The sequence below is a fragment of the Heteronotia binoei genome, chromosome 10 (assembly GCF_032191835.1).
Source record: "Heteronotia binoei isolate CCM8104 ecotype False Entrance Well chromosome 10, APGP_CSIRO_Hbin_v1, whole genome shotgun sequence".
Lineage (NCBI taxonomy): Eukaryota > Metazoa > Chordata > Lepidosauria > Squamata > Gekkonidae > Heteronotia > Heteronotia binoei.
Window position 1 is genome coordinate 63301568 of NC_083232.1, and position 288358 is coordinate 63589925.

Genomic DNA, 288358 nt, shown 5'->3' on the forward strand with positions numbered 1-288358 from the left:
TTTCATCATGAGGAATAAAAGTCTACGGTCAATTGATGTACTGTACAGTTGGCGCCACAGCTTGTCCCTTGGAACAGAATCAAAGGCTGCTTTAAAATCTATAAACGCTGCATATAAACGAGAACCCTTTACTGCAGCCTGCTTATCGACTAGGAATTTCAGTATTAGCACGTTGTTCAAGTGAGAACGATTACTTCTAAAGGCTGCTTGTACATTTGCCAGGATGTGATTTTCTTCCATCCAAGTTGTTAATTTCTCCCGTAGGTGCAAGGCATATAGTTTTCCCATAATATTTAAAAGGCTGATTGGCCTATAATTTTCAGGCTTCTCTCTCCCGCCTTTCTTATATATAGGAGACACTATGGCCTTGCTCCATTCCTCTGGCAATTTACCTGTTTCGTCTATAAAGGTAAATAGGGAAGCTAGAACAGGCGTCCACCAGTCCTGGTATGATTTTATCAGTTCTATCCGGACACCATCCGACCCTGGGGCTTTCCCACTTCTAATCTGCTTTATCAGCAGTTCAATTTCTAAACAGGTAACCGGTTCCCACTTAGGGCAGTCTGTTAACTCTAGCTGTAATGGAGGGGAAACTTTGGAGTCTAGCCCGGCATTATATAGCTTACTAAAGTGGATCTCCCACTCTTTAGGGCTAATAAAATTCTTAGGACAATAGGGACCTTTCCGTTGTAACCGGTTTAATTCGTTCCAAAAACAGGACGGATTTTTATTTTTGGCAGCCGTATATAATTTTAGCCAATTTTCTTTGATATAAGCTCTTTTCTTTTGTTTAATCAAGAGCTTGTATTGTCTTTTTACTAACTTATATTTAGCTCTAATTAGCCAATTATCGGACAATTTTAACTTCAAAAACAAGTCATTGAGGGATTTCCTGAGAGTTCTACAATCCAAGTCATACCATTCGTTTGGGTGGCCTCGGAATCCAGACCCTAGGTGGAATTTTGCTTCTAGAATCAAATTGGGTTTCAAGATTTTAACTAGCTTGTTGTAACCATTCACTTTATCAGAATCTGCCTCTAGCATTTCCTGCTGCAACTCAACCATTTCCTTGGATTCCAAAATATGCTTCATTTTAACACACACTTGCTGTGACCATGGAATACTCCTTCCATTGCTGTCTAAAAGCTCCGATGAACAGGGGCTTATTGTTAGTCGTTTGACAGTGGAACCAAGGTTTAATTCCAGTTTTAGAGGGAGATGGTCACTTTCTGATCTAATGGGGACACTGAAGTCCTTAATTAGCTCGGCCAGTGAGTTTGATACTAAAAAATAATCAATTAAAGAGGGGCTGCGGGATCCCCAGTATGTTAGCTCTGCTGGTTGGTCATTCCAGGCTCCGTTTAAGATGTTTAAATTTAACCTTTGGCATATCTGAGCCAACCTTAGACCTCTAAGGTTCCACTTACTGTCTTTAGATATCCTGTCGCTAAGGGGGTATATGACTGGCCAATCCACTGGAGCCAATCCGGCTGCACTGAACAAATGCTCGTCTGAGAGCCCTAGCCTTGCATTAAAATCCCCTGCAACAATTGTGTAGTCTGCCATATAGGTTTCGTGCAGCACATCCAAATACTCATGAAAACACTTCATTAGGATTTCTACCTCCTGCTTCAGGGAACGTGGGGGTAAATACACGTTTACCAGCAATAATGATTCAGTGTTGGTACTTAGTTTTAAAGTTAACGCATATTCCCCAAAGGAAGCTAACTGTTCTGAGCAGCAGTTAAGGGCGTTTGATATAAGCGTGATTAGGCCCCCCTTCCTACGTCCCATTCTTTTACTTTCTGAAGCCGGCAATGTATAGGAGGCATACCCATCAACAAACGGTTTATAAGCACACCAACTTTCTTGCAGGCAGATAACATCAAAAGAAGAGATAAAGTCCAGGAAATCACTGTGTTCCCTCTTTGAGTGCCAGCCTGCAATGTTCCAGCACAGAAGGTTTAAGGGAGAAGGTTGGGGAGCTTCTCCATTGCTGTTAAAGGTAGAGAAGCAGAAACATAAATCTCATATTGTAACCTGCAGAATTTTCTATTTATCCCAGATTCACACCTTAGGCCCTTAGAATTACAAAGAACAGCATTTCAGTCACCTTTTGGTTGCTGGAACCTGTTCTACTTTATTAATAGTTTCTAATCTTTTCCATCAGTACACCATTCAATGCTCCACCCTCCTACAACTGAAACAAGCATTCTCTCATCCAATTGCTAAAGGTCTCCTTATAAGCTTGAAGTCACTAGCAACAGTAAACTACCCACAGCTGCTAAAAGAGCACACCCACAAATTGGTGACATATTGTGTAGATTGCTGAAATCAGCCTGAGGCACTGCGTGTCTAACTTTGCTTTGTACAAGGCCTTACATAATGCATGTCGGTATGTTGCTTTCTTTACAATTGATGGGTCCCACCCAGCTCTAGTAAGGCTTTGTTAATACAAAAAAAATAGAAATGCCACAAATACCCAACCATACCTACCACAGTTTAATAAACTACAAAACATGGAAGCAAAACCTTGCATTGCACTCTCTCTTGCTTACCTGATCTTCCATTCAAAATTGCCTGGACCATCCTAACCAGTTTCATGATTCTAAATCCATTAGTTTCTATGGGCTTAGAAAGGCATGCTTCTGCTTAGGCTAGCACTGTACATTTCTCACCATGTAGCTATATTTATAATCATCATGTTCCTAACTAAATTTACTCAGAAGCAAGTTGCAATGGGACTTATTCACTAATAAGAGTGTACAAGATTGCAGATTTAGGTAGAAATGTGCTGGAACAGGAAAAGATTTCCCTGCAACTTTCTTATTTTTGGCTGAACCAAAAACCATTTTACCCTCATTAAAAAGGATTGTGATTAAGTGAAGAATGCCCAGTATATGCATATCAGCAAAAAAAGGGGGGGGAGGGGAAGAGAAATGGCCTTAAAAGCAACTTAGCCAGGGTCCATCTCAAGAAACACATCCCACAAAAGAAGTATTTTGTCCGGGTTCAGACTTACCTCCCTGAGGCCAAAGACAGAGATCCTGTTCCTGTGTCATGGGATAATAGGTTTGGGAATCCAACTCCCAGCCCTTGGTGTTCTACCATCGACACCAGCACCAACGGTAAGGAGCTTGGGAGTGACTCTGGATGCCTCCCTTTCTATGGAGGCCCAGGTCACTAACATTGCCAGATCAGCCTTTTCTCATCTTCAACTGGTCAGGCAACTGGTTCCTTACCTCTCCTCTCATGACTTGGTGACTGTGATCCATGCGATGGTTACTTCCAGGCTTGATTACTGCAACTTGCTGTATGCAGGCCTATCCTTAAACCTGGCCTGGAATCTCCAGCTGATACAAATGCAGCAGCATGTCTGCTGACTGGAAAACCTGTGTGGGCTCACATTCAGCCAATGCTGCATTGGTTGCTGGTTGAGTACTGAGTCAGGTTTACGGTTATGGTAAGGTTGTGGCCCTATGCGGCCTGGGCCTAGCATACCTACGATACTGTCTGTCCCTATACATGCCCCAAAGATCCTTGTGCTCTTCAGACTAGCACTGTTTAATAGTCCCTGATCTGAAAGACATCCACCTTGCTTCAACCAGGGTCAGGGCCTTCTCAGCCCTGGCCCCAGCCTGGTGGAACATGCTCCTGACTGAGATCAGGGCCCTGTAGGAGTTATTGCAATTCTGCAGGGCCTGTAAAATGGAGCTGTTCCACCAGGCCATTGGTTGAGGCAGCAACTTCAAAGAACTTTGGCCTCCCCTGCTTCAAGCGACCTGGCACTATTTACATCATGGGCATCAGGAATGACTGACCAGTTCTGGTTAGAGCATGTCACCGCTCTCTCTGGCATGAGCTCAGTCAGCACTGAAATAAGAAACTATTCACTGAGTGGTCAGTAGGTATTTAAATCAGTTAATTGATATTAATCGTTACTGATAATATTTTAAGGAAGTATTTTAATTAATTTAATGTATGGTCTTATTGTTGGATTTATTTTGTAAGCCGCCCTGAGCCCGCTTGTGGGATAAGGAGGATTAAAAATCCCAAAAATAAATAAATAAGTTCAGTTCAGTTCCTTTATAGGCATACAAAATAAATAAATAAAATGTTTCTCTTTCTCCTTCTGGAACACATTTGCAACAAATAAGAAATGTGAACAATATATCCAAAAATCAACATGATTAAAAAGTCATGATAAAAGAAAAAAATGTTCGTGATCCAGACTTGCTGAAGTGCTTTCCACACATACCCCCAATATTCCTCCAGAGGGACAATCTTCTCTATTTACAGTGCAATTCTAAGCAGATCTCACAACGCTGCTGAAGTCTGCTCACCCAGGAAAAGTACCCCTAGGATGACTCTCATATAGGCTTTCCAATCCCCAGATCCCAGCAGGGGATCTTTAAGTTTCACGGGCTCTTTCCTGCCCTCAGCCAGCTGGCCAGGGCGGGAAGCCCTGCCCCAACAGCCACCATATGCCTTTCCACCTCAGAAGGCTTAAGAAGACATTTGGGAATAGCTTGCTTTTAGAAAAGTGTGTGTGCCTTTAAATCTCCAGATGCAGGCTGAATAGCTTGCAGAACTACCTGGCTGTTGTGAGAAAGGAAAGGGAAGCAGCCCTGTTCCTCCGTTTGTTTTACAGACCCTCCAGAAGTCGTTTGCACAGAAAAATAGAGACTAAATAGTAATGTAGAACCTCTGGTTTTCCTGCATTAGTCTGAAGAATTTGTGTGTGTGTGTGTGTGTGTGAGAGAGAGAGAGAGAGAGAGAGAGAGAGAGAGGGAGACTATGGAAGTACAGCCAGCTGCTGGGGGTCAAGGAAATGAACACTGTATCCAGAGGAACTGCATTGCTGTATTTTTATTTATTTATTTTAGGGAATGGGAAAGCCTCCTGGCTCCACCCCCAAGGTCTCCCGGCTCCTAAGTCCCCAGGTATTTTCTGAGAGACTTGGCAACCCTACTCTCATAGTGTACCTTGAAGAATATTTGTTATGCCATTTGAGGTTATGTTATGTTTAGTGTTTCAGGAATCAGTAGGGGGGGACTCACATCAAGATTCAAAGGCCAGCTCTTAACTATATTCCGGTTTATGATGCAAAAAGAAAAGAAAAAGAAACCATTTGTTGCAGTTACTTCTTCATAGTCATAATAACAACCTTCAAGGTAGGGGCTCCTGAGATTCATTCACATGTGGTCTGAAACACAGACAAAAGGGCAAACTCCTCTTCTTCTCTACACAGTGCCTCAACATCATGGCCCTTGCTAACTGATCTTTCCTACATTCCTTTGGGGGCTTTTAAATGTTAGAAGATAGCATTTCATTTTGTGGCTTGGGTCATCTGCTGCAAGAAAGGCATGTCAATATATTTTAAATAACGCAAGTACTAATTCAGAAATGAGGCCAACATGGCAAAGAATTTCTGTGGAATTTGCTGCTTAGGTGGCTGTTTTCTCCCCTCCGTTACTATGAACCCCACAGATATCAGAAATGACAGAGGACTTGTCATTCATCTTGTCTTCATTATACAAAGGGGGAGAACAAAGGTTATTATCCTTAAAGCCCTAAATGGCCGAGGACCTGCTTACCTTAGGGACCGTCTCTCCCCACATGTTCCCCAGAGGGAACTTAGATCAGGAACACAAAATTTGTTATCCATCCCTGGGCAGAGGGAGACTGAAAACAACACGAGAAAGAGCCTTCTCAATTGCCACCCCTCATTGGTGGAACCAACTGCCTGAAGAGGTCAGAGCCCTGCGGGACCTTGTCCAGTTCCACAAGGCTTGTAAGACAACATTGTTTCAGTTAGCATTTAACTAAAATGCTGACCACCACCACCAATACACTAGATCCAATGGATGCTTAAGATCATTGAACGCCATCTCAAATCTATATCGAAATTAGCACCAAATTAAACTGTTTAATGCTTTTAATGTAAATGTTTTATTATAAGCTATGTGTTGTGAGTCACCCTGACCTTCTTTGGTGGGGAGGGCAGGATCCAATAAAATAAAATAAGATCCCTCCAGTTCACCCATCACAAGTGCTGACAAATGTTTTAATTTCTATGTAAAACCTGGAATGGCTTTTTCATAATAAGCAATTGGGATGTTTGTGGACGTCTTCAGATAAAATACAGAACAGGCCTGTTTGCAGCGTGCACTTATGGAAAGGCTGCAGAAATGGGCTTTGAGTTGCTTTTGTGGCTTTTGATCATGATTGATCCAAGTGCTCCTTGTAGAACAGATTCCTTCTTTCATGTATGCCAGCTGTCAGCAGGCTTGCCAGGAGACATTATAGCAGCCAGAATTAAACCCTAATTTGGCACTGTGCTGCTCACATGGTTTTCCCTTGGCTAACTCCGCTATGTTAAGGGCCAGAGAAAAAAAGGATGAGTAAATCTGAAGGTGTTGTATTACTATTTTCCAAAGTCAAAAGGTAACACAACCCAGAGCAAACCAAAAATCTTGGCTGCAGCACTTTTTATATCTTATAAAGATGCACAAAGAATCCCACATATGGGACTCATAGAATTATGGAATTCGAATGCAAAAATTATTTATGAGCCTTGGCTCAATGCAGCATTAAGCAATTGCACTTTTATATGTGGTCATCACAGAGATGAGTGATCATTGTCAATTACTGCACACAGGCGGTCCTTAAAAAGAATCCATCAAATGGCATCCTTCTGTCTCTTTGAGACTGTCACATATCTTGTTTTATTTTGTATGTACCATGTTACTCAGTTGAATCATGCCTTTTTATAACTCTTGCTTTCAAAACTTATATCCTTCTTTACCTTCTACTTTTATACATAGAGACCAAACTTTAGCAAGGTGACCTGTCAAGGATACTAACAGCTTAACAGTTAATTCTCTCCCTGGAGAAGAATTCAGTTCAAACATCTAGTCTAGCTTCTTGAGTTAGATTTAGGGCAAGGGAAATCCTGTACTCATGAAACCTTGCTCCTCTCTAACCCTGCATCAGTCTTTCCTCTCTCAACTTTGCACTCTGCAGAAGAGAAAAAAATCTGCTTTCTATCTTAGGAGGACTGTATGTCATCTCACTACCCATTACCAAAGGAAGCCTAATAAGCTGGGTTGCCAGCAGGCCCAGAGAAAGGCATGCTGGTCTTTAATAGAGGCTTAAGGAGTTATTTACCTCCATGATGCAAAAAGCTTCAGCTGTCCAACTCCACATATTAAGCTTCTATTACAGAATATTTTCCTCCAAATTTATTGACAACCCTGTTAGTAAATAGTTATGCACCTGATCTTGTAAAGACAATAAGACTAAGTTTCACACATGATGGCCCTTGCTTCTTGAGGCCCCAAACAAATCAAATAAATACAGGTAGGATGCCAAACTTTACTGTGATTTTATTTACAAGGCACAAAAGGTATAGTCAGACAAGCAGGCAGAAATTATAATAGGTTTGAGACCAACCCGAGAGCTCCTGACCAGCCTCCCAGTCAATGATTCCTCCTTCCTCTCCTAGAGACTGGAGCCAGACAAAGCTCAAGTAGCCTCAGGTAAGTCTGCATTCCAAGACAGGGCATGACTGCAGAACAGTGATTCCAGGCATTGGTAAATCACACAGTTGTCCTGTTTTGAAGGATATGGATAAGAGGAGGGGGGAAATCCATACTCTCACATTCTACAACTAGGAAAGATTTTGAAGGAATTAAGTTAGACTGTTAAACATTGGAAATAATGATAGTGTTTAAAACATAATGCCATAAAACGTGTAATTAGCTACTTTGGAATATTAATTTGACACACTCATTATGTTTGTCTACACTTCAGATGTGCTGCCATTCTCTTTATAGTTCTTCTCCAGCACGGATTGTAACCTGATCCGGAAAGAACTTCGCTTCCCACTCTTCACTTATCTGGCAGACACAGAAGCAGAAACGGGAAAGAGCCCTGCTTCCTCAAGATGCCTGGATTCTGGAACTCTATCACTTTTCTGATGGGTCCATTTTTATGTTGTCCTTCTTCCAAAGAATTTAGAGCAGCCTACATTGTTCTCCGCCTGCTATTTTGTCTTAAATAACAGCCCTGTGAGGAAGGTGAGAATGAGAGAGAATGTCTGGCTCAAGGTCACCCAATGAGCTTCACAGCTCTGAGTAGGGATTTAAATCTGCTATGTCCCACTGCCTCCTGGTATCAAGACACTGACACGACTAGATTGCATAGGGTGGCCTGGATCTTGTGATACTGAAGCAGCCTTTTACGTGCCAGAGAAGGAGGAAACTCTTTAATATTGCCACAGCAGCCAGGAAAGAGCATTGGGAGCTTGAATATGGTAATGGGGACACTTAGAAAACCTGTTGTGCCTCCAGTTTTCGTTTGTTTGCTGTCAAGTCACAGCTGACTTATGGTGACCCCATAGAGAAGGGGTGTCAAACTCATTTGTTATGAGGGCTGAATAAATGGGACTTTGTTGGGCCGGGCCACGCGTGTCATAAAATGTAATGCCAGGTAGTGGAGATATAAACTTTATAAAGGATACAGACAAACACAATTAAAGATATTTTTTAAACTTAAAATACAGACATGCTTAAAACTCTTGTATTATTTTGTTTAAAATGGAAAGGTGGGGAGAAAGGATTTGGCAATGCAACTTTTAAAATAAAACATCAAGAAAAAGCACAAGGATCACAGCAGAAACTAAAAATATAAACAAAAAATATAAAATGTTCTGAGCCTATGAAAACATGAAATGCCTGGACATTGCAAGCTTCTCCCCACCCCGCCCCAGATCTACTCAGATTGACAATGGCTCTCCAGTGTAATATGCTCCTTTGGCTGTTGATTCTCAGGTTAGAGTACTCCATTAAGTACTCACTAGACACTAGTTCTCAGGCCCATTCATCAGAGACAAGCTGTCCCAAAGCATCAGCCCTATATTTGCAAGGAAACCACTCCAGGAAGCAATAGCTTCAACTGGCCGTAGAAAGGCTGGGAAGTGAAACTACTTGAGCTCCACTCCACTGAAATACATTTCAGCACAGACAAATTTGCAAGGACAACACAATGGATTTTCCATTAAGATCTCCGCACCCAGATAAACTACTCATGGGGTTATTACAGACAGGCGGTTTAAGCTGCCCTGGGGAGGGGAGGCAGGTTGACCAAAAAAGCACATCCACACATGCACATCTGTCTCCTGTCCCCATCCTGACCACAGCCTGCCCGGGGCCGGATCAAAGCCACCTTTGAAAGGCACCACTTAAAAAGTGGTACCTAAATTCCAAGGCGGCTTTGAGGCACCTGGGGAGTGGCCAGGAGGTGCATGAGCACTCCAGAAGCTCCTCCAGGGCACACGCAGCCTGTCCCTGTTCCAGGGGTGAGCTATCTGGAGGCTTCCGGTCTGCTCCTTTTCTGGCTAACTCTCTTCGGGGTGGCCTGATGCCTTCCTGAGCTGGCCATCTGTAAAACCATTCTGCGTTTTCTTTGCAGCTTTGCAAGCCCAGAAGTGCTTCCTGCTGAAACAGGCAAAGACAAAGCAGAAGGAGATGGGAATTTCATCAGCCTCAGAACTTCAAATGTGAGGACAGGAGAGGGGGAGAAAAGAACCATGGGTCTGTGGACCATAAGTTTGACACCCTGCCATAGAGTTATCAAGGCAAGAGATGTTCAGAGATAGTTTGCCATTGCTTGCCTCTGCATCATGACCCTGCTATTCCTTGGAGGTCTCCCATCCAAGTATTTGCCAGGGCTGATCCTGCTTAGCTTTCAAGATCTAATGAATTTGGGCTACTCAAGGTTATCCAGGTCAGGGCTGTGCTGACAGTTACAGGGAGTAGAAAAAAGTGTATCTGAACCTCAGGATAGCTCATAAGAAACCAAATGCATGATTAAGCTTAGGGAAGTTTACCCGTCATTTAAAATAATATAAGGTGGTTTACCCATCACTAAAAATAACGTAAGAATGTTAATAATGCAATCTCACAAAAGCACCAGTAGCTGCTCTGCTCAAATCCCATTAGCTTTGAACGAATAACTTTTCTGTTTTGATATAACTTAAGCATGTGTTTTGAAACTGATGCTGTAGTCTGATGCACTGTTAAGTATACTTAAAATTCCACCTGTGCTATTGAGTTTGTAGATAGGTTTATGAAACTGTAGACTCTTGTTACGTGTGGCTCTTCATGGGATGTGAACTGGAACAATACAGCAGAAGCGGCATAAACTACCTTTCTGCCAAATTATCTTAAACTCAACTGTTCTCCTCTGGAGCATATCAGAATAGCCCCAGAAGGTGCGTTATTTAATAAATGTATAGATAAATAACAGAAACCTATATTGGGGTGGGGGTGTTATTTATAGAATCAGGGCCCTAGCTTCTATGGAATGCAATAAACATCACATTTGAATTGATTTAAGCAACCAGGGAACTTTGTGAAGAAAACTAAGATTATCTTTTAAATTATAAATATTCTACTAATTACGTCAGGCTTTAGATTATAGCAAGGGTGGCCAACGGTAGCTCTCCAGATGTTTTTTGCCTACAACTCCCATCAGCCTCAGCCAGCATGGCCAATGGCTGGGGCCGATGGAAGTTGTAGGCAAAAACATCTGGAGAGCTACCGTTGGCCACCCCTGGATTATAGGATTCTCATAAAGAGACTGTGATGTTTTCCCAACCTGTAAAAAATCAAAGTGGCCTGTGTAACATTTTGCGAAGAAGTTATACACTTAAGTAGTATCCTACCCAAAGAGTTCTGTTAATTACGTAAATTTTTATTGCCTTGGTATGAACATATTTGTATAAAACATGCCATGCTGCTATGCATATGATAAGGTTTAATGTGAACAGTTTAAGCACTATAGTTAAATGGCAAAGCTTAATTAATGTGAACGGTATAATTCAGTGACCAAATATAATAGCTTGTATAAAAGCACTTGTAAATTTCCATACCTTGTAAACAGATATGTCAATTTAATTTGTTTACTTCAAGCTGTTGCTAACTTGTTTGTGATCCTTGATAACTGGATTTCAAATGGTAATTATTGTGATCTGCATATTAGAAAGAAGTGCATCTTAAAGAGGAGGGAGGAATTAAAGGTATTTGCTTGCTTCACTAATCCAATGAATGTATTCTTTTTCACTCAATCTATTCTAATCAAGTTTGAATTTCCCTGGGCTGGAAAATGAAACTGTCGCTCTAGCAGAGAGATGGAATTCAGGAATGCTGTCTTCTGTTCTAATGTAGCAGAGATTCATTCACCCACCCTTCTCATGTGTTTGCGGTTGTAAGTGGGGCTTCACTTTGGGGAATGGGGGTTGCATGGACAACTACCATAAGAACATAAGAGAAGCCATGTTGGATCAGGCCATTGGCCCATCCAGTCCAACACTCTGTGTCACACAGTGGCCAAGAGAAAAACAGGTGCCATCATGAGGTTCATCAGTGGGTCCAGGACACTAGAAGCCCTCTCACTTTGCCCAAGCACCAAGAATACAGAGCATCACTGCCCCAGACAGAGAGTTCCAACAATACGCTGTGGCTAACAGCCACTGATGGAGCTCTGCTCCATACCATACTAGCCTGGAATATACCCAGTGTTGTGTATCTGAAAATAACAAGTCAGTCCAATGCACCCTTCACTATCAGACAGCACATAATTTGAGTGACCTGTGCACTTGAGGGGAGTGAAGGGGGAGTGTGTCAAGACTGCCTTAGCTATTCAATTGACTTCTTCCTCCCACCCACACCTTTAAGCTAGTGCTATAGACAAACTGTGGGGCTGTAAAGAAAGCCATCATCTTTAACCAACAGCTGGGGTCATCAAATACTTCATTTTAACTGGATGATCAGTTTTATAGTTGCTATTACTATAATGTTGTATCAGCTCAACCACACTGCTAGAAGAGAAATGCAAGTTGAACTTAACTCAATATTGTTCATTATCAACATTAAGCATTGCAGTTTTATACATGTTAATTCCAGACATGAGAGATCACTATGAATATCATTGTCAGGTCTGCACATATTTACATAAACATACACATTCAAATGAGCAATTGGAGTAGTATGGAACACAGTAACCCAGCCAGAGTGATTATCCATGCGGTCACCACTCATCATCAGGATCTACTAGAGAAATTCTTCTATGTGAGGTTGTTCTTGAAGATTTGGAAGTTAGTCCAGAATGCAGCAGCAGGATGCTAGTTGGCATGGGTCCCCAACTTTGTTGAACCTGTGAGCACTACAGGAATTTTTAAACAGGTAGTGTGTGCCAACAAAATGACTGCTACAGGAAAGTGAAACCAATCTAAAAACACTGGAAGTTCAAGCCAAACATTCTCTTACAAGAAAAGCAGCTGTTTCAAAACAGGTGCTCCTTGAAGACATGAAGGAGATATTCCTGGGATCTTCTGAAATCTCTGCTACTCCAGTGACGTGGTGAAAAGCCAGGATAATCTCTTTGTTTTAGGTAAGAATTGGGAGCTAGGAAACACATGGGCATCTGTCATGGTGCACACAGGCACTATGTTGGGTTCACTGGACTTCAGGTAGGGTTGGCAGCCAGCCTTTTCACTTCAGCAGGAGGAAAAAATGCAAGATGGCATGACATCACTACCTGATTTATCCAGAAGTAACATCATGACTCTCAAGGAGTTCTTTGATCTTTATATTAAAAACCATTGGGATTTGTGGATTTCTGTAGGAATGATCACTCCACACGTGTTCCGAGAGAAAAAGCTTGCCCAGAGAAGAAGCCTTCCCTTCTCAGCAAGGTTTCTTTATTTTTATACATGCTGTAATCACCCTGAAATCACTCAAACAGGAAACATCTGCCCATTTACCAGGAGGTCATGTCTGCATAGTCTACTAATACAAACTCAGCAGTTATCAAGAATAGATTTATCTGAGGAAGCAGAAATGCGTTTGAACACGGGTGTAAGGATCTTGTGCTCTTGTGTCTACAGATGTTGCAGAATATAGGTGAACCAGGTGGAATGCTGAACGCATGATCCTCTCACATCTCACTCTTTTTTATTTATTGAAAGCTTATTTTATTAAGGCAATTTTGTGTGATCATAATTCTGTGTGACCACTCAGGAAAGACAGCTAAGTGACAATTTGATTTTCGACATTCCCAAGAAAGACTGAAATGACACAACAATGGGGTAAGGAAATAGTATATGGACAGAGACAGGGTAAAGATGGGTCACAGGAGGAAAACAGACAGTGTTTGGGATTACTCATTTACATTGGCACATCTCAGGATCATTCCATCTAGAAAAGATGTGTTTGTTCCATCTAGAAAAGATATGTGGATGCGTGGAGGGGGAAAAGTCACTCAGAGACATGCCTTGGCTTTGCAGCCCAGCCTTCCAGCATGGAGTTTTTTCTAGTCTCCATCATGGGGCCTTTCTGGGAGCACAGACTAGTTTGAGAGGGCCCACCATGTCTTTCAGGGCTACCCTCTTTACCAGGAGGTCGTGTCTGCATAGTCTACTAATACAAACTCAGCAGTTATCAGGAATAGATTTATCTGAGGAAGCAGAAATGCGTTTGAACATGGGTGTAAGGATCTTGTGCTCTTGTGTCTGCAGACGTTGCAGAATATAGGTGAACCAGGTGGAATGCTGAACGCATGATCCTCCCACAGATTTCCTAGAGCATCATGGCACCACTTCCAGATACAACTGGAAGTGATGTCACCTCCCATCACCCATTTTTGGAGCAATGTGGCAGCAAGGGCTGAGAGACTGCCCACCACTACAGGCAGAATATCATTCCATTGTGAAAGAAGTTAACTGGCTGGCAGTTCACTTGTAATTTCATTTCATGTGCTGGTTTTGATCCACAAAACATGCTGTAATCACACTGGCTATTTAAAGGAACTGGCTATTTAAAGGACTTGCCTGACCATTGCACTCCTCATCTCTGGCCCTTCCTCATGGATTAAAAAGTGAAGTGGATGGCAAGGAGTAATAGGGTCTTTTCCATTGGTAACCCTGCCTCTCCTTGCTTCTGATACTATTGTTATTTATATTGTTTTTATTGAATGGTTTATCTTTGGTTTGTCCTTCTCAACTGTTTTAATTGGATGGCATAGTCTTTTATTAATTAGGCAGTTTTAGCTGCTGCTATATGTTATTACTTTTTTTTTTTAGGGTTTAGTGGATTTTGAAACTCCATGAGCACTTGGGTGGAAAGCGGTGGTTTAGGGTTTAGTGGATTTTGAAACTCCATGAGCACTTAGGTGGAAAAGCGGTACAAAAATATACAAGCAAATAAATACATCTGAATCACATTCCATTGAAAAGCATCCAAATGCAAATCCAGATTCTGATCCAATTAGTCAAGTGATATCTAAACTACAATGCAACAATAAAATTGGACTTCAATATTCCAAATTTAATGGGATATTTTCCTCATACAATCTTGCTACATTAATGTAAAATGCAATTCTATGCATGTTTATTAGCGATGGGCATGAACTGGCTCATGAACTAAAGGCTGTGATGAATATTGGCTGGTTCATGGTTTGCAAACTGAAGTTTGTGGCAGGTCCACAGGCACAAACTTTCCAGGGGGTTGTGGCAGTTCGTGAATGGATACATTTCCAGACGGGCACTGAACAATCAAAATGTTTACCAAATTTCAAAGCAACATGTGGGCAGAATTTGGAGGACTTGTAGAGAAGCATCAGGGGAGGTCACCCACAAGTTTTGATGGAACTGAAGATATCCTGTGAGGTTGGTGTCTCTAGAATGCTGGGAAGTGAGCATTCTATCTCACAAACTGGCCATACCATGAATTGAACCGTGTTCAGTTCATGCCCATCCATAATATTTATGCAGAACCCAGACTACTATGCTGAATGGGACTTACTCCTAAATGTGTGTACCTAGGATTGCAGTCCTTGTTTCTCACAGGGACTTGTACAAACATTCAAACTGAGAAAAAACCCCTGAAATATATATATATGTGTGTGTGTGTGTGTGTGTGTGTTAGGGTTGCCCAATCCAATTAAAGAAAAATCTGGGGACTTTGGGGTGGAGCCAGGAAACATTGGGGGTGGAGCCAGGAGACATTGGGGGTGGAGCCAGGAACAAGGATGTGACAAGCATAATTGAACTCCAAGGGAGTTCTGGCCATCACATTTAAAGGGACAGCTCACCTTTTTAAATGCCTTTCTTCCATAGGAAATAATTAAGGATAGGGGCACCATCTTTTGGGGCTCATAGAATTGGACCCCCCAGTTCAATCTTTTTGAAACTTGGGGGGTATTTTGGGGAGAGGCACTAGATGCTATACTAAAAATTTGGTGCCTCTACCTCAAAAAATAGCCCCCCCCAGAGCCCCCAATACCCACAGATCAATTCCCTATTATTCCCTATGGGAATTGTTCTCCATAGGGAATAATAGAGTGCCTAGTAGACATTTCCCTCCCCCCACACACGCTTTCTAAAGGGGGGGGAGGGCCTCCATACCAGGGAATCCCCTGCCCCCTCCCTCTCTCACACACACAAATACTTACCAGATCTTCTTCCAGAGAACTCTTGCTGTGAAAACGAAAGCAGAGAAAGGGAGGGGCCGTTCTCCGAAGCCCTTCCTGTTTCCTCCTTCCTGCCCAGCCTTAAAGGGGCAGACGTTTTACAAACTGCTCAGGAGCTCTACACCATCATGAACCCTACAGGTATGTTCTCCCCCCCTCCCCCCCCCGCTTCCCGATTTCTGGAGACCGGGGGATGAAGCTGCGAACCCAGAAGTCTCCCGGCAAAGCGGGGTGGGGGGTGAGGGTTGGGAAGCCTAGTGTGTGTGTGTGTGTGTTTATACTATGTGCTTGTGCTCACTAAATGGTATCTTGCTATGCATTACATTGAAGTGAAACACCGTTGTGCTGTGCTAGGACTGCCAATTCCAGATTAAGAAATTCCTTTAGATTTATTGGTGGAGTCTAGGAAGTTTGGATGAGGAGTGTGGGACAGCTTTATTCGGAAAGGCTATAAGCATGCTCAAGTACCACCCTTAAGGGTTAACTCACAGCTAGGCCTGACTGAGGAGGGAAAAAAGCAGAGTTACCAACAAATCAGTCTTATCTATAACCTTGCAGTAGGCCTTACTGTATTTCTACTGTGTTTCTAAGAAATAGAAGTAGAAGGCTTTTGTAGCTCCAACTGGATTTATCTGGTCAAGGCACTTGAGAAGACTTTTCTTTCTGTGATACAGATGCTGTCAATGAGCTCTTGCCAACATGGCAGAGTGTATCAATAGGGTGTAGTTGACTCTTATGATGAAATTATGCTGGATGTTTTAGGCAATTTGTATGTGTATATGTTAATATGTGGGGTGGTGGGGGGTGGGCTCCCTCTGGGAATCCTACCCCCCCAGGGAAAGTGCATGCGCAATACATAGCCTCTCCTCTCCCGGTGTAGTGAACGCCGCGTGGTCACTGTCTGGCTATGCCTGGCAGATGGTCACTGCAATGGCCTCTCCTGCATTACTGCATCCGTAGCAACACCTTCTCGCTGGTCCCCCCCGTTTTCACAGAGTTTGCTACGTCATGGTGCGACCGAATTGTCCGGCGGTATAACCGGATGGGCAGGCTGGGCCCACCAACTTCGTCAGCCTAAGAGAAGGAAAACTCTAACATCAAACCCGGGCAGATAGAGCTCGTTAATGTAACACCTACCACCTGGAGGACTCACTGCCGGCGTCCCGGCTTACTGGGCCATGGCAGATGACCCCCAGGTGAAAGGGTGGAGCCAGTACCGCGCACACTGCGCTTCACCTAAAAAATTCCTCTGCGCAGGCCTGAAGGGCATATCCACACACACAACCCACAACGCATCAAGTCCTGCAGCGATAGGCAAGGGGCGAAACGGCAGGTGGAAGGTGCCACTGGAAGCCGCAGTCCCGATCCTGCACGTAGGCGGTTCAGGATATTGGTCGCCTGATGCTAACCCGGAGACGAAAGCATCTTTCGGCAGCACCCTGAACGACCAAGCAGCCTTATCTAGGGACAGCACTGCTTGCTCCACACGGAGAGGGGCCTAGAAAAGGTGGCCTAAACAAAGCTCGTCTCCCCCACCCCAGTTGGCTAGCTGCAGTCAACAGGCATCCTTACTTGCGGTCGAAAAATAACAACAAAGAAAAGGCATGCACCTGCCTCACAAAGTGTGCAAAGACTAAAGCTTGCGTGTTGGAACATCAGAACCATGCTTGACACAGTAGGCAGTGGTCGCCCTGAACGACGCTCTGCTCTAGTTGCCCACGAACTTCTCAGGTTGAATATCGACATAGCAGCTCTCAGTGAGGTCCGTTTCCCTGAGGAAGGTAGTCTTCAAGAACACGGTGCTGGCTATACCCTCTACTGGTCGGGTAAGTCAAAGGCTGAGAGCCGCCTTTCTGGCGTTGGCTTCATGGTCAGGAACTCCATTGCCTCCAAACTCGAAAACCTTCCAACAGGTCACTCAGATCGCATCATGTCCATGCGCCTCCCACTTCAAAACAAGCAGCATGCAACACTCTTCAGTGTGTATGCCCCAACCCTTCAAGCAGATCCTGCAGAAAAGAACAAGTTCTATGCTGATCTACGCAACCTCGTACGGAAGACCCCTACAGAGGACAAGGTGATCATCCTTGGCGACTTCAATGCCAGAGTAGGTAAAGTCTCGGAAGCCTGGAAAGGAGTACTTGGCAAACACGGCATTGGCAACTGCAATGACAACGGGCGCCTCCTGCTAGAATTCTGCATGGAGCACCAGCTCACCATCACCAACACTATCTTCCAGCAGAAGAACAGTCTGAAGACAACCTGGATGCACCCACGGTCCAAGCATTGGCACCTTATCGACTACATTCTGGTGCGCCAGAGAGACCTTCGAGATGTCTTACACACCCGAGTAATGCCCAGCGCAGAATGTCATACGGATCATCGTCTTGTACGCTGCAATCTCCGTCTTCACTTTAAACCCACACCCAGGAGAGGAGGTATCCCTCGGAGGAAGTTTCAGGTTGGCAGCCTCCAGTCAGCCGAAGTTAAAGCTGCCTTCCAGGCAAAACTCCAGTCAAGAATTGAGGACCTCAGTTGCCCCACAGACCCTTCTCCAGAAGCACTCTGGGAACACCTAAAAACTACCGTCCTGCAGATCTCTGAAGAAGTCCTCGGGTTCTCCACAAGGAAGAACAAGGACTGGTTTGATGAGAACAATCAAGAGATCCAAGAATTACTGGCAAAAAAGAGATCTGCCTACCAAGCACATCTTGCTCAGCCCTCCTGTCCTGGGAAAAAAGCAACCTTTCGCGCTGCATGTAGCAACCTCCAGTGCAAGCTTCGAGACATTCAGAACGAGTGGTGGACCAAGCTTGCAGAGAGAACCCAGCTGTGTGCAGACACTGGTGATTTAAGAGGGTTCTACGAAGCCCTGAAGGCAGTATATGGTCCATCATATCAGGCTCAGAGTCCCTTGCATAGTGCAGACGGCCAAGTGCTCCTCACAGACAAGGCATCCATACTGAACCGGTGGTCGGAGTATTTTCAGGTTCTCTTCAGTGCCAACCGCGTAGTTCAAGATTCAGCAATCTACCTCACCCCACTTCAACCGGTGAAAACAGAGTTGGATGAGATCCCCACCCTAGAAGAGACTGTTAAAGCCATCAAGCAACTGAAAAGTGGCAAGGCAGCGGGAGTTGATGGAATCCCACCAGAGATCTGGAAGCATGGGGGCACAGTACTACATAGCTCACTTCACAAAGTACTTGTCACCTGCTGGGAACAAGGCAAATTACCACAGGACTTTCGCGATGCAATCATCATCACCCTATACAAGAACAAAGGGGAAAAGTCAGACTGCTCCAACTACCGGGGGATAACCCTGCTCTCCATCGCAGGCAAAATCCTTGCCAGAATACTCCTGAACAGACTGGTGCCCACCATTGCAAAAGAACTCCTCCCAGAGAGCCAGTGCGGCTTCAGAGCTAACAGGAGCACCACCGACATGGTATTTGTTCTCAGGCAGCTCCAAGAGAAATGCAGGGAACAGAACAAGGGTCTGTATGTGACTTTTGTCGACCTTACCAAAGCTTTCGATACCGTTAGCAGGAAAGGCCTGTGGCAAATCTTGGAACGTTTAGGATGTCCCCCAAGGTTCCTCAGCATGATCATCCAGCTACACGAAGACCAGCGAGGCCAAGTCAGACACTGCAACGACCTCTCGGAGCCCTTCCCAATAGGCACAGGTGTAAAGCAAGGCTGCGTTCTCGCGCCAACTCTCTTTACGATCTTCTTTAGCATGATGCTTCAAAGAGCTGCAGTAGATCTAGATGAGGACGATGGTGTCTACATCCGCTATCGCACCGATGGCAGCCTGTTCAACCTGAGGCGACTAAAGGCACACTCCAAGACAATGGAAAAACTCATCCGAGAGCTACTGTTTGCTGATGATGCTGCACTCGTCTCCCACTCGGTATCAGCTCTGCAGCATATGACATCCTGCTTTGCAGAGGCTGCCAAGCTATTCGGCCTAGAAGTTAGTCTGAAGAAGACAGAAGTTCTCCACCAGCCTGCACCCCAGGAAGATTATCACCCTCCCTGCATCACTGTGGGTGAATCAGTTCTGAAGACAGTCCAGCAGTTCAGCTACCTGGGGTGCATCATCTCCTCAGATGCCAAGATCGGCAAGGAGATTGACAACAGGCTGGCAAAGGCAAACCGTGCATGGTTTAATGGTTTCAGATGTATTTAAATGGTTTATGAATATGTGTGTTTGATGTGTTGGTATGTTTGTGGAAGAGCACCTCATTTCGTTGCTCTCTTTTTGTTGAGAACAATGACAATAAATTCATCTATCTATCTATTTGGCCGACTGCACAAAAGAGTGTGGAGCAACAAGCATCTGAAAAAAGGCACAAAGATCAATGTTTACAAAGCGGTTGTGATGACAACCCTCATCTATGGCTCCGAATCGTGGGTTTTATACCGTCATCACCTGCGACTCCTGGAGCGCTTTCATCAGCGCTGCCTTCGCACCATTCTCAACATCCACTGGAGTGACTTTGTGACCAACACTGAAGTCCTCAAGCGGGCAGAGGTTACAAGCATCGAGGCACTGCTGCTGAAGACGCAGCTGCGCTGGGCAGGGCATATTTCTAGGATGGAAAACCACCGCCTTCCCAAGATTGCCCTGTATGGCGAACTCTCCACCGGCCATCGAAATAGAGGGGCACCAAAGAAGAGGTACAAGGACTCCTTGAAGAAATCCCTTAGCACCTGTCACATCAACCATCACCAGTGGTCTGACCTAGCCTCAGATCGCAAAGCATGGAGGCACACCATCCACCAGGCTGTCTCTTCCTTTGAGAACACACGCATAGCTGGTCTTGAGGACAAAAGGAGATTGAGGAAGAATTGCACTGCTACAGGACCAACCCTAAATCAGACTTTTCTCTGCAGCCGCTGTGGCCGGACCTGCCTGTCCCACATTGGTCTTGTCAGCCACCAGCGAGCCTGCAGCAAACGTGGACTATTGCACCCTTCTTAAATCTTCGTTCGCGAAGCCAAGCCGAGAGAATATGTGCCCATGTGTCATCAAGGGTATACAAGATTGTGTGACCATTTTGAAAGAAGGAAGAGCAGCTCGGTATTGCAGGGTTTGGCCTAGCTCTGCTGTCAGTTCATTCCAATAAACTTTTTTCCTTCCTTCTTATTTATTTAATACTCCCACCCTCCCCACCAAATAGGGTTCCCAAATCCCCCGCTAGGCCTGGAGACCCCCGATTTGGAGCCTCCTCCCCCCGCTGGCCATAAAAGGGAAAGCGGGGGGAGGGGAGGGGGAGAACGGCAGCCCTTCCCACCCAGCCCCAATCGCAGCAGCCAGAGCTCTTCTGTTTTCTCAGGCTGCTTCCCGCCCCCAGTCAGCTGGCCGGTGAGGGGAGGGGAGCCCAGCCACGCCCCCAAAGGACCATGTGCCTTTGCACCTCCGGAGGTGAGTGAGTTCTGCCGGCTTCCTATTCCATGCCATAAAGTGCCCAGCTGGTGTGCCTGTGTTGCTGTGAGAAGCTGGCAGCAACTCGTGAGTACAGAGTCCCCTGCATCAGATTTGCCAGAAACAGGCGGGGGGGGCGGGGGGTGGAGAGGGAAACGTCTTCTCATAGGGTATAATGGGGAATTGATCTGGAGGTTTCGGGGGCTCTGGGGGAGCTGTTTTTTGAGGTAGAGGCACCAAATTTTCAATATAGTATCTAGTGCCTCTCCCCAAAGTATCCCCCAAATTTCAAAACGATTGGACCAGGGGGTCCAATTCTATGAGCCCCAAAAGAAGGTGCCCTTATCCTTCATTATTTCCTATGGAAGGAAGACATTTAAAAAGGTGTGCTGTCCCTTTAAATGTGATGGCCAGAACTCTCTTGGAGTTCAATTATGCTTGTCACACTCTTGTTCCTGGCTCCGCCCCAATGTCTCCTGGCTCCACCCCCAAAGTCTCCTGGCTCCACCCCCAAAGTCCCCAGATATTTCTTGGATTGGACTTGGCAACCCTACCACCAAAGCAGGCTCAGGGCAACTTACAAGGCCAAAGGCACTTGGTAAGTAACATCCCACTAAACCTTAACACTTAAGCTGCCTATTTCCACACAGTAAAGTAGGACATTCTGGAGGTAATTAATTCATAAGGTTTCCAGAAGTTGGAAGTGATTTGACAGCACTTCACCTGTACTCCAGCTGTATGTTTTTTGTTAGCCAATGACATTCAGATTTGTACAACAGTAGGGACCTTAATGGGTTATAATGCTATGGAGTCTACCCACCAAAGTAAACATTTTTTTGCAGGGGAACTGATCCCTGTGTAGTCCAGAGATCAGTTGTAATTCCAGGAGATCTCCAGGCCCCACCCAGAGGTTGGCAACCCTGTGGTTTCTCCAAATGTAAAAATAATTCTGTATTATATAGATATTTTTTTGAGTGGAGGGAAAAAGTATCCTCTCCCTTTAGCAGAGTGTTAAGTGCTGTCAAGTCACTTCCAATTTCTGGCAACCTTAGGAATTAATGACCTCCAAAATGTCCTAGCTTACTGTGTGGAAATAGGCAGCTGAAGTGCTAAGGTTTAGTGGGATGTTATTTACCAGGTGACTTTTAATTACCTCCATCCCATGAGAAGCTTCAGCTGCCCATTTCCATATATTAAGCCTCTATTAATGCCAGAGAACAAGTACAATCCTAATTATTTCAACTGTGTTCAGTAATAAGCATGCACATGGCCAGTTTCTGAAAAGATCATTCCCTTCCTTTGCAAACCATTGATCTAATTCAGAAAATGCCATGCTAATTCATTTCCTAATAAACACATATGCATTTGCATATCTCACTGATTTCAGTAGCAATGTTAGGATTTAGAGTGCTTAACTTTGGCTACATCATATCTTGCTGTTCTCTGTGATGTTAGCTCAGGGCTGAGTCATGAGGCCAAAATCAGCTCTGTGAAAAGGACGATTGCACATATGTGAGCTAAATTGTGCATAGGATTGGCACATACACATATTTGTTTCATTACAAGTATTTCTTGCTATTCAGCCCACACATGTAACACTGTTGAGAAAGTAAATGTAAATGTAAAGTAAAAGTGGACTGAGCTACAAGTTTTAACTGTGATTAAACATTACCTCTTCAAAACAAGCAGAGCTCAGCCCAGATATACTCAGCTTGTACTTTCAATCATGCCGGTTAGAACCTCAAATTGGCTGCAGTTTAGCACTGACCAGAGGATGCATCGCCTCAATTTTCATCTTCAAAGCAAAAATGCTACTACTAAGGTCTCACTGCGGTGTTACTCAGCCTAACAAACCTGGTTTTGCAATGCAGCAAATTAGGTTTTAGATCTCTGAATCTATCAGCTTTAGATCTTAGACATTCAGAACTTACCAGCATGTACAGCCCTAATATATTCTACTTTAAAAAACTTTAGCTAATTTCTGTAAGGGCCTTGTTTCAGTAAATTATTTAACACCATTTAAAGCAGTTAAAACTGCCAGCTTGTACAATTCCCAATGTATCTTTTTTGTTGGAAAACAAATGTTAAAAGACAGGTTTAGCTGTAGGAAGTGCTAATGAACTTGCATCTGGTTGGGAGACTCCTAGCAGCAGGAATAGAGGGTAGAGGAGATAAGGAAAGCTTTAACAAGGGAGACATCAAGTAATAGAAGCATCAACACTTACAAACAACTTTTTCATTAGGCAGCCCAGCTCTAGCATGAAGTTTGATTTACTCATATAAAATATTTCTACCCCACTCCTCCATTATACAGGTTGCCAGCCTTCAGATGGCACCTGGAGATGTCCCACTATTACAACTGATCTCCAGATATCCAAGATCAGTTTCCTTGGAGAAAATGGCTGCTTTGGAGGACTCTATGACATCATACCCTACTGAGGTCCCTCCCCTTCCCTTGGCTCCACTCCCCAAAACTCCAGGTATTTCCCATCCCAGAACTGGCATCATTACTTCTGCATAGGTGAATCAGCTTATGGTCTGTTACAGGGCTGCCAACAGAGGGGGACTGAGGGAACAACATTTGGGGACCCCAAGTCACTTGGAGGGCCCTTGAAGCTGCCATAATGCTGCATCCAGCCAAATGTCTTTCCATTTATTTTAATGCCGTTTTGGCTGCAGCCACTAGGGGTGCAGGGAAGCCTGAGCTCAGTAAAAAGCACTCTAATATCAGCCAGACTTCCCTTTCTCCAAGACTGAAGCAAACATGCCTAACACATAATGCTAAACACATTAACTAATCCAGCAACGGAGCAAGACAAACAACCCTGGCTGATGACTGTTACACTGTTGGCCTGCAGCCTGCTATGTTATCCAAGGTCATTTTCTGTAATAGCCTAGTCTTTCTCTGTTCCTTCCCTTTCACCCTGCTCAGCCAGATCTTGCATAGTGGTAGTTAGGGTATTGTAGCAAGATAAAACCATTGTTTCCTCTCTTTTCCTTAATTTCTCTCCCTCTTTCCCACACTTTTCTCATTCATTTGTTTCCCTCCAGATAATTTTTCCACATCTCCCCTGCGCTTTATTTTCACTTTTTGGTTTCAAGACTTTCTCATCCCTATTCTGCTTGGCAACAGAATGTATTAAGTATAGCAGCAAACCTTTGTTAATATTATGAACAGAAGAGTGGTAGTTAACATTACCCCATGATCTAACAAAGTAGTAAAAGGATGCTTCCCTCCTCCACCACCCTTTATATGCATAATAATGGAACATTAATCTGTTTTAGTGGTTATACATGTAGAACAGAAGTTACAACACCCAGTTCAGGCACTGTATCGCTAATAATAATTGTGCTAGAGGAAGATCTAATAGCAATTTGTAAATTGCTATTTGATATATGACAAATTATGTAATTTTAAAAATATCATTACAAATATGATTTATAACAAATACCATACCCAGTCTTCCTCCCCAGTGAGGACCCAAAGCTGTATTGTTTTCCTGTACTCAATTTTATCTTCACAACAGCCTTGTGAGGTAGGTTTGGCTAAGAGTGTGTGTGAGAGAACCAAGGTCAGCAGGCAAAGGGGACCACTTTAAATCCTGTCACACCTTTACCCAGTACCTCAAGAGAACCCAAATTAACCTTGTCAGAAATAAAAGATGGCACAGATAGCAGATTTAAACTTCAAAACAAATAATAGGTTTTATTATGTACAGAGAGGCTGGGAAGGAAGGAAATGATATCAGGAGCTTGTAAAGTTAAAAACAGTTGGCAGGCAGAAAATTAAAGTAATAATAAACTCAAGAAGACTCCTTAAGTTGGCAGGCCGGTACTATAATATAGAACAGTGTTTCCCTCAATTCGATAACACTAAAAGTATAGACTTTAATGATGAATTTGGCTTCTCAATATACCTCCACACAATAATCTCATTCCCTGAGAGGACTGACTGAATTTGTGACAGAACTTCCCTCCATAGACCCTTTCCCCTAACAAACTAGGTATCCTCCTGACTGAAGAGCTATACCTGGACTGACACCCTTGAGGGCCCTTCTCACTGACACCTCATACACTTGTGCCAAGTCCCCTTACAATGCTAGGATCTCTGTCTCTCTTCTGGGATTTTCACACAGACACAAGAACCTTTTGTCCCTCTCACAATGTGTGTTTTGTGATCTTTGTTATAACCAGGAGTCTGCCCTTTTGGCTCTGACAGATCTCCTCAGCAAAGCCTTTTTGCCACAGCCTTGAGAGTCTTCTCCTGAAAGAGCCTCTCTTAGCCCCTTCTAATAAGTAAACTCTCTCAGACAAGAGCTCTAATAAATCACCAGCTCCATCTCAGATGGCCTGGGCTGCCGTCTTACTAAGACTTCTCTCAGTTTGATCTCCTCCAGAGCTAAATTGGAACTGTACTGAACTGAACGCCAGCACAGTCTGCTCTTGACTGAGGAGAATTCTCTCTCCCTGACCCCTTTAACTTGTTACACTGGTTACGTTCATTCGTATCTGGTTACTATAAAGGCAGTTAGCCAATCACAGTGAGTGTCTCACCTGTCACTCATGCAGATTGCTTTCAGTCCATCACAGTATGTCACCCAGCAATCTTTCATGGCTAGCTGGGGATCTGAATATTAGAGACAGATGACAGGTTGCTTAAAAGCTCTATTACATGTTTTCTGACATGAAGATAACATGGTTCAAGGTTTTCCGGTTCACTCAATTTTTGGCACTGTAACTTCCATCATAATAATAATAATAATAATAAATTTTATTTGTACCCCGCCCTCCCCCGCCGAAGCAGGCTCAGGGCGGCTAACAATACGGTGACCAATGGTGCACCAACAATAAAACAGTTACACTAAAAACATTAAATTAACATTAAACTAACCTTAAAAGCCTGAATTAAAACAATTAACTAAAACATTTTATGACGCTATCCTTGACACTCTTCTAGTTGATGCTGATGGCGGATTTCCAGTTATTCATAAGCTAATTTAAAAAGGGTGGTCTTGCAGGCCCTGCGGAACTGATCAAGGTTCCGCAGGGCCCGCACCTCCTCTGGGAGTTGGTTCCAGAGATGTGGGGCTGCGGCCGAAAAGGCCCGAGAGCGAGTATTCTGTAGTTTAATTTGTCTTGGCCCAGGGGTAGTCAGTCTGTTCTTTCCTACTGACCTCAGTGCTCTCTGGGGTTCATACGGGGAGAGACGGTCCCTCAGGTAGGCTGGTCCTCGGCCATATAGGGCTTTAAAGGTGATAACCAGCACTTTGTACTGGACCCGGTATACAATCGGTAACCAGTGCAGTTCGCGTAGCCCCGGCCGCACATGTTCCCATCTTGGGAGACCAAGTAACAGCCTGGCCGCCGCGTTCTGCACTAGCTGTAACTTCCGGGTCCGGCACAGAGGCAGCCCCATGTAGAGGGCGTTACAGTAGTCCAATCGTGAGGTGACCGTCGCATGGATCACCGTTGCTAGGTCCCGACGCTCCAGGAAAGGGGCCAACTGCTTTGCCCGCCTCAGATGGAAGAAAGCTGACTTGGCAGTGGCTGTTATCTGGGCCTCCATTGATAATGAAGGCTCCAGTAAAACACCCAGACTCTTCACCTGCTGCGCCGCCTTTAGCTGCATACCATCGAAGGTCGGGAGGGATATTTCCCTCCCTGGAGCGCCGCGACCCACACAGAGAACCTCTGTCTTTGCCGGATTCAGCTTCAGCCCACTCAGTCTAAGCGACGTTGCGATAGCCTGTAACGCCCGATCCAGGCCTTCCGGGGGGGAGGCGGGCCGGCCGTCCATTAGCAGATAGAGCTGGGTGTCATCCGCATATTGGTGGCAGCCCAGCCCAAACCTCCTGGCAATCTGGGCAAGGGGGCGCATATAGATGTTGAATAACATCGGGGAGAGGACTGCTCCCTGAGGCACCCCACAATCTAGTGTGCGCCTCTGGGATCGTTCACCCCCGATCGCCACCCTTTGTCCCCGACCCATGAGGAAAGAGGAGAGCCATTGTAAAGCAGACCCCTTAACCCCAATGTCGGCGAGGCGGTGGATCAGTAGCCGATGGTCGACCGTATCAAATGCAGCCGACAGATCTAATAACATCAGCACTGCTACACCGCCTCGATCCAGTTGCCGTTGGAGGTCATCTGCCAAGGCGACCAAGACCGTCTCCGTCCCGTGGCCCGGTCGGAAGCCAGACTGGCACGGGTCTAGGATAGAAGCGTCATCTAGAAATCTCTGTAGCTGCAACGCCACTGCCCTCTCGATGATTTTACCTAAAAATGGTAAGTTAGACACCGGTCGATAGTTCGCCAATTCGGCCGGGTCTGCTGTTGATTTTTTCAAGAGGGGGCGGACCAAGGCCTCTTTCAGAGGCGTTGGAAAACGCCCCTCTAAGAGGGATCTATTTATGATGTCCCGTAGAGGACATCTAAGCTCCCTCTGGCAAGATTTAATCAGCCAGGAGGGGCAAGGGTCCAGATCACATGTTGTTGGGCGAGCAGCGGAGAGAATTCCATCAACTTCTTCCAGGCTGAGTGGGTCGAAGTGGTCCAGCAGTAAATCCGAAGACAGGCGCGGAGCCTCAGTCTGACTTACTGTATCTAATGTGATAGGTAGGTCTTGGCGGAGTGATGAGATTTTATCTGCAAAATATTTCGCAAATGCCTCACAGCCTATCTCCAATTCTCTAACGTTTGGTTTGCCTTGTGGCAGTGTTATAAGATCGCCAATTACCTTAAACAATTGTGCTGGGCGCGAATTTGCAGATGCAATCTTGGCTGCAAAGTATTGTTTCTTTGCAGCCTTGACTGCCATCTCATATGACTTCATAAACGTTCTATAGGATGTTCTCGTCACTTCGTCCCGAGTATGCCTCCACCGCCTCTCTAGTCGTCTGAGCCCTTGCTTCAGCTGGCGTAGCTCTAAGGTATACCATGGAGCCAGCTTCATACGAGGGCGCAGAGGGCGCCGGGGTGCGATTTCGTCGATGACCCTGGATAGCTGATCTTGCCAGACTTCCACCAGGTCATCGAGGGAATCGCCAGTGGGCCAAGGGTCCCTCAGGGCCATTTGGAACCGTTCCGGGTCCATCAGGCCCCGAGGGCGAGCCAAAATAGGCTCTCCGCCCATACAGGGTTGGGGCGGCATCTCCATACGGGCCTTAAGGGCTAGGTGATCCGACCATGGGACCGCTTCATCTGCGATATCGTTCACCAAAATCCCAGACGCAAAGATCAAGTCTAGTGTGTGTCCGGCCTGATGCGTGGGTGTTGTAACAAATTGAGAGAGTCCTAGTGTCGCCATGGAAGACACTAGGTCCATCGCCTGAGTGGAGGCCGTGTTGTCGACATGGACATTGAAGTCACCCAGGACCATAAGTCCCGGGCTCTCCAATGCCCAGCCCGCCACTGCCTCCAATAGTGATGGTAAGGCGCTGGCTGGTGCGTTAGGCGGATGGTACACCAGCCAGATCGCCAACCCCTCCCCAACATCCCACCACAGACCGACACACTCGATGCCATCGATCTTTGGGGCCGGGAGAGCCCTAAAGGAGTAAGCCTCCCGTATGAGCAATGCCACCCCTCCCCCCCGCCCGTTACTCCGTGACTGGTGAAAGACCGAGTAACCTGGGGGGGTCATCTGGGAGAGAGCTACTGTCTCTCCTTCCCGCACCCAGGTCTCGGTCACGCAAGCCAGGTCCACGTCCTGCCTTAGCAGGAACTCCTTAAGGGTTGAGGTCTTGTTATTGATGGACCTGGCGTTGCATAACACCAGTGACGGAGACGAGCATTTCCTCTTAGGCCCACTACCTGCCACCGTTGGGATGGGCAATAGACTGGAAGGTGGCCGAGCACTGGTTTGTCTCTGTCTCCTTCCCTTATATAATTGTCTATTCCCACCGTCATATCTTCCCCTCCCCAGGAGCACTGGAATCCCCTGGGCCAACATCTACACTCACTTGGAGTGGGCTCGCAGTATACTCCTCACAGTTGTTCCCAATTATCCTCACCTGGCTTTCACTCTATCCTCCCCTGTCTGTTCTTCCAATACTTGCTGCCAGTTAACCAATTATCATAAGTAATTAATTTAGTAGTCCACTCAATTTCCCTTCCAATTAACTAGTATAATATTAAATTGATCAATTTCAGCACCATTAATAAACAGACCATCCCTCCCCCTTACCAATTGATGTGCTGAAATTATAAATATAATTACATATAAATTAATATATATAAATATATTGTAGGAATCAATCACTAATTATTTGGCTAAAAAATCCAATAAATTAATTAATAAATATCTTTAGTAAATTCCATTAGCAGCTAGCAGTCATTTAACTCAAGTTCTAGTCCTTAGGGGTGGCAGTATATATTGTCTCTGGGTTGTAGGATTTAAAATCGTATTCAGTCTTAGATGTTGATAAAGTGCAGAAGTCAGTGCAGTTAATACGTGCAGCTGGTAAAGTGCGGTTGATAGAATGTTGGCAGAATGCAGATACCAGTGCAGTCGGTAATTGAGCATATTCCTCTCCTCTTGTGGCCGGCAGGCTCTTGGGTTCCCCTGGGCCCCGTACAGGGCCTCTCCGCTGGGAAATAACCAAGCCGTTGGATCCGCCGCTTCAGACCACGTCCGTTGGATCCGCCGCTTCAGACCACGTCATCATTTTGGGGTTAGTGGCCAGCTTTTAAACATGCAGCATTATTTTCAGAGTTATGCCTGCCACAGAGACCCTTAAGCTTCAGTTGCAAATAGCATGGAGTGGTGGTGGTTTGTCTCACCTGGGCCAGGATTTTCCCATGCCTTTCAATTTTGACTGTGGAATTTCCATAATCATCCTGAAGCTGGTTGCCAGCTTTGAGTTTACTAGCTTTATTCTCTGACAATTTTTGCCTGCAGTGTGGTGTAGTGGTTAACGTTAGTGACAAATTTTGGCTGGTTTATGCTTCACAAAGTCAAGTTTATGGCAGGTCACCTGGCATGAACTTTCAATGAACTTCCAAACTGTTCATGCAAGTTTATGCTGGTTCAGGAGCAGAGACATTTCCAGACAGACTGTCTCTGATCAATCAAAATGTTTACAGAACTTCAAAGCAGCAACTTGGAGGACATGTAGATGAGCATCTGGGGAGGTCCCTTGTGGCTGACATGTCTCGCTTGCACAGGATCCACTTGATAGTCCTGAACCTTGGTCATTTTGACTGGCACAGGTTCAGGAGGTCCAGGAGTGTACAGAACATATCCTGTGCAAGACACCAAACTTGCAGCGTGTCTTCCCTGGATGTTCCTCTACTAGCATGCTCCCCAACAGATCTCCCCTGGCTGCTCCAAGTTTGGTGCTTCTAGCTTGCACAGGACCTATTCTATAAAGTCCTGAATCTCCTGGACCTGCACCTGTCAAAAGTGACAGGTAAACATTTCCCCAGAAAGCACTTTCCTGGGGGCATTTTATTTGGGGGTCATAACTTGGATCACATAAACCCAATCCTCACAAGTTGGAGAGGAGGTAGAAGAGAGTCAGTTGGAGATCCCCTGTGAGTTTGGTGTCTCTAGCATTCTGGGGAAGGTTAAAATGTTGGACTAGGATCTGGGAAACCCAGGTTTGAATCCCCACTCTGCCATGTTCACCTGTCACTTTTGACAGTGTCCTGTGCAAGCTAGACCAAAATTCAGGACATCTTTTCTGAAGAAATAATTAGTTTAAGAATCACAGTGCTCTGGAGTAAAGCTGAGAAAGTACCAATTTCTGAGTTTGACTTTTAGCATGGTGGATTTGATTTGTCAAGTTGATTGAAAATCATGATTTAAATCACTAGTCAGTATGTTACCGGCAATGCTTTTAAGTCTCCTATTTTTAATGGGGAAATTAGCTAAGAGACTTGGTAGAGCGAATTTAGGAGTGAGGATCTTTGCTTTCAATAATACGGAGTTCGGGTTTTCGGCCAAGAATAGTCCAAGTGATTGTATTTTATAATGTTTTACTCAAATAAATATAGGTGTTGTGATACAATCATTCCTTTACACACAAATAATGTAAGCACACACACAAGACCTAAGAAATAAAGAGGTGAGATATAGCAGAGTCAAAGGGAAGACACACAGGGCATACTACCTTTCCAGGTATGCAGAGCTCCATTTGGGACCTTGAAGATGAAGGCATGCATGGCCATGTGCCATGACTGAGAGACCCCCCCTTTACTTAGGATAATGGAGGGGGAACAATCTGGTTACATGGTGTCCAGGCAGGAAGAGAGAGAACAAGCATGGCTTGCAGTCCTGTATATAATCTATGGAGGGGGTGAGACCAACCCAGAAAAGGGGCTGGCTTGTGTGGTGGGCAGTGGTTAGTCTATTCTGGGTATCTGATTGGGTGCCCACCAATGAGTAGAGCAGACTCTGGTCACCTGGATGGATCTTCAGTGGGGCTGATTTAGTAATGTCCTCCCAATAGGTTGCAAAAGGTCAGGATACGTGTTAATGGTTTGGGCGGTTCAGCAAAGATAGCCCTGGCGAGAGGCAAGCATAGAAAACAAAGAATCTGCCCAGATGTCAGACATTACCATAGCAGTAGATAAAGAGAAACTGAGTCGCAGGAAGAGCCAAGGAGATGGCTGATTGATCAGTAGCTGAGGATTAGGGTGTGAACAATACTTACCAGTAGTTCCCATGTTATTATGCATCCTGTTTGGGCAGCGGTGTTGGGGGGGAATAGGTGCGACTACACTGAGAGGCAGGCTTCAGGCGCCAACCAGAACAAGCTCATTGTGGGGTCCACTTCACCTTTTTAGATGGAGTGTTTTCTTGGCCTGGTTTTGGTCAGACTCCATTTTGTTTAACAGAAATAGGAGACCCACTCTCTCTCTAGGCACTGGGGTACTCCATTTTATCAGGCAGCGCTTCTCAGTAACAAGTAAGACTTGATTTTAATCATTGTTTTCTACATAAAGGCTAATTCTTGCTGGCTTTAATATTTACTACCCATATGAAGGTTTCATTTTTGTATAATAACTTTTCAGATTAGTTTGAGTTATATAAATAATTACGAAATCCCTGCAAGGTGAACTATCTCCAGTTAGTAGGTTAATTATTCATATTTGGACAACTTTTCTGCTGTACTTTATTGGAAGGATAAAAATAATCATTAACAATAACCATTTCTATTGTTTTATCTAATTAAAGCAATAGCATATAGTATATGTATTCTTGTATTTCCATATACTTTCATGAGGATATATTCATAAAGATCTCAAGATTTCTAAAGTATTCTGTTCAAAAAGTTTTGGTGTAATTTGTATTGTTTGCCCCTCCCTCCTCACACTTAGCTCTTAACATCTCCTCCTTATCCAGACCAATTCCACCCAAACGATCTTATATTCATTGAACTTCTTGGAACTTAGTGTTTAAGAAATAAGGGATTGATATTGTGTGCATACATTTGCAGAATACAATTGATGTTTCTTTACTCTGTAGGTTTATTTTATTATATTTTTGCAGTGAAGAAGCAGCATGTGATCTCTGCAGACACAAATTCAGTTTTGAGAACCGCAAAACCAAGCATCTGTGATAATATCTTCTAGACAGAAAAACTGCCCAATAATCTTAAAGAAACCTCTGGAAGAGCATGACATTTTGAATGAATTAATGGATTCATTTACCAAAAATTTTAAACATTGTATGAATATACAGTCTCATGCTACATAATTAAAAACTGTTTTTAAGAATGTATTAACAACAAATCATCCAATAGTTAAAATGATTTTCCAGAGTTACATCTTTGTCCCATCAGACTTCCTAGCAGAAATCACTTCAGTCTTGAGTTCAAACAAACATCTCTAACCTGATACATCTGCCATTTATGTGCCATATTACAGTCTGTATTAGTAGTGAAGATTATGCAGACATAGTGAACTACTGTCTTTTTGAAAGCCTATGAACCTACATTGATAAAACTGTTGAGAAAAGATAAAAGCTCCCAAAAATGTAAGGTTCTGCTTTGCCAGACTTTGAACTGTGTGCAGTTTCAGTACATGAACAAAATACATGTAGAAGAATGTTGGCATTGGTGAAAATCAAGATTGTTAAATATCATTTATTTAAAATTCTTTCAGAGGGTTGGCATGTTGGTCTACAGCAGAACAGCGAGATTTGAGTCCAGTAGCATCTTAGAGACTATCAAGATTTTTCAGGATATGAGCTTTCAAGAGTCAAAGGTCCATTTATCAAAATTCCCTTATTTTGAAGGGACAGGAAAGGGCTACTTTTATTTCAGAGCACCACAATTTCCTACATTTATCATTCAGGAGGCTTCAACACCCAAACATTCCTGATTTCTAAGCTGCCCAGATATTAAAGCTATGTGGATAGTCACAGTGGCAGCTGTTCTCTTATAAGCTTAAGGTTCCTTCCTTAATCACACAGTACATGTGGAAGAAATACCATGTAAAACAATTGTGTGAGCGTATTTATCTGTTTCATCATACTTTCCATGTGTTCCATCTCAGCTGAACATCCCTGTTTTCCAGAGCCTTGTTCTGGGACAGCTGTACACTATTGTTAATTGGGGCCTGAGATCATCCCAGCAGGTAAGAACTGCTGCCAGTAGGAAGACAGACTCCAAAATGTAGCAGATACAAATTAAACAGTTTATTGAAGCAAATCAACAACTTCAATCACTCTGACGTTACAGGACCAATTCTGCAGCCTTTTATTGTTACTACTAGGCTACTGTGTGGCATCTAAACGGGATGCTCGAAGGACAAATATAATTTTTAAAAGCCAAGGTGTACATAAACCAGTGAATTGTTGAGGCCCCTGTGTCCTCAATGCCAAATAACTGATCAGTTCGATCTCACTTAGGCAAGACTAAAGAACTGGCATAAAATTTCATCTTTCAAATATAATTACTGATTTCTTTCCCTCTGTTTTTCCTCTCCAAAGTAGCACTGTTAAATTCAAATTAGGTGTTTTACTATTAGACTAGTAGCCTTCTGCTTCTCACAGGCACTCAGCTTGGGGACAAGCCAGATGGAGCTGCAAAGGAAAATTATTTGGGGGGGGGGGGAGAGAAGGGAGACAGAGAATGGGAAAAGCTTCGGCGGGAAATGTCTGCTTCAGTTTTCCAGCTCTTTTGTTAATTTATTAATACATTTCCTCCATGAGTATTAAAAATGAAAAAGTACCTTCTTCCACTGTGCTGGCTTCCTGAAGAAGACAAGAAAACACATATCTCTTCATTTTATGGATTGGGCTGTTGGAACAAAGGGAGGCAGAAAAGATAAAAACAGAAATTACTGGTGTCTGGTGTGGTTGCTCACAGACATTGTAGTCAACCATTACACCTCAAAGCTCTGCCTAAGCACCTGCTCAAAGGCAATTTACTCCTGAATTCTAAGTGTGTTAGATGGGAAATTGAGACTTTGTTTATCTTTAATAAAGAGAGAAAAGTATCTTGCATATAAAGTATTTACTACAGGAGCTGACAAGGGAGGACAGGACAACAATTCTAAGCCCTGGATTCCCCAGAGGTCCAGGGACCTGGATAAAAACATGGCTGCTATGTGGCTATAAATTTGCGGTCCTTTTATTGAGAGGCAGGTACATGTGGCTTTAAACCACTCTCAATCCCCTAGTCTTATCTACCTACCTTCTCAAGATTATTGTGAAGACAAACTGGGGTGGGAAACCGTGCACATTACCCTAAGCTCCTTGGAGGAACAGTGGAATATGTGAGAATAGAACAAAAAAAAAGTATAGTAGAAAACCAGTTCATGCTAACAACATATGTGATTTGTTTCCAAGGATATTTTAGTTGGGTGGGAGTGGGGTGCCAGGCATGGCATGAGAGCCAGTGGGAGATGGAGGGAAGCGGGAACTAACTGAAGGGGGTGTGAAAGTTATTCATGTACAATGACACAACTTCTTCTGCAACCTGGAAGTAACCATGTCACCCCAGAAGTCACTGTGCTGGGACAATGATCCCACCCCCCTCAATTTGGCCAGTCAGTTTCCGCCCAGCAACCAGGTAAGCGTTGGCAGGCAACAGCCAGAATTACCTGGAGGTTTCCCACCATAAGTGGGCAAATGGAAATCTTAGGTGGGACAGAAGGAATCTTCTCTTGGGCCCCACACTAGCTCTCAGCAGCCATGGTACTCAGAGGTATTTTGAAAGAGACACTTGTTCCATATTTCAAAAGTTAGGCCTGTTATCAGATTTGTGACTAGGAACACAGGTAGTCTTAGTACCAAGTTTGGGAAGGGAAGGGAAGAGAATACTTGCCTGTATGTCAACAGTTTCCTTCACTAATTGATTCCTGGGTTCAATTCAAAGCAATGGCTCTTGCTTTTAAAGCCCTAAACAGTGGGACCAAGATTCCTTAAGAACCACCTGCATACAAATGTGCCTGCCTGATGATGACAATCTTCATCAGAGGCCCTGTTTTGTATGTTATGATTGCCTAAGGCTGACAACCCATGAGACTATGGCAACTAGTGGTAAACCGGAAGGAGGGACATGGGGGTGCACCATCAGCGACAGTGTGACATCTTTTTTCCCCCTGCTCATGCCTCTCTAGGAGTCTCTGAAAATTCTATAGTAAAACCATGCTGCTGATCTATTTTATCATATTTTGTATTAATTATTTTACAGCATGTTTTATAGATTTGTATTTTTAAGTGCTGGAAGGCACCTCAGAATTTTTTCTTAAGATAATGGTATGAAAATTGTATTAAACAAATAATACGAGTAAAGCAAATAAGCTGTTGAATAATCTGTTTATGTGAAGGATTGATAGATGGAAAAGGGTAAATGAGGAATAGATTTTTGAGGGAAAGAGAACAGAATGTATATGCTATCTGGTTAGCAAAGTGCTTACTTTATAGAGAGGTGCTGGTGTTTTTACTCTCCACAGGAAATGTAATACTATCCCTCTAAGGCAGGGGTGTCAAACATGCAGTTCAGGGGCCGAATCAGGCTCCTATCAGACCCAAGAGCAACTGCCTGTCATCTGCTTCCTTCTCCTTCTCTCTTCCTTCCTTCTGCATCACAGCTTGCTTTGCATCCAGAAATGCGGGGACATGGCAAATTCCACCAGGAAAAGTATGACATTACTTACAGGCAAAACCTGGAAATGATGTCAGTCCATTCTAGAAATCATCCTAGGAACCATGGAGTTTCTGGCAAATCCCAGAGTAGACTGATGTTACTTACAGGTTTTCTAGGGTTGCCGAGTCCAATTCAAGAAATATCAGGGGACTTTGAGGGTGGAGCCAGGAGACTTTGAGGGGCAGAGCCAGGAACAAGGGTGTGACAAGCATAATTGAACTCCAAGGGAGTTCTGGCCATCACATTTAAAGGGACAGCACACCTTTTTAAATGCCTTCCTTCCATAGGAAATAATGAAGGATAGGGGTACCTTCTTTTGGGGCTCATAGAATTGGACCACCTGGTGCAATCATTTTGAAACTTGGAGGGTATTTTGAGGAGAGTCACTAGATGCTATACTGAAAATTTGGTGCCTCTACCTCAAAAATCAGCCCCACCCAGAGCCCCTGATACCTCCAGATCAATTCCCCATTATACCCTATGAGAATCGATCTCCACATAGGGAATAATGGAGTGCCCAGCAGACATTTCCTCTCCCCCACCCCCGCCTCTGGCAACTTTGAAGCGAGGGATTGGCGTCTCTACTCATAAGTTGCTGCCAGCTTCTTCAAAGTAACACAGATACACCAACCCAAGAGGAAGCCTTTCAATCGGAGACTGAAGCCTCCGGAGGTGGAAATTCACATGGTGTCTGTGGGGGCGGGGTTTCCCCCGCCAACCAGCTGACTGGGGGGCAGGAAGGAATCTGGAAAAGCGGGAGAACCCCCGCTGGGACCTGGGGATTGGCAAGCCTAAGGTTTTTCCCAGTCATGCTGTCACCTGAGGGCTATTTTTAAATATTTTTTTCTCCCACCAGCTGCAAGAGCAGTGGTGGGAAACAAGAGCAAGGGATACAGAATCCCTTGCCCTTGGTGGGGACCTGGAAATATTCAGGGCCGTAGCCAGGATATGGAAGGTTGGCGAGCCTCTAAATTTTTCAGGGGGCACTCAGCTGCCCCACCCCATAGCCTTTCCTCCCACACCCTTCAAATCAAAGTATTGCCTGGCGCCCACCCCACACACAATTTGGGCAATGGGAAAAGGAGGGGAGCAGCAAACGAGAACGCCACTCAAATAGAGCATGGGGTTGGCAGCAGAAGCAGCCCCCAGCCTCTCCCTGCGAGTTAAAGTGCCCCGCCTGCTATCTGAGTGGTGGGGAAAGGGAGGGCAGTGGGGATGAGAGCTCTTCTCTTTCCTCCCTGCCACTCTCATCGCTGCTGCCCTCCCTTCCCCATCACCCAAATCCTGCGCTGGGTGGGTGGCAGAAACAGCCCCCAGCCGGCCAGTTAAAGGGCCTGCCAATCAGCTGATCATCAGGCCCTTTAACTAGCATAAGAACATAAGAGAACCTGTGCTGGTTCAGGTGGGTCTGGGCCAGCCTGCAAGGCAGAGGTGGGGGGGAGCTCCCAGGAGGCAGAAAAGGAAGCTCTGCAGTGCCAGCCACCCAGCCGGAAGGACTAGGACTCAAGAAGGAGTCCCTGGGGGACTGGAGAGTCGCCCAGGCAGGGAGCAGGAGATGGGCTCGACCCCTCCCAGGTTTGCAAAGCCCCCTCTCCCAATGTTCCACCCAGCCCAGGGAGCGGAGAAGAGCCAGTGACTGGCTGTGTGGTTGCCCTGGACGGAAGAGAGAGAAAAAAGTCCAGCATTTCGGCAGCGGACACAAAAGCAGGAGCCTGCCTTGTGCCAGCAGGGAAGAGGAAAAGGGACCTGGGGGTGCACAGGGGGGAAGGGGGTTGACCCCCTCTGCTCCCTGGTCTGGGGCAGCTCAAGCACCCAGAGCCACTCCTGCCCCCTGCCCAGAGCCACTCCTTCCCCACCCCTCCACACACCCGTTTCTAAGCAACAGAGGGGCTGGCCGCCTCCTCTGGGCTCTAGCGGGCAAAAGCCACGCCTGGTGCCCTCCCCGTCCTCTGGGCAGTGCCTGGCAGAATCCACGGGCCCGGCGGCCACTGTGCACCCAAGAGGCAACTGCGGCCGCAGTCGGGGGTGGCCCTGATTGAGGCAAGCAGCAGCACAGACCCCAAGCATGAGGGGACCTGCACAATTCAGAGCGCTCTGGCCCAAGGCCAAGCCCAGCCAGGTTGATCAGCACCTCGCAGCAAGTGGCGGGTCTCCGACTTGTAAAGTCATGAATGCAGCAGCTCCACGCGGCACCTCCAAAGGACATGGGGAGGCAGGCTGGGGCCCGAGGCTGATCGGCAGGCCCTTTAACTGGCAGCGGCTGAGGGCTGCTTCTGCCGTCCACCCCGCACAGGATTTGGGTGACTGGGAAGGGAGGGCAGCAGGAAGGAGACCAGAGGCCCCAAAGTCAGGGGGCCTCACCCAGAAGTCAAGGAGCTGTGCCCCCACAGGCCCCCTCGTAGCTGCGGGCCTGGAAATCTTAGGGCCTGGTCTGGTGCTAGCAGCAGTCATTGCACAACAGAGATTAGACCAGACCTAAAGGACATCCTGGCTGGCTGCCACTGCACAACTAGGAGCAGAGGCTGATGGGGAGAGAAAGGAGAGAAAGCTGAACATGGGGCCAGTAGGTTGGCTGGTTGGTGGAAAGGCAAAAAGGAAGCAGGACAAGGGAGAGGCTAGAGGGGCTACCAAGGAAAGGAGAGATAAAATTGTGTGGCAGGGTGGATATGAAGAAAAATGAGATGTTCCATGAATGTCTTTGCGTGTTCCTCCACTTGTATTACGTTTGTTTTGCTATATATGGCATGGGTGACTGTGTTTGCCTGAACCATCTGCTTCCATGTATTTTTATTGTATACCTTCTGCTTATGGTTTGTTTGAATCTAGATTGTGTTAGCTGCTATTGTGTCCTAGGTTGTGACTCTGCTTATCACATACACAGGAATATCCCTGCCTTAATCTGTGAAATACTGGAGATAATATTCTGATTCTCTAAACTAATCTTCACATTTAAATGAGCAGTGAAGCGTAAGGAAGAATCTTGTGATGACTCAGGCAGTTTCAACTCTGTTTCAGCTAGACAGGTCCCTCCCTTCTAGGTCTCTTTATTTCCAGCCCAAGCTTTACAATTAAAATCATAACAGTTTGAAACTTCTTCATCTATCTCTCTTCCTTGCAAATACAAATGAAATTGCTGCTTCATGGCACTGAAAGCGCAGACCCACCAAAAACTCACCGCCTGCTCTATGGAGTCTACAATGCAAGGAGGAACTTTTCACTTGGCTGCAGTCCAAGTAAACAACAGGACAGACCTAGTCATCTTTTGGTTCATTCAGACTCCCCTCCTCTCTTTGCCTGAGTTCCAATTCCTGGCTGTTTTTGGACCCAGATTGCTAGCCCTGTATAAACGATACAAAATGTGTGAACCCTGCTGGATTAGAGGGCTGAACCAGAGCCAATATGAGTTCTGTTTTTTTTCTTTAAACACATGCATCTGGAGCCCAATTTTGCTTGTAGTGGCACGGATTAAGCATCCATAAAGTCCCTTAAATTCCAGTGTGCTGTCAATCACTGCTAATCACCACTGATAGCCTTTCCCCTTCAGAGCTCCTACTTTTATGGTTAGATCTCTTATGTACATCTCCCTCAGTTTGGGAGGAGAGATGTATATAATCACTGGAGATGTGTTCCCGTCCTTTGATCATGTCAAGTGTTTGTGAGTCTTGCATGCATGAAGAATATTTGTTGGTGGACCTGGGGTGGGGTTACTGGGGGTGGGTGGAGAAATCTGTCGGCCACTATACAAACTGCTAGAGTAAAAACATCATAATCTCTCTCTCTTTTTTGCCTTCTTTCCCTTCCTGCGTTCCAGTGCTACAATTCCTTTCCCCCTCCTGTACCTTTTTTCGAAGCAAGGGGTGGGAAACTTGAGTAGAATTTTTTAACTTTTAAAACATATTTTTGTTTTGACTTTGAGGCTGCCTGATCCCTTTGCAACTCAAATATTCAAATCACCCCATCACTTTTGTGGTTATGCAAACTGCCCTTTTCTTTGCCTGCTGGCTGTGGGGTTTCCCTTTCTGCTCCTCCCAAAAGCACCCCCAGGGCCGGATCTACATATTTTTTGAGGGGGGGCAAAACCAAAAAATGGCACCCCCACCCAAAAAATGAAGGGACCCATTGGCAATCTGACACCCACACTCCATTTAAACACCCCATCGGGTGTTTGTATGGGGAGGGGAAGCCTCAGCAGGGCTGGCTAGAGCATTTTGAGCCTTAGCCAAAACTAACTTTGTGAGCCCCTCTGCAGCGCCACACCAGAGAGGGGGTTTAAAGTTTAAATTCCCTGAGTTGTGCAGCAGTGGCGAAAGGATAGGAACCTGGAATCATAGAGTTGGAAGGGACCTCCAGGGTCATCTAGTCCAACTCCCTGCATAATGCAGGAAACTCACAAATATCTCTCCCTAAATTCACAGGATCTTCGCCTGAACAGTAAGAGAAAAACCCAGGTTGGTTTTCCCTTCTCAGTATGGCATGCATTTCTTTCCAGGGATCTGATGACCGTTTGCATTTCTTTAAGTGCATAAACTGTTTGGGATCTGCAGCAAAGGAGGCCACAGTCCTAAGCATACATACTTGATATTAAATCCTGAGCTAAGGGGAACTTACTTCTGAGTAAAGGTTCAGGTCTCTCAGCTGCAATTTTACTCTGCTCATGACCTGAGTTCAATTCCAGCGGAAGCTGGATTCAGGAAACCAGCCCAAGGTTGACTCAGTCTTCCATCCTTCTGAGGTCGGTAAAATGAGTACCCAGCTTGCTGGGGGGAAAAGAGTAGATGGCTGGGGAAGGCAATGGCAAACCACCCCATAAGAAGTCTGCCGTGAAAACACTGTGAAAGTAATGTCACCCCAGAGTCAGAAATGACTGGTGCTTGCACAGGGGACCTTTCCTTTCCTCCTCTAGTCTCATTAAATTCAGTGGAACTTTCTTACAAGTCAGTATAAAATTTAAAGAGCTTCTCACCTTGAAAAAGGAGAACTGGTAATAATAGTCATAGTTTTTTTCCTGTATAGGGTGCTGTACAGACTAACATAAGGCAAGTCTCTGCCCCAACCGAGGAGGGAGAAAGGGGGAAGAGCTAAGGATTGCAAGGGACAAGTAAGCGAAAATGCAAAGTCTCCGATTTCTGTTTGCCATGGGCACCAGGATGGGGGGAGCCCAATTCGGTGCTCCCCACCCTCCAGCACCCTAGGCAACCACCTAGTTTGCCTAGTGGGCAAGCTGGCAATGTGTGAGGCATGTGGAGGGTCACCCCATGGAGGAAGTGTGTGAGTTGAAGGCCTCTAACTCAGGTACTTTTTTGTCACTCCCAAACCAGCAGGGGTTACATCCCATTGAAAAGCATTGTTCCAGGTGACCTTTTTAAGGGGTCTTTGACTCACCCCACCCCAAAGTCCAGTGTCAATCAAACTTGGTGGGCATGAAGAGGAAAGAGAGCTGAAGATACTCAAGGCCCCCAAGGGGACTTTTTTTTTACCTGGACTAGTTTGAGAATTAGGCCACGAGTTTGGTCCAGGAAACAGTCCAGGAACTGGGTCTGCTCAAAACTGGCATTTTCAGGTCTGTACCCATTCCTAAACTTCATGCAAGTAAAAATGAAATTTCCTTTTTATTTTCATTTTTGGCTGTTTATGTAGTCATCTTTTAAATAAACCAGTTATCAATAGTTTGGGCCAGGTATGGCTTAAATGCTAAATGAGAGGTGTTAGGGTCAGCTTTGTCTGGAATTGATGTGAATGCACTACTACATAAAATATTTATCCATGAATGTGCAAGATAATTTTTGTCTCTCTCTCTCTCTGTGGTAAGACCATGACATTCTACACACAGATAAAAGGAAAAGCCTCGTATTACTAGTCCCACAATCACCTAACACCGCTACATGCTCATACGAAGGATCTCATGTAAAAGAATCTACTTTTCTGTGCAATTTTACTATATCTCAGAACAGAGAATTTCTGCCTCAGGTAGGGCTGTTTTTGAACCAGTATGTCTAGACTGGGTTTCTTGCACTTGACTGGTACACCTGAAAAGGAAATTGTGCTGGCTGCATATTACCTCTCCTTCTTTCTTACCTATACCTACACTATTCCTACCTTTAGCTACACTTTCCTTTAGCTACACTACCTATATATTCCTACCTTTAGCTACACTACCTATAGCTACACTTTCCTATCTATAGCTACACTATTCTCATGGGCCAGAGAATGAACATTTCGGTCACAGATATGACAAAAAGTTGCCTTCGTAAACTGCCACGACAGACTCTTCTGACTTTGAAGATAGAGTAGCGAGGTGAAAAGTAAAATATGGTAGTTATTTCAGCTGCAGGGATTGCATGCACTCCTCACTTGCCTTGCCCAGGATGTGAACTTTTTCTACAGTGCCCAGTTAGCATGGAGCTGATTTATTTAATTGCTTAGTTCTAAAGGTAAATACACAGCATATTGTTGTGGAAGAACAAGCCTTTTCTTCATGGAGACCAAAGAGGAGAAGGGATTTTAATTCATCTAGTGATTGTCTTCCTCGTGAGGATCAAGGGTTTTTTTTAATAGAACATGCTTACTCTACCCAAAACTTTTTAATAGCGGAGACACTTGAAAAAATCCATACAAATTTAATGACCTGACCTATCAACTAAAAAAACTAGCTTTCTTTCATTCTAAACTTTTAAGGGAGAGTGATACTCCAAAATAAGATAGTTTTGTTTATATTACGTATCCGCCAAACTGAAGGTACTCAGGAGGGAAAGTGAAAAGTAAAGTCTGGTGATTTGGACTGACTCTTTGTTCTTAAGAGACTAACAGCAGCAATTGTAGCAGAGTAGAAGACTTCTCACTTAGTTCCTTTGCATCTCTTTTAATGTTACAGCTCAGTTTATTGCTAATGGAATGAAGCAAAGAAAGATCTATATTTTTTTAATCCCATCCTCTTCTGTCATACTGAACAGAGATTTCAGGATAATGTCAAGAAGACATCATCATCTACTAGTTTGTAATTCTGTTCAAGATGTGATTGTGAGAGACACAGATGTTTGCTTTATGTGGAATAGTTGATACAGTCTGAACTGTACCTTTACTGAATGTTGCAAGATAAATCCGATGCAGTTTACATTGAGCGTAAACTCAGTTTCAGTGCAATGAAGTTACATCACATTGTAATACTTCAGATAGTATTTTTGTTTAGCTTCTCAAATGAACATAATTCTATGTCTTAAATTTCCCCCTATGCTCCAAACTCAACACTATCAAGTTGTCTCTCAAAATTGCTAGCCTATTTTTGCCTTTATGTGTTAGTAGTTCATTGAAATGTTGCGGTGACCTGAAAAATTTGTAGTGTAGAGACCCCTGTTGTTTTAATATTGCTTCGATTATTCAAAGATGACAAAGTCTTAGTTTCAATGGTGCAGGTTTTACTGATCAAGCTACAGAATCTTGCACTACTGTTCTGACTTCTCCCTTAGTTTTCCAACCTCTATGCAATAGCTGCACCTCCAGTTCCTTGTACAACTCAAATTAGTTTTTTGTTTCAGCACCTCACATGGGAAAGGAGGGCTATCTAAATTGTTGATTTTTCCCACTATGCTATTAACGATATTCTGTTGTAATAGTTGTCACAGGATTGAACAGAAATTACAATTTGTAAATTACAAAAATTTTCAACACACAAGAACGAGTGCATAAAATAAATTAATATAAGATGTGTGCAGCTGAATTCAGACATTAAAACCACAGAGAAATTTCATGCCAATGAAATTATTACTAGAATTATATGGATGGCTATAATATTTTCTTATGCTGGTGCTTCTTTGGTTTCAATGAAAGTAATTATGTATTTTAATAAAAATACACATAGCAGAAAAACAAACTTCTCAAAACTCTAAAAAAAATCAAACTTAGTATACTTCTTGCTTAGCATTTTTTTAAATGAATGTTTGAGGACTACTACTTTCATTTAGAAAATATCTACTGAGTTTATCAGAACTCCAGAAAAGACACATTTAAAAAGTGCTATTTAAGTATTCAATTTCATGACTTCTGCTGATGTAAGTAAGAAACACATTCCCTTAATTCTCTCTCATTGCTGTGATAAAATGTCTGAAGGAAGAGTTCAAACAAAATAACTTTACAAGAGAAGTGTACGTATGTTACTAAAGAAAATACATTCTCTCCCCCCAAAAAGAGCCTTTGAGAGAACAATTTTTTTGCATTCTGAAAATGGTCAATGCATTACCTTTTTTAAAAAAAATTCCTGCTCTGTCTATAAAATCAAATTAATTAGAATCTGTTTATTCTTGGGTTTTTAACATACCTGCTTAATACATGCATAGCTCTGAAGCTTGCAAATGTTTGTTGACCTCTATTAACCCTAACATAAGAGCCCCATGGTGCAGAGTGTTAAAGCTGCAGTACTGCAATCCTAAGCTCTGCTTAAGACCTGAGTTTGATCCCCGGTGGAAGCTGGGTTTTCAGGTAGCCGGCTCGAGGTTGACTCAGTCTTCCATCCTTCCGAGGTTGGTAAAATGAGTACCCAGCTTACTGGGGAGAAAGTGTAGATGACTGCATAAGGCAATAGCAAACTACCCCGTAAAAAGTCTTCCGTGAAAACGTTGTGAAAGCAACGTCACCCCTAGGCTTCCCAATCCCCAGGTCCCAGTGGGGGATTCCCCAGTTTTACAGGTTTCCCCCCGCCCCCAGCCAGCTGGCCGGAGGGGAAGCTCCTCCAGTTTAAATATGTGTGTGCCTTTAAATTGGAGCAGGAAGTACTTCATGGGGAAGGGTTAGTAACAGCAGACCTCGTGAGAATGCAGCCCCTCTGTTTGTTTTGCTTTCCTTTCGGACAAGTGTGTGTGTGTGTAAAAGAGCAGCATAGCCCCTATACTTTCCAGACCTCGTTGTGGAGGCACCAGAGATTCCTGCTTCGTTCTACTGCTTCAGACCAACACAACATGGCTGCCCACTTGCACCAGAGACAGTTAAGCATGTGTGTGAGTGAGAGAGAGAAAATAGGGGGAGGGGAGGGAACTCTATTATTCCCTATGGAGACTTATTCTCATAGGAAATAATGGAAAATTGATCCACGGGTATCTGGGGCTCTGGGGGGGGGGCTGTTTTTTGAGGTTGAGACACCAGATTTGCAGCATAGCATCCAGTACCTCTCCACAAAATACCCCCAAGTTTCAAAAAGATTGGACCTGGGGGTCCAATTCTATGAGCCCCAAATAAGGTGCCCCTATCCTTCATTATATCCTATGGAGGGAAGGGATTTAAAAGATGTGTGGTCCCTTTAAATGTGATGGCCAATTCAATTATGCTTGTCACACCATTGCTCCTGACTCCGCCCCAATGTCTCCTGGCTCCCCCACCAAAGTCCCCAGATATTTCTTGAATTGGACTTGGCAACCCTAGTCACCCCAGAGTCTGAAACGACTGGTGCTTCCACAGGGGACCTTTCCTTTTGTAATTAACCTTAACAGCTTGTCAGGCAAACTTGCTCTCTGGTCAGAGCCACAAGATATGGCACACTTGAAGGCCTGCTTCACTTTATTGCACCAGCCTTACTCCCTCTCCATATCTCCTCCCTCTTACAAGACACAACATGGATTGTGATCTCTTTTTTTTCTTATTTGTGTTTTACCATTTTAATTTACTCACAAATGGAAATATGTTCCATGCTCCTCTGCTACGCCGGTGAATTAAGAACTTTGGAAAATTCTGAAGTATGCATGGGATTGGGCCACTCTCCTTCCAAGTAAATAAAGAGCATGCACAAATGTGGCTTGGGTTCTAATCTAAAGCACACAGTCATGCAAAACCATAGTGCTTATGATAATAAGAAAGAAAATCCTTGGATCTGACACATGTTGCTTGTGTGAGAAATTGTGAAAGACACCACGCAGCTCATCAGATTTTACATGTACTAAATTACCTTGGCAATGGGGAACCAGTAACATCTCTCCCCTTTTTTGTTTTGCACCATTTTGCAAATCGACAGGCCTCATTTTGGGTAGGAGCTCTGCAGCCTCTAAATTTTATTGTGCTCCTTCTTTCTTACTCTCCCCCTCCCCCAATACTTGCTTCTGGGCTCTGTTTACAACCCCCCTGTGAGAATTTTGCTGAACTCTTAAGATTTGACAAACTTTCTAATGCTTTTCCCCCACAAAAAATGGGGAAATAACCAAAACATATATAGCAGAGAGATGGAAATCTTCATCATGCCACTGTGGCCACATAAGAGAAAGTAATTTAAAAAGTATAATGGAAGTAAGGTTTTATTATTACAATTATAATTCAAGAAGCATCTTAAGGTAGATGCTGAGCTGATATAATTTAGTACACCTTCTGGTGATGTCAGGAGTGTGTGGAATATGCAAATGAGTTGTGCTAATGAGCTCCGGCACCTGTTTTTCTATAAAATGACCCTTGCAAATGGGTATACAAATTGTCAACTCTACAGGCAGGGGACTGCAGGAAATGAACATATTTTCAAGCAGGGTTGACAGGTGGTGGCTGGAGATCTCCCATTATTACAACTGATCTCCAGGTAACAGAGATCAGTTTACCTGGAGAAAATGGCCACTTTGGAAGTTGGATTCTATGGCATTATGCCCCAAACTCTGCTCTCCTCAGACTCCACCCCCAAAATCTTCACATATTTGCCTTGAGTTGGATTCTATGGCATTATGCCCCAAACTCTGCTCTCCTCAGACTCCACCCCCAAAATCTTCACATATTTCCCAACGCTGGAGCTGGCAACATTATTTGCAAGACATGGCCATCTATTTTTATATCCCACCAGCAAGGAAATGCGTTATGACCATGCCATTGTAGGCAAAACAACAACTAAAAACACCCTACAGGACAGTGAAGCATACACTTTTACAAATCAAGGAGTTCCAGCCAATGCAGCAACAACCTCACATTTTCCCAGTATTAGACTTGGCATGTTGAGATTCATGTTAAGAGCTTTCCAGTAGAAACTGATTTATTAGCTCATCTGAGAGTTCCATGCTGTCATTCTGCCACATTCATTCTCTGGTTTTATTGCAAGTTTCACATTTTCTTTTTCTATTTTTCTGTAAATGTTTAATTTCTGAAGCACACCTTGAATTAATCAACTGAAGCAAAAAGCTTACAGAATATACGGTACATATGCAAAAAGATTACAAACCTAAATTTAAATAAACTCAAGGCAACCTCATGGTTTTTGATGGAGGTTGGCATCCCTACCTCTACATTTACCGCAAGAGTTGGGGCTGTCTTCGGCCCAACCATCACAAGCCTGACCTCAGAACAGCCAGCCATTTAAGCCACCAATGAAGGAGCACCCCCTCCCAAGGCTGCTGCATTGACAGCGGGCAGCTGCAGAGACAATATCAGAGGTGAGGGAGAAACAGCACAATAGCAACCAGGCCAGAGGTCAACAAACAGGAAAGGAGGCTGCAGGAAGCGAATAGAACACTGGTAGCAGAGAGGAACCTGGCTCTGCAATGGCCAGGTTTGCTGAATGACTACCTGGCTAGAAGAGAGGCCACAGGGAGTAGCATGAATGCTGCCACCAGCAGAAGTGTCAGGAAGAACTTCCTGACCTTTAGAGCGGTTCCTCAGTGGAACAGGCTTCCTCGGGAGGCGGTGGGCTCTCCTTCCTCGGAGGTTTTTAAACAGAGGCTAGATGGCCATCTGACAGCAATGAAGAGCCTGTGAACTTACGGGGCGGTATTTGTGATGTTTCCTGCATTGTGCAGGGGGTTGGATTAGTTGACCCTGGAGGTCCCTTCCAACTCTATGATTCTATAATTCAAATAGCCTGGCATGGCAGCAGCCAGAAGGTTGCTCAGCAGGAGGAGCAGGTGGGCTCTAGGGGGCAGGAGGTTGGACAGGGAAAGTCTTCCTCCCTTAGGCCCACAGTCAGCTGTGGGTGGGCAGGAGAAGTAAAAGCCTAGGCCCCACTGGCCCTGACTTCTGCCAGTTAGCTGGGCTCTCCCCTAGGCTGGAAAAAGTAGGAGAACCTGGGGATGACCTGTCCTGAAGTGACTTTTTAAAAAGTCAGTCTGAGAAGATATAAGGATTTAGGATTAGGTCACTCCCAGAGTGCAAGGGAGAGGACTGCAGCTTTCAGGAGAGAGGAGCTCTCTATGAGTAACCTTTCTTCCTCCAGGCACTACTGAGGCTCTTATGAGACTTGCCCAGGAGAAAAGAGGACCCTGGAGGAGGATGTCACAGCCCTGGACTTCACCTCTGCACCAGAGGAGACAGACTGGTTTATTTAGTTGTTTTTATTTACTTCATTTATACCTATAGTTGCTAGCTCTGGGTTGGGAAATACCTGGAGATTTGGGGTGTGTGGTGGAGCCTGTGGATGGCAGGGTTAGAGAGGGGAGGATATAATGCCACACAGTACACCCACCAAATCAGCCATTCCCTTCAGAGGAACTGATCCTGGTCTTCTGGAGTTCAACTGTAATAGCAGGAGATCTTCAGGTGCTACATGGAAGTTGAAAACCCTATATATATTCCACTTTTCTCCTCAATAAGGACCTAAAGTGGCTTACATCATTCTCCTCTCCTCCACTTTATCCTCACAATCATCCTGTGTGGGAGGTTAGGCTAAGTCCAAGGTCACCTGCTAAATTTCCAAGGCAGACGAAGGATTAGAATTTAAGTCTCCCAGACCTAATCTGACTTTCTAACTACTATGCCACACACCAGATTGATTAATTCTCACATGGAAGCAAACAACAGTTTTGAACTTTATATTTCTTTATTACTGTATTATTACAGTTTGTAAAAATATGAAATGAGAGAAATGTCACCAGACATGAACTGGATTCCTGAAATGTTTATAATGTCTGTTGTTGTAGCTAGAAGTTTAATAATAAAAATAAAGCCACCCCTATACTTTGAGTGCTCATTCTCATGTTCAAGAGTAATAGTATTAGTAGTAGCATACAGGTTTCATATTAAAAATAATTCCATGTAGTCATCTATTTCCATTTTACAGAAGAGAGACTGAAAAGGTGTAGCAATGATTATCCGTGTGGCTTTAAAAAGTGGTAGTACTGAACTGAGTGGAAAGAATCAGGTTCAGGTTAGAAGTGTACAAAAGAATTTGGTATTTTTTGGGTTTGGGTATACTGAACCCCAAAAATATCAGTATTTCCTGATATTGGTATTCAGGAAATAATTGGGATTGCTGAATTTATTTGGCTACATTATACCCTATGGGGACCATCCCCACAAGGTATAATGGAGAAGGGGGTGGGTGAACTCTTGCCGCTTCACTCATGTGTGGCATGGCTTGCAAAAGACATTTAAAGGAAAGTTCCCTTTAAATTGCTTTTGCAAGCCAAGCTGCATACAAGTGAACTTAATGAGGCGTGAATTCCCTTCTGGGAAATCCCTGGCTGGGGCTCTGCTAGGCAGCTCACCATCAGAAAGGAGAGAGGTAAGATCTCAGATCCCCCCCCCACAACCAATTCTGCTGGCTTTGGGAGCCATACACAGCAGAAAGGAGGGAAGATCTCAGATCTCCCCCCTCCTTCCTTTCTACTGGCCTTCAGGAGAGTTCTCCCTGCAGGATTAGCTCCTAAAAGGGCTCTATTGGGCAGTCTGGTTTCCAGCAAAGCCCTAGCCAAGCCTGCAGGGAGTGTTCCCACAGGATCCATCCCTTTGCAGGCTTTGTTGGGCAGTCCAGTTTGAGTCAGGCTGCCCAGCAGAACCCCTGGAGAGGCTGGCATTTATTTTGCATTTCTGGACTCAGCATGCAGAACTTACCACATGGAAAATATAATAAACTGAATGACTTGTTTTATTTGTATTGCACTGGGCAAGTAGCACAACAATGCCATTAAAACAGGAAGGTCAAAGTAAAGCCAAATCAAGTTGTCTTTACCATTTTCTCAGAAAGAAACTCTGATTGAGTGAAGTATGCAGGCAGGGTTAATACTGCAACAAGCGTTACTACTATAACACGTAGAAACCCTACTCCCATTTACCCCAAGTTCCCACTACTCATCCTACCCATACAAATCTCTGTCAGTCATGACAGTTAAGTGTTCAGAGCCAATATATCTCAGAACACCAGACCTTACTGACAAACAGGAACTACTGTTGACCACATACACTGCTTATAAGCTTCTCTGTCATTTGATCAGCCATTGACAGAAACAAAGTCCTGTACACCAGAGAAGTCCATTGTCCCCACATCTGCAGCTACAGTATCCATTTCCCAGAATGAAAACTAGTGACATAAAGAAAAAAGTGGCTTGCCCACGATTAAGTACAGTTACACAGTTTGTACATTAAGCAAAGTTACATAAGAAACAGATGGCACCTTAAAGCCTAAAAAACTTATTTCATCTATTTCATTAGTCAGAGCTCATTCCCTCACATGTCTAGAAATATACCTCAACAAGCTACTAAAACACTCTTTTCCTAAATTGAAATACTTTATCAGATCCCTGTTCAATCATCTGTCTCCCAATTAATTTACCTACTTTCAGCCATCCTGCAATAGGTACCCAATTACTCCTCTGCTCTGCTTCTTCAGAAGGCAGCTAAAGCCCCATTTTCAAAACGTTGTCTGCTTTACTCTCCTTTAACCAACTCAGCTGATAATTCCCTTTTTAGTCAGTTCAATGGCAAGCTTAGTCAGCCCTGCCCTGTTTTTCACTTTGTTTTCCAGTTTAAAGATGTGGGAGAACAAAGGTGTGTCATTTAAAGTGGTCAGCTCTGTCCAGTCAGCTGCCATAGAGTATGCAGAAACAAGTCAGCTTGTGTCCACCATGCTTTCTTAATGTGCCATACAACTCTCCATATAGCATGCAAAGACACACTGAAAAGGCAGGGACGAGGAGTACCATTTTGGCAGATTGTGCTAGTGCACTAGTGCACATAATTAAAACACTACACTGAAATATCATTTAATGCATGCAGAGGTTTCCACTGGGAAACTATGGGTGGGGAGAGAATTAGAAAATGAAAAAACAACAACAGTCATTCCTGTTCAACTCTACACCCCCAATGGCAGCTTTTAAAGGATAAACTATAAATCAGGTGATGTAATTTCATGTTTCACAGGTAAAATTCAGGACTGGATCTACATGTTGGGCCCATTCTACCTGATGGGTCCATAGAATAGAACTGACTCCATACCCAACTTGGCGCCCCCCTCTGGCAGCTCCTGGGGCAAGCGCCCCCTCTGCCCCCCTTGATCCAGCCCTGGTATATTAGTTTGTCCTCAACTATAATAAAAGCAAGGGGTCCAACCATGTGACCACATGACTTCAGACTGAATGATGAAGTGTTCCCTAATAAAAGCTCATAAAACTAGCATATAAGCAAGATTACATTAGATGCTTTCTGCTTTATATTTAACTTCCTATTTGCAAGAGTTTTTTTCTGTGGAAGATCTTATCATGTGACTCCTCACCACCACGTGATATAGGACAGTCCAGGCACAGGTTGATCTCTTCTTATGCTCTTTGAAAGAGCAAAGGCTATGTTTAACCTAACTCAGACTGCTGTGGTGCTGCTCTACCATTTTCATGAGACTAAAGAAAGGTCTTAGGTTGGGGGGGGGGGAGGTGTACATATCGTAATTGATCAAGATGCCTTATAGCTAGGGTTGTTAGGTCCAATTCAAGAAATATCTGAGGACTTTGGGGGTGGAGCCAGGAGCAAGGTTGTGACAAGTATAATTGAACTCCAAAAGGAGTTCTGGCCATCATTTAAAGGGACCACACACCTTTTAAATGCCTTCCTTTGGGGGGGGGGCTCATAGAATGGACTCCCTGGTCCAATCTATTTAAAATTTGGAGGGTGTTTTGAGGAGAGGCATCAGATGCTATGCTGAAAATTTGGTGCCTCTTCCTCAAAAAACAGCCCCCCCCCAGCCCCAAATATCCACAGATTTTCCATTACACCCCATGGAAATCTGTCTCCATAGGGAATAATGGAGTGCCCAACAGACATTTCCCTCCCTACCTCCACTTTCTGATGACAATGACGTACGGGAGGGTCTCCAAACCGGGGGATCCCCTGCCCCCACATGGGGATTGGGCAAACCGGAAACTGCAGTGTACTGATTAGCAAACGCTAGAAATAAACCACTGCTTTTTTATGTTGCAAATAAACACTTAAGCAATTTCTTTCATAATGATGTGATTGTATTATTATCACAAACCAAAATTCATTAAATGTGCATAGAAAAATCAAAAAGTTATTTCACATCACTCTTGTAAGGTAGTACTTTACAGTCCACTGTCTGTTCTCCTTTGCTTGAAAGACGTAGAGAGTACCACACTTGTATATGATTCCTCCTATGGGTAGCAGACCAAAGTCTGACAGGTGCGGCGGCTACACAGGTCCTAGGTTCAGTTCTGCATTTCATTCACCTTCCACTGGCCGCTTTCTTTTAGCTTTGGAACCCATGCTAAAGGCAGTTGCTCACACATTACAATACAATGTTACTTTGCAGCCTGCACAAATGGAGAACCAAGCTGCAGACTTCAATCTGCTACCCATAGGAGGAATCATATACAAGTGTGGTACTGTCTACGTCTTTCAAGCAAAGGAGAACTGAGACAGTGGATTGTAAAGTACTACCTTACAAGAGTGATGTGAAATAACATTTTGAGTTTAAAAGTACTACCTTACAAGAGTGCTGTGAAATAACTCTGATTTTTCTACGGACATTTAATGAATGTTGGTTTGTGATAATAATACAATCGCATAATTATGAAAGAAATTGCTTAAGCTTTTGCAACATAAAAAAGCAGTGGTTTATTTCTAGTGTTTGCCCACCTGGGGACTGGCAACCCTACTCATAGTACAAGGAGGGCAGAATCTGAATTTTATGGAACATCTGAAACTGGAGTTGAATATGTGCATTAGAAACCACTGGTTTGAGACCAGTGCCACAGCTCTAATTGATTTTTGCCAAGGGGCCCACAGTATGAGTAATATTTGCATCAAATGCTATAAAATTGAAAGCTAAACTGGCAGCTTTTAAAAAGAAATGTCGTAAATAGTTCTGCTGCTTGGAGAAGGCAAACAACGTCCTGACTATCTCATTTCTTCCTCTGTGGTTTCAACAGACAAGATAAAAATAATTGTGAACAGTTGCCTGCCCCTTTTGTATGATAAAGTATAGAGAACAGACCAGTTCTGATACCACTTTCTGATTTGTGGGAAACTATTAAAATGAGCTTAGGCTGTTCTACACTTAAAGTTTCCCAAATGCCTGCAAAACACAATTTCCACATCCCACCAAAGCCAACCAGGGAACCCCAAGAGATTCATATATTGTTCTACTGTTCTCTTCAAGAATATTTATTTTTCTATTTTTATCCCACTCTATTTATCTACCCACACATTAAATGCTGTAATCTTTCCAGACAGAAAGACAGATGCTTTTCCTCAGAACTTGCGATCTGGAGTAATACAAATACACTGGTCTTTATAAATAAAACAAGGTTTGAGACCAGTGGTATAAAGTTTGAGTCCAGTGCCACCTTTAAGACCAACACAGTTTAATTCTGTCTAGAAGTTTTCTTGTGCATGGATGCTTCTGAGTGTACATGCACATGAATGTTTATAGCCAGAATTAAACTTTGTTGGTCTTAAAGGTGCCACTGTACTCAAACTTTGTTCTATTGCTTCAGACCAACACAGCTACAAGTTAACCATCGCCTGCCATTAAAGTGGGTTAAGCCCCTTTATTTCCCCTGCTATACACAAATGGTAACACTTAAGTGGCTGTTAGCACCTTCCATAGCTATTATTCATGTTAAATATACTGCATCCTACCTGCCAATCCCACTTCCCCCCAACCATGTATCTCTTGAATGAATCTTGGCCCAACACATTTTAAAGGATAACAATTGTCTGGGGAGGTGAGTGAGGGAAATAAATGACTTGTACACTTTATGATCACCCGGCTTTAGCAAGAGCATGCTAAGTTTTTCTGGGACTTAGAAAGCTTTTCTGGTACTTAAAAAGGAGGTGTTCTCTCTGGCCATGAAGAAATGACTATGCTGAGAATCATGGGATCTGTATGTTCAAAAGCCACGTGGGCTTTAGCAGAGAAAAGGACTGGTAGAGATTGATTGAAAAAGTTGGCAGGATCCAACCAAGTGGAATAAGTATTGTGTACTTTTTCATGTGATTCTCTGAAGTTTGGATCTCTCCCCTTAACTTTGTATTCACTTCAGTAGTTCTGGAAGCTAAGAAAACCTTAGGAAGAGACTGTTGTAATTTGCAGGTGTTTGATTCAAACCAGCTTCTGGTAGGTGATGCTAGTTATCTGTAAACTATTCATTATATAAATGTCCATTTAAATGCATTTGTTTTACTTCTTGCAAACATTAAACAATTTTGGCATAAGTTTCTTATGTTTACAAAACCCTCTCTCCTATGCAAAGGATGCCTGCTTTCTATCTGGAATTGTCCCCTTTCCACATCATAGCCTTGAAAACCTCGTCATCTTAGGACACTAATGGGAACAACTATTCTTTACAGATAGATGGATTAGTTTTATTCACACAGTTTAAATGACCAACTCACACAAAAGAGAATTAAAAAGTATGTGTTAACTTCAAGCTTTTATCAAGGGAATCTCTTAGAAGTCTACTCAGCGGCTGATATTTTTTCAACCATGGAATTACCTGCTGCAGTTATCTTACTTGGCTGTAATTTCTTTAAATAATCATAAAAAGTTTCTCCCAATTTTCTGGGCCACAAAAACAAGTTATTTATTCCTGCCACTGCATTCTTCAAATGTTTTATCTTTACAATTTAGGATGCTATTTATATATTACATTTGAGAGCTGTGAAGACAGTTAGTATCACCTTCTTATCATGGGTTACCTGCAATATGCTGTACTTGAACAATACTTGGTTGATCGCTTCATAGCGAGGGGAACAGGAGCAACAGAAGATGTGTGAAGAAAAGCCAAATAAGATATCTAGGATGATTTGGAATGGTGCCAGTCATTTTTTATCTTCTGATGAATGTTATAAACAAATATATTATTTCAATGACTCTGAACAATGACATGAAATACATTTTCATCCATACAATTTAAAATTATTTAAATCCATTATGATTTTAAAGAGTATCATTTCCACTGTATATTTCACTCTAAATGCTAGTAATGACACCTCTCAAATACAGTGAATGATTTTTATTAAAAAATAAAGAAAGAAAAAGATCAGAAGAACCAAGACTGTAATTTAATGGTTCACAGATAATTATTCTCAACATTTCAATTCCCAGTGCTAGAATTAAATCAAGAGAATCAAAAGAAACACAATATAATATAGAATAAATATACTTCAGGTACAGTTAGATCCACCATAAAGCTAAAGGAATCTGAATGGCTCAAAGATATCCTCCAATATCCTCAAAGATATTTCATTAGATACAGTAGGTACATTTTAATTCCTATGTTCTCACACCAGTGATTATTACCTAAACTTCCGAGTCTCTTGTCCCCACGATTTCCATCTTGGTATCTGAGACCCCTTTCCTCCACATTGTGCATTAAAAACAAAACCTCTCTGGCAAACAAAGAACAAGAAGCAGCAAATAAGTGAAGGAAGCAGGATTATACATGATACTATTATGCTATAAAAATACATCATTCAGAAATGGCTTTTACATTGTTAATCAAGGACTCCCAACCCCGATATATAGGCAGGACAAATGCTACAACATAGTATGTGGCTATCATCTTTAACATCAAATTTTCAATGTAGCCAAATCTGTAGATATATAAATCCAGACACTGCAGACATGAACAAACAAGATAGATATTTCTACATTCCTGAAAACACCCAGGTTTACAGAATTTTTTAAAAAAAGTATACTGGGTTTTTTAAAAACCTCAAAGTAAAAGAAACAGCATCTGTAGCTTTAAGAAATGGATGCGCTCAGTGGCAACCATAACAATATTGTGTGCCTTTGTGCCTTGGTTTCTGTTAGTAAAAGTCAGGGGGAGCTTTTCAGGGCTTTTTTGACCTTTAAGCTGGGGCCAGGGCCAGCTGCAACTACTGGGTAAATTGAATGACTCATCCAGGACTAGTTGCTTGCTACTGTTCAACAGTAATCACCCCACAAAAACCAGTGTGGGGCAGAGGTGAGACTTTTTAGACTACTGTCTAGGAGGCTCAGATTCAAATCTCCTCTGCCATGGAGGCTCAAAGGGTGACACTAGGCCAGTAACACATTCTCAGCCTAACCTAACTCACAGGGCTGTTGTGAAGTTAAAATGGAAGAGTGAAAAATATGTAGGTAAGTAGCTTCAGGTCTCCATTGTCAGGAAACTCAGAGTATAAATGAAGTAAATAATAAATGCAGCTGAAGATGGGGGAACAGATAAAAGGTACATTAGTTTGTGGATGACAAGGTCAGAAGGAAGCAAGGAAAGGTGAGGATATGGGGTTTGCCAGGAACAGGAACCATGTGGGGAAGGAGATGGTAATGCTAAAAATGAGATGTCCTCTGCAAGTCCTTGCAGGTTCCCCACCACACAACTGGACTCAGCAAGGCAGCTAGTATCATACAACAAGGCAATACTACCTCAAAAAGAGGCTGATGGGGGACAGAATAACAGACAGCTGAAAATGGGAGGTGGCAGATAAATATAAGTTGGTTGCTGGGTGGGAAGGAGAGAAGGAAGCAGGGTAAGGGGAGAGGCTATGGAGCTTTCAGGAAGAGAAAAGACAAGGAGAAGGAAAATGGGATGCCCCCCACGAATCCTTACAGATCCCTGCTTATTATATATCTTTATCCAATATGTGCCCAACCACTGTTGTCCAGATTTGAATCTGACACTAGACTTTCCTCTCCCTTTCTAGAAGTACCCCGAATTTGGTGAAGTGTTCTACTGGGGAGGCTGCTGGGGCGAAAAGAGTCACTGTCTAATGTTTGATTGCTGGTGCTCGAGTCCTAGAATCAGTATAAGGAAAGGAGGAACCTAAAGGAACATGCACTCTGTTGCTTCCCCCAAGCACTTTTCTCAGCCCAAAACAGGACACTGCAATGCCCATGTGATGAACATCCTGGATGGAGTAGCCAGGCTGCATTCTTTCGTCCCTTCCTTCAAGCCCTATTAGTGCACTTAGGCTTCAAGAAGAAAGAAAGAACTATATTCAGCTTCTTCACTGGGTGCTAGAATTGCAAGCTTGCCCAGAAATCTCATGTTTCTTCAAACCTTGTCAGCATGTACTCATGAGGCTTCAACATATTACCGAGCTCCTTCCCTGGGTTGGCCTGAAAATTTGACACTAAGACCCCTGCAGTGCCCTGTTCCTTAAGCCCTTTTGTTGATGACAATGAAGTCACCAGAAGACAGCAAAACGTTTGTATTCATGTGTACATGCACAGAAGTGGCCCTATGGGAAGTCTTTTGCCCAACCTCCTCCCCTAATCTGGACAGCCACTCTGGTGCCACAGAAAGAACACAAAAGACAGGCTCTCTTTACAGTAAAAATACACTCACCCCAATAAAGAGTAACAAAAACTTGCTTCTCCAGCCAGGACCTCTGGTATAGCTTTCTGTTTCAGGTAGGGTTGCCAGCCAAAAGGTAGAGTCTGGAGATCTTCCACATTTACAGCTGATCTCCAGCTGGCAGAGATCAGATCCCCTGGAGAAAATGGTTGCTTTGAAGGGTGGACTCTATGGCACTGTACCATGCTGAGGCTCCTCCCCTCCCCAAACTCCACCCTCTCCTGGATCCACCTCCAACGTCTTCAGGTATTTTCCAGCACAGACTTGACAGCATCAGACCTTGTCTGATGAAGTGTGCTTAGAGCACACGAAAGCTTACGTTCTGAATAAAACTAAGTTGGTCTTAAAGGTGCCATTGACTCCTACTTTATTCTACTACTTCGGACCAACATGGCTGCCTACTTGGATCTGACAACTCTAGTTTCGGGTCATATTGGTGGCATAATGAAAGTATGGCAAATGAAAACAGACAATAGTAACAATACTCTTAACATGCATAATAAATAGAATTTTGTTACACTGAAACATTTATATCTAATTCTTCAAATACACTGGATATACTATTGTGCTTTAGTCTACATCACATTTCATATAAACCACTGTGCAATATCAGACACTAAATTTAATAGTACAAGTTGGCCATGTTAATCAGAAGAGGAAGTTGCTTCGTTTGAATGAATAATCACACAACTTTCCTGTATGACCTGAGGGTTACTTAACTGCTGCTTAACAAGCCGGTGCTTGTCTGTACCTTCTTTATCAACCAAACCAATTTAGTCCGATTTAGAGAGCCAGTTTGGTGTAATGGTTAAGTGCGTGGACTCTTATCTGGGAAAACCAGGTTTGATTCCCCACTTACAGCTGCTGGAATGGCCTTGGGTTAGCCATAGCTATCACAGGAGTTGTCCTTGAAAGGGCAGCTGCTGTGAGAGCCCTCTCAGCCCCACCCACCTCAGGGTGTCTGTTGCGGGGGGGGGGAGAAGATAATAGGACGGAGTGGCCAACAGTAGCGCTCCAGATGTTTTTTGCCTACAACTCCCATCAGCCCCAGTCAGCATGGCCAATGGCTGGGGCTGATGGGAGTTGTAGGCAAAAAACATCCGGAGAGCTACCGTTGGCCACCCCTGATATAAGAGATTGTAAGCTGCTCTGAGTCTCTGATTCAGAGAGAAGGGTGGGGTATAAATCTGCAGTCTTCTACTTCTTCCTTGGTATAGGGTTGCCAGGTCTGGGTTGGAAAATACCTGGAAACTTTGGGGGAGGATCCAGAGAGTGAGGTTTGGGGAGGGGAGGGACCTCAGCATGGTACAATGCCATAGAGTCCAGTCTCCAGAACAGCCATTTTCTCCAGGAGAGCTGATTGCTGCCAGCTGGAGATCAGTTGTAAAAGCAGGAGATCTCCAAGGCCCCCCTGGAGGCTGGCAACCCTACCTTGGTACTAAAGTGTACTTTCCCCTGTTTTAACAGCCCAAAGGGTTAAACCCTAATAAAGTGCAAATTAAATTCTGGTATACCTAGACAGTCATACTGCTTGAAAAAAGACTACTTCTTTTAGTTTTATTTATTTGGACAATTCGTATGCCACCTCTCTAGAGAACCTGCTTCAGCAGCATTTTTAAAACTGCAGTTCGAAACAGAATTGCACCCTTCTAGGCCTGGTGAATTCATTAGATTTAGAATGGTAAAACTCTGTTTAGGACTGCACTGTAATATCCCCACAACAAAAGACAGAGGTATAGTAGGAAAAAAGAGATGCCGTTAATTTAGAATTACTTACACACACAGGCAAATTATGATAAAATTTCAGATGAATCAACAGTTATACTAATCATACTGGTATCCTTTACATATTCTAGTTTTTCAATAAAACACAAACACAGGTGTACAATAAAACACAAACACATTTTAAACTAAGAGAAACAATTGCACATAAATAGAAAAATGTTCAAAGGAGACTTATTATTTTTTCCCTGCTTGGTATCTTATTATTAAAGCCAGAATGGCTGTTTTTAATTTTTTAAACCTCTAAATTGAATGGCCTTTTTATTACTTTGTAACAAATGTACACCACAAGCACGCATGCTGGTCTAATAGTTTTGTTGAAGTTCTGCAGTGTATTCAGGAGTATTTCCCCCCTCTTTCACTTCTAGAATACGTGCTCAGTGCAGCTGGCAGGCAGATATCCAGGAGCTCTGCTCCAGTAAACACAAGAATGAGCTCCTTGTCTGACAAAAGTAAAGAGACGTTGCAAAGTCTCTCTTTTCCACTGTCTCCACTTGAATAACAGTTCACAACTATAAGCTCCACTAATATTCAATAACTCAACTTAGAGTAGGATTTTTCCAGGGAACATGCAGTACAGTATTCAGCATTTTCACCTCAAGCCTTTTTTTACCCTTTAGCTTCTGAACATGAAAGACTGCAAACAGAAAGAAAGGAGGGGGGATGCAATCTCATGAAAATGTCTAGAAAATCTGATGCAGTCTTTTGACAGAATGTTGTCCATAGCATTCTCCAGTACCTAAGATCCAAATCTAGATTTCATTAGCAGCAAAATCAATTCCACTGTTAACATAAGAAGAGTTCTGCTGGATTAGGCCAGTGGTTCATTTGACCATCATTCTGTATCAGACAGAGGCTGACCTCCTGGGAACAGAGAGGCAGCAAACAGGGTACAGAGCAGGGCAAGGCCTTCCCTGTCTAGATTACAGGGATCAGTTCCCCTGGAGAAAGTGAATACTTTGATAGGTAGAGTCTATGGCATCATACTCCCTAAATACCGCACTCCACAGGCTCACTTTTCTTCTTTCCAGGAGTTTTCAAAAACAGAGTTGGCAACCTTATGCCCCCCACTGTTGATTCTATTTAACAGTATCATATTTTCCTTACATTTACTATTCCTTTCTCAAACCCAGTTTAAACTACCTGAACTATAGGTAAGCCTGGAAGCATAGACAGAAGGAATACATTTATTATACATATATAATTATTTAACAAGTGTAGCACATTTATAAATCAAGCCTAACAATATTTACTGAGGACTACTTGCAATGGGATTTATTTCCAAGCAAATATGCCGGTTTATATAATCATTAACTAGACAATTACCTCAGGCTATAAAAGAGGGCCATTGTAAAATGTAATCCAATTTGCCCAAGGTTAGCCAATATGTTCTTAAATCTATACATAACAGTCTGTTTTCTTGACTCCATTGCTTCCATCTTATGTTTTGGTGTGACTGGCTGCACTTAAAAAGAAAAAGCTTAGAAATGCTGCGTAAACAGATAAAAGACTGTGAAGGGTTACTTCTTCACAGAGTCTTGAGTGACAGGCTGTTCTATGAGAGCTGATTGGTTAACAGCAGCTGAGAATGATGAGGACGATAATTCATTCAGCCCTGACTGAGAGCAGTTTAACACAGAGAGGAGAGGGGGAAGTTGGCAAGGAAGTTTGGGAAGTAGATGAAGACCAAAGAAAGAGGATAGATCTTCTAGGGAGAGAAGAATTCCACTACTCAGTCAAGCAGGGATTGAGCTTTGAAGAGTGAAGAGATCCCAGGACTGGTGTGGTTAGAAATTGCATTTGGAGACCGTAAGAGTCAGTCAAAAATACAAGTACTAGTGTTTCAAGAGAGGGACCCCCACTGACTTCAAAATCTTTAAATATCTGCATTCCAGAATATAAGGTACTCTCTCATTGGTATCTTCCCCCCAGTGCGTCTATCACATATTTCTTCTTCAATGTCTCCTTTATGCACGAAAGACTGTGGCGCTAGTGGCACGTATTTCCATGCCTGGTGGCTTTGCTCCAAAATCAAGCAGATTTGGCGTATTATTTCCTCTTTAATTTATGATATTACAGGAATGAAGGTGCCGTTTTCCTCGCATCTTTTTTACTAAACCACGGGGAGGATATCCAAATCACCAAAACACTACGCATTCTGATCTCCCTGATTTCTACAGCAGCTAAGGTGGCCATAGCTAGCAGTTGGAAATCCTCTGACCCATTCTAATTACAAGTGTGGCGCAATAAGATGTGGGAGTTTTTTATCTTAGAAAAAATTACCGAATCCAAAAAACAATACCTGAATCCAGATGGTACATCCTCGTTCTCTCGTATATGGTTGCCATACTTGGGCTGGAAATTCAAATCTGCATTAAACCCTTCCTCTATTACAGTGCAGGACTGCTTAGCTTTATTAATGACTTAAGTGTACTCCCGATTTGATGGGATTAGTCTATATATACCCTTTTATTTATTCACTTTTTAAAATCGTTATTATTTCAGGCTGTTTATTCACCAGGCCAATAACTGAACCAATTAATCCTTTGCTGTGTTAAAGGGATAGTATCAGTAGCAATCTGCAAGTATTTGCAAGGTTAGCAATCGCTGTAATGTATGGGATTAGGTTACTTAAATGCTATATGATGCTTATTTTGCTTGTTATTCTTCAGAGCAATATGTATAATGTTGACAAATTCAATAAAAGTTTATTTTAAAAAAAAGAGAGAGAGAAGGCGTTTGGGTGCTTGAAAAAGTGTACCAGCCTTCTGCAAAAGAGTCAGAGAATACTCAAAGAAAGTATACTAGAGCGGGGGTGTCAAACTAATTTGTTATGTGCGCCGGAGCTGCCATAAATGGGACCATGTCAGGCCAGGCCATGTGTGTCCTAAAATGTAATGCCAGGTAGCAGAGGTATAAACTTTATAAAGCACACTGACAAACACAATTAAAGATTTTGTTTAAAAACATGCTTTGAATGTTGTAACTTCTTGAGGTTGGCCCTTTTGGGGAACTTTTAAGATGTTACCTGGGAATTTTTGTGTTTGTGTTCTTTTTTGCAATGGCCAATTGTGATATACAATAAAAATTCTGACTGAAAACATGCTTAAAACATTAGCACTCTCACAATATTTTGTTGCTGTTGCCTCTGCCGCTTGGAATGGGGAACAAGCTCTTTCCCCAGCCCATATTCATGGTCAATGCTCTAGCCTAGAACCCAGGAAAAAACATGAAATGACTGGGCATGTTGAGCTTTTGTACAGAAGTTGCTTCATGTGCTAGTCAAGAACATGTTAAGGCATCACGACACAGAGTGAGGGCTTTGTGTTTGTCTACAAAACGATAGTCTTCCCCACAAAAATAACTACAGCTAAGGCAGTGCAAGAACAGAGGAACAGCACTGTATAGTGGTCACTATCGGCCTACAATTTGGGAAGCCTAGGTTCATAATCCCCAGTCTATGCAGGAAATGTGCTGGTTGAACTTGGTACCACCCTAAACTACCTCACTGTCTTGTTGTTATTCCTCATCTAAATAGTTCACATTGCTTTCCTACTGAGAAAGACTAAATTATGAGATCATGAATATAGCAGGGAAAAAGGGGAAGCAGACCTAGTTGCACCCAGGAGAGCCATCGCATAACGAACACAACAAAACACACACATACACTGTAGCAAGGCACATGAAAGCTTATACCTTGAATAAAACTTTGTGGGCCTTAACTAGGGTTGCCAAGTCCAATTCAAGAAATATCTGGGGACTTTGGAGGCGGAGCCAGGAGACTTTGGGGGTGGAGCCAGGAGACATTGGGGGTGGATCCAGGAACAAGGGTGTGACAAGCATAATTGAACTCCAAGGGAGTTCTGGCCATCACTTTTAAAGGGACAGCACACCTTTTAAAATGCCTTTCTTCCATAGGAAATAATGGATAGGGGCACCATCTTTTGGGGCTCATAGAATTGGACCCCTGGTCCAATCGTTTTGAAACTTGGGGGGTATTTTAGGGAGAGGAACTAGATGCTATACTAAAAACGTGGTGCCTCTACCTCAAAACATAGCCCCCAATACCCGCGGATCACTTCCCCATTATTTCCTATGGGAATTGTTCTCCATAGGGAATAATAGAGTGCCCAGTAGACATTTCCCTCCTCCCCACACACTTTCTAAAGCGGGGGGGAGGGCCTCCAAACCAGGGAATCCCCTGCCCCCTCCCTCTCTCTCACACACAAATACTTACTGGGTCTTGTTCCTGAAGAACTTTACTTGATCTGAAAACAAAAGCAAAACAAAGGGAGGGGTTGTTCTCCGAAGCCCTTCCTGTTTTCTGCTCAGCCTTAAAGGCACATATTTTAAAAACGGACCTGCAGGAGCTCTAAAACTACATGGTGGCTGCGGGGGGGGGGCTTCCCCCATCAGCCAGCTGGCTGGGGACAGGGAGAAGCCTGTAAAAACGGGGAATCCCCCGCTCGGACCTGGTGATTGGGAAGCCTAGCCTTAACGGTCCCATTGGACTCAAACTTTGTTGCACACATACAGTGGAAAGGCAAGGAAGAGCGGAAGGAGGGGTGAATCCAAGTGTACCAAGGACAACCATGGCAGAATGAGCCCAATAAAAAATACTTCTTGGTTCTAGTATTTTTATTTTCCTCTTTAATTGTTGCATCATGAGCACCACTAGACTTTTAAAAATTTGCAGAGCAGCTGAGTCTGTTCATTGGCCTCACCTTAGGCCCTGCACTTTCCTCTTTACGCCTGGCCATGTTGGCACAGGCTGGAGAGGGCTGGGAATGAGGAGGTGGGAGAGAAGTGCCGAAAGGAGCAGGCTTTCGCCAGAAAAGGAAACTGCAAGAAGAAGAAAGGGCAGGAGCTGCACAGGGGCCAGTGAACAGGCTCAGCTGCTCTGGGGAAAAAAGCCTGGTGGTACTCATGATGCAACAATGAAAGAGGAAAACAGAGAAATACTAGAACCCAGAAATAAGGTTTCAGTCTCTGCCAGAGATACAGAGTGAAATACACAACAACAAAGATACATACATCCCACTGTAGCAAGACAATGGCATGCAGTAGGAGAGAGGGAGCCAGTTGCACCCAGGACAGTTGCAGTAGAACAAGTCCAACACACCCATCCACATGCTCACCGTTCAGGCTCATCATTCCCACTGTTCTTTCACTTGTGCTCTTGCGGTCTTTTCAGACTTGTGTGCTCTTCCCTCAAGCAGCTCCAAATAATGAGGAACTGGGATTTGCATGGGAACAGGAAGTGACTTTGGGCACCATTCACTTCATTCACAGGTGGAGGAGAAGAGCACATGCTGTCCTCAACAGCTGAAAGGATGGCTTCCTTTACTTCTCTCCTTTTTGCTACTTGCAGCGGATTGAATTAAAGCCCTGGGCAGGCCAGTTTGACACCCTGTACTACAGTGTTTGGGAAAACCCTGGAACAAAAGCCTCTCAACATAAAGATGTTAAGTAACTGTGAATAGCTTAAGAAACTTTCATTAGCCTGAAATATAAGAACTAAAATCTGTGTATGCACTGACATTACCTCAGAAATTTAAGCCTAGTTTCACTTGACCTTTCCCTTCTCTGTTGAATAAAAAATTCTGTTTTGGGGGGGGATATAAAAACTTTTTGAGTGCCATTTAAGTCATATAAGTTAAACTACATTCCTGATCCTTCCCTCAGGCTCCTGGGCTGAGCAAACAGCCAAAATATTACATTGTGACAGGGTGGGACAGGTAGAATTCTTCCAGAAAGAAGAAAACAGACAACTAGGGTGGTTCAGTTACAAAAGGGAAAGAAAACAAGAGGGAAAAGCATGCCTCTGAGTGAGGGAAGAGAGTGGGGGTATCATATTTGGTGTAGAAGCATTTAGCTTAGTTTGGGAACTTAGGATAGTAACATTGTGCACCTTCTGTTCCCATACAACTCTTGTTCATCTAGCCTTCAGTACGACAATCCTGCCTCCTCAAGCAGATCCAAACATTCCCTTTCTTTCTTTGTTTATAATCCACCTTTCTTCCCAGGGGAGGCCCAAGGCTGATTCATTTTATCCTCACAAGAAACCCTGTAAGGGAGGTCAAGGCTGAGGGTGCACAACAGGCCCAAAATCACCAGGCAAACCTCGACAGCAGAGTGGAGATTTAACGAGAGCCTCCTACTTCCTAGTCTACCATTCCATGCTGGCTCTGGAAACCACCTCCAGACCTACACATACTGTCTTAACCTAGCAAATCCCATTTCCCCACCATGCTTGGGACAACTACAAAAGCCCAAGCTGCTATGTTCTTTTTAACAAAGCTAAACTTTCCACCCCTGTGAGGGCAGTCCACACATTTTTCATACCTTCCTTAGCTAAGACGCTTCTCAAGGTGGATTCTACCACGCAGTGGGGTATCCCCCACCATACACATCCAGGTGGTAGCATGACCCCTGCCGGGAGAAGCCATCCGACCGAGAGAGTCAGAGAAGTTAGTCGGGCTGCCTGGCCTCTGTCCTGCTCAGTTACTCCTCCCCAGTTCTCTGATCCTTCTTGGACAACCGCTGACTTCTCAGTCAGTACTCCCAACCCAAATACCCCGCCTGAAATCCAGGCTGCCCTCAATCGCCGGCACAGTTCCAGCCCCCGCCCCCCTTCTCGGGCAGAACTACCCTCCATCCGTCTCCCTTTCCCTTTAACTCGCGCTGCTGCCCCCGCCCCTCCCTCCTGCCTGCGCGCGGCCTTCGCTTCCCCGCGGCAGCGCGCGTGGTGTTCATGCGCGCGCGCGCTCTAGTCCCTCAGTCACTTTTCCTCTCTCTTCCCTTCCCCGTCATTCTGCGAAACCAGCGAGGCGAAGCGCGCTGCCGCCGCCTCCTCCTCTTCCCCTCCCCCCTCCTAGCCCCGAACTCCTGGCTTAATTGCCTGAAGACAAGAGCGCGCGTCTGCGCGGCGGGTTTACTTTTCTTCAGGCGGCGGCGACGACGACGACGAAGAAGGCGACGACGGTGGAAGCAGCAGCCGGGACTGGAGAAGTCTCCGCCGAGGGAGGGTGGAAGAGTGGCGGGCGCGCATGTCTCAGTGATCGGCCGGGAAGAGGAACTCCCCACCCCCTCACCCCCCGCTGGGCTCCCCCCCCGCCCCGTCCTCGATACGGATTAACACGCAGCCTGCTGAAGCTGGAGCGCCAGAGACCCGCGCCCGCCCTTCCTCCCACAGGTAAAAGCGCTTCTCTCGTCTTAACCCCCCCCCCCCCCGCCTGAATAAAGCCGCCCTACCCACGTCTCATAGCAGGCTATTCTAATCACACACACACACCCCGGCCCGCTTTCTAACCCACGAGGCAGAAATCCTCTCCCTCCCCCCGCCTCACTAGTCTTTGGCACAATCCCCTCAACTCCTTTTCGAGTATTTTTAACCATACTGCCCATTATCCCATAACCACTCTCTCTCCCCCGTCTATTTTTTTAATATTAACATTCCTGTGTTTTAACAATGACTAGATAGTCCTCCTGTAGGTAGACTTGTGGTAGATATTTTACTGCCCCCACCAACACCACATGCAGCCTCCCCCCTCCCCTCATTTTAAACCCCTTACTCTCTCCCACAGACACTATCAGTTTTTATGTACTGTAGTACACCTGCAATACTTAGGATTGCTCTCTGTGCATTAGTTGCCCTATAATGCTTCTTCATCATTCTGTTGTAGAAATGGTCAAGGAAGGGAGAAATTGCTCACCCCTGCTTTTCCCTGCATGTTGGAAGTGTGGATTCTGATCTGAATTAATGACTGTCTAGAAACAAGATGACCCAGACTAGCCTGTTCTCATCACATTTCAGAAGCTAAGCAGGATTGGCCTTGATAAGTATTTGAATGGGAGTCCACCAAGGATGTTCAGGGTAGCTACAGGGAGGCAGGCAATGGCAAACTGTCTCTGAATGTCTATCACCTTGAAAACCCTATGGGATTGTCATAAGTTAGCTGCGACTTGACACTTTCCACCGCCTCTGGAAACAAGTGTGTAAATTACTATAGACATAGAGTATAGGATTTGGTTTTGGATATGTGTGTGAGATTGTGCCACATAGTTCATGTTTCTTGGACAGACACGTTCAAGTCAAACGCTCCTTCATGTTTCTCCTAGCATTTGATGATGATGAGACTTCCTTCGCATCCCATGCGCTTCTATGGCTTGCTCATTTTCTTGTGGCGGATACCAGCACTGTTGAGTAACCTTTGCCACATCTCTTAACATTTCCCCTTATCCCCAACTACTACTTCCTGTATTGATCTGTGTATAACTCTCTCCTAATTGATCTTTTCCATAGGAACATCATCACCAACCCTTACGTACTACAGTAGGAAACCCCTATGCATAATATTTCTTCCTAAGTTCCCAATTCTCTGAATCAGCACTTTGGCCTTTTTGTTACCCACAGTCCATAAGACTCTGACTCATACAATAGAGAATGGCAGAAAACTAACATAAAACCCCTATTCATATGCCATATTGTCCTTAATCACTGATGTGAATTAACCATTCAGAGTGATTTAAGGTTTCATTAAGAAAATATCACAACTATCAAATTTAGGCATACATATCTTTCTTCTAGTACAGCATATTGTCTCTATAGCAGTTCCATCACATTGAACAAATACTTAATAGGATAACTACAGTTGGAACAGGCCAACACATGGCAAACTTTCTACACAGATATTACTTCTATATAAGAAACTGTTTCTTCTGTCTAACAAACTGTTGCCATTACATATGATGGCTAGTGGGATTTCAGTAGTATGTCCCTGTGGGAAAATAAATACATGCTCACAGTGTAGATTAAGGTGCATGCAGTTGTCTGCATGGATGTGGTAGCTATGTAAGACATGCAGAGTAGAGTTCTTGGTTCCCATCTTTTTATTTTATGTTACTTTTGATAGATGTCTGTAGAGTAGTCATAGTCATTGAATTGCTTGACAGCTCAGTCATTCATACTCTTTTGTTGCCTACTGTGTTCCCCATGTGCTTTCTTTCATCATCAGTAGTGATTTTTTTCATTGTACTGTACCTGTGACCATCCAGCATGTGAAATGTATATCTCTTTTCTGAAACATGTACCTCAAGGCCTTGCACTTAAGTGTTTTGTTTCATTCTTCCTTTTTATTTGCGCATCTTTCTGTTTTTGTTGCTAATATGTATATTCCTTCTGTATTGTCCATTGTATTCTGCTACATTGGGTACACAGTTGTGACTGAATTACTGAGGGTTGCTGGTTGTAATGCTTGTCAATAATCTGCTGTTAGTGGCTATAGTTCTTTAATGGTTCCTATCTCTATGTGCATGGAGCAAATCCTTTTCTTCCCTTTCCAATTAATGAAGAAATAACTTGTCAAGAAGTAAAGTACCCGTCACTCTCTACCCAGATATTACTTCTGTATAAGAAATTGTGTTTCATCTGTTTAACAAACTGTTTGCCATTGGTTGTTTTCTTGGTTGTTTTCTTAAATGGAGGAAGAAGATCAGCCAGCTTCCTTCTTCTCCTCATGCTGAGATTTAGTCTGAGGGACAGAACAGACTCAAGGCATTTGTGTTGTTAGTAGCTGAAGAGCAGCTTATGATGGGTAGTTTCCAACTTCACTGCCCTCACTGTTTTCCTTCTAGAATGCATTCAGTATGTATCCTCAGCTGCTGCCTGAAACCACTCCTTTCAAAGTATCTTCTTTCCAACCTCTGCTGTCTGTTCTAACGCATTTCCTCCTTTTCTCTCACTAGTTTTCATTCTTTTTCACACCCTAATTTTCTCTCTTCTCTTGCCTTTTCAAAGAAATGTCAGATAAATAGAACATGTCATGTTTTAAAAGTGTCCATTTCAACCTCTTGCCATTTCCAGTACTGCATAGTTATGTGTGTGACATATATCTTCCCCTCCCCCTCCAGGGTAGCAGGAAAATGGGTGAGTTGTATATGTCTGTTCTGTGTGTGTATCAGTCTAGAGTAGCTGCCTCACTCCCCCCCCCCCTTCATGAAATTTGGCCTAGATGGTTATGAACCATACTCCCATGTTTTCCCATTCCCTGCAACTTTCCCATAATGTTTTGATCCTTCTAAGGAAGATGAAGTGAGATTAGTGCTTTCTGTTGCTTTTTGTGCACTCGCCAGAAAAATTCAATTAATCTTTGCTTATAGGAAATAAAAGGCTGTTTGAAAAAGACATCATTGCTATGTTTTCTTCCAGATCCTTGTTGCTAAGTTTCAGTTTGTTTTGGAGGGGGGGTTTTTTGGGTGGGAGAAGTGACATTTCATGGTTGTTCTGGAGATTTGTATTTTAAAATTCATAGAGAGCCAGATAGTTTCATTCCAGCATTTCTGCTTCAATATCTTGTGTTCTTGGAAAGACTTTAACCTCCCTGACCCTTGTGCGTCCCTATCTGTTTCTTTTAGCAGATGCCTAAGAGCTTTTCTCTGGATGAGAAGTAATTTAATACAATAGAGATTTAGGCCAAGTCTTTTTTTAAAAAAATGTTTGTTGTACTGTGACATAACCTTGAGGCTACTTGATTGTGTGTGGTATTATTAAAGGCAATAAAATGTTTTCCTACAGTGTCACTCTCCCCTGTTGATTTTTAGATTGTCGCTTTGTTGGTGTTCCTCTTATTTTGACCACATGTTTTAAAGCTTGGACTTCACAGGCTTTTTTTTTTTAAATCGGGGTTATATTTAGCTTCAGATCTTTTCAGATGAAATACAGCTTGACGTTGACTTTAAATGTTTATAGGATAATGGCAAGAAGCATTTTTTCTGTTTAGAGAGATGAAAAATATAGTTATACATCTAATGACAGATTTAAACATTTTATTTTATAAAAACTGGCATTACTTGTTAAAATAATATGTTGTGGACTGCTGCTGTTATGCATTTATCTGATGAATGGTAACCTAAACTTCTGAAACAAAATACAGTTGTTTTTCAACAGCAGTAATATTTATAGCACAATTGTTACAGCGAGCAGGTGCCTGGAATTCCTTAAAAGTGCTACTGATTTTTCTGGTATTCAATTTCAAATGATGTGCATGTTGTGTTCATTCTTCTTTTTCATAATGCGTTACTGAATGATCAGTAATTTGCACAACAGATTCCTGAAGCAGGGTTAGAATATTATAATACTATTTTACAGACCTTAGCTGTAATACTCTGTTACAGGCCCTACTACATCGGGAATGCCCCCATTGGCTGGCTCTGTCTGCCCCATGCCTCATCCCCTGTCCCAAAGGCCAGTTTATCTGGGAACTGGCTGTGGTTGATTGCTCCAGTAAAGTCCAGCTGGCTCTCCCCACCCTTATTATAATATAGCCATATTCTTTTGGTATTTTTCATAACTTCATAAAAAAGAATCTGAATGATTCAATCTTACGGTATAAGCCCAAATAATTTTTCATTTTTGGGGTATTTTTAAACAAATGATTGAAAAATGTTAGGTGATTTTACTGTTATCTCTGGTCTAAGTCAACTTACTTGTAGACAGGGCCACTCAGCAGCAGGATTAGGGACCTCAGAACCTATCACCCATCATGGGGAACAAGAGCTGTGGCAGGTAACCACTCATTGGATCATTTTGGCTTTGCAGGAGTTATCTGGTGAGAAAACTAATAGTAGTTGTCAGCCTTTAACCGTCAGTGCCTTGAACTGTCCATGTATTGCTTTAAAACCCTGAGAACATTGCCCAATTTAGTGCTGCTGACTAATCTCTGGTGAAGCAGCCTTGCTGAAGAGGGGTTATCCTGGGGGGTAGGCAGAGAATTACGGCTATATTGGCTCCAAGTGCTCGTCTTGGCATTTTGTTGGATTTATGAGAAATATTATAGGAAGTATATTAGCTGGCTTCTCAATGAAAGGGCAGAAAGTAACCACTTTGTCATTGTTGTTTGTCAGTACCAGTGAACAGAGTCAGTGACAAAGTTTACTCTCTAGGTGAGAGAGTTAATTTTGGTTGAGTTAGTAGTATTAAAGTAAATGAATTCTTAAAAGTCATGGTTGGGTTTAGAGAATCTAATAAAAATCTATGCCTCAGGAGCAGCAGGACTAGATGGAAAAAAAATTATATCTATTGAAGAAGGTTTGCACTGTCTGTCTGCTTTCTCAGGCCTCTAATCCAGGGAACCCCATAGCCAGCTTTTAAAACCTTCATCTGTTCTTTGACATGCCATTAGTATTCTAAGAACAGTATTATTGATTATATGATTGGGAAGAAAGATATAATCCTTATTTGTATAAGTGGGTCCATGCTAGTTTAAGCAGAGGTGGGAAACCATGGATCACATTGAGCATGTGTATCTTGGGTCATGTTTCATATTCTTTTAGTGTAGTGGTCACTTTGCTGTTCAGCAGATTCTGGCTGATGGGCACTAGGTTCAGGATGGACAAAAGGAATACTACTTTACACAGAGTGTAATTAAAATGTGGCATTCACTGTCAGAGGATGTAGTGATGGTCACACAAATGAACAGCTTTAAAAGAGAACTAGATTCGTGAGGATAGGCTATCAATGGCTACTAGTCATGGTGACTGAGGGAACCTCCATATTCAGAGGCAATAAACCTCTGAATTTGGAAGCCAGGAAGAAACAACAGGAGAAGGCCTTGGCCTCTAAGCCTTGTTTTGGGGCCTCCAGAGGAACTGGTAGGCTGCTTTGTGAGATGGGATGCTGGACTAGATGGACTATTGGTCTGAGCTAGCTGGGCTGCTCTTATGTTCTTCAGTTCTTATGATTTGGTAGTTTCAAAGGTGAGGCTTATAGCCCTAAATCACTTCAGTTTCCAGACTGAGGGCCCCCACTGCAATTCAGAACTCCATGGTTTCTGTGACTACTGTCAGAAAGTTCCAAAATGTTTGGCCTGACAAACCCTTGATTTGATTTCTTTACCATGCAGTGATGTTTTGTAATAGCTTTTTCGTTACCTGATGAAGAAAAACAACAAAGGGGCTCATAACTTCTGCTTATGACAGCATAAGCTTTTATAAGCCATAGCTCACTTCATCAGATGCGTGAAATGGTCACCTAAAGGTGTGAGGTAAATACAGAGGAGATGGGGGGGGGGGAATTTAATGCAATGGGGGTCGAAGGTCAAGCAATGCAAATGCCTGCAGTAGAAATATGAAATTACCATGAATTATACAAATGAATGCAAAATTCAATCAAATAAATACAAAGTACAATCAGAATGGGTGTAATATACTCCAAGCTAGATGTCACTGGTGATGAATTAAAGATAGGGCATTACAAATGATAATGCTCAGGAATAATGGGGGGGGGGGGGATTTCAGTCTCACAGTGTGTTCTGCAGCAATCCTTAAAGTTGCCACATTTGGAAAAGGAAGCTCATAAGGGGGACTCCAAAGTGATGCTACTGAGTTAAAATTTATCAGCAAATTTACACCATGAAACTGTATCCAACTGGGAGTGGCTAGCTCACTGCAGAAAGTAGGTGTCTCACTTTATATGTATATTTCAGTATTTATTTACACCAAACTCCAAGCACCCTTGGATGTCAAAATCTGAATGTTATCCAGTACATTTGACAAAGAGGAGATAAACAGTCCTGCTGTGGGCTATTTCAACCATGGAATCCAAATTAAAAAAAAATGAGAGCAATTTTATCCTCAGAAAGTTCTACAACTGTAAGAACATGCAAGTGAGATCACTTTGATTTCTCCAGTACCTGACAATAGACCTTGCTTCTAGTGCATAAATGGAAGCATGCAGGCTTTTCTTTACCCCATCATGCTTCCCAAATATGCGCCCTTTGCATCTATAGTTCTGAGCCACTCAGCTGGAAAGAAAGGTATAGACAGAATAGTGACAGAATATATAAATGCTTGCCATTCTCTGTACTACAGAAAGGCCTTCAGGTGAGCTCTGATCTAGAACTATGAATGGTGAATGTGTTTACCTAGTGAATGGTAAATGTGTTTACGATGGCAGTTTCTGGACAGGGTCATTCATGCCGCTTACTCATAGACTGTCCCATGAAGTGGACTTCCAGCATGGTTGTGTATTATCTTTGCTGATCTGAGCAATAGTGCATTCATCTATTACATTGATAAAGATGATCTTAAAACAGAAACTTATTTATTTGAGTTACTTACCCTCCAGCTACATGTTAATACTTTTCTATTAGGCATATATTAACTATTTAGTGGATATTACACCTAAAATTAATCATCATCTACTACTTTAATAACTGAAATGTGTTCATCGTGAAGATAATTTTTCAGCTTCTGCCAATATAGAACACAGCAGCCAAGTTGTAATTGCTGGTTGTATCAAGAACATATTTTACACATTGTGTAAGCAACTCCAGTGTTTATTTCTCTACCATATTCAAGGTGCAGTTTTTAAAGCTGTTCATAGCTGATTCCAGTATATTTTAGGCATGTCTTTCTGTATGCATCAGCCTCCCTCCCAGGAATTCATGAAATCGAGATTATAATAGAGAATCAAGGGAATCAAGATTATAATCCTTTAGAATTGTTATATTCTCTGAAAGCCCAGGGTTGCACGTATCTGACAGTATTTTGTCAGAGTGGCTCATCTATCCAAATTAGTAGATTTGTAGATAAAGACCACCATTCACTATTAACTTTTTAAATTCCACTGGATATAAGTGCATTCAATTTAGTTTTGGATTGTTAAGTAGAACTATGTAGGAATTCAGGGTGGAAGGAAATCCTGATGGTGGTATCCAGGTTTGCTAGCTAACCAATACCTAGCCAACATGTGTGCTAGCTTTATTAAACCTCATTTCACCGAATTTTCTCCAAGACAGAACCACTTTCAGGTACACAATAAACACAGTTCTGAAACAGCCAGCCAATCTGGAAAAATACACTTGTATATGGCAAGACACTCTTCAACCTTCCAATCCACAAAGCACTGCTGAAGGCTAAAGAGCATCTTAGCATCTTACTGCATATGTATATTTCAAAGTAATATCACAATCAAGGTGCTAATCACCAAATCTGTTACAGCTTTTCTCTTCTGCAATGACTCATTACTTATCATTGCAGAAAATGGCATTGTATGTATTAACAATTGCATATAGGGTTCTCAGGTCCCTCCTGCTCACCGGGGGCAAGGTTGCCAGCTCCAAGTTGGAGGAACTGTTGGAGATTTGAGAATGAAGCCTGAAGATGACAGGAACCTGAGTGGGATACAATACCAGAGAGTCTACCCTCCAGAGCATCCATTTTCTTCAGGAGAACTAGTTTCTGTAGCCCTGGAGATCAGATGTAATTCTGGGAAATCCCCAGGCTGCATGTGGAGGCTGGCATATCTAGCTGCATATCACCAATAAATCTAATGATCAGCTTGGCCAAATGCAAATCTCTGAATTGGAGTAATGAACAGACAAGACAAGACCTTTCTGAAAAAGCACTCCAGATGCGCAGAAAAATCTGACGTCCCCCTTCCCCCCGAAGCAGCACCTATAGCTTTAATGACATCAGGCACTGTTGCTAGACAACCACAACAGTATTGTCAGCCTTGGTTTCTGTCAGTAAAAGGCAGGGTAAGGAGGCAAAGCCCTTTCCAGGGCTATTTTTGCTTTTGATGGGGGACCTGTAGGGGCCAGAAAAAGCCACTTTGTGAATTTTCAGAAGTGCTCACCTTTTTCTTCCCATGCTTTTCTGGCTTTGCTCTTGCACTGATTAATTAAAAAATACTTAAATTCTGCTTTTCTGCCAGTCATCAGGACTTGAAGTAATATAGATAATTAAAACCTGCTTTTAAAAAGTCAGTCTACAGAAATGCAATCCAAATAAAAGGAAGAGAGAAAGCCATTACCCAGAAGCCATCAAAAGCATGTGGAAAGGAGCTGCATTACAGAGTCTCTGAAATCTTAGCACGGCTTTTTCACATCCTTCTGAAAAACATGGGTGACAACTGAGAAAGCCCAAGCAGAAACAGTTCTCACTGACATAATCATCCCATGGCTGATTATTGTAGGTGCCTTTGGCACATATGGTGGTCTTGCAGATATGAAGATCCCAGGTCATGAAGGACTTACCCAGCTCCTTTAATTACGTAAGCAGAGAAGCAAATTCCCAGCCACTGTAGAGATCTTACATTTGAGGTAGCATGGTCAAAATACTTAACCTCTATCAGTCTAGCTTTTGATTTCAGCATCAGCTGTAACTTGTGTATTGTATTCAAGGGTTGCACATGTACATTGCATTACAATTGTCCAGTCTTGAGGTTGTTCTGAAGTTTGTACAATCTTAGTCAGTGGTGTTACACAGATTTTAAATAATGCTGAGCCCTGTAGGAATGGGTTTTCAGGGTCAAAATGACACCTCAAGTTAAAAAAATAGTACAAATTTTCTTGAGAGATTTTGAAGACAGGAAAATGTGCAGTATCCTCATTACAGGAATGGGTAAAGAGTATATTGTGAATTAGGTGCTACAGCAGTGCAACTGTATTGTTGTTAACTAATATATTTTGCAGTAGTTTTTGCTTTTCAAGGTATTCTTTTGTAACATACTTTATACAGTTACTTGTTACTGTGTAAACTGCCTTTTTGTATCTAAAACATATGAGAGTGAGAGAGAGAGAGTGAGTGAGTGAGTTTTGGAAAGGGGTATTTGTAAATGATGTGTGTTTCTCTTGTGGAATGTTTTAAAGGACTCAGTAATTTGATGCATAATCTAATGGCAGAGACATTCTTTCTCACAGTATCAGAGCCAATTTTTTTATTGTTGTTTTCCTTTTAGAATTAAAGATGTCCACTGAAGGGCAAAGAGTTGACGATAGTCCGAGCACTAGTGGAGGCAGCTCTGATGGAGACCAGAGGGAAGGTGTTCAACAAGATCAAGAAAGAGAACAGGTTCAACCGAAGAAAAAAGAAGGCAAAATCTCTAGCAAAACAGCTGCTAAACTTTCAACTAGTGCTAAAAGGTATTTACTGTGGTTCTTTACAATATCATTCCTTTTAATAAATATTACCAGTGGATATTGATGTTTGAAAGTATTCTTAATATTTTAACCCTTCTATGTCTGGGTTTGTTGGCCTGCCCTAGCATGATTAAACTAGAAGCTGATTATACATCTTATGAGTTCCCTAGCCACATGGTTTTTTTAGTAGTGGCTGATGTGATAAATAGTGGCATTCCTTTATTGCTGGTAAATTGAGACAGTTCTTTGGCTTCAGAATATATATGTGTGTGCGCACATGTTGAGACTTGACAGTGCAACTTATGGTTAATTAACCATAAACATTTCAGACACTTCAGTAATTCAGCATGATAAAAGACTACAGAAATACGTCTTGCTGTAAAATATTGTATTTTCTTTCCTCTGTTGGTTAGATAAAATGTCAGTATGACTGAAAATGCATTTTAGTTTGATTGTGTTAAACTGTAGATTTGCTTATACTTTTGGCTTTCCTACCCCCAAGAGATAGAATAGATTTGGTGAACAGCTATTTAAAAGATTCTAGGCTGTTGCATCAGTCAGTTCATGATAATGATTGGTGTGCTTAGATTCTGCACAGATGGAGCCTGCATTAATAGATTTCCCCCAAGCACATGACAGCATAAGCCTGAACAGAAACATTCCAATCTTATTTCCAGAGAGCTCAAACCAATCATAGATCTTCAGGAATGTTCCTGGTTCTCAATCCTGTATTTGTAACTTGTGTGAAATATTGGATCACAGCGGGGCAATAGCTACATTGGGCCCCACAGGGTCCTGGCCCCTCCATTTTCACATTTGAGCAAATGACCTGGTCTCACCACTTACAAGCCCCACCCCCATTCCACAACTTTCAATACTGTTGGCCATAGCTGCCTGTCAGCTCACCTGTTTTTTCTAGCTATCTCTCCTCTCTCTCCCCCACTGCCCCAGCCCCACAACTCTCAATGTTGCTGGCCATAGCTACTTGCCAACCAGACCCCCACTCTCTCTGCTGTCCCACAACTCTCATTAGCTGCCTGCCAGCCTGCCTCTCTTTCTAGCGCTTTCTCTTTCCTCTCTGCTGCCATCCTCCACCACTTACAATGCTGTCACTGCCACCCCACAACTGGCCATAGCCACCTACCAGCCTGGTCTCTCTTTCTCCTTCCTAGCTTTCTCTTTCCATCTCTCTCTCTCTTTGAAGCTCCCAGCAATCTGATCCAATCACAGCAAAGCTAGGCAGTCATGCAGGTGCTGTCCTCCAGTCAGATGCCACTTATCTCTCTCACCTGCCTGTACTGGCCTCTTGTGTCCTGCAAGCTGCCTGTACCCAAGCCAGCAAGGTGAACTCCCACTGGTGTGCCTTTAAATTCCCAGACTCCAGGTGGGACAGGGAAAAAACTATAAAGTGACTTGGGGGGGGGGGTGCTTTTACAAATGTGTGGGAGATCTTTAAAATGTTACCACTGTAATATATGACAAAGACAGAGTCCAGGTGGGACTTGGAGATCTTTCAAATGATTGCATTTGTGGGGGGAATGAATGACAGATCTCCAGGTTTTGTTGTTGGTAAAGTAAATACTTCCATTTTGTGGCTGTATAAGCATGGTTGGTGTCCCCCACCAAAAAAAATGAAAATTTCCATACTGTGCCCCACCAAAGTCTAGGTAAACAGTGTCTGTTGGGTCATCCTTTTCCACATGTTTGTTCACCCTCCTCAACTCTAAAAGGTTAGTGAGACAAAATCTTCCCTTACAGAATCCATGCAGATTCTTCCTGAATAGCTTTTGTTCTTCAATATGCCTAGTAATTCTTTCTTTAATAATGGATTCCACAACTTACCTGTTATCAGTGTTAGATTGACCAACCTGTAATTTCCACATCTCCTCTGGAACCTTTTTTGAAGATGGTGGGAAATCATAGCTTTTGCTTTCTATACTGAAACCTTTCATAGAAAAGGAATCCTATTAGAAAGCACCCCAGCTGTGGATCCTGATGTGATTGGAGCAGCAAACAGACAGTTGGAAACTGCAATTTACTTCTGCCAGTGTAATCCATCAGATGCAGTAAGCATCAAGTCCAAGAGTTTGCCACCTTAAAAGTTGATTACTCTAAGCAGAGAGGAACACAAATTTTCTTTGGCAGACTTCATGTGATATTTAAGTCACAGAGACCAGGAAGGACTGAGTATATGCAGTCAGGCCATGGTAGAAAATTAATGTTGATGATGTAACCTTCATACTGATGAACTATGATCCTTCATATTTGTCTTGTATACATGAGACACTTCGGTGCGAAGGGCGGGGTATAAATCCCAATATAAATAAATAAATAAATTTTGCATTTCATAAGTAAACAAGTATTCATGTCTGGAGTAAGCACTTCAGTTCCTACTGAGCTGAAAAGCCATGGTGGTAATAGTTGCAGAAACAACAGGGAGCAGGTTGTAATGATTGAAATAAATGGCTGCAAATTGTAATGAGTGGAAAATTTCACTCACAAATGAGCTGTCTTGAATCAGTAGTGTATCTTGTGTCAGAACCTGGCCTTAACAAATGTATACTATTAATTTTGCAGTTCATGACAAAGCAGTATTGATAGTGATTCAGAGTTGCAACGGATTGAACCTACACTAAGAGTTTTCTTATGATGTACTAGAAATAATTCACAATGATTCAGTTGATTTTTGTAATGATATAAATCAAACAACATTTGCTATTTATGAGGACTTAATAAGTAATTTCATCAGTGTACAGCAAGCATGTTCAAATGTTGTGGAAATGGTAATGGAAAATCCAAGCTAGAAAGACTCTTTTAAGGCAACAGAACAAGAGTTCTATGGCTTCATAACATGAATGAAAACTGGCATACTTGTTGAACACTGCCATTTCTGTTCCCTTTCTTTTCTCTATGTTGAACTAGCTTAAGTTTTTGTTCAGCCAATGACAGATCTAAAAAAAAGCTACTTTACAGTTATACAAAAGTTGCAAAAAGAAATGATCTATTTGGGGTTGGTTGTTCTCTAGTCTTGTAATAGAACAAAGTCTGAAAGTGAGTGAAAACTGATATACCAGAGACAAGACAAAAATGCAAAAGAGTATATCGGTTTTATCAATGCAAACCCTGAATTGCTAAATATATTGTTATTAGCTAACAACGACTAGAGATGCCTGAAAAATATTTTTAAGCTAACAAAAAAAAAGATTATATTTTGGTCTGAAGCCTGATCTTTGTTCTTTCAGATAGTTTTTAAAATTAATTCTGCTATCAGGTTTGAAAAGATACATGAGACGTTGGGTTGTATATGGAAGAAGTGGGGAGAAATGCCATAAAAAAGCTACAAGATTTCGCCAGGGGAGTAAAGAAACAGTTCTTTGGACTGAAAATTCTGTAGGCTTTGGCTTTTTAATCTAATAGCCCGTCTGTTCTAAATACATGGTAAAAAATATTTTGATTATTTAAATTCTAATTGAGAAAGCGCATGTTCCGAAACTTGATTAATTATTACGTATTTGTATAATGGAACTTGGACATAATGTATTCAATATGTATGAATTAATATTAGCTGTTTAAGATTCCTGAGAAATGTTAAAGGCCTCATGACTACATGTGTAGTTTTGACATTTCAGTTTAATGGCATTACTAGTTACTGAATTATGTAAAGAACAGAGCAGGAATCAAGTGCACCTTTAAGACCAACCAATTTTTATTCAGAATGTAAGCTTTCGTGCGCTCTTGAATTATGTAGAATAATTCTGCCCACTTGAATTATGTAGAATATAATTTACGTAGCATAATTTCAAGATGAGATTTAAACCAAGAGTGGTTTTCCACTATGGTCAAATTTTTTGATTTTTTTTTTTTTTTAGAAAATTGTTTGAAAGGAAGTGTAGTTTGTTGGTTTAGAAGACGTGAGATTTTCTTACTTAAAGATAATTCTTAAAAGTTCTTCTGACTACGATTAAGTGCAGGCATTCCCACCTTCCTTTCAGTATAACGAAGATGTATTTATGTGTCTTAACTAATTATATGGATTGGTGCTGATCAGCAATCCTATTTTACTTATTGGACAATCTTATCTTCTTGGTCATCCTTAGGGCCTTTTATAGTCACATCATCTGCTTCCTTCATTCCTTACACACTATTTTCATGTGTCCTGTCTCTGGATCCCAGCAAAAGACATAGAGACATTTTGGTTTTTTACTGGCTTAATAAGCTTCATTTAGTGTAGTTCTGGGTTCAGCATGACTAAGGTATGCTGTGTTCATACAGCCTTCCTGATTCCCTGCCTTTCTACAGATGAGATACATTGAGGGGGATCTATACGTTGCGGGGGATGTATCATTGATTTCCTGTCACATGGTAATAAAAGCATACTATTTCCTGTGCTCCCCCCAAACAGGAGAAGTAACTTATATAGACATGCTCTTGGCTAATTAAAAAAGAATAACCATTCAGTGACATAAAAAAAGGTTTATATTCTTTTACAAGTGTCATCCTGTGAAAACTACGGAGCTGAATAAACTGAAAATTTTAAATGGAGTATTTTCCTACAAACATTGCATTAAAAAATCATTACATCCTAAATAAAAGTATCCAGGTGCATACCTCTTTTTTCTTTTTTTTAAAAAAAGCTGTAGTGCTATGTATGCATATTTGGGAGAAAACCCTATTGTAATTGTTTGGCCTTACACTTCAAACTTATGTATGAGCCATCTCATATCACACTAAGTTGAAATGCTTTCAGGGTTCCTCGTCATAACTATATTGGTCCCAATTGATTTATTTAAAAGTAATCATAGCAAGTGTTAAATTTCAGGTACTTCGAAGTATATATTTCAGGTACTTGGAAGTAATATTGCTGAATGTGGATATACATTGATTTATTTTTTCCTGTTGTGTTGTGAAGCTGGATCCAAAACAAACATTCTCAGCTTGTTGGAGAAACCATAGAACAGAAAACAATGAATACCTGTATATAATGGGGAAGATTGTTCTGTCGTACAACTTGAAAGTCTCTGAAGCTGAACACAGTCTAATTTTGTATTGCATTGATTTTCCCCCCCTCTTTTTGAAAAAGATGACCTGCTTAATAAAGAAATAATTTAGTATTCAGTGATATTAACAATGCTACCATCTTTATGAATATATTAAAATAGCTGTACTTAGCAGTTCATACAGATATTTTTAGAAGGTTGCGAGGAGAATCTTGCTAGTTTGGGAGAAAATGGAGTGTGTTTCTGAGTGTTTTTCTCCTGTGCTTGCAGGTACTTGGCCAGGGTGTATCCAGCTGTATAAACCCTTGGCAAGGACCACAGGACTGTTGGTCCTTGTCTTAGCCCATAGGTCATGGCGTGAGGTCTATACTAGGCAGCCTGGTAGATCAGGACCAGTCCAGGATGTATTTGGTTCCTTTGTTCATTTTAAATTTTAATAAAATACTGAAATACACAGTATTTTTCTGTAAGATGTTTTGGGTACCTTTTGGGAGAAAAAAAGCATTAAAATAGCAAATAAAGAAATAAAAAAATAAATAAGCAAAGGGCTTCAGAAATTGATTGAACCAGTAAAGAAAGTCAACCAGCTATTTAGTTACATTAGATCCCCCCCCCCCGATACACTAATTCCTGCCCTGAACAAAAGGCATTTGAAAAATAATTTTGAAACTGATTCTGAAACTGGATAAGGTTATTTGCTGTTTGCTGCTGAAACTGGAAGGTGGGTCTACCTTTTGACTTGGATTACTAATAGAACCATAGATACTATAGAACTAAAAGCACTAGAATAACAGAGTCTGAATCTGAAAACTACAACTAGTTATTGTCCATGAATGCAGTATGGCATATCTGTGATCATTAAACATGGATTGCTTGCCCCAGTACACCATGGTAGCCATTTCTGCTTCCGTCCCACTACCAGCAGGCTTTTAAGAAAACAGATCAGTAGTTAATAGATCTAATCAGGTTCCCTGAATTTCCAGCTTTTATTTTAAAAAGTAAGTCTAAGTCCTCGTGGAAATATGCCTTTTTCTTTTTATTTCCATAATGAAAGAGTCCAGACTGTAATATTTTACAGGATCTCTCCAATGAAATGTACTGTACATGAAACACAGAAGGGTTTTAGAGTGAATTAAAATTCTCACACTGCACCACTCGGCTATTGCCTTTTGCTCTGTCCTTAGTACAGCCCTCATCTTCTTGTTCTTTAACTCAGCACCACCTCCAAAAAGGAGAGCAAGCAGAAGGAATACATTTCAAGCCTTCATCTTTTATGCTTTTCTTTGAAAAAAAACCCTCTTGTTGAATGTGTTGCGGCTTAACTGTGATGTAGATGTAAAATTTCTGGAAATTTTGAAACCCTATGTCATTTATGTTTTGCAATATTTAAGAAAATTAGACTCATCACATGTAAACTTCACTTTTAGCCCAATAATTGTTTTGGTTTGCAACTACCAACTTTAGCAATTCTGTTTTCTTTTTGCTTATCATAGACATGTGTATTGAAGACATCAGAATGTTCAGTGACAAATTATGATTATCTCTAGTAATCTAGAAGAATAACCTATTGATTTGGGAATTGGGGAATTAAAACATGTGTTGTAAGAATAGCCAAAAATGTGCTAATATTGTTTTTATATTTACCCTGGGAAATCAATTTTGTGCTTGTGAACTGTGTTTATAGGTTTTCTGTTCTGTACAAGATAAATATGTTTCTGAGGTCAGAATTCAGGTCTGTGTCTGAAGTACATGTTTTAGCAAGGGGAATTTGAGGTCCTTGGAAGCAAGATTGGTTATAAATGTAATACATTAATTCGGGTGACATCTTCTTGCCTAATCCCCTTATGGAAGAGGACAACAAGTAATAGAGGCTTTATTTAGCATAAGGTTCTGAGAATTATTGAAAATAATATGTTTATATTTATTCTTCTGACTTTTTGATGTTCCTTTTTGTTTTTGGACGTACTGATTTGTTTATTATGCAAATCTTGCATGTGTTTCATTTTGTTGATTAGTAACTGTGTTTACAGGGACTAATAAGTGAGACAACACAACACAACATACCAGAGGTTTCACTTGTTTTATGTAAAGAAAAGCATGAAGTCTCTCAACTACAGTTTAGGAATCTAAAGTTAATATTGGAATATTTTCTATTTTTGATTCTATAATGATAAATGCTTGTGCAGACTAATAGTGTTTTTGTAGAAGTGGGAAATTTTTACCAACTGGGGCTAACAGTGGGAGATAAATGGGGAGTGGGATAAAGATTACTGTGGAGTTTGTAACCCATGTCTTGATAAAAGTGGCAAGTAATGGCAGCCTGTTCATCTTCCTTGTGTGTAATTTCTGTGCCTTACTTGCAAGCTTACCTAAATTATAATTGCTGGTGGCAGTCCTGTCTACATTTAACATGAAGCAATATCCTGTGGGATTTGTGTGTAAAGATGTGCAGACTGTATAGTTAAATGTTAGTTAAATGAAGTTCAGTAGACCTGGATGGTAGAGCTAAAAGTGTTTAATTCTGTGTGCATCTCTAGACTCCTGTGCTAACTTGAAAATAGAGTGAGTGCTCACATTCACTTTGTTAATAAGTTGCTAGTTGAGTATTTTAAAGTTGTTTGTATTGCTAGCTTTGTTTTTCAGTTTTATACTGAATTTAAAGCTTTGTACCAACATTTGAGAATCTAAGTAAAAAGAGTACAAATTGAAAAAACGACGTGCAGCTTCCATTGAATTTAGTGGATCTTACTGTTACATGTTGACTGATTTCTAATCAAGTAGCCTAATGAACTCAGGACTACCCCCAAAGAGCTTTACGCTCCGGTGTTAACAACCTGTTGGTGATTCCTGGCCCAAAGAGTATCCAGCTGTCCTTGACCAGAACCAGAGCTTTCTTGGCCCTGACTCTGGTTTGGTGGAACACTGCTGGATGGGATCTGGGCCCTAATGCAGTTCTACAGGGTCTGTAAAACAGAGTTGTTCTGCCAGGCCTATGGTTGAGGGCAGTGATGGTTCTTCTATCTTAGATTGGCCTCCTTTCCTCCTCCCCTCTTTCCCCTTCCCCTTCTTGCATATTAGACAGACTTTTAGGATATTTATCACCCTCCTGGGATATTCTTATGCCATCTATTAGCTGTGTTGGTTGTTGTTTTGTTGTCAGGGCTATTTTTGTAACAAGAACTCCTTTGCATATCAGGCTACACCCCCCTGATGTAGCCAATTCTTCAAGAGCTTACAGGGCTCTTCTTACAGGGCCCACTAATATGCAAAGGAGTTCCTGCTACAAAAAAAGCCCTGTTTATTGTATTTACTGTATTATAGAATTATTTGATGTATAATTTTATGGAATGTTTTAAAGAACATTGTAAGCCACTCTGAGCTCTGTTCTACAGGGGAGGAAGGGCTATAAATCAAAATAAATAAATGAGAATTGGGAAGGAAAGAAGATTATACGTATTTAGGGAATTATGTCTTCCATACTTTACATGGGAATCAATGTATGCACATTATTTATTTGAAGTATTTATATGCCACTTCTCTTGAGTCTTAAAGAGATGTATATGCACTCAGTTGTTGTTTTTTTCCGGAAGTTGTCCATGAAATTTGAAGAGCATTTTGTAACCTTCTTATGCTCGGTTAACCATTTGGTGATTTGGAGGGTTTTTTAAAGCAGAAAACAGGTGTGTACTATTGGTATTTTGCTTTTGGTAAGCTCTCATACCAAATGTTTTATTTTTTACAAAAAATCCGGGGGATTTTAAATTAGAAGTTCATTGAAGGCATCTTCTGAAAATAAAACTTTAAGTATTTAAAAATGAATGAGGAGCATATCTTTGTAATACATAGTGACCACAGCCTACAAAATTTGTGACACACTTTCCCTAATAATAATCATCTACTTTTTTATTAACTGGAGTTACTTCCAGTACATAAAGTTGGAAGGAGACTATCAAGAGGGAGAGAAGTTCAGTCTAACCTCTGTTTCTTTTCTTTTAAGAATTCAGAAAGAACTTGCAGAAATTACATTAGACCCTCCTCCAAACTGTAGGTAAGTTTTACATGGATTTACTAACTTGAGATATATGTGAAAATTACACCAGAGCTCTGCCAATTTCAAGTCGGTTAGTTTGACTTTTGGCATAAAAGTTTATAGTGATCATTTATAGCTGTTTTCCCCCAGTGGTAAAGACTTTTTCATGAATTATATTGGATAGGTGATAACTACCCAGTTTAAACTATTGTCATAATGATGTAACATTAGAGAAAACCAAATCAAATCCACATCATTCTGTTTTTAATGCTTTAATACAGGCTTCTGGCAGTAGTTGACGATGTGTGTTTTTGGCAAATAGTGTATGTTGTGTAAAAGTGAAATTGCATAATTTTAGGCTTTTTCTTGAATTTGATCTTGTGAAAGCATAATAAATTGTTGAATATTAATTTGGAGTTTGGGGTTTGGCCATTTATGTGCATTTCCTGAACAATTTAGCTTTTAAAATTTTATACTGTTTTTCAGCTGGTTCGTTGTTGCCTTTCATGATTTGAGATGGACAAACTATATATCTGACAACTTGAGTTATTCTTCAAGGTTTAGGTTTCTATACCTGTAGTAATGGGAGCTAATGTTTTAGTTTAGCATTTTAATTTGGAAAACTTTTTTAAAAAATGCTTGTGGTATATCATGAAGCAAAAATACATAGGCTTCGTAAAATTAGATAAAAGGTGTTGTTTGAAACTGAATTTAATAGAATACATTTGCAGTAAAAATTACTTTACAGGTCTGATTTCTACACAGAATATAAGTATGTAACAAAATACTAGACTATGGTTATGTTGTGTTTTGGAAGAATTTCTGAAAGAACAAAAATTATGTGAAATAAATTGAATTTTTCTTGCTTGGTCGCTGCTGTTTTGTGTACCTTAGAGGGCAAAAACCCCCTGCAAAATATAGTCTTGGACTATAGTGCTAGAATTCAAATTACAGGATGAAGTGGTAGGACAGTGTGAACCCTGCTGCTGTATTTCCTGTGATAACACCTGGGTTCTGACCGTATTCATTTGCACTACATCACTTAGTGTTTTTATCTCATTTTTTAAAACGCATTCTGGTTGCTAACTTTGCAGCAGCAACAGTGTTTAAGAGATAGTGACTAAAGCAGTTTCAGGTCTTGTGTGCCACCTTTATAAGTTACTTGCTAGAACTGAGGCTAGATTTGGACAATTAGTAGTTATAGAAATATTTGAATATTCTGCTTTGCTGTGATATGTGTTAAGAAGCAATCTCTCTGACACATAATATCAGGGCTGGATCTAGGGGGGCAGAGGGGGGTGCCCTGGGTGCCAACAGGGGGGGGGCGCCAAATTCAGTATGGAGTCCATGGTATTCTGTGGGACCATAAGATAGAATGGCCCATAAGGGGGTGCCATTTTTTCATGTTGCCCCCCCCTCTAAAAACATGTAGCTCCGGTCCTGCATCATATTTATTTATTTACATTATTTACAATCTCTCTGACACATAAAATCAGGGCTGGATCTAGGGGGGCAGAGGGGGGTGCCCTGGGTGCCAACAGGGGGGGTCGCCAAATTGAGTAGAGAGAACCAGTTTGGTGTAGTGGTTAAGTGTGTGGACTCTTATCTGGGAGAACCGGGTTTGATTCCCCACTCCTCCACTTGCACCTGCTAGCATGGCCTTGGGTCAGCCATAGCTCTGGCAGAGGTTGTCCTTGAAAGGGCAGCTGCTGTGAGAGCCCTCTCCAGCCCCACCCACCTCACAGGGTGCCTGTTGTGGGGGAGGAAGGTAAAGGAGATTGTGAGCCGCTCTGAGACTCTTTGGAGTGGAGGGCGGGATATAAATCCAATATCTTCTTCTTCATCTTCTTCTACATTAGACTTTTATCCCGCCCTCTCTTCAAGCGGACTCAGGGCGGCTTACAACAGTCGGTTACACGATTTAAAAAAAATAAGTCAATACAATCTATAAAACATTAATACAATTAAAATTTAAAAACTATTCCATATATTAACCTTGTTTATAGCTACATTTTCAAGTATTGATTTTGGGGCTCAGGATCATTTTAATTTTAATCCCCTAGAGTTGTTTTTTTTAATTTTATTTGTATCCCACCCTCCTGGCAAGCAGGCTCAGGGCAGGTTCCATCATGAAAATCTACAATATTAAAATCAGATTAACAAGTTAAAATATATCTAAAATAATTAGAACATTAGCAACTAACTTGTGCCTCAACAGATAAACATGAGAGTGTTTGCTTTGGGAAAAATAAATACTAGTACTATACTGCTGAAAGCAAATTGGGTGGATCCTATTAGTCTATTGCAACCAAAACAAATCAAGTATTGTGACACCTTAGAGCAGAGACTGCATGCATGATGTTACTTGAGTGAAAGCTTATGCCATAATAAAACTATCAGTCTTTAAGGTGTCACAAGATGACTCCTTGTTTTTCTTTTCTTTGCTAAAAGCTGGAATAAAATTCTTGTGCATTTTTACACAAATAAGTTGCCACTCTGTCCTCTTTCCCCACCATGGGCCACTAACACAGTGAACAGTAAAAAACACACCTAAAAATAAGTATTGACTGTATGATGCTCTGCTCCTTCAAACACATGCATATAACAGTGGGTTTTTTCTTGTAGATAATTTAAATTAACTAAGAGAATAAATGTAAACCCTGGTGGGGAAAAAATTCATAGAGTGTAGGTAGTGTTTTCTCCCATGAACATATTTTGAAAACTCCAGAAACTAAATATATATTTTTTTAATTTTATAATTTCTTAAAAGGAGGTCAGGGTGATATATAAGTCTGCCCCCATTTTATCCTCAGATCAATCCTGTGAAGTAGGCTAAACTGAGAGAATGTGAGTGGCTCATGATTACCTGAGAGCTTCAGAACTGGTGAGATTTTGATACAGGTGTGAGGCAAAACATCACCTCCCCATTGTATTCCCTCAAGGGCTAATACGGGCCTAAGGTGTTCTGTAGGTGTTGTTAATTGGTTCCTCGGCCTGTGTATCTCTTATCTTCCGCAAGACCAATGATGGAAACCTGGTAATTGGTTTCTCAGGGGAATTTAGGATCTGTAATTGAGAGGAGAGGTCAAGAGTATGAAGTATTCTTCCAAAGATTTCTCTTGGAGACAAGTTCATATTCGATATCATCATTGCCTGACTCCTGGGCCCAGAAAATATAATTGAACTGTGGCCATGGAGAACACTGTTACTAGTAGTTGAGATTTTTATGGATTATAGGTCCAGACTATGACCTGCAATTGCTAGAGATGTAGACCAGTGGTCCCCAATCTTTTTGGGACCAGACCCAGGACTAGCCCGCCCACCAGGGCTGGCAGGGTGGGGGCGCCTCCCTGTTCCCCTGAGGCACCTCCTCCTCCCCACCCCCCTCTGCGGTGCCTCTTCCTCCTTCCGTTTGTACAAGTTTAAGGCCAGGGAAGGCAGCAGTGAAGCGCCTCCCTGGCTCTTTAAAGGCCAACTCTGATAAGTGGGGAAACTGCGGCAGCAGCGTGAGCAGCTGGTTGAAAAAGCCGCGCTGCCCTTGCCTCCTTCCCACTTTCTTCCAACGCCCAGAAAGGAAGTGGGAAGGAGGCAAGGGCAGTGCGGCTTTTTCAGCCAGTTGCTCACGCTGCTGCCATGGTTTCCTCACTGATTGGTGGTGGGAGGAGTCGGCCTTTAAAGAGCCAGGGAGGCACTTCATCGCCGCCTTTCCCGGCCTTAAACTTGTACAAATGGAGGGAGGAGGCGCTGCAGGGGTGGGCAGGGTGGTGAGGCTGCATGCCTCTGCAAGGGAGTGGAGCTGTGTGGCTCAGTTGCCAGCCCCGGGCCCATGGGTTGGGGACCCCTGATGTAGACAACACTCTGTTGGAACAAAGGTTGGTTCCACCTAACAGAGCTCTGGACAGTGTTGGGTAGTTGAAGCTAGTTTTGTTGTTTTCTGTTCTGTATGATTTCTGAGTCATGTGTCAACAATAATTTTTCCTTATTAATAGCTTTTAAATATAAACATTTGTTGTAGCATGAGAACAAGAATAGTAGTTCTATACAGTGGAATCCTCAGCAGTTACTTAGAGTGGTGTAAACCTACTTAGGATGGTGCCGTATAATGAGCTTACAATTATTTCAATTTTGTCAAACCTCACTGCAGTTGTTTACGAAAGGTGGGGTAAACATTTCGTACATGTCCAGGGTAATTCTGATTGCAACTTTGGAGCCAGGAATGAATTTTCTTCTAGTCCAGATTGACCCAGGGATCCTTCTTTTGGGCATAGAGAAAGGTTCACTGGGAGAGTGGAGGGGGTAGTTTCCACCACCAAATATTGCATTTTCTATTTTATAGGTTGAAACGTATATTTATGTTAATTTCATTTGTTTAGTTTAGTTTAATTTGTTCATTTGCTTTACTTTGTTGATTACCACAAGATTTATTATTATATCTCATTAACAGAGCTCTCAGGATACAGATGGTGAATCAAAGTTCCATTATTATTCAACAGTTTTTTTTATAAAAATATGAAGAGTTTGTCTTATGGGGGGAATGTGGCAATGCAGCGATAGATGGCAGACTCCTGAGCCCAGCACTCTCTCCCATTTCTTTCCCTTCCCTAGCTTAAAGCCTCTTCAGACCTCTCAAATGCATCACTGACATGGGCAAAAGTGAAGGACACAAAGCTAAACCTCTTATAACTCAAAATAAATCATTAAAACAGTTCCTTGTGCCTGAAAACGATAATGGAGGATCACCCTGTGCTAAAAACAAAATGGTGACCAAAAACCGCTGACGGACAGAACTTTGGAATTGTAGATTAACCCACTACAATTGTAGATTAACCCACTACAATATAAAACAAGCTGTAGGAAGAATTTATACAGTAAACCAAATATTTGTAATATGTTTCCTTTTTTATTTCTCTTTTAACTTATAGACAAAATATTATTATAGGTATTAACATCTTTGTTATAAAAACAATAGAAAACGAAATTGTTAATGAAGAATTTGCTTTGTAATTTCAGAAAGACCTAAAGACCATTGTAAACTACAAGTTGTAGAAAATCCTACTGACAAACTTTTCTCATCTTATAATAGAAATAACTGATTTACAGATCCATACATTCAGAATTACTAGATAGGTGGCCATTTAGGAAAAAACAAGGGCTCCCATGTGGGAACATGAATGCCCATTAGTGGAATAAGTGTTTTTAATATGGTTTTAATTTACCATTGATCACCTGTAGAGGGTAATTGCCATGTAGTTTTTAAAGAACAATCTAAAAGTAATTAAACATTTTCTGTGATGTTGGGTACAAATCATGCATCTCAGCATAGTCTGAAAGGACACTGATTTCTGGTTGGAATGGTGTGTCTAGCTCCTGTAGCAGAAGAGTTTGTAGCATGTGAAACTTACCTCTGATATTTGACCAAATGCCTAATGTGTTTCTCATTTTCATCTGAACAAAGTTCTGTTCCCAGAGGCAACTGTAAACTATTGTACTTATTTTTACACAGATTATTCTTAATTTTCTGCTTATTTTTGATGCAGTCTTTGTGTCTGTTTATAAAGTTTATGTTTAATTCTGATTGCAGTTTTGTACTGTGCATTGCCACAATTACTAAAAGTAAACAGTGTTTTAAAATCCTTTCAAAATCATTGGCAAAAATATGAAAAAAGCTGTAGGATGAATTTATACAGTAAACCAAATGTTTGTAATATTTGTTTATGGAATTGTTTCTCATAGTATTATGTATAATTATTTAAGAGATATTTGCTTAAGGAATTCAGAAGAGCAGTATGTCAAGGTGGTGGCGGCTACAAGCATAGCCAGCTTCAAGAGGGGTTTAGATAAAAATATGGAGCAGAGGTCCATCGGTGGCTATTAGCCACAGTGTGTATATATATATGTGTTTGTGTGTGTGTATAAAAAATTTTGGCCACTGTGTGATACAGAGTGTTGGACTGGATGGGCCATTGGCCTGATCCAACATGGCTTCTCTTATGTTAGTTATTTGGTCTAGAACAGTTGCAAGTACAACACAGAGAATTCAGGTTCTGTTTTGAATGTATTGTTGCTTTGCATATTTCGTGTGAGTGAAAGTGTCTTTAGCATAATCCTTAGCTCTCTATTTTTGTGTATATGTTCACGGGAATTTAATAGGGTGATTTTTGTTGTATTTTCATTTTCATCAAGGTTGGGAATGATGATAGCTCAAGAATAAATTATGTTTTCATTTCCATTTAGTTGTAAAGGTTCTTTGATATGTGGTGGCACTAAAAGTCTTTTGTAATTCTTTCATTATTAAAAACAAGATATAAACAGCCCTCCAAGCAAACATAACTGAGCTGATCTAAATACAATGAATAAACAATAGGAGCTACTCAGCAGGGTTTTAAAAATCAAATAATGGTCCTATAGATGAAAATGTTTTCAAAACATTATCTATAGATAAAAGAATTAGAGACGATCATTATGAATTATACTTGAAAATTTCTATGCCTTTCTCCTATCTGATATGGCCTCTACAGTAAGTTTCAGAACAAGATTGAAGATGTAGGCTAATATGCAGCCTTTTAAAGCTTTGCATTTTTGTCTCATTTCACACATTTCTCTGAATATCCAGTACAATTGCACTGATATATATGTTGCCCCCCTGCCATTGCTATGGTGTAACGCGATGTGAATTGTGTGTTTGTAAGGGAATTAATTGTATGTTTGGATTTTGGATTTATTTATTTATTATTTATTATATGGTTTTTCCCCAAATAGGACGTGCACACACACACACACTTGCATTCACATTCTCAAAGGGCTTGTTCTGGTATTGGTATCTGGTATTGGTTTGAACCAGTTCCCAAACTACAACTTTTCCTTTGGCTTTAGCATTAAAATAAAGACCTGACCCCTCCCTTGGGTGGGTTTTTTTTTAACCTAGAGCCATCTAGCAACAACAACAAAAATCTGTCCCCCATTATACTAGAGCAGTTTTAATATCTTTGAATGGTTTGGGCCAGCTGAGGTGATGGGAATATGTTGCCTATCCTGAAACTGGTTGCTTACATAAGTTTCCAATGTATACTCTAATGTGCCTTTGTGTTGACAAACGCCTTTTAATCCCTAGTTTCCCCTTTCCCTCTGTAATGTTTGTTTCTGTAATTTCTGTTAATGAGATGAGGAAGTTTCTTTCTTGCCATTGTATCTGAAGAAGTGAGATCTGTGTTGCAAAAGCACATATTAAGAACATAAGAACATAAGAGAAGCCATGTTGGATCAGGCCAATGGCCCATCCAGTCCAACACTCTGTGTCACACAGTGGCAAAAAATTTTATATATACACACACACTGTGGCTAATAGCCACTGATGGACCTCTGCTCCATATTTTTATCTAAACCCCTCTTGAAGCTGGCTATGCTTGTGGCCGCCACCACCTCCTGTGGCAGTGAATTCCACATGTTAATCACCCTTTGGGTGAAGAAGTACTTCCTTTTATCCGTTTTAACCTGTCTGCTAAGCAATTTCATCGAATGCCCACGAGTTCTTGTATTGTGAGAAAGGGAGAAAAGTACTTCTTTCTCTGCTTTCTCCATCCCATGCATTATCTTGTAAACCTCTATCATGTCACCCTGCAGTCGACGTTTCTCCAAGCTAAAGAGTCCCAAGCGTTTCAACCTTTCTTCATAGGGAAAGTGTTCCAGCCCTTTAATCATTCTAGTTGCCCTTTTCTGGACTTTCTCCAATGCTATAATATCCTTTTTGAGGTGCGGCGACCAGAACTGCACACAGTACTCCAAATGAGACTGCACCATCGATTTATACAGGGGCATTATGATACTGGCTGATTTGTTTTCAGTTCCCTTCCTAATAATTCCCAGCATGGTGTTGGCCTTTTTTTATTGCAAACGCACACTGTCTTGACATTTTCAGTGAGTTATCTACCACGACCCCGAGATCTCTCTCTTGGTCAGTCTCTGCCAGTTCACACCCCATCAACTTGTATTGGTAGCTGGGATTCTTGGCCCCAATGTGCATTACTTTGCACTTGGCCACATTGAACCGCATCTGCCACATTGACGCCCACTCACCCAGCCTCAACAGATCCCTTTGGAGTTCCTCGCAATCCTCTCTGGTTCTCACCACCCTGAACAATTTAGTGTCATCTGCAAACTTGGCCACTTCACTGCTCACTTCCAACTCTAAATCATTTATGAACAAGTTAAAGAGCATGGGACCCAGTACCGAGCCCTGCGGCACCCCACTGCTTACCGTCCTCCACTGCGAAGACTGCCCATTTATACTCACTCTCTGCTTCCTATAACTCAGCCAGTTTTTGATCCACAAGAAGACCTGTCCTTTTACTCCATGACTCTCAAGCTTTCTAAGGAGCCTTTGATGAGGAACTTTATCAAAAGCTTTCTGGAAGTCAAGGTAAACAACATCTATCGGGTCACCTTTGTCCACATGTTTGTTTACCCCCTCAAAGAAATGTAACAGGTTAGTGAGGCAAGATCTTCCCTTGCAGAACCCATGCTGAGTCTTCCTCAATAACCCGTGTTCATCAATGTGCCTACTCATTCTGTCCTTAATAATGGTTTCTACCAACTTTCCCGGTATTGAAGTCAGACTGACAGGCCTGTAATTTCCCGGATCTCCTCTGGAACCCTTTTTAAAGATGGGGGTGACATTTGCTACCTTCCAGTCCTCAGGAACGGAGGCAGATTTCAATGAAAGATTACAGATTTTTTTAGAAGATCCACAAGTTCAACTTTGAGTTCTTTCAGAACTCTCGGATGTATGCCATCCGGACCCGGTGACTTATTAGTTTTTAATTTGTCTATCAGTTGTTTGTCACCTCAATCTGATTCAGGTCTTTAAACACCCTTTCCAAAATTAGTGGTTCTGGGGCGGGCAAAAAGTTCTCGTCTTCCACAGTGAAGACGGAGGCAAAAAATTCATCCAGGTTCTCAGCCATTTCCCTATCCTCCTTCAGTAATCCTTTTACTCCACGGTCATCCAAGGGCCCCACTGCTTCCCTGGCTGGTTTCCTACTTCTAATATATTTGAAGAAATTTTTATTGTTGGTCTTTATGTTTTTTGCAATATGCTCCTCATAGTCCCTTTTTGCCTGCCTGATTACAGTCTTGCATTTGATTTGCCACAGCCTGTGTTCCCTTTTACTAATCTCACTTGGACTGGTTTTCCACCGCTTAAAGGAGTCGTTCTTACCTTTTACAGCTTCCATTACTTTGTTTGTTTGTTAACCATGCAGGCCTTTTCTTATGCCTGTTTGTGCCTTTCCTAACTTGTGGTATGTATTTTATCTGAGCTTCTAGGATTATTGTTTTAAATAGTGACAAAGCTTCCCCAAGGGTTTTGACCGTTATTATCAAGTTTTGATCCTCCTGAAATGTAAATGCATTGTTTTCGTCTTAGTTTTTAAAAAAATATTGTTGAAATATGGAATCCCTTGTAAAATTAATAATGGTGTCAGGTTAGTTTATTGGAGCGACATTTTAGCAAGTAAAACTTCTTTAACTACTAACAATTGCATGTTTTAAAGGACTAGAAAAGAAATATCAAATCGTTGAAGATTTTTTATTTGACTTCTGTTTTTTATATTAGACTTCTGTTTTGAATCCCTTTGTTAGCAGCCCTTTTCATGTGATCTGACCTGGGGGACCTATTACAGTTCCACAGGCCCTGTAAAATGGAGCTGTTCAACTAGGCTTTTGGTTGAGGCGGCAGATGTCCGATCAGCCATTTGGCCTCCCTGCTAAAAGCCACCTTATTACATCTACCCATACAGTGTCAGTATTATTACCTTGTTACTCTTGTTTACCATCTATCCAGCTGTTAGGGTTATAATGTAATGTATTTCTCACCATCTTTTAATTGTGTTTAAGTATTTATTGTGATAACTGGATTTCATTATTTTGTACCTTCTGATGTTACCCACTGTGAGCCTAGTTGTAGGAAGGACAGGATATAAATCCAGCAAATAATAAATAAAGTGATTTAATTTGGGGAGTCATTGGTACCTTTCACATCTGAATATAACTAGGAACAGAACTTTTTCTCCCATTATCTTTGTTTCCTAAAACCTTCATTTCCAGCTTGGCAGCCTTTACCCATGAAATCACAGCCACCATCATGAGTATCGGTTATCAGGGTTGGGTTTGCAGAGAAAAATGTGTTGTTTTACAAGGGTCTTTGATGATAGAACTAATTTGAGCCAAGTTCAATATCATTTGTGCTTTCATGGGCAATAAAATTCACTCACAATGATATTCAGCATGGGCAGCTGCTGAATACTTAAGACCAGACGGAGCTTTTGAGCTGATATGGAGGAGGGGGAAGGAGGAAAGCCTGTGAGCTTTAGAAGCTGCAAAATGAATGTAGCCAAACCCTCCCACCCCAAGTATTTTTCAAAGTTAGGTTGATCATTCATCTGCTTTATTTATAAGACTTTCATTAAGTAAACCTTCACCCCCAAGTGATGAAATAACGGAAAATTTGTTTAGACAAACAAGCGAACATTATCCTGTTGGAAAAGATTTCAAAGGAGGCCTGTGAAAAAAGCAAATATTTGCTTTCTTTTCAGATCCCCTGTGGAGCTGCTAAACATTTCTGTAATTCTTTATTATCAAGTTTTGATCCTCCTGAAATGTAAATGCATTGTTTTCTTCTTAGTTTTTAAAAAAAATATTGTTGAAATATGGAATCCCTTTTAAAATTAATAATGGTGTCAGGTTAGTTTATTGGAGTGACATTTTAGCAAGTAAAACTTCTTTAACTACTAACAATTGCATGTTTTAAAGGACTAGAAAAGAAATATCAAATCGTTGAAGATTTTTTATTTGTATACATTGTGGTGCAGATTTGTTTTCATTATGTGTGGCTTGAGTCCATGGGAAGCTTTCTGCAGATGGAAGAGCTTTCTGTCGACAGAGTGTAATGTTCATCCCTCCCTTTGCAGTCCAAAATTCTTCCAGAGATTAACTGCTCCTGGGAGCTGGGACCCCCAGCATCAGAAAGGGAAAGATGGCCAAGGTCTCCTTTGGGAGGGAAGAATCAGTGAAAACCACCCCCCTTGCTCATGCAGAAATTCTTTGTTGGACCCAAGCTAGTATGTCTTATGGAAAACAGTAAGCTGCACTAGAAGAAAAGCTCCAAAATATGTTTATTTTGTAATGTGTAAAAAGTATGCAGCACTGTAGTTTGGTAGTATATTCGAGGTCAGATTGGCTTCAGTTTTTTAAATTAAGTCAAAGTTAATGTCAAATGTTCCCTAATTATAATTAAGACACTTCCTTAAAACAACTTCTTCACTTCTCAGTTTATTTTTTTAACCTGTTTACATCCAGTGTGAATTGATTTATGGTGATTTCAATCACACCAAACTCCACTGATTTTAATGTTTAAAGTCCTACTGTTATTTCTTTGTGAAGATTATACTAATTTGTTTCCATGAAAAGGATAATCAAACAGCTTCTGTTTTGGGTTGTAATTTGTGTACAGATTGCTAGCAGCACTTTCACATGGTCATATACCTTTCACTTTTCCCCCAGAGGTTCTCAATTGGATTGCAAATTACGGTATTTGTGCATGCATGTTCTAGCACAGCCTTCTCTGTCTACCCAGTGCTGTTGGCAGAGAAAGATACTAAGTTTCAAAAGAGATTCTCTCCATGGCTGCTCACTTCTGCTGGGGTGGGTAAAGCTTATCTTTCTAGTTTTCTGTATTTTACATTTTGCTTCTATGCCTGATTCCCACAATGCAGCATATTCATTTGTGTTGACTGGTTGTTGCATGGCTGATGTAGAGCTGCCTGGGAATTGTAGCTTGATCCAGTAAATTCTGCACCATGAACCAAGATGATGAATGGCACTGCCTGAGGACTGCGCAGTGGCATCATATATGTACAATATCATAGCTGATTTTAAATTATTAATTACCTGTCTGTGATATCACTGGGGCATACATAATCCAAGTGAGGCATGTTATGAACATGCACTGGTGGCTACTTGGCCAGCTACTGAGTGAAAATCCTCACAAATTCAAAACTACTCAAAATGCTTTTCATTTTGAATTGCAGACATATTGAGTAGAACTCTTGGTGAACATATGATCATTTGTCAACAAACAGGCATTAAGGACAAGACAAGTTTAATTTTGAGTGCCCATTTGCAAACTTTCAGTCATCCCTAGCAATAAAACAATATCAATTTAAAATGAAATAGTCAGATTATAACCCCAAAAGTTAAAGAATTGGTTCTTAAATATTCCACTTAATATTTTCTTACCATTTTATGTAAATTATATACAGTACTTTACTTATTTTTAGAAATTTTAATAGGCATTTGTGCTGGTTGGAATCAACACTAGAAAGTGATTGTCCTCTGCAGTGTTACTTTGTGTTTTAGTCTCTACTAGGGATGAGCATAGAGTGCGGAAATGGGAGTTTGTTTTGATTCAGGCCCATGCCTGGTCTGTACCTTCTCCATTCTTACATAACTACCCTGCTGTGCCCTACAGCACTACCTTGTACAATATTCACTGCCGTTTTTGGGATTACCTGGCAACCTGAAATGGTGGCAAAAATCCTGTGAGGTAGTCTAATGACAGCTTGGAACTTTAAACTGTTTTATGTTTGGAGGCAAGGGGAAGCAAGAGTTTTGGATACAAGAAGCCTAGGGATGGGAAGAGGCTGTACACGTTGTAAGAAAGGAAGGATTGCTGAGAGAGGATTGTGAGAGAAAGCAGGCAAGTGAAAGAGTGAGCTGAAGAAAAGGAGTGTGGGTGGGGAGCAAGCGGGGGAATCTGAAAAGCAGGAGCTGGCAAAAGAAGGATGCCAAGATAATATGGAGAAAAGGATAGTTGAGAGGGTGATGGGATTTCCCCTCTCCCACACGTGAGTGGGTCCTTTGTTTTGTATAAATTAAGTAGGGGGCACGTCTGCCTGTACTGCAGTCACTTAAAGTTATATAACTTTTAACTATACTCACGGTTAAAAACTAGTATATGTGGTAAGAAGCACAATCTTATGCTTTAAGGAGTCTAAGAAAAAATACAGTGAAGCAAAATGCTTGTAGAACTATGAGCTCCAGAATCTGAATTTTATGTTGTTAGTTGCGATGGAAAACTTGATATTGTTGCTCAGTTGATAGATGCATGTGCCTGAGTTTGGATGGTAAGTCAGTTAAATGTTTGCGCCTTTCCTAGCAATAGACCATTTTTACTGAGACCTACCTCACAGAGAATTGTAGGTGTGTGTGGGTGGGAATACTATTTTTATAACGAACTATGGCATGAGATTATCAGCCAAAAGCTCTTTAAACAAGATGCTTTGCATTGATTCCTAAAGTTTAATGTGATGGGTACCCTCCTAACTGCTTCTGTGAGGTATTCCGCAAGGATTTGTGCCAGGCCTGTAGCCAGGAATATTTCATTGGGGGGCACTGGGAAAATTGGTGGGGCATGATTTAACAAAATAAAAAATACAATAATAAATGGCTTTCACTCAAGAAGACAGTGTTGGCCCACAATGCAGTGCCGTGCATGAGAGAGGCACCAGAGTATTGCTGCTTTTTATGCAGCTCCCAATCATTGCAGTGGGACTTGATCATGAACACTTCATGAGGTCTTCCCACTGGATCAGGCCTCAAACTGTTTGCTGTGGTGTGATTTCATAGAAACCAGTCAGACTTGTGCTTACTGGTGCTCTTGAAGAAGCAGCGACGGCACTCTTTGCCTCTCCTCCCCCCATTTCTGCTACAGTCATTCCCATTCAACAGCATTTATGTCATGGTGGCGGGAGGGAGGGAGGCGGACAACGCAGGCAAAGGCAGGCAGACTGCAGGGGGAGGGGGGAGACTGGAGAAGGATTTAAGACTAGTTAAGCTCTGCAGAGCGTTCAACAGTGAAACAACCCTGCTGAATTGCCAGTGCACTGGCCATTTGTGGAATAATGAGAAGCTGCTTCTTCCCTGTTCTGAGAGACTCAGTTTCACACAGGCTCCTGTTAGAGGTGGCAGCTTGTGCCTGTGTGTCTCTTTACCAAGGAAAAGGAGGTAGGAGACACTGCACTCCCAATCAGTCAGACTCTGTGCCGTTGCTCCAAATGAGGAAACCACAGGCACTGTCAGCCACAATTAAACAAAATCAACTTGCCTGTGATCAATATCTATTCATTTACCTGGTGATTCCAGCACTGTCCTCTGGATTTGCAGGATGGCTGTGCAAGGAAGAGCAGCACTGGTGAACTGGGCCCCCACCCCCAACCTAATCCCATCCCCACCACCCCACCCCCACAAATTTAAGTAATTACTGGGGTGCAGGAGATCAGCTGTGCAGGGCAGCCGACAAGGCAGGGTCAGGGAGCTAGTGCTGTGCTGTGGTGCACTTACCATGGATTTAAAATTTAAAGGGCTTTAGAAACAGGTTAAAATACAAATTTCTGTAAACAAAAGTTGTGGGGCATGAAGGAGAGTTGGGAGCATGACCATGAGATGCCCCACCATGGCTGTGGGCCTGATAGGTGCCATAGCTAAAAATGATCATGGATTAAACAGGATCTATTTTTAGTAGTATTGTACATGTATCATGATTTTTTTTACTAATGCTATACATGGAGAGATTAACTGACAGTTGACCCTACCTTTACATTTCATGACTGAAGAATTAAAATCCTTTGAAATTTTAAGGATTTATATAATTATTATTAGTGAATCAGTGTGGTGTACTGTTGCTCTATACTTACTGTATCTGACTTTCTTTGTGGCCTTTTCTGGAAAATTTGTTAAACCATGTACTTCATTTATTACCAAGTAAGAAACATAGTCAAGCAAGCCTCCTTGTGTGCATGGAGGACAATATTTATTCTCTCCTTCAAAGCAGTTTCCTACCCTCACCTCTGCATTTGAAATTGTACAGAAAATTCTCTTGAATATATGAAAAAATTTCGGGGGTTAAGAAAACATCCCACCTACACATACAGATCTACTTGCCTGCTTTAAGGACTATGGCCATTAAACCTAAGGACCTGATCTCATAAATCTATAAAAATATGGCTGTTGCATAATAAAAATTAACCTGTGTATTGACTGGCACATTCAGAGTTTAGCTTGCTTTCTGTTTCTGGCATGGTATCACTGACTACCTGTGTGTTCTGTATAGGTGACTGTGTTCATTGTAGTAGAATATTTACAGATTTGCCTTTGAGAGCGGTATATTTTGGGATGATCTTCCAGTTTTCCCCAGATTACTGTTTTAACGTAGTTGTAGTTTATTAGATGGGTTAGTGATGATAGAGTAGTATCCTGGTATTACTGTGGCTTCAAGTGTCTCAGTTAGCTGTGTTGCATTTAAATAGCTAGCCTGGCACTGGTAGTTCCTGGTAGTTTAATGTTTTTAAAAGCATGCCTTCTCTTAATTAGCTTATTAATTGAATAGCATACTGTATGACCTTAACAGCATTCTGTACTAGAGGGTTGTGTAGGGTCTTTTTGCAACAGCAGTCCCAGAGGACATTTGACTGATTCATTACTATGCAATATCTCTTCTGTCTAGGGGTGAGGAAGAGCAGCATATGTTGTGCCATGTGAAAGGGCATTTCAGTTGGCTGGTTCAGAGAGGAAATGAGCCTCAGCCCTGCTGCTTGTTGAACAGCTACTACCAGGACTATTGATGGGTGATGGCTATTTTTTTCAGCTGCCTTATGGCCCTGCTTTTCCTGAGGCACCAATGGAGTGCTTGTCACAGTCTACATCTAAAGATGTCTGCTTTGGGACAAAAACTATAATTAGCACGCTCTTGTTTATTTGTGCTTTCCAACATATAAATAACATCTGCCATTCATATTTTTGAAGGTGGCTTGTTTGCTTCACTGCCATATCTCATTCACAGAAATGTCCTGTTGGTAGCAGCAGGCATGGAAAAACACATTACAAAAATGAAGGATTAATATTAAAGTGGTTATAAACATTTTCATAACTTCTTGTCGTGGCTGATTTAAAGATGTGAAACTTTTAAGGATTTATTTGCATTTCCTTCAGGTCATGCTTGTCTGTTAAAATGGGGGAAAGCATTTGCTGAACGTGAAGATCAAGTAATCTACATGTACATTAGTCAAATATTTATTGAGTGTGCACTATATATATATATATATATATATATATAAATGGACATATATGCATTTTATTTGCTAATATAATTTGATACAAACAAGTTATATTGTGTCTCTTTTATACAATTGCTAATTGTTAATTAAAGTAATTAATTTGACTTCTAGGCAGTATGTTGGTTCTTTGTTGATGATTTTTCTTTTATCCCCACTTAATGGTATTTGCTGGAATCCTTTATTGATTTAATACCCTACCTAATGAATGAAATTGATTCTTTGGAAATTGTTTAAGATCTTCTGATACTTTCAGTGCTGCTTTAATCTATTTTGTAGTTTATGCTTGTTTGTTTTTTGACAGTTGTGTTCTTATTATTGTTGCTTGTCTATTTCAATTGTGTAACATTTTTATTTGGATTGCAGACTTCATATAAGCTATCCTGAGAACCAATTTGTGTAAAAAATATTTTAAAGGAAGTTATCTTTCCTTTAGTTGTATAGATCATAGGGATGGCATAAACTCACAGTTTAGGGTTGCCAAGTCTGTGTTGAAAAATACCCAGAGACTTTGGGGGTGACTCTGGGAGAGGGGGGGATAGGGAAGGGGGGCTGAGCATGGTACAAAGCAGCCATTTCTGCCAAGGGAGCTGATCTCTGCCAGCTGGAGATTAGTTGTAAAAGTGGGAGATCTCCAGGCCCCACTTGAAGTCTGGCAACTCTATCACAGTTCCACTTTCATATCAGTCTATACAGTCAGTGTGTCATGCTAGTAGATAGTTTTCACTAAAGTTGTACAGTGCTAGTTCTGTTGTTTTGAATCTTGGAGTCACATCACATTCAATTCAGTTAGTTTCCAACATGATATTCAGGGGTGGAATTCTAGAAGGAGCTTCTTTGCATATTAGGCCACACATGCATGATGCAGCCAATCCTCCAAGAGCTTACAAAAAAGAGCCTTTTAAGTTCTTGGAGGATTGGCTACATCAGTGGTGTGTGGCCTAATATGCAAATGAGCTCCTGCTAGAATTCCACTCCTGATTATATTAATTTGGGAATGTTAAGTAACTGTTCTCTGTGTGTGTTTTGTCGGGCCCCAGTTTAGTGAATGCCTTTCAATGGCGGATCTCCAAATTAAAATTATCAAGTACCTATTTCTGAAATATTTTAATTTAATTGTTCCACCTGCTGTTGCCCTGGAGGGTTTTTCGTTCCATATGAAAATTATAATGCTTATCATAGCCTTGAGAATTGATAATTTATTTTAATGCATGAGGGGCTGAATTCAGTTTGCTGCTCTTCGTTGTGCCTTTAAGAAGCTATTTATTCACCTGTTGGCATCTTGCATATCAATTTTAATGGATTCCTTCATTGTATCACCTCTGAAATAATTTACATGGATTTTATAACATATGTAGAGATTAAATATACTCTTTTATATTGAATTATTCGGAGATTTGCTCCAAAATAGTTGATACTATGCAGTGTTCTCGAGCTAAATAATTGCAAATAAGCCATGAGTGAATATAAAGCCTGCTTTGTTGATCACATTTTTTAAAGTGAAATTTGCTTCTGATCATGCATATGTCTGGTACATATTTATGTTATAGGCTAAAATGGTACAGATATATTGTAAAGGCTAAATTTGCTAATGAAGGTTTTGTACCATCTTTGAAAGTCTGTCTAAGAAGTTTAAGCTTTTCTGTTTTGGTATGATACGTTTTTATATATTTGATATTTGGTATTGCTGTTCATCGTGAGTGAAGTTTTTCCCTAGTAAACAATATGGAAAGGGGCCAGACTATAACTATAAATGTTACTACGGCTGCATAATCAACCATGTACAATTTGTTTGTTACATCCCAGAACTGGGCCAGTGTTTCAAAGAGAAAGCATGCAGAGATGATTAGCAAATGCACAGCATTACTGTGAAATAAGCTACTTGGCCATAGTTGATCTATTCATTTTAGTACTTACACATGCTTACATTTTTTTTATCATTACAAGCACTAGTAATGTTTAACTTTAGTTGGCATTTCCACTGTAATGGTATAAAGAAGTAATGGTTTTAATGTACAGATTATTGTGTTACGCAGGTATAATGAATGCCATCTGGTATTTTCTTTCAGATTGCTTAGAGCTTTATGCAAATATGTGATACTGCAAAGAACTGAAAACGTCTGCTTTGGAGATTTGCTTTAACAGTTTATTATGTCAAGTATGCATTTTAGTTATGATTCACATTACAGTTGCAACAATTCAGCAGAATTTCATGGCACTCTTGATGCTCACGGACCTATTGTTTGCAGTAAAACAATTATTTGGAAGGATCACAAAAGAAATACTACATGGTTTAAATATTATGTAACCAATACATACTCATCTTTAGTACATGTAATTCCTGGTTGTTTTCTTTTGTATCAAGCAGCACTTTTTTCTTAATAACTGTTAAGACCAAGTATGGAATAAGTAGCTTCATGTATCTCAACTTTTTTTTGTTAATCAGGGTGGAGTGTAACCATGACCTTAGATACTTTTGTGATGGAGCTTACCATTTAGCTATAAGTTCTTAGTGTGATTACAAAGGCCAATAAATGTAATCTGCTATAAAATGAGCATTACCCTCAAGTGATCAAAATCTGCTGGTGGTCCCTGGCCCAAAGAGCATCCGACCGCCCTCAGCCAGGACATTTTCAGTCCTGGCTCCAACCTGGTGGAACACTCTTCCAGGAGTGATCCTGGCCCTGCAGGATCTGGTACAATTCCCTCAGGGCCTAAAAAACAGTTATTCTGCCGGGGCCTATGGTTGAGGACAGCATTGCGTCCCTAGCTGATAGGCTATAAAAAGTTTGGAACCTTTATTTTAAATATTGAAGTAATATTTTAAATGATAGATTGAAACAATTGCAAAATTAATTCAGGTGTTTTTTGAGAAAGACGTAATACAACCAGGCTGCTTTTAGGGCAAGTGCTACTTCAGCTGAGCAATTTCCTGTGTTAACACAGTGTGAAGATACCACATGCTTTCTCTCCTGTAACAGGAAAGACTTCTGCAAAAGCCCTGGAGCATAGCTTTTAGTTCTAGTCATGCAGTCTGGATAATTTAATTCAGACATGAAGCTAATAACATTTTTAATACAATTGTGTGTTAAACAGTATTCACAGTTTAGCCTTTGTATGTAGGAACTCATCTGATGCAGTCTGAACACAGTGGCAAAACCTTCAGTAACCCTTTTACATGCTTTGTGTTATAGAATGAGAAAGCTGATTCTGTTAATCAGCTATGGTAAAATGTATGATAGCATAAATATGAGAGCATATTTCAGCGAAAGTTAAGCATGTTTATTGTAATAGAGTAGTTATGCTTATTCATCAATAGAGCATATTATCAATGACAAAACACAGAAACTATGAATAGTATTATAAAACTGTTTATTGAGGTAAGATACTCCATCTGCTGCTTGTTATTTTTGTACATAATTAGATATTAATACTAACATTAGTAATATGTAGCCTATGTCTACTTCATTTGCTACATCTGTAATTTGAACAAAAGTCCAAAACTGTAGCTCTTGTTTTGTCTTTCCTATTCTCTCTCTGGATCATTCTGATCCTCTGAACTACTGATTTTCTGCTCCTTTCTTACTTGAAGAAAACCCTGGCAAAATCCAGAAAAGCAATCTTTTAAAAGGCTTATAAACTTTCAGTCATTCTTACTTATAATTAAATACAACATGAAATCATTCTTAGATATAAAAATTCACTGTAACACTTCCCCCCAGACTATGGTTCTGCCATTGTGAATTTCTATAATACATAATGGACTGTCATTTTTTATTTGGTTTGATTTATAGCCCACTCTCCCCAAAACCAGATCAGAGCGGGTGACAACAAATTATAAATATACAATTTAAAACCTTCTAAAATGCAACATATAATTATTCAAAGTCAATAAATACACTAAATTAATAGAACAGCTACTATACAGTTTGAGATGGCATAAAACTCATACAGAGGGTCAATATACAGACATCTGGAAACAGGGAAGCAAGAGAAAAAGGGGAAGAAGGGAGAGGCCAGAACTAACTGTAGCCTATCAGCTAGGGACGCAATGCTGTCCTCAACCATAGACCCCGGCAGAATAACTGTTTTTTAGGCCCTGAGGGAATTGTACCAGATCCTGCAGGGCCAGGATCACTCCTGGAAGAGTGTTCCACCAGGTTGGAGCCAGGACTGAAAATGTCCTGGCTGAGGGCGGTCGGATGCTCTTTGGGCCAGGGACCACCAGCAGATTTTGATCACTTGAGGGTAATGCTCTATGGGCGACCTGCCACAACAGGTTTTTCCTGAAGGTATGGTGGTTCCTGACTGTTAAGGGCTTTGAAGGTCAGCACCAGAACCTTGAACTTGATCTGGACCTCAGTCTGGAGCCAGTGCAGTTGATAGAGCATCAGTTGGGTATGCTCTTTAGAGAGTGTTCCTATCAGAACCCTCACAGTTGCATTCTGGACCAGTTGCATTTTCCAGACTTCTGGGGAAGCCCTACATAGAACAAGTTGCAGTACTCCGACTCCACCCTCCAAACCAGCCATTTCCTCCAGGGGAGCCATTGTTGCCGGTCTCCAGGTGAGGGCTGGAGATCACTCAGGATTACATCTGTTCTCCAGATGTCAAAGATCAGCTTCCCTTGAGGTGGGGGGGGAGAGAATGCCTTCACTTGGATAGGAAGATATCAAGGGGGGAGGGCAGTCACCCAGAGCCTTTTTCTAGAGCCAATTGTATTTCTCCTCACAATGGGCCTTATTCCTAGTCACTGTATAATGTTGTGATTCCAAGACAGTCAAATACTTACTGACAACCTCTGATTTTTGGAGTACTGTAACTTGGGAACTAACAGTGCAATCCTTAAGAACACTTATGGGAGATAAGCATCACTAAGTAGAACTGAGGACTGAACTGTAAATTAATTTTTAAATAAACGACCATGTTTGTTTCCTGGAAATGAAACATGAATTTTTCTCAAATGCAACTAAATTTGACACTAGTGCACATTTCTCAGTAGCTGACCTGCCACAGTTAAATAGTCTGTTCCAGTATGAAGGATTTCTGTGTTATTGATTTGTTCAACATTGGCCTATTTCAGGATTTCATGCTTGTTATTGTATTGTTGCACATTCAGTGGTAATTCAAGCATTGTAAATACCATTCATTTAAATGTTAGAAACATTGAAGCTATAATTAAAATTACGATAGTGGGTATGTACATGGCAGCCATGTCAAACTAATGCAGTCATGGGACCTGACCTGAAAGATTCCATCCTAACAGTTCCTCCTCTGATACTAGGTGCCTTCCTCCAATGGAAGATTGCTTATACAAGAGGAAACCTCCGTCATTAGTAAAACCAACCCCATAGTTCTGAATCAGGGGGAAAAGTTATTAATACCAAATTTTAACAAAATTATATGGTCTCAGTAAGAACATAAGAGAAGCCATGTTGGATCAGGCCAACGGCCCATTCAGTCCAACACTCTGTGTCACACAGTGGCAAAAAATTTTATATACACACATACACTGTGGCTAATAGCCACTGATAGACCTGTGCTCCATATTTTTAGCTTGTCTTTCTATTATATTTATGCTTATCTTTTCTCTCCAGTGGAGTCTCCAGACAAATACAGTTTTGAGTGTTAAATGCTTTCAGAACTCTCTTGAAACAAAAATATTTGTATGTGTGCCCCTGATGATTGACACAGCTACCTGGTGAACTGGTTCCAACCTAAGGTCGCTCCAGACCTCCTCCTGGATCCACTCCCCTTCCCCCAGGCTCTCAGCTGTGTGCTCCTCTGAGCCCACATTAGCCTTGATGATCTCAGAACCTCCTGTGAAATCTCCACTCTGCACCTCTGTCTCTTCAGCATGCACATCCTTGAAGCTAGACAAGTTCCCTTCCTTGCTAGGAACATCTGCAGCTCTTTCTGCACTTGGGGAAAGCTACATCCTTTTCCCTCAGGACTTGAGATGGGCTAGTTTTCCCCCTCCTGAGTGACGGCCCTCTCTTCGTCCTCAGTAGCCTGGGCAACATCCCCATCCCTGGTTGGTGGTGAGTCGGCTTCCTTGAAGTTGCCTTCCTCCTCCCACTTCCCTTTGAGGATTTGGCTGCATATTACTACATCAATGGTGTACTGGCCAGCCAACAAATCCCAGCCCAATAACACTGGAACTTCCTTTTCCTTCATTACCCCCACCTCTGTGAGACCTTTTGACCCTCACCATTCCACTGGCATCCAGGCCACAGGAATCAAAGCAAGTGGTCCCAGAACCCCCTTGATTTGAAATGCCATATCAGGAACAATATCAGCTTCTGACACCAGATCTGCCCTCACTAAAGTTACTGAAGAACCAGTGTCAGCATATCCCAAAACCAATTGGCCCTTTAGCCTTATTGGTTCCACAAAATCACTCCAGGTCTCTGCAGGGTGTATTCTTATAATATTGGTGAAGCAACACTCATGGCTTACCACTGCAACTTGCTCCTCCTTCACTTTTGGAGTAACTGGTGCCTCAGTTGTGGGTTTGGAGATCTCAGCTTGCAGCTCTGGGAAGGCTGACCGGAGGTGTCCAGCCTTCCCACAGTTGTAGCATCTTCGAATCTGGGGCCGATCCTGATTAGCCAAATCAGGGGATTTCCTACCCTCTGCCTGGGTAGGTAACCCTTCCCTTTTGGGGGGAGGTTGTACTTTCCCACCCCTTTGGGACCCCTTTTGTTCCCTTCCCAACTGGGAAAGCATCCAATCCAACCCTTCTCTGTTCAACACGAGCTTGTCTGCCAGTTCTGAGGCCTCTGCAATGTTTTTTGGTTTCTTAACTTTTACCAGGCATTTCAACTCTATGGGAAGTCTAAAGTAGAATTGATCTTGGACCAACAATTGGAATAGAGCCTCAAAATCCTGGGCTTTTGCTTCCTCTGCCCATCTCTTCCCCAGCTCGCTTAGCTTTACCCCAGATTCAGAATATGATTTACATTGCGATGGCTGGTGTACCGTCCGCCTAACGCACCGGCCAGTGCCCTGCCATCCCTGATGGAGGCTGTAGCAGGCTGGGCATTGGAGCACCCTCGACTTATAGTCCTGGGTGACTTCAATGTCCATGCTGAGGACGCAGCTTCCACTCGTGCGACGGACCTAGTGCTTTCCATGGCAGCACTAGGACTTTCCCAATATGTAACAGCGCCCACGCATCAGGCTGGGCACACACTAGACCTGATCTTTGCGGCGGGAGTAGTAGTGGGTCAGATATCTGCCGAGGCAGTGCCATGGTCTGACCACCAGGCCCTGAAGGCCCGTGTGGACATGCCACCCCTATCCCGTTTAGGCGGTGAGCAGATTTTGGCTCGCCCGCGTAGTCAGATGGACCCGTTGCGGCTTCAAATGGCTATACGGGATCCTTGGCCCTCCAGCGACTCGTTGGATGAGCTAGTGGAGACCTGGAATAACCGGCTCTCCGAGGCCATCGACGAAATCGCTCCCTGACGTCCTCTTCATCCTCGATCACAATCCGCTCCGTGGTATATCCCGGAGCTGCAATCAATGAAGCGACGATTAAGACGACTAGAGAGACAATGGCGCCACGCTCGTGACGAAGCTACGAGAACATCATATAGGTCATTTATGCGGACCTATGAGATGGCTATTCGGATTGCAAAGAAGGATCACTTTGCATCCAGAATCGCATTGCGACCTCGCGCCCAGCACAATTGTTTAGTATAATTCGGTCATTAACAGAATTGTCGCAGGGCAAACAAAATAATAGAGAATTGGAAATAGGCTGTGAGGCTTTTGCGAGCTTTTTCGCAGATAAGGTCTCACCGCTCCAACACAACTTACCCACCATAATTAATACAATAGATGAACTTGGAGCACTGAGCATGTCTTCTGGTCCAATTCTGGACTCCTTTGGTCCACTCAGTCTGGAGGAAGTCGACAGGATCCTTGCAGCTGTACGCCCTACGACCTGTAGGTTAGATCCGTGCCCGTCTTGGCTTATAAAGGCTAGCCAAATGTGGCTGCATGAACCACTGCAGGACATTATCAACAGGTCCCTGACCAAAGGGATCTTTCCCACACCTCTTAAAGAGGCAGTGGTCCATCCCCTCTTAAAAAAACCATCAGCAGACCCGGCCGTATTGGCGAACTATCGGCCGGTTTCAAACCTTCCCTTTTTGGGTAAGGTCATAGAGTGGGCGGTGGCGATTCAGCTGCAGGGATTCCTGGAGGACACTTCCACACTGGATCCATTCCAGTCCGGCTTCCAGCCAGGTCACGGGACGGAGACATTTCTGGTCACTCTCATAGATGACCTTATTTGACATCTGGATCAGGGCGGCTCTGCAGTGCTGTTGTTATTAAATCTGTCAGCCGCTTTTGACATGGTTGACCATCAGCTACTGACTAGCCGCCTTGCCGATGTGAGGATTCAGGGATCTGCCTTACAGTGGCTGACCTCCTTTCTCCAAGATCGGGGACAAAGGATGGTGATAGGGGAGGAAGCATCCCAGAGGCACTCTCTTAGTTGTGGGGTGCCGCAGGGAGCGGTCCTATCCCCGATGCTATTTAATATCTATATGCGCCCCCTTGCCCAGATTGTCAGGAGGTACGGACTGGGTTGCCATCAATATGCGGATGACACCCAGCTCTATTGAGCCTGTCTGACTGTTCCCTGGAAAATCTAGACCTGGCGTTACAAGCCGTGGCTTCTTGGCTCAGACTGAGTCGGCTGAAATTGAATCCAACGAAGACGGAGGTGCTCTACCTGGGTTGAGGCGGTCCGGGAAGAGAGATCCAGCTGCCGGCCCTTGACGGGGTACCACTGATACCGGTCCCTAAGGTCAAGAGCTTAGGCATGCTTCTTGAGTCCTCCCTTACAATGGAGGCCCAGGTAGCAGCCACTGTTAGATCTGCCTTTTTTCATCTTCGGCAAGCGTGGCAGCTGGCCCCTTACCTGGAGCGCAATGACTTAGCGACAGTAATCCATGCTACGGTCACCTCAAGAATAGATCACTGTAATGCTCTCTACATGGGGCTACCCTTGATGCTAACCTGGAGACTACAACTAGTGCAGAACGCTGCGGCACGGCTGTTAATGGGGCTGCCGTGACGGGAGCACATTCAGCCAGTGCTGAGAGAGCTGCACTGGTTGCCTGTTGTGTTCCAAGTTCGCTTCAAGGTGTTGGTATTAACCTTTAAAGCCCTCTGTGGTCAGGGACCTGCCTATCTACGGGACCGCCTTTCCCCATATATCCCCCAGAGAGCACTGTGATCAGGGACAAAAAATCTGTTGTCTGCCCCTGGCCCAAAAGAAGCGAGGCTGTGTATGACGAGATCCAGGGCTTTTTCGGTGGCTGCACCAGAACTTTGGGACACCCTCCCAGAAGCCATAAGGGCCCTGCGGGATTTGTCTGCGTTCCGCAGGGCCTGTAAGACCGAATTGTTTAAACAGGCTTTTGCTGTTTAATTGAAAAAGGGCTGCCACCGGACATCCTACAGAATGCTGGCGATCATAGTCGAGAAGTCAATACCGCCTATACTGGACTGAAATAGCACTATAGAATGGTTTTAAAGTTGATATATGTAAATTATGGTTTTATATGTTTTATTGGATTGATTGTTTTTTATGATGTTGTAAGCCGCCCTGAGTCCACTTGCGGAGAGGGCGGGATATAAATGGAAAGTAATAAATAAATAAATAAATGGGGCCAAGCCCCTAAACTGCTTCTGAAAGTGGTCTGCCCCTAGTTTAAATCTTTGGCATGCTGTGATAAATGATTGCAAGTTCTCTTGTTAGGATGCTACAGAGGTAAGACATGTACTCTTCTTCTGCAATATCCTAGTGCTTGGCCGCCTTCTCAAAGTTGGAAAGGTACACTGAGGGTCTTCTTCCTCTTTGTATGCAGCAAAGTTCTTGGGGGTGACTTTGATTTTCTTGCTTTGGGCTGCTTTCAGTCACAGCACCTCAAGCTCATGTTTCCGTTGCTCTTCCTGCTCCTGTCTGCAGATCTCTGCTTGCCTTTCGTCCTCCCGTCTCCGGATCTCTGCTTGTCTTTCGTCCCTCTCTCTATCGGCCTGGATACGCATTCATTCCAGTTCCAGTTGCAGCTGGAGGTTCGCCTCTGATGGGCTTGGTCGCACTTCTGCAGGAGCCCCTGCATGCTGGTTATGGTCAATTAGGAGGGCTTGTATGTCTGTCAGTCCTATTTTCACACTCCAGGTTACGCTTTGCACACTCTTCCTGGAGCTGTGGCTTCATCATTTTCAGGATGTCCCGCATCTTGATATGCTCCGTTTTAACTAAACTAAACTTTCCCTACTCCAGTTGACCCAATGAAATAAAATAGCACTTCTATCACTGCCTGGTGGGTACATCTGCTTAAAATGCCTGTTCAGACCCGTGGCTTGGTCTTCTGTCCCCTCTGTCTGTCCTATCCCACTCTGCCACCAAAAGTTGATGGGACCGGGTCTGAAAGCAGAAGCGGGGCGGTTCCGTCACAGTAGTTTTTGATTTTCTTTTTTAAAAGTGCATTCTGTAATCCATGACTTAACTACATGCCTTAAATTTTGAAAAGATAATTTTAAATTTTTTTACTGTGTTTTAAATTCAGAATGTGTGAATTCAGAATTTGTGTGAATCACAAATTCCATGTCCGTTTCTGATCCTGGCAACAGTATAGTAAAGTATTCTGAAATGGTTGTGTGAGGAAAGTCAGATTTTCTGCTTCTGGGATGTAAGCCAAAGTCTGGAGCAGGCAAAACAGTGGCATTCATCAAGCTATACTATCAGATCAAAAGCAAGAATGGGAAAGAGTGAGCTACTGGCATTGAAGTTGTGAGCTACTGGCATTAAAGTTGTGAGCTACTGCATAAATTAGTGTGCTCTGGGGTCATCCTTCCTGAGCTAAGACAAAAATGTGTGAGCTGGAGGCTAAAAATCTGTGAGCTAGCTTACACTAACTCAGCTTAGAAGGAACACTGCTCCCAAGCAGTACTCCCTCTAAGTTGTGTAGTCCTGTGAGCTAGAATTCAATTTTGTGAGCTACTGGCATTAAAGTTGTGAGCTAGTGCATACATTAGTGTGCCCTGGGGCCATTTTTCCAAGTTAAGACAAAAATGTGTTAGCCGGAAGCTAAAAAACTATGAGCACCCTTAGCACAGGGGTGGCCAAATTTGCTTAATATAGGAAAGGAAAGGTCCCTTGTGCAAGCACCAGTTGTTTTCGACTCTGGGGTGATGCTGCTTTCACAACGTTTTCACAGCAGACCTTTTTATGGAGTGGTTTGCCATTGCCTTCCCTAGTCATTACACTTTCCCCCCCAGCAAGCTGGGTACTCATTTTACTGACCTCGGAAGGATGAAAGGCTGAGTCAACCTCGAGCCGGCTACCTGAAGCAGCTTCCGCTGGAATCGAACTCAGGTCCTGAGCAGAGGGTTCCAACTGCAGTACTGCAGCTTTACCACTTTGCGCCACGGGGCTGCTTTACTTAATATAAAAGCCACATAAAATAAACATCAAATGTCTGAGAGCTGTAAGACATGAATGTCATATGTTTGAGAGAAGGAAGGAAGGAAAAAGAGACACAGAGAAAGAGAAAGAAATTTTGCCTAATATAAGAGCCACATAAAATAAACATATGTCTGAGAGCTGTAAGACATGAATGTCATATGTGGGAGGGAAGGAAGGAAGGAAGGAAGGAAGGAAGGAAAAAGTGAGAGAGAAATTTTGCTTAATATAAGAGCCATATAAGAGAAGGAAAGAAGGAAAAAGAGAGAGACAGAAAGAGAAAGAAAGAAAGAGATTTTGCTTAATATAAGAGCCACATAAAATAAACATCAGATGTCTGAGAGCTATAAGAAATGAATGTCACATGTTTGAGACAAGGAAGGAAGGGAGAAAGAGAGAAAGAAATTTTGCTTAATATAAGAGCCACATAAAATAAACAACAGATGTCTGAGAGCTGTAAGACATGAATGTCAGATGTTTGAGAGAAGAAAGGAAAGAAAAAGAGAGAGCAAGAGAGAGAGAAAGAAAGAAAATAAATTGAAAGAAAGAAAATGAAGAGAGAGAAAGAGGAAAGAAAGGAGGAAGAAATGAAAAGAAAGAAAGAGGAAAAAGAAATGGAAATAAAGGGAATGGGAGCGAGCAAACTTAACCTGAAGTGCAATGCTGACTTTTCCACGGGGGGAAGCTCGACCAGGAACAATCCTGCTGCTGCAGCTGGGCCCTGAAAGCCTCTCAGCTAGTCAGGCCCAGGGAGGACGCTGCACAGCGCGGCTTGGCTCTCTGCGCCCGGCCGGCGAGCAGGGAGCCCGGAAGAGGCCACGCAGGCACGGTTGGGCCCCCGACCTCGGCAAGCGAGTGGGGAGCCTGGAAGAGGCCGTGCAGGTGCAGTTGGGCTCCCCGGCCTCAGCCGGTGAGCGGGGAGTCTGGAAGAGGTTGCACAGGCGCAGTTGGGGGCCCCCGACCCCAGCCGGCGAGTAGGGAGCCCAGAAGAGGCCGCGCAGGCACAGTTGGTCCCTTCGATCCCAGCTGGCAAGCCTGGAAGAGGTCATGCAGACATGGTTGGGCCCCCCAACCCCGGCCGGCGAGCAGGTAGCCAGGAAGAGGCTGCATAGGCGTTGTTGAGTCCCCCAATCCCGGCTGGCGAGTGGGGAGCCCAGAGGAGGTCGTACAGGTGTGGTTGGGTCCCCTGGCCGGCGAGCAAGGAGCCCGGAAGAGGCCGCTCAGGTGCGGTTAGGCTTCCGGATCCCTGGGGCTGAGCCGGAATGCTAGCGCAGGCAGCAGGAACACTGCCTGTGCCAGCCGGAACGGTGTTCCAGCTCAAAAAAAATCTCTGCTTATAGCAGCCATTTTTGGGGTGGTGTTCACTAACTGTTCTCAAAATTCCAAAAGTACTAACAAGCACAACAGGATTGGCCCTCTGATCTAATTAAAAATAAATCTGCAAGAAATTAAATTAATATTTAAAAAATTTCTAAGTAATCCCTGGCCTAGAATGAATCAATATGATATGATTGCCATGTTATATAGCAGGGGTGGCCAACGGTAGTTCTCCAGATGTTTTTTTGCCTACAACTCCCATCAGCCCCAGCCAGCATGGCCAATGGCTGGGGCTGATGGAAGTTGTAGGCAAAAAACATCTGGAGAGCTACCGTTGGCCACCCCTGCTATATAGCATTTAGTTATCAAATGAAAACATTTCATTTGTTACTTTTCATTATTGATGTTTTCTGTTTATAGAACTATTTCTTCTTGTTCACATTGATTTGTTGCTTCTTCGGTTAATTTTAATTTAGTTGTTACAGGCATATCTACTCTACTTCTCAGTAATGAGCTTTGACCATTAGGAAGGCTGGGTTGAAAGACATTTATTTGCTAAAGGAAGTCCAATGAGCTTTAAAGCTGAACAAGTTTTTGAACATTGGACTTCATATTGCAAATTCATATCTGACAGCTCTATGAGTTATCCTGTCTTTTGCAAAGTATAAAGCAAGAGTACCCAACATGGTGCCTGTGGGTACCATGGCACCCACCAGCACCTTTCTTGTGACCATCATAAATTTTTAGAAAGCGAGTTGGTTCAGGTGGGGCTTTTACCCAGCAGTTCTTCTGATTGGCTATTGGTAATGTGATTCACTGTACAGAATTTTTGCTTTGACAGCAGCTGTCACTGGAGTGCAAGAATCTTTACTGTGTGACTGAAGGTTAGCTGTGGCAGTCCTTTTGTGGCTGGCTGCACTTATGAAACAGTCACTTTGTGACTGCACCCACCAAACTGTCAGAATTCCAAGGTTCCTGAAGGCTTGAAAATGTTGGGGTACCCCTGATATAAAGTCAAGGCAGCTAAGTAGGGTTGTCAGATCCCTTGGTGGAGGTGGGAGTCCCTCACTGTAAGATCCCACTGCCCTGCCACCAGTCAGCTGCCTGGTGGGGGGACTTAACCGGAAAAAAGAGTGAGGTCCAGCTGATGTTGTAGTGATGTGTCTACGTCACTTCTGCTGTAAGCTGGAAGTGATATCAACAAATTGGTTACATCAAGTGTGATGCTCTGGCATTTGGGCAAAAATTCAGTGGTAGAAGCCAAATTTACCCTAGAGTTTTTACCCAGATTCACTGCATGATGACATGTCACTGCATAATGACATCACTTTTTGGTCATGTCTGAAGTGATGTAGACACATTACTGCAACGTGAGCTGGGCCTTCTTTCTACTCCTGGTAAGTTAACCCCATCCACTGGCAGTTGCCAGGCAGTGCCCTACAGCTAACAAATACAAACTGATAAAAGCTGTACCAAGGTGACTTGCTGCTTGTCCTTCCTGGGTGTAGTCTGGAAAAGCAAGGAGTAAGTGACAAGTGCTTAGGCAAGGTAATGCGATGAACTTTATTCTCTCTCTCTTTCCTTCTGCAGAAAGGCTGCCCATTGATGGAATTTATGCCATAGAGGTCTCATTTCTTTCAAACACATGTATGACTTACTGGTTACCTCCTTTGTTACTAATTGGAGTGCCTGAATACAAGTATCCTCTGAACAATGGTTTTTGGGTTCTTTATGACTGAGACTCAGAAATTCATTCTATCTTTATTTAACGATGCAATACCAACAGAAACAAAAGAAAGCAGCATATATCTTTGAAGGATTGATATAGACCCAACATAAAAATGATAGGAGCTGTATTTGACCATAGAAGTATTCTTGGAATATTATGCAAGAGAATGTTTTCAGTATAGTAAAAAGCATGAAGGTTCTTTCTACCATATGTGGTGGTCTTGTGAAAGAGCGAAACAGTTTTGGCAAATGATTCAACAAGAAATTTCCAAAATCTTGGGATATGAATTTAAGAGAACTCCAGAGACTTTCCTATTAGGATTACAAATGGAGAAATTTCCAAAAGAAGATAGAACTGTAATTTGGTACTTGCTTTCAGCTGCTAGGATATTATATGTGCAGTTATGGAAGCAAGATAAAATACCAGAAAAATGGGACTGGATTGTAAAAGTTATGTCATGGAGTGAAATGGATAAACTTACAAGAATCTTGAAAGACTATGATTTAGAGGGATTTAAAATGGACTGGGATAAATTCAGAAGATATCTAGAAAAAGAATGAAAAGTAAAAGGTCATTGGGTGATTTTTGAGAATACCACTTAGATTTTTAGAAGAAGAAAGAAGATGAACTATAATAACTGGGTGGGACTTTATAAAGTATAAGAACTATGTTTTTTTTATTTCTCTGCAAAATGATATGCATATTTTTCCTTTTTTATTATTAAGATTCTGTTAAAGTTAAGATACCTTTTGATATTAGAATTTTAGGCAGTTGGCACTGGCGGAAGTCAAGATTTGGGGGGAGGGGAGGAGGGGAAAGCGTAATGTATGGGGAAGGTAGTAATTGTTTATTAACATTTTATTAGTATTTGATATAATTACCATATATTACCAAATACAATTGTTTTAACCTGAGAATGTTTTCAGTATGTGCACCCTAACTTGTGTCTGTCATAAGAGAATTTTCTGAATTGAAAAGAAAGTCACTGTATCAATTATAATTTATTGGCTAATTCTTTCTCTGGAAAGCATGATTGTTTGCACAAGAATGATACTGACTCAACCGTGTTCACACAATGCATGTTCATTGTTTTGGCCGGCATTCCTGGCACACACAACACATTATAATGTGAAAGGAAAACTTAGCAGAAAAAGAATACTGGATGACATGCTGCCACTGGCAACATATATAATTGTGAAAGTACAGACTGGGTTTTTAGAAAGTTGCACACAAAAGCAATTCAGTGGGATTTAGCAGCTGTAGCTGTCATTTCTTATAAAGACTCACTGAATTACACCTAAGTGATATTATAGGGAAAAATTGATCAATTGTTTGTTGAAGTGTGTGATTATTAAATTTCTAGCTTAGATTATTCATTAAATGCTGTGCAGAAAGAGTATATTCAACATTTACATAAATCATCACAGCCTTAAAATTACAATGTACATAATTGTAAATTATCTTATTTAGTTTACCTTTAAAAAGCAGATTTTACTCATTATTGGGAAGAAATCATGTTCCTTAAATCACACATTTAAGAGGCTAAATAATTATTTTTGTATCATAATTAATCAAATAATATGTAAAGTAGTTAAATGTCTGAAGCCGTACAGATTTGCTTCTGACTGGAATCATGCCCACTTCTTGGTGACATGCAGAAATAGTCCCCACCCATAAAAAAAGGTGATCCAACAGACCCAAATAACCATCAGTCTATAAGTTTATTATCAGTGGAGGGCAAGCAGTGTGCTTCCTTGATAAATAAGAAGTTACTTCTCTGGATTGAGGATGACGCCATACTGGATTGAGAGCAAGCTGGATTCTGTAGAGGATTCATTGCAATTGACTACTGCCATGTTCTCCAGTTTATTGTAGACAAGTATACCAGTTCAAAAGTTGGTATGTCAGCTGTTGCCTTTTTGGATCTCAGGGAAGCTTTTGACTCAGTGTTTAGCCAAAACCTATAGGATATACTGAATAAATCATCTGTTGACAAGTGTCTCCTCTTCCTGATCCAACAGCTATATGATCAGCCTACTGCTGAGATGTGGTCCATCTGGTGAACTGACCAGGGCTATTCCATTGAGCAGAGGTGCCAAGCAAGGATGCATTTTTGCTCCATTGGTATTTAACTTGTGTCTTAATGATTTAACTTCTCATATTTCTGAAGATGAATTTCATTCACCTTGCCTGTCTCTTGTTAAATTGTTACAAGATTGGATCCTGAAGTGACACCTAGCCATCTGATATATACTGTCTTGTATATAGCACCTAAACTGTTGTGGTTTTAATTAAATTATTTAAATGTATTTTATTGTATAATGTATTTATTGTAATCATGGCATTTTCCATGTCTGTAAGCCGCCCTGAGCCTGCTTCGGCGGGGAGGGTGGGATATATAAATAAAAAAAATATTATTATTATTATTATTATTATTATTATTATTATTATTAAATTACCCTGTCTTATATGTGGATGATAACACCCTCTTGTCAAGATCTGTGGTCAGCCTATGCAAGTTTATTGGTTCCTTTTTAGAGTATTATTCCAGCAAAGACTTAGATATTAATGTCATTAAGTCAAAGGTTACTCTTTTCAGTAAAAAAATGAAAGACAAAGAAGTACGAATGGTCAGTAGCAGGTCAATCTATGGAGCAAGTGGAACATTTCCAAAATCTCAGAATTAGTTTTCAAGCAAGTCTTTCTTGGAAGGTGCACTTGAACTCTGTTGTAACAGTTGCTTATGAGTACTGGGAAGGCAATCTCAAAATTTTATTATTCCTCTGGTGGCCAGTATGTTCCTGCGACAGTTAAAATATTCAGTGCTTACACTCACCAGAGCAGATGCTATATGCTGCCAGGATTTGGATCAGAGCAGTAGCAGATCACATCAATAGACCACTATTAAGATCCCTACACAGTATTTTGGGAATTCCTCAGTGTGTGTATCTGGAATAGCTTCAGAGCTGAAGTTGGGGAGATGTCCTTTGAAGCAAAGGCCTGGGGAAGAGCAATCAATCATTCCAAAGATTAGGTTTCTAATATCAAACACAGAATCAAGCCTCCTTGGACTAGCTAAATTGGACCATCACATAGGTGATTGGGACAGATTACTGGATCATAAACTATCATGTTTGGGCATTACCCATGATGTGATAGAAACAATTACTGTAATAGTCAAGATTTGACCCAGCTCATTAGAAGACGTCTGAGGGACTTTGATTATGAGAGTACATTGATTAGAGCCCACAGAGTGTGTTCATCTTGTTCATTAGGCATTCTCCCTCCAACAAAATTGCCAAATTATTTATCTGAACTAGCTCTTCCAAAGTACAGAAGAGCATTCATGCTGAATGCCCTACCTTAAGCAGTGATGTTAGGAAGAGTCAGTGAAATTCAGTATTCAGATAAACTCTGTAATTGTGACAAGAACAAAATTGATAATGTGGATTTTTTATTTTACTGCCCCAAATTTTCATATCTAAGAGCTGAACAGATCTCCCATATCTAAGAGCTGAACAGGAACAAGTCCCTGACAGTTATAGCTTGAGATGGCACTTCTGTTTGTTTTGCTGGTAGTATTATCCTTGCTCATTAATGATCCATTATTATCTTGTTGTTGCCATTGCATTCATATGATGTACTTAACCCCGTACTGTGATTGTATCCATGAATACTAACCCCACTGATTTATTTAGCTATTTAGTATTTTATCTCTTATCTAGTCTCCCTGAGTAACGCTGATAGGAACCAACTATGAAATGGAAAGAGTAGGTGGAATGTGACCTTGATGGGAGGGTAACACTGAGGCATGGGAAAGGACTTTATATTAATTCAGAAGACTTTTGGCAGGTGTAGAAAAAGGAGAGCCGTTACGTTGTAATCTATAAGTGTTAAGGGTCTGCCAGTTCACTTCAGTCTGGCAAGACCTGGTCTTGGTCTTCCAATGTATGCCATTAATGCTTGCTTTGAGCCTCATAATTAAAGCTTCTTTTGAACCAACCTAAGGAGCCTCATAATTGAACTTGAGCAAAACCATACACCTCTTAAATTAGGATATTCTCTCTACAGACACAAAATCATCCTGGTTACTCAGAGATAAAGATAAACAAACTACTCTGTATGTGGAGAAATTCTGGCAGCTATTGTTAAGTTATAATAAACTTTTGTAGTAGTAGCTTTTAGACTTTTCTTTTGTGGAATGAGGGTTTGCTGTTTGTTACTCTGGTTGCAAAAGCAGTAAGAAATAAGTAATATTTGCTTCTTTCATTTTAAGAGAATTATATTTGGGGATGTAATTGGAAACCTCAGCTTTTTTTAGGACAAAACAAAGTCATACAGATTATTTTACAAGTTATTATAAAATATTCCTAAAGCAATATTGATGTATTTTCAAAGCTAAATGTAAAATGGTGGCCTTAATATTAGCATAAAAGGTCAAAGGGAAATTGATAATGAGGCAGTGTACAGCCTCTGAATGAAAACTGCTTTTTACTAGTCTCTCATGTTTTGTGTTGCTACCTTTGTCTTGAATAATAAATCTATAAATGTTCAGAAGTTTTCTCATAGAGATAAAAATTTATTTAACTTCACTATCTTTTTACTGCTTTTTGTCTTTGGGCTTTCATTCTTTCATACCACCTAACAGCAGCGTCACAACATGGTTTGTTTACATGTTAGGGATTAACTTGCATTTAGACACATTAATCTTTTGAAGTCAGATTACGGGCACACCAGATGTGGCTAAATTTGTTGTGTAATACTAACCAGCAAGATCCCAAAGTACTTTAGTAGTGTAGATAGTTCAAATATAATATAGCAATTCATTGGAAATCCTCTTAGCTTTATTGTTTGATTGTTGGAAAGAATTCTATTTCATTGGCATGTGTTATGTAAGCAGAAGGTCCTATGGTTAATACCTGGTGATGTTCAGGCTGTGCACCTGCAAGCAGGGGATAAACTAAGCGCAGCTGGTATCTGCTGCTGCTAGCATGCAGCATCTTCCCAGATTCTCTACCTGCCATACTTTAATGCTCCCCCACTTTGTAAACATGGATAACTAGTTTGTTGGGCAGAAGTCTTAGCGGCTTTATGGAAATCTCCCCTCCCCCATGTTGAAGTGAATGTTCAGTCATGTACCTGAAGTCTGTAGTAATCCAGCCCCCAAACAGGTTTACTACCTTGATGAGTTCTAGACCAGAACTGGTTAATCATAGTATTATGCTGATGATAGCTAAAGTCTTCTGCAGCTGAATTACATCAGAGAAATGCAAGTGTATAAAGGAAGACCAACCACTTTTCTGTGGATGTTTATGTCTGATATACAATAAACTGAAGCTGATTTCAGGCAAGACAATGAGTTTGCAAAGCTGCTTTAAGACTGAGAAGTCAGCCTGTTCTGGAAGGAGTTGTACTGCCCCTGGAGGAGTTGCAGCAGCAACAGTCACCATTTGGGTAAGTCTTACCCTCCCTTTTCTCCCAGGGGTTGCCAGCCTTCAGCTAAGTAACTTAACTTCAGCTATTGCTATTCCTCTAACAGTTAACTGGCCACAGCTATCCATGTGCTGATCACTTTTGATTGGATGTTTGTAATGCAGTGTACATGTGGCTGCCTTTGAAAACTCTTCAGAAACTTCAGCTGATCCAAAATATAGTATCTGGATGACTGTGCAGCGTGATTCAGACCAAGTTGGTATCTGTACTGTTTTGTAGGCACAATTTGGAGTGCTGGTTCTTACTTTCAGAGTCTGTCAGAGGTGTTGAACTCATTTGTTACAAGGGCCAAATGTGACATAAATGTCACATTTTGGGACTGGGCCATCTGCCGTAAAATGTAACATGAGGTACCAGAGATATAAATTTTATAAAGGTGATTTCAGATGTCAGTTGCAGGTGAATGACAATAACAGGCTTGATTGGATTAAGTGTGATATGCAGAGGTGTGGTGGGCATGAAAATATTACTGTTGATAATGAGACAGGAAACCTAGGTCTCAATTCCATCCAGGAAGATTCAGTACAGGAAGATGCAAAGACATTAGAAACCACAACATTCAGTTGCTGACTTAAGAGAAGCAATGCTCTTACAAAGGAATTTCAAAGGAAGATTAGAAAGAGAGCCTGCTTTCTGCCCCTGCACAGGTGTGGCAGATGCAACCAGACACAAGACTTTTGCAGTGGTAGCACCTTGCCTGTGGAATGCCTTTTCTCTTTAGGCTCACGATGTGCTTATTGGCCTCTCTTTTACGCACTAGGCTAGAACATTTATTTTTACCCAGGCTTTGAATTAGGGCTTGATCTTTTACTTTCTGTCTCTGTTTTATGCTGTTACAGTACTTTGGCTTTTTTAATGTTGGATTTTTAGAGGTTAATATTAAATTACTTTTGGCCTGCTTTATGTTATCATGTGTTACTTTGTAAGCCGCCTCTAACAGAAGAGGCAGCATAGTAATTTTCTAAATAAGTGTGAGTTTGTTTTTTAATGAGAAGAAAATGGTTATGAAAAGAGAGAAGTGTTCCAGTGGCTGATGCTAATAAGGGTTGGGTTTTAATGTTTTTCTCAAATTTTTGCTGTCATTTTGCATTTGGGATTAACAAAATGTCTTAGATGAATGATATTAAAGCTACAGTGCATACTTACCATTAGGGAATAAATCTTATTTCAAGGTTTAAAAAAGGTAAAGGTAGTCCCCTGTGCAAGCACCAGTCGTTTCTGACTTTGTGGTACATGTTTAAATTCCAGTTATATAAATCAACACTGTATAGTGGATGCTGTAGAGAGTATTTAGTATCTAGATAGTATCTGGTGAGCACTGCCACTGCTGCTCCATAGAACAAGTGAAGAACTGGACAATATAGATCTAATTTTTTTCTGCTTTAGTGTTTTCAGAATTCTTTAAAATATTTATAGTCTGGCACATAACACTCTTCAATACTTACAGAGATTATGTTGCTGCCAATATGCCATGTCCTTGTTTGGATTGATGGTACTCTGTGGCTGACAGAGAAAGAAATTTGGAAGAGTCCCATGAATACTGTATACGCAGTGCACCACCCACCAAACTTGTTTGTATAATAACATAAGATGTAACTAATATTAAATCTATAATTATAACCTTTTAAATTATTAGTGATTATTGAATTACTTCTGAGCATGTAGGGTTCTCTCTCCTTATCACTACTGAACCTTAGCATGCCCTTTCTTATCAGAGTGTGAGGAAAGACTTCCATCACAGCCTTCTCAATACATAAAAGGGTTGCCAAAACCCAGGTGGGTGCAGGAGATCCCCTGCTTTGGAGACCCTCCCCCTGCTTCAAGGCTATCAGAAAGCGGAAGGGGGAGAAATGTCTGTTGAGCACTCCATTATACTCTATGGAGGACAATTTCCATAGAGCATAATGGAGAATTGATCCATGGGTATCTGGGGCTCTGGGGGGGGGTCTGTTTTTTGAAGTAGAAGCCCCAAATTTTCAGCATAGCATCCAATGCCTCTCCCCAAAACACCCCCCACATTTCAAAAAGATTGACCCAGGGGGTCCAATTCTATGAGCCCCAGAAGAAGGTGCCCCTATCCTTCATTATTTCCAAAGGGAGGGAAGGCATTTAAAAGGAGCACTGTGCTTTTAAATGTGATTGCCAGAACTCCTTTTGGAATTCAGTTGTGCTTGTCACACCCTTGCTCCTTGCACCACCAAAGTCCCCAGATAGTTCTTGAGTTGGACCTGGCAACCCTATTCCTCAGAATTAGATACAAGGCTCCTGGAAGAGAGCAAGCTAGTTTGGGGAAAAGGGAGTCAAACCATCAGTGCCGTACTGGGGCCACTTAGATGACTGCTGTGTTAGTGGTAGTTGTACTTGACCTTCTCTTTAGCCAGCTTGCTTTCCTAAAAGCATCTCTCCTGAGACCCACCTGCCAACCATAATGGCCTTAATCTTTTTCCTGGAACATGGGGAAGGTGCCACACTGGGGACCAGGGCTCTGAAATCTCATATAGTTAGGGCAGTGGTTCCCAAGTGTGAGAATGGACCACTACCAATATTCATTGTCTCAGTTCGATGTAAAATCTGTTTGGTCAGTGTCATTGCACGAAATTTCTCCTGGCAAACCCAAGGCCTTTCCAAGGGATTTTAAATTGAGGTGCTAATATCTGTTTCTTCTCTATCTGTGATCTCTGAGGAGGTGAAGAGTGAATGCAGTCAGGTAAAGATTTTGTTCCATTCACAGAAACTAGAGACTGTTCAGAAGTTTAGTATGACAGAATTTGAGAACCCCAACCTTATGTGACAGTTAGCTTGTCTTGCTGAATTCACTGTAAGCATTTCAAGATTTTAATGTATTTATGCCTTTGTTGTTTTTCCTAGCATCCCTGCAGCATATTGAATGTTTAGTTGTGATGAACAAAATAGGCAATAAAGTGTTAGAACTGCCTTCTTAATTTCCAGTTCTTGGTCATTTCTGAGCCATGTAGCTTTGAGTAATAGTGGCCTTTGGCAGAACAGTTTTGAAGAATGAAAACAAGCTTCTTTGTAGTATAAAAGGACACATTAGTGTGCTTAACTCATTTGTTTTGAGTGCACACTGCAGATACAGTTTACCAAGCCTTGGTTGATGTGTAATTGCCATTTATTTAAATGGAAACTTGAGCCAGTCCTATTAAAATAAATCCCAAGCATCTAGTATTTGTTTTCAGTGATGTATTTCACTTTTTAAAAAAGAACCTAAGTTCAGATTGTTCGTATGATTATAATACCAGTATATCTTAAGTTTCTTTAACTTAATTACGTGTCATTAGACAGCTACAGTCTTGGGTCATGTCAGATAATTTACTGTCTGCAGAACTGTAGCATGAAGTGTTTCTTAGGGGCTTTATTTAAATCACAAGGCAATAAAAACTCATATTTATGGGAACAATAGAGGAATTCTGTAGATTCCACATACCAAAAATACCAATAAGAAAAGGGGAAAGTATGTGAATAAATTGCATAGCTGTAGTAATTTCATTTCAGCTGAAAATGTTACCAGGGTGGAATTGATTTATGATCAAACACATTTTTAACACTTTGTTGTTCCTAGTTGGCAAATTTGTTCTGTGGCTTGTTCATCATAAATTAAGCAAATAACAACACAGGGATTGTTTCCAAAAGCCTCTGGGAGATAGAGTGGCTACCTGTCCAGTGAAGAAAACAGGTTTTGAATTGAGCTCAAATGCTATAATACTCTTTTATCATCCTTATGGAAACTTTGCTTTGCTTGCTTCCAAAACAAGATACACGATTTTAACATTTATTTAGCATGAGCATATGTATGACAGTGTGAATAACTTAGATGTTAAAAGATGTTAGTAGATACCAATCACTAAATTTACCACCTAATCCTATAGCTCTTGATCCAACAGTGAAGCAAAGCAATAAGATACCAGCATGTGCAATTGAGAAGGCATAAACCCACACCTTTATAAGAAAGAGGGAAAATAATCCCCTAGATGTTTTGAATAATGTTAATTCATAGGATTGCCATAAATTGGAAGCAACTTAATGGCACTTAACACACACATTCTCACACAGCCATGCAAAGACACTTTCCAGCTACTTAAATGAGCAGTGTGCAGATGAAGGAAGTACATATGATACTGAAAATACCTCTAAAATAGAATATCAAAGCAACTGGTAGAAAGCTTGTTGACCACACTTTCAAATGATTATAGGGACAGAAGTGACAGAATTCCACTCTGGTGGCAGAGAGAGGCCTACTTGAAGGCAGGTTTTCGACAGCTCCTGAAGTGCAAATAAGGTGATAAGTGCAGGAAGTATCTAGCAACAAAAAGGGGAAGCCAAGGCAGACCTGAAATTCAAGGTGGGATGGCTACAGTAGCTTTCATCTCAGAATTCTCCAAAGAGATGGAGGAACAAACCTATCCAAGTCTTACTTCTTGCTGAAAAATAAATCTGCCATGTCTTTTTGCCACAACTTTGAAATAAAGCAAGCTGCATGGAAATAAAAATTATATCCAGCTATTCTCTTCAGCATCGTTTAAATTCTTTTTCAAGCCTTCTCTCAAGCTGAAACATTCTGCAAATCTTGGTTGCACTTGGTTACCCTGCCTCTCTCTTGAGCCTGTAACATGCAGCTTCTAGCCTAGGACAGCAAGAAGTGCTTCTAAGACCTAGTACATTGTCAAGGATTATTTGTCATCTAAATCTGATTTTGTACTGGTGTTAGTAGTAATAAGAATTGGGCATTGCATATGGAAATTAAGGGGAACCTGCAACTCATGCATAATTGTTACACAGGTGTGAACACCAAACTCAACTTGTGTACTCCATAATGGGTAAATCAAGTTACTATTCTCACTGCCTGCAGGAAAGGAACAGAGTAGAGCTATTGAAGAAAAGCATAATGGAAGAGTTTATTCTTTCAAGTGGTCTTTTCAGATAAAAGTACACATATGTGTATATGTGCATGCATGCACCCCTCCAGATTTTTTCTTAAAAGTGAACATCTAACAATTCGTTGTGTCTGTATTTATATCTGAATGTTGACAATTATGGATGAATTTCATAAATGTATCTTTCTCAATATCATGAATATAACTGAACAGCAACAATAATATGCAGGTTAATGTTCACAGGTTCATTTCTTGAATTTCAGGAGTTGTCAAGATTCAGCTGAAATTATCTCATACACATTTGAATTTGACATACACCGGAGTTGGGATGTTTGCTGAAACGTGCTTCTACTGCTAAAGGAAGACTAAGGAAAATTCTTAATGCAATCTTAGTCAAAGTGTAAATTATCCTCCTTGTTATCCATTTAAAGATTAAAGAAGCACCTGTAACTTTAAGCAGCAGATTCCCTCTGTGGCTGTTGGTAGGCAACCACAGGGTTCCAAGGCTTCATTTTGTCAGCAAAAGACAGGGGGGAGGAGGCAGGGCCTTTTCCAGCCCTATTTTGACCTGTGAGGGAGGACTCATTAGACCTAACTAGGGTTGCCAGCTCCAGGTTGGAAAATTCCTGGAGGTTTTGGAATAGAATCTGAGGGAAAGGGAGTGTTTGAGGAAGAGAGGGGCCCTAGCCATATATAATGCCACAGAGTCTTCCCTTCAAAGCAACCATTTTCTCCAGGGAAACAGATCTCTGTTGTCTGGAATTCAGTGGTAATTCTGGGATATTTCAAGGTTCCACCTGGAGGTTAGCAACCCTAGGCCTGGAAGTAGCCTCTGGGTGATGTGATACAACTCAAATGGCATGTCTGAATTAGGCCTGGTTGCTTACAACCACCCTATGAAAGCCAGTGTGGTGTAGAGGATGGTCTGTGAGACCTAGGTTCAAATCCCCCAAGACTCAGGTTCTTGCTGCAGAAACTGACTGGATGGTTTTGGACCAGCTGCAGACTCGCAACCTTGCCTATCTGACTGGGTTGTTGTGCAGAACAAAAGGGGGAGAGGAGAATGATGTAAGCTGCCTTGGTGCCTTCACTGTGGAAAAAATGTACTTTTCCTGGGTACAGGCTGCAAAGAAGGGGAAGGAGATGGAAAGCTGAAGTCAGAGGGGCAGATACAGGTAGGCTGATGGTTGACTGGGAAGGAGATATGGTTGCCAACTCCAGGTTGGGAAATTCCTAGAGATTTGAGGGGTGGATCCTGGAGAGGGTGAGGTTTGAGGAGAGGTGGGACTTCAGACAAGTACAGTGCCACAGACTCTATCCTCCAAACTAGACATTTCTGCCATGGTTGCCAATCTCCAGGTGAGGGCTGGAGATCACTCAGAACTACTATTTCTGTCCAGACGGCAGAGATTACTTCCACTGGTGGACTCTGTGTCATTATATCCTGCTGAAATCACTTCCGTCCTGCTTTGGTCCCACGGTTGAGAAAGACTGTACTTTTGCTAGTTAGACGCTGCAGGGAGGGTGGAGGAGATGAAAGTTGAAGTCAGGGCACTTCCCCTACACAAAATGTCTGCCTTGAATCACATACAGCATGGTATACCATAACACAATCAAGCCAGGCCAAAAAGACAGATCACACCACAAGCACACTTTGGTGCTAAAAGCTGCAGAGCCAAATGAAACAGGAAAAGGCTGCAATGATGCACTGCAAATTAAAGGAATGCTTAGTTTCAAGGTCTGCGTGATTGTTGTTATGGCGTGAGGCCATAGCAAGGTCAGGGCACTCACCCAGAGCTTCTTTCTAGAGACTGTTGTGTTTATTCTCACAGTGGGCCTTATTCCTAGTATTTAGACAACACCAGTATTTAAACAAGGCAATATTAAATTTGGGGAAAATGTACCTTGGATTTTCCCTATTTCCTGTCTTTGTTATGTTATTTATTGTGTTACTTAGCTTTTCTTTAGCTTATAAAACTGGGGATGTTTTACCTTTCTGCCTGAAGAACCCGTTAGTGCTGATAAAAGTAATCGCTAGATCATTTTTAATTTCATTTTAACTCATCCTGGCTTAACAGAAGTAAAGCTATGTTTTAAAGATAATATTAGCACTTCCTTCTGTATATATATAATTTACTATGATGATACATCACATAAGAAATAAAAATAATGAACTAGTGAGGAATAAATAAAGATATGCGTGACATAATATGCCTACACTACCAGGATGATGCAACAGAACCAAGAATGTGCATTGTTCTGACTATACAGAAGGAGGACTTGGGACGTAGTAGCTTTTTCTACCTTTCAGTAGCTCTCTAGGTTTCCCTGGTTATGCTCTTCCTGTGCAATTCAGAGATAATGATGTATGATGGGATAAGAAGCAAGGAGAAGGCTAGTAGAGAGTGTCTGTGCTCTGTATCGATGCCTTTTATCTTTCTTTTCTTGAAAAATTCCCATGCATAATTTTCTGTTAGTGATGTAGAAACCATGGGCTAAGGATGGATAAGAGCACAGTATACATTGATCAGACAAGTTAGGTTCGAAGTCCAGTAGAATGTTAAAGACTAAGAAGAATTTGAGGGTATTAAACAAGATGATGACTATATTCTCATTTGTGATGTTCATTTTGAATTGTCAAACTACATGTGATTCAGCCTTGTGAATAAAAGGCCATAATTCCAAGAAAAAATAGCATACAATTACAAAGAAAGCCTTAGCTGTTCATGAGGAATCATTTTTGATTGTGTCCATGGTGTTGGCAATGTGTTAAAGATTCAGGGCTTGGAATAATAAATCAATATTATCACTAGCTTATATTAATTATATTTACTGTTCAGTTAAACTTGATAGCAGTTTTGGAGGGGGTTTTAAAAACAGTGTTGCTTACAACAATAGCTCACTTTAACATACACTGGTATACTTACCTGGTTATGCCTTGAATTATTCCCTTCAGAGTATTCAGAATAATAATTTTATGTTCCTTTCTCTCTGCTGCATCTGGAAGCCATTGATCACAAGTTTTCTTTAAAGCATTTGGAGTAAAATTTAATCTAGGATAAAACTATCTTAACAGCACCTAACAGTATCAAGGAGATTGTATTGGCCAGTCATAATATTAGTTATTATAATATTTCCTGTGTGATGGCAAGCCTCTCGTTCTTATTCTTCTAAATCTGTTAAAGTAGATTTGTTCCAGTGTGCTTTAAAGACAGTCTCTTTCTATTTAGATCTTATGATCACAGTCTTTGGCTGTAATCCAAAAAAGAGAGATGTTCATGTGAGAAAGATCAGCATGCACAGCTGGAACTTCACTTTTTTCTTCTGCTGCAGCAGTTTTCACTGCCAAGAAGACAAGTTGTTTTTAAGCAGAACAGCAGATTGGTTTTTTTACAGTGAGAACTGCTGTGGCAGAAACAGCAAATGAAGTTCCAGCTGCATGCGCGGTTCTCCCTCTGCACACACTTAACTTCTTTGGATCACAACCTTTGCCATATTTGAAAATTATTCATCTGCCAAAGGTGCAGAAATGTGTTCAATGGGGAAATTGTCTTGCCTATTTTGCCAAAAGAAAAGGAATTGGTCCTTTTCTGAACCTCATTAAATCTTGTTCTGAAGTATAGTGCAAATTGAGGGCTCCTACCCTTTTACTATTTAAAGGAATGAAAGAATTAGTTTTCCTAAAGCATTTGCTTTCTTTATGTCTCTGTTTCACTTTGCACCTTTACTTGTGTAACAGCAAAGAACTATTGTAAAGCAAGTCTCACCTGCTTTGGTTATGGCCAGCTAAATCCTATTGTGTTTTCTTTTGGAGACATTTTATGTATTAATTGAGGATATAGATTGAACAAAAGAAGACCACTAGCATTTACAGAAATGTAGTAAATTGAGTAGGGGGGTCATACCATCACCAATCCTCTTTCAGGCTCTACAGCCACTTGGAAGTACATTCTTCCTGTAATCCCAAACCAAACCTCATAATCATTTTGGATGCTGACATTAACTAGATTCTTATCTTTCAAGAGATTGTTGGATGCTCTGATGGGACTGAATTGAAATGAGTAGTGTGGCTTGGTGCATTACAGCCCATATGCAAAGACTGGCCCCTGTAACGTGGTTGGGGGAGGGGAGAGGGCAGAGAGGATTAAACTTTCCACTACTTTTAGAAGAAATGTGGAGCAAGACATTGGTATTGGAGGAAAGGGAGGAGCAGATGGAAGATTCTTGCAACTCCCTTAACCCTAGGTGGTCTGTTTTGTTATGTCTGTTTCTGAGATGCACAGCAGATACCCCAATTCCATAATAATATGGATTGGTATGTTCTCAGCATTGTTTTTTTTAACCCAGTTTCTCATACATTTCAGTGAGATGCATCCAGTCTTCCCAGCTTCTTTGTGATATAAAATAATTGGATTGGTCATTTTCTGTTTTGTGCAGCTCTGTGGAATTTATAATCTGCAAAAGAAATAAATTACACTGTCCTTTTTTAAGGAAAATATTTAGTTCCTTTAGAACTTGCTAGGAAGGCCAAGAGAAACAGTCTCCATAACAGCTGTACATAGTTGAAAAATGTATCCACACTGTGAACAGCTGTGTGTGTGTATGTATGTGTTAGTAGTTTTTGAACTATCTGCTACAAAATGGAATAGGTAGTGAACTCCCCTGTTTTGCAACCTTATGTTGGTGTTGTCTATGGATGACTAAGGCAATAAGAAGAAAAAGGGGGGGAAGAGGGGCTTGTATCCCTGACTGGGTGTGCACTTATGAATTTTGTCAATTTCTAGGAAGGAAAGGCGGAGAGCAGCTACTGTCTGTAAGGAATTGCCCTTGGTTTATGAAACGGCAAGGGGCAATAGTGGAAACTGATGGTGATGTTCTCTGCGTGTGTTGGAATCTCTCAGCCCTCCAGCCTGCAGAGTCATCAAATGGCACCAGATCAATGAAGCAATCACTTCAGATTGAGGAAGGAGCAGACAGTATCATCCTGTCGCTATGTGAGGTTCCTGTGTGGCCTGTTGAAAGTAGCCAATAGCCTGAGAATTTGGGAGAGCAGGGGAAATGCGAAATTCCTGTGAGAGGGAAAGCTTGCATTTACTGTTAACTACCCAGCTCATGAGAGTGTGAGCTGAATACTTATGAATTCATGCAGTGATGCAGTATTGATTTATCCATGTCCTTACCTTTTATGTCATCTTCCCTTTGTGTAAATGTAACAAGTTTGCAAGGTGCTATAATAACCTACCTGAGCACTGCATGTGGTTTCCTGAAAGAAATATGCAACTCTGATTTCTGGGAAAAAGCAATTTAAAGGTCATCAAACATTTGTTGTCATGTTCATCCATAAACAACTAGCTGCAGTAAAAAGGTAGTTAAACAGCCAGGTTGCCAGTTAACTGAATATGCCGGTTAACAAAGTTCTTACCTAAAGACTGACTTCCATTTGTAGAGAGATTTTGCCTCTCTTCCCTCTCTAGTTCTTCTTTTTGTTTTCTCTTAATCCCTGATCCTCTCTGTCCTCCTTCTCCCCCCCCACCCCCACTTTCCAGGATAATTGGTTTGGATTCCTAAGAAAGGAGCAGCCATGTCCAGACTATGCAGCCTACTGCACCACCATCTATTCAGTGCTGCTGGTCTGTCTGGTGATTCGCTTCATGAGCTGCTCCTCTTTCCCAGCCATGACTGAAGACAGACTTGCAGAAGGGGGTAGCATCTTGGGGGAAGGGGTGCTGGACAAGGTAGGAGCTACTCTGCAACCCAAGGAAGTAATGTGTCTGTGGCAGGACAGCTGGTGAGGCAGAGACTGATTCCGCAGTATTCAAATACCCTGTGTTGCTTTCGTTTAATCTACGTGGTTTTCCAAGTTTTCCACAGGCTAATTTCATTCTCCAGCTGTGGATGTGAAGTTTTTCCCCACTTTTTCAGAATCCTGAATTTCCCAGATTTTTTTTTTTTTTTGCATTGGATATGATCCTGGTGGGGAACTCTGGCAGCCACAGATTTATTCCACACCATGCATTCATTCCTGCATCCACCCTCCTGCCATTTTAATTCCAGTGACCACCCACCCTCTCCATGTTACTGTGCTACACTGAGCAGTAACTTTTTTAAAAAACAATTAAAACAGTTGTATTATCGCAAGCAGCAGAGGGATCAAGTGGACTGGAAAAGAATACTGGTGCCTCTCTGTTTGATGAAGTGTTTATGCACATGAACCCTTATATTCAAAATAAAGCTTTTTAGGTCTTATTGGTGCCTCTGGATTCAATTTTTGTTCTACTGCACTACTGTCTCCTTCCTTCCGCCTCCCCTTTTTCCACCAGATTTTCCAGCATCTCACCTGGGGCAAAGTGTTCGAAGTGCTGGTTTCCTGCCTGTTTGTTGGTCCTGGCTGCCTCCCCTGTTAACTCCAGAGAACAGCTCAGGCAGAGCCAGATGATGAAGCCAGCATTGGACTGGGGCTCCGGTGGAGACCTGTGAGCCAGTCCTTGCTGGAGGTAGAAAAGAGAGGCAGGCAAGGAAGGTTGCCAACAGCTGAGGACACTAATTTATCAGCTCTGATTATGCACACAGCTGCCAGATTGCTGCTCAATTGGGAGACAGGCTGAAATTTAAAAGGTCCCAGGTTCAATCCTGGGTTCGGGCAAAAGGTGTTTCCTTTGTACTCCCCCTCCCATCCGAGATGAGTTGCCTTCTCTGAGAATTTGTTGGGAAGCAGTTGGCTGGGTCCTATTCTTGTGTATGTGGTAGGGAGAATTAACAATGGATTTCTAGATGACAGAGATCAACTTCCCTGGATAAAATGAATGTTTTTGGAAGGGGGATTCTGTGGCATTATATCATTCCTCTCATCCCCAAACCCTACCCCTCCCTCCAGTGTCCTGATATTTCCCAATGTAGAGTTGTGAACCGTAGAGTTCACCTTCCAAAGCTGCTCCCACCCACACTTCTGTAGGCTATCTCTGTAGTCCGCAGATCAGTTAAAGTTCAGGAGAACTCCAGGAGGCTGAGGTTTGGTATTGAAAAGAGATTCTTGGATAGAACCCTCAGTCAAATCTGATGCAAAAGCAAAAAAGCTACAGAGGTATTTTCTACTTTAGGGAAGGAAAAAGGGTTTTTGAAAAGAGGAAAAAGGGAGCAGATTACAGTTTGCCTTGCATGCTGGAAAAAAGGATAAACCCAGCTGGGCTGGGAAGAGGTGTCTCTTCAAACATTCCCTGCATTACACACCAGTGCACCAACCCAGCGCAAGAGACAGGCTGACTTGCTTGCCTGCCACTTAAACAACAACATTCTTACATAATTATGCATGCGCAAAAAAATTTAAATGGTAAGCTCTATTCATGACAAATTGCATGATGGGAGGCCCCTTTTCATGTTTAACTGCATAAAACGTGAAGCGGGTCAAACACTGTTAGGGGACACAGGAAATGCCACCAGCCAAACTGCTGAATGAATAGCTCAGACTCGCAGTATTTTTCTGCAAAGCTTATAAGAGGTAAACGCGTACTGCGGATTAACGGTCAGAGGCTTCTCTTCTTCCTCAGTTCAGCAGAAGATGCTGTTGCAGCTGCCAGTGGTGGTCCCTGAATAAAGAGAAGAATGCTTGTATCCATTGCCAGTCAGCGTGCTTAGCCAAATTTTAGCTGCTTAACCAAATTTCCCAGTTAACTAAGTGTCAGTTAACAAAGCTTGCATTGTATAACAAAAATAAGGCATGGGCATGATTCTAAAAATATGTATAGTGGGTTTTGTTCTGAAGAATCAGGAAGTGTTGCTATTAAAGTAAATCAGTTATACTCAAAATCAGTTGTAGCAGCAACTTCTATCATGCTAGGACCAATGTTAATGGGGGTTTTGCACTCAGTATGTAAATGCTGGATGGTGGAATTATCTGTGAAATAAAGAAGTAACTGTAATCTTGTAAACCACCGTGTACAGTAATTCTAATGTCTGAATAAATAATGTAAACTGTACCAAGCAATAAACATAGTATGGTGTAGAGGACTTAAAATATTCAGACTTTAACCTATGTTGCTTTGATATCTGAAGCATCATATGCAACTAGAGCAGATATTTAAGTGGTTTTTAATACTATTGAATTTATTAAAGCTATAGAACAATAAGCATTGTAAGTATCTATATCCAGGCCAAGAGAATGACTGCTGTTGTGTTTTTTTAAGTTGCTCTAATTAATTTGCGACACACTGTGCTGTGTCTGAGAAACATAAACCATTTTGCAAAGCCACATTTCATACTTAATTTCAATTGTACTACACCCCAAGGGTGTTAGGGGCACCATATTTGAAGGTTAATGTAAAATAGTATAAGAATACTATGTAGAAGATTATTATTTAATCTATGATAACCTTTCATGAGTGATTATACATATATTCATTGTCTTTTCAGGACTTTGAGAGTCCAGGAGGCTTGCTAAGCTTAAGTCCTAAAGATTTGTTTGGTTTGGGATTTATTATTAAAGGCTTTGTAAATTAATTGATAGAACCATTGATTTTGCCCTTCTCCTTGCTCATACTGAATGAATGTACAATAATTGACTTTCTGCCCCATTTGTAAAGGATGAACTCATTATTCTAGTGTGTAATATAATGGCAGGGTTTAAAGGTTTTTATAGGAAGAGATCTTGTAGTATTGCTAGTCAGAAATTTAACTGCATGTAGAAGCATGTTAAAAACAGTAATTTCTTACAGATATTCTTCCAACTACTGTGAACGTGAGGATTGCTTTCTAGTTATGTATATTTTAAGGGAAAATAGTTGTAAAAATGCACATACTTCCTGTTTGGAGCACCACATATATATATATTCTACACTTCAGTACTTGCTTAGAATTGCAAAAAGAGTGAGTCGCCCTGAGTTATGTAATAATTGCTAACCTTGCTGTTTCTCATTGTTAGAGTAGAAATTTAGGATACTATATCAAGAACTCTCTTCAGATCACTGATAATTTAAACCTTTCTTAAAATACTAAAATTGGTGTAAATTTGATAATTGTCAAATTTACAGACAACTGAGAATAATACTTCAGTATTCTTCAGCTGCGTTCTAACTTAGTTGTGGTTAGTGATATTTGTATTATAGGCAGACGCACAAGAATAATTGGCTAAGGAGCACAGGCTTCAGCTGTAAGATATTAAAGCACTTAAGAAGTCATAGACATAGTATTTTATGTAAGAGACAAACATTCTCCTTTGCTGTTTAATTTGAGAGGCCATTTTTGTCAGGATCTCTCATTATGAAGACTCTGTATTTATTTATTTATTTATTTATTTATTTATTCAGTTTCTATCCCGCCTTTTCCACCAAAGCGGTCCCAGGGTGGACTACAATGTAAAGGTTCATATGTCTAATCTGGAAGTGACTGTTGCATGGATAGCTGTAGCCGAGTTACAGGAGGAGAGGTAAGGGACTAACTGTCAAACCTGCCAAAGATGGGAAAAGCCTGATTTGACAGCCTCTGTGGCCTGGGCCTCCATCAATAATGAGGCATCCAGAATCACACTTAAACTCTGAACATAGATACCTCATGAGGAGGTGCAAGCCATAGTTCAGGGGTGGCCAGTGGTAGCTCTCCAGATGTTTTTTGCCTACAACTCCCATCAGCCCCAGCCATTGGCCATGCTGGCTGGGGCTGATGGGAGTTGTAGGCAAAAAACATCTGGAGAGCTACCATTGGCCACCCCTGCCATAGTTGAACAATGTTTTGCTAAATGGGAGGTCCATAAACCACCTGCATGTTTTCTTTATTGAACTGTTGAAAATTGTATAACCACATAGTATATCTCTCATAGATAAACAGAAGTCTTATTTTTTATGGACCTGGCATAGCACAACACCAGTGTGAGAGAAGGGTACATCTTCCTAAGGCCACAACCAACATTCTTTGGGATGGTGCAATGGCAGGAAGGAGACCAAACGTTACCATATCTCTGTTTAAAGGTTATTCTCTTTCTTAAGCATAAGAAGAGCCCAGACAAGTTCTCACTTTGATATTGGATTTATATCCCACCCTATACTCTGAATCTCAGAGTGGTCACAATCTCCTTTACTTCCCCACACACACACACACGACAGACACCCTGAGAAGTAGGTTGGCTGAGAGAGCTCATACAGCAGCTGCCCTTTCAAGGACAATTCCTATCAAAGCTATGGCTGACCCAAGGCCATTCCAGCAGGTGCAAGTGGAGGAGTGGGGAATCAAACCCAGTTCTCCCAGATAAGAGTCTGCACACTTAACCACTACACCAAACTGGCTCCCACCGAACTGATAGCCTGTGGAGGGTAGGAATCTAGAGTGCCTCCACACTTCTCTATTCCACCTGGCATCCAAGTGCCCCCACCAGTCTTTTCGAGTGTAGGAAAGCCCTGTCTCAGCACAGAGCTCTCTATGGAAAAGGTCTCCATTAGGAGTTCTCAGGACTAGCAGCAACTATGATGGCAGAAGGAAAGCTGGGTATGCAGAGTGGGGAGTTCACCTCCTTACCCATCTCTCTGTGAGATACAGGCTGGGGACTACAGGCATGACAGCTGTGTTGTGGGGTGCCAGAAGAGCTTGACCCCATCCATCTGAAGACGACCTCTTGATGGCAAATGCTGCAGTTGTAAGACAAGCTGCAGTAATAATGAGACTGACCAGGTCAGTCCACAGTCTGCTGTTCCCGCAGCAGTTGTCTGGAAATAGAGAGCACAGTGGCAACAAAGATAGAAGAGGCCGCAGTACTGGGGCCAATACTTGGGTCCTTCACCACCTCATAAGGGCTGCAGGAAGATAAATAATGCTGTTTGTGTTCAGAGGATGCCACAGCTATGCTCAAAAAAGCCTCAGAGGCAAAGTTGATGGCCACCTATTTCTTGGCCAGCAAGGACTTGGAGGCCACTCACTGCAGTCTGGTTGATGTTCAGGCCACCAGTAAGTGTGGGTGAGACTATCAAAGTTCAGTGGATAGTCAGGCTCTCTTGTGAGCCCTATGATGTCGACAGAAGAGGAAGAAAATGTCACCGTTGCAGTAGGAAAGGGTGAGAGGCAAGACCGAACCACCTAGTTCTCCACTGTGAAAAAATCTACGTTTCTTAATTAGAGTCCCTATATTATTTTGAGCATTACTCTCTGGATGGTTAATCTTGTATGCATTGGGAAAAGATCCTTAGTGAGCCAGGTGCCCACCTGACTAATTCCCCAACCTCGTTTTGAGGGCATTTTGGCTTGCAACAGGAGGCAGCAAAAGCAGCCATAAATGCCAAGCAATCCTCTCTCATGTCATTGGCAGCACTCCAAGGCCTGATGGTCTCCTCCATAGACACTATACAGTGGGGGAGATTTCACATCAGACAGCTGCAATTCTTCCTACCAGAGTCACATATTGAAAAAGTCCAACATTTACCACTTCAGGTAAAGATGATCTTACAATGGTGGACCAAGCTATCGAACCTACTTCAAGGAAAATTCTTCTGGACAAGCGACACGATCCAGTTGTTCACGGATGCCAGTTTGTCGGGGTGGGGAGCGACGCTCCACAACTCACCAGTGCAAGGCCAGTGGTCTTCACAGGATGCAAGACTTCCGATAAATGTCTTGGAACTAAAGGCAATCAGGTTGGCCCTCCTCCACTTTGCCCCTCAGTTGCACAACAGTCATGTCCTCATTTGAACAGACAATGTTTCGGCAAAGGCATGTGTCAACAAGCAGGGGGAATCCAGGTCCAGGGATCTACACAAGGAGGCGTGCAAACTATTCATATGGCGCAGTCATACATAGCGTTGATCAGACCGGAGCACATAAAAGAGACATTGAATGCTCAAGCAGACTGGTTGAGTCAGCAGAGGATAGACCAAGGAGAATGGGCCCTGAGCCCGAGGGTATTCAAGGACATTGTCACCCACTTCGGAATACCAGCCATAGACCTATTTGCATCTCCGCTCAACATCAAACTGAAGAGGTTCTACTCCCGATATTTGCACCCAAAGGCGGAAGCCATGGATGCGCTGATGACACAATGGCAAGGGAGCTGTTATTTGCCTTTTCACCAATCCCACTGATTTCGCAACTAATTAGGAAGATAAGGGAACAACAGGCAGAGATAGTGGTAGTAGCACCGTATTGGTCCAGGAGACCGTGGTTCGTGGATCTGCAGGAGCTATCAATTCAACATCCGCTGACATTGGAGGTTCACTCAGGCATGCTGCAGCAATGTCTGATTCTTCACCCACGACCAGAGTGGTTGCGCTTGACCTCATGGCGATTGAGAGGTTGAAACTCTTACAAATAAGGTACCCCAGTCAAGTCATTTCAACCATGTTAGCATCCAGAAAACTATCTACACAAAGACTGTATGATGTGGCTTGGAAAGCCTTCGTGAGATGGTGCCACAGGAAACACTGTGACCCATTAAAGCCCAAGATAAATGACATTTTATCTTTTATGCAAAATGGTTTATCTATGGGCCTTAAGGTGGCTACTCTTTGTAGGCAAATTGCAGCATTGTTGACGGTTCTTCCCAACTGGAACAGAGATCCAAACCCGCACATCCGGCATTTCCTGAGGGGTGCCACCCTCTCACTTCCACCTCAGGTTCACAGGTTCCCTACCTGGAAGCTAAATACGGCTCTGACCAAAGCCCCATTTGAACCTATTAAGGGCATCTCCTTAGCAATCTTGAGCCTGCATAGGGACACTGTTTTAGGATGTCCCGCAAGATGTCCCAACTGCCTCAGGGAGAACGACCATTGGATAATCACCGTGAAGGGTCCTTCTCCTCTGAGGACAGGAGGACATCTTGGCCCTCCCTAACAGCTATCGGTGCCCTTCAGGGGTTCTTCTGTATTAGCTACTAATTCACAGTAGAGCTGTTCATCATACTGAATTTATTCCCAGGGATTATGGCGGTGCTTTCTTTTTCTCAGTGTGTTCTGACATTTCTTGTTGAGCTGTTACCTGTTGTTAGTCATTGTTTTGCTGGCATACATGTTCTTTCTCAGTATCTTTCCAACTGTTTATAGTTCTCAAAGATTTCAGGTTTTCACGGCTGGTAACATCATTAGGGATTGTAGAATCTTTCGGGCTCAAGTGCCGTGTTCTACTGGAGAAAAACTTTCTCCAGTAGAACACGGCACTTGAGCCCGAAAGATTCTACAATCCCTAATGTTTATAGTTCACTGCTTGCGGAGTTGCCGAGCTGAGGAAAATGGGTGACTCCCAGCAGGAACAGGAAGTTAAAAAATTGTTCCTGCCTCCCTTTGAGTAGGATGGGAAATCACCCACAAGATGTCCTCCTGTCATTAGAGGGGAAGGACCCTTCACGATGAGTATCCAATGGTGGTTTCCTCTCAGTCAGTATTGTCTATTCAGGCTGACAGCAGCTCTTCAGGGTTTCAGTCACTCATATCACCTATTGTCTGGTCTTTTTATCTGGAGATGCTGGGGACTGAACCAGGGACCTTCTGTGTGCCAAGCAAATGCTCTGCCACCAAGCCACAGCCCCTCCCTGGAAGGACTGTCTCATCCATTTCTGAGGCAGGGGTATAAGAGAGATTCTGTGTTTTTCTAGAAATTATTTTCTATATGTGCCCTGTCCAAATCCTCACTGTCTAATTTTTTGTGTGTACTTTAGAAATAAACTTTTATAAGTTAATATTTTCTTGCTAAAAGACAGATGCACACTATCTAGTAAAAGTGAAATGACTGTCTTCATGTAAATATGTCATACTGCAGTGCATACTCTTGAGCTGACTGTGAAATACCTCAGTTGTGGAATCTGTCTCAGTTAAGATACTCGCCAAGTTATGGTGGTAGCTACTGAGAAGCTGGATTCAGGGACTGCAGGATTGCACCCCACATCCCTTTAAGTTACACAGCTGGATCCAGACTTTTCCTTTTAACACTTCATCCTCTCCCCCCCAAGAGAGAAATAACAAATCCTGTTTTAGTCATGCACTATTCTTAATTAACAAAGTCCTGTAAAAGAACAGCATTTAAATGTTATGTGAAATGCCTTCTGTTTTTAAAAGATCCTAATTTCACCTTTTTATATAGTGGTTGAAAGCAAATTCAAGCATCCAGCTTTTGTTTCTTGTCAGCACTTCAAAAATTTTATCCATTATTTGGCTATCAACGCAACTGTTGCCTTGTGACAGTGTAGAAATTTAAAATTTAGATTTGAAAGGTTAATGTTGACTGAAAAATAACTGCAGGCTGAGTGGCTATTAGGGTAGAAAACAGTTTGCACCTTCACTGACTTATTTCTGGGAAGGCTTAGCTATACTAAGCATCAGATTTTAACGACTCTAATATACTTTAATAGCCTTGAGCAGTAATTTGCTCATAAACTTGTTCCTCTGCCATACTTTTTAATTACATTGCAGCAGTTCATTTGTTGCACTTGGAGAAATTTGTAATAAAGTCAGTTATGAAATCCTGCATAGTTTCTGTTTCAATTTTCCGTGATGTTTGTTTTGGTCATTCAACAAGTGATATTTCAGAACTAGATAATCTCCTTTATTGTAGGACTCTAAAATCTGGTCAGCATTCTTAATTATGATGGTAAAACTTTCTTGTACATCTTTGTGTGTGTGTGTGTGTGTGTAAAGTGCTGTCAAAATGCAACCAATTTATGGTGACCCCATAGAGTTTTCAGGGCAAGAAATTAACAGAGTTTTTCCATTGCTTCATCCACACAGTGACCATAAGAACATAAGAGAAGCCATGTTGGATCAGGCGAATGACCCATCCAGTCCAACACTCTGTGTCACACAGTGGCCAAAAAAAAAAAAACCCAAGTGTCATCCGGAGGTTCACAAGTGGGGCTAGAAGCCCTTCCATTTTGCCCCCCCCACAAGCGCTAAGAATACAGAGCATCACTGCCCCAGACAGTTCCAACTATATGCTGTGGCTAATAGCCACTGATGGACCTCTGCTCCATATTTTTATCCAATCCCCTCTTGAAGCTGGCTATGCTTGTAGCTGCCACCACCTCCTGTGGCAGTGAATTCCACATGTTAATCACCCTTTGGGTGAAGAATACTTCCTTTTATCTGTTCTAACCCAACTGCTCAGCAATTTTATTGAATGCCCACGAGTTCTTGTATTCTGGCATTCCTTGGTGGTCTCCCACTCAATTACTAGCCAGGGCTGACCCTGCTTAGCTTCTGATATCTGATAAGATCAGGCAAGCCTGAGCCATTCAGGTCAGGGGTGTAGATCTCTGCCCTGCAACTATTTCTGCCAAAAGGCCACTAAAGAAGTTGTATAGTGTGATAGGCCAATGTATCAACTGTTACCCCAATAGGCAGTCTCCTAATTAATTAGAGAAATTAGTTTTGGAGACAGAGCGAGAGGGGGTAACTGCGATTCTCCAACAGTGTTTACAGGAATTTTTTCCCTTAAGAGAACTCTCAAATAAACCAGGCAGATGTTCAACCAAAAAGAGTTTTTAAAAAAAATTAAAAGAGAAAAGGACAAAACACATGTAAACACAGTTAAAACATGCAAGCCATCTAAGAGGAAATCAGGGAGGAGAGGAAAGAAAGCAATTTTGGGGAAGACTTGTAATTACCAGTCTTGAAGAAAGAGATCCACTCAGGCAATAGCAAAACATAGAAACGAAGAGGGCCCAAACAGATTTGGGAGTGTGATGTATGGATCCAAGAATACATGCACACACATACACACATACAGGTGTCTGGGGACTCCAGATATAGGTCAAAATGCTCCTTGGAGCATCTGACATGTTTGCTCCAGAAACAATAACTTTATGGGTTTTCCGGAAGTGGACAATGATCTGGGGAGAAGTTTGATGGGTTTATCTGAAGTAAAACTATAGGTGTTAATGGTGCCTGATGACCTTTTAGCACTAAATAGGAAAAGCTACCAGGTTTGGTAAATAGTGTTAAGTGTTACTTAATTAGGGTAAGTGGGTAAAGGGAAGCGAGGCTGGGTGTTGTCGAGATTAGTCCAAGGTGAGGCAAGACGTTCTTGGGAGACCCATTGACAATTGTCCTAAATTATGCATATCTCTAGGGTGGGGAGGAAGTCATTAGTTGGACAGCTACTATGACTCACATTTCTAGACTACAAATCCAGGCTTGTTTTCTGGCTGGCATCCATTTTGTGTCATTTTGGGCCTGATAGTGAAGTGCATATATATTTGCAGGGCTTTTTTGTTTTGTTTTTTTGAGCAGGAACACACAGGAACGCAGATCCAGCTGGCTTGGCATCAGGGGGTGTGGCTTGATATGCAAATGAGTTTCTACTGGGCTTTTTCTACAGAAAAAGACCTTTATATTTGAAATTACATTTGAGGAGGGTTGTTTATTGCTTCCTAGCTATAAACTGTCTATCAGTGAGAGGAAGGGTCTGACTGCTAACACAACCCTCAAAGTAGCCTACTGATTAATGTTAATATTCTCTATATATACTGTCTTTCACTTACGTGTTGATAACTGGTAACATATTGGGTTTGGTAACATACCTGGGAATCAAATTTGACCCAGAGTCTATCATTTGTTAATCCCTAATGTATACCAATGCACTAACAAGCCTCCTGGAAGCCATATTTTAGGTGTCTGCTACATAGAATATTGCAATGTATTATCAAGGTAGAATGTATACCTAGCTTTCTGTGTGAGAGCATGTCTGTAGTATGTATTTATTTGGTCATATAAGTTCCAACCTATTGTCAGAAGTGAGAACTGGGGCAGACTTAACTGTTGCTTTGTCTTCTAAAATCACTGTATGGAGGGCTCTTTTTGTAGCAGGAACTCCTTTCCATATTAGGCCCACACACCCCTGATGTAGCCAATCTTCCAAGAGCTTACAGGGCTCTTAGTACAGGGCCAACTGTAAGCTACTGGAGGATTGGCTACATCAGGGGTGTGTGACCTAATATGTAAATGAGTTCCTGCTACAAAAAAGCCCTATGAAATGGCTGGAAGTTCTACAACTTGGAATGGATTAATGTTATGCTTTAGTGAACGTATATATGCTACCACTTTTAAAATGTGTCCAATTCATTATATTTTTGTTTTACTATACATACTTACCATTGATACATAGAAAACATGCTGTTAGCATTTCCATAATAATCTTCTGGATTGGTTTGCTGGAATTGGGTTTGAGATCTAGTGTGTTGTGCAGGTTCCAGTCCTAACTGGCTGACTGACTGTGGGAGGTGGTGCTGAAGGACAGCTGCTTAATCTCTTGGCATCCAAAATTTGGTTCCATCTTGTGCCCCATGTTGTTTAAGTACATACAAGCACTGCTAGAAGTCACCCAGAGGTTTGGACTGATGTGATCAGTATGCAGATGGCAACTGGCTTTACTTTTCATTTTCATTTGAACTGAAATTGGTGCTTGCATTTAGTAATGAAATGAGCAACAATTAATAAACTGAATCAGTCTAGATGAGAATGAAAGACTGCTGGTTAATAGTAAGGCCAGTCAGGGTTTGTAGATTCTGACCATTCTGGATGGGGGTTGCAGTGCACCATTACAACTGATGCACAGTTTGGAATGTTGTTTGATCCAGATTTACCAGTGGAGACACAAATCTCCTACATAGTATGTAAAACCTACATACTATAATATGGGTGGGCATTAGGATCTTTCTACATTTTAGTAATTATACTTTTGAGTGAGATAAATGATTGTCTCTCAATGAATTTGATTAAGTTGTGCTACTGTGGTTCCACAAAAACTATTTAAACATTTTATAGATTAGTGATATATGCATTCATTATCAGTTTATTCTCCTTCCAAGACTTGTAAAGTTGTATTTGCATAGCTAAAGTCCATTGACTTTACAAGCAAAGAGGTGTATAATAGAGCCAATTAATACTGTTTGTCTGCAACTATACATTATAGGAAGTGCTGATACGATGTGGTATATAAAAGTTTTGATGAGTGCTTAAATGAAATAATAACGTTAATATAATTTCTTGTGATTTCTGCTGTGTGATGCTTTATCTCACACAAATTTCTGGTATGAGATTATTTTGATGCTTTGTATAATGGTTTTGATTTTTTTTTTGCTTTACTTTGTTGGTGAATAGGTTTTTTATGTTGTGGCATTTAAATCTCATTGTATGCCATTTTGATCTGTGCAAAATAGATTTTAAAAAAGAAAAGACAAGAAACTATAGGCAAATCACTTTGGTCTGTCTCATAAGTTAGAAGTTTATGATTAATCTTTTCATGTATATTCTCACTTTGTGTGTGAAGTAAACTTACAAGCTGTATCCAAATAGGCAGCCATGTTGGTCTGAAGTAGTGAAACAAAATAGGAGTCGATTGCACCTTTAAGACCAACTTAGTTTTATTCAGAACATAAGCTTTCGTATGCATGCACACTTCTTCAGATGAAGAATGAGATACAGTAAGCAGAGCCACATATAGCTTGGAATGCCAAGTGGTGCAAAGTTAAAATCCAATAGCAGAACGGTAAAATTAACAAATTCAGAAAACCACAATGTTAATTTTAATGTAAGTTGCTAATGAATTAATGATGATTTTATAATTGTAACTGTAATTACTATGTATGGTTTTATTGTATTTTTATATTCGTATGCTGTGAGCCGCCCTGAGCCTGCCCTGGCAGGGAGGGCGGAATATAAATAAAAAGTATTATTATTATATTATTATTATTTGATCTGGGTTGCATTAGCGTGGAAAACCATCAAACAGTAATATGTGAAAATGCCTGTTAATTATTCTATTGCTAATAAACCTGGGTCAAAAAGAAAGCTTTTCTGGGAAAGAAATGCCTTCTTTTTGACCCAGGTTTATTAGCAATAGAATAATTAACAGGCATTCTCACATTCTAACATGTTACTGTTTTATGGTTTCCCATGCTAATGCAACCCAGATCAAAGGTTTTCTGATTTTGTTTACTATTCTGCTATTGGATTTTAACTTTGTACCACTTGGCATTCCAAACCCAACCAGCTACAGCTATATGTGGCTCTGCTTACTGTACCTCATCTGAAGAAGTGTGCATGCACATGAAAGCGTACGTTCTGAATAAAACTAAGTTGGTCTTAAAGGTGCAATTAACTTACAAGCTGTTTAGTTAAATTACTTTAAAAAATATATGTCAGGTATATTGCGGCATGTTGCATACACTAACAGTAATTTTTCGCAGAATCACTCCAGTCTTGGCCCATTGAGCCCACTTGGTGGGTGGGTAATAATAATAATAATTATAATAGGTTTACTTAGATAGAAGTAAAGGTGCATATGATTGCTTTATTAATATCTGTTCTGAGCAACATATACCTTTTTATTCTTGTTCTTCAGGTTGGTTTAAGTTTTGCAGGTTTTATCTACTTGAACTTTCCTAATTAACCACTTGTGTTCTTCTACATTATCACATTATATCAGTATTTTTGTCACTTTAATTCCTTTAACTCTGCTATCAGCTTGATTTGTGGGGGGGGGGGAACCATTTCTGCATATGTCAGCAGCGACACTCAGCAGGCAGGCCCAATCAGGTTTCCTTGGAAACTGCCCTCAGGTCTAGGTAGCAAGACTTGAGAGCATCAGCAGGACCCAGGGGCCAGGAGCTAGAACACACGCTTGTGCCTAGTGGATTGGTAGATCCGTCAGGCAGCTCTCCCAAGCCTCATCCTAAATAGACTGGGAAGTAATTAGGCTCAACTGCCCTGCTGGCAGATGTTGAGCTCCTGTAGCTGCACTGTGCTTTGGTGAGAATTCTGTGACGAATTACTGTTCTTTCTGTCTGACTCTGGGGTTGTGTGTAGCCAGTCAAGCACTTTGCCTTCTTTGGGCCATCTTGGCACAGGCCTTCTGCTGCCACCATTCCTGCAGAGTGAGAGTGTCCCAGTGGACTATGGGTCTGCCTGGGTTCACATCTTGCCCAGAAGAGGTGGTTTCATGTAGCCATCATGGCTGGTAGCCAGGAATTTGTCTAACTTTCTATCAGAGACATTTATGATAGTGGCCAGTGCCATATGCAGCAGCAGTGAATTCTGGAAGTTAACTAAGTATTCTGTGGAGAGGTGGTTTGTTTTTTGTGGTCTGTCAGTTTGCTTGTGTGCTAGTAGTTCAGGAGGAGAGAGAGTTCTTTCAGTTCACAAATGAAAGTATAAAGTTCTTCCGTGTCTTAAGTTCTGCTGTTCTTCTGCCTCTCCTATGTAGCTAATGGATAACAATGTGGAAGGGTTATAACAAAGTTAGAGTCCAGTGGCAACTTTAAGACTAAGAATGTTTTATTCAAGGTATAAAGCTTTGTTGGTCTTAAAGGTGCCACTGGACTCTACCTTAGTTCTGCTGCTTCAGATCAGCATGATGCCCAACTGGATCTATCAGTGTGGGAGGGTATTCTGTCAGTTTACTGCTTTAATTTATGATATTCCAAGAAGGGGAGAAGAGAGACTTGCTGGTTTGAGTACTACACATGAAATAGGAGAGGCTGCCATTAAAACTTTGAGACTAGAATGGAGAACAACATACGACTAAAAACATTTACTTGAATATGAAAACTGGTCTAAGAGGTTTGGTCTCAGACAGTATTACAAGCCCGTTTCCTTTAGTGTTTCCCATCACTGGGCATAATTATCAGAACATTTTTATAGTATGCATCTTTCAGATATAATCATTGCTAATGACTAAAAAGTTCAATTCAGTATAGCCTGTTGCTAAGTTGATTGTTAGTCTCTGTGTATGCTGTTAAATGAAGAAAATAATTGTTAAAATAAGTACAAATAAGTGAACGTCTGCATGCAATTTTCTCTGATTTCTAAATGGTTTAAATAAGGTAGAATTGTGTTCTTGTTTTCTTCAGCATAGCAGAAAAGTCGTGTAATGTAATGAGTGTAAGATACTTTAGTAACAAAACAACTTTTACTTTATGATTTAACACTAATCAGCCATTGCTAATGTGCTATAAAATACTACTTAAATAGATACTGACTATCATTATTAAAGCTGATGACCTACAATTAACTTATCTGCCTTATTCAAAGAGAATGTGCACAGAGAAGCTTTGGTTTAATTATCACCTAATATTTGTTCTAAATTAATTTTAGCACTATTGAGCTGAAATTGCAGTGATGAGACAATTAAAAGCATTATCTGGTCACTCAGAGTATTACGCTTCTAGTTAAACTCAACAGTATATGATTTTGCTAGAGCTTAATACCAGTAGAATGAATTTTTAAAAGCTAAGTTTTAGAGGAACGTGTTAAGTCATTCTATAGAAATTACAATAGGTTCTTAAATTATGAGGCATTCTGTTTGGATTAACTCTGTGCTCCAAATCATTTTTAAGTGTTTTCCTGTCACATCCTGAAAGTAAAGACAGAATACTCCAAGTGAAGGTTTATGAAAATACACAAGTTGTGATTAGTAAGCCAGTTAAAAAAAATTAAACTTTCCATTTAGTTCTTCAAATTAATCAATTTCTCTTGCCTCTTTTTGATATTTTTAGTCATTGCAGGTGGGAAGAATGTTGGGCTCAGGAGATATGTACCACCGGATACATATTTATTGAGCCTCCACCCCATTTTTCAACATACCTTACAACCTAATTAGCATGTCAACTTTTTGCTGCTGATAACTGGGTGAGCAAGTGTAACCTTTATTCACAGTGGCTGTGAGAAATTTACAGGAAACATCACTGGTCTTTCCAGTTCCCTTATTTTCCTGCAAGACCAAATTTGTCAGGATTGCCGCACCCATCAGTTTGACATCCTGCTGTGTGCATTCAGTTTTGGAAATACATATAAGAAGTTAAACTTCTCAAAGCCACTGTTGTACTTGACAAGGGAAATGTCACAATAAAATATGCATAGGGATTAACTGTTATGAGTTACTATGATGGTGTGTAGAACAGAATAAAAATACTCAGTGTATTTGGGGAACATTTTTAACAGCAGTGAAAAGCATCTGCTCTTTGAACAATTTGGGGGCTGCGGCTGCAGACACCTATTCGTTTATATTGACCTATCTTGCTGTGCCTGTCACTTGCCCTTGTTTCTTCTGTGACGTTGCTACATAACCAAATCCAATTGACTATTTAGCATTATAACTAATGTTGAACAATATTTTCACGCTCCTGGAAAGCATTCCTTCCCTTTTGGTGCTCTCCCTCCCCTCACCCCTAAAGATCACTTGGTAGGATACAAAATAGCTTGTGCATTTTACAGAACTTTGTGTAAGTAAAAGGAAATGTGGGACTAAGAGGGCCTCAACCATTCTCCCTGACATCCATGTTAAATAAATTAAAATGTTTTTATTTTTCAAATTGAACAAAAATGAAATTTTTGAAAAGGTTTAGCCTTGTAAAAATTAATCTGAACACAAATTTTGTTATTTTTATCCTTCTCTCTTAAAGTGGAATTCGTGTCCTCTGTTAAACTTGCTGAATTCAAGGATGCCTTTTGGAGTGTGTAGAGTTTTGTTTGTGGTCAGATGTGGCATGTCAGGTAAGAGATGAACAGTACAATCCTGAGAAAACTGTCTTGGGAGCAAGTTAGGATCTCCAGATTTTATCTTTCTCTGGCATGGGGATCTGGTAGCTTCTCCTGGGGTCTTTTTATCTACAGAACCAGAGAATTTGCCCCAAAACCAGAGAATCATTGTGCAACATTCCTGGTGAGATGACATCACTTCCAAGTGACATCCTCATGTCAGGAACATCACGCTATGACATCACTGTTGGGTAGCAGGATTCCCCCCCCCCCCAGCCAGCTTCAGGGCAGCAGATTGGAGCCCAGCAGACCAACGAATCCTCTGGCCGGACCAGGGGGCTGGCAACCCTGGAGCAAGTACCATTGTGTAGCCTTCAGTAAGATTCTGAGTAGACATAATTCAAATTGTTCGTTGAGCTACAAACTTCAGAATGTGCCTAGGAAAGTCAGTGTTTTGGAGTCTCAGTGTCCAATGCATACCACCACCAGAAAAGGGGGATTATAATATTGACATTTATTGCTTGATAGTTCTAAGTATCCAGCTTGCTGGGGGGGAAGTGTCGATGACTGGGGAAGGCAATAGCAAACCACCCTGTAAAAAGTCTGCCATGAAAACATTGTGGTGCGACATCACCCCAGAGTCGGAAATAACTGGTACTTGCACAGGGAACTACCTTTACCTTTTGTTCTAAGGATTACAACAACAAAAAAGGAATGTGAATGTACTTGGAACACTGTCAAGTACTACATAACTTAAGTATTACACTGAAGAGGCAGAATTTACATGATATATGTAGAAAGGAATATGATGTCCCCATGGTCTTTAAATCATGTCTGTTAGTTGGGATCCCAAAGTGCTTCTATGTGCAGAGCAGGGCTTTTGGGTGCTCTCTTTCCAATGAACCACTCTGAAGCCCTCAGTCAAAAGCTGTTGCAGAAACTGGGGACCTGTAGATGCAGTACAAAGAGTTGAAGTTGAAATTGAGGAAGCTTTTGTTTACATGCCTCAAATGAAAATGTATGGGGCTATATTCATATTTGATGATAAACAGTGGTATAAAAATCATGATTTGATCAAACCCAAGGCTGGACTGTTTCGATGTTTGCAAATAAGATATTTGGCATTCATAATAAGCTTGATTTCAGAGCCCATTGCTTGTTAACCTGAGTGTCCCTTGTGAGATGACCTTGATGATTTGGTAACAATTCAAAACAAACAGCTCTGTGATAGTTACTCAGCATGACAGCTGGCCAGGTAGACCATGCTGATGTACACACACAATTACTGGCTGATAGTAATTGCAGCACAACATTAAAATCAGATTTGGCTAATTTTAGGTGCTAAGGAAATAAATTTTATTACACCGGGTGTTTCTTGGGAAGTGGTGTATATAGTGTTTTATTTTGCCTTGTTCAGTTGTGGGGGGGGGGGGGGGGGGTTTGCTTTCATGTTACAGATTGGTTCCAGGAATTAACCCAGTAATGTAATTTGCCACTTGCTAGAAGAAAGTCTGGATCTGATGACCAACAGTAACCATTGTTCTCTGGTGTGCTTCCCCCATCTATCTACATCAGGGGTGGCCAACGGTAGCTCTCCATATGTTTTTTGCCTACATCTCCCATCAGTCCCAGTCAGTATGGCCAATGGCTGGGGCTAATGGGAGTTGTAGTTAAAAAACATCTGGAGAACTACCGTTGGCCACCCCTGATCTGCATGAAAGGCTGTATTGATTTAGATCTTTTAAGGCAGGGGTGAAACTCATTTGTTAGGAGGGCTGGATCTGACATAAATGGGACTTTGTGGGACCAGGCCATGCATATTATAAAATGTAATGCCAGATAGTGGAGATATAAACTTTATAAAGGATACAGAGAAAAACAATTAAAGATATTATTTTTTACTTAAAATACAAACATGCTTAAAACTCGTGATGTTTTGTTAAAAAGGAAAGATGGGGGAATAGCAGAATTTGGCAATGCAATTTTTTAAAAAAATCAAGAAAAAGCACAAGGATCACAGCAGAAACTAAAAATATAAACCAAAATATAAAATTCTTTGGGTTTAGGAAACCATGAAATGACTGGGCATTGCAAGCTTCTCCCCTGCCCTCAGGATTGGCAATGGCTGTTCAGTATCAAATCCCCTTTTGTCTGTGGGTTCCCAGGTTACTCACTAGGCACCAGATCATTCAGCAGAAACACACTGGCTCAAAGCATCAACCCTTTATTTGCAAGGTCACACAACTCCATCAAGGATCAGCTTCTAACTGCCTATATAAACACTGAAAAGTGAAAGCGTCACTCCATTAAAATACATTGCAGCACATTATAATACATTGCAAGGAAAACACAAAATGGATTTTCCATTGAAATTTTAGTGTCCAGCCAGACTACTCCCAGTGGCCTTTATGAAAAGTCCATTCCACATTTTCCTTGCAGCTTTGCAAGGCAAGAATTGCTTCCTGCTTCAGCCTGCAAAGACAAAGAAAAAGGAGCTGGGAACTTCAGCAGCCTCCAAGCTTCAAAGTATGACTACAAGAGGGGGAGGGGGGAGAAAAGAGCCCTGAGAGCTGATTAAAAACCTGGGCAAGCCAGTTCTGGCCCACAGGCAGGACATTTGAAACCCCTATATTAAGGACTCCAAAGAACCAGTTTCTGGTATCCTTTATTTTGCAACACAGAAACACACCAATTTATTTATTTATTTATTACTTTAAATTTCTATCCCGCCCTCTCCGCAAGCGGACCAATGAATGGTGGCGGCCAACAGTTACTTAAAGACCCTATTCTGAGCCCTTGAACTTCTTGTTCCAGGGTAGCTCCTCCAGTCTTCTTTAGTATCTTAAAAGACTCTTTAAAACAGTCAAAAGTATAATGAAAATTTTCTGCTGAAGCGTCTGTCTTTGCAGCCAGTGACCATTCTCTTAGCAAGGGGGAGGTATTTGTGAATTTCCTACATTGTGCAAGGGGTTGGACTAGATGGCCCCAACTCTATGATTAATTCCTTGTTAACGAATTAATTTATTGGGGTTTAATAAAGATGCAGTATTGCAGTTAAAAAATATATTAAAATATATTTTATATCCCAAAGTGGGATATTGCATTCAGTTGGTTTAGTATGACATTGCATTCATTCGGTTGAATGTGTGTTTTAAAGGTATGCTTGCATGAACAGAAATATTATGGGAATAGAGGTCTTGGAGTGTTGTTTCTCTGGCTCAAGCTACATAAAATAAAGACTAACTACACTCCCATATTGCTTATACATATTTCATGCACAATTTATATTAATTTAAAAGTAGCAGCTTCATAAGGATTGTAGATCTGTGAGTATTACGTATGTATTGCTCACCTTTAAATCCATTGTTGGACTTTAAGGAGTCCAAATTCATTATGCCTTTCTAGAGGCTGGTATTGATATGTTAGTACATATGAACAATGAAAAAGGATACAGATTGTAGTCAGTCTCTGTACCACATTCTAATGTCTTCCTTGTTTGTTATTAGTTAGCAGCATCAGTATGTAGGATATTTTATGATGTAACAACAAAAAGTTCCCTGCTCCAAAAGTTTGAAATCTAAAATTCATCAAAATGGAAGCAATATAGACAGAGAAGAGGATGACAGAGGTGAAGAATTCTCATTCAGTTCAATTACGCATAGGCTTAGTTTCAATAAGGTGTGCAGACTAAAGGATTTTGCCAAAAGCTTCATGAAAAAACAGGCTTGAAATTTCTCCTTAGTCAAGTTAAAATATGTAACTTGCTCCTATTCATTCCTTACTGGTTTGTCTCTCCCACTCTTTCTCTTTTCCCCGTGCACTGTTGATTTTAGATTGTAGGCTCATTTGTGATATGGGCTTTCTTTTGTAAACTGCTTGTGTCTGTTGATGATTCTGTATCAGTACTAATACTACTGACAATTTTAGCTTCTGTAAACTGATAAGTGAGTCATCTTGTAATTGTTTTATGAATGGATTAGTGCAATATTCCTAAGATCCTAACATTCAAAGGAATCATTAAAGCTTAAGCAAGTAGTGCAGTTCTTAAATCTTTCTTTGAGTTTAACCTTCCCAACTTTGAAATTAATCAACACCTTTATAAATGCAGTATCATTTGTATTTTCTCATGCATACACTCAAATTCCCATTTTACTCCCTACTTTTAATCTTTTCTTCTTTTTTCAAATGGACTTTTTGCCATCACAACAGTGCTTTAAATACTGTAATTGTTGAAAGGTGAATTGGAGACGTTTGCCCAGCATGCTTCTAATTCTTGGTCAGGATCCAGTTCAGTTTTATATTTCAGTTTCTTGAACAGAAACTTCCTCATGTTGTATGGTAAACTGACTGGAGTTTTGAAGGCTGCTTGTAATAAGACATGAAAATCAGCTGTTCAGAGAAAAGAATTCAGATTACTTGCTGGCTCAGTGAAAGCTTATTGTTTCAGCGTAAGCAGTCTTTGGACCCTGCCTCTTTTAGAAAATTAAGTAAAAGTAAAATACTTTAATGTTTACCTCAACTCATATAATAATGAAATAGGTTCAAAAATTTTCCCATTTTGAATTGGGTCAAAGAATTAATTATTCCCATAAAATGAATAACATGCTTGACATTTCTGTTGATATTCTTTAAGCGGTCTTTTGTTTACACAATTAATTAATTTTGCCATTATCACATACACAGCTAGTTTTTCTTTACAAATCTCTGTTGTTGAACATTCTTCTGTCTTCTGTTTCATTGCAAATTTAACTCTGGCAGCCATTTAAATAAATATTGTGATGTTCTTTCTATATTGTCTGGTAAAATTCCCAGTAGCATAGTCTCATGTTTCATCAGGAATTTCAGCATGAATATTTTTCCAGTATATCTTCATCTCGTTACAGGTCCACCACACATAGTGGAAAGTGCCTTCTGCCGCCTTACATTTCCAGCTGGACCTTTTGAAATTCTTATCCATCTTTTCAATATCTTTTGAAGTGACATACCATCAATAAAACATCTTGTATCAATTTTCTCTTAATTCTTGATAGGCTGTGATTTTGATATCCTTTGTCCAGCATTGAAACAATATTAATAATAATGTATTTTTAATTGTAAACTGACTTCGGCAAGTCTCTGAAGAGGCAGCATAGGAATAGTCTACTAACAACACCGTCAACTTGGCTAAATGTTCAGCTGCTCAAATTAAACAGTTTTTCTTTGCAAGGGGCAACCAATTAGTTCCAGCAGCTATTAAAGTGTTCAAAGCCAAAACGCTTGCCCAAATCCTATGGTATCCCTATTTGGATCCCAGGAAAGTGGAGGGCATTCAAGCCTCATTCTTTAGACAAATTCTTGGTTTGCCAAATTGTGTGTCCTACTTTGCTCTCTGCTCTGAAGTGGGTCAGTCTTTGGTGGAGACAAAAGCCTGGATTGCAGTGTTTAAATTCTGGCTCAAAATTCATTTTAGAACAGATCCCAACAGCCTTCTTGATTGTATGAAAAGAGACCCATATATTTCATCCTGGACAGCAGTGCTTCTGTCTAAACTCAATCAATTGGGGTTAGAGGTAGATGATTTTTCTACCGCTGATGAGTCATATATCTTCAGATGTATTAAACTGAGACTATGGGAATCAGAGGAAACGAAATTACGGCCAACTGACCCTTATATTTGCTCTCCAGCTTCCTTAGGTCTTTATGCTTTTTGTGGCAAAATGCCCAATTATCTATCAGACCTAACCACTCCAAGTCATCGCAGGGCATTTATGTTGGCTAGATTAAACGCGTTTCCCTCCAAAGTTTTACAAGGGAGATATCAGCGAGTCCCTTTAGCCGACAGACTTTGCTCCTGTGGAGCAAATACCCCTGACTCAATCCAGCATATATTGCTTGATTGTTCTTTATACCATAACCTCCGTAAAGATTTATTTGGCAAGCTTTCTTTTTCTCCAGATTTGTCTATTCTGCCACCCTGTTATTATTTATTGAGTGATACTGAGGGGGTGGTTAGTGAGGCTGTGGCAAAATTTCTGGCTGACATCCTTAAATTTAATTCTGACCATGTTTGAATGCATCTGTAAGCTCGGTTTTATTTTGATTTTATCTCCAATGTTTAAATTTTTATATTCTGTGTATTTTTATCTGAATCTATTATGCCATTAAAGGTTTGGTATGGTATGTTATGGTCTACTAAATAAATAATACACTTGTTTTACTTCAATTCCGCTTCCCATCACTGGCCCTGATTAGCTGATTCTGGCTTCTCCCTTCTACAAACATATTAAAAAGGGGATTGGATGGTACAGGATAAAAGAGACAAGTGTAGACATGTTGCTGAAGGTCCATTCAGTAAACTGTCCTGTTTGATTTTCCAAAAAGCCTTTATTTATTTATTGAATTTCTCCCACCTTCCTACACACACAGGCTCAGGGCCAGCTTACAAACAAGTTAACAATTAAAAACAATTACAACCTAATTACAATCAAAGTCTATAAAAACCCAGGTGATATAGATCACAAGATGGTGAACAGCTTAACAAATGGTCTCAGATGTTCCTTCTATGTGTGCACAAGATGGATCAAAATATTGTGCAAGTGAGCAGAAGCTACCACCAATGACCGAAATTGGCATAGTGCAAAACAGGGGTGGAACAAGAAGAATGTAATTGGACACCCGCTGCCTCAACCAAAGGCTTGTCGGAACAATTCCATTATACAGGCCCTGCAGAACTGTAATGGGTCCCACAGGATCCTGGTCTCACTTGAGAGAGTGTTCCACCTGGCTGGAGCTAGAGCTGAAAAGGCTTTTGGTCAAGACTAAACAGATGTCTTTTGGGCAGGGGATACCACAAGATGTTGTTCTGATGAGCATAAAGCTCTTCAGGGGAAAAATTGGGAGAGATGATTATGCAGATACGGTCCCAGACCACATAGGACTTTAAAGGTTAAAAAGTTTTACAAATAATATTGCCATTTTTGTTGTTAAAGACTCATCTGGCATCCCAGCTTTGTCTTAGCACCAATAAAAATCACCTTTCGTACATATAATTTAACTTTAGATTGTGTTCAGCCAAGATACTGTGAGAAAGAAAATATACGTACATGCTAACAAAACTGACAGCATTGATGTTGGTACAAGTCAGCTCTGTTCACTCCTTAATCTAGTTGTACTTAAATATTTGCCTTAAAATAATTTGAAACATGAATATTATGAGTAGTTCTCTACTAAAGCAGGCAATTTGTTTATCCTCCATAATTTCACAGATAAATCGGCAAGGCTTGTTCTCCTCTACCTCCCTTTACAAATCGTTGATGTGTCTGCTTTGTTTGTTGTAAACTACATCCCTGTGTTCTGCAGTAGTCTATTCTCCATTGTTTTAGAATCCAAGAGGATGTTTTGCTTTGTTTTTTTTAGGTTAAAGATATGCTAAAATAACATAATGCTACTGCAATCTGCTGGTATCAGCAGTTTTAACCTAATGGGAGCTCTGTGGGCAAGCAAAGTACACAGTATAGTTCTTATTGTTCATACATGTGCTTTAGAGACAAAATGCATCAAATCCTGCACTCAAAGGTTTAACATCTAAAAGCTCTAAGGGAGAAGTTAGAATTGTCATTGTTCAGGATTCAACGATTGACACCTGCATAATTTTATCAAAGCAGTCATCAAAGACAAAAATTGGGACAAAATATGAACAATGATATATCAAAGGCATGGACCATTGTAATAAGGACTGCCCCTCTGCAATCCTGAGTTTGTGTTGTATCCTCTGAACTGTTTTTAACAAAACCTGGCTACTTGTTTTTAAAGTATTGCGTATTTTATTCAGGGAAAGGAAGCATGAATCTTTAAGTATTTTGTATTGTATATGCACTGCACAATACTATCTCTGTTAATATATATCTTGACATCTGTGTAACCATATCCTATCTCTCTGCATATGAACATTTACATAGGCCAAGCAAGTCCTAATACTAAACCAACTCATGAAATGGTAATTCTCCCATGAGCCATTCTCAGATATGACGGAGATCTGTTTCAGGAGGCTATTGCTCTGAGCGACCAAATAATAACCTGGGGCAGAGAAACCAATAAAGTGACAATGCTGTTTTTGCTTTTTTACAATATTCATTTGAACTCATTTCTAACTGAAACCAGTTCACATGACAACTTTCAGTAAAGTAATTTACAACTTAAAAAGTAATTAAAATCTGAACTAACATGTTTTCAATTTCTCGTTTCATACTTCAAAAGGATTTAGGTTGGTGTTTTAGAAGGACATTTACCGTTAAAAAGTATGCTCTAGTATGTTTGCATACATCTACACAAAGAGAAACTGCCACCCCTCAAATACACACCTGTTTCCTCTTTAAAGTGTATGAAATTATCTTCTCTAACAGATTACATATCTGAAAACTAATACCAATGTAATCCTGATTATTTTGCTAGCCTTGAACTTTTAACAAAGAGCAGTTGAATTGGAAAATAGTGTCAAAGGAGCTTGACGAGAGATCACTTCCCATGTATTTTTAATAGCATGTGCAGGTACTTTAACATATTCCTGAAAATAGTGTGTAAAAATATAAAACTTTGTTGATGTATTCTCCCTTCAGTAGGCTGTTTTATCATGACTGTGCAAGTAGTTTATAGTCCTCCTCTGTTTTGTTTAACATCTTAATTACCTTTTTAGAGCAGGTTTGTATAGCACACTTTTAATACACAGCACTTTAGCATTCCCTCAGTTTAAGATGAATGTACGTTTCCTAGCTCTGCAGAAGAATAATTTTAATTGTTCCCTTGAACATTTTTATAACCCCAAACAGCAAGAATAGCATATCATCTGTGTGATACATTAAGAGTTATTTCAGTCAGTCTTCCCATTAAGCGGTGAAATTAAAAAGCTAAATTAGTGTTGTGGTGATCCTTATCTGCTCTCAAAATCTCAAAATGCCACTGATGTATTATGGGATGTTTGTAAACAGTTCCTATATCCATATACACGGTTTCTTTTCTTGGGGAAATATTTGTAAACTTCTTAGCTCTCCCATATTAATTGGTAACCAAGATAATGAAGTTGTTGAGCTGCATGGATACAGGTCATGTTTTCTGCCTGGGATTGAGCTTCTACCCCCAAGTAAGATTAGTTCATATCACTCATTCATGTATTATCCAGATCACTCGTATATGTACAGCCTCCGTAGCTAGCAAAAACATCCTTTTGCTAGCAAAGAGAAAACATGCATATTGTGGGGTATTAATTGCCAAGACCATAACCTGTGTATACAGGGGTTAAGATACAGACCAATGCTCAAAAGAAATGAAGGGGAATAAGCTTCTTAAACAAGAAAATAAATGTATTTAATGAACAGAAGAGAACCAAGTTAAGTCAGGTAAAGAAAAATGGAGGTGCTACAGAAAGGAAATAAATGCACTTGTGAAGTACAAAAACTGTTTAAATTAGAGATTTAAATCAAACCCATTTGGTACAAGGGCTGGATCTGACATAAATGTCACTTTGTTGGGCGAAGTCCATGTGTGCCATAAAATGTAACACAAGGTGCCGGAAATATAAACTTTATAAAGGTGGTTTCAGACATCAAATGACAATAGTAGGTGAATGACAATAGCATACTTTAATAGATTAGGTGTGATATGCAGAGGTGTAGTAGGCATGGAATTGCTAGCATTGCTAATGAGACAGGAAACCTAGGTCTCAATTCAGTCCAGGAGGATTTAGTGCAGGAAGATGCAAAGAATAAATGGACATGTCTGATATTAGAAACCACAACATTCAGTTGCTGACCTAAAAGTAGCAGTGCTCTTACAAAGGAATTTCAAAGAGAGATTAGAAAGAGAGAAAATTGTAGTTATCACTGTAATAGTAAAAATGGGTAACTGCTGTGCCTTTCACAAAAGTAGCAAAGCCAAACCAGACACAGAGAGATACATAGAAAATATGAAGGGAAAGTCATTCAAAGAGGACCCTCTCTCTCCCTCCAAAAGCCTGATAAAGGCGGAATATGCTCTTTATGAGGTACTGAATCCTGATACCAAATTAAAGGTGAAGCAAAGTGGGAGACAGGTAAATTGACCTGCTCATACTTCCCATAGCAGCTTTCCAAGGTGTCTGATAGAAGTTGTTCCCACCCCTGCTGCCTGAGATCTCCTTTTTAAAACTCAGCAATTTCCAGATGGACATACGATTAATCTCACTAATTCAAATTACTCTAAGATGCATTGCCATTTAAAGTTTATTACTAATTTTTCTGATGTGAGGACTACTGTTTGTATTTTCATAAATCCAGATTTTTTATTAACTGCAGTGGGCTTGATTGTCTTCAACAGTGTATCAGATATCAGTGAGTGTTTAGTAAATCCAAGTTCCCATTGATTTGATGCTTTTTTGTGTTGAGCAGACAGATTCTTTTGAGGCTGGATATAAAGACCGATTTCACACTAGTGTTTAACCCAAGGTGGAATCCCCTTTTTCTCCGGGGCATTTGCTGGATTTCGCAAATGTTACTCCACATCCTCGATCTGATCCACGTCTTTACCATTTCCACTGCGCAGCATCTGGATTCTCATTTTTCTGGCGTTTCCGAAAACTTTCGGATCCAATCCACAGAACTTTTAGTGGGAAAATCATCCCGTTTCGCAGCGACTGCTATTGAGGGCGTCACTCTCCATTGCCGGTTAGTCCTCCCACTGCCTTCCCACTTTGACGTTACACACAAATCGCCAGTTCTATTCTGCATCAGCCGTAGAGCCTAGCAGTGGGTTCACAGAAGACTTCCAACGTGTGCCCACCCTTTTTTAAAAAACATTTTTATTTGATTGCATTACAACGATATTCCAAAGCAGCCCCAGCTCACTCGCTCTCACGTTCTTGGGAGTGGGGGAGCCTTGAGGGAGCGGCAGCAGCTAAAAATGGAGCTGTGGGGAGAGTGGGGGAGGCAGGGAAGAGCCCAGGGAGAGCAGCAGAGGGAAAACAGGGCTGCGGGGAGGCAGGAATGGGGCGGGAAGAGCCCGGGGAGAGCGGCAATGTGAAAATGGGGGAAGGGCCATACAGGAGGAAGGAGGGGTTGGGTGGAGGGGCCGTGCCTTCATCAGACAAAACATAAGGGTTAACACTTTTAATCACGGACACCATTCTTATGCTGTTAGCCTTTTTTGGCGGGGGTAAGGGAATCTGATGAGCATCGCAACTCTTTCAGTCTCAAGATTCTTCATTGTGAATGTGGATATCGTAACAGAAATGGCTGCGGGGGAGTGGGTGGTTTCATGTATGAAAAACCCAGCACAGGATACTATTGCCAGTAGTAAAGCTCAAAGAAGATGATGATTTTGGATTTATATCCTGCCCTATACTCTGAATCTCAGAGCGGTCACAATCACCTCTTCCTTCTCCCTCCCCAAACACCCTGTGAGGTAGGTGGGGCTGAGAGTTCTTTTATAGCAGCTGCGCTTTCAGGGACAGCTTCTATGAAAGCTATGGCTGACCCAAGGCCATCTCATCAGATGCAAGTGAAGGAGTGGGGAATCAAACCCGGTTCTCTCAGATAAGAGTCCACACATTTAACCACTATATCAAACTGGCTCACAAACACATGATGCAGTTAGCCCACAAAAAAAGAGGGGGAGGGGCACCATTCACATTACTTTTGTAACGTTGTTACACAGTAATGCAACCACACATGCGCTTAAAAGGGGGGGGATCATATTTGATAGACATGCCTTCGATGTCAATCCAGTACTAACGCGAAAACAGTTTGGTGCGGGGCTGCGCGCAGATTGACCTCGCAAAAGAGACCGTGGTGCAAAATCTGCAAAAATGATCCGGAAAGAATATCGCGCATAAATGGTAGCAAACGCTAAATGTGAAATCAGTCAGAGAGACATACAGCATTTCCCCCCTACAGCAGAAATAATAGAATTCAGAATGGAATTCTGATTCTTCAGGACTCTTTGAGGCAGGGGTACCACAGTAGTCTTTAGCATTGTTCAGGTTTAATTATTTGAAAAGCATTTTTACATACACGAGAAGGAAAAAAATAAGCATATTACAGATTATTAGGAGGATAAAAAAAAAAGTAAAGGTAGTTCCCTGTGCAAGGACCAGTCTTTTCTGACTCTGGGGTGACATTGCATCATGACATTTTCATGGCAGACTTTTTCCGGGTTGGTTTGCCATTGGCTTTCCCAGTCATCTACACTTTCTCTCCAACAAGCTGGGTACTCATTTTACTGTCCTCAGAAGGATGGAAGGCTGAGTCAGCCTTGAGCCAGCTACCTGAGCCCAGCTTCTGCCGGGATCAAACTCAGGTCGTGAACAGAGCTTGAACTGCAGTACTGAAGCTTACCATTCTGCACCACGGATAAGCAGATGCAAAAGCAGAAAGAGAAACTATACATGTCTACCAATTTTTTTCTTGCGGGGGGTGGGGGGTGGGGAGATTGCCATGTCTTGTCCAATTGTGACATGTCATTACCTTCTTTTATAGAAAAATTGGTTTAAGAAAAAAGAATAGAAGAAAAGAGTAGAACTAAAATATTTTTTCTTTATGTTTCCAGACTTACTTAAGGTGGCTCACAACACAAAATTATAGTAATCACTGTAATAGTAAAATACAAACTCCCATTGATATGATGATTGTGTTTTTATGTTATGTAATTATGTTATGTTGCTTTTTTCAAAACAAAGACACATAATTTAACAAAATAGCCTCTAGCTCTAGCTTCATACACTCCACCACTGATTACCAGTATTTTTTTGTTCTTGAACAAGACTACCACATGTTGCCAGACCCACAAACCCAGCAAGCATTGTAAGGACTGGAGGGAGAGAGATTTGGGAGGGGAGGGAAGTCTGCAACGGTACAAGTGTATTTTGTGAAGTTGATGAAGAGGCTGTAGCTCAGTGCAACGTATATGCTCCATTTGCAGAAAATGTCCTGTTCAGTAACCTCTCCAACTAAAAGTAATCAGCAGGCAGATTGATTTTTCACAGTGACTTAAATTACAACTTAATTTTGTGACATTTAACGATTTTTCCTTGGGTTTCTCTATGCACATAAGAACATTAACCAAAATTGGATCTTTAAGTTCTCCCTAAGAGGCGGAGGACATCTTGGGTGTTTCCCACCGTCCAATCAGGGAGGCAGGAATCTTAAAAAACTTCCCCTTCCTGTGGATGTGGGAACCACCCTCCTTCCAGTTTATTTCCTGCCTCGACAGGGAGTAGCAGCGTTTAGGCTAGGTTCCTACCCTTTCTCATTACTTGCCTATCTCTTTAAAAAAAAAAAAAAAAGATACTTTTTCTTTCCCCTCAGTTCCTACCTTGTTGTTCATCTCCTGATATTCTACCTCAGATCTTTTTCTGCCTTCTCAATCCGTCCTTCAGTCCCTCTCAGCTTCTCTGCCTCCTTCCCCCCCCCCCCCCCGCTTTCTTCAGCGCTTCAGAAACGGCGCGGCTGTTTAAACTCAAGCCGCGGCCGAGCGCACAGCATTCAAGCCGCAGAGGAGAGGGAAAATGGCGCGTCGGTCAAGAGACGCGTTCATGGACGACGACCTGGTTCCTGACGCCTGGCGCGGAACCGAGAGGCCCGCCTCCGGAGCCGGCATGTCTTCTAAGCTTGCCTCGGCTACCGGCAACGTGCCCTGTAGGGGCAAGAAAACCCAAAGGCGAACGCAGGCGGCGCTGGTCTTCCCCAGCCACGGAGGAGGCTTCCTCGTCAGGGCTCTTCCCCACTGGCAGCGGCCATCTTGGGGAGCGCAAAAAGGCGCGAAACGGGGACAGACCTCAGCCATGCAGCTTCCAGACGCAGGAACGTCCCGATGCCAACCTCCTGGCGGGAGACTCAGTTGCAGATGTGATCCAACCTGCGCTGGAAGCCACGCAGACCTGCCAGCCCCAGTCGGGCTTGGGTAACGTACCCTTTATGGGGCCCTCCTTTTTTACTGAGTTTCTTGAATCAATAAAGCAGACGGTGGGGGCAGCAGTCAGGGCATCTGGCCATAGGAGACCCAGGTCCCCCAGGTCCAGTTCCCCCTCCAGATCACCTTCTCCAAAGAGGTCCAGAGGTAGCTCCAGCCACCATAGGGCTTCAAAGAAACCTCTGCTCTGTGACCAGATGGAGAGCGAAAGATCCATTTCTGAGACCCACTCTCATGATTCCTATGGGGGAGATCGGGAGGAGGGCGAATTCTTATCTGATGAGGAGATAGAGGACGTTGCAGTTCCGGAACCCTCATCACGGTTTTTTCAAGGCAGAAGAGTTCCAACCTCTTTTAGCCAAGGTGCTGTCTGCTCTAGACTTACAAGCATCACCCGAGGAGCAGGAGTCTCCCCACCCACTAGCCAACCCCAGAAACAAACCCAAGGGAAATACGGAGTTTTTCCCCAGATTCAGATCCTCTGAAAAGGTTTTTCCCTTCCCTGAGTTCTTTGAGCGTCAGTTGAACTCTGAGTGGGCCAAACCTAGTACCAACAGACAGGTACCCAATTCTATCAAGAAGCTCTATGAATTACCTGCCTTTGCTAACGATATGCTGCAAGTACCATTGGTGGATGCACCAATCGCAGCCTTACAGTCTGTTAGCCTAACAGCCTTACAGTCTGTTAGCTGAGGATGGCCATGGCTCGGTGCGAGACAACTGGGACAAAAAGATAGACTTGGCCTTGAAGAGGAGCCACGAAGCTACGGCTCTGGCCATCAAGGCAGCTGCGGCCACCTCTATAGTTTCCAGAGCAGCGATCGTCTGGATAAGACGGCTTACTCAGCTACTGCCGGACGTGGATAAACGGGTCCTGGAAGGTACCAGCAGACTCCTTAGGGCCTCCGAATTTTCAGCGGATGCCTCATTGGATGCCCTCACTTTCTCCGCTAGAGCAATGGCATCAAGCACTGTAGCAAGGCGGGGGTTATGGCTCCGGGCTTGGCCGGCAGACGTGCACTCAAAGTCCATCGTGTCAGCATACCCATTCCAGGGAGAAAAGCTATTTGGAGACACCCTGGATAAGATCCTGGTGGAAACACGGGATAAGAAAAAGGCCATGCCCAAGTATCTGCGCCGCTCCGATAAGAGAAGCTTCGGGTCTGGTTCCTTTCGTGCCTCCTCCAGCTTCTCCAAACCAAAACAGGACTTCAGAAGAACAACCTGGGGACAGTCCAAACAGAGTTTCCAAAAGGGCTTCTCCAATTCACGATTCCAGAGGAATCAGCCCGATAGGTCCGACAAATTTGAGAAGGGCCCCAAGCCCAACAAAGCATGACTGGGATTCTATTCCAGTGGGGGGCCGTCTACTACACTTCCAGCAGGCGTGGGCGGCCTCAAGGGTCGATGCTTGGACGTTGGGAAATTGTTTCATGGGGTTACCCCATAGAATTCAAAAGGGCACCTCCTGTTCGTTACTTGGTGTCTCCTCTTCGCTCAAACCCAGAACAAAAAAGCATCACCCTCAAAGCAATTCAACATTTGCTGCAAATTGCAACGATAGAACCTGTTCCTCCATTGCAGAGAGGTCAAGGTGTCTATTCCATCTTCTTCACGGTGCCCAAGAAAAACGGGGGCTGGAGAGCGATTCTAGACCTGAAATTTTTTAAACAGACATATCAACCTCCGTCACTTCAGGATGGAGTCCATCAAATCTATAACGGAGTCCCTGCACCATCAGGACTACATGTCTTCTCTGGGCCTAACAGAGGCATATCTGCACATTCCAATCCTCCCAGCACATCGCAAGTTTCTTCGTTTTTTGCGTAAATGGGACTCACTACCAATTCAGAGCCTTACCCTTCGGCCTGGCGACGGCACCACGGGTGTTCACCAAGGTGTTGGTGAACCTGATTGCAATCCTCAGACAGAGAGGGATACATGTGCACCCCTTCCTCGACGACCTGCTGATAAGATCCTCGTCGAGGGAGAGTGCGGAGCAGGACGTTATACACACCATATCCTGTCTTCAACAACACGGGTTCATAATCAACATTCCCAAGAGTCATTTACAACCGTCCCAGAGGCTACAACATCTGGGTATGGTCATCGACACAAGGATGAATTCTGTTTTCCTCCCAGAAGAGAAGATACTGAGGACCAAGGCATTGGTGCTCCAGTTAGTGCGGGAACCATTGTCATCTCTCCAGACCCTGGCACAACTTATGGGTCTTCTAGTCTCAAATCTGGAGGCGCTTCAATGGGGTCGCTTTTCACACCAGACAACTTCAGATGTTTTTGCGCCCTTATCAGATCCAGATCATGGAGAAGCGCCCTATGTCGTTGTCTGTTCCCAAGAAGGTCAAGGAGAGTCTCCTGTGGTGGTCGAAGGACCACAACCTGCGTCAGGGGAGAACGTTCCTCGTAGAGAAGGAAATACAGCTCCTTTCGGACGCCAGACTTTCAGGTTGGGGGGCGACCCTCAACGAGATACCTACCCAGGGCCAGTGGACACCCGAGGAGGCGAGTCTTCCCATCAACCTTCTGGAACTCCGTGCGAACGGACAATATCGCTGCCAAGGCCTATTTAAACAATCAAGGGGGGTCCAGGTCGACTTCCCTTCGCAAGGAGGCCGTGAAACTGTTCGAATGGGCAGAGAGACATCTAAAGTCCATAAGGGCGGAGCATATCAAGGGGACTTGCAATATCAAGGCGGACTGGCTCAGCCGGGAGAGCATTCAATCGGGAGAGTGGTCTCCCAACAAGAAGCTTTTCTTAACGCTTCGGCCCGCCGGTGTTGGACCTCTTTGCGTCTTCTCAGAACCACCAGCTTCCTCGATTCTACACGAGGTACTACCACTACCAAGCGGAGGCCACGGACGCATTAACTTCTCCCTGGCTGCAAGGCCTTCTATACGCCTTTCCCCCAATCCCGATCATTCCGAGGTTGCTCAGAAGGATCAGGCTGCTAAGGGCCGACGTCATTCTGGTTGCTTCCTGGTGGCCGCGACGTCACTGGTTCTCATCAATCCAACAGATGTCAGTAGCGGAGCCGCTTCACTTACCAATCTGTCCAGACATGCTGTTACAGGGCCCAGTGTGGCATCCTCATACAGACTGGCTGAGGTTGACCGCTTGGAGGTTGAATGGCGCTCTCTCCTAGATCTTGGTTATGCAAGTGACGTGACGATCACCATCCTAGCATCCAGAAAAAGCTCCACAACGCGGATCTACGACATGTCCTGGAAAGCCTTCCACAGATGGTGTCGGAGAAAAGCCGTGGACCCGTTGCATCTTCTGTCCCCAAGATCCTACAGTTCCTTCAGGACGGTCTCCATTCTGGATTGAAGCCAGCTACCCTCAAACGTCAGGTGGCAGCCTTATCCTCAGTTCTCCAGCAGGTGGACGGCGTGGACCTCTCATCTCACCCCCATATTCGATGCTTCCTTAGAGGAGCCTCCATGAGTTCTCCACCACAAGTACATCGGTTTCCTACCTGGAGATTGAACCTGGTACTCTCGGCCCTAACAGGTCCTCCTTTCGAGCCCTTAAGTTCTGTATTCCTAAAGTTCATGCGTATGAAGACCATCTTTCTGGTGGCAATAACATCGGCCAGAAGAGTTTCAGAGATCGGGGCCTTATCGGTTAAGAGGGAACTGTGTGTGTGTTCCACAAGGACAAGGTGGTCCTCTATCCGGACCCTACCTTCCATCCGAAGGTCTCTTCTAGATTCCATCAGAGTCAAGAGATCAACTTACCATCCTTCTGTCCGGATCCCAAGCATCCCAAGGAGCGCACATGGCATACCTTAGACGTGCGAAGAGCAATTAAGGTCTATCTTACAAAACTGAATCTATCCGAAAATTAGACTTCATGTTCATTAATATAGCGGCTCCTAGACCGGGACAAAAGATGTCCAAATCAGCAATTAGCTACGCCATCAAGCAGTGTATATCGGAGGCGTATAAGGCGTTAAACCTTCAAGTACCACCAGGGATCACTGCACACTCAACCAGGAGTGCGGCCACCAATGCTGCCTTCAACAGGAATGCCTCCATAGAGGAGGTGTGCAAGGCAGCTACGTGGGCATCTATCTCCACTTTCATCCAACACTATAAGTTGAACGCATATGTGTCGGCGGACGCAACTTTGGCAGACGAATCCTGCAACACGTGCTGCCTGAGTAGGACGATCCCACCCTGTATGACATACTGCTATGGGAGCACCCAAGATGTCCTCCGCCTCTTAGGGAGAACGACCCTTGGCACTTACCGTGAGGGGTCCTTCTCCTAAGAGGACAGGAGGACATCTTGCCCTCCCCTTCTTCTATCGTCCTACCCTGGGCAGCATCTATGTATCTGGATCTAACTTCTTCTCCTGTAGTCTCACCTACAGCTGTTGATTACTCTTTAACACAGGCTACCTGTAGTTTACATGTTTTTTTCTCAGTTTCTATACGAGTTTATTTCAGTCGGTTTGGGAGGCTCATGCCAAGTTTTTGTACCGACCACCAGTTAGCTCACCTTTTTTCATAGCAGCGATGGTTGCAAGAGTTCTTTACTGCTTCTCGGAGTCACCCGAACTGGAAGGAGGGTGGTTCCCACATCCACAGGAAGGGGAAGTTTTTTAAGATTCCTGCCTCCCTGATTGGACGGTGGGAAACACCCAAGATGTCCTCCTGTCCTCTTAGGAGAAGGACCCCTCACGGTAAGTGCCAAGGGTCGTTCTCAAGATGTTTCAAAAGCAAGGGCTGTTTGATTATTCTAAATATCAGTAATTTGAACAATAAATGCTGCAATTTACTGTGCCAGATTTGTGGAAGTCATGAACAATATGCCCTTCAGTGCTTGTAACCTAGAAGTTGCTTTAGCAGAAACTCCTTGCCTTCCTTTGCAGCCTCATTCAGGCAGAATCAGGTAAGCCATGGAGGATGATATTGCCTGATATTTCCTAGCAAGTAAGTGGCTGAAGTTGCACAGACCAGAAGGTTCCAGTCTTCTCAAATGGTCCAGTCATACTATTGCCATTCAGACAGAGCATACAACAGCAACTGCTACTAGGCTGCAATAGTTCACTGGTTAGCAGTGGGGCCTTCCCAGGAAACACAGCGGGTACCACAATGCTGAATGTTGAATTCAATGTTTTTATTTTGCAGTACACTCAGATATAATTTTAAACAAGGATATTTTAAGTAATACTCACTGGGGTAGATCCTACTCGAATCCTACCACTCCGCTGAGCAAAGGGTGAAGTTTGAGGTCTTCTTCCAGTTTAAGGAATTTTCCTCCCACTTAAGTGGCTCTTTGTTGGAGGAAGAACAGCTTAAGGTGGATAATGGCTACTTAGAGGATAGTTGGATCCATCCCACTGTCTCTGACCTCTCTGACATAAAAATAATCCATTTTATTTTAATAATGATTTAAATAAAACAATTTTAAAATACATCATTGATTTTTATCCATCCTGGAAAGTACTCTGCTGAAGTCTTTAAAAAGTCGGAAGATGCAGGATTGGGCTTACTCAGTTTAGGACCATTTTATATGGTGAAGGTCACTGCTGGAGTGACCTTGGGTCAGTCATAACTCTCTCACAGCTGCTTTGCTCAAGGGCAGTTCTAGGAGTTCTCTCTCAGCCCCACCTCACAGGGTGTCTGTTGTGGAGAAGGGAAGGGAAAGGAGATTACAAACCACTCCGAATGAAGTATGGGGTATATATCCAATCTCCTCTTCTTCTTCAAGCTGTCACAAAAAAAAGGAATAGAAGCTATAAATAAAAAAGTCAATGCTTAGTAACACAGCACTGAGGGGTTTTTTTTTTGGGGGGGGGGGGATCTTTTATTTATTTATTTAATTTATTTATTTAAATCTTTTTTAAAAAATAGAATTCGCTAATAAAATCCTATGCTACTGAATATGGGATCAAAGACTCCTGCATATTATTTATAATAAAAACCCACCTCAAGTTACGTAAGCATATTTCACACATAGAATGTCCTAATAGGTATTGACTCCCCGTTTGAAATATATACAAATGTCAGTTACAAATATCTTTATCATGGACCAGCCAAGTCTAGCAGAGCAACAAGATAAAGGGGACTCCTCTAAGGAGGAGGTAGTCAGCAGACCTGACTAGAACCAGCAGACTGTCCCCTCAACTTTCCAACCCTGAACTGGCAACAGTTGCCAGCCAGTTCACCCCTTCCATCACCAGAGCCTCAGGAGCCCTGTTGGAGGAAGATAAGGAGAGACCTTCAAGTCAGAAGATACAGTGCCTGAAGGCCCGTAGCTAGAAATTTTTAGCGGGGGGGGCACAGGGGAAAGTGGTTAGTCTTGGAGCCAAAAATTACATCACGAAACGATGCCACAGGCAGACTCCTAGTGGCTGGGTGCTGCTGGCTGACTCCATGCCAGCTCTTCCCCAAGGAACTGCTGCACTGGACCCCCCCCCATGAGGGGCCTTACCTCCAACACCTACCACAGGGTAGACCCCTGGACTTCTAGCTGAGGCCGATCCCAGCAAAGAGCCATCATCAAGCCTCCCTGCACCAGAAGCGCCCTCCTTTCCCTTCCTGTGACCAGCAGTCCTTTACGATGCAAGTGCTGGGGGATGTGTGATCTGTTGGCCAGCCAGGAAACTGGGGGTGGGGGAGAAAATGGGAATGAAACACCTTCACATGCCTGGGCAATGATGCTGTGCCTCTCTTCAGTGTGCAGTCCCAGATTCTCAGAATCTGGGGCAGGCATTGCTGAGGATTTCACTCAGTACCAAGGGATGCAAGGAGGAGGAGTGGAGTTCCCATGCTGCCTGGGTACATTAAAGCAAAGGGTGAGGAAGAGGGGTGGCAGAAGCAACACCCGCCCTACAGAAAGGAAGCATCTGGTGGTCTTGACCAGGCAAGGCTCTCCTCCCCTGGGTTGCCGGTGGGGCGGCAGGAATGAGGCAGGTTTTGGGACCAGTGGGAGCTGTGGGGGGGCAGTGAGTTAGGGATGGTAAGTGGTGCGGGTGGGAACCTGGCCTGCGTGTTTCAGTGGAGGGACCAGGACTCTTTGGGCCCCACCGTGCCTACAGGTCTGAATCGGCCCAGCACTAATAGTGAGGATGAGTGTTTGCAGGAACAGAACTGAGGCAGCTAGCAGGTACATGATACCATACAGGTGGTTTAGCAGTGTGAGTCTTAAAATAGGAGGTAACTTCATGGAAGCAATTTGTCCATTAGTTACTGACCTTGCTGCCTGTATTCTGGATTGATCTCATCTCTGACCTTGGCCTGTATCTAGAAACCTTGATATTGAATTCCCCTTCAGACTCGAAGCCATGAATGTCGTCTAGCCAGTATCTGATTTGGAACTCTTCTCAGACCAGCTCCGATGTATAGCTCCATGTGCTTGCTGTATGCCATAATTATGACTGTCTGGTGATCTTTCCATTATGAAAATTCTTAATTTCTTCTGTTATCACTGCATTTTCAACAAAATACCACCCATGGCTATTAATCCATTAGTAAACCAAATTGAACTTGCTCAATTACAAGAAAACCAAAGCCAATAAAGTTTAATGTATTGCTTAAAACCCAAATTGACACTTTTTCTGAGTTTTTCTGAGACTTTTAGTCTATCAAACAGGATCAGCCTGGATCTTTTCAGATGTTAGCATTTCTAAAATCATGTAAAATAACTGCTTAGAATAAGACCACCAAATTATTTTGCAGTTGATTATAAGAGGTGATGGTAAGGAGACAATATGTTTACCCCAGTTCAGAGCTTAAATTGAATGTCATATGATTTGTTGCCCCAAAGAACAGACTTGTATGCATTCATTATCTTTCTGTTTTCAAAGCTGCCATTGTAACAACATATTATGACAAATTCATTTTGTAGCAGCTGTCTTGATTAAAAAGATAAGAATAGAGGTAGTTAATGCTACAGTCTTCAACACTATTGCTATGAATAGGATACAGGCCAATATTTTGGACTCTTTTCTTTTTAACCTTTCTGCTCCATGACATTCATTCATCATGAATAAATGACCAAATCAATTTATTGTTTCTGTGGCAGGATAATAATTATCTTTGACATATAACCTATAGTAACACTTTTTAGAGGGATTGCCATAATTCTTTATTGCAAGGTTTCCCAAACTTTTCTTTCCCATGGCCCAGTTATTTTTACACTTCTTCTTCTTGGCCTACTAAAATTTGGGGGTGGAGCCAGGAGACTTTGGGGGTGGAGCAGGGAGACAGGAATTATGTCATTTCCTGTGGTGTCAAAGACCAAGTGATGTCACTTCCGGGGCACACTGAACCAAAACTCCACCTTTTTCTGTGGTGTCACTTCTAGGGCACTCCCCCAAACCTGCCTCTTCTTCGTTTTTAGAAAAATCTCTCTGAAACTCATGCTGAGCCAAAATGGGGGTAGAAAGTGGTTGATCCTCTCTTTTCACCCCCACACCTGCACACACCTATTTGTTTGTGTATTCTTCTCCAGCTTGCAAGCACTCCTAATGCCCATGTTCAATTGCCTGCACCACCTACACATCCCTTCCTCAACAGCATTGGCCAGTGTATGCAGTTGAGAGTGCTGTTGCCATTGCCATCAAGAATGCCAGCACTGATCCCTGGCAGTTGCTCTACGACAAAATATGCTGACACATTTAGTAGGCCCTTCCTTCAGCTGCTACTACTGGAACCATGTCTCAAGCTACAACCAAGCTTGCTTGGTTTCAAGAAAATCTTTCGACAGCTATTTTTCATACTTTTCTTTGGTTGAAACACTGGGAAATTGCCGTGAAAGGTAGCAGAGAATTGTACTGCAATTAATGAATTAATTTCAAGTTATATGAAGTTCATACAAGCTTTTCTGCAGTTATCCCAAAAAGGATATTTATGAGGGTTTTGCAGCTTTTTACTGGCTGTGTTTCCCATGCCTTTAAAAGCAACCTGTTGTGCAGATACTTAGCCAGTGAACCACTTTCATCCTTCTTAATATCTACAGGAGGAGTTTAATTTTGGTGTCAGACAGCTGTTAAAAGCAGGACCAGTAAAATGGTGCCAAGTTCATAGTACCATCTCTTCCAGTGCTGTTGAGATACCGCAGTGATCTCCAATAATCTCTTTCTGCCCCACACCTCTTACTCTCACTCACTCACACAGAAATCTCATAGAAGGCCACCTGGTTACAACTGGGGGTGCCAACTTTTCATTGGCAGAGCTCCTATGTCTGCAACAACAGTATGATGAACAGAAAAGTTTCATCCAGCAAAAATGGAAAGAAAGAAAGAAATGGAAGGAAAGGAAAGGAAAAGAAAAGAAAGAACATAAACATAAGAGGAGCCATGTTGGATCAGGTCAGTGGACTCTCTAGTCCAAAATTTCCTCATACAATGCCCAAAAAGCACCAGAATGTCCACCAGTGGGGCCAGGGCACTAGAAGCCCTCCCAATGTTGCTTCCCCCCCCCCACAGCACCAGGAATACAGACAGAGCATCACTTGCAGGGAAAGAAAGAAAGAAGGGGGTGGCCAAAGGGGAAAAAAAGCCTTCCTCACCATCAGATGACCCCAGCCAGCAACAGTTCTGCCCAGGGGTCATTTGGTAAAAAAAAACAGCTACTGGAATGCCCACTCCCCACCCCTCCCAGCTGAAAAAAACACACACACCCTTCTTTACCGCCCAGGCCTCCATGAGAAATCTCCCCAAAAGAACATACTGCAAGACACATGAAAGCTCATACCTTGAAGAACACTTGCCCTGACCTGAACAGCCCAGGCTAGCCCGATCTCGACAGATCTCAAAAGCTAAGCAGGGTCAGCCATGGTTAGGATTTGGATGGGAGACCACCGAGGAAAACTGGGTTCAGGGGAGGGATGGTGGCTCAGTGGTAGAGCATCTGCTTGGGAAGCAGAAGGTCCCAGGTTCAATCCCCAGCATCTCCAAAAAAGGGTCTAGGCAAATAGGTGTGAAAAACCTCAGCTTGAGACCCTGGAGAGCCGCTGCCAGTCTGAGTAGACAATACTGACTTTGATGGACCAAGGGTCTGATTCAGTAGAAGGCAGCTTCATATGTTCATATGTATGACTTCATGGATCTAAAGTGCCAATGGATGCCAGCTTTTCTCTCAAACACTGGGAGTGGGGGAGAAAGAAGGAGAAGCAGTCCAGCTCCTCTCTGCACAACACAAAGATGGGGTGGGGCTAGTTTTGCTGGGGGCGGGGCTTTGGCTTTTCTTGTGACCCGGTAGTGAGGCTTCCATGGCCTGGTACCGGGTCACGACCCTGCAAATGGGAATCACTGCTCTATTGGATTTTTGCAGTTTTCTGTGATCTTGAGCACAGCGCAGTTGGCCTTACTGCTTTCTTTTTAAAAATTATATTACAGAACAGTAAATTGAAAACTAGCTTTTAAAACACTAGTATTTTGTAACAAATTTATGACCTTTATTCTGATAGTGTTATTGTGCTTTTGCTTAGATAAATAGAGCTAAGTTTATACAGCTGTAGTAAAAATATAGTGTCAACGTTTGTTATCTCATTTTGTTTTCATGTCACTGATTTTGGAGTATTAAATCACACAGAGCTTGATGTGTGTGTAAGACAGTGATTATACCAAGGTAATTCATGAACTTTTATTATCTTGTTTATTCTGTTTCCTATTTGTGAAACTGTAGTCTAAAAAGAATCTAAGTTCAGGGTCTTAGATAAAATAAGAAAAAGGTGGATAGTATTTTTACAGCATCTCATGGATGTTTCACTTCTTGCGCTCTTGGGCTGCTGGAGCCATAGTTCTCCTAGACAATGCAACAACCAGAGTTGAGAAGGTCTGTTGAAAAAATGCTTTAATACAGAGGTATGTAAACAGTGTTCTTGAAAACTAGAAACAATGCTAGTAATGTTAAGGGATCTGGAGCAGGCTACTGAGTTGCGTGCTTCCTTCTGTGATAGCTCTTCTGTTTCTTAGCACTTAACCCAGCTATACACAGACTAAGAGCTTCACCAGCCTTATTCACATTTTTTTTTCTTTCATTAGCTTGGATTCAGTCTTAATCAGGATTTGAAGCTGATTTCAGATACCAAGTAGGAATAAACCCTTGTTAACATTGGGCATCAATATTAGTGCTGGTAAAACATTTGCTACTTCTTTTTCTTCAGTGAACCCCAGTTAAGAGTTTCATCAGCCAAACCATCTGCAGAGATGTGTACAGTTATCTTTCTAGGCTTTGAGAACCTTGCTATGGTAAAGCCATGACTTTTGAGAAGCTGTGATGTGTGTAACATGTAATCACAATAGTTAAGTACCCAAAGCTCTTCAATTAAAACTTTTTATAGCATTGAGTGCTTACAGCATGAGTCTTATCATTCTGTTTTTCAGTAGTAGCAGAGAAGTAGTAAAGATTCCTAACTTCAGAAGCTGAGCATTCATACAAGGTGCTTTCAAAGTGAGTGTCGTTTTAGAAACTCATTTTCCAAGTGCCATTCTGAATAGAGTAAAAAGCTTTAAAGGATTGCTTTGAGATACTTTCTATAAAGGAAAATCTTTTGGATTTGTTTGTCTTTTGGTTGGTTTGTCTTATGGACATTCATCCCTCATGTTGTTTGTACAATGGAATCATGCCACCTTAAATGGAGACAGATGTGATGATAATCGCTTCCAGAATAAATGCCTTAAAAGCTTAACCTAATGGGATGGATCCCCTCTCAGCCACTGGAGAAAGAGACTCTGCTGGCGGGAGGAAGAAGTGATTTTGCCCAATTCTGCTTCCTCACTTAACTCTTTCTCCTCCTTCCCCCTCCCGCCCTGTGTGGCAGTTCCCTCACACTCAGTAGTGTCTTTTGTGAATGTACAGTATTGAAAGTCAAAGATGCTTTAAAATTACCTTTATTTGTATAGGAAAGAAGCATATCAGATGTATGGAAAGCAAAATGTATTGATGGAAACTTAAGACATTTTAAAATTTTATATTCTGAGAACATACACTTTCTTTTTTATAATTAACTAGCATTTTTGTAAGTCTAAAGCAGGGGTGGCCAAACTTTAATGTAAGAGCCACATAGAATAAACATCAGATGAAGGAAGGAGGGAGGGAAGGAAGGAAATAGATGGTGGAGGCAGAGGTGGAAAGAAAGCAACTTTAACTTTAAATGCATTCTCCAAGCCAGCTGATGGAGTGGTGAGGCTTCAAGAGCCACACAATATGTGTGAAAGAGCCACATGTGGCTCCCGAGCTGCAGTTTGGCCACCCCTGGTCTAAAGAATGGCATTTTTGATTATGCACCTGAAAAGATTTTACATGATTTTGAGTTAAGTTAAGCAAATTTTGCTGGAAAATTAGAACCATAATAATATGCTAATTTGAAAGTGTTGCTGCATAACTTCTGTTTTTCTGATGTAGTATGTCTTAAGTCATGAAGAAGTAAGAAAGCAATAATGTTTTTCATCGTTTACTTCACTTAAGAGGGAAACACTGTCTTTAGAAAGAACATAAAGAGAAGGAGCATGTATGTGCTATAACAATGCAGATTACCTATAAAGAAAACAGTGACAACCATTATAAAATTAAAATGCAAACAGCATCAACTGCTATACTGATATCAGTGATTTCTATAGGACCAAATGGGATAAAAATTTAAGAAGGGCAAGTTCGAAAGACGAACGTAAATAAATAATTGCAATTGTAGTAGTTAACACATTGAACAATTATGGATAATTCTATATTTCATATAGTTAAAAGTAAAATTTATCCTGGATGTGAGCTGTACAAGTGTCTGTATTACTGTATTACATGCCACTTGGCGTGTCACTTAATCTGTCTACCTAGCCTTTACTAATAGCTTCATGGTGCTTGCACACATTCCTTTCCAGTATTTACCAAGACCAGGGAAAGAGATCTTAAAGATTCTATGACCTTGGTTATTAAACAAGAGCATTGCAGAGTGAGCTTCAGTATTGCCACTGCTTAATCTTCCGTTCTCTAAATAAACAAGGTCCTTCTCATATGCCAGTTTTCCAACTTTGATATATATCATCTTTTTCTGTAGATTTCCTACAACTGCTTATTGCTTTCCAAAAATGATACCCCTCTGGTAACTTTCTGAAAATGTGCTGGGAAGAAACGGACATGGTATTCCATGTGAAGCTTAATCAGAGCCAAGTAGAGCATTTCTGATTATAGTTCTATAAATAAATTTATCAAAATACAGATTTATGGTTAGATCATTATTCATTGTAATCTCCGTTTCACTGCTTTCCCAGATATATGTTTTTCTGCATTTGGCTATACTTTCCAATATATAAAATTTGATGTTAATCATTGCCATGCTTACAGCCCAGATCTCCATGAAGATAATTTTTCCTTTAAAGAATGTGTAAACATCCATGAAAACAGCTGGATGTGAGAATGCCTTATGATCCAGATTCTAAAATGTATTTCTTGAAGAGTCTTTTCAATAGCCATCTATGCTAGTATACACTGACACTAAAAATCTTTAGAGAAAAGGTAAGGCATAAACTGTTTATTAGGTTCAGAGGAGCCAACAGTTTTTTAGGGTATCCAGCTCTACTGACCTAGGGCTGCAATCACAAGCCCTTTCAATTGGTTTAATTACAGACTCTTCCCCAGTGATAAATATCAGTTCCCCAGTAGCAGTGTTAGAGCTCCTGACTAGAAAGATCTCTCTGGCAACCATAATATCCTGCATTATTGAGGGAGGGGAAGTATTTGGTTTTATTCTTAAACTAAGTTGTGCATCAACTTCAATGGGCTTTGTAGTATGCAACTCTATTGTGAGTTTCTTAGCTATCCTTCGAGGATATTCAGATCTTGCAGCTTTTGTTTAGCCTGAGGTAATGGGACCTTCTACTTCTTTTAGAAACCAGCACACTATGTTAGTCTTCAAGGCAGATAAACAGCTCTGTTGTAATCATTCTTCAGTGGCGTCGTAGTTGTTTCCATTGTCTGTGAAAAAAAAAATAATATTAGCCAATAGTTCATTAATTGCAATGTTCTAATCAAGTAATTTAGTGAGAATCTCATTTGTGATGGTAATGGTACAAATTCAATTGTATCTGTCAGATATTACAAAAATATTTATAACTCTTCCACCTGGGATTTGTATAATGCACCTGATGATCAGTGTCAGGTTCAGCAGAAGATTAAGAACAGACTTTCAGCACTGAAGTCTCATAAAGAGCCAAGCTTCTATACAAGCTTGTACTTGGCATAACTTTTTCAAAAGAAGGCAAGTCATCTATTCTATATTATATACTTGCTCTTCTTCTGTAAAGGACCTGTACATTCTTAGCTCATCCAGTAATTGGTTAATATATCAGCGCTGTTCACACAGCTTGTTGAGTCTGTGTTAAACTGACCTGGTTCTGTTTCGAATATCTTTGTTCCGGATATTATTGATCAGACTTCCATACAGCAATTCGAATCACTCTGCGGTGAAACCATCTTCTGCCGTCCACACGACAGCACCATGCAGTTCTTTTTTTTGTTTCCTCCACTGTTATATGCATAAGAGCATATTGCGCATGCACACATGTGCATTCACACATTAGGTGCATGCACACATTATGCACATAGGTCAAAAACATTATGTGGTTATGCAGTTATGTGCATGTTGCTAAGTAGTAAAAAACATGGCAACTGTAAACTGTCCTTTTGCTCTGGGACAGCCTTCAAACATCCGGAAGTTGGATAATATCACAGCAGAACTATCCAGACAGAAAAAACTATGAGGTGAAACCAGACAACTCAAAAAACATCGCAGAGGAGCAGGTAATAAAATAATCTGGTTTGGAGAAGGATTGGAGGGGGGCAACAACAATTGACTACCAGGAGGCAGATGTTGCTGTATGATCAGCCGCTTTTGATCCAGTAGGAAACAGCAGCAACAACTGATTATACTGTGCGTCTGAACAGGTCTATCCAGTCATGTAGCAATCCATGTAGAAGAGTCTGTTCTATGTCAGCAATTGTTCTTCTGCCTTTTCATATCAAAGCAGTCCACTAGTTATATGTGGGTCTGTTTCTGCTGTCCACCACTGAAAGAATACTCACATCACACACCAGAATGACAGAGAGGAATTATGGTCTCATTTCTTTAGAAAGACAAACATCTGCATGGAATCCTTCCTGAAGGTTGCAATACCAGATTACAGTTTTATGTCCGTGGTGTACTTACATAAAGAATTTCCCCCACCATCATGATGATGATGTGGATGTGCTATGAAGCATACTACTTGATCCTAGGACCCATGTCCATCAAGGCTGGTAAAAGAAGTGATGGAATACGGACCCTCTTGGTGGATATTGTAATATGTCCTTGAACTTCAGGGATCTTCTCAAGGAGATTAAAAGAGGGAGTAGTCAGACCGCTCTTAAAGAAGCCGTCTTTAGATCCTGGTGATCTTTCCAGCTACTGCCCTCTGCCGAAGTTACCATTCCTGGGTAAGGTAGTTGAAAGAGCAGTAATGGAACAGCTCCAGACTTTCTTAGATGATGTTTCGACCCTGGACCCCTTCCAGTCCCATTTTCATCCTGACTCTGGGATGGAGACAGCATTGGTCACTCTCTCAGATGACTTTCACAGACAGTTGGATCAAGGCAGGTCAGCTCTGCTGATATTATTGGACCTGTTTGACATGGTCACTCATGATATGTTGACCCACCACTTTGCCAATGTGGGGATCGAAGAGACAGCCTTGCAGTGGTTTGTCTCCTTTCTCCAAGATCAGGAACAGAGGGTGGCACTAAGGGAGAGCCTCTCACCGTAATACCCATTGGTATATGGCATCCCTCAAGGGGCAGTCCTCTCTCCAGTCTTATTTAACATCTTTATATGTCCCCCTTGCCCAACTGGCATGGAATTTTGGGCTTGGGTGCCACCAATATATCGATCAAACTCACCTCTATCTGTTGATGAGTGGCTGGCCAAACACTGCCCCAGAGAATCTGGCCAGGGGACTGTGAAGGCTGATTGGTTGGTTGGTTAAAACAGAGCCAACTGAAACGAAACCCAACAAAAACAGAGGTCCTGTGGCTGGGTTGGGAGGATGCTGGACTGGGATGCCAACTCCCAGCTTTTGATAGCATGCTATTAACACCTGGATCAGCCATCAGAAGCCTGCGTGTGATCCTGGATGCCTCCCTTTCAGTGGAGGCCCAGGTCACAAATGTAGTTAAACTGGTGTTTTACCATCTGCACCAGGTGAAACAGTTGGTCCCCATCCTGTCCCTTCCCCCTCCCCCCAGCTTAGCCACTGTGGTCCATGCAGTGGTTACCTCCAGGGCTACCCTTCAGACTGACCTGGAAATTGCAGCTGGTTTGAAATGTAGGTGTGTGGGTTCTAATAGGAATGTCCTTTAGAGCACATATTCAACCAGTGCTCTACCAGCTGCTCTGGCTCCAGTTTTGTTCAAGTTTTGGTATTGATCTTTAAAGCTGTAAATAGTCTAGGACCAACATATCTTCAGGACCACCTCTCCATACCCCCAAAGAGTGTTACACTCTAGCAGGGCTTTTTTAAAGCTGGAAGGCAGCCATGATATGATGCCAGCTTCCTGGAGCCCGGCTTGCAGTTGCAAGGCACATAGAGTCCCATACTACTAGGTGAGGAAGAAGCTCAGCCACCTGCCTTACTGCCTTACTCCACTGCCAGCCACCACACGAGAAATCATCGGCTGCCTAGCCCCACTCTTTTCAGCAATTAAGCCAAAGATCACCAGAATGACTCTATTTCCAGTCACGTTTGTTGAATCATATATTATGAGCATTTGTTGAATTAAGTATTATGAATGGTTAACAATTTACTAATGATGACTGTTGCTATGCATGTATTTTGATAAATGTAGGTTGCATATACACTATTTATGTAAAAGTGTTATTGTCATTCTGGTGATTTTTGGCTTAAATTATTCACTTACATCGGAACCTGTTGATATTTACCACTCTTTTGAGCAGCTGCCTCAGGCCATGCAGTGTTCCCCATTGGCCTGGATGCTGCCCCATCCATGCAGCCTCCCCAGCCTGCCACGTGTTGGCTGCCAAGCCTTGCCAGTCAGGAAGCCAGTGCTTGCCTGCCCTTTCAGGCTCCTTGGCCAAATTTTTTTGAGGTTGGAGCCCCCTGCCCATGTCAGATTTGCAACATTTCATTTATTTCTGGTGTCTTGATGTCTCCCCTGCCCTCTCTACCTACTGGGCTTGCTTTTCTTCCTCCTCCTCCCTCCCTCTTCCCAGATCAGTTGAGTGGCAAACAACACAGAAAGAGCTGGAGCCAGGCAAGCTTGCATGCAAACTGTTTGCAGTGGTTTGTTTCACCCAGTTTCTGCTGCCAATCCAAATTTAAAGAGCTGCTTGTACTTTACAGCCTTGAATTGCAATTGTGCAATAAGGGACATCCAATGAGTTACTGTAAAGTGACCCCCCCCCTCCCCAGTTTGCAGATGGCAGCTACATAGATTTTTTTTGCTTGTGATGCCCAGTGTTCTTCTTTCCCTCACTGCTCTCTTCCTCCTCAGCCATAAATGCTTTGATTGTGGTGGAGCCCCACCAGCCCTGGATTGCAAGAGGAGGAGGGCTGTTAAATTGTGGAGTGGGGGTGCTTGGAATGCAGATTGGGGGTTTGTGCCTTGCTACTTGCAAGATCTGATAGTTCTGGGGCTTCCCTTGACCCCATTCTTTTGAGATGCTTTGCTTTGACAGCTGAAGGGAAATTCCATAGCTGCACCTCAGTTGCTATGGGAAAGTATAAAGAGGTTTCCTGGCTTTTTCGATTGTGGCATTGAGCTCTGAGTCAGAATGGGGCAAAGAATGTGGCCAGAGTGAAGGCACTCAGTGAAAAGGGGGGTGGACATTCTGCACAGATTGGAGGTGCTCAGGAATGGCCCAGATTCCCCCCCCCCCCCGTATCTAGTGTTGGCAAGCCAGAGGATGACCAGCATTTAACCCTTGGCCCTGAAGAGACCTGCATCACCCACTGGAAGAGACAAGAAGAAGTTAGCAAGTATTTCTTTGTAGCTCCTGAGGTGTTCTGCTTGGTAGCAGTAGAGTTCCATCCCATATCTACTGTTGGGCTGAGAAGTTAAAGATCTGATCCTGAGCATGTATCTCAGTTGAGTACATTATTATCTTGGCCTTTTTTTCCAAGGAGTTCATGGCAGGATATGTGGATTTCTCTTTTTCTCATTTCATCATCACAACAGCCCAGCAAGGCAGGCTGAGTGTGACTGGTCCAAGGGAACCCAGTGAATTTGGGATTTGAACCCACATCTCTCAAATTCCAATCTGATCACCATATCTGTAGGCAGGAAACTTCAAAAATTGGTATCAATGGGACTGACTTTACAGAAGGTGTGAATTAATGTCAATGGGCAAATCAGATTGGTGAGTCACTGATGCTAGTGGCACTTGCCAAGCTTTGAGTTACGTTAGAGTGATGTGGCAAGGTGGGTATGGCAGGATGATGACACTTCCGGTGATGTCAGAGGCCGTGGCCTAATATGCAAATGTTCCTGCTGGGCTTTTTCTACAAACCCTCCCCCCCACACACTTCAGTGATCAAAATCTGCTGGTGATCCCCAGCGTGACGAGAGTCCTGTCCTCAACTAGAGGCCTGGCTGCTGCCTGGTGAAACACTCTTCCAGTTGAGATTCAGGCCCTGTGGGATTTGGTACAGTTCCACAGGGCCTGTAATTGTTCCACCAGGCTTATAGGTGAGGGCAGCGACAGGTTCCATCACTGATTGGCCTCCTCCTTTTTCTTTGTTCTTCTCTACATTCTTCCTTTCCTCTCCCTTTTCTTCTGAGTAGGTAGTATATACATTATCCCCCCCCCCCAAGATTGTATATCATCTCTTAATTGTATTGTTGCTCTGTATTTACTATGAAGTTTATCATATTTATTAAGAACATAAGAGAAGCCATGTTGGATCAGATCAATGGCCCATCCAGTCCAACACTCTGTATCACGCAGTGGCCAAAAAAATTATATGTATATATATATATACACATACACACACACACACACACATATATATATATACACACTGTGGCTAATAGCCACTGATGGACCTCTGCTCCATATTTTTATCTAACCCCCTCTTGAAGCTGGCTATGCTTGTAGCCGCCACCACCTCCTGTGGCAGTGAATTCCACATGTTAATCACCCTTTGGGTGAAGAAGTACTTCCTTTTATCCATTTTAACTCGACTGCTCAGCAATTTCATTGAATGCCCACGAGTTCTTGCATTGTGAGAAAGGGAGAAAAGTACTTCTTTCTCTACTTTCTCCATGTATAATCTTGTAAACCTCTATCATTGTATTTATATATTTGTCTGAGATCTCTAGATGTTTGTTTATATTGGTTATTACCTGCTCTGAACCTGATCATAAGAGAGAGTGGGTTATAAGTCTAATAAACGAAACAAAATTATTAGAGATGTAATGTTTCTGGAAATTTTGAAGCTGGGAGGATATCCTTCCCCAGTTTTTTTTTTAAATGGATATTTTGGGAAGAATTGAAATATATGCATACTTACTTTGCTAACAAACCTATTTATGCTGCTAATATTAAATGCATCATTTATAATTATTTAGTGTGTCAGGAAAAAAAACCCAGCTTCCCTTTGAATTTTTCCATTTTTTCTGGTCTTTCATCTCTGAGACCTATCAGCACGAGCCATTCCTTGAAGTGTTCCTTCATGTTCTAATGAAGTACTTCTGCCACATATAGGTCAAAAAGGTTACTTTCCATGCATGATAATAAATGGACATAGTTTTGTGTTTTGAACAGTATCAGAAATATTACTATGTCAAACAATGCCATGCCTAGCTTTGCTTTTGTGGCAATGGAGTTGTAGAATATAGAACCAAGGTTTGTTTCTTGGGATGATATCTCTTTGGGATTCTCACACCCTTAATAGCTCTGAGTTTCTGCAGGTCAGATGATCCATACTTACCTATGGAGGGAGGGGAATCTGTTGATCCCAATAAGCAGGGCAAAAGTTCAGTTATACCCTCACCCTACAACAGTGTCTTTAGCTCACGTGACACATCTTCTTCAAGATGAGCTTACTTTCATATGTACATGTGAAGCAAAGGCTTAAACAAGATTTAGCAAGATACATGTACTCCTTCCTCCGGATTATCCTTGCCATGTTGCTTCAAGTGGCAGTTCCTCTTCTGGTTATTCTTTTGCATATTCTCCAGTTTTCTAGAGATTCATACAGAGGTTTCTGAACATTGGCCTGCTTAATCACTAAATACTAAACTTATTTCTTACGTCCCAGAAAACCTTCTAGTATTTGGCTCTGTCCAAAGTAACTGCAATTTAGAGAATCTTCTCACCCTGTTGACCTACTTTTATAGCTAGAAATCTTCCTATTTCTCCGCTATAAACTCTGATACATATAATTCCTTATCCGAGTTGCTGCTTGGTTGACAGGATGGATTCTGGAATTACTTATTTTGATTACAACAAAATTAGATTACAAGTAATGTTAACTCCCCTTAAACTAAGGAGAAATTATTTTGATATACTTTAAATAAATTGCAGATCTGTTGGGCGGGATCCAGTGACTCCCACCACAAAGTGTGGAGCCTTGTTCCAGGGAAGAGAGCATTGCTCTGGCAGAGGAAGGTTTAGCAGAAAGGAGACATTGGATTTAAGCCAATGTCTTAAAAACCATGGGAATATTTTGAAAAGAGTTCTTAATTTACTTAGCATTGCACTATGAGCTAACTGCCCAAACCAGTTTATTTTAACAGCTGTCAGCCTACTATGTAAATGAGCTTTGGCTAATCCTATAATCAAGGATGCAATTGAAACAATCCTGTCTCAAAAGTTTTTCTATTAGGGCTTGTAGTCTTTCAGTCCTGTATGCTATAAAGGCAGCAGATTTGATAACAAAAATGTGTTTTCAGTTTTAACTCATGCAGAGTTGCTTGCAAAATTTATGATCGCTGCTTTAATCCTAGTCCTGTTGCATTGTTTATTGGATGTCTTATATTGATCCTACTATATAATTTCTGCATCATTGAACATGTCATGTTAATGCTTATATTTTGTTTCAGCTGTTTCAGATTTGTTCTTGGTTTCAGATTTCTGCAGCCCAAATCCTACTGCACTGTTTATTGGATGTCCCATCCTATTGATTGTATTGATTTACACTGTGTAATGTGCCTTGAATCTCAGTGAGAAAGGCAGATTATAAATAATATAAAAATAAAGTCTGGATTGTTTTTATATTTTGTAATCTTCCTTTAGTCTCATTGAGAAAAAGAGGTGATAAATGAAGCAAGCAAATAAATAAAACCAAGTTCTTAATATGTTAAAAGGGCTAAGCTAAAACTAGGTATGTGTTATATTAACACTTTTTTATAGTGAAAATCACCTTCCTCCTAGTTTTGTGATGGTTGGAGCTGTTAGAAGTACAAAAATGTGTGCATTCTCCTGATTCTCATTTATGCAATACCTTCATCCTGTCACCTTCCTCTGACTCACATTAAGCTTTGGTCAGAATATGAATTGTTCTCCATCTTTTCTCTCTTAAGAGTATCAGTATCATCACCATCATATCACATGGTGTGTAATATAGCTAGGAGATCCTGAGATTGTCTGGCAGCCGGAAGTTCTGACTCTTTTAGCGTTATGCACCACTAGGTGGTAAGCTAGACTTTTTTTTAAGGCAAGAGATGTTTCAGATGTGGTTTGCCCAGGCTAGCCCAATTCTTTGAGCTCTCAGAAGCTAAACAGTGTTGGCCTTGGTTAGTATTTGGAAGGGTGACCTCCAAGGAATACCAGGGTTGTGATGGAGAGGCAGGCAATGGCAAACCGCATCTGAAAAATCTCTTGCCTTTTTTTTTTTAAAAAGGTGACAGGATGAAAGTATTGCATACATGAGAATCAGGGGAATGCACACATTTTTGTACTCTGATGTCTTTCCATAGCTAAATCTAATTGGCGTTGTGGTGTCACTGTAACATTTCATTCAGTATAGGATTCCTTATTTTCTGAATCAGTTGAGAAAGAAGGAAAATGGGCAACAAACAAAATGCATAATGAAGCAAAATGGGAAGAGAGATGAAAAAAGAGAACAACAGCAACAAAAACTTGGAATAGCCAAATTTCACTGAGCGTTGTTGGCCTCCTGATGTTCCTTCCCCCTTAGTGCCAAAAATGTTTGTAAACATTTGGTATGGCCTGATGTTAATACTGGAATTTATAAAGCCCTTTAACACATCTGAAAAACACTTCTGAATGCTGTTTGAATTTTCTGCTAATAATGTTAGCACTTTTGCAACTAATATGTAGTCTTTTGAAATACAAACTTTCTGATGATTGATGATTATAGCAGTACTGATTCCAGGCGCTAAAATCGGAAACTATTTAAGTCAAGCTGTTACTTCACTATTGATGTTAGAATACTGTTAAAATACCCTTAGCAGTAAATATGTTAGATTAAAGGCTTAGCACCTATTTCAAATCTTATTGATTTTTATGGCACTTCTATTGTTTTCCTAATTAGCTCCTGGGAACATTATTGCATAATGTGTACTGAAAGATATATTACCATGTGCAATATGAATGATTAACTTTTCAATTTGCAGGTTTTATATGCTTAGGGATACAAACACTTTTCTAAAACTGGAACAGGATAACTTGTAAACAATATTGAAATTGTACAAAATAAAACATTCTTTTTTGCTGTGTAAAAATCAAACGGTTTTCTAATAATACGTTAATTGGAATAAAGAAAGAGATTTGGGCCATGAGTATTGAATATTTCAGACCAAGAACAAATCTGAAATAGACCAGGGCTGTCAAATTCACAGCCCATGGACCGCTTGCAGTATGCCCAGGGCTTCAATCAGACCCACGGCAAGTTTCTCCCTCCCCCTCCTATCCTCACCCTTTGAAGCTTCAAGGCTGTTGATGATGTTCCCAGCTACTGCTGCCTTGACTTTCTCTGGGAGCTCTTCTGGGCTTGCAAAGCTATAAAGAAAATGCAGATTGGATTTTCCATTAAGTTCTCTGTACCCAGATTGACTGGTATGCCTGGGCCCAGAGACCTTAACGGAAAATCCATTCCATGTTTTCCTTGCAACATTGGAGTGGTGATCAAGCAGTTTCATTTTTTGCAGTATTTATGGTCAGTTGAAGTTCCTTGCAAGTAAAGGGTTGATGCTTTGAGCCAGCTTGTCTCTGCTGAATGGACCTGAGATTTGGTGCCTAGTGAGTACTCTAACCTAGAAACCCACAGCCAAAGGGGGATTTTACACTGGAGAGGCATTGTCAGCCTGATTAGACACGGGGGAGGTGAGAGAAGCTTGCAATGTCCAGCCCTTTCGTGTTTTCCCAGACTCAGAGCATTTTATATTTTTAGTTTCTGTTGTGATTCTTGTTTATTTTCTTAATGTTTTATTTTAAAAATTGTATTGCCAAATCCCATTGTTCTCCCGCCCATCAATTTTAAGCAAAATATCACAAGAGTTGTAAGTATGTTCACTTTCCAATGTATGGCCAATTGAAGCTGTTGCTTGCTGGAGTGGTCTCCTTGCAAATGAAGGATTGATTCTTTGAGCCAGCATGTCTCTGCTGAATGGACCTGAGAACTCATGCCTAGTGAGTACTCTAACCTGGAAACCCACAACCAAGGGGGGATATTAGACTGGAGAGCCATTGCCAATCTGAGTAGATGGGGGTTGTGGTAAAAAGCTTGCAGTGCCAGCCATTTAATGTTTTCCTAGGCTCAGAGCATTTTATGGTTTTAGTTTATATTTTTAGTTTCTGCTGTGATCCTTGTGCTTTTTCTCTTGATGTTTTATTTTAAAAATTGCATTACCAAATCCTATTTTCCCCCCACCTTCCCATTTTGAACAAAATATCAGAAGAGTTTTAAGCATGTTTTATTTTAAGTAAAAAAATATTATCTTTAATTGTGTTTATCCTTTATAAAGGTTATATCTTCACTACCTGACATTACACATATGGCCACAACCTACAACGTTCCATTTGTGTTAAATTCAGCCCTCATTGGTTTGACAGTAGTAACTGGAAGATCTAAAGAAACTCTATAGTATGGAGTCATATATATCAGAACTCCCATCTCCTGAACTCTTAAATTGGTTGTTAATACAGCCTACATATTTTTCAAAAATTGCTGCTGCTTCAATCATAGGCCTGATGGAACATCTCCATTTTGCAGGCCCTGAGAGCCTGCAGGTCCCACAGAGCCGGGATCTCACTTTGTAGAGTGTTCCACCAGGCCAGTGCCAGAGCCCATTATAGTTAATTGGGAATCTGGGGGTATCCAGGGGTCTGGGTGGGCTATTTTTGAGGTAGAGACACAACATTTTCTGCATAGCTTCTGGTACCTCAGAAGTTTCAAAAAGATTGGACCACAGGTTCCAGTTCTTTGGGGCCCCAAAGAAGGTACCCCCATCTTCCAGTGTTTCCAGTGGTAGGAGAAAGCAAAAACAAACAAAAAAAACCCCTCCAAAGATTGATGTCAATCAAGAGGGAATTTTTCAAGCCCAGCCAAGCCAGTGCCACTGTGGCAGTGCCATTTCAACAGATCCAAGCAAGGGGAGTGCAAACACAGCACAGAAGGTGAATGCCAGCAAAACCAGTGCATGTACAGATTGTCCAGCAGAACCAGTGGATGTATAAAGTGCTCAAAGAAGGTGCCCCCATTCTCCATTGTTTGTGAAGCTGCAGCTTCACCTGGAACAGCATTCAAAGGGAGCACACACTCTTTTTTTTTTTAAACTCAAAGTTTTTTATTTTTATTAACAAGAAAAGGTTTCCATATAAAAAATACAATATTACAATATTTTGGACATCAAAAAAACAATAATCCAGAACACATTCATCCATCCACACACACAAGCCACGAGGGGAGAAAGAGGAAAAAAAAGGGGGGGGGAAGGTTAATTGTATTATCTTCAGCTACCCCAAGCACCACAGCCTAGATTCTTAGGATGGTCATTAGTGAAAGCAAATGTGCTCAATACAAAACAAAATTTAGGTATTTCACTGGCATTTTGTTCTTTTTTGACGGATTAGCATTCACGAGCACACACTCTTTAAACATCATTTAACTGTGGCTGTTCTGTTTCCCAGATAATCCCAAATTTTGGGGGGGATTATCTGGGATTGGCTGTGCTTGATAGCCAAAAATACAGCACCACCACCCCGCCTATATATCTGGCTGAAACAATTGCCTATAAACACCAAAAAGGTATTTTCAAGATTTTTTTTTAACTCCATAGATAGAGCTGAATGCACACCTCTGTTGGTTATCTCTCCAACTTTTAAGGTTTGCATCTATGCTTCATTTGTATTTGTCTTCAGAAGCAAATATGAAATACCTTGATACACCAGCAGAGTTCAACAGAGGTATGGATGGGAAAGTACAGTCTAAGCTTCCTCATAGAATTATTGTGATGCCAAAATGCTCTTCTGTGGTAGAAATGCAGATGCTAGCAGAGGACACTAGAAAGTGGATTGCAAGAGAGGTGCTGTTCTGGAGACAGTGGAAAGGGTGAGTTTGGATCTTTTGTACAAGTAGACTGAGGGACTCACTACTGCAGCTATTATTTGCTGAACTTTTTTATTCAGCAGGCATTTACAGAATATAGCTGTGGCTTAGGTAAGTGTAATGTTTGGGGAGAGGGGTGATAAATCTTTTCACATCACTTAACAGAACATTGCAGAGTACTTTTACAAGACAACAGTTCTATTTCATCCTATCTTTTTTACCACGAATGTTGTATTTGCATACATATGTTTTCCTCAGTGAATTTATTGTATGAAGCAATATATTTGTTCAAGTTCAGATTTCTTTATCTGTGACAGCAGTTTTAATTATCAAACAAATATGAAAGGAAAAATTAAATAACTGTATGAAAGAGACTGTTGGAATGTAACATAACATGAAATTATCGAACAGAGATATCATTGGTCCCCTCTTGGTTTTGCTTTTGAGGGGGAAGAATTATCTGATTTACTGCATTCACAGTGCAATCCTAAGAAGCGTTGAACAGAATGGGGTTAGAAGAATATTAATTGTGCTTAGAATTGACTGCTAGTTTACAGCAAATCATTCAATAATATTGCAGTATAGAAAACTACCACTTGAATTGGAAAATATCCACTTAACTGTAGTCAAAGAGTTAAAGGAGAGAGATCAAAGCAATGTGCAGAAAAAGCGTTTAAAGATAGCAAGGGCTACTCCTTCACTAGTCCATCATTTGTGCATAGCTTAACCTACTGTCCCATCAAGATTGCTTTGCTTGTCCTCCCCCTGAATTTAGCTGACCTTTGTCTGGTATAACTAGTTCCAGCATCTTTCTTTCCTGTTCTCTAGCATCTTGTTAATCCCTTCACTTGCCTTTCCTGTGGTTCTGTAGAAAGTGCTTAGCTCTCTTCTGTTTTTGCCCCCCCCCCCCATTTTCTGTTTGCTGAACTTTTTTATTCAGCAAGCATTTACGGAATATAGCTGTGGCTTAGTTCAGTTCCTTCCTCATAGCCTGCATTCTGCTTTCCCAGTTCCCTTCCACGCACTGAAATGCTCAGTAGAATTCAAGTGACTGTGTTTCAGATATACAGGAAAGAGCAAAGGAACTTTTAAAATAGCTACAAATCTTGAAGAGATGTGTGGTTCCTGAATGATGTGTTGTATGTGTGTACAAAGCTTTTTATTTATACAGAAGATTTAATCCTGCACATACTCAGTTTTCAGTTCTGTTGAAACAATTTTGTTTGAGTGCTCTGCACATGTACATAAAGACTTCAGATAGTCCCCAGCTGCTTTTTTTTTTTAGTGTCTGAATGTAATAGATTGGACAAAATAGCATTGGTATTTGAGTGGGAGTTAATGCTTTTGAAAGCAGCTAATACACTTAACTACAGAGTATTAACAGTGGGCGTCCTGCTTATTTTTATTGCAAGCTTTAGCACTATGCAATTTGCCTGCAACATGTTAACAATAATCCACTTCATGCTGGCACTTAAATATTTGTTGAACTTTACAGTGGAAAAGTTATGGAGAAAGATAGATAAAGAAAACAAATGACTTCCCATTGTGGCATTCTGTCTTTTATAAGAAGCAGTGAAGAAGATTAGGGTTTTGTTTTAAATGTAGCAATGTGAAACACATTTTCAGCATCAACTGAAGTTGTCCCCAAGAGAAATGAGGGCTCTGTACTGGAAAGGTTACAAATAAATTGCATATGTTTGCACCACATTTACTTTACAAAAGGGATGTTATGGCAGAGAAAAAGTTTACAAATTCTCAGCTCCAGGAAGTCTTTTTTCTCTAACCTCCTGGATAACACGCCCCCTTTAATGAATAGTAGGCATCCATTAATATTAAGAATGCTTTATCGTATTCTTATTTGAATTATTGTTTTGGAATTATTTTTAGGATGTGTACATCTTTCCTTGTAAAACATTTAACCAACAAGATAGAACACTCTGGAATTATTTTGTATGTTCATTGGAGCTTTTGACATTCATTTTTATCAACAAGAGCCCTTCATCTTCCTGCCTCAAAGGATTTTAGAGTCAATTTGTGATATGAAGGGTGGGGAGAGAGTGTGTGTTTCACTGAACGGAATTTGAACATGAACACTGAATATGAACAAACCTTTAACATTCTTCAAGAAATTCCCTTGATCATGATTCTGAAAATGTATTTCCAGAGAAAGAAATCAGCTGACTAAGAGCTGCAACTTTTATCTGTTTCAATAGTCCAGAAAGGGAGATTCCTGCAGGTACTTGATACACACCCAGCTCTGAATTGTAGGGACTGTTCACTTACTGCTGAATTTAATAATCTGAGTAGTTTGGACAGGTATACTCATCCTATCTAGATCCAGTTCTGGCATTGGGGTCCACATCACTAGACATAAACCAAGGCCCACCATGTTGGCCGGTGGTCTTCTGCAGAACACCACAAAATTACCACTGAAGAGATAGTTATGATAGTTCCTGCTTCTGTCTACCACTACTACCTGCTCTTGCCACCCAATCTACTTGCATTCCTCTTCTCCCTCTGGACTCAGTCCTGGAGTATCTGCTGTTCCTTTTTACCACAACTGTTGCACTGACATGAAAGGCAGCATAGGGTCCCTACTTCCATTACAAAGTATTCAGGGAATTCCAGCTCTCTCTGCTGACCACTGCATCATGAGCCAAAGGAGTGAGGCTGAACAATTCCCACTGCTTTATTTTCCACAGAAAACTTCCAATTTTTAAGGAGCCACTGCTTCATGAAACTATCAATAAATGCATGTCATTGCCAGATGATGATCAGGTGATTACAAGTGGGAGGGGCATGACACTTGCAAGGAAGGATTCCATCTCCCCCTCATCACTGAGCCTGCCATGGCTAAGCGTCCCACCACCCACCTTAAGCCCAGCAGTGACAGTTATGGTCCCTGGGAGCTGCTCTGAGTCTCAAGTGGTTCTCATGTCCTCTGCTTTAAATTTTTATGAATAGTAATCAGAAGAAACGTTTTTACATAAAGCTTTGGATTTTTAAAATAGCATTTAAACTACAGCTTGTATTTTAAAAACAAAATGCTTCAGTTCAAGTATTTGTTGCCCTACATGGGGTATTTCTAAAATTTTATTTACCAAATGTGTCAAAACAAATATCCTAAACAGATTGCACCCTATAAAGGGCATTTTTTCTGGAAAACTTTCCATTTCAGTTTTTTTTTTCCCTCCTGGCATGCTCACATCTCTGGGGTGAGTCAGTGATAAGGTACAGGGGGTTTTATGTCATGCCACATAGCCAGAGTTTCACTGCCTGATGCTTTCTTGCTACTGGTTTGGTGGCCAGCTCACTCTATTCTTTTGCTAGAATAATGCTCGGGCTTCCCTAGAACATGGATGGCTGTGGAGGATACAAGCAAATGCATACCTGGAGGAGAAAACAAAGCTGGTTTCAAGTGTCTTTCTCACAAAACCCAGGTTCCAACCAGGCCTTGAATTCAGCAGGAGCTCACAGGAGCACAATTCCTGAACCTTTCTGATGGCCCCCTCCTCCTCCCCACCTACCTTGTCCATAGAATAGTAGATGCAGCTGCTTAACAATCCCTGGATTAGGAGAGCAGGCAGCCAGCCTGCCACCAGGGGCTTTGCCACACCCCCAGCAGCCCTCATTAACCCCTGGAGAAGCCCGTGTCACCCTTTCTCCACTTCTTATGTGATTTTGGGCAGCGGGTGGCTTGCTGGCCTTTTGATTGTGGCCAAGGAGAGCTCCCAAGCAGGCCTCACTCACCTGGGGCTTTCCTTTCTTGTGTTGGGTTGCTTTTAGCTGGGGGGGGGGGAAGCATATACTAATGAGTTATGCTAATGCGTTCCACCACCTATTTTTCTACAAAATGACCCCTGGTTCCAACCCAGTCCCAGATTCTCCCCACCACCATATATTTTAACTCCTTTAATTGTGGAGTTATTCCTTTATTCTTAAATTCCTGCAACAAAATGATCTAGTGAAAGCTAGAAATGAAAAATGAAAGCTGATAGATTGCTGTATGTCAGTTGTAGATTTCTAAAAAAATGCTACTTGGTTTGTGGTTGGGGGGATAGCTACCACAGGGTACTGGGGGAGGGAAAATGCAGAGAATCTTGCAATATGGAATCTCCATTATTGCTATGCTGTAATAGCATCCATACAAGCCCGTCCCTGTGTGGAAAATGCCATCTTTTATGAACTGTTTCCTGCAGTGAACATTTAAAAGTACAGCCTATATTAACATAAAGATTGGCCACAATAGTATATTACAAATTTTAAAGCTAACCGTTTTACATTGATGGATTTTAATCAAGTTCTTTTTATTGTTTTTGTTTGCCTTCTTGATTGATTTTCAGGCTGAGTGTGACTTCCCTAAGATTAGCTGTCATTTGAACAGTAGACATGCTTTAAAAAGGAAGTTTTATCATTGTCCGTTGGGTCAACAGGCTGTTCTAGTGAAGCAGTCTCATGAAACCTGAACCTAGAGGTCATAAAAAATGTCTTTGCTGCTAAACACAAAAGTTAGAATTCTAAAGAAAGGCAATGTCCATGCTGAATTGAATGCTTTGGCAGGGAGGAGTGGCATTGTACAATTCACAGCTTAAGACTTTGAGGGCTTCTGGGCCAGCTATCCAAGCACTGAAGCCATTTGATCTGGTGTTGTGTCAGTGAGAGACCTCCTGCACCAAATGAAAGTTAACATCTATTTGACAGTTGCCAGGCAGCTGACATGGTTGTCACAGCATTATAATCACTGAAATACTATCTGTTTAGGGGTCACAGAAATTACAAAGGAAGTCTGATGTGTGAAGGATTTGCTGTCTGTCTGCACTGGACCCCTGTAACATGCCTGGATTTCTGAGTAGTTGGACAAATTGCTATGCAAGTGCAAAGAAGGGCACACATGTTGTGAAAGGCAGTCTTTAATTTACTTCTAATTAACATTTGGCCTATGGCCATTGAAAAAAAGGTCCACATTTTTATTTTGTTAGTGCTGGTTTGTTAAATGGTGTTAAATCATACAGGTTCTTTTAACCAAGCTAATCCAGTTACAGCATCATGTTTACCATAATGTAAAAAGTTGTAAAAATGTGCAAACTTAAAAAAAAATTCTCATGGAATGTACTTAAAAATGTCCTAACTTTATTATTTTTAGCAATATAAAGGGAGATACTTATACTTAAAAACTTGTTTATTTTTTCCAGTTTTTAAAAGAGAGGGCAGATTTTTTAAAAGACGTATTTCCTTTTGTTTATTCTTAATCTACTGTCCATCAGCTTCGCTGGATGCCCCCAAATTAGAGTATTTTGAGACAGAGAAAGAAAAATAGTTCTTTTTGTCAACTGTCTCCACTAGGGATGGGCATGAACCAGGAAAAGAGGTTCGTTCTGGTTTTTGGTTTCTGAAGTCTCACAAACCACGAACTTTCCTGTTTATCAAAGTGGTTCATTTCATGAAGTTTGTGAAGTAGAATGCCCTCCCTGTGAACTAGAGTGGCCAAATTTGCAGTGAGTCTTCAGCTAACTCTCCACTACCTGCTCTCCAAGTTTTGTGAGGATCGGGTTTAAGGGGGGGCCAAATTTAGGGGGAGGGCCAAAGCAGGTGCCTCCAGGAAAGTACTCTCTGGGGAAATCAGAACTGCAGGCTCAGGAGTTTGTTGAATAGATCCCCTGCAAACTAGAGGCATAAAACTCAGAGGACATCTCCAGGATGCCCCTCCAGCTGCCCTCCAAATTTGGTGAAGATTGGCTGAGGGAGGGTGAACACATTGTTGCTGCAGATGAGTAATCATTCTGAGAGCCAATTTGAGAGAGTAGAGAGCCAGTTTGATGTAGTGGTTAAGAGTACGGACTCTAATCTATGAGAACTGGGTTTAGTTTCTCATTCCTCCACGTGCAGCTGCTGGGTAACTTTGGCCAAGCCAATGTTCTCTTAGAGCTCTTTTCTCAGGAGCAGTTCTCAGTCAGAGCTCTCTTCACCTACTTCACAGGGTATCCGTTGTGGGAAGAGGAAGGAAAGGAGATTGTAAGCTCCTCTGAGGCTCATAATGAAGGGTGGGGTATAAATCCAATCTCTTCTTCTTCTCCACCTTGCATCCAGGAGGTGGTCACCTACCCACCCTCTCCTGGAGGATCCTAGGATCCACAGTGCAAAAGGGGGGACTCAGTGGGAGATTTGGCGCAGTGGAGGGGTTGGAGAATTGGAAAACTAAGACAAGGGACATGTACAGCAAGGGCAGCTGATAATGTTAAGCCTGGTAGAGGGCTGCCCAGAGGTGGGGAACTTGAGTATTCTAGGGTCCAAAGTGCAAAAGGGAGGACCCAACAGGAGGTCTGGTGCAGGAAGGAGGGGGGGAGAGTTAAAAAACCAAGACAAACGGCAAGGAGAGGCCCTTTCTTATCTCCTTCTAACTCTCTTTTTGCCTAATTGCCTGCTGCAAAGTAAAAACAGCTGTCTGTGAGCTGGGAGTATATATCCCTTCTGCTCCCATAGAGCAGGATGGGATCTCTCTTCTTGGCAGCCAGCACGGTCTGTCAAGTTTTGGAGGCTATCATTGATGCTTCCAGGGCTGCAGATAGTCTCCCCCCCACCATTCCTTTGTCAATTAATTGATCAGTGCCAGCGTGTCTACTGTATAAAGTGCTGACACAACCCACCTGAATCTCCATGAAAAACCAGGGAGGTTCATTGTAGATACAATTGCACAATGTTCGGCTCACGAACCATGAACTGGGCAACTTTTGTGATGAATTTAGGTTTGTGACAAGGTTCATACCCATCCGTAATCTCCACCCCATGCATAATTTTATAAACCTCTATCTTGTCCCCTCCCTCCCTTAGCCATCTCTTTCTAAACTGAGAAGTCCCAGACTCTTCAGCCTTTCCTCATAGGGAAAGGGCTCCAACCCCATAATCATCTTAGTTTCCTTCTTGTACCCTTTTTCCAGCTCTGTGATGCCCTTTTTGAGATACAGTGACCAGAATGGTGCACAGTATTCCAAATGGAACCACACCATAGATCTGTACAGGGGCATTATATCAGCTGTTTTATATTCAGTTCCTTTTATAATAATCCCTAACAGAGAGTTTGTCTTATCACCATTGCAGCACACTAGGTTGACACCTTAATTGAGCTATTTTTTTTATTTTGTAGATTTATATTCCACCCTTTCCCTCCTTGTTGGTTGGCTATCTACTACAACCCCAAGATCTTTTTCCCTCTCAGGAAGCTCAGACCCCTATTACCATATACTTGAAGTAGGAATTTTTTGTCCCAATGTGCATCACTTTACACTTACCATAACTGAACTTTTCTTTTTTTTTTGGCCACATTGTTGTCCACTCACCCAGTATGTGAAAATCTTCCCTTCCTTCAGCTCTTCACAGTTTTCACCCTTCTGAATAATTTTGTGTCATCTGAAAACTTGGCCACTACTCTATTCACTCCTAGTTCCAGACATATGAACATATGAAGCTACCTTATACTGAATCAGACCCTTGGTCCATCAAAGTCAGTATTGTCTACTCAGACTGGCAGCGACTCTCCAGGGTCTCAAGCTGAGGTTTTTCACACCTTTTTGCCTGGACCGTTTTTTGGAGATGCCGGGGATTGAACCTGGGACTTTCTGCTTACCAAGCAGATGCTCTACCACTGAGCCACCATCCCTCCCCTTAAGGGCTTTTTTTGTAGAAAAAGTCCAGCAGAAATTCAATTGCATATTAGGCTGCACCCCTGACATCACCATTGTTTCACACAGGGCTTTTGTAGAAAACACCCAGCAAGGACTCATTTGCATATTAGGCCACACCTTCTGACTCCAAGCCAGCCGGAACTGCGTTCCTTCTCAAAAAAAGCCCTGGTTCCAGATCATTTATGAATAATTTAAATAGTACGGGTCCCAGTGCTGATCCTTGTGGGACCCCATTGTTTACTTTCCTCCATTTTGAGACCTGTCCATTTATTCCTAATATTTGCTTTCTGTGATTTAACCAGTTTTTAATCCATAAGAGAACCTATCCTCATGACTGCTAAATTGACTCAGGAGTCTTTGTTGAGGTATCTTGTAATGCCTACCTCAGGGGTGTTAAATGTCCAGCCCATGGACTCAAACTGGCCTTCCCAGGCCTTTAATCAGGCCCATGAGGTTCTTTTCTCCCCCTCCCTCTCCTGTCCTCTCCCTTTGAAGCTCCAAGGCTGCCCATGTTCCCAGCTCCTCCTTGGATTGCAAAGCTGCAAAGAAAACATGGAGTGGACTTTCCATTAAGATCTCTGTGCCCAGATAGACTAGTAGATCCACAAAGGTCCATAGCTGTGCTACTAATGAAAAGAACTAATGAAAATGTATGCAGTTTGGAAGTTCTTTGTGTACACCTGTGTACACCTGAGTTCATATGGTACTTTGGATTGGAATTACTTTATAGTAAAACTTGATTACTTTAATAAGAGGTCTTTATTTCAGTAATAAAGATCTTGTGTTGTGGTATGTCCATAAAATATGACATTTTCTGCCTAAATCTGTGATTTGTTTTCAGTCACTTTACAAGCAGAAGTTGTCAAATTTTGAACATGAAGAAAATCAGAGTTTCTGACAATAGAATTTTCTTTGTAAAAGTGTATTTACCCTTGAACGTTTTCTTCTGATATTCTTCAAACTCTTCTCTCAGTAATAGAAAACCCAGCCTTTGGAAATTAATGGCTTGGTAGCAGTGAGCAAGTTTTGTAACTGTGTGTGTGTATTCCTCTGAGATGCCTTGTATTCTAACTTCTGAAATTGAATTTCCGCATCAGAGGCTGATGTTACTACTGTGTATATTGTAAATACTTACAGTGCTGTTCCAGTAGAACAGAACTGTTTTCATTTAATGGAACCAAAATTTTGCCCATCATTTCACACAGCTTTCATTAGCATTATATTTTGAGCATGTTCATCCTGAATTGCATCACACACTTTGTTTAGCAGATGTTTTTAAATTCATGTATATCTTTAATTAGATATGAGCACAGTATTAAGTTACAATAGGCTTGCTGTTTTGCAAGCACTTAGGATTGCTGCTATCCCCTGCTTGTTGGCTTTTGTGGTATTGAAATGAACATCTATTTCCTGATGATTTTATTTACATTTGGATTTGGCAAACATTCCTTTCCCTGGATTTCCCTTTTCTGATGTTTCTAAGGAAACACAGCCACATGCCTTTTCTGTTAGCATCTTAGCCTTCATGTTGCTATTTGTCACATTAGAGCTATTTTGAGAACAAAACTAATTGGTGCATTTCCAGCAGGGGACACTGAGATAGACTCCCAAGCATTCACAGTAGTGAATGAACATAGTTCATATAGAGTTATATTACCACTGAAGAATAGTAGAAAGCTTCTCTTTGACATCTGCAAGAAATGAGATCAAATAATGATGTAAATATTCAATTTCTGTATTTGGTAGTAATGTATATATCATTTTTCCTTCTCCTGCTTCTCGGTCTGAGGTTTGCACAGGATTAACTCTGAAAAAAAATTGTGTGTGTGTATACATCACTTCTCTCACAAATGGGGACTATCAGTCTTCTACATTTTTCCTAATTACATTTCTGCACTTAAGAGTTTGTTTGAGTAGCTACAATGCTATATTTTATATCCCGCTAGTTTTTCCTTTAAAGTGAGTCTGTACAAACTGAGAAGTCTTGTATAAGTATGAACCTAGAGCCCTCCAAACCCATTTTCTTCTCCACCAACTTGACAGGGATTCTTTTGCTGTCTCCATCCATTTGAGGATATAGTTTTCACTCTTCTTGGGAGATAGTCAGACCAGTTATAAGATTTCAGGCTACAAGTAGTTTGAGACTTTTATATTAGTTTTAGGTTATTCCGTTTTTATTTGGGCAATTACTTTTTATTGTTCATGTATTTTGTAAAGACTAAAGCCTGCCTTTCTGGCCAATTCTGCAGTGGACAGAAAGAGTATATGTCCTGAGTAGATCCTTATGAGCACTTTATTTGAGACACAATACATGGAAGACTGCAGTCACTGAAATAAGAAACATCTTTGACCAGGACTGGATCTACATGTTTTTTTGAGGAGGGGGGCAAAATTAAAAAAATGATGCCCCTTGTGGGTCCATTCTATCTTATGGGTCCATAGAATAGAATGGACTCCATACCCAATTTGGTGCCCCCCCCTCCAGCGACACCCAGGGCAAGCACCCCATCCACCCCTCCCTAGATCCAGCCCTGGCTTTGGCTTAAAAGCTCATGTACCTATTACCAAGAAGGACCAAAACAGGATCTGGACAGTGTCATGGATGCAATCCTTTTTCTAATTTTTAAAAAGGCCAAGTTGTATGTGGCTCTTAGCTGAACAAAACTCTATTCTAGTAGGTTTAAGCAAGTCACATCAGAATTCAGCCAGCTGTATCATCTGTATTTGCATTCAGTTGTGTTCCATGGAAGGCCTGGCTTACCTTGAACAGGAAGTATAGCAATCAGAGAATATTTGTAAGAAACTGTATTTTCTTTTATTTCTATGTTTCTCTTTCCAAATTTCCCCTTTCCTCATATGTTTATCCCTGTGTATTCAGAATAATCCTTTCAAAATAACCCTTTACTATTAAGACTTACTGTGTGAGTTTCCCAAGAACCTGCTACTTAAGTTCCCTCTGCAAGGGACATAGAGAGAGAGAGAGAGAGAGAGAGTTTTCTTGCATAGTCAGGAAACACACCTCTGACCCCATCTTTGCATAGAAAAGTATATTCCTTGTTAGAGCCACACACTATGAACAAAACCCCAGGATTAGTTTAGAGTAGTCCATCCGTGTCATAATCATCATCAGTATATCTAATTCTCAACCTGACCAAATCTGAGGATACTTGTCCAGAAATCAAAGCTGTGAACAGACATACAGATATTTTTCCAAAAGCAGATTTGTAGAAAAATTCAAAATATTAAAAAATGGGGTTTTTTAAAACAAAAAACCCCCCAAATGATAGAAGAGTATCTGTAGCATTATGAAATATATGTTCTCAGTGGCCATTACCAAGCATCCACAACAGTTTGGCCAGCATTCCCAGCTTGGTTTCTGTCAGTAAAAGGCAGCAGAATGGGCAGGGCCTATTCCAGGGCTGTTTTGACATTTGAGGGGAGACTAAGCCCCGTGACACAGAGTAGTAAACTGCAGTATTGCAGTCCAAGCTCTGCTCACAACCTGAGTTTGATCCCAGCAGAAGCTGGGCTCAGGTTGGCTCAGCAGAAGCTAAGCTCAAGGTTGATTCAGCCTTCCATCCTTCCAAGGTCGGTAAAATGAGTACCCAGAGTGTAGATGACTGGGGAAGGCAATGGCAAACCACCATGTAAAAAGTCTGCTGTGAAAATGTTGTGATGCAACATCACCCCGGAGTCAGAAATGACTGGTGCTTGCACAGGGGACTACCTTTACCTTTTTAAGCAATCACCAGGTAACATGCTTCCATGCAATTTCCATGGTTTACTCAGGACTGGCTGCTCACCACCGCATGAAATCCAATGTAGTATGATAGAGTTTCGGATGCAGATGTGGGAGACTAAGCTATGAATCCCCCTGCTGTCATGGAAACTCACTGGGTAACTTTGGGCCAATTACACACTCAAACTAATTTACCTCACAGGGTTGTTGTGAGGATAAAATTGAGGAGAGAAGAATGATGTAAGCTGCTATGGGACTCCATTGTGGGGAAAGGCAGGTATCATTGAAGTAAATAAATCATAACTGTAGCTGCAGATGGGGACAGTTGTTAGGTGACGTAAGAAGGAAGCATGGAAAAGTGAGGATATAGGGGCTGCCTGGATAAGGGAAAGAATAGTCCCTCTGACTCCTTGCAGGTTTCCTTCAGCACACTTGTGTGTGGTGTGGTGGCCAGCAGCTGCCAGAGTTGTCCCAAAGTCCCAGGTTTGCAGGTCTCAATGGCTGTTCTGGGAGTTGCAGACTACCATACCAATATTCCTGATCCTTCCACACTTTGGTTTCTGTGAAGCGGGGGCGGGGGGGGGGGTGGAGTTAGGAATCAAGAATGGATTGGGAGGGTGAAACTACCATGAAAAAGGTCCCACCCTTCAGCCCTTTCATCTCTCCTGATAGAGGGTGACATACTGGGCCAATAGCCACTGTGCAACCTGGCCAGACTTTTCCTGGAGAGAGGTTGGCAGAGCAATGCAAGGAGGGAAAGCTGAAGATGGGGGGGGGGGGGGGTGGGCTGCCAGGGGAAAATAGTAGAGGAGGAGTACAGGTGAAAATATGATGACCTCAATCCTTTGCAGGTCCCTCACTTGTAGAGTTATTAATCTCCAGGTGGTGGCAGAATATCAAAGTTCTGCTGAATCCAAGAGGGCTTGAACTGTATGAACCCAAGTGGATGCAATGTGTCACCACAGACAAGTCTTTAAACTAATTTTCCAAATTATTTGTTCTTTTCGATATCTCTCCAGCAAAGAATAAGCAGATTTCATATGCCCTCCTATTCAGGTTAAATATTTATCAATAAACAGCTCAGAAAGGCTGCACAAAAAGCTCTGGATTAAAACTGCAAAAGTTGACCTGCAGCTATATGAAATAAACTGGGTTTATTTTTCCCCCTTCTTTTCATTGCAACAGATCCATGCAACATACTGATAAATTTTACAAGCTCCTAGTCTTCAAATGTTTTCTTCCTTCAAATATTTGTCAAATGTGGTTCATTTGTTTTATTTTCTTAGTCAGCTCAACTAAGTTTCTTTCTATTTTTACCTAGAACCCACACATTACCTCCATTAGAAAAACTGTAGGGTAGATTTTATCTACATTTACTCTTAGATGGCAGGGAAAGTAGATGTAGTCAGGAAAATCCTAATGCCTAATGTCTAACAGTGGGATGCTGCAGCTTAAGAATTTTTGAAACCTGATTCCATGCAGTAGCCCTGAGGTTGAATGAGAGTGCTTTACATGTCAAGTGATATGAAATATTCAGCTCTTTCTAAAACCAGTATTTGAAAATATTGTGTTAAAATTATTGTGCAAGAAAGTGAAACTATACACAAATAAGTTCTGACTTACGGAACTGCTTAAAAAAGTGGAAGCATAGGAACTACTGGAGAAGCTACTGTTTTAGAGCCAAGATGTTTTAGAACCAAGTTCAGGTACTCTACCATGAAATTCAGAGGGGTACCTCTGAGCAGTTGCTGTCAATATAATGTACCTACACTGCTGCATGTGGACAAAAGAGGGATGGACAATCATACTGTCATACCTTCTCTCTTAACATCTGTAGTGGTGCCCACGCTCTAAGGCTTTTTCATTGGACTGTGTGGCCTTGAGAATGAGACTGTTTACTAATATATGAATCCAGATTTTAATAAAAAAAATAAAACTTTATCTGTATATGAAGATTGGTTTTAGGATGTATAATTGCTTATAATTTCAGTGGATAAAACAATGGAAATCAATAACTACTGAGGTGTCACACTCATTCACTTTACTCCTCACCTTCTTTCTTTCACACTCTGATAACACTATGACAGTATTAGGGTTGATTCTCTTTAGCCACTAATATGTCATCTTAGTATTATCAATCTCTTCTTTAGAAACTTTAATGTCTTTCACAGTGCTTGATGGGTTCCTAACCAGAAGACTGTGGTTACAGACTCTATAGCCTGCTGTTTGACCATGGCTGACACTCAAAACTGCTGACACTCTGCTGAGAGTTAACTGCTGACTGAGTTCTCTCTCCCACATACATACACTTCTTAGCTTCACCCACACTCTCTCAGTCACCAACCAATCCCCTCACTCACTCATCTCCCTTTTTTAACCCCCTTTCTCTACTGCAACTTACCAACAATTAAAGGAACACATATATAAGTTCAAAATCATTACACATACCGTCCTAAATTCTTTGGAGAAAGAGTGATGATGACAAAAAAATAAGATATTGCAGTCTCATATGACAATTTAGTGTGGCATTTGCAGAAAAGAGCAAGCTTTTCCAAGTGCAATGCTTGTAGTTCTTTGGATCCAACCATTATATATGAAGAACATACACGTCTGGAAAAATTGTGCTCATGAGAAAAGCTTTATCTTTTGCATAAACCAAATTTTAAAGGGAATAGCCTGCATCCTACCGCTTAGGGTTGCCGGCTCTGAGTTGGGAAATACCTGGAGGCATAGGGAGTGGAGCCTGGGACATGTGGAATTTGGGGAGGGGAGGGGAGGGAAACTCAGCAGGGTATAATGCCATAGAGTCCACCCTTCAAAGCAGCCATTTTCTCCATGGGAACTGATATTAATAGTCTAGAGCTCAATTGTAATAGCAGGAGATCTCCAGGTGCTACCCCACTACCACTGGCAACTCTGCTACCACTCTACCAGGCAAAATTTGAAGCCTTCTCCTAGCCTTAAGGAGGCTTTCTCCAACTAGTGGCTCTTTTTCTGGCAATAGAGCCACAAGTTGGAAGAAGGCTGGCAGAAGAGCTGCTTAAATTTGAAGGCTGGTGGAAGAATCACTTAAGTTGGAGGAAGGGTCCTTAGGTTAGACACACTTCTTCCAACCTGAGGTATACTTCTCAATGTGATTTTCTGTTAAGTGGGGTCTTGGAGCTGAATTGCTTTTATTTTTAAAATACTACCAAATGATACCATAGGTTTCCCTGCCACATTTCATTCTGTTCTGTATTATTTCCCTCTCTGAACAGAATAAGTTTTATACATTTTTATCTGGGTGAAAGTCGTTTATCTGGAGTCTGTGAGGAATTTTTATTATCGGTTAGAAACTACTGTAGATATATCGAGTGTGTCCCTTAGCACTGAACTACATTCTGTTAACAATAGTATGATTTATATTTTTCTCAATATATAGTCTTCCTCCAGTGTTTTTGATAACTGAAAAAACGACTACTGTATATGCTTTCTTAAACTGAATCCCTCCTCTGTCACTCAGTTTAAATATATCCCCAGGGCCAGTGGTCTTAATCTTATGGCCTCCTGAGAACTGTGCAAATATTATCTATTTGACGGGGGAAAGTTAAATGCATAAAGCTTAAAAGTTAAATTTGCAAAAACTGTATCTAATTTGTCTCTCATTAAGTCAGCATGTTGCAAGCTTTTAGTCTTTGAGATGTGTCAGGAATTAATCGCAAATAAATACTGTATTTTATGCCAAAAATATGAATTCTTTATCTTAGGTTGTGACAAGATATTTAGTTCCATGTGTGTACATAACATTATTAAGAGATACAGCACTGCCCTTTTCTCATGTTGGGAGATAATTGAATTGTGTGGAAAGAAGAAAACAATGAATTATTTTGAATTAGGTGACAAGTTCCTGGACATGTAATAGCTATTACAACCAATTTCCCAAGTAATACAGATATTGATATAATAAATCAGTAATGTTTGAAGCTTAAACAAAGCTAAACATTTTTTATCTGATTCATGATAAATATATATGGGAAAACCTTTGCTGTTAAAATATACTCTGGAGAGCTGTAACAGATGTGCCCATGTGCCATATGTAATTAATAACAGTGATTTTTTTCCTTTACTAAAAGGCTGTGAATAAGAAATACTGTGACACAAAGACAAAAGATTGTTATAAAATGGATTATGTCTTCTAACTAGAACCTCATTGAAATGAATGATGCTTCATGACATGTTCTTGATGGATCATTTCCTTTCTTTACAAGACATATTTCTAGGGTTTTAACATTTTTCAATTCTTCATGTACTTACATGGCCAGTTCTTAGTTATATTGGAAAAAATCTTGAAGGGTTGGGTGAGGGGGTTTGAGTTAAAATGTCATAAGAACATAAGAGAAGCCATGTTGGATCAGGCCAATGGCCCATCCAGTCCAACACTCTGTGTCACACAGTGGCAACAAATTTTATATATACACACACACTGTGGCTAATAGCCACTGATGGACCTCTGCTCCATATTTTTATCTAAACCCCACTTGAAGGTGGCTATGCTTGTGGCCGCCGCCACCTCCTGTGGCAGTGAATTCCACATGTTAATCACACTTTGGGTGAAGAAGTACTTCCTTTTATCCGTTTTAACCTGTCTGCTCAGCAATTTCATCGAATGCCCACGAGTTCTTGTATTGTGAGAAAGGGAGAAAAGTACTTCTTTCTCTACTTTCTCCATCCCATGCATTATCTTGTAAACCTCTATCATGTCACCCCGCAGTCGACGTTTCTCCAAGCTAAAGAGTCCCAAGCGTTTCAACCTTTCTTCATAGGGAAAGTGTTCCAGCCCTTTAATCATTCTAGTTGCCCTTTTCTGGACTTTCTCCAATGCTATAATATCCTTTTTGAGGTGCGGCGACCAGAACTGCACACAGTACTCCAAATGAGACCGCACCATCGATTTATACAGGGGCATTATGATACTGGCTGATTTGTTTTCAATTCCCTTCCTAATAATTCCCAGCATGGCGTTGGCCTTTTTTATTGCAAACGCACACTGTCTTGACATTTTCAGTGAGTTATCTACCACGACCCCAAGATCTCTCTCTTGGTCAGTCTCTGCCAGTTCACACCCCATCAACTTGTATTTGTAGCTGGGATTCTTGGCCCCAATATGCATTACTTTGCACTTGGCCACATTGAACTGCATCTGCCATGTTGACGCCCACTCACCCAGCCTCAACAGATTCCTTTGGAGTTCCTCACAATCCTCTCTGGTTCTCACCACCCTGAACAATTTAGTGTCATCCGCAAACTTGGCCACTTCACTGCTCACTCCCAACTCTAAATCATTTATGAACAAGTTAAAGAGCATGGGACCCAGTACCGAGCCCTGCGGCACCCCACTGCTTACCGTCCTCCACTGTGAAGACTGCCCATTTATACTCACTCTCTGCTTCCTATAACTCAGCCAGTTTTTGATCCACAAGAGGACCTATCCTTTTACTCCATGACTCTCAAGCTTTCTAAGGAGCCTTTGATGAGGAACTTTATCAAAAGCTTTCTGGAAGTCAAGGTAAACAACATCTATCGGGTCTCCTTCGTCCACATGTTTGTTCACCCCCTCAAAGAAATGTAACAGGTTAGTGAGGCAAGATCTTCCCTTACAGAACCCATGCTGAGTCTTCCTCAATAACCTGTGTTCATCAATGTGCCTACTCATTCTGTCCTTGATAATGGTTTCTACCAACTTTCCCAATATTGAAGTCAGACTGACTGGCCTGTAATTTCCTGGATCTCCTCTGGAACCCTTTTTAAAGATGGGGGTGACATTTGCTACCTTCCAGTCCTCAGGAACGGATGTCTTCCCTGTTTATTCAAAAACCTGAAGACAGTAAATTTCAAAGTATTAATTTCTTCTTTGATTGCTGTGCAATGTTTGCTCTTCATTCAGTGGTTCAATCCACTGTCTGCTGTTCAGTGACATGGATGTATGGCTGTCACTATCAATGCCTATGGGTTGTCTTAGTGATGACTGCGCAGGGCTTGGGAGCCACTTGTACAGCTGTGGGTGGCTGTGTCTCCCCAGGCCATCCCACCCACCCCCAAGCAGAAATGTGATTACTGGGCAGGGCTGACCCTTCTTCCCTGCCCAGGGCCCGGAAGCCACCCACCCAGCTGCGGGTGGTTGTGTCTCCCCGTGTCCACCCTCCACCTCCAGGCAAGGTGATTGCCAGTTAGTGCCAACCATCTCACTCTGCCCAGGACCTGGAAGCCACCTGAATAGATGTGGGTGGCTGTGTTTTTTTGGGCGCACTGTCCACCTCCATGCAACGTGATAACTGGGCAGGGTCAACCCTCCCACTCTGCTTGGTGTTTGAGAGCCACCTGCACAGCTGTGGAGGACTGTGTCTCCCCAGGCCCACCTTCCACTTCTGGGCAATGTGGTAACCAGTCAGGGCTAACCCTCCTGCCCTGTCCAGGGGTCTGTAAGTCACCCGCAGCTCTGTCTTCTTGGGCCAGCCCTCCACCCCTGGGCAACATGATTGCCAGGCAGTGCAGGCAAGGGAACAGGACCCCAGAAAGTGGTAGGATGGATGTTAGAGATTTACAGGATGGGGGGAACCCCAAAGCCAACAATTGTGCAACAACTCAGGCAGCAGCCTCAGGAGAAAGAGAGGTACAGTATATTGGAGAAGAGCAACAAGGAAGTCCCAGGCAGCAGGGCCTCAGAAAGTGGTAGGTGGGTGTTAGAGATTCACAAGAAGGGGGGACCCCAAAGCCAAAAACTGTGGAATAACTCAAGCTGCAGCCCTGGGAGAAAGGGGGGGTGTATTGGAGGAGAGCAGCAAGGAAGCCACAGGCAGCAACTCTGGACCAGTGCAAGCAACATAGGAGGACCCAAAAAAATTGGTAAGATGGGTGTTAGAGATTCAAAGAAGGGGAGATTCCCAAAGCCAACAACTGTGGAACAACTCAAGCAGCAGCCCCAGGAGAAAGGGGGATATATTGGAAGAGAGCAGCAAAGAAGCCCCAGGCCAGGACCCCAGAAAGTGATAGAGTGGGTATTAAAGTTTCACAGGAAGGAGATAACCCCAAACCCATGACTGTGGAACAACTCTGGCAGCAAGGAGTAAGGGGGTATATTGAAGGAGAGCAGCAAGGAAGCCCCAGGCAGCAACTCTGGAACAGTGCAGGCAGCAGGACCCCCAAAAGTGGTGGGGTGGGTGTAGGAGGTGCAGAAAGAGGCAAGGCCAAGGCAATGACTGTGCAACAATTGGGCAGAAAACCCAGGGAAAGGAGGCAGGGATTTGAGATGGAGAAGAGTGAAAGAACCCAAAGCAGTTACTCTGAAGTTATCCAAGTACGGACAACCCAAGAAGAAGTGGGGTGTGTATGTGTGAAAAGCAGTCATACCCTTTGCAGAAGAGAAACAAAAATCTTTAATTGTATTTGTCATTGTCCTTCATAAAGTTTATATCTCGGCTACCTGGTATTACATTTTATGACACACGTGGCCTGGCCTGACAAGGTCTCGTTTATGCGTGATCAGGCCCTCATAACAAACAAGTTTGACACCCCTGGCTTAACACATGTTGCAGTTTATTATACATTTCTGTATAGTGCCAGTGATACTTTAGCGGATCTTTTGAGTTGCTGCCCATTTCCCAACAGTTCTGACTGAGATATTGGAATCTTGTAAAGTAACCAAATTCATCAGTAAGAAGCCATGAATACTTCCTTTCTGATGAATAGAAGATGTTATCTTTAATGGTGAATTAGGTAGTAAGGAAAATATTTAGTACTCTTATATGAAATTTATTAATGTGAAGAGATTTGGCTGTAAGAGCAGACACAGTGATTGTGAAGAGCTAGAAGAGATAAATAAGATTAAAACAAAATATTCCATAACAAAACTCAAGTAGTACCTTAGAGACCAACATTTTCCAGAATGTATAAGCTTTTATGATTCAGAGTGCACTTTGACAGATGCCAAAAACATTCCATGCCATTGATTGTTATTTCACTCTCAATTTATTAGATAGCAGCATATGATAGATAGGGGAATGCTGAGATAAAATTTACAGTGCAACTACATACAGATTAAGAGACCAAAACATAGTGTAGAATGCAAATAAAAGAACAAAAGCACAAAAACTGGATTTAGGCTGCAATTTTTGCAAGGAAATTTCATTGCTTATGTTTACAAGACTAGGGAAGGTCCTAATTGGATTTATGTTGTCCCAGTTTTTAAAATGGAAAATAGCCAGATAGTTCTGAATAATTACAATGTAATGTATATGATTCGGTAAAGGAAACCTTAAATATAATTTAAAAATATTTAATATAACATTAATTAGATGCTATTGGAGCTTTTACTGAAAACTCTTTGTGTCTACATTTCCCATCCAAGGAGTCCTGTTTTCCTACTTAATCCTAGGCATTTCTGGTTGTTTGTATAATTTATAAAACAACATGCCATAGCCTTTCTTACTCTGTTCTCCCCATCCAGACGTGTCACTGTTGAGCCACACCAAATGAACGTTGTGAAATCTTAAATGAACACAAAGAAGTGTAAGAGATGAAAAGTAGGACGACTTGACTATGAATGCAAGAGGCCCTTCAGCAGCCAGCCAATCTGCAGTTAATTCTGGGCTCTGCTGGGAACACAGCTTCCCAAAGTTTAAGATAATAGTTGCATATATTTCTGTAGATGGCATGCACAAAGGCAACTTTCAGAACATTCCCTTCAGATGTTAATATCCTGTATCACTGACAAACTCAGACTTTACCACCCATTTTGCTGATTGTAAGGGATTGCAATGTATGTACCTGCTCTCAAGGCCATTATCAATTAACATTAATCTCTTGCTGAGAAGGACTAGAGCAGGGGTGGCCAAACTGTGGCTCTGAAGCCACATGTGGCTCTTTCACACATATAGTGTGGCTCTTGAAGCCCCCACCACCCCATCTGCTGGCTTGGAAAAGGCATTTGTCTCTTTAAATCACTCCTTCAAGCCAAGCCAAATGACAGCGCGGAGAATGCATTTAAAATTGTTTTCTTTTCACCTCTCCTTCCCCCATCTATTTGCCTGCCTGCCTGCCTTCACTCCCTCCCTCTAATCTCTCAAACATCTGATTTTCATGTTTTGTGGCTCTCAAACGTCTGATGTGACTCTTACATTAAGCAAGTTTGGCCACCTCTGGACTAGAGGGAGACTTGCAGCTACTAAAGTTCTCCATCAAGTGGATATCATAAGGATTCCTCTTCCCTTTCCAGCAATAGTTATTTGTCTGTAGCAGTTTTTAAAAAGAATTTTAAAAATACTTCTCTGTTGTCTGTTCTATGCATAAGTATCCAAATACATAGTCTTAAATCAACTCATATGAAATTTGGCTTCTCTAAAACGTCATGAGATATTGAAGAAAGAGTTATCCATTCCAGCAACACATCGTGCTCAATCCTCATATACTCTCTCCTCTTTTTAACAAATAGGAGCTGTTTGACTAAAGCGAGTCGATTTCTACAGATTCAGAATTTTTGGCAAGACATTTAAGACTATATTTAACAGAATAGCAGACCTTTATAATTTAAATCATCTGGGTCTTTTCTATCATTAAAGAAATGGGATGCGCCTATCATTCTATTTTTTCCCTGAACATGGAGTTCAGCCATTTTTAAATACTGCTGGAATATACCCCCAAGGTATAATCTTTTATATTATCCATTATTCTACTGGTAATAATGAAGAGAATGCTGTCTTACATACAAGCCAAGACTCGTTTTGAAAGTATAGAAAGATTGTGTTCTTTGCACTTTGCTTCAAATATTCATAATCTGATTTTTGTTAAACTAAAACTTCAAAGCCTTACCAGCATTTCAAATCTTCATTTGTGAGCCTTGGTAGAGAATCAGTTTGAACACCACAACCAATGATTCTCAGAGGATGCACATGGGATACTTCAGGCATGTTCATGCTTCTTGAAAATAGGCTTTAATGTATTTTCCTGATCTTTCTCCTGTCACTATAATAGTATTATAGCTAAATAATGTTTTTTTCAGTGGTTTTATAAATGCTGTTGGAAAGTTTTCTGCCATGCACATCACAACTCAGTTACTCTGGACTTTTTGTTCACCTGAGAGACATAGTCCCTGTTTATACTCCCCAGGCCAGCAAATGGCTTTGCATGGCATAGGAAGTATATATCCTCTGCCATACAGTGAACATTGCTTGTGAGCCAGGTACTCAGCATAAATGTCCAATCACTAAGAGTTCCTTGTCATCCATTTTTCTCCCCATCCTCCAGACAAAAGAATCATCCAAATCAATTAAAAGTCATAAAATAGTGAGTTTGCTTTCAGGTGTCACTGAATTCTTTCTCACGCTGCTATCTTTAAAGGAGGTGGGAGAAGGAGGTTATTGCTAGTAAAATATATGTTGGAAATCTCTCCCTAAATAATAGGATTGTGATTTTATTAGGCTGGCTAAAGGTCGTCTCAGTTCTAAGATTCCACTACTTGGTGGCTAAGTTAGGTATCTCATAAATGGACAAAATCAGAGATAGGATTGCCAGGTCTATGTTGGAAAATACCTGAGATATTGAAGATGGATCCAGGAGACGGCAGGGCTTAGGAAGGGGAGGGGCCTCAGCATGGTACAATGCCATAGATTCCACCCTTCAAAGCAGCCATTTTCTCTGGGAAAAGATCTCTGCCAGCTGGAAATCAGCTGTAAAAGTGAGAGATCTCCTGGCCCCACCTGGAGGCTGGCAACCCTATCTTTTACTCTGCAAAAACTAACAATCTGCAAATAATTTCTTATATCTACTTTAAGCCACCTATATTTTAGATGAGGCTTCGATAATGCTTTTACCAGAAACATCTTTTTTCTCTTTTGCCCCTCCTTAGACACCTTTTATTTATTGATATCTAGCCTAAGGAAGAATTCATTAAAACTCAAAAACTGGCTACAGGAATGCTTGATCCCTCTGCTGTTCATATCACAATTTATTCATAAATTGTGAGCAGATGCTCAGAATTTTAAAGGTGTAAATGTTCCTCAGAATGTTCAAAATTGGATCAGAAATATTGTGGACACAAATATTCTCACACTGCTTTCCACATTCCTCATCCATTATCTTGGCTGTATTTTTAGAAATCCTCCTTGGGGATAGAGGAAAAGCTGTTTGTCTTGTCTCTCTACACTAGCATTGTTTTGATTGACTGAATGCCTGATACTGGGCAAGTCTTGACTTCTCCCTGGTCCAGCTGTTTTCCTTTGAAATTGTGATTAAAATTAGGCACAGTCACATGCCTAACTCTGCTGCACTTCTTGCCTTTTGTTATGATAGTAGCCAGTCTATTGGCCCATGCAAAGACAAGTGAAAGAGAAGTTGGTCCTGTGTGAAATTTCAGAGGTGAGCAGAGAAAGACAAACCAAAATGAAGTATTTGTTGGCAGCAAGATGCTTTTTATACTTCCAAAGCCCGACACTGTCTTGACTTTTTAAATCAGTTCAGGAAAAGCTATTGCAGGGTAGCTGCATACAACTGAGAAAGCCATGTCTTCAGCATTGTGTATGGCAAGGGGCCATAGGAAGGAATTCTTGGATGAAACTGGGATGTTTATATACATGTCTCTTTTCTCATTTATGAAATATTGGACTGCATATGATCTCACATCATATGATGGTATTAGTGTTTCTCATAAGTGAAAGGAAGTAGATATTTTCAAATGTAACTATCCCTTTGCAAAATTGCAACACAACTACTGTTTTGAAAATTAGGACCAATGCAAAAACAAAATAGTAGAAGATGGACAAAAGCCCTGCTCTTCCCAGAGACCTATTTAAGGTATGAAGGAGACAGTCCACAACAGCTTTGTTGTGGGAACTTCGTTGACATGCTATGCAAGGGAAGGAGTGTTAGTTACCCAGGTTTTATGTCACAAGCAAATGTATGGGAGGAAGTACAAACTGGATTCAGCAATGTACTCCCTCCTCTTACACATTCAACTAAGGTACAGGCTGGAGTGTTTCCAGCCTCTTTATGAACACCAAGCAGATGGAGAAGGTGCACTTGCATTCCTTTGAGATGCTGCTAGGATCGCACGCTAAGATGATTGAAGTTGAAAGTCTGAATGTATGCAGAAGTCTTCACTAACTGATGTTTATTTCTTTTCTAGTAACTAGGATTCTTATCTGAATCCTGATTGAGAATCTTGTTTCCTGGTATAGAAGCAAATCTCATTTAGTGAAAATGCCCGCAATTTGGGTGCTATGAATAATTGGACTTGAAGTGTGCTGTCTACAGGCTTGGCATGCTGCACGAGGAGGAGGGAGAACAAGTGCACAGTCCCGCCAGCTACTCAGGTTTTACTTTTGTCACAAATATCTTCCTTCCTTCCTTCCTTCCTTCCTTCCTTCCTTCCTTCCTTCCTTCCTTCCTTCCTTCCTTAATTGCCCTCACCATTCTATGGTTCCTAGAGAGCAATGACCAAACACTGTCTTTTTCAGGCCATTGGGAAGGCAGTTGATACATGTTTTAAACAATTGACCTAATTCTGTTTTCCATATCTGAAGCAAGCCCAGAATAGTCAAGATCTCTCTGCTTTTAACTCTTCTGATTTTCAGAGAGGTATAACTCCGTGGGAAAGCACATGCTTTGGTTCCAAAGGCCCCACCCAGTTCAATGCCTATCATTAAAAAGAGCTCATCTAGCAGCTGTTGAGAGACCTTTTTCTGCCTGAAATTCTGGAGACCAGCTGATAGTTAAAAATTATCTTGAAATATCAATATTAATTTAAGGCAACTTCATATGTTCATCAGTATCTGTGGTGTTCTACAGTCCAAAGTCATGCATTTCTGCCTCCTTCCAACAGACAAGTTATTTTCAGAACTATATTACCAGTAATTTGCTGGTACCTCAGAATATTTCTAAAGGGTTTTTCCTGTTAGATTTTTGTAGACCATTGATTGATACTTTATCTAAAGCTAACAGGAGAATAGAGGGTACTTAGAGCAGAAAAGAATAATCTGAAAAGAACAGCATCTTGTATTTTCAAAGAAATTCTTAACCTGACACTATTTAGAGGATGTTTCAAACCGCAAGGTGAAGTGAAACAGAATTCTCTCACGTCAATAGAACAAGTTATTTTATTCCTTTGGGGGGCAGGCATTTGTTTTATATTGTCTGCACCACCCATGAGTAATGTTAACAAGACTTACTACATCCAAACAAACCATGGCTTAAAAATCTTCTGTTGACCATGTTTGATCATGTTAAGACTAACTAGTTTACAGTAACATGTACCAAAACAGGAACATGTATTGAGCAAAAACACCATTATCTGTGTTTTGGTTCACATAAGTTGCTTAGACTGAATTCCAAGTTTATTTAACTGATGAGTCATATGTAAAAAGAAATTTAGCAACAATCTACTTTTCCTAAAGACATGAAAGTATTCACTTGTAGAACATGAAATAATGGGATTTCAGTGTTCTCAAAGGAAAAATGCTTCTTTCCCTTCAGAAAGATGCTTCTTTCCCTTCTTCTTTTCCCTTCTTCAGGAGAGCCAGTTTGGTATAGGAGAGCCAGTTTGGTGTAGTGGTTAAGTGTGCAGACTCTTATCTGGGAGAACCAGGTTTGATTCCCCACTCCTCCACTTGCACCTGCTAGCAGGGCCTTGGGTCAGCCTTAGCTCTGGCAGAGATTGTCCTTGAAAGGGCAGCTGCTGTGAGAGCCCTCTCCAGCCCCACCCACCTCACAGGGGTCTGTTGTGAGGGAGGAAGGTAAAGGAGATTGTGAGCTGCTCTGAGACTCTTCGGAGTGGAGGGCGGGATATAAATCCAATATCTTCTTCTTCTTCATGTATAGCTCAACCATGAAAGTGGCATATAGATATCCCTCATCAATTATAGACTGGAAGGTCTACTACTCAGGCAAATTCGGGTTGGATAGCCATGCTGAGACTGTTGTGGCAAAATGTGGGACTGTTGTAACAAAATCAAAAAATAATCTTTATTATTCCTTTAACTTATTTACTTAAGCATAAAATTCTATGGGCCAAAGCCCACCTTGTCAGATGCATAAGCATCTTGGTAAGCAGAAGGTCCCAGGTTCAATCCCTGGCATCTCCAAAAAAGGTCCAGGTGAATAAGTGTGAAAAACCTCAGCTTGAGACCCTGGAGAGCCGCTGCCAGTCTGAGTAGACAATACTGATTTTGATGGACCAAGGGTCTGATTCAGTATAAGGCAGCTTCACATGTTCATATGCATTCATATGTTCATATGCATTCTCAAGTCAACAGAAAGAATCACATAAGGAGTAGTCTCTGAGCAGCAGATTTGGAATTCCGTACATCACTGTTTTCTTTTAGAAACATAGAGCTTAATATTGACTTAGGGTCCTTTGCACCACATATCTGTATAGATAAAACTACACCATTGTACTGTGCCACAAAGGGATAGAGCAGAATGTGCTTTCCAGTTTCAGAGAACGGTTTAAGTTCAATGGCACTTTTAAGACCAACAAAGTTTTATTCAAGGTATTTTGCACTGAAAAAGTAACAGTTTTGTATCATTATACAGGCCAGATTCCTCAAGTGAATCTAGTAAATCTTACTGGGAAAGCCAAAAAAAAACTATTGCTCCCTGTGCCTATCTCTTCTAAATACACTCTTCTAAATAGTACTTGTTTGCTACTAGCTTTTAATTTGTTTTTAAGTGATGTTTTAGGACTCTGTTGTACACCACTCTGGGTCCAGCTTGCCGTGGCCAGCAGCTGAAAAAGCTAAATAAATAAGCAAAATTATTTTTCTGTTAGAAGCAGCATGAGTCAATATTATACTAATTCACCAGTTTACCCCAACAAAAAAATTTCTTGACCACTAGCTCAAAAATCCATTTGCATATTTTTATTTTTTATTTATTAATTTAATGTATATCCCGCCCTCTCCACCAAAGGCAGGCTCAGGGCAGCTCACAAACCAAGGGTCGACACAAACACATTACTGTGACCGATACAATAAAACAACAATAAAACATAAAAACAATTTAAAATAATTGCATGTGCTACAATCATAATTTCAGGCAGCGATTTAAATTCTGGTGGTTAGCTATACTCAGAGGTCTCAGGATCGCCATAGTGCCGTGAAGTAGGCCATTGGTGGTGTTCTTATGGGCCAGTCCCATTGCTGCAGATGTTACCATTCATGTAAATGCCTGGAGGAAGAATGCTGTTTTGCAGGCCCTGCGGAACTGTAAGAGCTGTCGCAGGGCCCTAACCTCCACCAGCAACTTATTCCACCAGCTAGGGGCAGCAACAGAAAAGGCTCTGGCTCTCGTTGGTTTGAGCTTTGCTTCTCTGATGTGGGGAACTGTCAACAGGTTTTGAGACCCAGACCAAAGTGCTCGCTGGGGCATGTGCAGGGAAAGGCGGTCCCTAAGGTATGCAGGACCCTGGCCATATAGGGCTTTACAGGTAATAACCAGCACCTTGAAGCGAATCCGGTACATTATCGGTAGCCAGTGCAAGCAGTGCAAGATTATGTTTAAACAAGTTTAACATTATATGCATCCAGCTACCTTTCTAAATCTAATTGTCCTAATCTCTAAAATGGAATGGCCCTTATTGCATGATTAAAAAAAATTAGAAACAACATCCGAAGAAGTTCTTATAAAACCAAGAATAGAAGAACATGGCAGACTACATGCCCAGGTGTATTGTGTGAAAAGGTTTTTAATTTGAGGTGCTTTTTCTCTATACTTGGCTACCTGTTATTCATATGTTATGCTATCAATATTTGGACTGCATGACAGTTTTCATACTCGTGTGAAAGAAATTTGATATTTGTATGGATACATTTGAACAGAGAGCCGAATTATTTCTCTGCTTAAGATAAAGGCCTGCAGCAATTTAAGTCTATTCTCCATGTTAAATTTGTCACTTAAGCAAAAGACAAGTCTTGTATTCAGTCATATGGCTTTTCACTCTGATTACTGGAGTTAAATTTGCACAGTTAAAGCTTAGGTATTAATCATATGTTGTCCTAGATAAGCTGCTTTTAGCAAATGAAACTATTTGTGCTTGATCTGATAGTCATATTTATTTAAAATTGACTTTTGATAGTTTTCAGATAATCTTTTTAGTCATTCTAATAAACATTAATTAATCTGTCTAAACACGTTTTACATAGAAGGCATAATTTTATATAGGTGACAAATTCACTCTTTTAGATATATAATTTGAGCCACCTTGGTCCAGAATTTTGGTGGCAGGGGAGTTGATTTTCTTCCATTAGGTGCAAAATAAATTCAACTCTGTTTTTTTGTCATAGCCTTCAGGTTTGTTAACAAATATTAAGGCCATTAGTGAATCTCATAAACTACAAACTTATTGTGACAGAATAAGAGCAATGTCTTCTTACCAAACCCCACTTAACAAATCTTATCACTAGTCAACAAGACTAGCAAAACAAAGATTTTCTAATCAAGAGATGATACTTCCGAATGTAATTTCCTAGCATGTTTGTGTGCAGCAGAAAATCTTGGCAAGTTATCTGCCTAGTAGTGTAAATGTGCAGAATGTGGCTTGAACTACCACTGCAAAAATATTTATCAGCCAGAAAATGGATGTGAGCTGTCACACTCAAATGCTTATGGCATTCTTCTTCTTCCTCCTTCTCCTTACACCAACATTAAGATTAAGTTATGTCTATTTCACTATAGGCGACATAACATGAATGTCTGGTCAGTTAGCAACAGATTTCATTTTCTCCTTCTATTTTACAGTGCAATCCTAAACAGAGTTACACCCCTCTGAAGTCCACTGAAATCCAAGGGCTTAGGACAGTGTAATTCTGTTTAGGGTTTCAGGGCCCATCACTTGTATTGATTGTCCCCAGAAAGACTGAACTATTGATGTGTTGTTGGGAATATAAGGAGAATAGCTGACCTGTCTAAAATTCTGTTCCCACACATCAATTTAGAAACCAGCCCTATATTTTTGTGAGAATTCTTTTTGTTTTTGTGTAGTATCCATATTAAAGTATCTGTATGTTGAACATGCATGTACCTGCATAAGTACAGTGTGCTTTGACTTCAGATTTCGTAAAAACAATCACTGTGTTGATTTTGAACATAATATGCTACATAGTTGTGACAAGAGAAATTAGCATCAATTTTATAAGACTTCCAGAAGTAGAACCTTATTATTTGATGTTGTTGCTGACAGCAGATTTTACATATTCATACTACATCCCCTCGTTTTTATATGAAATATTTTAATATTAGAGAGGTATATCAAAATAATCAGTATTACATGAACTATATTATCTTTATTGTGCAGCCATTTGCAGCATGATCTATGTTGCTGTTGAAATTAACTTTATTGAGATTGACATCAGCAACATATATAATGGCTGGTAATGGGACAGTTGATTCTTACAAAGATTACGTTGCCTTTTTTCATAATCAGTGTCTGTCTAAATAATTCTCTTTAAAGATAATATTTCAGATTTGCTTCCACTGAGGTTTGTGGTTTGTTTGCCAGAATAATCAGGCCAATGCCAGTATAAATCACATGAGGTATAAAATGGTTGGGTTTCAGCATATTCGGCAGATGTCCATGTATCGAAGAGAGCAATTAAATCTTTGTGCAGCATGAACCAAATAGAATAATTTTCTTGTAAAGGGCTTGCACATATGGAAATTTTCTCTGGAGAATCGTAATGTCTCATCAGTCTCTTGGGGATTTTGTGTACATAAATGGCTCTATAATTATGAGAAAGTAAGCCAGTATAAATATGCAAGGGGATGTGTTAATTTAGTGACTACAGTCTGATTTTTGGATGGTTCCTATATATTTTTGTATTTTTCTTTCAAAGTTTCAAAATATGGAAAAAGTTTGACTTTTTTTTACCAGTCTCTTGGGTAGAATCATCTACCAGATCAAAGTAACCAAATAAATTCTAGTTTATTGCTAAATAAACTTTGAGAAGTATTAGTGCAATGTTATCAAAATACAGCCACAATATAGTTATAATAGCTAGTGTTCAAGACAAAGAACTTGGAAACACAAAACATGATTCTGGCCAAAACATGATGGTATTCAAATTCAAGAGCTGTTGCAGTGAGTGCTAAAAAGTCCCTAGTTCAGATCCCAGCTGAGCCTCAAAACCACTAAATACTCTTAGATGGCTTTTTAGGCAAAATACAATGTCTCAACCCTGCTACCCCAAATCTTAGATATGGGAATAATGTTGGTCTACTTTTCAAGGTTGTAGGTAGACATTTCTGCAATTATGATACACAAGGACTCGTAGGAGGCATCTCATTTTCCTCTCCCCCTCTATTTCCTCTTTCCTTTTCCTGAAAGACCGATAGCCTGATCCCTTTTTGTGCTTCCTTCTCTCCTTCCCAGCAACTAGCCAAACTACCTTTTATTTGCCGCTGTCTTCAGCTTTTTGTACTTCCCTTACCATGCAGCCTCTCCCTTGGAAAACTCTGTGTGATTCCAGGCCCAGTTGCACAATGGAAACCCACAAGCCATTTGAGGAGCACCTCATTTTTCCCACACTTTTTCCCTCCCTTTTCCACCTGTTTCTTCTCTTCCTCCTGGCAGCTTCATATCCTCACCTTTTCTTGCCTCCTTCTGCCCTTCTTACCCACCAATCAATCTTTTATCTGACCTCATCTTCAGATATATTTATTATTTATTTCTTCATGTATAACCTGCTTGTCTCCATATTGGAAACCCAAAGCAGTTCACATCATTTTACTCTTCTCCATTTTCTCATCACAACAACCCTATGAGGTAGGTTAGGCCAAAAGTGTGTGACTAGCCCAAGGCCAGCATTGCGAAGAAGAAAGGAATGCACAGGAATAACTGAAGTAAAGAAAATAAACTGTGCAAGCCAATATTCAAATTGTTAAATTATACACACTCATCATAGAAATTAATATAATATACAATAGAATTCACACCGTACAGTCAACAGGATTTACACAGAATTCATAAACATTCAGCACTCAACATAAATCACCGTGTATATAAATAACTTTCCTCCAAGTCTTTTTTTTTCCAGCTCAAAAATCCAGTCCAACTTCAGATACTGTATCCATAAACCCGGTAGGAAATCCACTTCAGTAGCTCTTGTAAGAAATAAATCCAGGTCACTTAGAATTCAGTATAGCAATGTTCTTCCATAGGTTGGTGAAGCAAAATCCTTCATGAGCTGCCAAAGCAGCCCTCCCCCCCGCCCCCAACACGTTCACAGCTTCCTCAGGGATTATTCGTTAACAAACTATAACCAACTCATACACTCAGAAACCTCTCCTCAGCTCAAATACACAATCCTTATTCAGCACATGCTCTCACGTGCAAACTGTATGATATTAAGTCACCCAGTGATTGCTGCCAAGCCTAGCCATGCTGAGTCCTCCCTCAAAGGTCAACACAATCTGGGAATAAATCCTGTCCCTTCCATCTGCCTTTTACTGACAGAAAACAATGCTTAAAGGCTGGCGACACTGTTGTGGTTTCATATCAATGGTCACTGAAAGCATTGGGTTTTTTAAGAGCTGCAGGCACTGCCTTTTACTGAGAGCCAGTTTGGTGTAGTGGTTAAGTGTGCGGACTCTTATCTGGGAGAACCAGGTTTGATTCCCCACTCCTCCACTTGCACCTGCTGGAATGGCCTTGGGTTAGCCATAGCTCTGGCAGAGGTTGTCCTTGAAAGGGCAGCTGCTGTGAGAGCCCTCTCAGACCCACCCACCTCACAGGGTGTCTGTTGTGGGGCAAGAAGATATAGGAGATTGTAAGCCGCTCTGAGTCTCTGATTCAGCGAGAAAGGCGGAGTATAAATCTGCAATTCTTCTACTACTACTACTACTATTTGGGGAGTGGGTCTAACCATCCATTGTTGTTGTTTTTTAAGATTTCAGATTTTTCTGTAAACCTGGGACTTTTTCAGGTTTATAGAAAAATCTGTCTTTTCTGCCAATAGCACCAATTTCTGGATGGCCAACAGATTGGGCCATCTTGAAAATTAGGTATTTTGATTTGAAGCACTTGAAATGTGTTTTGTATTAGAATTCAAAATAAAATAACATATCTAATAGCCTTGGGTGTCTGCCCTCTGGGTGTGGATCAAAAATATCTGTTTTAATTAGGTTCCCCACATCTAGGGTGCAGGTTTCTGGAAACTCCAAGCTTGCAGAAAAATCAAAAGTTAAAAGGGTGCTAACACCCCATAAAATAAAAAATGATGCCGGCACTTGTGCAAAAAAACACCTCTATAATAGTACCCAAGAACAAAAGATGGGTTAGATGTCACGGCTGGGGCCGGGTCAGGCAAAGTCCAGGGGCAGTCCGAGGTCTGTAGCCAGTAAGCAGGAGGGTCCGAGGCGCCAAATCCGAATCACTGTACAAGTATCACGGGTCCGAGGTCCAGAAGCCGAGGTCAGGGACTCCAGAAGTCACAAGCCAAAGTCAGGGAGTCCAGAAACCAAAGTCAAGCCGGAGTGGATGCTAGAACGTCAGGGAGATGACTAGTTGCTTCCACAAAGCCTCCTCCCAAAGCCTACAGCTATATAGCCCTCTGCTGGCTGTTGCCCATTTGGGCTAATTGCTGGCTCAGAGAGGCAGCCAGGATCCTGTTACAACTCAAGCATCCTTGCTCTTAGAAGGGCCAGAATCCTCTCAAAACTCAGGGCTCAGGGAGCGTCTTGCTTGTGAGCGTGCCACCCTCCTCCGATCCCTGAGGTCCTGATGGAGGCGGTCACGCACATGTGCCACCCGAGAGGGCGAGGCAGGGGGGCTGGGATCTTCTCCAGCAGGAGGCAGGGGCACTGGTGCAGGTGGCAGGGGCACAGTTTCTTCTGCAGGCTCAACTTCCTCTGCAGGGTCCCCAGCACCCATGACACTAGAGGGGAAAGAGTAGTGACAGAGAAAATTGATTAAATAGTCGGCAATGAATGGGGGGGGGAGAACTAGCAATGGAGCGGGGAGCAAGTAGGACAAGTACCCAGAGTGAGGAAAGACTTGACAGGCAGTTCATCAAGGGGGTATAGGTGGAGGTGCAGCTGTGTGTGCAAATTGTAGTGTGATGCTGGAGGAGGGATGGGCACAAACCCCAAAAGTGGAGGAAACCAGAAAATTTCCATGGACTTCTCCATCACAGGAACTGGTTCATGTTTTGGGAGATGTATGGCAATTCCCACCCAGAAGTGAGCTACAAAGTCATTTAAATGTCTTTGGAGCCCATTTCCAAGTGAGGCTGCCAGACCAGAAGTGATCTCTGAAGGCCTTTAAATGTCTTCAGAGCTCACAGGTGAGGGTGATGGCTTCAACAGCATTTAAGTACCTGGTTGGGCTGCCCAACTGGAAGTGAGCCCCAAAATGCCTTCAGAGCCCTCCTCCTCATTGAACCAGCCCAACTGAGCTCTGAGAGTGAGCTCAGTCAAGTTGGGTGGCTTTGGAACCCCCTTACAGGCCATGCCCCCCTCATAAGTAGGCTCTGAGCCTTCAGAGCTCAGTCAAGTGGGATGGCCTGACTCCACTGAACTCCCAGCTCCAAAGACCTGTAAAGGCCTTCTGAGCTCACTCTTGGAAATTAATTGGAAAAGCCGACCTGGAGGTGGATCCTGAAGGCATTTAAATGCCTTTGGAGCTCACTTGGGTTGGGCCATGGGGCATTTAAATCACTAAAGTAAGCTCCAGAGATATTTAAATGCCTTCATAGCTGGCATGAACCTCATAGAGGTCCATGGCCAATCATGGGGTGGAGGGAGACGTTCGCCCAGAACATGAACCAATCTGATTTGGCATGAATTTTGTTTCATGTTTTGGTTCATGCCTATTGCTACTCTGGAGTTACCACCGTTACAGTGAAAAAGGGAGAGAAATATAAAGAAGAGCTCTTTGTGGTCACTGGAATCTGCTGCAGCAACAAGGGTGTTAGCATGATGGTCTTTAACCTTTTTTTCCGACATGTCAGTTTAATCTGAATTTCTTACTATCAAATGCACAGATAGGTTTTCAGATACTTGTTTTTTTGAAATTAAAAATTACTATCTATATCAACTGATTTTGAAGTATTGTGTGTTTCACTTACATATATATATATATATGAATTCATTATCATGCTTGAAGAGCCTTGCTTCTTAGAAACAGTGATAATGCTTTGGCCCCATGATTTCTTCAGGTTGATAAAGAGTACAATTAGCCACTTTAATCCTTATTTCAGTAACAATTAAACCTCCCTAGACAGTTTGGGATTGATATTTCCATAGACAGTCGAGGTGTTTTTTATTACTAATTCTCTGGTTTGTTTCTTATAGCAGTCTCAGCTGTGCTTTATTATTCAAATGTTAACACAAACTGAGAACTAGGTAAATTAAATTCATTTGGCAGTTAGCTACCTGATATAGACATTGTGGGATGCAAATTAGAGGGAATATTGTGGCTTTCAAATATTTGAAAGCATCAGTTTTGCCTTTAAAATGGAAAAAAAATCATAGTTTTTTAAAACTCTTTGACAAGATTTCTAAATAGGATAGCTTGAGCATCCTGCTTTATAAAGCAAGTACTTCATCTGTAGATCTATGGATCATTATCAGTTATTATAGAAAATTAATGCAGACACCATGACTAGTGAACTGATACACCACTCTAAAGAGCCATCAACCAGTTATATGCAAGGAGTCTTGCACTCTGATGTTTTATTGCAGAATCCCTTAGGAGATACAGGTAGAAGAAGACTATATTATCTTTCAGTGAACAAAATGAATAGTTAAGCATTGAGCACGACAGGATGCTATGTGATACTTCAGGCCTTTGGAATGTTGCAAGTAATGGAACAAAGCCAAAAACCATCATCTGTGCTAGATATATTTTTCACACCCTGCTTAAGTACTACAGCAATTGCATCAAATAATGTTTCATATGAAAATTCTTGAACATATGTTGTGCCATTTACTGTTTTTCAAAAAAAAAAAAACAACCTCTGCTGAGGAAGGAGAACCACCATCACAGTTAGGATAAGCAGATATCTTATATTGTTAATTTATTTTATAGACTATGTATCTGGAGGCATATTTTAAAGTAAACACAAGAAGACCTTCCTTAGCTTATTCAGGGCATTTTTGTATCTAACCCAGGGGTGTCAAATTCATTTGTTATGAGGGCTGCATTTGACATAAATGGGACTTTGTCGGGCTGGGCCATGTATGTCATAAAATGTAATGCCAAATAGTGTAGGTATAAACTTTATAAAGGACACAGATAAACACAATTAAAGATATTATAGGAGCTATTCCATTGGAGCCCCACATTGGGGTGGGGGTATTAAAACTAATATTTCTCTGCAAAAATTCCTTGAGTTTGTTGAACTCTATATTCTAACTATGGTCGGTTCCAAATTTTCCTCGCACTCTGAAAAATATAAACTAAAAATATAAAGGACCCAGAGGAAAAACATGAAATGACTGAGCATTGCAAGCTTCTCCCCTTCCTCCCATGTCTACTCAGAGTGGCAGTGGCTCTCCAGGATCTCAGGGGTTTTACAGAGTGTTTTGAGATAATAATTTTGGTTGTCCTCTTCAGCACTTATTCTGCTATTATTCCATTGGTGCTCCACATTAGGAGGGTGTGTACATGTTAAAACTAACTAGATGACCCTGGAGGTCCCTTCCAACTCTATGATTCTATGAATATTTCTCTGCAAAACTGAAGTTCCTTGAGTTTGCAGAGCTCTATATTTTAACCATGGCTGGTCCCAAACATTCTTCCACCCACCCACCCTTAAAAGGTACCTGTCTAAATTGGAAAAGTGGGGGGATAGTGGAGTTTTGCAAAGCAATTTTTAAAATAAAAAAGAAGCACAAGAATCATGGCACAAGGACATACCCCCAGCCTCTACCTGTGAGGAGAACAACAGAGGCCAGGAACAGTGGCTGGGAAGTTTGGCAGCTCCACCTTCTGCTTCCTGGTCTCAGAGGAAGCCCTGCCCTCTGTTCTCTATACTCGGAGGCAGCTCAAGCTCAGAATAGTGAGGATGGACTGGGGTGGGGGGGAGAGCGCCACTCACCAGTTTGACACCTCTGATCTAACACTTTGGGTTAAAATCACCTTTAGGTCATGTGCAACCTCCTATATATCTATTTTCCCCCTTTTTGTATTTTAGCTATAGGTATATATTGCATACTGTTGTTATTAATGAGGCTGATACCAAATGATGCTGTTAAATTATTGTCTTCACATGTGAAAACTTGAAAAATCTTTGAATTTGATCAAAGAAGTAATAATGACAGGGGAAAAGTGAATTTGGCCCTTTTCTAAGTGCTCTTTTAGTGCTGTTATAACCAGATCTGTAACAAGGGCAGAGCTATCCTGTGCCACGTCTGCACCATAGCAGCCAGCAGACAAAGTTGGTGGGTGTGTTCTGATTGTAACCAGTGAAGCATCTACAGCAACTGCAGCAGTTAGTGGAGGTGTTCTGTCAAGGCGTTGGCATTATGATGGACAGAGCCACCAGAACCAATTGGGCCACGTGGCAAGGGGATGGAGTCCAGCATCCATCTCGGGCAGGGAAAAGCGAGAGGTGGTCACAGGAAGAAGAAGACTGCAGATTCATACCCCTTCCTTCTCTCTGAATCAGAGACTCAGAGTGGCTTACAATTTCCTATATCTTCTCCCCCCACAACAGACACCATGTGAGGTGGGTGGGGCTGAGAGGGCTCTCACAGCAGCTGCCCTATCAAGAACAACCTCTGTGAGAGGTTTTGCTGACCCAAGGCCATTCCAGCAGCTGTAAGTGGAGGAGTGGGAAATCAAACCCATTTCTCCCAGATAAGAGTCCATGCACTTAACCACTACACCAAACAGGAGCTCCTTTTATTGTCAGGAACACAGCCCCCACCCCTTAAAGGAACCAACTCCTGTCAACAGATCCAGGCACCTGATAGTGGGGAAGAGGTTTGAGCTGTCTGCCCCAAAGGCATCCACAGCTGCCTAAATGCCCATACAGAGCTCAGGGTCTCTGAAAGGCTAAAGGGGAAGGGGAGTTGTTGTTTCTGCTCTATGTATTTGATCACCAGGGGCCACACTTCCCAGCAGCCCAGCCATGTTGCTGAGGGCACTCCCCCACCACTCCTGCCAATGGCAGTTCAGGAGAGGGGGCCACTGGGTTGGACTCAGTCAGATATGGGGACATGTAGTACCACCCTCAGATCCCCTAATTTCCTCCTCAGTGGAGCAGAAGTGGTCTTGGACTGGAATGACCATCATTCTATGCTGGGCTCTGTCGTTTCAGTTTCAGAGGAATCAGTGCCCAAAGACTGTCATTCCAAATCCATTCTGCATTCATCACTACTTCCATGTGTAGTGATGCAGTAATGATGTATTACAATAGAAACCATGCAACTCGTTTGTCATCCCTGGCTGCCAGTATGCCCAGTATTCCCCCAAACCCCATCCACCTCCAAAATCATGGAGTCTGCCCTTTGCATTGGCTCCCTCCCAGCTATTGACTCTGGGCCCCCATGATCCCTGCCACCTCAGTGTTACCTTCACAGATGTCTTTGCCCTTGGTATCAGAAGCCTGCCCCCCCCCCCGGGCCGTGGTATGTTTCAGTTTATTTCAATTTATATGTTTGGCAGGTGACTATGTACTTGGAGATATACACAACCATCCACAGACACCCAAGGCAGCTGAGAGCCCTCCCTCTTGGACATGTCGCTGGGAAGCCTTCATATGGGCTGCGGAGGGGGCAGGGAGGGATGTGGGGCTCCTCTCATGTATTCAAAACCAAATAGAGTCACAGTTGTGGCACAGCACAGACTTTATTGAACTGCAAAGAATGGCATGGTGTGAAGACTCCATTTGCTTCTTCCCCGGGGCCACAGGGAAGAGGACTGAGAATCCCTGGCATGTCATGCATCTTAAGTGAGATGGCATTGCAGGTGGAACTTGGAGGGGCTGGCTGGATGCTATGGGCCACTTCAAGAGGAGGGCTAGAACTGCAGACTGAGCAGAGGGGGAGGAGGGGGGATGCCGCACACACAGGTATCCCTGTTGAATCTTCACCTGCCAGAAAGTAAAACAGATATGCCCAACCATGGTAAGTGGGCATGAGTGCCATGTCAGGCTCATGTTGTCCTGGAAATGCAGCTCCATGACAGGGAGCTCTGAGACAGAATTCTGTGCCACATGCCCCAACTACTGAGTTGAAATATGTCCTGGCTGAAGTTTTTGCATGATGGAGGATGATTGGATGCTGAGAAGGGGTCTTCACCACCTCAGGGAGGGTGGTGATTTGCCGAGCCTGTAGTTGCAATCCTGACCTCCTTTGAGCCTAATTGACAAGGCTGCAGTGGTGGGGGATGACTTGAGTTTTCAGTTCAGTTGGTGCCTTTGGGCTATACCATATTTTTGGTTGGCATAACTTTCCACCTCTGGCAGGGGGTATTTCCAGGTTGAAAGGCTCAGGGAGCCAACTATCTCTGGCCATGCTCTCCAAACCACCCACAACCATGCCAGTGCAGGGGCCCATGCCACAGTTGTGCAGACAGGTGACTGCTGCAGCTTTCTGCTGGCACCCAAGAATGATGGTGCATTGCTGGGGGCCTGCGCCATTGTAGCTGGCCTTCACACTAGTTTATATCGGGCATACACTGACAGAAAAATCAGTTGGCTCCCTGAGCACGTTTGAAAAACCTCCTTAGGATTGCACTGTGAATGTCAGAAGCTTAAAATATGATTTTGTGAAATAAAGCAGTCTTCAATGTAATTCATAGATGTCCAGAAATAAAGTTGTGGTGATGCCAAGGTTTTATAACAACATTTAATGCAACATAATGTTATTACAATGCCACCTAGTGATAAGGTGAGTAACAAGGTAAATTAATACAGAATATCTAACAGCTATAAGTTTTAAAAAACTGGTTTGAGTCAAATGACCTAAAATATATACTGAAATGGAAAGCAATTCAAGAATGGGATTTCACCATTTTCAGTTCTGATGCATTTTCAGAATCATAGATTGATGCACTGTGCACTTTTACTGTGGTTACTAAATGTGCCACATTTTGTGTTTCTATTATAGTGCTGGACCAAAAGGAGACAACATTTATGAATGGAGATCAACTATATTGGGGCCTCCAGGTTCTGTGTATGAAGGAGGAGTTTTTTTCCTTGACATTACATTCTCACCAGACTATCCCTTTAAGCCACCTAAGGTAAGGGGAAAAGAAAACAATAATTTCTTCAGATACTTTTGTACTGAGGCTTTGTAGGTGCATGTGTTACATAGAAAAGAAAATGTGCAAAAATTTATGTTCAGTGTTTCGTGGCTACTTATATTAAATTGTGAAATGGTATGAGCATTTTGACTAACTGCTGATGTTAAGGAGCCAATGAATGAATTGCTGGTCTCACAGGAGATATCATAATGAAAAGCTGTTAAGATGGTCTTGCACATTTCAGTTCACCATATGTGGATGGAAGACATTCTATATTAGTCTTAATATAGTGAACAAGTTTGGAATATTTGTGCACTATAACCTATTCAGCAAGATGGACACCATTTAAACTGTTGACCCAGCATCCCATACTACATACAAGGGGTGGCCAGACTGTGGTTCTAGAGCCACATGTGGGTTTTTCACACATATTGTGTGGCTCTTGAAGCACGCATTACCCCATCAGCCAGCTTGGAGAAGGCATTTGTCTCTTCAAATCACTTCTCTAAGCCAAGCCAGCCGGTGACTTGAAGAATGTTTTTAAAGTTAAAGTTGCTTTCTTTCCATGTCTCTCTCCCACCCTCCCATCTATTTGCCTTCCTACCTGCCTTCCTCCCTCCCTCCCTCCTTCCCTCCCTGTCTTGCGAATCTCAAATATCTGATGTTTATTCTATGTGACTTACGGTACATTAAGCAAGTTCAGCCACCCCTGCTCTGGACTATTCTTTCTCAGAATAAATACAAAAACTGTTGCATGCAATCTCATTAGATGATAACAGTCATATCCTAACAAGGCAACTTATTTTAAAATATTTCAAGTAACATTGAATTAATTTGGTCAGCAAAAATCGGAAGTGGAGTGGTTACATTTTTTATTTGTAAACATTTTCCCACAAATGTGTCTAAAATTAGAATTAGCCAGAACTGAAACTTTTGTAAAATTCTGTAATAGTCATAAAGTAGCTAGCTTTAAGATGGAAATTTGTATTTTTGGTTTACCAAGCTCTATAATTAGATGGAAAGTAGTATTTATTTCACAGTTGTCTCTTGACAAGTTTTTAAATTTAAATAATGAACTTGCATAAAAAAGGCAATAAAGTACTCCTTCCACATTATATGATCCGTTTTGACTAATTTGTTGATTATGTTTATCATTCTGAAAGATTTGGACATATAAATTGCTGAGGGATAAGTCAGGTGGTCATACCTGATAAATTATTTTAAAAGATAGGAAATATAAAGAAATTGTTATCCTTGGGGAAATAAGATATATATATATATATATATATATATATATATATATATAGGAAATTGTTACCCATATTAACTCACATTTGCTAGCTCTGTCTTAATCTCTGACTTTTATGCCAATCATCTTCACTCATCATTATAAATAACCTAATCATGAGCATAAGCCTGGAGAATATTTTCAGTGTCGTATGCTTTCCATACTTCCAGCAACTAATTCACATTAAAGCCCTCAGGGAAATATTGCAAGTCAGTGTTAGAAGGTGACCATGTGTCTCTGGAAAATTGCTGAAGTCAGTTTTATATTGAGAAGCTGCAGTTTAAACCTCGTATATTAAAAACATACACTTGTGGTGGAAAACCTTATGAAGTGGAGCTGTGCATTTAAGAAGCTGAACTGCATACTTGTTCATGATTGGATCAGCAGGAGACATTATTTAGTACTTTTGTGTCATTTAGATATTTCTTCTGAGGTTGGCAAATTCAGCAAAAGGAAATAATTAAACTGCAGTTTCCCAGAGAGGTGGAAGAGTTTCAAGGAGAGGCACAAGGTCCTCCACATTCCTTTTTCTAGCTTGTAGTCTATTTACCTGAAATAAAGTCTGTTCCCCCCCCCCTTCAACAAAAAAGGAAACTATCTTAAACTTGCACATTAAATACAATTTTGAGGGGCTGCACCATATTTGGTCTTTTCCATTTCATGGGCAATTAGGCTATGGCATGGTTTTTGATGGTGTAACTTTCTGCCATTTGGTGGGGGCATTTCCACTCTGAGAGGGCTTAGAGAGCTCACCCCCGCCACACTCCCTGGCCCACCCCTTCCTTCACTGCGCAGAGGCTTACCCTGGTTGGTTGCAGCAGGGCTGTGCTGGTGCCCAGGAACAGTGTCCTAGCACCAGGGTAATGTGCTGGAGCAATTTTGACTTACTCTAGCATTGCACCAGTTCAGGTCTCTGAGCATGCCCCCCATCCCTGGACTGCTGTTAGAGGGGCTTCCCCTCCCCTTCATGTAAAAAGTTTTGCTTTGCTCTAGGAATATGTGATAATGAAAATAGGGATTGGATTAGCCAAAACTAGTTTATTGTTTAATGAATGTGTTTTACCGTCCTTCTCATTATCATTGCTGTTTATCCACTGTTGGCACTGTGTCCTGGTTCAGAAGATTTTCTCCCCCAAGTTCCAACCTATCTATTGTGGCTGCTCCATCCAAGATATAGCTATAATGTTTGGATCCAGTGTATCAAGTATATATTTGAATCGAGTAGACACAGATTGTGTCATCAGTGGCCAGATTTTATGTGGGACATCCACCACATTTTTCAGATCTTTGCATGTTGAATTTTTACCAAGCAGCCTAGGAATCAGAACTGGCTCATTGGGTTAGTAGAAAGGCATTATATCAGTCTCCTGCCACATATAAGGGAGAGATCATGATCAGTGTTCCCTCTAAGCTGAGTTAGTATGACTTAGCTCACAGATTTTTGTCTTAGCTCAGGAAGGATGACTCCAGAGCACAATAATTTATACTGTAGCTCACAACTTTAATGTCAGTAGCTCACAATTTTAATGCCATTCGCTCACAAAGAAGATTTTTTGCTCACAAGACTCTGCAATTTAGAGGGAACATTGATCATGATTAGAAGTGGCCATTACAACAATAAATATCCTAGCACTTTTGAAGGTTTTGTTTTTAAGTTTCAAATTGAAACTGTTAATTAAAATACTTTAATCCTATCTGTAATTAATAGTAATTGGGAAACTAAAAAATTTTCAGTGGGTTAAATCCCTCCTAATTCAAAACTAAATAGCATAAAAATCTATTCTGTGTTTCTGTTGCAAATCTCAGCTTTTTGCTGACATAAATTGTTCAGGGGTTTTAAAAGATTTACACTACTTCTCAGGGTGTCTTCAACCAGGTATTTTCATTCAGACTGGATAAGCCCCATAATAATAAGCATATGAGTCAGCATATGTTTAGGTTATAGGCCACTAATCCAGGTCTCAAAATACAATGATGCTAGGAAAAATTGAAGGCAGTAGGAAAAAGAGGAAGACCTACTGTGAGATGCCTTTTGGTTTGCAAGACCTGAGCAAGGCTGTCAGTAATATGACATTTTGGAGGTCATCAGTGTATAGTATCATCATAAATTATAACACACACTAAGCTTAAATAAATATAACACACACTAAGCTTTGTCTCAAGCTCTCAAACTCGATATAATAATATAACTATTGACAAGATTGAGATAACCTATGGCTCTGACCTGGATAGCCCAGGCTAGCCCCAACTTGTCAGATCCTGGAAGCTAAGCAGGGTCAGCCCTGGTCAATATTTGCAAGGGAAACCCCCAAGGAAAAGCAGAGCCATGATGCAGAGGAAGGCAATGGCAAGCCATCTTTTGCCTTGAAAACCCCATGGGGTTGCCATAAGTCAGCTGTGACGATGGCAATAAATAAAAACCAATTGAACTGAAAAAGTGCAAGTCTAAGAAAAGATCATTTAAGTCCCATAAACCAGCCATTAGCAGTAAAATCAGATACCAGGAAATCAGATTGAATACTCTCCAACATTTCACAGGGGGTGGGGGGAAAGAAACTGGTATGCATTAGTTGGTAGGACCATGGGTGGAGCATGGGCTGGTCTACAGTAGTAGGGCCAACACATTAAACTCAGATCCATACAAGCAAATAGCATCAGGTTACAAAAGGAATAAGCCAATCAGATACCTAAAATACACATGCATATATAAACACAGAGAGAGCGAGAGTGACACATGCACTGCATTCCATTTATATCATTTTACAACTGAAAAATACTGAACATAGTAATGTGGCTAGCACAACATTACTCAGTACTTTCATTTCACACAAACAGAAATAACAACATATTTCTGAGCATAGGCAGAGCGCTTCTCCTCACCTCTGAAGTGAAGCCTTTCCACACAGAGAATTAAGGAGCAACATTTACAGAATGATATCTCCAACACAAATTAAAGTCCCAGCAGCATGTATCTAATTAGAAATTATATGCTGTAACCCCCACCAGTAAACTAGTACTGAATGCTCATTTTCTTGTTTTGAGACAGTCCTTTGTAATATCAGTTTCCTGCCCATTCTTCCACAGTTTCATTCTTCCCTTTCTCCAGGGAGACCAAGAAAGTATATGTGGTTCTTCATTCCACATTTTACCCTCACAACAACCTTGTCAGGTGCATGTGGATGGGAGAAAGAGAGAGAGTGGCTGACTCTTAAGTCACCGTGCAGACACCACAGCAGAATGGGATCATAGTTCACAGCACCACATGTCATCTTGCTGCAAGACAATCTGATAAAAACTGAAATGTTCTTCAGACAATTTTTTGACCTTTATGTATAGCTGATATGTTCTCTATATTTTTAAAGGTATTTTTCACACTTTTAAAATCTGGCAACAGTTTTCAAAATGGCTTCTTGCACATGGGTAAAACAGCTGTAAATGTGACGTGCATGACAGGCCATTAACTCAGAAGAGCAGTCCTATGCAGGTCTGTTCAGATGTCCATTTTTTTCAGCGTAAGTTACTCCCAGGAAAATGTCCTTAAGATTAGCTGCCCTATTTCTAGGCAGCCTCAGGAGGCAACTCTTGTTGAGCAATCACTGGAGGCAGGTGCTTCCAAATGGACATTCCCTGAAAACACAATTGATGCCTCTTGGCTCTTCTAAAGAACCTTCTTCACCAATGAGGAAGAGGAAAGTTGGGACTGGATCTTTACCTTGAGGAAGAGATGCTGTTTTGTTTGGTTTTGGTTTCTAATGAAATGGGACTGATCTTTCTAGTATAACTAAAGCAAGAAGATTCAGAGTTCAAAGTCATAATATCTGTGAGATTGCAAGTCTGTGATGTGTCTGCTTGGGTTGACAGTAGAACTCAGCCAATCAGTCTGCTCATAGGCAGCAACCTGTATCTTTCATGAGCAGCAGTCTATATCTTTGTTCTATACAAGCTCCTTGAATCTTTCCATTCCATGCTTGAAAAGAATAGCAGTGCTTGCCAATGAAGCTTTTGATTTTTATCCCCAAGAAGCAAGAAGTTGCCTGGGAACACATTGGTGGGTAGATACCATGGTGTCCTTTAACGTAACTTAGGGGATGACATCCCAGTGGATTGTCCTCAAAGTGAACAACAGTGTTGAAACATCCACTGACTAAACCTTGTGTCTTGATTTTATGTGGAAAATGTTTAGGGCTGTGGGTCAATCAGAAATTTTAGGGTTTTGCATACAGCATGAGATGCAAAATAATAAAGCTTACTTGGCATGTTGGACATGTAGCATTTACTAGAGTGAAATATTGTATTTGTCATATTTTAAAATGATTTGTGGGTTCAAAATATTTCTTGATTCTTTTTGTTAATGTATGTCATTTACAGTGAGATTCTATATCAATATGTGAGAATATGTTATAAATGACATTAAATGTGGTTTATGTCCCATCACTTTTTCCCCTAGGTCACATTTCGCACAAGAATTTATCACTGTAATATTAACAGCCAAGGAGTGATTTGCTTGGACATTTTAAAAGACAACTGGAGTCCAGCATTAACCATCTCTAAAGTCCTTCTTTCCATCTGTTCACTTCTTACAGACTGCAACCCTGGTAATATTATTTGTTACATCTTTGTAGTTATTTGTATAGTTGTATCTGAGCCAACTATTGGGTTTTCTTTGTTTCCACAGTTTTAAGTAACATTTAGTATCATATCAACAACTGTTTCAACGTAACTCTTCATAGTAGTTAAACTGTGTGGTTTACAGTTTTTTGCATTTAATATTTTCATTTCATTTCATTTAGCTAACATAAATTCTTGATAATCTGCCATTGGGAGCGTAACTGCTGCTGCTAAAATAGATTTAAATCTACGATTGAGATTTGTAAGTGTCAGACCAGAAGTTCTTGAGTTACAGATAATATAAGCTCATAGCATTCATAGGATAGTACCTATCCTTTAACAGCAGTGTGGTATGCAGGAATTAATCAAGTGAATCTCACCATCTATCTGGGAATAGATTCACCTGCTTAATTGTCACATATCATGCTTATCTTAAGGCCTGGAGGCAAGGCAAAAAAGAAAGAAAGAAATGTTTGGTCTGTCCAGTTCAAGTGTGTTCATTTTACAATCAGTATTGAGATCTGCACAAAACATTAACAGTTTTTTATTTGCAACAGTATGCAAGATAGAGACAATTGTCGATGTTTCTGCCCTGCATAAAAAGATCACTGCCAATTCTGTTTCCTTTTTGATCTGAGAGTATTTCTTGCCAATTAATCCAACCTGGACTCCTCATGCTTTCTGCTAGTTTAATACCATGTCTCAATCTGCATTTACATGTCAGTTGCTCATTGATTTCAATATGACTGGTTATGAATAGTGTTTGAAAGGTTAAGTACCTAGGGACTGAATAAATCCTCTACTTGTGGTGTGGCCTTGGTTTGTCTGAGTTTATGACAAGAAGTTTATGTGAAATGCTTTCTTCAGCATTTTTTTCCTTACGTGGATCATTTCTTTGTTTACAGAGATTGTGCATTTGAGATGCTTCTTTCTGAAATCAAAGATAGTTAAATGTAGGGATTTTTAAAGAAGTGTACGAGTTGTCACAATGAAGATTTTTTTTTTTTATTTCTAAAATTATCTCCCGGCTTTAAACCCATTTCTTTCCATTCCAACATAGTTCTGGTGTAATTTTAACAAATTGTCTGATTAGTCATGCTTTGTAATCTGATTTTGAACATGGTGAAGCAAATTGACTACCTTTTACGTTCAGTGAGGGAATTGCTTTGAGAATACCCCAGGCACATCTTGGAGAAATACATATCCGTGCACATGCTTCTGTTCTCTATCAGCTGGGAGCAATTTTCAGTGCACTCCATCTTCCCTTCAACTTAGTCTGCCCCTGCCTACTATAAACGCAGAAGCCTAGCAGGGTTCCCAAATTGATAAGCATCCTTGTACTCTTTGTTCAGAACTCACCTAATGGGCAGAAGTGGATCAGGTCAACTGGAAAGGCGATACCATCGTCACAAAAATAATAATAATACACATTTAAACTACATGTTTCACCCCTCCTTTGAAGGGAAACTCAAGTACTGGTTATCCAGCAGTTTTAGATATATGCAAATCTTCATTAGAACAACAAATAGGAATAAGAATGGCAGCTAATTAACCCCCAGCCATACACAATGATTAAACTGTGCTGATGCACAGCTGCAGCTTCATTGGCAAGCACTGCTATTCTTTTCAAGCAGTCCGAGGAAATGAAAGTAGGTATTTGCTCCTGAAGCTTCTGTCACTCACACGGTAATCTACAAAAGATGTTGAGAAGAAGCTCTTTCCTCTTTGGTTTTACATCAGCACCCTTTTGTTTTGGATCACTCAAGGCAGGCACTCGTCTGTCCCTTTTAAACAACTAGTGTGATATTTGACTTGTAAACTGTCGGAGGCTCTTCCGTTCTGTTGTTTGTGTGTTTTTGTTTGGCACTCTCAGGCAGCAAGCTGCATTAAGAGGTGTCTGATTTTTTTTCAGCAACTGGATGAATTTATTGCCATGTTGTGGTTGAAGATTCTGTACACGTGTGAATTATGGTATGGTGTGGGGATAGATGAGGTATATAAAGTGGCAATGCAGAGGAATAAGAAAGAATAAAAGAATGGTGTTAGCACCACAGTATTTTTTTTAAAAAAAAATCAAAATAACACCATGAGAATAAGCACTTTTATGCAAAGGAGTTTATACTCTGTTTTTAATTATGACCAGGATTTCCACTTCTTTCTTCTTTTGTGATATATTATTTGTGCTTTTTGCATAGTTTGCGTTGGATGACTTCTGCCGTACTCTCTTTATTTTTGAAATATGGTGACAAGTTTTGTTTTATGCCAGACACAGTTATGAAATTAACTTTGGTTTATGTTCACTATATATATTGTTGGATGCCCTGACCTTGTGTTCCTTTTCCTTTCTTTTTCTCCCCCCCCCCTTTCTAGTTTCAAGGACTTCTTCCTTTCTTTTTCAGGATTTCGATCCAAACATTTTATTTACTAATGATAATAATAAAATGGGGGGGAGCTTCCTCTTTTTTTACTAAAACTAAATTCCAGTTAAATAAGATAATATCCTACAAACACCAGATATGTATAGTCCCCACACTCAGCGTATAATGCTAAAGCACAAATAATATTTTAGGGATGAGTTACAGCTCCATAAGGAAGATCAGATGTAATTTCCCTGTAACAGCACTGTAAATGTTAAGTGCAGTATTAAAAACACTTTTCTCAGTGTGTCTGACCAAATACACCAACAACTTCCAATCAGACGCTGATCATAGACCTGCCTGGTTCTCACTGCCCTAAACAACATAGTGTCATCTGCAAACTTAACCACTTCACTTCTTACTCCCAACTCCAAATAATGAACAAGTTTAAAAGCAGCAAACCTAGTGCTGGGCCCTGTGGTACCCCACTATATTCCACTGTGAAAATTGCCCATTTAGACTCACTCTGTTTCCTGTTAATTAACCAGTTTTTAATCCATAAGAGGACTTGTCATCTTGTCCAATGACTGCTAAGTTTGCTTATGAGCTTTGATGAGGAACTTTATCAAAAGCTTTCTTGAAGTCTGGGTAAACAACATTTATTGGATCACCCTCGTCCACATGTTTGTTCACCCTCTCAAAGAACTCTAAAAGGTTAATGAGACACAGTCTTCCCTTACAGAATCAGTGCTGAATCTTCCTCAAAAGCCTTTGTTCATCAGTGTGCCTACTAATTCTATCTCTAGTATTGATGTTAGACTGACTGGCCAGTAATTTCCTGGACCTCCTCTGGAACCTTTTTTTTAAAGATGAGAGTTACGTTAGCTACCTTCCAGTCCTGTGGAATTTTAGTGACAGATGCATATTTTTATCAGGAGAACAACCAAGTTCCCATTTGATTCTTCCAAAAGTCTTCGATTTTTGCCATCTGGGCCTGGTGATATGTCCGTTTTTAATTTGCCTGTCAGTCATAGGATCTCATCTCTCATCACCTAAATGCAGCGCAGGTCTTTTGACACCCCCCTCCAATTGGCAGGCCTTTCTCCTCAGGCTTAGCGGGGGCTCTGCTGGGCAGGCCAGTTTAAACCAGACTGTTCAACAGAGCCCATAAAGCAGCTGATCCTGCAGGGAGAATTCTCCTCATAGGCTCATGGGGGCTCTGCCTCCTTTCAGTTTAAGTAAGTAAGGAAAGCCCTATATGGCCGAGGACCTGCCTACCTTAGGGACCGCCGCTCTCCATATGTTCCCCAGAGAGCACTGAGATCTAGCTCCCAAAATCTCCTAAAAATCCCTGGACCAAAGGAGGCCAAACTGAAAGTAACGAGGGAGCAGGCCTTCTCAATAATGGCTCCCCACTGGTGGAATCAGCTACCGGAGGAAGTGCGAGCCCTGCGGGACTTTAACCAGTTCCACAGAGCTTGTAAAACTATCCTCTTTCAACAAGCCTATAAGGTTGAACCCTGAAAGTGACATCTGGCCATCTGGATATATATTTCACTGTAATGTAGCACCCCTAATTTATTGTGGTTTTTAAATTTTATGTAACTGTTTTAACCGTATTTATCAATTGCATTTTATTATATGAATTGTATTATAATCATGGTACATACCATGTCTTGTTAGCCGCCCTGAGCCTGCCTTGGCGGGGAGGGCGGGATATAAATAAAAACTTTATTATTATTATTATTTATTTATTATTATTATTAGTTTCATAAAGACCCCTAGTTTGAAAGAAGATACCCTTTTAAAATTAAATATGGTTGTGTTGATCTTTTTGGGCAAGTCTTTATTTACATAAATACTAAATTTAATAGCAATATGGTCACTGTTCCCAACTGATGCTATCATGTTTGCATCTCTCTCAGGTCCTGCACATTACTTAAGACCAAGTCCTGGATCACCTCCCCCTCCCCCGTAGGTTTTGTGATCATCTGCTCCATGCCATAGTCATTGAAAGTATCTAAAAAAACAGACTCTTTCTCCTGACTTGAACACATATTGACCAATCAATGTGTGGTAGTTAATATCACCTATTATGACACAGTTATTTCATCTAGCTTTTGCTGTTTTTAAATCATCATCTAACCTTTGATCTGGTGGGCAGAGTTAAGCTTTCTTTTGAGCCCACTGTTCCCTCCTATAGCATTACTGTAAGCAAATCTATTTCTCTTAGATTCTCAGTTTTACTGGACTGTCTACCCACTCTAACATACAGAGACACTCCATCTTTGACCCTTCCCTCCCTAGCCTATGTTGTGAAGAAATAATTTTCTTTAGAGGTTTGAACGGAGCAAAACCTTCGCCCGGAGTTTTAAAAAGTTTTTCTCTCTAGTGGCAGAGAATAGGCAGGAGTGGGGAAGTCAATTCAATTGTTTTTGAGCCTCACTTCAGCCACCTTTTTTATACATGCTAATAGGTTTAGCTAGAGAGATGGGATGGTCCAGCTCCCCACCAACACCTCCAGCTAGATAGGTGATATTTAGCAAGGAAAAGAGATTTGGAGGAATTAAGCACTAGAAAGACTTCAGGGGAATTTTCCTGGTGACTTTAGGAACAGCTTCTTTGTCCTATCCTGGTCAGTGGGAGGAGAAAGAGAGATGATAAAATTCCTGGGAGTGAGGAGTCTCTTGTGCTGATTCCATCACAGCAGACAGGACTTTTAGCAGAGGTCTGCGGGAGGCAGCCATTGCCATGTGCTGGGCTGTACTCAGGAGAGGCTTCAGGGTAATGAAAACCTTTGACAGGAGTGCTGAACTCATGTGCCAAATCTGACACAAACGGGACTTTGTGGGGCTGGGCCATGAGCGTCATAAAATGTAAAGTGAGGTAGCAGAGATATAAAAAGTCCTTTCTTGTTTCTCTCCTTTTCTGCTAGAGTGCTGGAAAGATTTTTGCAGAGTAAGTGGTATTACGATCCCAGTGCCCTTTATTAGTCACCATTGCTGAAATTGTGAAACATTCCTGAGAGCACACATTGATGTAGAACATGAGGGGTAGAACATTTTCTAATGACAGCTGAGGAAAATAATGAATGCTAAAGATTCTCTAGCTCTTCACCTGAGTTTGTTATTCACCAGGCAGCTAAGACGTGGTATTGTCCCAGATTGAGTTTTCCCAGTGTTAGCTTTGCACAATAGACAGACACAGAGTCTTTGTCTCTCTCACACACACATTCGCTTCATGTCTGGGCATGCGTTTTGAGGAGCGCACAAAGTAAGGATAGGATTTTTTCTTGCCTCCACATTCTTCCTTTCTGCTTTATAGTGGAGGAAGAACATATGAAGAAGAATAAGGGAATAAAAGTGTTAGAGACTTTACACATGGAAGAGGAGCAGGGCTGACTACAGGTACATACGGGTGTGGGGGATGAGGCTTCCTCCAGCATCTGTGTTTATAGTTAATAGTCCTTAGTACAAGTTGTGGTTCAGCGGTGAGGTTCAGGAACTAGAGAGCTACCAGCCCACAGATGCCACACACTAGTTCAAAAGGAACACCAGACAGAAGTCAAGGTTGAAGCCAAGAGCTAGAAGCAGAGATGTAATATCAAGCAAGGTGGAGCAGAAGCTGGGCTAGCAGTGAGTTCACTCAAGAGATAAGTGGCTTAAATAGATGCAGTGCTGGCACAACCCATTTTGCTACTCCAAGTATCCCACATCCTATAAACGAACATGTGCAGCTTCATCCCCATGTGAACACAGTGGGGTGTTTCAAGTACTAATTTATCCCTTTGAGTCTCTTGGTCATTTAAGTGGTCCTGAACTTTGTAGGGCTTGGTGGCAAGCCCAGAAGTCCTTCTTGCTTCAGCCGGCAAAGATGGAGCTGGGAACTTCAGCAGCCCCAGGGCTTCAAAGGGTGAGGACAGGAGGGGGGAAGGAGGAGAAAAGAGCCTCATGGGCCTTTTTAAAGCCCTAGGTGGGCTGGTTCTGGCTCATAGGCCAGACATTTGACACCCCTGCCTTAGAGGATATGGTTAGCTTGTCTAATTATATTCTTGGTGTTGTATATTAACCATTAAGCAAAGTCTCATCTTTGTGACCTGCTTTATTTTCCATTTACATGAGGTAAGAAAGTCTCTTCAAAGCAGTTGAATTGGCTCTTGTATAGTTGTAATATTTTTTGTGTTTTGTATTTACTATTTTATTGCTGTGTACAATGGCTCCTTATTCTTCAGAAAGTTATACATTTCAGTAGCAACTGTAAAAGCACCTTTATTTGCACAGCCGATACTATAGAGAGGGTTTTTCTTCTGAAGCATACTATTTCTTTTGTCCTGTCTTTAAAAAAAATAGCAGTGCAACTAATGTAGTCAGAATTCCAAAAGAAAGACAACTCAATCAAACTATTTTCTCTGTAGTTATATAAGCGAACCAAATTTGTGGGCAAGTTATCCACCAATTCCAAATTACTATCTGCCTTGGCATTACTTATGAAATTCTAATTGCCTCTCCCAAGAAAGGGAGTAACTGCTACCAACTAACAAATCTGTTCCTTACAATACCACCACCTCCTCCTTACTTTATTGCACCCTGTGAATGCCTTCTTCCTGACCTTTGGTACTAAAATATCGGGCAATTCCTGCTTAGCCAATACAGGGCAGACTAGTCAAATTTCAATAGGCCAGGCTTAAAGCCACCCCTCACTGTCATCTCCATTTGATCCCTGTGGTTGTGGGCAGAAGCAGGTTCCGAATGGTCTCAGCAGAAAGAGAAATCATGGCTTACTTTTAAAGCCACCAGTTATTTTAGTGGTTCATAATGAAACATTTCACAGGGATTATAGTTTTGGATTGTGCTCCAATGGAGATCTTCTAACTGGATCTTCACAACTAATTTCTAAAATCAGCCTTGTGTGAACCTATGGCCTGTTTCAGATGAAGTTCAGGAGCCAGAGGTCTGATCCACAGCAACAGCCTCAGTGTATCAGCTCTTTCCCATAATCAGGGGAAGAGCTGCCTCAAGCCAGCAAATCTGAAGAGGGTTTAAAAAGGTAGAGATAGTCCCCTGTGCTAGCACCAGTTGTTTTCAACTCTGGGTGACGTTGCTTTCACAACGTTTTCATGGCAGACTTTTTATGGGGCTCTGTCCCAAATTGCTTTGGAACTCTGTGACATCTGCATTTTTTCCTTACTGTATAAAGATTTCAAAAAGGTTCAAAGAGAAATGCATCCATCCCTCTTCGCACTTGTGTACAATTGTTAGGTTCCCAACATAATTATTTATCTCATTTGCAAACAGGCCCACAGTCATCCCCTTCAGAGGCAGTGGTGGTGTTGTGAATACTTTCCCTTAAGTAAAAGGTAAAGGTAGTACTCTGTGCAAGCACCAGTCATTTCCAACTCTGGGGTGACGTTGCTTTCACAACGATTTCACGGCAGACTTTTTATGGGGTGGTTTGCCATTGCGGCCCTGTGGCATAGAGTGGTAAAGCAGCAGTACTGTGGTCTGAACTCTCTGTTCATGACCTGAGTTCCATTCCAGCGGAAGCTGGATTCAGGTAGCCGGCCCAAGGTTGACTCAGCCTTCCATCCTTCTGAGGTGTACCCAGCTTGTTGGCGGAGGGGGGAGTGTAAAAGACTGGGGAAGGCAATGGCAAACCACCCTGTAAAAAAGTCTGCCATGAAAACGTGAAAGCAGAGTCGGAAACGACTGGTGCTTGCACAGAGGACCTTTCCTTTCCATTGCCTTCCCCAGTCATCTACAATTTCCCACCAGCAAGCTGGGTACTTTCTAACTACCCAGATATTGTGTATATTTTTCCTGATTGCTTCAGGGTATCTGCTTTCCTCTCATGCATCAGTTATACCAGTTGCCCTCTCTGCTAGCATGGTGGGTAGACTTCTAGGCCAAAATGTAATACTTGCAGATGGGCCTGCCCTCTCAGAAATTAATCCGTGTGGTCCTTTCTTGTTTTATAACTAACTTCAGAAACTGCCAAGAAGCATCAGAGGTTTGTACCATGAAACGTATTCATTCCCCCCCTTTCTTTTTAGGGCGGTTGTATTGTATTTGATTATTGCTAAGCTGACAACATTGTCTGTTTCACATGCTGCTGAATGAGGTGAACAATTTGTATTATGCCATATGATAAATTAATATTATGTATGGCCACAGTGGCCTGATCTTAATACTCAGGGGTACCAGCATAATATGACAAATCCCAACACTATCCCAGTGTTTGCAGTGTATTTGCATATCTCAGTATTTTAGTTTGGCAGTGTGACTGAGAAAATATGACCTTTGCCTCATGTTCAGAATAAGCACTCACTCTGAGCTCAGCAAAATGTTGACTGTTTTGTTTTCTTTGCAGCTGACCCCTTGGTTGGAAGTATTGCTACTCAGTATATGACAAACAGAGCAGAGCATGACAGAATGGCCAGACAGTGGACCAAGAGATACGCTACATAGGAATCTGCTGTAGAACATGCTGGACCTGTGCAAGCACATTCACTAAGTGCATCAATAGCCCTTCCCTTTCCTTATTTTTATTACAAGCATTTTGCGACAAAAGTTGACTCCCCACCCCCCTTTTCCCCCCTTATTTTTATTATTTTATTTTTCTGTTCAACTTGAAAATTTTAATCTCTAAAATATAGATTGGGAATTTTGGGTTACAGTGCAAGGAATGTTGGATCTGTAATAGTATAGAGCTTTGTCACAAAGCTTTGTATTAATGTATTTTTTTTTCCTTTCATGTGGTCTTGGGGGGGAAAGCAAGCAAACAACTCAAAACTATATCTTGTTTCTACTTAAATGTAGTGTTTAGGGTTATTTTTTTGTACGGAAGTCTCTAATGGTGGGTGCATGTTACTGGGAATAGGTTTTGTATAAAAAGCATAAAATCAAGAATCACTGTGCATTACTAAGACTGTGTTTTAACACTAGCCTTCTGTTTCCTGAACACAAGGCTGTTGGTTTGAACAAAATGATATGTATTTTGATTTACTTAAAAGAAAAGTGCTTGTAAATTTCTTAGGGACCTGCCACTTTTGACTGTGGATCAGTTGATGTACACTTGTATTATTAAATCACTCAATAAAAAACACTGTGGCTGATTACCTGCACTTAATGTTGACTGTTTCAACTCCCAAGGCCTGCCAGACTGTTCTCACTCTAAGCTTGGGAAACCAGACCTCAAGCAAGCAATCAAGATCCAGCCCTGCTCAGAACCTGGAATGGGAGCCACTGTTGCTGATTGAAACCCACTTTCCCCAGCTGGGATTCCTTGAGGCTCCCCAAGACCTTTGGGGGGCCTTTTCCTCCAAACACTGCCACCACTGCCAGGGCTCTCTCAGTAATGCTAGCCATGGCGAGGTCACACAGGTAGGAATCCAGTAAGCCTCATTATATCTAAAATAAATAGAAGCGTTATTCTTCTAGCACATCTCTTCAGGATATACAGGCTACAGAAATTATGTTGCAGATACTAACTCATAAATAAGACACAGAAAGATCTCTAACTTAACTTGGAATCTAGAGTACCTTCCATCTCCTCTTCCCTTCCACAAATGGGTGTATGTGTAAGAGGATGCTTTCCAGCTGTCATTCACATGTTCCACAGTCACACACACATACACTGAAGAAGGGGCACCTTTTCAATTCTCTCACCCCATGTGTGTAGAAAGATCCTAACAGATCTGGGTTCTGGGTGTATGGGCCTACCAGAACTCATCAGCTCTTTTTTACAAGAGTGTGGTCTTGTTAAAAAAAAAAAAAACCTACACAGTAGGTGACAGGAGAAAGGAATATACAACAACAAACAGTTCACAACACATGGCAAAATTCCACCTCAAAGATTCTCTGGGTTGCATACAATGTTAGAAATCACAACTAAGCATGGCCTTTGGCCATAGTAAGAGTGTATTGCAATTAAAAAAAAATCAAGTACAAAGTGAATCGGCTATCCAGCCCCATTTCCTGGTTGCAGCATCTTCAGTTCTGTTTCCTAGATAAAGCATTAGCCATCCCATTCTACCTCACCAGAATGTGCTATGTTTGAAAGTCTTGTAGGGCAATAGCCCACCTCATTAACTTCTGGTTTTGGTTCTGAGCCTTCTTCAGCCATTACAGGGGTGATTGGTAAGTTTTGCAGCTGAAAAGCCCGCCCTGCAAGATATGAGAGTTATTTTTCAGTTGCCCAGACAATTACCAGACATTCCTTTCCTATCATTTAGTAGTGTTGATTTTAGGGAAGAAGTTTCTTGCTCAGGAGAACCATCAGTTGATGGTCCCCTTCCTCTTCTGGCAATAGGATAGCCCCCAAGCCACGTTCTGAGGTGCCAGTTTGGAATGCAAAAGTCTTTTGGAAGTCAGGAATCCTTAAAGTCAGTCCAACCATGAGCCTAGCTTTCAGAACCTCAAAAGCTGCCTGGCACAGTTCAGTCCAGACTTCCTTGTCTGGTTGTTGTTTTCAGCATGCCAGTAAAAGGTGTCATATTGCGGCACAAATTTCTGATAGTGCCCTGCCAACCCAAGAAAGGATTGCACCTCTGTGTGAGGTAGACCACTTTTCAAGATAGAACTTACAGGCCTTTATAAGAACTAATTACCTGATAGCTCGCCTCCAAGTCCCAGACCTGTGTTTGGAATAAGTTAAGCCCATCTTGCAACTGTCATACTCCCCCATGGAACTTGAATCTGATTGGCTCATGTAGACATTAATAATTTATAATAGCCACAATAGCATCCTTTATGAGAGCTCCCAATCTTCCTCTCCTTCCTTAAGTTCCTAAAATACTCTGTCCTATAACACTATGCTCAAAAACGATTCCAATATTCACATTAAAATGTGAAGGACAGATACAGTAGATATATTCCCTGATTTTTCTGGGGTCACTTCTGCTTGAATAGTACTTGGTAACATCTCTGAAAGTGCATTGTAAAAAGAAATTTGTCTACAGTGTAGTGCCAGACTAGGTTTCATAACACAGGGATGTTGTGTGGGAGGGGGGGACCTCTATGCTATAATGGCATTTATGCTATCTAGGCATATTGCATATAGCAAGTGATGTTGCACAATAACAGATTAATCCTCTTTCATCGCAGTGCTTAACACCATGGCTTATACTATTCACCTCTGATACTAGTCACAATAAGTAAATTTCTGTGCATTTAGTATAAGAGGGTGTACTCTGATTATTAATTGTACAGTCATCTTTTATGTATCTCTCTTAAAACACATCTCCTTGGCCTCATGCTGATTTGAGGCTTGTAAAAGAGAGAGAGAGGTGTTCATACACATACATGCACACACCCCTCTGCCTTTTGCACTGAAATCATATGGGGATGCTCACCACTTTTGTGAATGCAGGATGCACATCTAATGCCTGATCCACAGACAGAACAAAATACCAGGTCATCTTGTGATCAGTGTACACTCCATGCCAGATAAAAGCAAGGTATCCTATAGTATATTCCATGCAAATAGAAATAGTTTATGATAACTGTTCTAACATCCATCTTAACATCCTTTATTTGAATTCCTGATCTTCCTGTCCTACACCACCTATTTCATTTCCTTTTTTCTGTTGCCTTGCACGGTATTGCCAGACAACAAGCCAGGGTATCTGTATTCAGACATCATGCAGAACCATAGTTAAGATTAACTGTGATTAATAAACCAGCTGTATATTCTAGCTTGATAGACCCTATTTTACCATATCAGTGGAGTGGCCTTTATTCAGACAATCGCATGGAGTTGGCGTAATTAAAGTTTGGTTTTGTTCGTTGTGTGAAGGTAGCCATTGTCTCTGTTATTTCTTATTCTGTGCATATTGTGGAGCCCCAGCAAACACATAAACTATGTAGGAATAGTCATGGACATTTGCTTCAGTCTGGCCCCCAAGTGAAGGATGCATGTGAAAACGCTTTCTTGGCCAGATAATATGCTGTGTTACAGGCAAGCTACATCTGTCCTAAGACTACAGCATGCCTTTATGGCCTCAACTCAACTGTCCCAAATGTACTGAGAATCCATATAATGTAGAAAGAGGCAGGCCTTCATTAGTGACTAGTAAGGACTAAATGCCTGAAGTCTGTATGACCAGATATTGGCTGTTGGTAGATGTTGGTAATTCTGCAGATTGGCTCACTGCCACCCTCCCAGCCTTGCCTACATATATAATAATATGCTCAAACTACATATGGCAGTATTTTTTTTCTCCTAGATTGTATTCTGATTTTTAAAGCAACTGTTGTTCTTAATAAATCTAGGTTGTGCTGCACAAAAATCAACCCACTGCACCAAACGTTTTCAGTGTGTACTGTGGCAAGGGTATTTCTACTGAGAATTGACCTTCAGGCTAATTTTAGACATGCCGATCTAGAAGGAAAACTTCTAGTCAACTAAGGAAATGTGTGGGTGTTGTGATTTGGAAAGTATATGTTCCAGATCTGATATTTAAATTGTCTTCATTTTACGAATGTAGGGCTCAAAGATCACTATCTGTTATTATTTCACACTGCAGAAATGGTTATTCAATACTTAAGTTTACATTTATTCATAAGCCATTAATATCTGAATTTTGTATCATGCGTTCATTTGTTTTATTCAGGGGTGGGAAAAAGCTAGAAAGAGCTTGTATCAAATGTCACTATGCCTGATAATAAATAGGCTGGCTCCCATGAGGATGATAAAAGTCATGCAACACAGCCCCCCCCCCCCCGACTGGTTAGGGGTCTCTACATATTCAGGGGACTCCCAGGATATACTTCGTAAAAAAATGTTAAAGTTAAATATTACCCCAAAGAACAGAAAGCCAGTTGGCTGTTAAAGGTAAAAAGAGAAAAGGAGAATCCAGCTTGCTCCAGAACTGGGGAGCTCACAGAACTCTTTTGCAATTCCTCATGGGGGCCTTATGCCATTACAAAGTTTAAATTAAGACCTCTCAAAAATTCTATGAATAAGTTAATGTGCATGGGGCTGAATTAAACTGTAAATGTGTATTTTCATCCTTTTCTAATATGTATACTTAACACACAGCTTTTAAGCCACTGCAGTGGTTCTAAATAACCCCACTACTAGGACCATAGTTGTGTTTATATATCTGTACATTTTTGAGAATCAGAAAGATCTAAGAATTAACGTAAAATCTTTTCTCCTTTCTAATTGACAGGAGAGATCTTGAAATATTGTGACTTCATTACCATTTGGCTTTGAATAAATGCGAGTATTTCACAAGACTATTAGGGAAGATTGTTCTAATTTAAAATTATTCAATTGGATTAGTTCTCACTATTTGAACGTTTTTTTTAAAAAAGGACTATTATCTCTGTGTTTTTCCACAGTTATAATATGCACAAACAACATATTTACAAGTCAGAATCCCATATTAGCCCCATCCCTGCTGTTCAGAAGTTTAGGTGAAGGTAAATGACAATCAATAAGGATTGTGTCGGCATTTAAAATGGCATTGTGGTGATATGTTCAGACAAGCACTCAGCCTCCTGGTGCTAAGAGAAACAATTATGAAAACAATGCATTTGCGCCATAGCCGTCTTTTTCATCCTATTTCATCCACATACTCTGCAATCTCATTGTTAGTCTTTGGAAAATATAATCAGTCTAGTATTCACAATACAAAGGTAATCTATAAATTTTGTAGGGAAGCCATGTGGCATCAGCCTAATTAGTTTAATTTGAAACCTAACATAAATCATTCTTTGCTCAAATCTTTCTACATTGCAAAAGTCTACATAGGAATAGGGCTTTTTAAAAATCAGTACCAAGGATTACATTTCCCCTAGCATGTCTAAATCGTTTTCAGAGTATGTATGTAGTTGTTCTTATCAGACTGAATTCCTGGAAAGCTTAGTGTTCTTGACTTTAAAAGCATGACTCTTAATATCTGCGCACTATTGTGCCCTATTTGTGAGATGCCCTTGGCAAGCACTTTCTGTGCAAGAGATTGCATTCTTTGTGTTGCTAGGAAAGACTATTACTTAAGATTTCAGTTCATGTATGTGATACCCCTGCAAAATTATATGCACCATCCTAGAGTTTAGAATGTGGCCAGGATTGTGGTACTTCCATGTATTTGCAGGTCTCCTGATTCCTGAAATGGTAATGCCTTGAAAATATACATTACCCAAGTAGATGCAATTTCATCACACAAGCACTGGTGTACTCTTAAAGCAATTGGGACTGCATGTACATGAACTGGCCCAAGCTAGTTTATGAACCTGGCCCAAGATAAAGTGTTAGGTTGATCCAACATAACAGTTTTTATATTCTCTTATAAATTGCATTTTAATCCAATGAACTTTGTTTAAATCATACAATAAAAAGCAGGAAACATCTTGAAATGATAAAAGGAAAGAGGAAAGTATCTCTGTTTGAAAAAACTGATGGGAGCTTTAAAATGTACAATTGTAACCATACCAGTCAACTGTATGAAACTGGTGTTCTTCTGTTAACCATGTGCACCTCTGAAGAGATTCACTGTGTGAACAATATCAAGTAAATGCAAGAAGAAGTTAGATGACACCTAGAAATAAATGCTGAACAGTTATTCCCCTACATACTTAAACTGTCCTGGTAATTCTAAATGACAACTAAAGAACACCTTGTACTAAACTCTGTATGCCAAATTCTTTCATTTGCTCAGTAATAGATCGGGATGTTAAAAGAGTCCTGGAGCACAGCCAAGTGTTTCAGCTTGCTCCTGGCCACCAGCGGCCTTCCAGGACACTGGATCACCAAGCAGTTACATGATACATTAAGGGTCAGTCCATTGATCACTTCCTATAGTGATGGGAAGGAGCACCAACATGTAAATAGGAAAGAAGTCTTAGCAATTTCCCTAGTCAATCCCACATCTAACTGAAGACCATTATCTTTATGTAATACTGTACCTCTTTATGCTTTTCCAATTGAAACTGTTGTAAAAGGTCATTTCCCCCCTCCCCAACATATCTTAAAAGAACACTGGTAGAAAAGTGTCACTGAATGTGGGTGGTGGTGGTGGGTGTTAAGTGCTGTCAGTTGCTTCCAAATTATGGTGACCCTATGAATTAATGTCCTCTGTAGCATGTACTAATATTCTGAAACTTCACACAAAGGGAGCAACATAGTACAATATACAATCTGTTGGGCTGGATCTAAGGAAACATGGTTTCCTGGGAGCAAGGTTTGCCAGCAGCCCTTTCCAACTCCAGGAAAATTGGCCTAAGAAGCAGGAATATTATTTTATCTCCTCCTCCATGAAGCACCCTGGATCATATGGCTGTTAGTCCATGTGGGAGCTTCAATGGCAGGACATCAACTTTCTTGGGGTTGAAAAGGACTGACAGGAAGAGAATGCAGGAAGGATTTTCACCCATCAGCACCTTTGCTAAGGAATCATGGGTTCCAACACTTAAAGTAGAAGGAAAATGTCAGGAGTGCTGTTGAGCCAACACTTGTGCAAGAATCACATGATTCTATAATAGGTTTTTGTCTTTCTCATGTTTCTGCAGCATTTCTCCATATGTGGAATAACATCTTTAAATTTAGTTTTACTTTGCATGTACAGTGTGGGAGGGCAGGGTTGTAAGACAGCCTTTTGAGCGCGTCTCCTTTCATACACAGAGGAGCTCATTGTAACACCCAGTAGGCTTGCAATCAACTGGTGTGTGGGAGGTAACAGAAGTCTGTGTGGGAGGGGGCGGAGCCACTCCAATTGTGGCTTCAGCATGGCAGAGCAACCTTGTCTGCAGCAGTCAAGCAGAACCCCTTCACTTCAATGGCAGCCTCCCTGTTAAGTTGGGAGCCACTGAAGCCACATTCATGCTGGTTTGGGGTTCCAAGGCAAGGTCACATGCCTCTCTGCCTGGCCTGCAACTCTAGGGATGTTCTCCCAGATGGCCATAGTGATCAACGTTTGCATATGAGTAGAGTAGAAGATCCTCTTCTGTGGCCTGCTAGCATCAACACTACTGCTATATTCAGCCCCCTGCATTTGTGACAGTGCTTTGGCCCATGGGGATGGGGAGGCTTTCTTTAGCAATTCCTTCCACACATTAGGGGCCTAGTCCTGCTATTGAGCACATGACCAGGGCTAGCCCTGCCACTAGGCAAGCTAGGCAATTGCCTAGGGCACCAGCTTTTGGGGGTGCCAAAATGGGTGCCCTCCAGTGTTCCCTCTAAGCTGAGTTAGCGTGACCTAGCTCACAGACTTTTAGCCTCCAGCTCACACATTTTTGTCTTAGCTCAGGAAAAATGGCCACAGAGCACAATAATTTATGCAGTAACTCAGAGCTATAATGCCGGTAGCTCACAAAGTAGAATTTTTGCTCACAAGACTCTGCAGCTTAGAGGGAACATTGCCCCCCCATGTGACTTGGTGATGTTATCAGTGGAGGAGGGCACCAGAAATTAGCCTTGTCTAGGGTGCCAGACAGTCTAGCGCTAACCCTGCACATGACTCAGCAGCTGGGCCTCCCTCCCCCATGGATCACCCAACAGACTTCAGCTTTAGGTGGCTGCCACCTCGGTGGGTGGCAGTACTGGTGATCTTCAGTTATACTGGTCACTGAGTAGTCTGGAGCCTCTGTCACACAAACATCCTTGTGTGCATGATGCCCACTTCTCCATCAGATGATGAAGCTGTCTTCAGCCTGGGGTTGCTGCCAACACATGGGGGTGGTGTGGCCTGTTGATGATCTCTGGCTTGAATCTCCAGCATCACTCCACCATGGATTGGCTGCAGGTGGTAGCTGCTGCATGGATGTCTCTGGCATATTGGTCTTTGATTGGCCTGAGGGCCTCCATGCACATGGCCTCAGGCCTGAGCTACCACCCCTCTGCTTTTGCAGGGGGAAGAGTTAGTTCAACTTGTCTTCCCAGTTCCCTTCCATGGTGGCTTGGGGGCAGGGGGAGCTCGCTACACCCAGCCACTTTGAGTATTTACCCTGGGGCCTGGGCTCACAGCATTGATGGCAGAAGTAGTCTGTGGAAGGAGTCTGTCCCACTTCCAGGCAGCTCAGAAGTGTTTACCCAGCACTACATCTCTGGCTGCCCAGTCCACCCAAGCAGACTTCCCTCTGCACACACACATCCCAGCCCATGGAGCCTTGCAGTGAGGACATGCCAACTCAGAGCTTATCAGCTGTTGTCATTTATAAAGTTTATATCTCTGGTACCTGGCATTACGTTTTATGACACCTATGGCCCAGTCCAACAAAGTCATACATCTCAGATCTGGCCTTGTAACAAATGACACCTCTGCTTTAAACTCTTCCTAATTAGTAGAGTTCAGAATGTTCAAGGGCCATGACAGATGGAAACACAATTTTGGGAACCAATTGTTTCTTCTAGAGATGGGAGGTTGCTGAGGAAAAACGAATAGAAACAGTGAAGCTATCTTAGATGACAAGAGAAAAGAATATAAGAATTTTGCTGGAGATCTTTCATTGAAGATAACAGTGCTGCCTTTTACAAGAGAGACTTAAGAATCATTAACTGTTTATTTGTAGAATACAGTAACTCCAAGCAATCTTCTTACCTATACCTCCAATGCCTTTTATTCCCTTTAGGACCCAGGATTTAGGCCAGTTATTTGTGGATTAGAATAATTCTGAGGAATCTCTCCTGAAGTATGCTTACCTCCAGTATCTTTTGTTTGTGCTGACCACATGTGTGTGTGTGGGTAGTGTTGATTAACTTTTATTACATATAATGTTCTTGAATGTGTTGATTTATCTACTTAGGTCTATTCATAGGTATGTCTGTATGAAGTAATGAGATGTTTTCATGCCACTGTTTACGTCTGAAGTAGGGTGGCCAGACCGTCCCGGTCACCCGGGAATGTCCCACTTCTGGGTCCTAATTCCCGCCTCCCGACCTGCCTATACCGGGACCATTACAAGTCCCGGTTTAGCCAGCGAGAGGAGCCGGGCATGGGCGGGGCCAGGAAGCGGGGGGAGGCTGCGCTGCTGCTGCCTCTTCTCCGTAGCTGCTCCTCTGAGATGGGCTCAGCCTGAGCCCATCTCGGAGGAGCAGCTGCGGAGAAGCGTGGCAAGCCCCGAATCTGGGTCCTTCTAGGACCCTGAGCAGCAATGCTGGAGGAGCAGGAGCAGGCCGGACTTGCGCCCCGCCCCTCCACTCCCTGCAGGGGCAAAGGCGGCATGCGTGGGCCTGCTTCACTTCTCCGCCCGGCCCCTCTGCTGTGCGGGCGGCAAGGGACATGCTGGGCCGGCCTCGGAGGAGAAGGAGGCGGCCGGAGGAGGAGGAGGCAGCATGGCTGCGGCGGAGGCGCGCTGGCCTTCCGAGCCAAGGACTTGGTAAGTCCGGGGGTGATGCGGAAGGTGGGAGGGGAGCTGTGCTGCGCTGGTAGCCGAGGGAGAGGCCCTGCTCGCCTTCCCTGCTGGCCCTAGGCTTCCCAAACCCCCCCCCTTCATCCCCCGGTGGGTCTCCAGAAATCAGGAAGCGGGGTGGGGGTGGGGGCTGGAGGGGGGGAGAACATACCTGTAGGTGTAGCAGTTTGTAAAATGCCTGCCCCTTTAAGGCTGGCCTGGGCAGGAAGGAGGAAACAGGAAGGGCTTCGGAGAACGGCCCCTCCCTTTCTTTGCTTTCGTTTTCACAGCAGGCAGAGGGAAGAAGACCAAGTGCGGTAGGTGTTTGTGTGTGTGTGTGAGAGGGAGGGGGCCCGGGGCAGGGAGGGGTGATTCCTTGGTATGGAGGCCCTTCCCCCCCTTTAGAAAGCGTGTGTGTGTGGGGGGGAGGGAAATGTCTACTAGGCACTCTATTATTCCCTATGGAGAACAATTCCCATAGGGAATAATGGGGGATTGATCCGTGGGTATTGGGGGCTCTGGGGGGGCTATTTTTTGAGGTAGAGGCACCAAATTTTTAGTATAGCATCTAGTGCCTCTCCCCAAAATACCCCCCAAGTTTCAAAACGATTGGACCAGAGGGTCCAATTCTATGAGCCCCAAAAATGGTGCCCCTATCCTTAATTATTTCCTATGGAAGAAAGGCATTTTAAAAGGTGAGCTGTCCCTTTAAATGTGATGGCCAGAACTCCCTTGGAGTTCAATTATGCTTGTCACATCCTTGTTATTGGCTCCACCCCCAATGTCTCCTGGTTCCACCCCCAAAGTCTCCTGGCTCCGCCCCCAAAGTCCCCAGATTTTTCTTCAATTGGACTTGGCAACCCTAGCTGGCCCGGCCTCCACAGGGTTTAAACTGGCACTGATATGAACTTTGGAACTGTACTCAGATCAGCTCTGATGCCTAGAAACTACCTCTGTGTGCTTGCTGTGTAATAGCACTCAGGATAGTCCTCTTCAAGCTTCAACATCCAAATTTCCAGGAATTTCCAACCCAGAGTTGGTAACCCTAGCTCTATCACAGATTTAGGAGGTCTTTGATTGCTGATTTAGGAGGTCTTTGATTGCTGGGGAGGGGGTCAGTAGTAGGAAGTACCCATACAGGGAGCACATACATTGAAGGTGGAGGTATTGTGACTCAATTCACACCCTACATTTTTTATAAACATGGCACTTAGGTATGCATTTTGCAGGGACAAATGTAGTCATATTCTAATATGTTAAATGTGCCTATTTGCAGTGTTTGGTTTAGCATTCCTTGTTAACTGAACTTTCCAGCACTTATGGTAGATGCATTTCTCTGATGCATAAAATACATATATGTTAGACAATAATTTACATGGAATTTCCATCTCATTATAAAACATTGGGTGTAATTTTGCATAACTAAAGGTAATGGATTGGGCATGCAATAAAAATCCCAGTTTTATTTGATCATTACTTAAGTCCTTTCTTTCATATTTGCATAGTGGCATGATAAGAGTTATAATTTGCTTTGTTTTAATTTAGTGTCAATAAAATTGATTCAGACATCTGTTTCCAAAACAGAAAAAAGTGTTGTTTTTCCAACATGAATTTTTAAAGTAAAAGATTGCCTGCTTCTTTTAAATTTTGCCCCAGAGGTTTTACTTTAAGAGCATATTCCTACAGCTGCAAACCTGGTAGAAATTTGCAAAGTCCCATCCACTCCAATTATCTAATTAACATTGACCAGAGTTTTAATATTGCTGCTTGGTAATTCCATTGGCCATTCCATCTAAGAATTGTACACAAATTTTAAGTCAGCAGCCAATATGGTATTCCTGCAGCACAGATTAGTAAAGCTGCAGTACTACAGTCCAAGCCCTCTGTTCACGACCTGAGTTTGATCCTGGCGGAAGCTGGGTTCAAGTAGCCAGCTCAAGGTTGGCTCAGCCTTCCATCCTTCCGAGGTCGGTAAAATGAGTACTTTCTGGGGGGAAAGTGTAGATGACTGGGGAAGGCAGTGGCAAACCACCCCGTAAAAAGTCTGCCATGAAAAACATTGTGATGTGATGTCACCACAGAGTCAGAAATTACTGTTTTGGAGAATTTGTACCAGTATACCATTAACGTACTACAGTAGCAATTTCTGAAGGTGTGTAAAGCGGAACTAAATTTATTGTGCTTGGAGCATGAGTAGATGGAAAAATTCAGTTGAAAAAAGGAGGCAAATAACAAGGAACATGTTCAGATACTTGATAGCTCACTATAGGAGCAAGGGAAGACATGTACTGAAAGTATATATAATACTGAAATCTGTTGGTTATCTTACAGAATGCAACTAATGGACATGTAGTTTTACTACTTGTGATTGTGGCTTTGGAATTACTGTCTAGAAAGCTCCATTAAGTTCTGTATGGTCAGTAACAATAATAAAGTTAAGCACTTTAAAATTAAGCATTGATGCATGCCATTTAAGACCATGCTTAACTATTTAATTGAAGTTAATAGGACTGAAGTGTTTAGCTCTGGCTAGATTGTGCAAATATATCAGTGTCTTTGCAAATGTTAAAATGCTTCCCAGCTATGGATCTCTTGATTAAGGGTATGCAAACCCCCTCCCCCCATATTTCTTGGTTCAGGTCTATAGGATTAAAAAAAATCCAGTATTTCTGAAAAATCCCAGATCCCAGTATCGGTATGGTATTTGGATCCTGGATTCTTCAGAAATCCCAATTTTTTCTGGGTCCAATAGACCCAAGAAGAAAAATATCTGTAGTTTTAAAAAAACCCGCCCTGACTCTGGGGCTTCTCCTTGCAGCATGGTTTAAATTGTGCTTAAAGAAAAACTGGCCCCAGGATCTGCTTGTGGCAAGGAAGGAGATCACTCCTTGCTGCACACTGACTTGGCTGGGAGTGCTTCTCCTGGAGAAGCTATCCCCAGGATCCATCCATCCTTCCTTCCTTCCTTCCTTCCTTCCTTCCTTCCTTCCTTCCTTCCTTCCTTCCTTCCTTCCTTCCGTGGCTCTCAAATATCCGATGTTCATGTCTTGCGGCTCTCAAACATCTGACCTTTATTCTGTGTTGCTCTTTTGTTAAGCAACTCTGGCCACCCCTGGAGTAGACAATACTGACTTTGGTGGACCCAAGCACTGATTCAGTGTAAGGGAGCTTTGTGTTTGTGTCTTCTGGTGCTTTCAGACATACCACCCAAATCCTTTCAGCAAAGGCCAGATAGGAGTTATGGGCAGTGTTTGCCTGCAGTGCAATTTTGTTCTCAAATCCTGTATTTACTTCATCAGTATATGGGATAAGGCACTTTCTCAACTGTGCTGCATAATGCAGCCTATTTATTTTGTCCTGTTTGCTCTGTTGGCTCTATCTGCGCCACCTTCATCACTTTCGGGGTGTGGATCCCCCAGTGGGGTGGTCTCCCGACTCCCTCCGCCGGCTGTTTCTGATAGCCCTGCGCCCCCTCTTTCATTTGATATGTGTCCCGTGCGGATGCCACCCTCCCGCTGGGAGATGCCGCAAAATGAGCCCCCTTGAGGCTTATGGCGGCAGGGCTTGGGGGAAGCGAGCTAGACTGCTGTTCTTTTGAGGGGTCATAGAGTGTTTCGAGCCCGTCCCTGTGGCATCGGTCCCATCGTTGTGGGGCCCAGGGGACCGGCGCAGCGGCACGCTGAAGCAGCCTGTCGGTCACTTCCGGGTTCCTGTCCTGCATCTCGACCTGTGTTATTAGTGACAGGCTGCTTCGGCGTGCTGCTGCGCCGGCCCCCTGGGTCCCACAACGATGGGACCGATGCCACAGGGACGGGCTCGAAACACTCTATGACCCCTCAAAAGAACAGCAGTCTAGCTCGCTTCCCCCGAGCCCTGCCGCCATAAGCCTCAAGGGGGCTCATTTTGCGGCATCTCCCGGCGGGAGGGTGGCACCCGCACGGGACACATATCAAATGAAAGAGGGGCGCAGGGCTATCAGAAACAGCCGGCGGAGGGAGTCGGGAGCCCACCCCACTGGGGGATCCACACCCCGAAAGTGATGAAGGTGGCGCAGATAGAGCCAACAGAGCAAACAGGACAAAATAAATAGGCTGCATTATGCAGCACAGTTGAGAAAGTGCCTTATCCCATATACTGATGAAGTATATACAGGATTTGAGAGCAAAATTGTTTCCGGCGGTGATATTTGGGGGATTTTTGGGGACGTCACAGGAAGTGCTGTGAAGTCACTTCCTGTTTCCGGCAGTGGCATTTGGGGGAAATGATGTCATTTGGGGGAAGTGATGTCACAGGAAGTGATGTCACTTCCTGCTTCCGGCAGGTGGCGCAGGGGGGGGAATGATGTCACAGGAAGTGATGTCACTTCCTGTTTCCGGCAGGTGGCGCGGGGGGGAATGATGTCACAGGAAGTGATGCCACTTCCTTTTCCCGGCGGTGGCATGACGTCACCGGAAGTGATGTCACTTCCTGTTTCCGGCGGCGCCCGCGCTTCGCGCGCGCACCCCTCCCTTCCCCCTCCCCAAGGTGTCCCTGGCTGGCCTTCAGACATTATGGCCACCCTAGTCTGAAGTGAAACCACTTTCCCTTAATCACTTAAGCAACCCAACCATATGTGGCTTTATTGTGTTGCTGTTTTTGTTACAACATCTGGCTTACATTTCTGTAAGGCGCTTTTCATCCCACCCATAATATGTCAGAGTAGTGTGTAAAGTGATAATGTAGCTGGTATGAAACCAAACTAAGCAATGCAAGAGATAAGGACAGTCACCTCATTTGGTCAATTGGTGAGGTTTTGCCAAAAGGGGTAAAGTAACAAAAATATGAAAGACACATGTGAGCCATCCTTAAGCAATCTAGTGAGATTATGAAGCCCAAAGACAAAATAAATTGCCCTTTCATGTCTCTATAAACTTCATAACTGTTTAGTAAAATGTATGGACATTCTCTTATTCATATGTGTAATTTTGGCAGTCAACTAGGGTGTGCATTCAGGACTACCCAAACCAAAAATATACCTGGGTTAACACCTTCCATGTATATTTTGGCTTCCCAAATGCATCTGGATTTTCTCAGGGAAACAAAAAAAAAAAACACCCCAAGAAAATCCTGGATATATTCAGGAATTTCAAGTAGATCTGAAAGCAGTGGAGAGATGGAGTCCCCTGCTTTTGGGGCCCCCAATAGGGAGGGGGAAATGAGATGCCTTGCAGGTTCCCACTTGTAAAGACATAATTTTAACAGGTCTAAATGGACAGTATCAATTGATTTTAAAGACTTCTGATTGTTGGTTCTGGTAATGACCAGTATGTGCTATAAAGAATGTTGAATTTAAGGCTAAAATTGGACAAATCTATAGTTTCCTGGAAAATATTACAAAAGAACTGTTCATGGTATTTTTTTCCAGTCACTTTGTGGTTTATGTTCCCAGTTGATGAAACTATGGGAATTATTTGTAGAACTTCATGTATGTAAGTTTACAGACAACTTGTTAGGCTAACATGTCTGCCAAGGCTGGCCCTAGACTGTTTGGCACCCTAGGCAAGGCTAACTTCTGGCATTCCCTCCCCCCACCCCCCCCAAAAAACCTGATAATGTTGCCATTCCCATGGGTGGTGCCCAATTCATTACCCCCAGAAGACTAGTGCCCTAGGCAATCGTCTAGTTTGCCTAGTGACAGGGACGGCCCCGATGTCTGCATATTAGACTTCTACAGGATTTACTTGCAGAATTGATCACAGCCCAGAAAACACTATATTTCTTCTCTTTATGCTGCCAGACATATATCTACACCTTTGTCTGTGTGTTTATCTGAAAGATTATTTAAATAGTTAAGGCTTCAGTCTCTTTTACTGAGACTTTTGCCACAGTTTTGACAAAACCCCTATTCCAGAAGTTTACTATTAGTCAGTAGATCTTCTGGCAAAAATAATGGAGTTCCATATGAGGAATAACTAAAAGTGCATAAAGTTCTGATTACAGGATCATTTCCCATATTCTTTGGTCACTCTTATTCCTCCCCCTCTGCAGTACTTTGAAAATGTGAGAAAGTATTGATCTGTCTTTTAATTATTTGTAAATGTGAACAAAAGAACAAGACCCAAAAAAAAGTTCATTACTACAATGAATTGTTTTATTTCTTTGTTTCAATTTAAAGAGATTGTAATTAGGTTTTTAATTGACCTGTTGGCCCATGCAAGCCATTGCTGTTATTTGTAAAGAATCTATGTAGATTTCTTGACTTGGATTAAGATGATAGTGAACTGCCTAACAGCAATGAGAGCCAATTTGGTGTAGTAATTAAGTGTGCAGACTCTTATCTGGGAGAACTGGGTTTGATTCCCCACTCCTCCACTTGCTGCTGCTAGAATGGCTTTGGGTTAGCCATAGTTCTTGCAAGAGTTGTCCTTGAAAGGGCAACTTCTGTGGGAGCTCTCGCAGCCCCACCTACCTCACAAGGGTGTCTGTTGCGGCAGATTATAAGCCGCTCTGAGATGTGGAGAGAAGGGTGGGATATAAATCCAATATCATCACCAATATCAATGTCAGTGCGAGAGCAAAACAGTTTATGGTTCTTTAAAAATCACTAAGAAAAATGGTAATAACAGTGCAATCCTAAATAGAGTGACACTCTTCTCAAACCAATAGATTGCACTTTCAGTTACTCTAAGAGAAATACCACCACCACCACCCCAAAAAAAATCTTACTTTTTCATCACTGACATTAATAAAATTAAAAGTTTGTACTCACAAGACAATTTAAACTGTTTGTTTTGTTAATTAGTAATATAGTGCTCCTACAACCAGATCTCTTCCCTTTAATTAGCAGTCAATAGCAGATACCAGAATTGAGTGAGGCAATAGCTTTTTGTTGCAGGAATCAATTGTGCGTCTCTGGACAATTTAGACTCTGGCAGGTTCAGGGATGTCAGAGCAGCATGAGCATTTCTCCATTAGCTTCACAACCGTCAGTTGGCTTCTGATCTAAGTCTGAGGTTGTGAGCCAAAGATGAGACATTGGCTAATTCCAGCTGAGTTGTTAATGAAGGACAAAGATAGGGGGTTAAGCCATCAAAGAATTTCAGCCTGTGGATACGAAAGGAAGGGAGAAAGAAAGAGAATGCTGTTTGCATGAATGTGGTCCCTATCCATTCTCTGAAATTCAGTTTTAAGTTTGGTACTTCTTTTTATATGAGGGTGCCTTGATGCTGATCATATAATTTGTTGTGCTGACTTTACCTTTTGGATTATACATTGTCAGCAGCATTCTGGTTAAGACAGTCTTATAAGGCACCAGATAAGGTACTATATAAACAGCAGTAGTTAATTGGGGGGAGGGGGCAAAGCTGTCATCATTTGTTACAGCAAAACAAAAAAGAGTCTTGTGGCAGCTTAAAGGCTAACATATCTGAAATAAGGCTTCATGAACCAGAATATATCAAACTTGCAAATTTAGCATGAAATTTCTAAATTAGAATTTAACAGAAAGTTTGATCCTATCCCATTAGGGCTCAATCAGGATTGATGAGTAACTTTGGCGCTACAGGTGTTAAATCCGCTTAGCAATATTAAGTTAAACTAGTTTTTGTTATCACTTATTACCACTGTGAACAGTCACTGTGCTTATCTTGCAAACCTAGAGCACTATGCAGAAAGCTATCAGACTATTGTTTGCATTTTTACTGCCTTTTATCCCCACTGTTGACAATTTCTCATCTCTGTTGGCATGAATAGAGAGATATGAGAAGCATCTTCATTAATCTATTAGACTTTTCAAAATCTAGAAATTGAATCACTGTATCTAATAGGAAACAGCTGCCTCCTGTGCAGATAGCCAAATCTGTTCAATGGAGCTAGCCACAGCTACCATTTAGGTTTCCACAAATGAGGGGAAACTCCCAGAAAGATTTACAGAAAAGTCTTCAATTGTTCAAAAATGGGGATAGCAACTAAAAACCTTTACAGAAGACTCTGGGTACAGGAAATTGTCCACAAGCTTTTGACAGACTAGTAATGAATAAGCAAACTATTAAATGTCTTTTAAATAGTTATGAAATAAAATAAGTTTTCTGTTTACTTCCATCAAAATGTATGCTGCCCTGTTAGCAAATATGTTTAAAATATTTTTATTTTATTTTATTTATCTAGTTTAGGGATCTCTAACATGGCACCCACCAAGACCTTTCTTGGTGCCTGCCAAGGGTTTTTAGAAAGTGGGTGGGACTAGATGGAGCATTTGCTCAGCAAGGCTTCTGATTGGCAGCCACACTATATTAGAATTCCAAAGGTGCGTACAGGTTCTAACGGTCAGGAACCCTTGCTTTGGTTTATTATAGGCCATTTTTCAACTAAAAAACAAAAACAAGAACCTGTAGCATACCTTGCAGTGACTAAAATTTACTGAATATCATGTCAGTAATATTTTCTAAACTTGTATTTAGTTACATCAGCCTTTATCCTATGAAGGCATCAAGGCCTCAGAATGGTCAACTGCTGCTATTCCAATAATCTATACTCACCATAGCCAATGGAAGCTGTCCTGAAACTCAAGGATTGGTTGCCGAATGTGTTTCTTTGTCTCCTTCCTCGGAAACATTAAGTGAAAGGTCATACACTACTAATTCTAAGTTTTAAAAAAGAAGTAAAGAGGCACATTTAATGCTAACCACATTTATTCCATTTCCAGCATCATTTTTTCTGATGCACAGTATGAAATGACAAGCGGGAACTTGTCAGAATTTACAGGCACCACTGAACTTACGTTTATCTGCTCCCTTGTTTTCAGTTTTCCCTCCTACCCCTGGCAGCCTCTGCCCGGGAAACTATAGCTCAAGTGCACAGTGCCAGTCACCAGGCTGAGCCCTGCAAGGACTTGTATGGGTTATCTGTATCCACTTCCCCACATTATTGCCTCACATGAGAGCCAGTTTGGTGTAGTGGTTAAGTGTGTAGACTCTTATCTGGAAGAACCAGGTTTGATTCCCCACTCCTCCATTTGCACCTGCTAGCATGGCCTTGGGTCAGCCATAGCTCTCACATAGCTCTCCTTGAAAGGACAGCTTCTGTGAGAGCTCTCTCAGCTCCACCTACCTCACAGGATGTCTGTTGTGGGAGAGGAAGGTAGAGGAGATTGTAGGCCGCTCTGAAACTCTTAAGATTCAGAGTGAAGGGCGGGGTATAAATCCAATGTCGTTGTCTTCTTTTCCTCCTTCTGGCACCCCTCATATTCTAAGCTATATTTGCTATTTATTCACTTGAGCAAGGCAGGCATCATTTCACCACAGATGGAGTGAACTGGGTGCCACCTTGACTTGGATACAGTGGGGCAGGCACCTCCTCCCTCATCTTGCCATGGTTGGGGTGAGCCAGATACTATCTTCTCCATCTTTCATAGGGTTTAGGCAAGCCAAGCTTAGCTCTTCTATCATAGGGCTAGCCCAGCCGAGGTGGGCTGGAGGCCATCAGCCCACTGGAAGGTGTCTTAATCACCAATCCATCCCTATCTATGAGGTAAATTAGGCTGTGAATGTATGGGTGTCAGGCATTAAGTTGGTTGGTTTGTTCATTAACATCACCACCCCAAACCTTGGCATGCATATGCCCAGGTCTGCAATTAGCTACAACATTAGGCAATGCATCGCAGAAGCGTACAGGTCTCTCACCATTGCTGTACCTCTGGGGATAACTTCTGATTCTGTCAGAAGAAGCACTACAACCAATGCAGCATTCAACAAGAACACTTCAGTGGAGGAATTGTGCAGAGCTGCTACCTGGTCCTCTACCTTCATATGTCACTACAAGTTGAATGTCTACGATTCGGCAGATGCAGCCTTTGGCAGGGTATAGGGTATATCTAATCTACTGCTCTGGGAGCACCCAAGATGCCCTTCACCTCTGAGGGAGAACAACCCTTGGCACTTATGTAGCAGTTCTTCTCCTTAGTACATAAGAGAAGCCATGGTGGATCAGGCCAATGGCCCATCCAGTCCAACGCTCTGTGTCACACAATGGCCAATATATATATTAACATGTGGAATTCACTGCCACAGGAGGTGGTGGCGGCTGCAAGCATAGCCAGCTTCGAGGGGGTTAGATTAAAATATGGAGCAGAAGTCCATCAGTGGCTATTAGCCACAGTGTATATATATATGCACACACACACACTGTGGCTAATAGCCACTGATGGACCTCTGCTCCATATTTTTAAAATAAAACCCCCTAGAAGCTGGCTATGTTTGCATCCACCGCCACTTCCTGTGGCAGTGAATTCCACATGTTAATCACCCTTTGGGTGAAGAAGTACTTCCTTCTACCCGTTTTAACATCACTGCTGAGGTGCGGTGACCAGAATTGTACACAGTATTCCAAATGAGACCGCACCATCGATTTATACAGGGGCATTATGATACTGGCTGATTTGTTTTCAATTCTCTTCCTAATAATTTCCAGCATGGCGTTGTTTTTTATTGCAATCGCACACTGTCTTGACATTTTCGGTGAGTTATCTACCACAACCCCAAGATCTCTCTCTTGGTCAGTCTCTGCCAATTCACAAGCCATCAACTTGTATTTGTAGCTGGGATTCTTGGCCCCAATGTGCATTACTTTCCACTTGGCCACATTGAACCTCATCTGCCTCGTTGATGCCCACTCACCCAGCCTCAACAGATCCCTTTGGAGTGCCTCACAATCCTCTCTGGTTCTCACCACCCTGAACAATTTAGTGTCATCTGCAAGCTTGGCCACTTCACTGCTCACTTCCAACTCCAAATGATTTATGAACAAGTTAAAGAGCATGGGACCCAGTACCGAGCCCTGCGGCACCCCACTGCTTATCATCCTCCACTTCGAAGACTGCCCATTTATACTCATTCTGCTTCCTATTAATTAGCCAGTTTTTGATCCACAAGAGGACCTGTCCTTTTACTCCATGACTATCGAGCTTACTAAGGAGACTTTGATGAGGAACTTTATCAGAAGCTTTCTGGAAGTCAAGGTAAACAACATCTATTGGGTCTCTTTTGTCTGCATGTTTGTTCACCCCCTCAAAAAACTGTAACAGGTTAGTGAAGCAAGATCTTCCCTTACAGAACCCATGCTGAGTCTTCCTCAATAACCCGTGTTCATCAATGTGCCTACTCATTCTGTCCTTGATAATGGTTTCTACCAACTTTCCCGGTATTGAAGTCAGACTGACTGGCCTGTAATTTCCCGAATCTCCTCTGGAACCCTTTTTAAAGATGGGGGTGACATTTGCTACTTTTCAGTCCTCAGGAATGGTGGCAGATATCAATGAAAGATTACATATTTTTGTCAGGAGATACACAAGTTCAACTTTGAGTTCTTTCAGAACTCTTGGATGTATGCCATCCGGACCTAGTGACTTATTAGTTTTTAATTCTTCTATGAGTTGTAGGACCTCCTCTTTTGTCACCTCAATCTGACTCAGGTCTTTCAACACCCCTTCCAAAATTAATGGTTCTGGGGCGGGCAAAAAGTTCTCATCTTCCACAGTGAAGACGGAGGCAAAAAATGCATTCAGCTTCTCAGCCATTTCCCTATCCTCTTTCAGTAATCCTTTTACCCCTTGGTCATCCAAGGGCCCCACTGCCTCCCTGGCTGGTTTCCTGCTTCTAATATACTTGAAGAAATTTTTATTGGTAGTCTTTATGTTTTTTGCAATATGCTCCTCATAGTCCCTTTTTGCCTGCCTGATCACAGTCTTGCATTTGATTTGCCACAGCCTGTGTTCCTTTTTATTAATCTCATTTGGACTAGCTTTCCACCTTTTAAAGGAGTCCTTCTTACCTTTTACAGCTTCCATTACTTTGTTTGTTAACCATGCAGGCCTTTTCTTATACCTGTTTGTGCCTTTCCTAACTTGTTGTATATATTTTATCCGAGCTTCTAGGATTGTAGTTTTAAATAGCCTCCAAGCTTCCCCAAGGGTTTTGACTGTATTTACCTTTCCTTTCAGTTTTCTCTTCACATGCCTCCTCATCTCAGAGAATTTACCCCTTTTAAAGTTAAACGTGGTTGTGCTGGTCTTTTGGGGCAACTCTCTATTTATACAAATGGTGAAATCAATAACGTTATGGTCACTGCTCCCAAGTGGTGCGATCACTTTTACATCTCTCACCAAGTCTTGGGCATTTACTTAGGACCAAATCCAGGATCGCTCCACCCCTGGTAGGTTCAGAGGCCATCTGCTCCATAGCACAGTCATTGAGAGCATCTAGAAACTCAGTCTCTTTCTCTCAACCTGAACACATATTGACCCAATCAATCTGGGGATAGTTAAAATCACCTATTACAACACAGTGGGCGATAACCAACTCTCATAGTTAAATTTCCTTTTGGGCCCTCTATTTCAACCCAAAGCATTTCTAGAAGGGAATCTAATTCTCTGACCTCAGTCTTACTGGACTGTATACCCTCTCTGACATACAGAGCCACCCCACCTCCAACCCTTCCCTCCCTATTAGGGATGTGCAAAAAAAAATAATTCGGTAGTACATGGATTCGGAAATATACGGGGGGGGGGGGGGCGGGAATACAGAATCCCGTATATTTCTGAATTCCATAGTCGGAATAGCCGCATATACAGTAGATGTGCTGCTATTTCTGAATATATGGCCCCATTATACCCTATGGGCCATTGAAATCAATGGCAAATAGGGTATATTTGAAGCCGCCTGGAAGGGAGGGGGTTTGAGGGAGAGCCCCCAAATTTGCAGGGGACCTGCAGGGGACTCTCCCCTACAAACCCCCCAAGTCCCAAAAAGATTGGGCCAGGGGGTTCAATTCCTGGGGCACCCAAAGCCAAACCTACCTTCACCCCAGAGAATCTCTATAGGACCAAAATGCACTATATACATCTATCTACTCTATGAACCCTGCCACACAAAACACAATCTGTTCAAGGTCTGCTCTGCAGACCTGGCTGCAGCAAACCCAGATGCCAGATCTCCAGCCCTGCCCCAAAGAATGTGGGGAGAGCTGGCCAAGCACAACAAGCATACTGGCTCTGGGTCTCTCACCCAGGTGCCAGCTTCCCTGCCACAGAACACACAATCTACAGAGAGAGAGCAGCAGCAGCTGAGGCCAAGGGCCAGCACAGCACAATCTCTCTCTCACACCAACACACATCAACACAGCAGCAATGGAGGAGTCCAGCCAGGCAGACTCCTTAAAAAGGTTCTCTGGCCCTACAGAGAGCAGTTTCAAAAAATAGCACTGCTCTGTGATTGGCCAGACAACAGTGCTTACTTGGATACCCAAGTAAGCAAAAGATCAAAAGAACAACAATGTTGCTAATGGCTGGGGGATCAGCTACACAACAACCCTGCAAAGCATGCATTTGCAATGCATTTTGCAAATGCATGCTTTGGATTGGCTGCTGGGGGTCCTCTTCCCCCCCCCCCGATCCCAGGGAGGTTATGGGAGAGGCAGGAAAAGGCTACCAAAGGTGGGAAAGGAGGCAAGCAACACCCCTGAGGCTGCAGAAGCCCCTTTCCCGTCTTTTCCATGGATTTCCGTATACTTCCGAATATCTATACAGAAGTATACAGGAAGCCATACTCGGCTCCCGCATAATGGGCCCCAATTGGATTCGGCTGTATGCGATTCCGTATATAGCCGAATCAGGGGTGATTCGGCGGTTGATTCGGTTCGGCTGAACCGAATGCACATCCCTACTCCCTATCCTTCCGATATAACTTATATGCAGGAATCACCGTGTCCCACTGATTCTCCTCATTCCACCAAGTTTCTGAAATTCCCACAATGTCTATGTTTTCTCCCAACCCTAAACATTCCAACTCACCAATTTTACTTTGAACACTTCTAGCATTTGTATACAAACATCCCAGGCAAGCTAGGCTCGCAACCTTCCTCCTGCTGCCTCGAGACTTTGGCAGACAGTCCATACTGTTTGTCACCATCTCAGTGGACAACTCTGATCCATTACCCGGTAGAAAAGTAACAGCTAACCCTTCATCTCTTTGAGATGAGTCCTCTCGAACCAGAGACATTTCATCTCCTGTTGGCTTTCCCCCAAGATTTAGTTTAAAAACTGCTCTGCCACCTTTTTGATTTTAAAAGGAAAGGAGGACATCTTGTCATCCCATCTATTGCCCTATTGTATTTTATGTACCTTTTTCAACATCTTCTGTCTTAAGATTTTTTTTCTACCACTGTTAAAATGTCCGGTTTCTTCCTACTGTTGGCCTGATCATTTATCTTGTTTAATTTTCTTCTTTAGTGATCTTAGTTGTCACTTGGGGTTAGTGGAACTGCTTCTCAGAATCACCCAAACTGAGAAATGGGTGGTCCCACATCACACTGGAAGAGGGAGAGTTTGAACTTTCTGCCTCCCAGATAAGATGGTGGGAAACACCCAGGATGTCCTTTCCTCTGAGAAGAAGGATCCTCATGATATGTGCCAAGAGTCATTTACCTTTTCAGCCAGCACAAGTTCTAGAAGTCAGTCAGTGAGATCTACACACAGCAGCTGAATTCCTCAATGGTGCACAATTCCTCTGCCAAAGGAAGTAAACCCTGATTTAAATGTGACATTGGTAGGACAGAAGAACACTTGTATGATTTCTGTACATGATTTTATTTGATGCCACTCAGCTAGAGTTAGAAGGCCAATACAAAAACCCTGCTGGCCTTTGTCTCTTTGGCACACTGCCACATTTGGTGGGGCTTGAATTCAGAAGGTCTGGAGTGTTGCTTCGTGTGCTGTCAGAGATGCCTGCCTTGAGGGAGAGCTGCTGGTCCCATGACTCCTCTAGCACTACCCAGCAGATGAACTACACTTGGGATGGAGAGCCCTTTGAGATCTGCTCCACAGGTATAAGGCTGCTACCAAACCGGGCCCTTTGGTTTTAGCATGTATAATATGAAGACTGTGCAAATTTTTGATTCTTGGTCTTGCTTTCTCTGACCTTTCCTCTGTACTGTGCCCTCTTGTGGATTCTAACATGTTGTCTTGTTTCTGCTTAGCTTTCCCCTTCGCAGATCCGAACCTTCTGTTCTGACCCAATGTTGTGTCTGCTGTGCTCTATATTAACTTTTTTGCCTCTGATCTTATGGCTACCTGAATCCTGACTGGACTTAAGACCTTTCTGTCCTGCCTGAGTTGCAACCCACCTGATGCTAATGAGTAATAGCTGTGACCCAGTTTAAACACAAAACTGGGCACATGCAAAGTTGCATTGGTAAGGTCTTTTGTTCTGCCACCCTCACATTTAAATCAGTCCCCAAGATGATAGCCAGTAATAGCCCTTGAAATTTGTGCAGGTTACATCTTTGAGAATAGGCACCATACTATGTGGGCAGGATAAAACTTCAAGAGGTTAATCATGGAACTTTTAAAAACATGGTATTCCTTGAACTTAATAGTTTTACTGGAAAGAAGTGCCAGTGAGGACTTTCTTTTAGAAAGCATGCAAAGAGTGTTCTGTTGGAACCTAGGATTATCAACCACTTTAGGTTCAGAATGGTAGGGCATATATCTTCTCTCAGATGTACAGGAAAAAAACAATAGAAAATGGGACTATCCATAAATCACCTTGTGTTTTTGTCTGTCTACTATCTCACAAGGACCATTATGACTTTTAGATATTAGTTCAAGCTAGACATTGTTCTGACCCAGTTCTTGCTTTAGCAATCAGTATGAATCTGTTATTTGTCAATAACAAAACACTACTCTGAACCTCTTTGTGGGTTAAAATTAACTTTGTGGGAATTGCTAAGCATCTATGAAAACCCTGTTTCCTGTGTTCACTTCCCCTTCTTAACCATAGAGTCATAAGCTGCACTATGGACTAAATATATATTCATCAGTAACAGTGCACTCTTTATAGATGGGCAAACTACCAGCCCTCCTTCTACAAAATGCTGTTGAAATTATTTGGAATGGGGCGACATCACACATCTATGGGTGATGGTGATGATGTGTCACCTTTCTTCTAGTGGAGACAGTGGCCATAATTGATGACAGTAGTAATCCACTCTTATTAATTAGCTGTTCTCTGCTACATTGTTTCTCTGTGCTACTACACACTAAAATTCAATAGGTATTTATTAATTCTAATCAACAAAGCTGAGCATATGCACATTTTTTTCCTTGATTAGTGAGGAAAAATAATCTTTAGAGGTCCTAGAATTGGAGCCAGGATTCTGAATTGTGCTCTGCCCAGCCATGATCTTCCTTCCTGCCCCACGCTTTGGACTAACTTTGGCAGCCCTTCCAAGAGGCAGTGCTATATGTCAAGTAACACCTTGAGGGTGGGGTTACTTGAAGGCTGGACAAAGATTTGGGAGACCCAGGTTCGAATCCCTATTCTGCCATGGAAGGTCTCTGGGTGACCTTGCACCAGTCACTCTCTCTCGGCCTGACCTACCTCACAGGATTGTTGTGAGGATAAAATGGAGGCTGGAGAATGATGTTTTAAACTGCTTTGGATTCCCATTGGGGGAAAAGTGGAGTAGAAATTTCTAAATAAATAAATATGATTTTGAGTGCTTGATATTATTTGATGGCTTGACCATGGCTGACCCCCCAACCCAGGATTTATTTTTTGGGGGGGTGGGGGTGATGTTGAGCATTTGCCCTGAATGAACGTTGTTTCTAATTTCTCTGTATCCAGATCCCTGTGTTTTTTCCAAGCTAGTAGCAATCCCTTGTCAGTCACAGATCCCATATTATTTTCTAGTCTTGAGCCTGTCTTTTAAACCAGGTAAATCAGCAGCTCCTTTGGAGTGAGAAACAGCAAAAGGAAGCAGGTTTCCTTACATTCAGGCTATTTTAGTGTAGATGTGGGCTCAAATAGGAAGGTGGGCTATATTTGCACTGACAAGTGTCCAGTATGCATGTATTTTCTGACCTCATGCATGAATATTCCTATTCTGCCCAGCCAGTATAACTTTGGGATTGCGTTGTTGCTGTTACATACACAGTTCTTTAACAAACCTAGTAAAATTTAGCAGCTCAGCCAAAGTATAACTTGGTGTATGTAAATTCAGCTTGACTCTTGATATTACTGTGCATTCAACAGCAGGGTGGAAACTGAAAGAGGACAGCATTATTTATGCATCTGTCACAAGTTATTTGCCAACATAATAACGATGAGAGTCTTTGGACAGCTCACATTAACTTCCATTTCCAATCACAATCCTTCCATGTTCAAAGCCAAGAGAGAGGAACCCTGTGGAATGTTGAGCATTGGATTTTAAAGCAACATTTGCTGAAGAAGGAGACAAAAGGTACTGCCAGGAAGCCAAAGCAGTGTGTAGTGCAAATGTGGTTTTCAAACTCTATTAGATTTGTAACCTACCAATGGGGTCAAGGGGGTATTATTAGCAGGTCATGGGAAGCTCACTGCTATTGAGTCTTCCTATCAGGAGGGATTTGGTCTTGTTACAGAGTTCCTGACAGTTCAACAATCTTAGCCATCATATTGTACCCACTGTGAAAGGTCAGCCACAGCCAGCTTTGGCTTCGGACAAATATTTCCAGCAGGGTATCTCCTGACTATAAACAAGAGATGTTTTTGCCTTCCCAGAGGTGAACATGGCTCTGTAGTACACATTCTTCTATTGGAAATCGTTAATCCTGCAGTCTAAGGAAACAGGGCCTTTTCTGTTTGGATTTGATCTGAAACTGGGCAGAAATACAGAGCTGATCATTTTGCCAATGTGCTTTCCTCAGTTGGGGGGGGGGGGGGAGAGAGAAATGAGATTACCATTAAATAGAACAGAACATTTATTGCCATCATCTCAATATTAAAACCTGCTGAAATCTGCTCTGGCTGCAGTCCCTTGCACCATCAATTGGCTTAAATCCCACAGACTACAATGGGATATTAGGAGCCTAACCCTGCGCAAGATTGCTACTTGGCCTTGGGTAACCCTGGAGAAGGAGCACTCATGTTTCTGGATTTCTGATTATTTTAGATCTCTTTCAATATATTGGTATAATGTGAGTGTAGTCACAGAATTATGTTAACAGGCACTTGAATCCAGTATTATATCCATACTGTTGCATAGGGTTGCCAACCTCAAGGTACAGCCTGAATATCTCCTGCTATTACAACTACGTAATCTCCAGACAATACAGATTAGTTTCCCTGGAGAAAACTGCTGCTTTGGAGGGTAGATGCTATGACATTGTACCCTGCTGAGGTTCTTCTCCTCCCCAGGCCCCACCCCCAAAATTTCCCAAGCCAGAATTGGCAACCCTATCCATGCACAGCCTGTGGCAGGAGGACTAGCTAAATTCAGGAAGGCCAGGGGCCACACCACAGGTAGGATTGCTAACCTCCATGTGGTAGCTGGAGATCTCCTGGGATTACAGTTGATCTCTAGGAGACAGAGATCAGTTTGCCTGAAGAAAATGGCCACTTTGGAATGTAGAGGCTATTGCATTATACCCCATTGTAGTCCCACCCTCCCCAAACCCTGTTTTTCTTAGGCTCTACCCCCAAAATCTCCAGATAGTTCCCAGCCCAGAGCTGACAACCTTAGCCATGGGAGTGGTGGCCAGGCTGTGCCTTTCATACCAGCTCAAAGTGCTGGGACTCAGGGGCATGAGCTCAAGACATTTCCATGGGGAGGGTTCAGCCCAACATGCATTCAGCTGGGTGGCTGACCCCTGGCATCTGTAGCTTAGACGAGAAGGCATTCCCTTAGGCATGAAACAGCCCAACCGGGATGGCAGGCGAGTGGAAATAAAGCTCTGTGGGAAAGGTCAACCACTGGGGTGAGCCTTACAAGTCATGATATCATATTTGTGGCAGTGGCTGGTGGAGGAAAAGGTGATTACTACCTGGTAACAAAGGCTGGGTGATTGTAACCACACCTCACCCTGACAATAAACCACTGTTTGGACCTTCATCGATGCCTGTTCTGCTTTCCAGGGATGGAGTCCCAACCTCTGCCCTGCTTGCTGCAATCCACCAACCTCCAGGTGAGCTGGAAAATGCTGGAACCTGTGACACAACCCTTCTACAATACAGAAAGCTTCTTTAATCTGTGGAACTGATTACAAACTGATCTAGCAAGTTGTATGTGAACCAGTGAGCTCCTCCAGCTTTAGCGCAAGCTCATGGTTTGGATTTAAACTTTATTTTCTGCTGATATAATGGCACTTCTGTTGACACAGGGGAAGAATTACCTTTACCAGTTCTCACCTTCCCACTTCAGACCTCAACATTACACTCATCACTGCTCCCAGTGAGCTCCCTGTTTCCTGAGGGCATTGTTTCAAGGGTGCCATTGGCTGCATTGGGAAAGAAGAGATGGGAGAGTTCCATTCTTCTCACTGCATTCTGCTCACGTTGCTGTGTATCCAAGCCAGCCTGTGGCCATTTTTTCTGATTTCTTGGAAATCGTAAATTCTTTTGTGGCTCACCCCAGTGGTTGGCCTGTCCCACAGACCCTGATTGAACTCTTTGCGTTTTAAATACAGAAACGGGAGTCAGGGTTCTGAGGAGATGCTTAAAAGAGCTCTGACATTGGTCTGTAGTATTCTAATATTTCTGAACATCAGGAACATGCAGGCCTGCCCCAGCCAGTGGCCTTGGGGACAGGTCACCAAGCATAAGTTATTTCTGAAAATCTAACCAGATTTCTATTGTGTGAATGATTACCTACTCAAAAGGAATCTCCTGATATCTGCACACGGCTTAGATGGGAAGCACTTGAGCACCATACATGAGCCAATTGAAACTCTTTGATGATAATAACTGTAGTAAATAAAATGAATGGGCTGCCCAATTCTTTGAAAACACCAAGAAGAAGACCACAGATTTATACCCCACCCTTCTCTCTGAATCAGAGTCTCGGAGTGGCTTACAATCTCCTTTATCTCCTTCCCCAACAACAGACACCCTGTGAGGTGGGCGGGCTGAGAGAGCTCTCCCAGCAGCTGCCCTTTCAAGGACAACTCCTACAAGAGCTATGGCTAACCCAAGGCCATTCCAGCAGGTGCAAGTGAACTTAACCACTACACCAAACAGTACATCTGGGTGTGTTAGATCTTTGTGCATATCTGGTAGGATGGATATTGATACTAAGTCCCATGTTCTGTTTGTAGCAAATACAGTCTGAAAGATGCAAGCTGATCTGTTACAAGTGTTTGTGTCAGAAAATAAGACTTCAGTGCAGGAAATGGTGCAGGGTGACCTTCATATTCCTTCCAAGTTCAAGCCTGCCATTCTTTCTCTTCATTGTGCATTGATGTCCAGATTTCATATATAACTTGTCCCTCTCTCTTCCTCTCTGAATGAGATTATTGTTGTTTCCATACAAGGCAATGCACAAGGCCAAACCAGACATGATGGAGGCAGATCTAAGTAAAGAATAGAATCCACCTCCAAATCCCTTGCAAAATGGTAGGATGGAAGCCAATTATAAGGGCTTCATGAAAGGGCAGCTGAACTGTCTTCACTAGTTTGCCTCACTGAAACCCCCTTTTAGAGTCATTTTTTCCCAACAGTGTGACCTAAAGACAACCTCTGCAGGGAGAAAAAAACAGTGGGAGACGGAAAAGGAAGAACACATATTGGAGTCCAGATTATTTGTCCCATCCATTCATCCTACTGCACCCTTTTTTGCTCTTTCCCCTCCTGAACAGGACCTTTCCACCTTCATTTCTCTCACATTCCCATTTCCCCGTTTTTATATAGACAATTTATGTCCTGCCACTCTGGAGATTTGCTCTGAGGAAAAAGGGGACACATTTTCTAAAAGTCCCAAATGGATAGGCATTTTTTATGCTGTCTTTTTCTTTCTCCTCTTTCATATGTGGAAAGGGCTCGATATAATGGGAAAGGGACCCATAAAACAAGCCCAGTGGAAGCTCTGTATCTATCTGCCCAGCTGCTTTGTGATAAAACATAAAGCTAAATGTTTCTAAAACCAGACGCTACATCCTGGACAACTCTAGGAATAGGCTAGTTTGTCTAGATTCCAGTTTTCCCTCGTTTTCTAAGATTTAATTCCATTTTTTCTCTCTTTTTAAAAAAGAAAGGGGGGAAAGCTACTGGCATATCTTCGTGTCAATACTCTAAATCCTCCCCTTTTTAGAACTGAAACTGTAATCTACTTTAAATTGATCTGGGTAGCTGCTGGCACAGCTGACTTCAGCGATTCCGCTTTATCCATGTTACCTGCAACAGCTAAGATATGCTTGGCTAGTTAGGTATCCAGGGCTGAATTTGGCTGTCTCCCTTCTGCCGCTTCAAATCTGGAATAATTCCATTGGCTACAGTCACGTTACTCTGAATTTGCACTGGGGAACAGTGAGCAGAATTTCGCACACACACACCCCTCCATTTTCTGTCCAATTGCTTTGGCAGCTGCATGCTGCATAATATTTCCCAAGTACAGGCACCATAGAAATACCCAAGGGACTCGGTAAGCCGCAGAACTCTAATGTTATTTGTATTTGCACAGAACTCTCTAAGAAGATCAGACATTTCTGCTGCAAGATGTAATTTCTGTTCAAGCTAGCAAAGGCCATTGAAAGATTAGAGCTAGGGTAACTGTTCTGGTAGGTCCATGAACTATATATTCCTATCACTGAAGATAGATTCAGCTGGGTAACCATGTTGGTCTGAAGCAGCAGAACAAAGTTTGAATCCATTGTCACCTTTAATACCAACAAAGTAATACCTTGAATAAAACTTTGTTGGTCTTAAAGGTGCCACTAAACTCAAACTTTGTTCTACTCCTGCCACTGAGTTATGATAAGAAAATATCAAGAGAGCTCCTTGTGTCTATTTGCCCAAGGAATGAATGGTCAGCAACCCAGGAACTGGCAACAAAGATCTTGCAGGAAAAACAACATGTTCATTTTATATTTGTTTACAAGCATCTGCTTTCACAAATAAAGTTGGATTTCTGACACAGAAACTGGCATAGAAGATGACTTGAATAATAGGCAGGAATCAGAGCCAGCACATGCGCTTTGCATAAATGTAGCTCTTGGGAAAAAAAACTTGGATGGTTGGGCTACATCCCAGGCATCTAGGAGAACTGTTTCGTCAGAACAGACTCCAAGCTAGATGAACCACCAGTCTAACTCAATATGAAACTGTTATTTGTGACTCATTACATCGAAGGCAAAGTCAGTGTGATGGGCCATCAAGGGTTAATGCCTAACAGAGACTGAAAACCTTTAAGCAACAGGCTGTTTGAATGGAATTCTGTTGAGAGAGTCAGTTAAGGAATGACAGTTGGGAACTGACAGTTGAAACAGCTAAGCACTGCAGGTGGACTGGGAAGGAGGCTAAGAGTGGATCAAGGAGGATTCTAATTCAAGCCAAAAGAGGGAAATAAGTTCTAGTAAAAAGAAGAGAACTGCCCAGCTAAGAAGGGAAATAACTTCTAGTGATGAGGAGTGATACCTGGTCTGTGTATAAAAAAGGATTTTGGGAGCTTGGTTGTATGTTCCTGCCTTCTCAACTTTATGAGTTGGTGGAACTAGGAAATTGATGCTTGTTTAAGCAGAAACTGAAAAGAAAGCCTCTCTCAAAGTTTTAAAGACCTTGCTGAATAGCAGAAACACTTGCTAGCAACGAATTATCTGGTATTTGTGTGAATACAAAGTTATCTCATTTTATTATCTGTTCACCTCATATATCTACTCCTGATTCTATCTGACCTTTTATCCTTCAAGTTATATAAAACATTTTATGTGGAACTTTCAAAAACATTTTGTGTGCCATTTCAAAAGCAGAATATAAGAAGGTGTATTTTGTCTCTTCCCTCAGTTTCCTGGACTCTTTGTGTGTTGAGAGAGAGAGAGAGAGTGACTGGGACAGACAGCCTTGGACAAACAAGAAGAAAATAGATAAAAGGGCTGCTCAGCAAGAAAAAAGGGAGGAGGAGAAGATCTTGGGCGTAAAACAGAGAAGATGAGATTGCCATAAGCACACACAGTCAATCAAGTTCCAGACAAAGGATCCCTCCCCCTCACTTACCTTTTTAGGGTGCATTGTTCTTGCATCCACAGCTGGAGGATCCAGTTTGGTGCTTGTGTCCTCAGATAGAATATGTGATTGATCTGAGCAGACTAGTATTACTAGCAGTATGCTATAACCATGCTTTCTCTTTCGTTCTTCATACAAAGTGGCCTGTCTGCGAAACTCTCATCACCATTGTCCCCCTTTCATATGTGCTCAACATTAGGCCAGAGCCATATAGCCCCATACTACAAGGGCGTTGAACTCATTTGTTATGAGGGACTCATCTGACATAAATGAGACCTTGTTGGGCTGGGCCATGTGTGTCAGAAAATGTAATGCCAAGTAGAAGATATAAACTTTAAAAAGGGCACAACACAATTGAAGATTTTTTTTACTTAAAATAAAACATGCTTAAAACATTAGCACACTTGCAATATTTTGTTTATTTAACAAACAAAATCTGATAACTGATGCCTCTTACTCTAAATTATTGCATCAAAACCTGGAGACAATGTCTGTGCTGCAGCAATCTTGAGTGTGCTGTTCAGGTGTGTATCTGTAAATTACAAACATACTTTTGATTTATTGACATTCATTATAGAAATCTCATCGTCAGTGCTCTGTGTTTTCGGACCCAGAGGAAAAGATTAAATGGCTGGGCTTTGTGAACTTTTGTACATACATTGTTTTGTGTGCTGGTCAAGAATATGTGAAGGCACCATGACATATACTGAGGGCTATGGGTTTACCTACAAAACTACAGTCTTCCCCAGAAAAATAACTGCATCTCCTATGAGGCAGTGCAAGAATAGAGAGACAGCAATGTATAGTGGTTAGTATCAGCCTACTTTCTTGGAAGCCTAGGTTCAAAATCCCCAGTCTATAAAGGAAATGAGCTGGACAGCCTACCCTTAACCAGGGATAGAGGCCAGGATGGACTCCATCCACTGTGCAGTGCCACTCATTTGCTAAGGGTATCTAACAGCAAACAGCTGCAGTGACCAGAGTAGATATAGCTGCTGTACTGTGGAGTTGCCAACTCTCAGGTGTTTGACCAGCCAAATTGTCCCTCTTATGGGTATGTGATGATAGGAACAGTTCTACCTGTGATTCTTCAGTGTATCTCTCAAGGGCACCAAAGTCTTGCATGACTAAGAGAGCTGGTAGTCACATTCATCTAAACTGTATTCAGCACTCCATTTCTGTGGCTGTTCAATACATGTGTGGGCTGTGTCTCTATTTTATTGGGGTGTAGTAGACAAGAATGCTACCCCCACCTCTTATTTGTCACTATCCTCTGCTGTCTTTAACATGGGACTCATGCTGGAAGGGGGCAGAGTCTGCATGGTTGTGGTCTTACAAGACAGCAATGCCAGTATATGATAAATCACCACAGGCTCCAGGACAGGGAGAGAAGGTGGGCAACAAGGGCACTGAGATGAACAGAAGGAGGCTGGTAAGTGCTGTTCCATGGTTGGTGAGGGTGGTAGTGTTGCTATGGGCTCCTGTGTAGCTGCTGTCCTCTTAGCTCTCTTGGGTTGATTCTTTGGACATTTTCTCAAGTGCAAGAACTTGTGATTTATTTATATTTATTTATTTACCACTTTTTTCTCCAGTAGAAGCACCAAGTGATTCACATCATTCTCCCTTCCTCCATTTTATCCTCATAAATCTGTGAGGTAAGTTAGGCTGAATGACTGACCCAGCAAGGTTCCATGATAGAGCAGGGATTCAAACCAGGGTCTCTTAGGTCTTAGACCAGCACTTTAACCACTACACCACACTAGTTCTATATATGTGATAGACCAAACCATGATGGCATTACATCAGTGGGCAATGTACTGCCATCTGGGTTACCCTCTCCACCACTGTGACCTCTCTCACATCCCTATTCAAATAGCTCATTCAAGTGATAATTTTTCTGGTCCAAGATTGTCCTGGGGTGCTGTTTCATCTACTGGGGAATCCCATTTATTCTCTGGGATTCACATGGGTCTCCCCAGTGGCAAATAGCATCCTCAGATAATTTCTGGTTGGGAAAATGATGTGGGGGGAGGCTAAAGCCCCTTATTCATGCACAACAGGGTCCTGATGCCAATACAATTTTATGTCCAGAGCTGGCATCAGCATTGGCTTCTGTTGGGATTCACTCCAACCACCCACCATATTCTCACCTGCAAGCCCTTCCACCACCCACACTCCCAGCCACACTCTAACTAACCATGTTGGGGCAAGGGCATGCAACCAGTGTACGGCCATGGCATTTCCAATCACATCCACCTCCCAGTATTGTTGGGGCAAAGAGATTATAGGCAGGGTGAGGTGCATGGGTGGGAAGGGGGGGTACAAAAGAGGGCAGGGAGAGGACCTTTGGCAGACCCCTCCATTTTTCATCAGCAGAAAAGCTGGTTGGATCCATCCCTTTGCATTTTTAGGAGTACATATGGGGAGAACATAAGGAGAATTTAATAAATGCAGCTATAAAGTCCTCAGCTTTGCTATGCATCAGAAGGGTAGGAACAGGAAAGCTGGAAATAAGCAATGAACAACGTAGGCAACATAATTTGTTGCAGTGCTAGATTAAGAACATAAGAACATAAGAGAAGCCATGTTGGATCAGGCCAACGGCCCATCAAGTCCAACACTCTGTGTCACACAGTGGCAAAAAATGTTATATACACACATACACTGTGGCTAATAGCCACTGATGGACCTGTGCTCCATACACTGTGGCTAATAGCCACTGATGGACCTGTGCTCCATATTTTTATCTAAACCCCTCTTGAAGGTGGCTATACTTGTGGCCGCCACCACCTCCTGTGGCAGTGAATTCCACATGTTAATCACCCTTTGGGTGAAGAAGTACTTCCTTTTATCCGTCTTAACCTGTCTGCTCAGCAATTTCATCGAATGCCCACGAGTTCTTGTATTGTGAGAAAGGGAGAAAAGTACTTCTTTCTCTACTTTCTCCATTCCATGCATTATCTTGTAAACCTCTATCATGTCACCCCGCAGTCGACGTTTCTCCAAGCTAAAGAGTCCCAAGCGTTTCAACCTTTCTTCATAGGGAAAGTGCTCCAGCCCTTTAATCATTCTAGTTGCCCTTCTCTGCACCTTCTCTAAAGCTATAATATCCTTTTTGAGGTGCGGCGACCAGAACTGCACACAGTACTCCAAATGAGACCGCACCATCGATTTATACAGGGGCATTATGATACTGGCTGATTTGTTTTCAATTCCCTTCCTAATAATTCCCAGCATGGCATTGGCCTTTTTTATTGCAAACGCACACTGTCTTGACACTTTCAGTGAGTTATCTATCATGACCCCAAGATCTCTCTCTTGATCAGTCTCTGCCAGTTCACACCCCATCAACTTGTATTTGTAGCTGGGATTCTTAGCCCCAAGGTGCATTACTTTGCACTTGGCCACATTGAACCGCATCTGCCACGTTGACGCCCACTCACCCAGCCTCAACAGATCCCTTTGGAGTTCCTCACAATCCTCTCTGGTTCTCACCACCCTGAACAATTTAGTGTCATCCGCAAACTTGGCCACTTCACTGTTCACTCCGAACTCTAAATCATTTATGAACAAGTTAAAAAGCATGGGACCCAGTACCGAGCCCTGCGGCACCCCACTGCTTACCGTCCTCCACTGCGAAGACTGCCCATTTATACTCACTCTCTGCTTCCTATTACTCAGCCAGTTTTTGATCCACAAGAGGACCTGTCCTTTTACTCCATGATTCTCAAGCTTTCTAAGGAGCCTTTGATGAGGAACTTTATCAAAAGCTTTCTGGAAGTCAAGGTAAACAACATCTATCGGGTCTCCTTTGTCCACATGTTTGTTCACCCCCTCAAAGAAATGCAACAGGTTAGTGAGGCAAGATCTTCCCTTGCAGAACCCATGCTGAGTCTTCCTCAATAACCCGTGTTCATCAATGTGCCTACTCATTCTGTCCTTGATAATGGTTTCTACCAACTTTCCCGGTATTGAAGTCAGACTGACTGGCCTGTAGTTTCCCGGATCTCCTCTGGAACCTTTTTTAAAGATGGGGGTGACATTTGCTACCTTCCAGTCCTCAGGAATGGAGGCAGATTTCAATGAAAGATTACAGATTTTTGTTAGAAGATCCACAAGTTCAACTTTGAGTTCCTTCAGAACTCTCGGATGTATGCCATCCGGACCCGGTGACTTATTAGTTTTTAATTTGTCTATCAGTTGTAGGACCTCCTCATTTGTCACCTCAATCTGACTCAGGTCTTTCAACACCCCTTCCAAAATTAGTGGTTCTGGGGCGGGCAAAAAGTTCTCGTCTTCTACAGTGAAGACGGAGGCAAAAAATTCATTTAGCTTTTCAGCCATTTCCCTATCCTCCTTCAGTAATCCTTTTACCCCATGGTCATCCAAGGGCCCCACTGCCTCCCTGGCTGGTTCTTCTTTCTGGGAGTAAAAGCAAGCCAGAGGTAGGTGAGTATGTAAATAGGTTGTGATGGGACAAACAATAAAGGGAAAGTTCAGGTGCTAATTCCCCCCCCCCTGCAACATCAGTGTCATAGGCATTGTTTTACAAAAGAAGGAGGATGTATTAATTTTTTTTAAACAAAAATGAAAGGTTGTTTCAGGTGATATCTGTCAAAGGGAGCTTTGGCTGTGGAAAGCTTACATCCCAGAAATCTTGTTGGTTTTTAAGGTATTCCTGGACAGCTGGACTTGAATAATGAAAGGGTTAAAAATAGCATCTGTACAAAGTGATTATGTCAAACTTTATGATATCCAAGGTCAACCATGGCCTGGAAACATTCATGCACTAGCAAGTGCTTTGTCCATGCCCTGTCTAAACTCTTTCTTTTGCTACTGACTCCCACCCTTTTAAAAGCCCACTGGCAAACAGCTGTGCTATGTTACTAGGAGGATCTTTTTAATCCAGCAACAGCTTCAGTCGGAGGTTGATACACTTGACAACATGATTTTTCATGCAACCTTGACTTCTCATAGATACTTTTGAACCATCACTTTAAAAAGAAACAGATTCTGTTTCCTCTTCTGAAAGACCTGCATTACTTTTAAACCACTTCTGTTCATCAGATTCTCTCCATCCAACCCCCAATTATGATCTCTTGGGGCTATTTCATTTGCAGGCTCAGCATTTGTCCACTCGATAGGTTTTATTCACTTGAATGTGAGCTCACTTAATGATTTTGAGGTCAGCCAAATTGACTGTGCAGAAACACTCCCACGCACACTCTAATAGTATCTAGGTATGGTTTGATCATTCTTCTTCATTAACTTTTCTACATAACCACTCTTGGTTCTAGAAGGAAGGAAGGAAGTCTCTCCACAGGCAGCAAGAAATACATGCCTAAATCAATAGTTGATCCTTTTTATTTAACCACTAGGAAGATTCATGTAACAGCTAAGACTTCATATTCATCACCATTTCCTGCATGGGCCTAATATGTTTCAGAATATGACACTGCTGAATCTGGTCACAGTAATTCATGCCACAGTCACCTCCAGAATAAACTATAACAATTGACTATGAGCAGGGCCCTTGAAGGTGCTTCAAAGATTATAGGTTGTCCAGAATGCAGCTGCCAGGCTTCTGACTGGAGCATCTTGGTCTTCATATATACATCCTGTCTTGAAACAGCTGCACTCGCTGCCTACTTGTTTCTGGATCAAATTCAAGGTGCTGATTTTGACTTTTAAAGCCCTAAAGAGTCTGGTACCATCATACCTGAGGGATTGCCTCTCCCTTTACAACCCTCTTTGGCAACTGTGGTCATCATCTTGTGGCCTACTGTTGGTGCCAGGCTCTTGAGCTGCACGTTTGGCATCCACCAAGGTGAGGGCTTTTTAAATTGTAGCCCTGTCCTATGGAATGCCCTATCAGGGCCCTACAAAGTGAGGATCTATGGTAGAAAAGGGAATTGCCCCGTCTCCTTAGTATCCCTGTCACATCTTCATTGTCCCTGATTGTTGCCTACTCCCAATGCCCATGTCAAAATATTTGTTATTTGTGTTATTTGCTCCCCATTAATTTTGCCAGCATTTGTAGTCCAACCTTGACATGTACAGGAATATCTTTGAGAAATAATTTGATGAAATGAGCCTGGGTGCTCATTGGATGGACTTTTTTTGTAATATTGTACTTCCTTCTAATGTGACAAATAGCTTTGTAAGATTTGTGATAAAAGAACTTTTGATAAAAGTTTTACTAATATGTTAGTCATCATATCACAGTGTTTGGTTGTCTGTATTTTCTCTTCAGCATTTGTAGTCCAGCAAACTCTAAATGAAATCAGCCTTGATGCAATAGTTGCAAGAGGGAAGAATCATTAAAACTGAGGTAACATAATAGCTCCTTCCAAGGATGGTGCTAGCATACTTTTGAGAAAATCCATCTTCACTCTACACACTGCTTTTACAGAATATGGGACAGTGCTCCCATGGCCTGACTTGCGGATCTATGACAGTATGCAAGGAGAGAGAGGTGATAAATTTAAATCTTTATTTTAATTATAATCTTTATTTATGATATTTAATGTGACAAATGTCAAGATAATGCAGGTCCATACATTCTCATTTCTGCATTAGAAAATCATTAGGAGAGGGGTGTTTTGGGGGGAGGTTGCTTGCTGGTTAATTTGCTTTAAAGTATGAGTACTGCAGTCCATGATTTTGCTGAGAAACTTTCTGGGAGAAATTTAGAGAGACCAGCATTTAGAAGAAACAGGTATTGAAAATCTGGACTATGCAACCAATATGTAGAGAACATGTTTCAGGACCACCAGGAGCAAATTGACTTGGACACTGAACTTTAGCAACTGAGCTGAAAGTCAGCCCATCCTCAACATGAAGCTGCCTTATACTGCATCAGGCCATTGATTTGCCAAGGTCAGTACTATCTACTCTGACTTGCTATTTAAAGAGGTCTTTCACATCACTTCCTTTCACCATCCTTTCAACTGGAGATCCTGGGGACTGAATCTAGGGTGACTGGCATACTATGATCTACCACTTATCCATGGCCCCATCCTCTTCTCTCCTCACTGTTCCATAAAAATGCTGGTCGTCCTCCATACTCTACACCTCATGCACCTATATCACTTTCTCATTCTGTCTGTGCAACAAGCTCTTTATGGGCATGCAGCTTACAGACATATACATCCTTTCTGCTCTTGCCAGTTCCTGCTTCTCTTCTTCTCACTTTGTTGTTTTATTATTGTGAATTGAGATGTGTCTTGAAAGTATGCCCAGTATTTTCCAGAAGAAGCCAGAGCAATGACCCTCTGACTCAGTTGTTCAGGGTGAGGAGAGGTGTGCTGCAACTCTTCAGCCTTATGGGGATCCAGAACAGGGGTCCACCTGAGATTTTTAGCAAATTTGTTTGAGCTATAAAAGTTTAATTCTGCTTCAGTTGCATTAAGGAACTGGAGCATTTTGAAGAATTACTGACAAAAGAAAAACAGATATGACTAAAGCCTCTGATGTACTTAATTCACAGTTGAGTCACATTCAATACTTGTATGCCAAATATGGACCCTATTGACTCTGACAGGTAGTCTTGATGATGCCACATTGGAACTATTGAGTGGCTATGACTGCAGATGGATGCACAATGCAGAGCCTAAAAGATCTTATGGCATACTGGGGAGGAGGGGACTAGACATACCTGATGAGATGTACAATGAGATTCAAAGAAGGATGTTGCAAATGCAATGTAATTGGCCATAGTTGATGCAGGACGAGGAATAGACTATAAACACCTTTGTCTTGTCTTTAATGGTTAAGTCAGCTTTTCTGTGGCTAAAAACCATAGCATATACTAGAAGGTGATGGGAGTTTTAAATGACAGCTTTTAATCCTCTAGTTTCCACCACTGACTCTGAAGCTGTCACCTTGATAAACATCCCCACCGGATCCCTGATAAAACAGACCCATTAAGTATGTCTAATCTTCTGCTTCAGTTGATTGAAGATGGGCAGCTTCTGGGCTGCTCACCCTGCATGACAGACAAATGATGACATCACTCTTCCAAATGATTTCTTCTGTATGGTATATGATATCCCTAGACAGATATTCTAGTGGGCCACAGCCTGTTGGGCTTCCAGGTGGTGTGCAGTTAGATATACTTTTTATATAGGATACTACGGTAGACAAGTGCACCTTTAAGACCAAATACGTTTTATTCAGAATGTAAGCTTTTGTATGCTTTTAAGCAGACTTCATCAGACATACGGGAATGGACGCAGCAATTCTTAATATAAGTGTGCAGTGTGGAATCATGGGAATGTTTTTAGCAGATTAAAAGAATCACAAATAGGATCTGTGTTTGTTAGTGTAGGACAAAATGGCTGAAAAAACACTAGGTGATAAAAAGCAGACTGCTGTCATAGGGGTGCCATAAATCTAGGTGACATTCTGGCTTTGTTAGTTTAAATAGAGGGCACATTTACTCAGGAGATTATAACATCCATATAGCTTGCCATAGGATGGGTTGGTATATGCAGTAAACAGCCAATATCCCTCATTTGAGTATGTCAATACAAAAAAACAAAAACAAAAAAACAAATATTCTGATACACTGTTCTAAAAGAGAAATAATATAGGTTAGCCCTTATAAAAACAGGGTGCATTAAAGTATAGTGCAAGGTGGGTTAGTATATGTAATGAGACAATGATGTAATGTAATGAGACCCTCTTCAAATTTCAATTTTTATCAAAGTTGAATTGATTCAAAACCGACTTCAAATTCCTAAAAAAAAAAAAAATCCTTTAAAAGGTATAGTGAAATGAATTATTGGATTTCTACTCACTAATGATTTCCACCAAGCACTGATGTTTGATGTTTAGTGTCTTGTGCACAGACTGTGGAAGAGACATGGAACCATGCCTGCCTTTTGAACAAGAACCAAACTCAAGGCTGAATAAGGCCAGGGCTTTCTTTTTGTAGCGGGAACTCATTTGCATATTAGGCCACATACCCCTGATGTAGCCAATCCTCCAAAAGCTTACAGGGCTGTTAGTACAAGGCCTACTGTTAGCTCCAGGAAGATTGGCTATATCAGGGGTGTGTGGCCTAATATGCAAAGGAGTTCCTGCTACAAAAAAAGCCTTGAATAAGGCAAATGGCAGCATTTGCCTACTGTCCCCCTGGGGATGCCAAATGCCAGCTGGAGAGAGCATGCAAACTAAATATGTGATCTGGGTTACCCATCTGATGAAGACATCCATGTCGTACTGATAGTCCTAGCAGCCTCTACAGCAGCAGCACTACAAAAGGTATTTGGTTGGTTGATAACTATTCATTAACACAGTGCCCAAAAGGTCCTAACAGGGAAAATCTGATCCTAGACAGTATTATCTGTAGCAATATTTCATGATGAGTACCTATGTTTCTTGAATGAATTGAAGGTGCCTCACTGATCATAACTAAACAAAGTAGAGTCAAGGAATAGGATGTAAAATACCTGATAGCTGCTGTGTCATTTGCCCCCCAAATCGGAATAAAGAGTCAGACACAAGGTATTGAGTATAACTAAGGGCCACTTTATTAAAGGGGTCTCAACAGACACTTCCCCTGCCATTCCACAGTCGAGGGACCCAGCCCCCAGTCGAAGCTGTACACCACAGCTCCCGCCAGGTCAGCTCAGCAAGAAGGCAATCCCCATAGGGTCCGTCCACTAGATGCATGTCTCAACGGAAGGCACCCTCCAGTACTGAAACTGCTGCCTGGTCAGGGCCAACACACCCCTCCCCTGCCATTCAACGGGTGAGAGACCCGGCCCCCAGTCAGAGCTGTGTGGCACAGCTCCCACCAGGCCAGCCCAACAAGAAGGCAAGCCCCAGAGGGTCCAACCACCAGACGCACGTCTCAATGGAAGTCGAGCCTTAAAGGACAGTCTGCATTCTCTCACCCCGGGTCATCAAACCCCAAGGTTGATCCTGCTAGACCCCTAACCCGCCAAGATAGGATGCTTTCTGGTCCTCCCCTAGCTGCACAGTACCATAAGCATAGTAAAACCTGCCAAAATTAAAGTGACCAACCTATTTAACAGCGCCTCCCTATAGACAAATCCGCAATCCACTCATCTGCTACGTAGGGTAGGTGAAAAAACACCCACAACAAACTGCTAATCAGCTGGGGAGCAAAAAATTCCTACCCAGCCCCCCAGTCCTATGAGGCAACCAGCACTTGCCTACATAACAAACAGGGAGGGAGGGAGGGCCAATCATCTGAAGTAGGGGGTGGATGGTGCTGCCGTTACAGCAGCAAGCTCCGCCCCCTCAGAATTGCGCCCAAACAGGCAGCAGAAGTCCTCCCTTTTCCTTCCAGGGAGGCAAAGACATCCCTGCAGCCAAGCAGCGATGCTGCTGGCTGCTAGAGATAAATTTTGTGAGATGTGGCACCTTACAATAAATCCAGAAAACAGAAGAGGCATTGTCTGTTCTATTTGTGCACTCAGGGCAAAATAAACTCTTGCATACGCATTTACACGGCATGCCTACATGTTTCCAAATAGGAAAATAACATTTGATATGAGCTTGCAAAGAAGGGAAAGTTTTTCTCATCACTCTTATTGTAAAATTGCACCCACATGCTTCGCCCAATTGTTAATCCCTTCTACTGATATGATGTCAAGGGGATTTTATTACAGTGGTGCAAAATGTAATCCCCTGCTGGAGACAGAAGTGCTATAATCTCAGAGGGACTCTAATGTTCAAAACAAAACATAACAATAGAGTTAATTAGCACTGCATGGTTCACAAAATCCCCTAAGGGGGTGATCCTTTGCAGATCTAAATCACCAAGACTGTGAGATATGGAAATGGTCCAACTATGTAGACCCCTTTTCACATATTTCAAATAGATATTAACAGTTTTAGTTTTCTTTCCCTGGCTTGAAGAAAGATACCAACTGGACCAGAGCAGCCAGAGCCAATCAGATGTGCATATTAACACTAGCTGCAATATTCTCCAGCTCCATGCCGGGTCTAATTAGCCTCTTGGTAGCCCAGTCAATATTATGGCTTTGCCACTAATGTAGCAGATAATCTACAGTGTTTTGCCAATCTCTCAGTAGTGCCCTGTCCATTGTGGAGGTAATCTAATCTGAATATTAAGAGGCTTTTCCCATCTACTTGAGGTAGGGTTGCCAAGTCCAATTCAAGAAATATCTGGGGACTTTGGGGGTGGAGCCAGGAGACTTTGGGGGTGGAGCCAGAAGACATTAGGGGTGGAGCCAAGATCAAGGCTGTGACAAGCAGAATTGAATTCCAAAGGGAGTTCTGGCCATCACATTTAAAGTGACAGCACACCTTTTCAATTCCTTCCTTCCATAGGAAATAATGAAGGATAGGGGCACCTTCTTTTGGGGCTCATAGAATTGGACCCCCTGGTCCAACCTGCTGTTTTTATACCTTACTTCACATTCAAAATGGCAAAAATAGCTATTAAAATAGTTTCTAGCAATCTTGTGACACTCTATAAAGGAAAAGCTCCTCTACTGTGAATGTGAAACAAGAACTCTGAGGGCACAAAATAGGGCACAGACTATTTTCATATAACTCTTCATTTACATATATGTCAAGCTAAAGTTGCTTATTGCCTATTCTAATGTTAACCCCCCCCCCCCCGCCCAAATATTAACCAGCAGCTGGCAGAAAACAAACAGCCCTAATCATGCCAGAAAGAAAACATGTTTCCAAATCTAAAACTTAAAATAGCCCTTGGCCTACTATATACAGAAGGAAATATAGGAAGAGAGGCATAGTTAAATTTTAAAAGGCATTGTAGCTTCCAAACAGATCACTATCGTGTAGCACACAGAAAAAACCATAAGAGCTCTGTGTGTGTGTGTGTGTGCTTGCTCTCTTCACATACCCCCATCTAATTTCATCAAGAGACAGGCATCTGTGTTCATGGCTGACAGTCACAGATCCCAGGGACGACTGATTCCACGCTGAGGTGCCGTGGCGAGGGCGACGACTGCGCCGAGGAAGGCGCGGGGAGCCCGGTGGAGGCGAGGAGGGGAAACTTAGGGAGCGGAGGGCGGCGCAGGGAGAGCCACCGCTGAGGAAGCCAGGGAGGCAGGTCATAGCCCCGGGGACTCTGGAACGTCCTGCGGGCGCCGGAGCCGCCACAGACCGAGGCCAGGCAGCCGCGAGCTGGCCGACCCGCCTTCCCTCAGCCTGCGCCTCAACGGCATGGCGCGCTGTCTCGAACAGAGCCTCAGCCACTGCGCATGCGACAGAAACCTGCGCGTGCCGCTTCACACACGCACGCACACCTCTTCCTCAGAACTTCCTTCTGCAGAGTCAGATTCGTTTCTGAATCTGCAGAAGGCGCCGTTTCCCTCCCCTCCCCTCCCCCTGCTGCTGTTTTTGGGGGGAGCGGGGGAAGAGACTGGAAAACCTGGCGTCTCCCGCCAGAGCGGGAGGATTGGGACCCCTAACTTGAGGTCTCTATGGAGCCCAAGTGCAATATGGTGTCTGTTAGGAAGTTAAACCTCAGTGAAATGGATGATGCTTGGCATGCTGGGAACTTTGTGGAGGACAAACTCATAAGGTGGACACACACTGTCTGAACTCCCTCATCTACATGTTAGGTGAACTCCTAAATGGATTACCTCAGTGTTCTTTGGCCTGAAAGTTCATTTTGAGCACAGTACTGAAATGATTAGTTCTCCTCTTGCTCAGTAACCATTTGGTCATCATAGCTTTTGTAATAAAATTTAACTGACTTCTATAATCCCCTGCCATTCATCCTCTTTGTGCGTTTGCAGTCAGATGCATCCTTTAATGATTGATATTGATAGTGATGCAATAATGAATGCATTACCTGCTTTCTGTGTCTGCCAGGATCTATTTGAGAAGTGATTGCAAAATCAGTTGGGTTCATAAGCAGACATTGAAACACTACATAGTAAATCCTATCTCAAAAATCTCAAATTGAGTTTCATTTTCATTTCCCCTTATAATACTTGAAAACTGAGACACAACCTTGAGGGGGGGCAGTGGTGAGAAAATCTAATTGTCCAAAAACAAATGAACAGTGTAACCAGGTAAATGGACGCATCTGTATTCATTTGGGCACATCTGAACAACTTCCTACTCATGACCAGCAAGCAGAATATAAGCCAAACCAGTAGATGTCAAGTTCTAGATATCAAGATCTAGACAAAGTTCATATAAGAGTGAAGACAATAATTCATATTTACAAAACAGAAAGCAAAAGTGATCTCTGGCATTATTATTAATGGCTCATCTTCAACCTAAGAAAGGGCCATGAGTCAACAGTGGACTGGAAGCTTTACACGCAGACAGTTTTAGATCAATTCCTGGCATATCTAGTTAATGGAACAGGTAGCAAGTGTTGAGAAATACCTTTAGCTGGATCAGCAGGCATTCAGAGGTGCACACCCTCTGATCGCAGAGACTTTTAGCAATCATGGCTATTAGGCACTGGTGGACCTATCTTTCATGATTTGGTCCACTATCGTTTTAAAGCCACCTACGCTATCGGCCATCACGTCATCATGTGGCAGTAAGTTCCACAAGTTAATAATGTATCTATATACACACACACACAATAATGTATACATAATATATAATATACTAATGTATACATTATATATGCACATGATAGTGTGTGTGTATAACCCCTAATTTCTTTTGTTTGCACTGAATCTAGTCCCCATCAACTTAATTACATGTCCCTGAATTCTGGTATTTGGGGAGAGACAAAGTTCTCTTTTCCCCCTTTCCCCATGCCACCAACAATTTTATAAACCTCTGCTAAAGGGGTGGCCAAACTTAGTGTAAGAGCCGCCACATAGATTAAACCAGGATTAAACATCAAGTGTTGGAGAGCCACAAGACATGA

The 288358-nt window shown here is 41.9% G+C and overlaps 1 protein-coding gene across 1 annotated transcript; it reads left to right on the forward strand.

Moving 5' to 3' along the window:
- The first annotated feature begins 66144 nt into the window (after window positions 1–66144).
- On the forward strand, window positions 66145–242271 carry LOC132578602 (ubiquitin-conjugating enzyme E2 E2). Its single transcript, XM_060248781.1, has 6 exons — window positions 66145–66555; window positions 76102–76285; window positions 85277–85327; window positions 226772–226904; window positions 232643–232790; window positions 241527–242271. The coding sequence occupies exons 2-6, from the start codon at window positions 76110–76112 to the stop codon at window positions 241622–241624; spliced, it is 606 nt and encodes a 201-aa protein (XP_060104764.1). The 5' UTR covers window positions 66145–66555; window positions 76102–76109; the 3' UTR covers window positions 241625–242271.
- The last annotated feature ends 46087 nt before the right edge of the window (window positions 242272–288358 follow it).

Coding starts and splice junctions, on each gene's coding strand:
- LOC132578602 (XM_060248781.1), top strand. CDS start 76,110: ATGTCCACTGAAGGGCAAAGAGTTGACGATAGTCCGAGCACTAGTGGA. Junction 76,286..85,276: donor CTTTCAACTAGTGCTAAAAG/GTATTTACTGTG, acceptor TTTTCTTTTAAG/AATTCAGAAAGAACTTGCAG. Junction 232,791..241,526: donor TCTTACAGACTGCAACCCTG/GTAATATTATTT, acceptor TTTTCTTTGCAG/CTGACCCCTTGGTTGGAAGT.